This window comes from Homo sapiens, chromosome 11, assembly GCF_000001405.40.
Source record: "Homo sapiens chromosome 11, GRCh38.p14 Primary Assembly".
Lineage (NCBI taxonomy): Eukaryota > Metazoa > Chordata > Mammalia > Primates > Hominidae > Homo > Homo sapiens.
In genome coordinates this window covers 95,682,001-95,932,182 of record NC_000011.10, presented here as the reverse complement: position 1 = coordinate 95,932,182, position 250,182 = coordinate 95,682,001, and the positions used below count along the sequence as shown (strand labels likewise).

Genomic DNA, 250,182 nt, shown 5'->3' with positions numbered 1-250,182 from the left:
GGACTCTTGTTAGCATTTCTTGTAGAGAAGGTCTAGAGGTAATGAACTCTCTCAGTGTTTGTTTATCTGAGAAAGTCTAAATTTCTCTTTAATCTTTGAAGAACAGTGTGGCCAAATACAGTATTCTTGTTTGACATTATTTTTCCTCAACACTTTGAACATATCATCTTATACTCTTATGGCTTGTAAAGTTTCTGCTGGAAAATCTGATAATCTTATAGAAGCTCCTTTATGTGATAAATTGCTTTTCTTGACTGTTTTCAAGATTCTTTCTTTGTCTTTGATTTTAGAAAGTTTGAGTATACCGTGTCTTGGGGTGATTCTCACTGAATTTATCCTAGTTGAAGTTCTTTGAGTTAATTGAATCTTAATGTTCATTGTTTCTTTTGATTTGGGAAGTTTTCAGCCAATATTTCTTCAAATAATCTCCCTGCCTCTTTCTCTCTCTCTTCTTCTGTAATTTCTATAATGCTTATATTGGTCCACTTGATAGTGTCCCATAATTCCCTTAGGCTCTTGGTGTTGTTTGGATATGTCTCCCCTCTAAATCTAATGGTGAAATTTAATTCACAATGTCAGAGGTGGGCCTGGTGGGAGGTGTTTGGGTCATGGGGGTAGATCCCTCATGGGTTGGTGCTGTCCTTGTGACAGTGAATAAGTTCTCATGAAATCTGATTGTTTGAAAGTGTAGGCACCTCCCCACTACTCTCCCTGTTGCTCCCATTTTTGTCATATGAGACACCTGCTCCCCCTTCACTTCCTGCCACAAGTAAAAACTCCCTGAGGTCTCCCCAGAAGTGAAGCAGATACAGACAACATGATTCCTATACAGCCTGCAGAACTGTGAGTCAATTAAACCTTTTTTCTTTATAAATTATCCAGTCTCAGATATTTCTTTATAGCAATGCAATAACAGCCTAATACAGCTTTCTTTACTTTTCTTCCTTTTTTTCTTTTAGTTTTTCTGACTCAGTGGTTTCAAATGACCTGTCTTTGAGTTCACTGATTATTTCTTCTGCCTGATCAAGCTTGCTGTTGAATTCCTTTAATGAATTTTTCAGTTCATTTGTGTTTTCCAGTTCCAGAAATTTCGTCCTTTTTAAAATAGCTTCTATCACTTTGTTGATATTCACATTTTGTTAATGTGTTGTTTTGTGATTCATCTATTGGTATTCTCTTTAAGCTCATTGAACATCTTTATTTTTTAACATGTTATTTATTTTTTTGAGATGGAGTTTCATTCTTGTTGCCCAGGCTGAAGTGCAATGGTGCAATCTTGGCTCACTGCAACCTCTGCCTCCCAGGTTCAAGCCGTTCTCCTGCCTCAGCCTCCCAAGTAGCTGGGATTACAGGCATGTGCCACTACACCTGGCTAATTTGTTGTATTTAGTAGAGACAGAGTTTTACCATGTTGGTCAGGCTGGTCTTGAACTCCTGACCTCAGGTGATCTGCCCATCTCGGCCTCCCAGAGTGCTTAGATTACTGGCATGAGCCAATGTGCCTGGCCTCATTGAGCATCTTTATAACAGTTATTTTAAATTCTTTTTCGGGCAGTTCATAAATCTGAATTTCTTTAGGGCTTGTTTCTGGAATTGTATTTATTTCTTTGGTTGGGCCATGTTTTACCCTTTCTTTGTATGACATGTAACTTTTTTGACAGGATTTGAAAAAAAAAAAAAAAAAAACACCTCTCCCAGTCTTTGTGTACTAGTTTTGTGCAAGAGAGGACTTTTACTAATCACCTGGGCTGGAAGTTCTATGACCTCCAAGATATTTTCTGATCTCCTGCTTCTTTTGGTGTCTGCCTGTAGAAATGGGGCTATAATAAGCTGCTCTCCTTTATTATAGGCTCCAAGCTCTGGTATCAATACCATCAGTGCTCAGAGTCTGGCAAGACCAAAACCAGTCCCTTGGGCAGCCCCAGAAAAGCCAAAACATTTTATTTAAAGTCCCCTTTTCTGCTTTCATCCACAGGAAAAAGCCCTGATAAGAAGTGTGGAGTGTTCCCCCCACCCATTCCTTCATGATATGCCATCTAGGGAAAGGACGATAAACAGGTATGCCAAATGCCATAAGTTTTTCTACCTCTTTCTCTAGAATACTTTCTTGGTTTAACATGCTTTAACTTCTCACACAGATTGTCCTGTACTTTTTTTTTTTCTTTCTTTCTTAGACAGGGTCTCATTCTGTCACCCAGGATGGAGTGCAGTGGCTTAATCACGGCTCATTGCAGCATTGACCTCCTGGGCTCAAGGGATCCTGCCATCACAGCCTCCCAAGTAGCTGGGACTACAGGCACATGCCACCACACCCACCTAGCTTTTGTATATTTTGAAGAGATGGGGTTTCACCATGTTGCCCAGGCTGGACTCAAACTCTTGGGCTTAAGCGATCCGCCCATTTTAGGCCCCCAAATTCTGGGGTTACAGGGGTGAGTCATTGTGCCCAGCTTGTACATTGTTTTAAAGTCATCATCTGTGTGGCCAGAAGAGCCTGCATCTTCCTAGTCTGGCGTCTTGTTGACATCACCCTATTTTAAGTAATATTTCATTTAGGATTTCACTTGTGTTTATAAATGTTCACAAAGGAAAGGCCTATGGGAAACAGACCTCATAAAATTGATTCAGCAGCTTTATTTTTCTGTTCCTTAATTTCTTCAAAATCTGTTAGACTTTATCCATAAAAATATTTGAGGGAGAGGTTTTTGATTTTTTTTAACTTCTATTTTTTTCTGTTTCTTATTTAGCAAATTTTGGCATGTCTCTGTTTCAAAATATTTATTTATTTAAGATTATAAGCGTTTGGTGTAAAGATGTCCATAAAATTATTCTATGATGTTCAATCTATTTTAATTATATCTTCTTGGTCATTCAATGTTTATTATTTTCATTTTCTCTCTTCTTTTCATTTTGATATATAATATTTGTACATATCTATGGGGCACATGTGATATTTTGTTGCATGCACAGAATATGTAATGACCAAGTCAGAGTATTTAGGGAATCCATCACCTTGAGTATTTATTATTTCTATGTGTTGAGAACATTTCAAGTCCTCTGCTTTAGCTATTTTGAAATATACTGTACATTCTTGTTAACTATAGACATCATATTCTGTTATTGAATGTTAGAACTTTTTTTTTTTTTGAGATGAAGTCTCATTCTATCATCCAGGCTGGAGTGCAGTGGTGCAATCTTGGCTTACGCAACTGCCTCCCGGGTTCAAGCAATTCTCCTGCCTCTGCCTCCTGAGTAGCTGGGATTACAGGTGCCTGCCACCACATCTGACTAATCTTCGTATTTTTAGTGGAGATGGGATTTCACCATTTTCGCCAGGCTGGTCTTGAACTCCTGACCTCAAGTGATCCACCCGCCTTGTCCTCCCAAAGCGATAAAATTACATGACCCACTGCGCCCAGTCTATAACTTATTTCTTCTATCTAACTGTATCTTTGTACTCAATAACCAACCTCTCCTCATCCTTCCTCTACACACCCTTCCTAGCCTCTGGTGTCCTTCATTCTACTCTCTACTTCCATGAGATTGACTTTTTGAGCTCCCATGTATGAGAGATAACACATGACTTTTGTCTTTCTGTGCCTAGCTTATTTCACTTTACATAATGACCTGTAATTCTATTTATGTTGCTGCTAATGACATGATTTCATTCTTTTTTTATATTTCATTGCGTATATATATTTTCTTTATTCATTCGACCATTGATGGGCATGTAGGTTGGTTCCATATCTTCGTTACTGTGAATAGTGCTGCAAAATAAACATGGGGTGCAGGTATCTTTTTGATAACTAATTTCTTTTCCTTTGAATAAATACCCAGTAATGGGTATGCTGGATCATACGGTAGTTCTATTTTTAGTTTTTTTCAGAAATCTCCAGACTATTTTCCATACTGGCCGTACTAATTTACATTCCCACCAACAGAGTATAATAGTTCCCTTTTCTCCACATCCTCACCAGCATCTGTTATTTTTTGTCTCTTTGATAACAGTCATTCTGACTGGGATAAGGTGATATCTCACTGTGGTTTTGACTTACATTGTCCTGATAATTAGTGATGTTGAGCATTTTTTCATATACCTTTTGGCTATTCTTGTGTCTTCCTTTGAGAAACATCTGTTTATGTCCTTTGCCCTTTGTTTCTTTGAGACGAAGTCTCACTCTGTCTCCCAGGCTGAAGTGCAGTGGCGTGATCTAGGCTCACTGCAACCTTGGCCTCCTGGGTTCAAGCGATTCTCCTGCCTCAGTCTCCAGAAGCTGGGATTACAGGCACCCATAACCACACCCAGCTATTTTATTTTTATTTTTATTTTTGGTAGAGATGGGTTTTTGCCATGTTGGCCAGTCTGGTCTCGAACCCCTGACCTTAGGCGATCCACCCACCACAGCCTCCCAAAGTGCTGGGATTACAGGTGTGAGCCACCTCACCTGGCCCTTTGCCTTTTTATTTGAGATGGAGTCTCACTCTGTCATCCAGGCTGGAGTGCAGTGGTATGATCTTGGCTCACTGCAACCTCTGCCTCCTGGGTGCAAGCAATTCTCCTGCCTCAGCCTCCTGAGTAGCTGGGATTACAGGCACATGCCACCATGCCCACCTAATTTTTATATTTTTTAGTAGAGATGGGGTTTCATCATTTTGGCCAGGCTGGTCTCGAACTCCTGACCTCAAGTGATCTGCCCACCTCAGCCTCCCAAAGTGCTGGGATTACAGGCATGAGCCACACGCTTAGCCTGCCTATTTTTTAATGGGATTTTTTTCTTTTTTTTTTTTTTTACTGTTCAGATATTTTAGTTCATTATATATTCTAAATATTACTCCCTTGTCAGATAAATAGTTTGCAAATATTCTCTGCCATTCAACAAGTTGTCTCTTCACCTTGTAGATTGTTTCCTTTACTGTGCAGAAGCTTTTTACTTTAATATAGTCCCATTTGTCTATTTGTGTTTTTGTTACTTGTGCTTTTGAGGTTTTAGCTGTAAAATCATTGCCTAAAGTCCTGAAGTAGTTCCCTTGTATTTTATTGTAGTTATTTTACAGCTTTGGGTGTTACATTTTAGTCTTTAATCCATCTTAAGTTGATTTGTGTATGTGGTAAGATACAGGGGTCCAGTTTTATTCTTCTGAATATGGATATCCAATATTTCTAGCACCATTTATTGAAGAGATTGTCCTTTCCCCAGTGTGTTTTCTTGATGTCTGTCCAAAATCAGTTGGCTGTAAATGCATGTGTTTATTTCTGGATTCTCTCTTATGTTCCTTTGGTATGTGTGTTTGTTTTTATACCATACGCTGCTGTTGGTATAGCCTTATGTTTATTTATATTTTGAAGTCAGATAGTCTGATGCCTCCAGCTTTGTTCTTTTTGCTCAGGATTGCTTTGGCTATTCAGGCTCTTTTTTAGTTTCATGTGAATTTTAGAATTTTTCTTCTTTTTTTGTGAAAAATGACACTGATATTTTGATAGACATTGAATTTGTAGATTGCTTTGGGTAGTATGGTTATTTTAACAATGTTAATTGTTCTGTTCCATGAGCATGAAATGTCTTTCCATTTATTTGCATCTTCTTCAATTTCCTTTATCAGAGTTTTATAGTTTTTCTTGTAGAGGTCTTTCATTTCCTTGGTTAAACTTATTCCTGGTTTTTGTTTGTTTGTTTTTGTTTTGCAGTTTTTGTAAATGGGATTGCCTTCTTGATTTCTTTTTTGGCCATTATAGATGCATAGAAATGCAAACTAATTTTGGATGTGGATTTTGTATTCTGCAACTTTATTAATTTATGAGATCTCAATGGTTTTTTGGTGTAGTACCCATACATGAACTGTTGTCAGTCTATGATGAGATCAACGCAATATTGAGAATAAGTGTTTAGGAACTTTCACGAAACTTTCAAGGAGTAATATCTGTTAAATCTAATAAACAATTTGGCCTTGTATTTTGCAAACCTTTTTCTTTAATTTTCCTAGTGCAGTTATCCCTTAGTATCTGCAGGTTATTGGTTTCAGGACCCCCAAGGATAGTAAAAGCTAAAGATGCTCAAGTCTCTTAAATAAAATGGCATTAGTGTCTACATATAACCTATGCATACCCTCCTGTATACTTTAAATCAACTCTAGATTACTTATAATATCTAATACAATGTAAATGTTATGTAAATAGTTGTTATACTGTATTGTCTTCTATTTGTATTATTTTGTTTTTTACAATTTTTACAAATTTTTCAATCTGTGGTTGGTTGAATCTGAGGATATGGAACCAACTGTGATTAATTTTTCTTATATTTTAAAAAAGTTTTGGTTGGTGATGGTTTGAAAATTAAAAACAAAACACTGTTCCTTCTTGCAGATAGTTTGAGAAAAAACAGCCCAGATTATAAATTGAAAAATTAATAACTTTTGGTGAGGTCCCAAGTTAACCATGTTTTTTCATTTTCTTAGAGTTCATTAATTAATTAGAGTTCACTAATTAATTTCCAGCTGATATTCTTTGCTTGTGTTTTCACTCTGAGAAGTTACCATTTTACCAGTCAGGTTAGAAGTCAAGCAGTAAGTTCAGTGGAAAAACAAGTAATAATAAATCTACTTAGTGAGACCGTACTGTGCAACCGACTCTGCACAGAGAAAAACAACCTATTACGTAGATATTTTTATTCCCATTTTATTCCCATTTTAGAGATGTGAAACAACTTAACCACAGCACAGAGCAAGTGTAGAGACAGAACCGGGATTCCGATGAAGATCTGTCTGGTTCCAAAGTCTCTACACTTTTACTACACTGTTCTTTATTAATCACTAGATAGAACCATACACATATTGTTACATCAGGCAGAAGGTTTCGAGGGTTCTATTAACAAAGTGCTACGAATGAACTGGGTGGAAGAAAGTACATAGGTCTCCCATTCAAGGGTTCATCAGCCTTCACTAAGGAAATTTAAGTCAAAGTAGCTGACAGTGAGTCAGCATTTTGGAAGGCAGGTAGAGATGGTGAAGAAATAAGGAAATTCTTCTATGAGTCATGATAGATATTTAAGCTTGTTAAAAAATGTTTTTGACTACCTACTCCCTTTGCCTACAGAGTCCAGTTAAGGTATCTTAAAAATTATGGAAATAAAAACAATCGGTCGCTGTCTGTCCTCGCCAAACTCAAAAAAGGCTAAGCCTTTTGTGCTTAAACACATACTCATCAGTAACTATTCTACCTTACACTGAACATAACTAAGCTAGGTTGTTCTTCTTGGGAATGTACTTGCAAGTTAATACTGCACTGCAACTATAAGGTTTTTTAAAAGACATCAGTTGTACATTATAAATTAAATCTAGTTTAAATCAATATAATTCAATTTATCCTAGCAAGGAAGTTTTTTAAGGATGGTCTGATTTTTTTTTTACAGGAATAATCTTTGCATAATTTTACACCCCATACATGAGATGATTAGGATTCAATCTCAATCAGAAAAATCCCTTTATGGTGTCCTTATGGCTTTCCTGTATCCTAACAGAAAAATCCTAGCAGAAGCATTTCCCCTTTACCCAGTTCCTGTTCTCTTATCACAGTTCTATTCCTCCACACTCCCTTCCTGCTAGGCACGGGAATTTGAAAGGGCAGGGAAAAATCGGTGAAAGTTTGTCTTCTACTTGGGTAATCCAACACCACCGCATCCAGTAGTATATAATTCTTTTTGCATGTATATCAGATCCTCCCCAATCCCTCTCCCATACCTCTTTCTCACTTTTCTCTCATTATCCGGTCCTCTTGTTTTCCTTGACCCCCACATTCCTGTCTAAATCATCCTCCTGGCCTCAGGTCCTTATCGCCTTCCTGAGACCCTCATGTTTAGTGTTCCCTCATTCCTCTTACACCTAGGATTTCTCCTCCTTCCATAAGGGTCTGGTCCTTCATCCCTCCCGCTTCACCAGACCCCCTCACCCTGGGAGCCGCCACCTCCCTTTCCCCAAGACCAGATGTCGCGCGGCCGGACACAGCCAGCACGGAGAGTCGATGCCGGCGTCTGAGCTGCGCAGTGGGGTCTTCCCGCTGCCCAGCAGCCTACAGGCGCGGTGCACTCTGGGGGAACATGGCCGCTTCCGGTCTCCCTCCCGGGCCGGCGCTGGCCTGACTGCGGCCCCGGTCCGTAGCACTCCGCCCTCCGCTTCTCCCGCCCTGTAGCCGCGAAGACTGCTTCAGCCTTTCCCTGTGCTGCCCCTGCCGCGCGATGGAGAAGAGCTCGAGCTGCGAGAGTCTTGGCTCCCAGCCGGCGGCGGCTCGGCCGCCCAGCGTGGACTCCTTGTCCAGGTAACCAGGACGCCCAGGGCCCCGCCCAGCGTCCGAAGGGGATGGAGAGGGGCCGGGGACCTGCTGGATTGTTGCCCCAATTCGCGGATTCTGGTTTCTGAAGGCTACGCCGGAATTCCTTCCCCGGGACTTGGGAACCACTTCTGCCTCCCTCCCTGGGGCGTGGAGGCTGAGGAAAAGGAGGTTAAAACTCGCTGCTTCTTTATCGATTCCTCTACCTTTCATATTCCGATCTCGTTTTCTCCCCGATGGAGGTGGTCCCAGTTAATTACTTTCTCCTGTCTTTCATTCCCTCTCAAACCTTTTTTAAGACAGTTCCCCCCGCCCCCATTCTTTTCCCCACATTTCCTGTCTTTCTCTGTCACTTTTTCCAAAACCATCCTAAAGTCAGTCTTTCCTCCTCCACCCCTTCTTATGTCTTTGGTTTTTGGGTTCTTGCCCAGCCCTTTTCTCTCTTTTCATGGCTTCACCTTCTTAATTTCTTTCATGCTTTTCTCTACACTCTGATTTTCTTCTCGCCTCCCTTTTTGCTTAAATATGTAAATAAAAATGTCTCCTGTGCTTCTCTTTTCTAAATCTTCCAGCTGAAAGTCAGTATCAAGGAATCTGAGTGGTTTTTATCCCCAGTGATAGGTTTAAGAAAACAAAATGAGTGGTAGTTTTCTTCCTTCTTGGGCTACTGGTTCTCCACGTTGTCATTTCTCTTGTAACAGATGGGAATTTTATCCTGGAATTTTGAGGAGGACTTTATGCAGCTTTGCAGAGAGCTTTTATGAATATTAACTAGACGCGTTTTGGATGCAGTCTTTTTCTTTGATTTTAAAATAATGATTTAAAAATTTTTTAAAAAATAATATAAGACCTGTATTTGCTTTTTATGCAGCCACGATGAAATCTGGTTCTTTTCCACTGAATAATAGTCTAATTGTTATTAGAGAGTGATTCGATAACTGCTGTGTGAAAACACACAATTTTCATTTTCTCCTTCAATCAGTTGAAGTGGCTCTATTATAATTCATTTTGGATTCTGCTAAATATGGGTAGTTATTGCCTTTTTTCCTGTTGATGTTCAGCACCTCACTGGGGAACCACTGTCTGATCCCGTCATTCTACATTGCCATATGCACTCATAGCTCCCTGCACAGTCGTTTTTCAGAGTCTTTAATAAGCACACTATAATTGTTGGCTTAAAGTGCCTTTTCTACCAGGTTATAAGCTATTATACTTGAGGGCAATCTTAATCATCTTCATATCTCCAGCACTTAACATAGTCTCAGCATGTGATAGGTGCTCACTAAATGGTTTTTTTTTTTTCGAATTTGTAGCCTGAATTATCCAGGAAAGGAGGATTTTTCTTTGCAGTTTGATTATATATATTGCACGTTTGAATCAAGTATTTTTTGAATTCTGTATTTATTGCTTTGAAATTTGGAAAGCTGAGGATTAACATGTTCAGTTGTGTAATTCATTCAGAAAACAGGTTGGAAAATTCGAATTTTATGGGAAAGTTACAAATGACAACTATGCCTCAGAATAGCATAAGAGGCAACCAGTACTCTCATCCAAGGCAGAGAAGTTAGAACCACATGAAGCAGCACAGTATGTTAGAAAGAAGGAAGTACTGGAAGTTAGGAAGCTCCCATGCTGAAGTCTCTGGCTGAGCTAGCTCTTTGGTCTTTTCATTTAGACTTTCTAGTCTACAGTTTTCTCATCTTTTAAAATAAGAAGCTTGATCTAGAAAATCTGTAAGGTCCCTTGGAACTCTAACATTGTCATTTTTAAAATTTTAATGACAATACTAAGATGAATGCATTGATATTAATTTTAAAGATAATTCCTTTGCAAATAACCTTTGTTTTGGATTTTTGCAATTACACGAAATAAGTGTCCTTTATTATTACAAACTAATATACCTAACGGTGCCACTTGAACATATTTATTTCCTAAAACAGAAAGCCCAGCAAGTATAAAGATTATATATGTATATGAACTTCTCTATAAAAAATTATGTTACTGACAAATTTGAGAAAATTAAGTACTCCTCGAGAGAATTGTGATATAGTAGATTAGCCTAATCCTCTCTGGACAAAAATATAAGTATGATTCCTATTTTCCATAAGAGAATGCCAGCTTTCATTACTCTCCTCTGGAAGGTAGAAAAGTAACATTTACTTAATGTCTACTGTATGGAAGTTTCCCTGCTAAATTCTATGTATCTTTTATTTCATTAATCATCATACCTGTTTGTGGCACTCTCCTTAATCAACAGTATGTAATAGATACATTATAGACACTAGTTAGAAAGCTTAATTTTAAACAATCTAGGCTAACACTTCATCGCAGGTGACTCTAATACATTGCCAGTGTGGCCTGCTTTGGTCTCATAGCTATGTTAAGTGTCTATCTAGATTGTTTAAGTTATTTCTTTTGTTTCATTAGCCTTTGACAAAGCAAAATTATTGCTGTTTGGCCTATATTATCTCAGTTTTTGCAGAAATGATTCCCTTAAATTGTAGTTTATTTTTATGCTTTCTGTTTTTATACAGAGGCCTAATTGGGAAACTGCCTTTGGAATTTGTTTTGATATCTCTGGCAGAATAATAGTTAATATTGTTAAATGTGTCACAGAATGTTTTTCACACATGCATTAACATAAATTTCTGCTGAGTTTAGCTACAAAGAAAATTATTTATAGAAAAAATTATGTATGCTCCTTGTTTGTTAGTAAGTGGTAACTATATAACTGCGTCTTTCTCTTTAGCTTAGTAAAACTTTAGTCAAATTTATATCTGAAGGTGGTAATATACTCATCTCTAATTTCTTTAAGTACTTTTATTATTACATGAACTCAAGTTAAATATTATGTGTTATGTTTAAATGTATTGATTAGATGTCTGAAGCCCTTTTGGGAAGTAGGAAGGATGATACACTAATCCATGTGGTTGCCCATTGTTTTTTGAAAATGACATACTTGGCCGAGTGCCATGGCTCATGCCTGTAATCTCAGCACTTGGGAGGCCAAGGTGGGAGGATCACTTGAGCCTAGGGGTTTGAGACCAGCCTGGGCAACATAGTGAGGCCCCATCTCTAAAAAAGAAAGACTTTTTAAAATAAGTAAAAATATTTTAAAAAATGAAAATGACATACTCCATTGAAGTTGGATTACAGGCTGTTGTGCAATCTGTAGTTCACAATAAACATGTGATGAGTCTTACTAAGTATCTGTAGTCATTTCAGAGTTCTCTTGTCTCCAGTTATGCCTTCTAGGTCATCATAGATCTGATGCTTTTGCCCACAAAAGGGCAATTTCATTCTTCATATGATATCCAGGTAGTAGTTTCCTAACCAGCTATAGTTATGTCATCCTGCATCTTTAAAAAAAAAAAAAAAAAAGTAATCGTCAGCTGGGCGTGGTGGCACGCACCTGTAACCCTAACTACTTGGGAGGCTGAGGTACCAGAATTACTTGAACCTGGGAGGCCAAGGTTGCAGTGAGCCAAGAACGCACCACTGCACTCCAGAGTGGGCAATAGAGTGAGACTCCATCTCAAACAAAAACAAAAAAAACAATAGTTGTCTTTGGTGAGTCCTGCTTAATATTGCCATACTTCAGTAAACTGTTCAGCAACTCTTGTATATCTTGCTGTTGGCCATTCTTCATGTATATCTATCCCCACAGAAAGAGAGAGGGAGTTGTGGAAAACTTCACTTTAGCATCCTAATAATCTAGTTATATTCTGTAATTTTACTTTTGTTGGGTGTGCTCTGATTCTTGATATAAGTATGACTTTATAAGATATAGGTAAAATAATACTGTAGGTCAGATGTGATAATAAGAGTAGGCTTGAGTCTCAGAACTGTAATGAGTTACACAGCAGAATTTGACATTATATTGGTAATAATCTGCCATCTTAGTCTGGTTTTCCATTTTTCAGTTTATACACTATTATAAAATGCACTGCTTTAGTGGGTTTCTTTGATTAGTTTGTATTGTGCATAATCAAATGGTAAGATATCTAGTGCCGAATAGGTGCTGAGTGAACATCTAAATAAAAGAATGTTGACGGAATGTTCACCACTGGTCTTGTTTGTTGTTCCCATTCAAAGGATTAAAAAGGATTCCTTCTGTTGAATTTGGCCTGAACACTTGCAATTTCAGGTCTAAGCTGAAGTTATTTTTATGGGAGACTGGACATCTTGAGCTGATTTTACTGTTCTGTGCCCAGTCCTACACACAATGAGGTTATTATGTCCTCTTCAACTACCTATTTATCCATCTGCTACTCTTGATTACTTTTGCCCCTTTTGCTCTAACTTGTGTTGTTAGTCGTTTTAATTAATGTGTGTTCTTGTCATCCTTCATATAACCTCAGGCTTTAGTTATTCTGGGTACCATACTTGTTTATCCCAGATTATTTGGTTTTATCAATTTGTAGTATATAATTTCATTAGCATTGATGAGCATCTTATATTTACATTTAACTTCCATTAAAAAAATCAAAGGGGGGGTACACATACTCAAAGTAGTTCTCAACTAATTGCATTTATAAATTGCATGCCTGCCTTAAAATTATCATCATTTGAAAACAGGAATTCCTAGATTTCTGTTTCCATGGATTTTGATTATACTTATAGCCTGAAGAAGTAGAGGAGTTTCCTAGATTTCTAAAACACATTTTGTTGCAAGGTCTCATCTTTAGTTTTAGCCTCAAGGTCACTTAAGAGTGACGTGTTGGAGGCCAGGTGCAGTAGCTAACGCCTGTAATCCTAGCAGTTTAGGAGGCTGAACAGTTTGGGATTGCTTGAGTCCAGAAATTCCAGACCAGCCAGGGTCACATGGCAGAACACTGTCTCTGCAAAAAATAAAAAGTTAGCTGGGCATGGTAGTGCATGCCTGTAGTCCCAGATACTTGGGAGGCTGGTGTGAGAGGATCACCTGAGCCTGGGAACGTTGAGGCTGCAGTGGGTTGTGATAGTGCCACTGTATTCTGGCCTGGGCAAGACAGTGAGACCCCGTCTCAAGAAAAAAAAGTGATATGTTGGTAGGAAATATGCTTTTATGTTGTTTTTCTAGTAGTGGTGATGGATTTGTGTACAATCACACATTTTTACCCATTCCCTTTGTCACTCTTGGCATGTCTGCTGAGACAGCTGGCAAGATTAGAGGTAGAAATTATAGCTGTAAAACAGAGTAAAGCTACCAGATTGAACCTACAACCTTGGCATTATTAGTAGTACCTTGTATCAAACATTGAACATATTAGACTAAAAATTACTTATTTGGATTTCATTACTTAAAAACCCTCAAAGATCTAAGTTCTCTTAGATAAGAAACAATATTGGTCTGACATAGTAATTATGTAGCTTTTCAGAAAGCACATATTTGAAGAATGCAAGTTGATAGTGAACCTGAGACTGGGTCCCGTATATATCTGTATTTTTCCTTTTTATGCTATTATCAATAATTTCCTATTAGTGTAGACCAGTAGTTCTCAAAGTTTGGTCTCCAGGCCAGTAGCATCAGTATCTCTTTGGGATTTGTTAAAAATGCAAATTCTTGGGCCCTACCTTGGACCTAACTGAATTAACATTTTAGGGGTGGAGCCCAGCTGTTGGTGTTTTAGCAAGCTTTCCAGGTGATCCCGATGGATGCTGAAGTTTGAGAACCACTGCCTTGGATCTTTTGCTAATTGGTGCCTTTTGTAATGCAATCAACATTAGTTAAAACTAAGTTAAGGTCTATGTTAGAAGTACTGTAAAACTATTACTTGAGAGCATTTTTGTAAAAATGTTGACTAAAGTAGTAAAAGGTAAAAGTCATCTCTTGTCGATTTATTAGATTTGATTTCTAGGAAATTTCCTAAGGCATTTTTCTTTGAGTAACATAAAACAAGAATATGCGTTTTAGGCTTTTTCTTAAAAATAGATTCTTAGTGAGAAAGATTAGTGGAAACAAGCATTTTTAAAAAAAGTACAGTTGACCCTCGAACCACATGGGTGTGAACTGTTCAGATCCACTTTTATGTGGATTTTCTTCTGCTTCTGCCACCCCTGACACAGCAAGACCAACCCCTCCTTTTCCTCCTCAGCATGTGCAACATGATGAGGGTAACAAACTTTATGATGACCCACTTCCACTTAATGGGTAGTAAATGTATTTTCTTTTCTTTGTGATTGTCTTAATAACATTTTTTTTCATTGTTAGAGTTCAGTATATTGGCGTGCAGCCTGAAATATGTTTTGATGGGCTGTTTATGTTATCCGTAAAGCTTCCAGTCAACAGTAGTCTATTAATAGTTAAGTCTGGGGAGTAGTTTGGGGAGTCAAAATTATATGCGGATTTTCAGCTGCGTTGAAGGTCAGCACCCCAACTCCTGTGTTGTTCAAGGGTCAACTGTATTATGAACAAGTAATTCCAGGAGGCCATCACCTGAACCTGTAAAGTTTGGATTATGCCCAGGGGAAGGAGATAACCTGGATACAGATGACCAGAAAGCAGTAAGTTTATTTTGGAAAGCTGCCAAGTTAATGCTATTGTATTCAAAATCATCAGAGCCAAAGATTGCGTGCGATTCAGGATTTGAGTAATGGAAATTCTCCAGATTTTAGTGTGGAATATTTTTCCTTTGTAAGGAAGATGGTTTTGAATATGTAAAGTACTTGCTATCTTTGTGTCTACTGTTTGATTTAGTTAAATCGGTAGATAATAATTAAACACTATTAGAGGTGATAGTCAAGGATAGGGAGTGATTTTAAAAACCTGCTTTCCACAGGAAGTCAAATTAAAAATGGAACTGTATAAAAAGATAAAGTTGGTACTAGATTATTAAAATAAAAAGGACTAGGGAAGATGCCTTCTTGAAAATAATAACTTCAGTTCCCTTTCCTGTAGCTTTATTATGCAAAGCTAATTGTGCCTGTCCCTCCTAATATGTTTCTATATAGGTACCAATGTTGTCATTAATACAAACTGTTAATAAGCAAGCTTCATAATTCTTCCCTTCCCCAAGTACATAGGACCTATGGCCATAATCACTGGTGAATATTTATTCTTTCAAAGACTCTTACTTTGTGTGAATAACTCTTGGGCTCTTTAAATATTTTTAGTCTAGAGTAAATAAGAGCAAATGCTGTGTATTAAATATATTAAAAATTACCTGTAAAATATATTTTAATTAAAAATTTAAACACTGTTATTTGGAAAATTCTTTTTTTTTTTTAAGTTCTACTTTAGGTTTAGCAGCACATAACAAAATACAAACTGACAGTGGCTTAATATAGGAGATGCTAAATTTTTTTCCACATGAAAGCCTGGAGATAGTCAATACAGATCTAATATGGTGGATCTGAAGTATCAAGGACCCAGATTGTCTTACATTCCAGGGTTACCTCATGAACCAAAATTATTGTTGGAACTCCAGCTATTATATCTTCAGGAGGAAGGGAAGAAGAGGAGCATACTCTCTCTCTTTGAAGGATACTTTTTTGGCAGTCACATGTCATTTTTTTTAACTTACATCCAGTTGGCTAAAACATGGATGGTCCCATGGCCATACGTAGGTAAACAAGAGGCTGGGATAGGCAGTCTCATCTGTGAGGCCTTTGTGCTGAGCTAAATTTGGAGGTTCTGTCACTGAGGAATAGGAGAGAATGGGTATTGGAGTCATAGCAGCTTTTCCCCTTGGGTACAGATGAATCATTTAAAAGAAAGACATTTTCCACCTAAAGTCTGCAATATTTCACTTATGCCAGAGACACCCTTAGAGCTGCAAATGCGATGACCAAAATAGAAAACACACTGAAAGAGAGGAGGTAATACATTGCTGCAGACCAAAAAAGAGAATTGTATCTTGGAGCACTCTGAACTCTTGAGTTTAGCTTTCTATTTTTTTGTGTCTTGTCTTGGGTCAGATTTTTATAATCCTAATCTGGAACCATAAAATGAAAGTGGTACATTTAATATTGACAAGATCATTAAGTGATGGGGAAACAGAAATCAAAGGAAGAATGGATTGCCGTGCTATATTGTATTTCACTTGAAGAGCTCAAGGAATTGCACGGTAAAGTAGTAGTGGTAATGAAGTTGATGGCCTACTCTGCTTACTTCCAATTTGACATCCATTTCCAAGCCATGTATCCATGTATTTTATCCTCTTCTAGAATGTTGCATCGGGTTCTACTTAGGTATTTTCTCTCATTTCAGTTGTAAGGATGTGGTTTCCATAAGGGAAATAAATAAAGCTGACCATTTTAATTTATGAATGCTTTTGCCAATATTCAGTTTGTTTTTATATCTTTGACCTAAACATTTTATTAAAAATGCGGAGACATCTGTGTCTTATATATTCTTTTGTCACCTAACTTAAATATTAATATTTTAAGCATATAATTTCAAACATAAGGAGTTTATAATTTGGATGTGAATAGAAGAGCATATGTATATAAGTCTCCTTTGGATTGATAAAACATTTATTCATCAGGCTCTGAGGATTTAATAGACATTAAGTCAGAAACATATCCATTTCTCTTCTCGGCAGAATTGCTTTTACTGATAGCAGCAAATGAGCAGTTGCTGAGGTAGGGAGGAGGCCTTGTCTGGAGGTTATGCATTAGCAAAAGGGAAAATAACTGGCTGATGATGGGCTGGTGATTACAAGCCTTAATATTCTTGAGCGAGCCAAGAAGCCCAGCAAAGTTCAAAAATAAAATTTTGTTCTCTGTTCTCTGTTACCAATATTAGATAACAACATTCTTTTATCATAACCAAAGGCATTGCCTCAAAATAGCAACACTGAAAACAAGCCTTGCTTTCCTAGTGGTAGACAGTTATAGTAATAATAATGTTAATATTAAACACAACAATAATATAAATAGCACAACATTTATTGCATGCTTACTATGCTGGGCATGGTGCTACATTTCTTCTATGCATTTTCTCATATAATCCTCATAACTGTATAAAGTAGAGAGTGTTAATGTTTCCATTTTACAGAGAAGAAAACGGAAGATTAGAGAGGGTACCTTGACATGTGAATTCAAGTCCATTTGACTTCAGGGTCTGTGTGCTCTAAAGAACACACATGCCTGAAGATCTAGTGCCCCAGGTGCAGACCAAAGCTTTGTAGTTAGAGGGCAGTCCCAGGGCAGGTTGATTGGGTGGTAGTGATAAGGACATGAGTTTCCTTGACCTGCTATTTTGCTGGAGAAGGATAAAGATACAGTATACATTCACCAAGTGAGAGTTTGTATTTGGAGAGAATTTTACCTTTGAATTTTGTTTGCCTTCTGACAGAAAATAGGATGTTTTTTTTTCTTTGCCTGAGATTAAGAGGATAGTATCATTTCATTCATTACCTGATGATTAAGAGGGTAGTATCGGTAGTATCATTTCATTCAAAAGAACAGTTTTACATTTTGAAGATCATGTAAAGTATGAAGCAAGTAATTGCCAAAGCCTCCTCCCCACCACTCCCTGCCCTGCAGGCTTTGCACAATGATTTAGAATATTTTAGGGTTCCTTAAATTTCTGAATTCCCCTAAGTTCCTTTGTGTTTATTTACAGTTAATGTGTTAAGAGCCATTGACATTTGAAGATCATCAGAAGTGAAGATAAAACATCTCAAAAATTATAATGTAAGTGAATGGGAAAATGCAGATATAAAAATGGACAAAAGTTAATATTGCCAACAGTATTTCTGGATTATATATTATCCCAAATGAAATTTGCACTTATGAGTAACAAGTAGTTTCAAACTTCAGTTCCATTTCCAAGTCCCTGTCCTTAAAATTCTGTGTTCTCTTCTACTTGGGGAAAGCAGTCACTAAGTTTTAGTCATCCAGTTATTTTCCATTAGAATTCTTTTGGCATCCATGTTCTGTTTTCTTCCTTTTCCTCCTTAGCAATTTGCAGTTTGACTTGAGAAGAGGATGACAAGAATTCATGTTATATGCAAAATGTTATAGATACTAAGGTCTTTGCTTTCCAGCTATTGATGTGTGTTGTGTATGTTATTCAAGTGTAATTTTACTACTGTTTTGTATGTTTCTTAGCCAAAAATATGACCAGTTAGTTAGCCGCCTTCCTTCCCCCTCTTTCTCTATTCTTTCTTTTTTTCCCCTCCTCTTTCCCTTCCTTTCTTTCTGCAAATAATTGTTTAACATCTACTGTGCCTTACACACTGTGCTAGATTCTGAATTCCTAAAAGCTTGGTGCTGAAATGAATTATATCATCTTTTCACACTCTTAGAGGGATTAGAGATCAACCAATTAGTGTTTTTCAACTGTGGCTGAGGACCACCTATGTATTTCAGTCAACTGTGAACTTGGTGAACATTTAACTTCCTAGGTTTCAGCGTGGACATTCTGAATCATTGAGGTGACGTTAGGAATCGGCATTTAACAGTTGAAGAACCACCCATCCAAATGCTGTTGGATGCTAGTCTAGTTCCAAAAGTTTTCAGATGTGGAAATAGATCTAGAGAACTCTAATAATTTACCCCAAAGCACAATAAATGTTAGAGGGCCAGGAAAGGTTGTGGTTTTCCTCTGAGGTCATAGAGCTATTTAGTGTCAGAGATGATCTCCTAATTCCCAGTTCTAGACTTTACCATGTAGCATCATGATTTTTTTGCAGGGCCATATAACTTCACTGTATTTCCTGTCTATAGAACCCTCTGCTTATAGGATGTATAAGATTATAACCAATCCATCACTGTTCCTGAAAAAAATAAGAGGACATATGGGTTATGTAAATGAAAAACATACTGTTTCTTCATTTTTAGTCAGATATGTGACTCATTCTGGTTTTGAAATCATTGGATAGACTTGGTGAAGGAAAGAAAAAACTTTTTTTTGTATCCATGATATTATTTCTACCTGGATTTAAGTTTCATGCTTACGAAAATGAGGATCTGATTTCATTTTTTGAGTGAAATAGTAGGTACAAATTTTATAGTGTTTTGCAAATAGTAGGTGCTTGATAAGCTATACTATGAACAGTTTACTGTTAAAACTTTTCTTCATTTGTATTCTGTGAAGTACGCTAGTTAGGAGTGATTTTATTTGCTTCATACAGAATCTGATGCTTTATATACCAAGCCAGAAACTTTAAATAATTGAAATAATTTTATTGTATTTATAATACTATATTTTATAGTTGATATTCACAAGATCTCTGAGGGACTGAAATTTATAAAGTATTTTTGAACTATAAGAGTTTGAATTCGTTTTAGTATTGTGTATATTTTATATTGTATTATGTATGGTATATTGATAGTTACTGATTTGTAACTTTATATGAGTAAATCTCGTTATCTTAATTTTGGAAATACTCTGTAATTCTCAAATTACTAGAGAGTTTAATGATGCAATGCCTTTTTTTAATATTTCAAGACATTTTTATTCTATGATTTTTAAAAAACGTCATTTTAAAATAGCCTATTGATTTCTAAAAAATTATTATATTTTTCAATTATAAATTTTCTTTTCATTAAAAACTTTTTTGTTCTTTTCATAACCATGGAAACAAGATTGTACTTATAAGAGCTCTAGAAAGGAACCTTATCTATTATGTGGTTTTCTAGTTTATGATTTCTAACAACTAATCTGGTAAATAGGGAAGAGTATTCAAAATTAGGGAGAGATATCCTTGGCAGGCATGGATCACTGAGTACTGTCAGTATTTTGATTTTTAGCTTAACCTTTCTGGACTACAAAGAGAAAGATGTTGAATGCTCTACCTTTCCTACTGAGAGTTTTAACTTAGTAACTGAAAAAAAAAAAAAAAACCCACCTGTGTTAACTTCATTTATATGACTTTGAAGTTTGTGCAGAAAAGTTGTATCTCATTACATTGAAAGGGTAGTGAAAGATTAATTGTATAATAAACAGTTTTGCTTGTCTTGGAAAAACAAAATATATCTATCTGGATAGCAAAAATAATGGATATATGACTTTCTAATTTGAATAATGAATTCAGGTTTGCAAGGTGGAGTGAGAAAATTACATGACAGATCATTTTTCAAGACATAAATTTCCCTGTTTTCTATACTTGTCCAAGTAAGTGTTTGTTGAGCAAGTGTTTAGGGAATAGATCACCTTCTCTCTTTTAGTGTTTTTGCCTGTATACTTTAGTTTGGGATGGAAGGGTTAATTTCAGAGCTCTAATAATCTGACCAGTTTTCAGTTTAGTTTGATTCTTCTCTCAGTTAAGTGATATTTAAATAACTTTTTCCCTCTTGGCTACTTATGAATCTGTGTGTTTTCATTTGAGCTGTCATCTGAATTTGAATCGGAGGTTTTTGAAGAGATTCTGAGAAGCTCCTTAAACGGGGTGCTGAGGCTGTGAGATTGGTGCTGGAACTCAAGGTCCTTCCTGCCCTCCAGTCCTCACCCCTGTCTCCCAGGGACACATTCATTTTCCGCAGAATACTTTGGCTTTCACCTCTTTATTTATTTAAATTTCCCAATAAGTTCTTTGAAGAAACAATACTCTGGAGAAAAAACAGACATATGTAAATTATTTTCTATACAAACTGGTTGTTCAGACTCTGCTGCATTATGAAATCATATGCCTGTGTTATATTTTGGGAAATGTAATTAATAGACCTGGAAATAAATTGATAACTGTGTCCAGGGTCACATGTACCTTAGAACCTTGGGATTTTCCAAACTAAGTGCCAACATGCACCAGTTGGAAGGCTGTCCCAGAGCTCAAATCTCCTTTGTTTCTCGGAAGAATACAACATGTTGTCTCTTATTTCTGTCAATCAGATGCCATGATGATCATTTATATAATCGTTTTTATCTTATGAATTGGCTAAGTTTAATGCAGGGTTCTGGCACAGCATTTTTAAACATAATTAAAAATTATAAATTAATTTGTTTTGGGGGGGTTGTTTTTCTGTTTTGAGGATCCTGCAAATATTCTGACAATAAGTCTTTTGTGTCTCAAATGTTTTATACACACTGCAGGCCTTTTATTATTTTTTTTAAATAAAATCTTCAACAGAATGACTAATAGAGCATGAACAGTGCTTATGATACTATAGTGCATTGTGTTAAGTATTGAGAGCAAAATTTGCGTTCCTAGAAAAGCTTGTTCACAATCAGAATATAGAAGGCATGCTTTAATGTTCTTGGGCAAACATGCTGTGTATGTGCTCAGGACATTACTTACAAGAAAATCACTTTTTAAAAAGAACCTTTTCTTTTTACGGAATATTGAAGAAAAATTGAATTGGCAGCAAGAGTGAAACAGTTAAAGGCAAGTGGTTTAGATCTTATTGTAATGACTATGGTCAGTAGAAATGCAGCCTCTCCTAAATCTTCTAGAGGCATTTGTTTACTAGGATATATGAAAAGATAGATGACTTGAAGTTTCCAGGTTGTTTTCACTTTAGAGTATATACTCTAAAGTGTATATACTCTTTATATGTTTGTTCATCTGCATCTTTAATTTTCAGAAATACTTTTTCAATTTTATAAAAAATATTTTTGTTAAATTATAAATATTAGATTCTGTTCATTGCTGTGAAGTACCTTCAGGTGTTGCTGTGATTGACAATAAAGTAATGATAATTCCATTAACACTCGGCCAAACCAGTGGAGCCAGAAAGGGTCAATACTTTTCTAACGGTTACATTGAAAAATACTGGTGGTGAAATTGGTTTTGTGATTGAAGTTTTGGGTCTGTCTTCTGATTGACTATATAAAAAATCATGTAGGGTGTGTGTGTGTGTGTGTGTGCGTGCATGCGTGCGTGTGTGTGTGTGTGTTTATATTTAAAAAAATTTCTCCCCAATATTTGTGCTTTGTATTATGTGATTCATCAGTTAACTAAAACTTGTAAGTTTAAAAGTATGTATATTCAATTTTCCTAGTGCACATGAAGACATTTTACATTATAGAGCTGAATGAAAAGTACTTTTAGGGCCTAGTGCTTTGCTTAATTTTAATTTAATTAGTGGATGCCTTCTTAAAAGTAGACTTCCTATTCTCTTCTTGTATTTCCACAATGCTATTTGTTGAACACTTTCTACCAGTTCAGTACTTAACACTAAGTACTTTCTATAGATCTTGCTTTTTGATCCTTATTAAAATATTTTGATCCTTATTGCAAGATTTTATAATGCATCATTATCATTTTATAAATAGAGAACTCTATCCCCAGTATTTAGTACATTGATGATATCAGTAAATGTTTGTGGAATGGAGGGGAGGTTAAAAAAAAACAAAATAAAGGAGATTTAGGAAGTTCCTGCTCTAGAGAGGACAGGAGGGAAGATGGCTGAGGCCTTTAGTTAGAGGTGGAAGACCTCAGTCTCCATCCTTCCGAGGAAGCTAAGTTGGTGTTTTGAGGTGTGGAATATTTGGATGTGATCAGTGAACCCCTGCTATCTGGAGACAGATTTTTCTGCCTTTGCAGCATTAAAAGGGATTCTTATAAGTCCAGAGTTTGAGTCAGAATATGCTTCTGTAGTAGGTACCAAACTTCATTTGTTTAGACATAATCTTAATTTGAAAGTTTCTTAGGAATATTTGTAACTAAAAACAAAATCTACATGAAACAACAGCAAAAAAATAAGTGAAGAGTGCTTTGTCTTATTTATTGATTCTATTTTGAAAAGCATATAGAGAGTAATTTTCCCCCCCCACCAATAATGTTTGTATAACTTTGTTCACCTAAATGCTACACTTTGAAATAGTAGAACTTTTGAGACCAAAAGAGTGGATCATTGCTTTTAAGAATAGTGTAACAAAGGAAAAAAACCCTTTGTTATAATAACAGCAGAGAAAAAAATGTGTGGGAATGACTAAGAATCAGATGATGGGATTACTGTTTTGATCTTATGGTGGAAAGAAAACTCTCTGGCTGAGATGGTGGCAGGACTATTAGAAAACCAAGGCAGACTAGTGCTGTACTATATTATTCTGTTGCTATAAACCTAAGTCTTATTATTTCATAGGCATGTGTATATGTATATATTCCAGAGTGCTGGCTATACTCTGATAAGTTTTGTTGTTTTTGAGAAAATATTTTCTTTATCACCACTTCATTCATTTCTAAGGGTTCCAGTTTCAATCTACGTATAGATAACCCCCTCACAGCACCATTAATTGAATAGAGTCCTTTCCCCAATGCTTGCATTTGTCAGCTTTGTCAGATCAGATGATTGTAGGAAGGCAGCATTATTTCTGGGCTCTCTATTCTGTTCCATTGGTCTGTGTGTCTGTTGTTTTTGTACCAGTATCATGCTGTTTTCGTTATTGTAGCCTTGTAGTATAGTTTGAAGTTGGGCAATGTGATGCCTCCAGATTTGTTCTTTTTGTTTAGAATTGCTGTGGCTATTCGGGCTTCTTTTTGGTTCCAGATGAATTTTAGAATAGTTTTTTTCTAATTTTGTGAAGAATATCATTGGTAATTTGGTAGGAATCACACTGAATCTGTAAATTGCTTAGGGTAGTATAATCATTTTAACAATATTGATTCTTCCTATCCATGAGCATGGAATGTGTTTCAATTTGCTTGCATCGTCTTTGATTTCTTTCAGTAGTGTTTTGTAATTCTTATTGTAGAGATCTTTCACTTTCCTGGTTACCTGTATTCCTAGGTATTTTTTTTATAGGTATTGTGAATGGGATCGCATTCTTGATTTGGCACTCAGCTTGAATTTTGTTCGTGTATAGAAATACTACTGACTTTCATACATTGATTTTGTATCCTGAAACTTTGCTGAAGTTGTTTATCAGATCTAGTAGCTTTTGGGCAGAGACTGTTGGGTTTACTAGGTATGAAATATATCATCTGTAAACAGATAGTTTGACTTCCTGTTTTTTATTTGGATGCTTTTATTTCTTTCTCTTGCCTGATTGCTCTTGCTAGGACTTACAGTGTTATGTTGAATATGAGTGATGACAGTGGGCATTCTTGTCTTTTTCTGTTTCTTAAGGGGAATACTTCCAGCTTTTACCCATTCAGTGTGATGTTGGCTGTAGCTCTCACTATTTTGAGGTATGTTCCTTCAATGCCTAGTTTGTGGAAGGTTTTTAACATGAAGCGTTATTGAATTTTATCAAAAGCCTTTTCTGCATCTGTCGAGATGATCATATGGTTTATATTTTCAGTCTGTTTATGTAATGAATCACAATTAAGTGATTTGTGCACATTGAACCAGCCTTGCATCCCGGGGAGAAAGCCTCCTTGATCATTGTGGATTAGCTTTTTGATGCACTGCTTGATTCGATTTGCTACTATTTTGTTAAGGATTTTTGCAGCTATGTTCATCAGGAATATTTGTCTGAAGTTTTCTTTTTTCGTTGTCTGTCTGCCAGGCTTTTGTATCAGAGTGATGCTGGCCTCAGAATGAGTTAGGGAGTCCTTCCTCCTCATTTTTTTGGGGGGAATAGTTTCCATAGGAATGGCACCAGATCTTCTTTATGCATCTAGTAGAATTTGTCTGTGAATCCATCTGGTCCTGGGCTTTTTCTAGTTGTTAGGCTTTTTATTATTGATTCAATTTTGGAACTTGGAATTAGTCTCTTCAGGTTTTCACTTTCTTCCTGGTTCAGTCTTGGAAGGTTGTATGTTTCCAGGAATTTTCTATTTCTTGTAGGTTTTCTAGTTTGTGTCTATAGAGGTATTCATAGTAGTCACTGAGGATTTTTTTGTATTTCTTTGGGGTTGGTGGTAATGCCCCCTTTGTCATTTCTGATTGTGTTTATTTGAAGCTCCTCTGTTTTTCTTTATTAGTCTAGCTAGTGGTCTATCTACCTTAATTATTCTTTCAAAGAACCAACTTCCACTTTCCTTGATCTTTTGTATGTTTTTTGTGTGTCTCAATTTCATTCAGTTCAGCTCTGATTTTGGTTATTTCTTCTGCTAGCTTTGGGGTTGGTTTGCTCTTGGTTCCCTAGTTCCCCTGGGTGTGATGTTGGGTTGTCAATTTGAGTTCCTTCTCATTTTTCGATATGGGGATTTAAACTTAACTCTTAACACTGCTTTAGCGATGTCTCATAGATTCTAGTATGTTGTATCTTTGTTCTCATTAGTTTTAAATAATTTCTTGATTTCTGTCTTAATTTCATTGTTTATTCAGGAGCAAGTTGTTAAATTACCATGTAATTGTATGGTTTTGAGTGATCTTCTTAGTATTGATTTCTATTTTTATTGCACTGTGATCCAAGAGTATGGTTGATATGAATTTGGTTTCTTTAAATTTGTTGAGCATTGTTTTATGGCTGATTGTGTTGTCGATTTTAGAGTATGTGCCATGTGCATATGAGAAGAATGTTGTTTTTGGGTGGAGAGTTCTGTAGATGAATGTAAAGTCTGTTTGATCAAGTGTTGAGTTTAGCTCTTGAATATCTTCGTTAGTTTCTTGCCTCAATGATCTAATATTGTCAGTGGGGTGTTGAAGTCTCTCACTATTATTGTGTGGTTATCTAAGTCTCTTTGTAGGTCTCTAAGAACTTGTTTTATGAACCTAGGTGAGCTCCTGTGTTGGATGCATATATATTTAGGATAGTTGAGTCTTCTTGTTGAATTGAATCCTTTACCCATTTTATAATGGGTATAATAATATAATGCCCTTCTTTGTCTCATTTGATCATTGTTGGTTTAAAGTCTGTTTTGTTTGTTTGTTTGTTTTTGAGACAGAGTCTCGCTGTATTGCCTAGGCTGGAGTGTAATGGCACTATCTCGGCTCACTGCAACCTCTGCCTCCTGGGTTCAAGGGATTCTCGTGCCTCAGCCTCCTGAATAACTAAGATTACAGGCGTGTGCCACCACACCTGGCTAACTTTTGTATTTTTAGTGGAGACAAGGTTTTGCCATGTTGGCCTGGCTGGTCTCAAACTCCTGGCTTCAAGTGATCCACCTGCCTCAGCCTCCGGAAGTGCTGGTATTACAGGCGGAACCACGATGCCTGGCCAAGTCTGTTTCATCTGAAATTAGGATAGCAAACCATAGTTTTTTTTTTTGTTTTCCATTTGCTTGGTAGGTTTTTCTCTATCCCTTTACTTTGAGCCTATATATTATCTCCTTATTTTAGTGTGAATATATCTGGCCTACTATTTTTATTGCTGTTGTTTTTAATATAGTGGATATGTTGTAAATGCTGATCTCTAAAAGAGTTCTGATTTTAGTTTAGAAAGATTTCTTGGTAAACAAATATTTATTGAGTCTGTGTATTTCACCAAACTAGAAAACATAAATTTGCTTGAAAACATTAGCAAAGAACCAGTTTTTAATAGGTATGAATTAAAGATGAATGTGCTGAGGGAGGCGTATATCCAGGAAGAGTGGGAATAATCTAGAAAGTCTTCCTGAGAAAATTACTTTTGTTTCTTAGCCCCGTACATATTTGTTTTTTGCTCTAAATTTATGTCTTATGCATTTTAACAGTAACTTCATTTTCTGCATTTTAGCACTGTTGTCAATTACAGGATGCCGGTCCCCTTTCCCCAGCCTGCATTTTTGTTTTTAAGCAGTGGTATGTGTTGTGTTGTGTGTGTGTGTGTGTGTGTGTGTGTGTGTGTGTGTGCGCAGGTGCGTGCGTGTGTGTGTAAGAATATCACACTTTAGACGGTATTTTCACATCAGAGAACTGTGAGGCTGGATGAGATCATTAAGGAGAGGAGGAGTACGTAGAGAAGATAAGTTCAAGGGCAGAGTGAGTTTAGGGGCACTCCAGTGTTATGAGGTTAAGGAGGTGAGATGGAACCATTACAGGAGACCTGAGAGGATTGGCTAGGGAATAGGAGAAAAACCGTAAGAGTATAGAGTTCTGGAAGTCAAGTGTGGAAAGTGTTTCAAGGAGGAAGGTGTGATCAACTATGTTAAATGCTGCTGATAGATGAGGAGGAAGTATTAACAGGTTTAGCAAAGTGGAGATTATTGATGACCTTGACAAAAGCATTTTTGTTGGTGTGGTGGAGGCAAAGGCCTGACTGAAGTGGATTTAGGAAAGAATGAGAAGTGAGGAATTGGAAGCACTGCATATATATTACCGGAAAGGGGTCCTGATCCAGACCCCAAGAGAGGGTTCTTAGATCTTGCTCAAGAAAGAATTCGGGGTGAGTCCATAGAGTAAAGTGAAAGCAAGTTTATTAAGTAAAGGAATAAAGAATAGCTACCTACTCCATAGGCAGAGCAGCCCCAAGGGCTGTGGCTTGCCCATTTTTATGGTTATTTCTTGATTATATACTAAACAAGGGGTGGATTATTCATGATTGCCATGGTACTTGAGGGAGTGTAGCAGTAAGGACAACCAAAGGTCACCTCCGTCACTATCTTGGTTTTGGTGGGATTTGGCTGGCTTCTTTACCGCATGCTGTTTTATCAGCAAGGTCTTTAAGACCCCTGTCTTGTGCCGACCTCTTATCTCATCCTGTGATTTAGAATGCCTTAATCTCCTGGGAATGCAGCCCAGCAGGTTTCAGCCTTATTTTACCCAGCCCCTATTCAAGATGGAGTTGCTCTGGTTCAAACACCTCTGACATATAGACATCTCTTTCAGTGAATTTTGCTATAAAGAAGCTCAGAGAAATGAAGCACTATTTGGAGGGATTAAGATGAGAGAAATAATACTTTGTTTCTATGCTGATTAGCGAGATTGAGTAGAGAGGGAAAATTTTATGATGCAGTAACTGGAGGAGAGAATTGCTGGAGAGATTTTCTTGTGTAAACAAGAGGAGATAGAGTTTAATGAGGGATTTTGTTTGTTTGTTTTTTGTTTTTTTAAGATGGACTCTTGCTCTGTCACCCAGGCTGGAGTACAGTGGTCTTGGCAAGATCAAGTGCAGTGATCTTGGCCCACTGCAACCTCCACCTCCCGGGTTCAAGTGATTCTCCTGCCTCAGCCTCCTGAGTAGCTGGGACTACAGTCGTGTGCCACCACGCCTGGCTAATTTTTTTGTATTTTTAGTAGAGACGAGGTTTCACCATCTTAGCCAGGGTAGTGTCAATCTCCTGACCTCGTGATCCGCCTGCCTCAGCCTTTTAATGTGCTAGGATTACAGGCATGAGCCACCATGCCTGGCCTAATGAGGGGTATTTAATGGCAATATGGATGATTTCTCCATAGTAAGAGAAAGCAAGGCAGAATATATGTGCACAGTGCACACAGGTTATAGTTGGAGAGCTTGTGGAAAATCTGTGTTTGGTTCTGTATTTTTGAGTGAAACAGGAAGTTAGAGCATCTAGGAAATTCAGGGTGGAGAGGATGATACAGGGTGAAGAAAGCAAAGAAAATATGAAATAGTAATCTAGCAGAATGAGAGAGTGTATGAACTAGAGAAATGTTGTGTAATATCTAGGCAGTATTAAGGGTCTAGTTGAGGTAAGCGGCCATGAATTCAAAATGAGTCCACGCTCTGTGGTGGTGTTTTTTTTCTGTCAACTCGTTCAACTGTGTGGGTATGGTCTGGAATAGTCAGAAAGTTGGCTTTAAGCAGCTTTCCGTGTTGACAAGTAAGTACTATGAAGTAAGCAAGGGCAAGGGAACGACTGTAATAACAGGCATGGAGTTTTAAAAGCTGGGAAAAGCGAGAAGTGAGAACATGAAATAGGTACTCTGGAGTGTAGTAGGAACAGTGGAGGTTTTGGTGAAATTGAACAATTCGAAGTGTTGGTTGGGGGTACTAGAGAAAAAGAGCTGATGGTCAGACAGTAGAGTGTTTGAAATTTAAATTAGGGAGTGATTGCAGTTAATTGGTAATGCCAGTCCGGAGGATATGATCATTGAGGTGAATGGCTGAGGTAGAATGGAAGACAAGATCATTGCGGAAGAGGAATTCGATTAACTGAATGGCCAAGGTGTTTAAATGCTCATTTATGTAAATTGGAATCAGTAAGAATTACAGCAGTTGGCAGCACTGGAAAGAATTATGGTAAGCCTGAAGCTAAAGTCTTAAGGAGTGAGAGAGAGTGACTTAGAGACAGGCAAATGATGTCAACAAAGAGGGTGGTACATGCTGTAGTCTGATGGCATGAGGTTGAATACTTGGGGTTTTTAGAGACAGAGAGGTAGAAGAATCTGAAAGTGGCAGTGAGGGACAAGGCCCAGTTTTCAGGCCTAGTGGTGGGAGAGGAATATTGGAGAGAAAATAAAAGGGCTTATTTTTCTGTCTGAGAAGGCTGTTGGGGAACAGTGTCCTCAGGTAAAAACTAGGCTTTAGTAAGCATAAAAGGTAAAAAGACCCTTTAAGAAGAGCTAGAGATAAAGGTCATTTTGGTGATGGCTAACCTTAAAATTCAGAAACAGAGGAATAGGGAGTGAATGGGAGGTAGAATGAGAAGGGGGATTAGAATCTGGTAGTTCTGACTACTTGTGAGAACTGTTGAAAATAGAGGTAAAAGTATAATGATGTTAGCCCTTACAGTTTTTAATGTGGATAGTTGTAAGACTGTCCATGTTAAAATGCAAATGATGTTGAAGGGAGGAAAGGGTAAGGTTGTGCAAGGGACACTCACAATCTGGGGCTTCCACTTCACTTTTGCTAATGGTATTGGAGAGGCTGACAGAGAGATGGAAGGACAGACAGTCTTACTTCCTCAGAGCACATGGATTTCCAATGCCCTTTTTAAACTCTTGCTGATGGAGGCTGGGGGATAAGGAAATGGGTTGGCCTGTCTGGAGCACAAGGAGCTGAATAAATAACCAATTATATGATATACCATCGCCATTTTACATAGAAAGAAACTGAGATTCAGAGAGGTAGAACACCCTGCCCATGGTCACATGGCTACTAAGTAGTAGGGTAAAAGAAAACGAAGCAGTCTTTGTGGATGAGGAGTCAAGGAACAGTAAGATTCTATGAGATAATATCATATTGCCATGAACTCTTATCTTCATTTACTATCAGATCTTATAATATCACATGGATTCATACTGAATTCTAAGTGGGGGATTAGATTACCAATCCATCTTTCTCATGTGGAATGCATTCCTTGTTTTTTGTTGTCCAAAAACTTTAAAAATATTTATGGGAAATAGGCTTAAAGATACTTACTGTCTCTGTAGTTCATTCTTAACCTGTTTCCAAATCCAGTTAAGCTTTATCTGCTCCAAGGAGCATTCCCTTATTGGTCTCAACTGAACTTCATCCTCATGCATTGAGTTTATATAATAAAAATAAATATTGGGGTATACGTTTGTGTTATAGCTCCCCAGTTAGATAATAAGCACTTTGAGGGCATTTCTCCTTTTAGTTCTGTACTCCTTATCAGAAGCAATATGAGTTAGTCAAAAGGAGATCCAATTCTGTATCTGCTTCTCTCTCTCTCTCTGGCTGTGCCACTAATTTGATACTATATTCCAAACCATTTACTTCACTTCTCTGGGCGATACTTTATCTATAAATAAGGGGAGGGATGGGGTTTCACTAGAATGATCTCAGAAATCCCTTACATTTTTAATATTCTATAACTTTCTGATTGGCTGTGAGAATAGTTGGCTACTAATGCAGTACTTGCATGTGAAAGGGACAGTTTTAAAAAATATTTGGTATAATTCTAGGTACTGTATAGCTTAGTGTCCTTGAAAGGTGTTGGCAGTAGCCAAGCAGGATCAGAGTGAGAAATAAGGCTGGAGAGAGAGTGTGGGGCCAGATAGTCAAATGCTTTGACTAGTAGTGGGTATTTGTGAATGTGGGACTGAGAAGATTAAAGATAGAAGGTTGAAAATCATTTGCACAGAGATGGTAACTGAAGATGTGGGAATTCATGATATTTCAGAGAGAAATTAAGAAGAGAGAACAGAGGCAAGGTGAGAGCTTTCAAGAGAATCTATATTTAGGGGACAACTAGAAGAAATAACTTAGAAAAGGAGAGAGTCAAAGCAAAGCTAGTAAATTTTAATGACAAGGGAAGCTTAGAGAGCAAAGAATTCCAGGAGGGAGGTAGTGATGATAGCATCAAATAATGCACAGAGGTTAAGGAAGGTGAGAACTCAGAGAAACAAGGCCCCTGGTTTTGTTCCTGAGGTCATTAATGACATCTAGAAAACAGCATCAGTAGAGTAGTTGAAGGTAGAGTTCAATTTGAGTGTTATTAATGATTCTCATGTAGATTCAGGTAATCAATATTGAGTTCCTACTAAATGTCTGGTATTGTGTAAGTTTATGCATGTGAGTGTGTGTGCGTGCACACGCACATGCACACACACACACCTCTCCCAAAGTAGACTGGATGGGGCAGAATGATGTGCATGAGAGGAAGGATTGGCTTTGAACCTAAAAAAAAAAAATGTTATCTACAAAAGGAAGGAAGGGTGCGTTTGGATATAGGTAAGTTTATTGAAGGAAGGGCAAGAAGTTGAGGCAGTCCGTGCCTCCATACCTTAACTTTTTCATTCATGTCAAATAAGTATTTCTAAAACATTATAGAGACTGTGTTGACATTGTAATTAATTTATCATTTTATTAATCAGTCCAATGGACTTTTCTCTCATTTCCCTTGACTGCTCTGTAGTATTAGGTAGTGTTAACTACTTATTTTGAATAGTTGCATTTGCTAAGTATTAAATCTTGTTTTATATCTTGTCCCTGGGCTACATAATTCCATTTTATGGATTTGATTTAGCTGTCACCTAGCTGTAACCTCTCCATAGAATGTTAAAGCTGTATTTCTGCTTGCTTAATGAATATATCCACTTTGATGTTTTGCAAGAACCTCAAGTTCAATGTTCAATGATATCAAAATCTATTGAATTATTTCCACATACCACATCCTAGCCAAACCTGCTCGCTCTTCTATATTTTCTATCTTTGTCATTATGTGGCCTCGTTCCGTTGTCTATTCAGTGATCTTACTGCTCTAATACAATAACTTATTAACTGACCTAAGTTCCTCTAGAATTTTTTTCCCAGTGGATGCTCCATAACCTGAGCAGAATGTCTCTGCACATAGAACTATTTGACACTTCTACTCAGAAATGTTTGATGGCTTCCCATTGTCCTCAGAACATAATCTGGATTTTTAGCATGGTATCGAGGTTTATTCACGGAACATAGCTTGAACCTTTCTTGCCTCCACAAAGCCCAGTTACATAGGTTTCCCCAAATGATCTATTTATTTAAGCTGTTCTCTGTCTGGAATGTTTTTACTCTTTTGCTTTACCATCAAATCCTACTAACAAGTCACTGGCCAGCAAATATGACATCTTTCAAGCTTGCCTCAGCTTTTCCCAGTCATATTTAGTCCTTTCCTCCTCTGCGCTCCTGTAGTTTTTTTTTTTTAACCATTCTTATAGCATTCATCACAATCAGATTCATAGACAGTTAAAAAGGAGTCTATCTCTCCCATGAGGCTATAATTGGGGAGCATATATAACATTGTTGTATCACACTTATATCTTCATAGAACACTCATATCACACTGATAAGCAGTAAATCAACATTGCCTGAATGAATGAATGAATGAACAAATATATGATCAAGTAAAATCTAAAATCCTTTGGCCTTGCTACCACCTCAGTCTTAAAAAATTTCAAGACAGAAAGCAGCAGCTTCTCAAACGACCTGTTTTCTTCTTTACTGTCTAATTTGGCACACTGATTTTTCAGTCAGCAAGACTGGGGATCATATTTTGAGTCTTCCTTCTCCCTTGTTTTCAGGTCAAGTCAGCTGCTAAATTCTATTCTGTTTCCAAAGTGTCCCATATGTCCACTCCTATTTTATTTTTATTGCTAGTTTAGGCTCTCAGTACCACTGACTGGAAAAGATCTCCTAATAGTCTTGTAACAGATTTTCCTTCTCTTGTAATCTATTCTTCGACTTATTGTTAAAAGTCTTCCTAAAGTACAGAAACTTTCAGAGGTCTCTCATTGCTTACAGAAATATCAACTTATTATTCAGCACTTTCTACTCTGTAATCCAAACCTGCCTTTTCAGGCTTATCTCTAACTGCATTATAAGTACGCTGTATGCCAATAAAAGTGATCTGCCTTCTCCAGTTGCTTTAACATGTCTTGAATTTCCTACTTTGTCCTTTTTCATGCTGTTCCTTTGCTTAGTGAAATTGTTGAGAGTATTGAACCTCTTTAGAATCTTCTGGCCAACTTCAAATGCCACCTCTTTCATAAAAGCCTTTCTCGAGCCTCTAAATTAAAACTTTATATGAACTTTTCATATACAGCATTGTTAGGTGGTCTCTCTCCCCAATATTATTGTGGATATATTTGGAAATGTTAGACATTTGAAATAGAATCACTACTTAGCTACATAGGTATAGTTTCTGGTAAAATCACATAATATAAACAACACCCAAGGGCTCTGTTTCTCCAAACCCCAGGGATTTGTTTCTCTTTCTCACACCCATTTATCATGTTCTGTTTGTGTGTTTTTTTGTGTGTGTGTGTTTGTAGAGACAGCGTCTCACTGTTGCTGTGCTTGTGTTAAAGTATACTAGTGAAAGTTCACCAACAACAGCAAGGGTCATATTTATCTCTGTATTTCTAGGGGTTCCTAGATGAGTAGTATCTTACATATTGTAGGCACTAAAAAAGGCATTGGTTAAACTGAGAAATGGGATAACCAAAATAATATGCTGCTGAAGGGAGATGATCATGTATAGAATCAGAACTAAGAAAAAAACTTTTTTTTTTTTTTTTTAAAAACCAACCAGGCCATTAGTAATTATAGAAAGAACAATTTCAGGGCATCACTTGATAGTGGCAGAAGCTAGATTCCAAGAGATTAAGCAGTAAGTGGGCATTGAGAAATGGAGGCAATGATGATAGACACATAAGAATGGAATACGGTCTGCAGATTTGGGAAGAGACTTGTGAACAAAAACCATATGTAGTATTTGAAAGAAAAAGGAGTTTGCTGTCAGAAATGCAAGTACCAAGATTACTCCAAAGTGTTTCCATTTTTTCAAGTTGGCAGAAAAGTACTCCAAGTGAGTCAGGCAGGCCACTGAAGCGAATAACCAGCTCTAGTGTGCCGAGGTCACAAAGTTAGAGTAAGTTTGTGAATCACAGACTAAGAAGACTTGTAAACGTAACCTTGTTGAACGCTGGCAAAGGTGATGTCCTGGAGTCAATAGAGTTTACGTTAGTCTGGTCCAGTTTAGTCTGATTAAATCATTTAGAGAGAAGAGTTACTGAACCAACCGTGTATGTATTGTTAGGAGGTCTCTCTCTCTTAAATTATTGTGGATATATTTTGAAATGTAGGACATTTGAAATAGAATCACTACTTAGCTAAATAGGTGTAGTTTCTGATAAAATCACATGATATAAATGAAAATATTTAAAGGAATTGTGGCTAATATTTGTTGATAGATGTCATTTCTATTTGTAAGTAAGGGTGTTGAATTTGCACAGTGATAGTCCAGAGCTCCTGAAATATATGTAGTTGTTGGATTTAATTTCCCTTTGACTCCATTGTACATAAATATTCTCTTAAAGACTTTATTGTAAGAAACACAATATCGGATTAATTCTATTTAGTCTTTGTGTCTTTATATTTAAGACTGTGATTACATAATTAAAATACTAAAAAATTTCAAATATGAAGCTATTTTAGCACACATGCATGTGTGCATCGTGTGTGTATAAAAAATTTATTTTAATTTTTTAGTATTTATCTGTATATTGTGTGGATGTTACAAAAGGCAGAATACTCATTTCAGAAGCCCTGGACCACTTTAGAACTAAAAGAGATCATCGGGGCCAAGATTCTTAACCTTTAAGTCCCTAACATTGTAAGCACTTCAGGAAATAGCTCTCATGGGATTTTCAAAGAGGTCTATGACCACCAAAAAAGTTAATCACCAACAGTCTAATTGGTACTTTTCACAGAGTGACAGTGTAATGGGGAGTGGGAATTAAGTGACTTGGCCAAGGATACTGCTGTTAGCTAGATAGGACTAATCCTGGTTTCTCAATTCCCAACTACTTCTTTAACCATCCCAGTGAAAATAACATAGTCAAAAACCAGTTCCCACTAGTTTTTTTTTTTTTTTTTTAAAGATTGTCATTCTTTTAAGACAACCTCTTAAAAGAAATGTTTGTCTCAGTATTCCAGGAAGTCTTTTGATGGGAATGGGACATGATATATGGTATACAGAATAATATGCACACAATAACAACTCCAGAAGGAAAACTAGACTTCCACCTTCCCTACCCATGTTTTATCCCTCTCCCTCCTTTCACAGATTTCTTTTTTGTTTTATCTTGCATGTTCTAGTGATGGCCTCTGATGCATTTAATTAGAATAATTCAATCTTCTGATCATTCTCATTCAGTCTTTCACTCCTTAACAAATATTTCCTGAGTGTCTACTTTATACCAAGTGCTATGCTAGGTCCTAGGAGTAGAATGTTGAGCAAAACCAACAGGATCCCTTCTCCTTGAAGTTTGATGTCTTAGGAAGCGTAGTCATTAATCAAGACAGGCATGGTGTCTTGCATCTGTAATTCTAGCTTCTTGGGAGCCTGAGCGGGGAGGATCACTTGAGTCCAAGAATTTGAGGCTGCACAGAGCTATGATTGCACTGTTGCACTCCAGCCTGGGTGACAGAGGAAGACCCTGCCTCAAAAAAAAAAACCAAAAAAACAAAAAAAAATCATTAATCAAACATTTGCAAAGATACGTAAGAAGAGACTGGTTGTAAGTGAAAAGAATGAAAAGCACAAAGTGCTATGAGAGTGGCTATGGGAGCACTGGTTTTGTCTGGGGCATCTGATTGGATTTTCCCAAGGAGGTGATATTTCAGTTGAGAGGAGTTTGGCAGAACCATGCTCCCTGCAGAGGGGCTAGCTAATTTCAGAATCTCAAAGAAGGCTAGTGTGGTTGAACTGGGGAGAGCAAGGGGAGAGGGAGATACAAAGAGGAACTGGAGAAGGAGGCAAGGATTAGATTATGTAGCAACTTGAGGCTGTGGTAAGGTATTGATCTTTATCTTGAGAGCAGTAGGGAGCCACTGAAGGATTTTAAGAAGGGGAATGACATGGGTTGTTTCCACTTTTTGGCTATTGTGAATAATGCTGCTATGAACATTCATGTACATATTCATGTACATTCATGTGTTTTTAATATATATTTTGTTTTTCTCTGGTAAATAATCGTGGGTTTTTTTGTGTGTGGAAAAATATTTTCATTTCTCTTGGGTTTATTTTTAGGAGTAGAATTGCTGGGTCATAGGGTAATTGTGTGTTTCACCTTTTAAGGAACTACCAGACTGTCTTCCAAAGTGGCTATACCATTTTACATTCCCACAAGCAGTGCCTGAGTGTTCTGATTATTCCACATCTTTGCCAACACCTGCTATTGTCTGTTTTTAAAAAAATTTTATTATAGACAGTATAGTGTGAGTGAAGTGATATCTCATTGTATGCCCCTTGCCTTTTATTAGCCAGGCTTTTAAGCCTGGCATTTAGATTTCAGCAAATTACAGCCTTTTATCTGTTTAGTTTGAATAAACTACTTATTTACAAAATATGCCTTGTAGTTTCTCAAGCCCTTTATTTTTACTTTTTTTCCCTTTGTGTGTGTGTGATTTCCAAAGCCTTGATCTGATTCATTCACTCATTAAAGGCCCAACCTCAGTGTCTTCTGTTTCCTTCATTAGCACATGGAGCCATCTGAAATAGTTGATATTTGGCCATCTGACCTATAAAAACAGCAATTTCAAATGGTTCAACTTAATACATTTCTTGGCTTCCTCTAGTCATAACTATTACCATTTCCTTCGGGTTTTTTTTTTTTTCTCCTGGCCCTTGTTTGTACCTCTCATGGTATTATTGATATGCTTGTGTGGTATAATGTCTCTTATTGGTCAGAAATCTGAAGTGCAGAGGCTGTTTCATAACCCAATGTTTTGTATATAGAAAGGGCGTGGTAATAAAATTTTTTTGCAGGAAGAAAAGAACATGAAAATTGTTTCTTCATGAAATTATCTTGTATAATTGGAGTGTCTGTCAGTGGGAGTAAACAGTTTTGGGAAATGTAATGTAGAAAACAGTAACAGGCAAAAGGAGCATTCGATTTTTACTCATATTTTCTCAGAGAAAAGTTATTATTGGTGATGTAATCATGTACCCTCTTCCCTTGGTACTGTCTTCTTCTTTTTAGTCCTTTTTAGGACTTAAGAGTTTTCTTTATGTAGAAGAAAAGTAATTTTAAGCAGTCAATTTCAAATTGGAGTTCTTTTTCTTCAAAATTTCAAGAAACTCTTTTGAAAACTTTAATCTTCTATGATAGTTTCACTTTTAAACTGCATTTGCAATGCCAAGACACATGCTTCCATAGTGGGAATAATATTTATTTTTCTAATACTTCAAACATAATGCCATCCACGAGACGTAAGTTCTTATTTTGTAAACATTAGGCCACTAATTATAGTTCTTGCCTTCGAACTTTTGCCGTTATAATTTTATTTATGTAACTAACCTGACTTGAGGGATAATATGTGTACAGTAACACTCAGTTGTCATAAATAATAATAGCTACATATGCCACGTATTCTTCTTTCAGTGTTTTACGTGTTTTATTTTGAGAAGGTTGTTTGCTCACAGAAGATTGTAGTAAAGAAAGAATCTTGAAATAGTAAATAATAACTATGTGGGGAGAGGAGCTTTTAGGTGAGTAAATGCAATATAATGTTACAGGTATTATGATAGAAATATGTACAGTGTACAGTAAAAGAAGCAGTAGGTATGTCTACAAGATAGATGGGACAAAGAGGGCATGGAAGATTATAAAGGACATTAGAGGCAGATACAATAGGGTTATCAAAGGCACAGAGGCATGAAATGGCTACAGAACTTAAGAAATCTGCAAGCCATTCCCAGTGGTTCCAGATGAGTAAAAACTACAGCTGGATATGTAGAACAAGGGCCAGATCGTGGAAAACTGAGTGTTATGCTGAGGGGTTTTGGCTTGATTCTGTAGGCAGTGAGGAATCAATGAAGATTTAAGCAAGGGATTGATATGATCAGATTTAGGTTTTGGAAAGATCACTTTGGTTTTGGTTTGGGATGATATATTGGATGAGTAGGAGAAAAGAGACAAGTTATTTGCACTAGTCCAGAGAAGTGGTGTTAGGATGGTAAAAAGTAGGATAGAGAGAAGATATACCCAAGGGATGGTAGGGAAGTAGACTGTACAGGACTTTGGATAGATTGGATGTGATAGCTGTGTGGGAGAAGAGGATGGTTATGGTTTAAAAAAGTCACTTGGGGAATGGGAGAATCATTGAGCACTGTGTTGGGCCTAGCTGATGTTTCTAATCGTAAGTCCTAAGTGGCCCCAGTTTGAAGATTTCCTTCACTAGTAGCCAAGAAAGATGGTTATGTTGGTCCACATTTAGGGATTAGCAGGACAGTCGTGGCTAATGGATACGGATATAAGGACACTGATGGTTAGGAAGGGAAGCGAAGTGGGCAAAGGAGAGCAATGAATCATGAAGGATAATAAAAAATGGAGGGGTTGAGGGTCTGGGTGTCTCTACTAGGTTGAAGATGAGATGAAGGGAAAGTTAAGAAAGTTAAATATTTAGAAAGGGTTGGCATCTAGTCAAAGATTAATTTCCTCAAGTTTAAGATTATAGTGGCAGGGTAATTCCCAGAAGTGATAAAGTCCAAGGTGTAATGACAAGATGCACATTGCTGAAGTGGGAATGTGTATGAGGTTATGTAGGAATTGAGGAATTTTGAGCTAGGTTGTTGACAGTTTATCTTTATGGATAATAAAATTCCCATAATGATGGCAGCTTTGGAGTAGAAAGAAATGCTAGAGAGGAAAGTGAGCCAGATGAGAAAACCCTTAGTGAGTGAGGAGGATGGGTGGGTGGATGATAGTAACAAGGAGGTTGTATACTGAAAAGCCATAAACCTTAGAGGAAGAAGGTTTTTATATGTGAAGATGCAAAACTAATAGTAATGTAGAAGCCTGAGAGTTCAGCTGGGAAAATGCTTGTTTCATCTTTGGGCGTTGTTACATGTGGGAAAAGAAAAGAGTCTCTTATTAAAGTCTGCAGGGAAGTGGATTCCTGTGAGGAGAGGTTAGTTGAGGCAGAGGTGAAGGGGAGAATCCTGTTGAAGATGTAGGGGAGTTTATTCACTGTGGACTAAAACATTCAGATAAAGATTAGGAAGAGAATTAGTAGTTGAAGAAAGGCTTGGACAGAGAAAAGTGGGTGTAGGAAACACAAAGTAATATGGTAATGAACATATGCGACAGAGTGTTGACTAGAAGTTTTAGCATTTGGAACAAAGGCCCAGGTTGACAAGGAAAACAGGAATGTTTGGATGGACTGAGATGAAGTATATAGGCCTAGGAAATCTGGGGACCAAAATGGTATCGGTTACTTAATGAGGTTAGAGACTGCAGTTTCTACTTCAAGTTCAAATGCCTTGCTAATTACAAGATTCTTATTATTTGGAGTTTGTAATTTTAAAAAGAGGTGGCCATGTAACTGAAGTTCTCTAGTCTAATGTGGGAAGTGTTAAGTGCAGTTATAGACAAAGTCTATGAAAGTGTAGAAGACTGAGAGTTTAGTTCCAACTGGAAGACCTTCTTGGAACACTCCAAGACTTCTTGGAGAAGTTAGTTTTTTAAACCAGGTCTTAAAGGGTAGGTAGGATGTTATTAAATAGATTAGGGTAAAGGAACATTCTATTTTGGAAAGGCCTGAAGCAGAGGCATGAATTTTGGGAAATACAGAGCTTGTTTGTGGAACAGTTCATAAAAAATAAACATAGAGAGCTTGACTTCAAGATGAGCAAGGGAGAAATGGAAAAAAAGCAGTGGAAATTAGCGTGTGTTATACCAGTAGCCATGGTGACTACAAGCATGCACAGAGCCAGTATGACAGAAGAACACAAACAACTACAGAAAAGAGAACTATGCATCCTACTGTGCCCACGGCCACCTTCAGTCTGAGTAGCTGCTAAAGGCAGCACTTTACGTTTATACCAGAAGTTTTAACAGTTCTGCTGCACCTGCATGCTTACTTGCTCTCTCATGCTCTCTCTGTCTCCCTCTCTCCCTCTATCCTGTGCACTCTCTCTCCCTCCCTCTCTCCCCCTTTCTCTCTCTCTGTGTGTGTGTGTGTTTCTGCCGTAATCACAAGAACAGTACTATGATGTATTCCCACACTGTACCCCTCCAGTTCAATATTTGCCTGGAGAGTAAAACCCTTTGTAGACTGGTTATACAGAAATATACATTAGTGCTTATTAAACTATAACACTGTGGATCATAATATCTACCTATGTTTATGTGTGTCTGAAGAGAAGTTAATAATTAAAGGCTGTTTACCACACTTTTGCTAGAAAGACTGATTCTTTGAATCTGAGACTGCAAAGTATAAGTTGCAGTACCTGGATTTGTTATTTTCTCTCTCTTAGATTTATTTACTTTATACTTGGGCTCTAAAGAGCCATTTGGTTTCTTTCTTTCTTTCTTTTTTTTTTTTGGTGAGAGTCTTGCTCTGTTGCCCAGGCTGGAGTGCAGTGGTATGATCTCAGCTCACTGCAACCTCTACCTGCCAGGTTCAAATGATTCTCATGCTTCAGCCTCCCGAGTAGCTGGGACTACAGGCATGTGCCACCACTCCTGGCTAATTTTTGTATTTTTAGTAGAGAGGGAGTTTCACCATGTTGCCCAGGCTGGTTTTGAACTCCTGGGCTGAAGTGATCCACCCTCCTTGGCCTTCCAAAGTGCTGGGATTACAGGCGTGAGCCACTACACCCAACCAGAGAGCTGTTTGGTTTCTTGGTGCTACATGCTACAATAGTCTGTCAATATTATTTTTCTAGATAATACACTCTCCATAATTTCAAGTTATATTCAATTGCCTTTAAGAGTTTTTCTCCCAGAAGGGCATAGGCGTATAAAATAGCATTATACATTTGAACTTGCCCCAGATAGACTTTATGAGATGTTGATTGCTATATTGTGTTTGACTGTCTAGAACAGACTCTATTACAGTGATTTAAAAAATTTAAGTTCATTTATTTTATTTAAAAAATTTTAATTTTATTTAATTTTTCGAGATGAGTTCTTGGCATGTTGCCCAGGCTGGTCTCAAACTCCTGGGCTCAAGTGATCCTTCTGCTTCAGCCTCTTGAGCATCTTGGACTACAGGCACACACAGCTGTGCTCACCCATTTATGTTACATAACAAGAATTCCAGAGGTAGAGAGTTGTTGGCTCAGTGATGCTACAAGAACCTATGCTCATCCTATTCTTTGGCTCCTTGTCCTCAGCAGGCCAGCACATTGCTAATGTTTATAAGATGGCTCTTGTATTTTCAAACTTTATATTCTTATTTTAGGCAAGAGAAATGGGAAAGGACAAAGACTACCCTGCTGTTTCTGCTCCCCTTTATTGAGAAAATAAAAGGTTTCTATAGCCATTAGCAGATTTCCCACTAAATCCCACTGACTGGAATTGACTCACGTGGCTCTCCTAGCCACAAGGAAGAGAATAGCAAGCCTCTTGTCTTCGGCAGGGCACAAACTACCCTGATCAAAGTTAGGGAGAAAGGGGAATCTATTTGAAGGAGGGAGCTAACAATGTCTGTCAAAGTACTGTGCTTAAAATTTGGTTATTTTGCCTGTTATTTTAAGGCAAATGACATTTAATCAGAATTTAGATACAAAAAAAAGGAAAACATCACAGCCTATCACTTTTTCTTTCCTTACATTATAAAACTATGTAATATAATTTCTTATGACTGCTTTTTTGTATAATAGTATAGGTTGTTGGAAATACTATGTTGTGTTTGCACTGGAATGCCACTTTTCATTCATTTAAATGAAGTGACAATTTCTTTTTTGGGGAGGTGATTTTCACATTGTATAAGTAATTTAGTTATTCTTGTTATAGGCAGGTTTGTAATGAATAAATGGGATTCATTTTAAAGCTAAATGGTTCTTAATATTATCACAACTCAAAGGTGAAGTATTTCATCAAAACCTAGTGAAAAAAATTTTGCATTCTGGTATAAGGAAGACTTTTAATATGTTTTAGAAAAATACATTTTTGAAAATCTGAACTTTAACACCCAATTCAAAGTATTTGAGGTTTTTCTACCATTGATCTTACCTTAAATAATTTTAACTTTGTTTTACTGATAAGAGGAAATGATATCAGTTATTCAATTTGTGGCATATTGTCACAGATTTTTAAATTTAACAAACATAATACATGTTAACAGTGTACACAGGTCCTGAAGTAGATTTTGTGGAAAATAAAAAAGAAGTGGGCTTGAGCACGGTAGCCCATGCATGAAATCCCGACACTTTGGGAGGCTGAGTGAGAGGATCGTTTGAGGCCAGGAGTTTGAGGAGAACAGCCTGGATAACATAGTGAGACCTCATTTCTCCCCCGCCCCCCTCCCCCCCCAAAAAAGACATAATTTTTGTTCTTGGGGCACTAGTTGGTGAGACAAAATAAACAATAAAAGCGTGATCAGGTATCGAAAGTTTGGCCAGGCGCAGTGGCTCACACCTGTAATCCCAGCACTTTGGGAGGCCGAAGCGGGCACATCAGTTGAGGTCAGGAGTTCAAGACCAGCCTGGCCAACATGGTGAAACCTCGTCTCTACAAAAATACAAAAATTAGCCAGGTATGGGGGCAGGTGCCTGTAATCCCAGCTACTCAGGCGTCTGAGACAGGAGAATCGCTTGAACCTGGGAGGCGGAGGTTGCAGTGACCGGAGATCGCACCATTGCACTCCAGCCTGGGTGACAAGAGTGAAACTCTGTCTCAGAAAAAAAAAAAAAAAGTTCTATAGGAATTTAAGAAAGTAAAAGTAACTGTAGAGTGATTACTTATAATGGAAGAAGTAGATACTTCAGGCAGGGTTGTTTGATGTGGTGGGAGGGTACAAGGTACAAAGAACTTCTCTTTCCATCCTCATCTGCTCTTTTATCCATTCACCCTTATTCAACTATTTGTAGTATCTGAGATGTTCTGTAGACTTTGATACTTCTATACCTTTGCATTGCCTTTTGTTTGTTCTTGAAATTTCCTTGTTTGTTGGTCTGATAATCTCCTATCTTTTGAGACTCAGTTTGAATATCATCTCCTCTGAGAAGTCTTCCCTGAACTTTCTGGCCAGAATTGGCTGCTTCCTTTTCTTTTCTCCCATAGATATTTGTATGTATGTGGGGTGTTTGTGTGTGTGTGTGTGTGTGTATGTGTGTGTGTATGTGTTTCTATTTAGAGTCATAACACTGCACCACTTTATTTACTTGTCTGTGTCACAGGCTTGTGAGCTTCATGAACATGGGGATGATGTCATATTTATTTTCAAATCACAGTGCCTGGTGTAGTGGTTTTGTACATTGGACCACTCAGTGAATGTTCTTTGGATGAATGAATGGATGGGTGAATGGATAAAAAGAAGGAATTAGCCTGGAGTGTCTTCATGAGTATTGGGAGTCTATCCAGAGGGAACTTGGATCATAAGAATACTTGACCCAGCAGGAATAGTTTGTAATTTGTTAAGACTTAGAGATAAGATTGAATAGGCAAAGCAGAACTTAGTTGGCTGTGGAAATTTTAATAAATATTGGAGTTATATTAAATACAATGTCTGAAATTGGTCTTTGAAGCCCCCATTTTTCCAACATACTGTACTTTTGTATTTTGTAGTGCCTCCACTTCTCATTCAGAGAATTCAGTGCATACAAAATCAGCTTCTGTTGTATCATCAGATTCCATTTCAACTTCTGCCGACAACTTTTCTCCTGATTTGAGGGTATGTATACTATTTTAAAGTTCTGATGAAGTACTTTCTGTTAAATATTTGTGGCCAACACTATCAATATAACTAATTTAGCAGGAGATACTGATGGAGTATTCTCATAGATCCCGGTCTACAAAATATCCCAGAATAGGCCAGCAAATTTGGAATGCTTACTTATTTGTAAAAGAAAAATGTGTAATTCATCTCTGAGGTTGATCACCTCTAAGTTCTTTGCCAAAAGATGATTAATGAATTTTTTGTGGTATAAAAGATTTTTATGATTATTCTCATAATAACCAGTAATAGCTAACATTTATTGAATATGTACTGTGTGCCAAGCGTTGTTCTAAGTGCTATACATGAATTATCTCTTGTAAAACTCTGACCAATTCTGTCACCATTCTACAGATGATAATAACTTGTAGAGATTAAGTAATATGTCCAAGATCTCATAGCTAATAAATTCTATTGCCGGTGTTCCAGCCCATGCAGTCCAGTTCGGGAGCTAAGTCACTTAAACACTGTGTGATAGTTCCTACACATCTCATTATAGTTTGTAAGTATTCCTCTATTTATTAAAGGTCTCATTTCTATGAAATTAACCACATTAGTGATATCCTGTAGCACTCTGTACATTTCTGGATTTATCTACTTTTCTATAACTGCTTGTCTATGAATGATTGAGAAAATGAATTATATGTGTAGTGCTAACCCTTTAACTTTACTTCATAATCGTTTTTTTTTTCTCCAAAAAACACGAAACAATAAACATTTATTTCTCATGGTTCTGGAAGCTGGGAAGTCCAAGATCAAGGTGCTGGCAAATCCATTATCTGATGAGGGTATGTCTTCTTGTATCCTCACCTGATGGACAGTATGTCAGAATCTTTTTATTCCAAACATGTGGCTGCTTTCTCACTGGTTACACTTACACAATTTTAGCTAAAACATTGTTTTCCTTAAGGAAGTCATTTGCTGTTGAGCATAAGTTGAGGATACTTATATCTTTTTCATCCATTTCATTGTCAAAACAGAATTCAACAAGAAGACAACATCTGTAAAATCTTCTGCATATTTGTCATTACCTTTTGTGAAATTTCATAAAATATTAGATTGGGAGTAGCATGATTTTAAACATCACTAAAAATTAGAAAGGCTTATCTTCGTAATCTGCATATATCTTATGCTAATTATGAAAACTTCATGCTATCATTAGCCATTATCTTGAAGCATACAAAGGGCAGGGTTCATTGTTAACAAGAATGGTTATAAATCCATTGTTGCTTCTCAAGTTGTTACTATTTTAAAATATATGTATGTATCTAATGTTTGCTTATTCATTACATTAATAAAAATCCACTAAGGGCTCATAGGCTTCTTAATAATTTTGAAATGTCTTGGCATACTTCTGGTCAGATTTATTTAGTTAAAAGTATCATTAAATAACAACTAACCTCATATTGTGACTGATAACTCAGGAATGAAGGGATGTCACTTATGCTACTTGCTTATGCCTATATCCTACCTGCTGTTTCCTGTCTGAGACATTTTAAATCATTTGTGTATACTTGTGAGTATTAGTTTAAACTACTTAACTCGACATACATGTGAAGTGCAGTACACTGCAGGATGCTGAAAATGGATAGATGAAGGAGGATTCTCCACTGTCAACTTCTCTCTGCATGCAGACCTCCATCATTTCCTCAGGACACCATGAATATCATAAATAGTGAATGACTGGCTTACATTTGGACAAAATGAGGGCCATAGTGCATAATGTTAATCTGTATATAAAATATTTTAAGGTTTGCTACTTTTTCTTAAACTTTTAATTTTAGAACAGTTTTAGATTCTTAGAAAAATTGCAAAGATAATAGAGTTCCCATCTACTTTACATCCAGTTCCACCCATTATAACATCTTACATTAGTAAGCTACATTTGTTCCACATAATGAACCAATACTGATACGTTATTATTAAAGTCCACACTTTATTGAGATATCCTTAGTTTTTACCTAATGTTCTTTTTGTTCCAGGATCCTACCCATGCAGGATGCCACATTACATTTAGTAGTTATGTCTCCTTAGGTTTCTCTTGGCTGGGACAGTTTCTCAGACTTTTTTGTTTTTGATGACTGTGTCAGACTGTATCTTGTTTTTGATGACTTGATGGTATTTTATAGACCATGTGACATTTTACTCATTCAACTGGGGTTATGTGTTTTGGGGAGGAAGGTCACAGAGGTAAAGTGAGTGCCATTTCATCACATTTTATTAAGAGTACTTACTATCAACATGACTTATCACTGCTGATGATAACCTTGATCACTTGGTTGAGGCGGTGTTAGGTTTTTTCACTGTAATTATTCCCTGAGCCCCTCCCCCACCCACATACTGTACTTTTTGGAAAGAAGTTGCTATGCACAGCCCACACTTAAGGAGTAGGGGGTTATACTCTACCTCCTTGAGGGTGGAACATCTAACAAGATGTTTTGAATTCTGCATGGGAGATTTGTTTCTCCCATTTATTGATTTGTTTAATCTTTTATTTATCTTATTATGGACTCATGGATATTTATTTTATACTTTTTGTTACAATCCAGAACGACTTTATTGATTCCAGCTTCAAATTGAGAGTTCTTTCAGTCAGATCTTTTGTTCCTTTGCTATGCTCTCGTCATTGTGTTTTTTGAGCACTTGCTTACTTTCTGGCACGACAAGATGCTCCAGACTCATAATATATATTTCCTCCCTCAGTTCTAGAATCATCATCCAGTTTTCATAGGAGCCCTGGTTCCTTTTTTTGGAAAACAATAGCTAGCCACTAGGTGTGTTTAGTTGTTATTTTTTTTACAAAAGAAAAAGTAACAAAGCCTTTTCCTTCTGAAGCAAAAGATCATTTTGCAAATGTACAATCTGGAGATAATACGATGGGTAGGGTGATTATAAATGCAAATTTGTCTAGAATAGTTGTCCCTTCAGGTTTAACGTTAGACGTAAGTGTCCTGAATTACATGACTACCTTAGCACTAGGTTACAAAGGGAGTCTGTCAAATTTATACATCAGCTCTGTTTGCAGGAATTGTTTCAATGTATCCCCATTAGTGCCTTACTAATTTAGGATCTTTAACAACTTAGGAAGACCCTCACAGAATTTTTATTTGCTGAATAAGCAGATAGCTGTTAGATCAAGGAGAAGATGGTTTTAGGCAACAAAGGTTAACTGTTCTTTCCCTAGGAGAGTGCCTAAAAGGGCAGAGAAAAAAAAGAAAAGTAGTATGTTGTTAAGCTACATGTTACCCAGTTTTCTCATTTTTAAAGGTATCTTTAGTTGTTAGATATATCTTTACTTGAATTACAGTCTTCAGTTGCTGGAGGGAGATGAGTGAGTAACACTAAATTAAGTGTTAGTATCATTTAAAAAATCTGGCCTGATTTCAAAGGTATATGTGGATTTCTTTTGTGGGGAAGGTTGTGGTGGGAGAAGGGATGTGCTTCTAACAATTAAAAAAAGTCTAGCCTGCTATTATGATAGATATTCGTACATGACTCATCTCTTTTAGCTTTCTCAACAATCCTGTGATCCAGTTGTTATTATTCCCATTTGACAAATGAGAAACCTGACAGTCAGAAAGGGTGAATGAAATCATGTGCTTAGTGGCACAGTTGGCTGTTACCCTTATTTTGTCTCAGGTCATTCATACTCTTGTAGGATACATTACTAGGAGAGACTCCTCCCACAGTTTTGCTGCTAAACTTTTTTAAATGCTAAGTGAGATTTTCTTAGTTAATAAGGAATATATTTTATACATTTTGGGGGATGAAAATAGTGGGTTTCAATATTTCTTAATAAATCTTTGAGAAATGCTTTGCTAAGTAACCAGAAAAGGAGAGTTTTATAATAAAATTTGATTTCCTCTCTCAATTTTTTAAATTGATGATGATTGCTTTTCATGTGTATACCTTTAGCAGCCATAAAATGGTAGTGTTTTAATTACAGGCAAAACTAACTGCAGACAGCGACGTGTTGCATTTTGACTGACTGTGGTTTGGCTCTTATGTGTGTGATGAAGGGTTTGGTGTAGTGTTTTTGAAAATTATCATTCACAGATGATTTGAAGCTGGTTAACCTCTAGGCTTCCAGTTCTTCACATAGCCTCATTGCTTATTTGTGTCCTGAGCCTTCACATTTTATAAGCTCCTTTAGTAATAGCTTTTAAATAGAAAGTGTAGAGAACATAATACATTGAAAAGCTAATCCAGTTTCATTAAAAAGGTTAAATTGTGTAGGTTTTTTGCTATAGGTACTGTAAAATGGCACTTTCCTGAAAGGATAGTGCCTTAGTAGATTAACAGCTAACTATGAAAGCTTTTTCTGTTAAGAATTTTGTATTCAAACAAGATTTGTTGCCTCTGCATCAGTAAAGCAGAATGGAAAATGGGCTGGGGATGGAACTAGTCTAGATATATCTTGAACTTTGATTTTTCAAGTGGAATTATATTTGTATTACTTTTTTGCCTTGTTATCCTTGTTTGTTATGGAAAAAGTCTTATACAGATGTAATCTGGTAGATGTGTTTTGGAAAAATTGGGCACGAATCCAGGCTTTGTAAATGGAATTGTGCTTTTCTGGTGACATAATTGTAGAGTGTTTTCTCCTTGCTTCATTTGTTCTCCCTCTGGAAGTAAAACTTATTTAATCTCAGTTTTAAAACTTAAAAATGTAGTATTCTTTTACATAGAATTTCAAGTAATGCAATTTAAAGAAATAACTCATTTGCAATTTTTAAAATTAGGCTTGTTTTTACTAAAACATATTTCTGAAGTTGGCAACTTAGTAGAATTAAGAACCCAGGGAACTTATGTCTGATTATTTATTTGCTCACTGGAGAATAAATCCCACAAAATATAGGATTTTAAAATTCAAATGCACAGCTCTACTTATTTATAAGTTATAATTTGTATAGCACTGGGTTTTAATTAAAGTATGTGCCTCAAATGATGGTTATTGAAAGATAAAAGTCAAGCTATGTAGTAGTTCCTTTCCTTTGTGAAGCCTGTTGTTTTATACCAATGTTTGTCAACAATTCAGAATTAAATATTAAATAGACTTATGTCTTTTGGCCGGGCGCGGTGGATCACGCCTGTAATCCCAGCACTTTGGGAGGCCGAGATGGGCGGATCACGAGGTCAGGAGATCGAGACCATCCTGGCTAACACGGTGAAACCCCGTCTCTCTAAAAATACAAAAAAAAAAAAAAAAAAAAAAAAAAAAAAATTAGCTGGATGTGGTGGCGGGCGCCTGTAGTCCCAGCTACTCGGGAGGCTGAGGCAGGAAAATGGCGTGAACCCGGGAGGCGGAGCTGGCAGTGAGCCAAGATCGTGCCACTGCACTCCAGCCTGGGCGACAGAGTGAGACTCTGTCTCAAAAAAAAAAAAAAACAACACAAAATAATTATGTCTTTTATGTCTTTGTTTTAGATATCTTATGTACATGTATATGATAAAGGATATGTTTTGTTCTTAACCATCTGTCTTGTCTTGAAGTATGTAATAGGCTTAAATCAGGCAAACGTGTCTGTCTTCAAAATCTGTGTTATGCATATTTCCTTTGCAAACTAAAGGCCAGAAATTATTTTATTTTATTTTATTTTATTTTATTTTATTTTAGAGGGAGTCTCGCTCTATCCCCTAGGCTGGAGTGCATTGGCGCCATCTCGGCTCATTTGCAACCTCTGTCTCCCGGGTTCAAGCGATTCTCCTGCCTCAGCTTCCCGAGGAGCTGGGATTACAGGTGCGTGCCACCACGCCTGGCTAATTTTTTGTATTTTTAGTAGAGACGGGGTTTCACCGTGTTAGCCAGGATGACCTTGATCTTCTGATCTCATGATCCGCCCACCTCGGCCCCCCCGAGAGTGTTGGGATTACAGGCGTGAGCCACCGCGCCTGGCCAATTGGATTATTAGACTATGTCCATGAATGTGATATTGACATGTACTGAAAATATGCAGATCTATTTAGAATGAGTTAAGGAGTCTCATAGAGCTTATGTTAGATAGTAAACAGTGTCTATCACATAATGATTATTTTAATAGAGAAGAAATGATTATTAGCATTTATTTATGATTAGCACCACGACCTCCCTTACCAACAATATCAACTCTTAAGAACCTAGGAATTGAAAAAAATCAACCTTAGCCCGATAAAGGGTATCCATCAGAACTCTACAATAAGCCTCATACTTAATGATGAAATACTAGAAATACGTTCATTAAGCTTAGAAACATGATGATTACTATCGCTACTTTTATTCAGCATTATGCTGGAAACCCTAGCCAGTAAAATAAGAAAAATAATAAATGATACAAGAAATGAAAGGAATAAACAAAACTTTCATTATTTATAGAGGATTGTCTGTATGGGAAATCTGAGAAAATCTATATACAAACTACCAGAACTAATTGTATAGCTTACCACTGTTGCCGGATACAAGATAACATAAAAAGATCATGCTTTTGTACCTTAGCAAAAATGTTTAGAAAATGTGATTTAAAGAAGATCCCAGTTACAACAGCAACAAAAGTACCTTACTTAGGAATAAGTTAAAACGAGATATAGAAGAACTTTATGAAGAAAGTTATAAAACTTTATTAAAGAAGCTAAAAGGATATCTAAATAAATGGATGGGTAAATCAATAGTCTGGAGGTGTAAAATATTTTCAAATATATCTGTTAATTGAATATAATTCCAAAAAAATTCAAAAGTTTGTTTTGCAGAACTTGGCAAAATTTTAGCTGACTCTAAAATTTATATGCAAGGGTAAAAGGTCAAGATTAACCCAGAGGAAAAATAAAGTGGGGAGATTCACCCAATCAGGCATAAGCTAAAGTAAATCAGAATAGGAATAAATCAGTCAAGTTTAGAAACAGACTGATGTTTGTAGGAACTCTGTATATGACAGATGTATAACAAATCAGTGGGAGAAAGAATGAACTATTTGGTAATCAATGCTAGGTTGGCCATGTTTAAAAAAAAAAAGGTTGAATTTCTAACTCACACACACCAACTGGATTCATTAGATTGAAAACCTAAAACTGAAAATAAGAACTTTAAAATTTTAGAAGAAAATATATGACAATATCATTATGACTTACGATATCAGGAAGAATATTTAAAATAAGACTCTAAGGTATTAACTTTTAAAGAAAAGATTATTATTTTGATTGTGCTAAAATTTACCAACTTTATGTGACAAATTCCGTATGTGAAGACTGTGAAAAGACAGGTCACATTTTGGGATAGTAGACTTGCAAAGAATATGTGTAACTGATAAAAGATTAGTACCCAAATATGCAAAGAACATCTACAAATTAATAAGAGAAAATGCAACCCAACAGAAAGTTGAGAAAGTCTATGAACAAGAAATTCAAGGAAAAATATATACATAATGTTTAACCAATATATTTTAAAATGTTAAACCTCACTATAATCAGGGAATCAGGGATATGTCATTTTTAAAGCAACTGAGAAAACTTATTTCACATTCATCAGATCAAAACAATTAACAAGTCTGATAATACCAAGGATTGTTTGAAAAGTGGGGCAGTGGGAATTCTCATACAGTGCTGAAACAGCCACAGTAGAGAGAAATATAGCAATATCTACAAATGCTCATTCTTCTTAGCAGTTCCAGTTTTACTAATGTAGAAAGTCCCACATTTATTCCAGGAGACTGGAATAAAGATCTTAATTGTACATTATTTGTGTACGTGATAAATGTACATCATTTGATCATTAATAAATTGTGGTATATTCTATGACAGAATGGTATCTATCTAGCTAAGTAAATTTCAATAAACAAAACATACTATATATTGATTATAGACATATATGCAGTTGAGAAAATACAAGCTCCTCCTAAAACACACGAGTAATGTATTGAGTATCTTACAGTTTCTCTCTTGCTTCACCACATCACCAAAGGCCTGTTTACCTCAGTTCTTTTTACCTAGTACCTTTTACATGTCTGACTTCCAAGAAAAAATTACAAGGCACACTAAAAGGCAAAATTTATATATAAGAATTATAGCTTTCTATTATAAAAATACTTATAAAATATAAGAGAAAAATTCTATAATAACTAAAAATGTAAAATATCTAGGAATAAACTTAAATATGCAGAAAATATGTGAAGAAACTTTAAAACTCTGCTGAGTGGTAAAGATGAATACTTAAACAGAAAAACATACCTTGATTTGAACAGAAAAGCTCAGTATTTTTAAGATTTTAATTTTTGCTTATTCTATAAATAATATGGTTAAAATTTGACAAGATAATCCTGAAGTTTGTAATGACAAGTCTGGAGACAATATAAATGCCTTTCAGTGGGGAGGATGATTTTAAGTTTATTTATATGTTTACTATTGAATATGTGCAGTCTGAAATGAATGGTGCATCTCCATTTGTTTTTCAAGATAGATTAAAAATCCAAGGACAGAAGAACATTGTGAATAATAAGCTCCCATTTGTTGGCGATAGTAGGTGGAGTGATAGAAGAGGCTGTGGGTACATAAACAGGTGATACTAGTCAAGAGCAGGTCAAATGGAAAGAATGAAGACATGTTTGGAGGCTACTGGAATAATTCCAAGTAAAAGTTGCTAAAGGACATGTACTAGGATAATGACATAATGCTTTGTAAAAAACAAATCTGAAAAAATTATAGGTGAATGTAATGTACACAAAGCTATCTGAACATTGCAGATTATGGGAAGAGAGGAGTCAAAGATGATGATTCCAGGTTTCAAATCTGGTGACAATATGTGGTTCATTTCTCATCTGCCCTCCCCTCCTATGTGTACTTTGCTGTTCCTTCTCTTATAAGTGGGGTAATGCTAAAGTTTTCTTCATCCCTTGCTTTCCCCACTCTCTTTCTTCCACATTCTCTTTCTTCTTCGTGGTTTCAGCTGTCATCTCTTTTTGGATGACTCCCACATTTTTACCTCTGGTTCTGATCTCTTTCTCAGCCTCTGGTCCTTCATATCCCTTGCTTGCTTGGGATGTTATCATGTTATGATCATGGTCTTAGTGTAATCAGACATCTGTTCAATTCCAGCCACTGTTGGGAGATATATGTCACCTTGGAAAAGTTCCTTAACTTCTATAAGGGTCAATGACCCCATTTATAAATGGGCATATGAATACTACTTATCTTTCAAGGGTGTTAAGAGCACTGAATGAATAATGATCTTCTAAAAACAGTACATAAACTGGGCTCATTCTCCTTGGTATGAGGTGAAATGAAAGAAATTTAGATAATATTATATCTATTCACCTATCTTCTGTCTTTCTTGTTTTTGGCATATAATCTATTATGAACCATCATTTATTGGAAAGGACTGTCTGAAGTATAGCTCAGAAGGACACATCAGAAGGTGTGGGGCTCGTCCTTATGGATGGAGAAGTGGGGCTATATTGGTGTGGGGAATGAAAGGATGAGACAGGACAAAATGTAGAAATAGATTAAATATGAGAGTCAAGGAAGCATTAAATTATGACTTAGCTGATATATAGAATAATATGTTACCCTTTAGAGATACAGGATTTTTTGTAGAAGTTTTTGCAGAAAAGTGAAGGAATTGATATTTATTACGTTGACTGTACCTTGTGTGGTGCATTTGTTGCAACTGATGAAACGATACTGATACATTTTTATATTAATACTAAAATACATAGTTTGCATTAGGGTTCATACTTTGTGGTGTACATTCTGCGGGTTTTGACGAAGGTATGGTGGCATATATTCATTGTTACTGTATCATGTAGAATAGTTTTAGTGCCCTAAAAATCCCCTTTGCGTCACCTCTTTCATTTTCCCCTCTCCCTGAACACCAGGCAATCACTAATCTTTTTCTGTGTCCACATTTTTGCCTTTTCCAGAATGTCATGTAGTTAGAATCATCTAGTGTGCGGTCTTTTCAGAGTGGCTTCTTTCACTTAGTAATATCCTTTTAAGATTCCTCAAGTCTTTCCATGGCTTGATAGCTAATTTCTTTTTATTACTGAATGATATTCCTTTGTATGACGTACCACAATTCATTTATCCATTCTCCTGCTGAAGGTCAGATTGCTTCTAAGTTTTCATAGTTATGAAAACTTGTATTTTAAGATTAAAATCTGGAAGTTTTTATTGATATTAGGCATTCGTTTCTTAGGGCTGCTATAATAACAGAGTACCACAAACTGGGTAGCTTAAAACAACAGAAATTTATTCTTTCATAGTTCTGGAGCCTAGACATCAGAAATCAAGGTGTTAGCAGGGTTGGCACCTGCCAACCAAGAGAGCTTTGAGGGAGAATCTATTCCATACCTTTCTCCTAGCTGCTCATGAGGGTTAGCCATCTTTGATGTTCCTTGGATTGTAAATGCATCAGTCCAATCTCTGCTTCCCTCTTCATGGGGCATTCTCCCTGTTTCTTCACATTGCTGTCTTCTTGTGAGGATACCAGTCATATTGAATTAGGGGCCCACCCTACACCAGTATGACCTCATCTTAACTAATTATATCTGCAACAACCCTATTTCCAAATTAGGTCACATTCTAAGGCACTGGTGGTTAGACTTCAACAACGTTATTAGAGGGCACAGTTCAACCCATAGCATGAAGTGATGCTTTCTAGACCATTCTTCTTTAGATAGTCATCCTTTTTGTTATTGTTGAATCATGGATGGTGATGTAACGTTTTCCAGCTTTGGCTAGTTGTGGTTTCAGCTGAAAAACCAAAATGTCCCTGACTGTGTTATATAAAAAAAAAAAAAAAAAAAAAAAAAAAAAAAGGGCTTCCCTGTGCTTGATCTTGAATGTACTTTGAAATGTGTAACCACTAAGATCTATCCCAGATGCCAGTCTGTGGCTCTACCTTGTTAGAATTTTTGTTTGCATGGTTCATTTGGCCACTTCGTGGCTTGTCAGTCAAGTTGTAGAGAAAATAGAATAAAGTATAATTGATATAAACAGTTTTCTTTAGAAGGATTATCCAACAAAAAATAAGTTACTAAGAAAATCCTTTTTTTCTCTTCTGGGTTTTAGTACAGTATGTAAAAAGACTGTGGAGGATAGTTTATAACTGTATAGACTCATTTTTCCCTTTCAGGTGATTATTATTTAGTGTTTTGCAGATTTCAGACAAATTCTTTCCTATTTTTCTACCATCTAACCATTCCATGTGAAAACTGACTTAAACTTGCCAACTTCTAGATCGAGTTTATAGTAATTTCCTAATTGTGTGTGTGTGAGAGAGTGCATTTTTGTGTTTGTGTGCCTGTGTGTGTGAGAAAGAGAGAGGGAGAGAAGAGAAAGGGAGGGAGTGAAAAAAGAAGTTAAAGTCACATGGAAAATTACTGGGCAGTTTGAAAATAATTTGATGAAGTGGGCATGGAAGAAAATCAGGGCTGGGAAGGGAGGAATACTAAACTGATTATGTAGTAGGAATAAAAAAAATTATAAATTTGAATCTTGTGTGTTTTGAAGTAAGAGTTTTAATAAGATTATCAGACTTTTCTTGATAATAAAAGGATTAAATATTGTATTAAATGCTATCAAATAGCACATTTTATGGAATCTTACCTATTGATGTGGCCAGAGCTCCAGAGTCAGGCAGGGTTCTGATGCATCTCATAGAAAACAGGTTGGCTAGCCAGTTAGTAACATTATTTTGACCCAATAAGAGAAAGTGCTTGATGTATTCTAGAGGATTTCTCCAGGAGTGAATTTTCTTCCCTCATATCTGAGGGTTATGTAACTTATTCTCCACTAAAGATATTTACATGTGAAGGCAGAAAAACCTAATGGACCAGAGTGGCTTTGGTCTCTTGGTTCCCAACCACCATTTTAAGAAGATAGGTTCGGAAGCTCAAACTGGGTGGAGCCCACCGCAGCTCAAGGAGGCCTGCCTGCCTCTGAAGACTCCACCTCTGGGGGCAGGGCATAGCCAAACAAAAGGCAGCAGAAACCTCTGCAGACTTAAATGTCCCTGTCTGACAGCTTTGAAGAGAGTAGTGGTTCTCCCAGCACGCAGCTGGAGATCTGAGAATGGACAAACTGCCTCCTCAAGTGGGTCTCTGACCCCAGAGTAGCCTAACTGGGAGGCATCCCCCAGTAGGGGCAGACTGACACCTCACATGGCCGGGTACTTCTCTGAGACAAAACTTCCAGAGGAACGATCAGGCAGCAACATTTGCTGTTCACCAATATCTACTGTTCTGCAGACTCCGCTGCTGATACCCAGGCAAAGAGGGTCTAGAGTGGACCTCCAGCAAACTCCAACAGACCTGCAGCTGAGGGTCCTGACTGTTAGAAGGAAAACTAACAAACAGAAAGGACATCCACACCAAAACCCCATCTGTATGTCACCATCATCAAAGACCAAAGGTAGATAAAACCACAAAGATGGGGAAAAAACAGAGCAGAAAAACTGGAAACTCTAAAAGTCAGAAGAGCACCTCTCCTCCTCCAGAGGAACGCAGCTCCTCACCAACAACGGAACGAAGCTGGACAGAGAATGACTTTGACGAGTTGAGAGAAGAAGGCTTCAGACGATCAAACTACTCTGAGCTAAAGGAGGAACTTCAAACCCATGGCAAAGAAGTTAAAAACCTTGAAAAAAAAATTAGACGAATGGCTAACTAGAATAACCAATGCAGTGAAGTCCTGAAAGGACCTGATGGAGCTGAAAACCGTGGCATGAGAACTACGTGACGAATGCACAAGCCTCAGTAGCTGATTCGATCAACTGGAATAAAGGGTATCAGTGATGGAAGATCAAATGAATGAAATGAAGCGAGAAGAGAAGTTTAGAGAAAAAAGAATGAAAAGAAATGAACAAAGCCTCCAAGAAATATGGGACTATGTGAAAAGACCAAATCTATGTCTGATTGGTGTACCTGAAAGTGACGGGGAGAATGGAACCAAGTTGGAAAACATTCTGCAGGATATTATCCAGGAGAACTTCCCCAATCTAGCAAGGCAGGCCAACATTCAAATTCAGGAAATACAGAGAATGCCACAAAGATACTCCTCGAGAAGAGCAACTCCAAGACACGTAATTGTCAGATTCACCAAAGTTGAAATGAAGGAAAAAATGTTAAGGGCAGCCAGAGAGAAAGGTCAGGTTATCCACAAAGGGAAGCCCATCAGACTAACAGCTGATCTCTCGGCAGAAACTCTACAAGCCAGAAGAGAGTGGGGGCCAATATTCAACATTCTTAAAGAAAAGAATTTTCAACCCAGAATTTCATATCCAGCCAAACTAAGCTCCATAAGTGAAGGAGAAATAAAATCCTTTACAGACAAGCAAATGCTGAGAGATTTTTGTCACCGCCAGGCCTGCCCTACAAGCGCTCCTGAAGGAAACACTAAACAGGGAAAGGAACAACTGGTACCAGCCACTGCAAAAACATGCCAAATTGTAAAGACCATTGAGGCTAGGAAGAAAAAGCATCAACTAACGAGCAAAATAACCAGCTAACATCATAATGACAGGATCAAATTCACACATAACAATATTAAGCTTAAATGTAAACAGGCTAAATGCTCCAATTAAAAGACACAGACTGGCAAATTGGATAAAGAGTCAAGACCCATCAGTGTGCTGTATTCAGGAAACCCATCTCACGTGCAGAGACACACATAGGCTCAAAATAAAGGGATGGAGGAAGATCTACCAAGCAAATGGAAAACAAAAAAAGGCAGGGGTTGCAATCCTAGTCTCTGATAAAACAGACTTTAAACCAACAAAGATCAAAAGACACAAAGAGGCCATTACATAATGGTAAAGGGATCAATTCAACAAGAAGAGCTAACTATCCTAAATATATATGCACCTAATACAGGAGCACCCAGATTCATAAAGCAAGTCCTTAGAGACCTACAAAGAGACTCAGACTCCCACACAATAATAATGGGAGACTTTAACACCCCACTGTCAATATTAGACAGATCAGTGAGACAGAAAGTTAACAAGGATATCCAGGAATTGAACTCAGCTCTGCACCAAGCAGACCTAATAGACATCTACAGAACTCTCCACCCCAAATCAACAGAATATACATTCTTTTCAGCACCACACCACACTTGTTCCAAAACTGACCACATAGTTGGAAGTAAAGCACTCCTCAGCAAATGTAAAACAAGAGAAATTATAACAAACTGTCTCTCAGACCACAGTGCAATCAAACTAGAACTCAGGATTAAGAAACTCACTCAAAACCACTCAACTACATGGAAACTGAACAACCTGCTCCTGAATGACTATTGGGTACATAACAAAATGAAGGCAGAAATAAAGATGTTCTTTGAAACCAATGAGAACAAAGACACAACATACCAGAATCTCTGGGACACATTCAAAGCAGTGTGTAGAGGGAAATTTATAGCACTAAATGCCCACAAGAGAAAGTGGAAAGATCTAAAATTGACACCCTAACATCACAATTAAAAGAACTAGAGAAGCAAGAGCAAACATTCAAAAGCTAGCAGAAGGCAAGAAGTAACTAAGATCAGAGCAGAACTGAAGGAGATAGAGACACAAAAAACCCTTCAAAAAATCAGTGAATCCAGGAGCTGGTTTTTTGAAAAGATCAAAATTGGTAGACCGCTAGAACAAAGAAGAAAAGAGAGAAGAATCAAATAGATGCAATAAAAAATGATAAAGGGAAGATCACCACCGATCCCACAGAAATACAAACTACCATCAGAGAATACTATAAACACCTCTATGCAAATAAACTAGAAAATCTAGAAGAAATGGATAAATTCCTCGACACATACACTCTCCCAAGGCTAAACCAGGAAGAAGTTGAATCCCTGAATAGACCAATAACAGGCTCTGAAATTGAGGCAATAATTAATAGCTTACCAACCAAAAAAAGTCCAGGACCAGATGGATTCACAGCCCAGAAGTACAAGGAGGAACTGGTACCATTCCTTCTGAAACTATTCCAATCAATAGAAAAAGAGGGACTCCTCCCTAACTCATTTGATGAGGCCAGCATCATCCTGATACCAAAACCTGGCAGAGACACAACAAAAAAAGAGAATTTTAGACCAGTATTCCTGATGAACATTGATGCAAAAATCCTCAATAAAATACTGGCAAACCGAATCCAGCAGCACATCAAAAAGCTTATCCACCATGATCAAGTGGGATGTACATCCCTGGGATGTAAGGCTGGTTCAACATACACAAATCAATAAACGTAATCCAGCATATAAACAGAATCAATGACAAAAACCACATGATTATCTCAATGGATGCAGAAAAGGCCTTTGACAAAATTCAACAACGCTTCATGCTAAAAACTCTCAATACATTAGGTATTGATGGGACGTATCTCAAAATAATAAGAGCTATCTATGACAAACCCACAGCCAGTATCATACTGAATGGGCAAAAACTGGAAGCATTCCCTTTGAAAACTGGCACAAGACAGGGATGCCCTCTCTCACCACTCCTATTCAACATAGTGTTGGAAGTTCTGGCCAGGGCAATCAGGCAGGAGAAGGAAATAAAGTGTATTCAATTAGGAAAAGAGGAAGTCAAATTGTCCCTGTTTGCAGATGACATGATTGTATATCTAGAAAACCCCATCGTCTCAGCCCAAAATCTCCTTAAGCTGATAAGCAACTTCAGCAAAGTCTCAGGATACAAAATCAATATGCAAAAATCACAAGCATTCTTATACACCAATAACAGACAAACAGCCAAATCATGAACTCCCATTCACAGTTGCTTCAAAGAGAATAAAATATCTAGGAATCCAACTTACAAGGGACGTGAAGGACCTCTTCAAGGAGAACTACAAACCACTGCTCAATGAAATAAAAGAGGATACAAACAAATGGATGAACATTCCATGCTCATGGGTAGGAAGAATCAATATCGTGAAAATGGCCATACTACCCAAGGTAATTTATAGATTCAATGCCATCCCCATCAAGCTGCCAATGACTTTCTTCACAGAATTGGAAAAAACTACTTTAAAGTTCATATGGAACCAAAAAAGAGCCCGCCTTGCCAAGTCAATCCTAAGCCAAAAGAACAAAGCTGGAGGCATCACACATATCTACAACTATCTGATCTTTGACAAACCTGACAAAAACAAGAAATGGGGAAAGGATTCCCTATTTAATAAACAGTGCTGGGAAAACTGGCTAGCCATATGTAGAAAGCTGAAACTGGATCCCTTCCTTACACCTTATACAAAAATTAATTCAAGATGGATTAAAGACTTAAATGTTAGGCCTAAAACCATAAAAACCCTAGAAGAAAACCTAGGCAATACCATTCAGGACATAGGCATGGTCAAGGACTTCATGTCTAAAACAGCAAAAGCAATGGCAACAAAAGCCAAAATTGACAAATTGCATCTAATTAAACTAAAGAGCTTCTGCACAGCAAAAGAAACTACCATCAGAGTGAACAGGCAACCTGCAGAATGGGAGAAAATTTTTGCAATCTACTCATCTGACAAAGGCCTAATATCCAGAATCTACAATGAACTCAAACAAATTTACAAGAAAAAACAACCCCATCAAAAAGTGGGTGAAAGATATAAACAGATACTTCTCAAAAGGAGACATTTATGCAGCCAAAAGACACATGAAAAAATGCTCATCATCACTGGCCATCAGAGAAATGCAAATGAAAACCACAATGAGATACCATCTCACACCAGTTAGAATGGCGATCATTAAAAAGTCAGGAAACAACAGGTGCTGGAGAGGATGTGGAGAAATAGGAACACTTTTACACTGTTGGTGGGGACTGTAAACTAGTTCAACCATTGTGGAAGTCAGTGTGGCGATTCCTCAGGGATCTAGAACTAGAAATACCATTTGACCCAGCCATCCCATTACTGGGTATATACCCAAGGGATTATAAATCACGCTGCTATAAACACACATGCACACGTTATGTTTATTGTGGCACTATTCACAATAGCAAAGACTTGGAACCAACCCAAATGTCCAACAATGATAGATTGGATTCAGAAAATGTGGCACATATACACCATGGAATACTATGCAGCCATAAAAAATGATGAGTTTGTGTCCTTTGTAGGGGCATGGATGAAGCTGGAAACCATCATTCTCAGGAAACTATCACAAGGACAAAACACCAAACACCGCATGTTCTCACTCATAGGTGGGAATTGGACAATGAGAACACATGGACACAGGAAGGGGAGCATCACACACCAGGGCCTGTTGTGGGGTGGGGGAAGGGGGGAGGGATAGCATTAGGAGATATACCTAATGTTAAATGACGAGTTAATGGGTGCAACACACTAACATGGCACATGTATACATATGTAACAAACCTGCACATTGTGCACATGTACCCTGAAACTTAAAGTATAATAAAAAAAAAAAGAAAAAGAAAAAAAGAACCTTAAAAAAAAAAAAGAAGATAGGTTCCTGGTGTTTTTGAGTTGCCTCTCTTGTTTTGACCTCACTTCATTTATTCATTGAATCTGCTTTCTCTCTTCTCCCATTGCTGACATATCTGAGATGCAATTCCTCTCAAGTAAAAATCATCAAGTATTATTCATATAATTGCTTCTATTTGTTTTATAAGCCTAGGGTCAGATTTGATCACTTTTCCAATGTATCATATTCCTCTTTATTTCTATTACCATAGACTAATCCAGGATTCTATTTCTTTCGTAGATTATCATCATTTCATCTTCTTCCTTTTCATTTCTTTGCCCTCCTTGACCATGCCATCTGCCCCTATCAAAGGCCTGCAGTGTTTTGTTTTTTTTTACATGACTGGTCAAGTTTAAAGTCCTTAACTTCTCCCCAGTATTTTATTATAAAAATTTCTGAACACAAAATAAAGTTTACAAAGGACCCTGCTGTATCCACCATCAGAATTTTTCCATTAACGTTTTACCCTACTTCCTTGTTTTTATCTGACATCCATCATCTGTGTGTCCCTCTATCCATCTATTTATCTGGCTTACTTTTTGATGCATTTCAAAGTAAATTGCAGACATTAGTAGTTTTCCAACTAAATATGTCAGCATGCAAATAAATATATGTAATTTTTCTTTTGATATAAAATTTATATCTATTGAAATACAGAAATCTTAAGTGTACATTCTATGAGTTTAGAAAAATGCATACACCTGTACAACCCAAATCCCTGTCAAGATATAGAACTTGTCACCCCAGATACTTTCATCATGCCCCTTTTCAGTCCACACTCTCATTCTCATCCCCATAGCAACAACTGTTTTGAAGTTTTTGTACTATAGTTTAGTCTGTTGCAGAATTTCATATAAATGGACCCATACGATATGGACTGTCTTGCTGAAGGCATCTTGAAACCCTTCACTAGGATACCCTAAACTTTTACTCCATTTTTATTTCTCAAGCCATCTCCTTTATTCTCTCAGGTAGACATTATTCCATTAATTTTCCTAAGTTGTGTCAGACTCTTTGGAATATTGCAGCTGTCTTCAGTCCTCATAAGAAATGAAAGAAAGGGAAAAGATTTGCTGCTTTCCTTACAACAGTGAGATGCTTACTATTCTGTAGCTAAATCTAGAATATAGTAGTTAGGAGTCAGGGAGAGATTGATTTATGGTTCCCTATATGACATGCTTTCTCAAATATTAATCCCTTTGATGAGTATTAGAGAAAGTGTGTCATATAGGGAATCTCTAGAGCAGAGAAAAAAGCACCATGTCAATAGGCCATTTTGGTAAAAGGCGGTGAAAACTTCTGTTGATGCTTCTATTACGTGAATAATAAGTACAGATGCTCCTCGACCTATGATGGGGTTACATCCAGATAAACCCATTGTAAGTTGAAAATACCATAAGTTGAACCACTGTAAGTCAGGGACTGTCTGTATTTTTTTTTTTTTTCATTTTCATGGTGTTTTGCAAATCTCTTTATGGTGCAGTTATCTTGATTTCATAGTTGCTAACTTTTAAGGTGGGTATTAATATCATGTTAATAACATGAATGGTGAAACTAAGACTCAGAGCGTAGTATGGTGGTAGTGAATGTGGAGTTTTTTTAGGGGTTCTTAGGATATGAAACATAAGGTTTTGCAGTACACCACAAATCCCTTGTATATTTTAATTTTGATTTTCCCTTTTTAGCTGAATCACAGTTTAAGATATTTTTTTCTTTTTCTTTTTTTTTTTCTAAAAAGTATTTCTGGGTTGTATTTTCTGAGACCTGGCTATCTGAGAATGACTTCCTGCTGCCATTAAATACTTTTTGGGAGCATTTTCCTTCACAGCTTTGATCACATTTTGTTATTGTCTTGTAGAATATGGTATTATAGATAACCTTGAAGCTAACTTGATTTTGCTTTCTTCAAAGGTAATTTTTTTTCCACCTATATTCTTACAGTTTATATTTTAATTCTTTTAGTTCAAAAAAATTTGCCAAGATGCAACTAGGTATGTCTCTGTTCATTGATTTTGGGTGGAACATGGTAAACTCTTCTGATCAACATCAATTATATATTGGACTTTTTGCTCCTCTTGATTATTTTTTTTTTCCTTTAGAAAATACAATTCTTTTCTTGATTATTTTCCATGATGATTTTATCTTTGTTCTTTTCCTTCAAATTCTTACAGCACTTTTCAAGTTTGTCCTCAACATTAAATCTGTTTTCTGAATAACCAATGCAATTTGTTGCTAATTGCATACAGATTTTATTTCTGCTATTACATTTTTAAATGTCCTTGCAGTCATTCTCATTCATTTCTCTTGTTTCATTGTGTCTCTCTCCTTATGACTTTCTGTTTCTACTCTATTTCTTTTTTTTCTTTTTCTTTTTCTTTCTTTTTTTTTTTTTTTTTTTTTTTTTTTTAGCACAGGGTCTCACTCCCATTGCCTAGGCTGGAGTGCAGTGGAGTGCATCACAGCTCACTGAAGCCTTGACTTCTGGGGCTCAAGGTAGTCCTCTCATCACAGCCTCCCAAGTAGCTGAGACTGTAGACCCGTGATGCCATGCCTGCCCAGCTGATTTTTTGCATTTATAGTAGACACAGGGTTTTGCCGTGTTGTCCAGGCTGGTCTTGAATTCCTGGTTTCAAGCAGTCCACTCGCCTCGGCCTCCTAGGATGCTGAGAGCATAGGCTGAGCCACTGCGCCTGGCCTTCTCTTTGTGTTTATTAGAAAATATGGCTTATTTCCTTTTGAGTGTGCCAAGTACCTTATACATGCTTTTACAAATGCCTATAGAGAATTATTTTCAGAAGACTGCTTTCTTTTTTAAAGTTTCGGGTTGATATTCTCTTTTCTTTGTAAGTCTTTTTTTTTTTTTTCTAGGCCTTTTTTTTCCTAGTCTCTTTTCTCCTGTTTGATTAAGGATAGATTTGTCTAGAATCAGTGTTTGTCAACAAACACAGGGTCTAGATTGCCCCATCCCTGTTCTGTTCACTTGAGTGCTAGTTGGAGTTCCTTTTCCTATCTCCAGTGTAGAATTAGTTGTTTATATACAACCTTTAGCATAAGCCTATTGTTAAAAGTCTGTCATCTAGAGCAGCTCTGCTGGACAAAGATAGGATCTTGTATTGCTTCTTTTCATTGCCTCGCTCTTTGACATTCTGGTCAGAGAGAATATAAGAAAGCCTATGTGTGGTTCTCAAAGTGTGCTGCTTGCATGAGTTTTCCTGTCTCTTTTCTCACTTTATGAAGCTTTAGGAGGATTGTGTCTCCCATGTTTCTGTGTGCCTTTGCCAGAACTACCCTCTTCTCTTCTGTACATAACATAAATATTTTCCGGGGGTTGCTGGTCCTTTCTGAATGTAGAAATGTAGAGAAAAAGGAAGTCATGTGGAGCAGTGCTGTAGCAGCCACAAGAAGGTATACATATGCAATATGGGAACTACTGCCCAGCGTTATAAGTGACATAAACGTTGTATTTCTGAGTGAGGTGGTAGACCGGGGAAAGAATAAAGCATCTTCCTTTCTATAATCTTTCACGTGGTTGATTTTTTTCGGTATACTCTGATATTTGTTTTGTTATCTTTGGGTCTAATTTTGTTGCTTTCATAATTAGTAGAATTATTAGCAGATTCTGGCAATTAGTTGTTAGTTTGAACTTTTATTAACAGTAGACAACACTTATTACATACATCTTATGTGTTAACACTGATATAAGTACTTTAAATGTATTAACCCATTTAATTTTCATAACAACCTATGTGTGGTACTATAATAGTTACCATTTTATAGATGCGGAAAATGAGGCATAGAGAAGTTGAAAACCTTGCCTAAGAGTACCAAGTTAGTATGTGGTGCAGTCAGGATGTGAACCCAAGTCTATATTTTTGTATATGGCAAGTTTTTGCCTTTTTAACCCCATCTTCATAGGCTGGTCCTCCTTTCCTCTCTTCTTTCCTTCTTCTCTTCTTTTATGACTACATAAGACTATTTAGGGACTGGCAACTAGATAGCGTGTTTAAAAGATGACCTTTAAAGACGACTTTTCTGAAGTTTAGATGTGGCACATAAAAATATGTATGTGTGTATATACTATTTCTTTAGGTATTGCATTAAAGTTACTTTATGAAACAAATTGTTAAACTTTCAAAAGAATGAATTTGTTTAGATTGCAAATTTATTGAAAATAAGTTAATTTGTTCTTTGTAGTTCTTAGTTATTGGCCGCAGGTGAGCCAGATTGCGGAAGATGGAGGAATTAATGGGATTGGAGACAGAAATTTACTGTTTGATGGTGAGAGAGGTGGGAGGAGGTGAGGAAGGCTTTTGGTAGTTAATGGGGGATATATTTAGCATATGACAATTTGGGTGTGTCTGTGTGTTCTCTGGGTTGTAACTCCTTTAGAGAACTGTTTCTGTATCCACATTCTTGGAATATAGTGTAGCATCCTTCAAAAGGTAACTACCTGGTCATATTTGTTGATCATGAATTTATTTAAACTCTTTTTCAACAAGATGATTTATCAACATCATTTCTAAATTCTCTAAACATTAAATCTACACAAGAACTTAATTTTGTCTGAGTTTAAATGTACTATGGCCCTTCAGCATGGCTTTGGAATCCATTCAACTGTAGTTCAGATCTACACACTGGCACTTTAACTATGTGATCTTGAACTAATTACCACTTTCGGCTGCTTTTTCCTCATCTGAGAAATGAGGATATAATACCTCTTTTATTGTTAGGCTGTCTTAGGATGCAGTGCAAAAACATGTACAATTTTTTGTGTAACAAATGTAGAGTGCTTTGATATGATTTAAGCACTCAGTAAATGCTTTCTAGAAAAACATTAACTTCATATATTATACATGCCAACACTACAGTTTAACAAATTTGATTTAAAATAGTGTATGTGATATGATGTTATAACTTCAAGAGCAAGTATACTCAGTTGAAATATGAGTGAAAAAGTAGCCTTTGAATAAAAAAATGTTTCTTTTTTTGTCTTTCCCACCCCAGGTCCTGAGGGAGTCTAACAAGTTAGCAGAAATGGAAGAACCACCCTTGCTTCCAGGAGAAAATATTAAAGACATGGGTCCGTAATGGTATTTTTTGCTTAATGTCCTTCTCCGTTCTACTGTGCAGAATGTTCAGTACTCTCAGCATACAGAGAATAAACTGGCTGTCAGAGACACCTCCTGTCTGGCAGAACTCTTTACCTGCAGTCTTCTCAGCATCTTAGTGTGTTCTACAAACGTAAGCCTAGACCCGCTGCTAGTGTTTGTGTTTGAACTCCTGGGAAACATGCAAATTGAATTATACTTTGCCTCTTCTCTGGTTTGTTTTACTTTCTTTAAAAGTAGGTGGATTTTTGCTAAAACTGTTGCTGAAGCCTGTGAAGGAAAATTTTATTATTTTGAATTACTATATTCAGATATTGAGTTGCCTAGATAAAAACATTGAATTGTCACCTTATACAAGTAATTTTTCTTAAAATATCTTCTCTTCTGTTTGCTTCCTTCATGTCTTTCTTCTCTGAATAAAGTCAGGTTAATTTTTGGATGAAATACATCATCTCCATTGCATCTGTTTGTATGTAGATGCCCTTCTCTGCCCAGCCTAATACTTATAATATGGACTGGAAACTGAAAATGAGCTTACAAGCTGTGTTTTTTTTCCTCATGCTTTTGTTTTGTTTCATCTGTGTGATAATCTACAGATATCTACTCATAAACTCTGAGAAATAAAGTAATATGTTAGAAGAATGAAGTAAATGATTTCTTAGTTAATATAACTACCATGTTTCATTTTGTTACCAATCATAATTTTTAAAAAGGATTTTAAAAATGCTGAATTTTACTTGGCTAGGTGTCATTTCTATGTGTAAAAACAAGCCAAAGGCAGGACCTGTATTCTAAATGGATTATTATTTACTAAATTTAGCTTCCTAGTCCTTAGCATGCTATTTGTCTTTTCTTGCTCTTGGCTCTTGATTGAATAACCTCTCAGTCTTTTTCTTTTCCCCAGTTAGCCTTATATATACACCAAGCTCTTGATCTGAACTACCTACTTACATTTTTTCAGAATTGGCTATTATATAATGATAGTAGTTATTATTATTGAGTGCTTACTATCTCAGTCATTCTCAGAGAGTATATTCTTGAGAATAACATCAACCCCATTTTATAGGTGAGGAAGGAAACTAAGGCATAGGAAGATAACCTAGCTAATAAGGTTATATCTAGCATTGTGACAATTTCTTTTTCTTATTCTGAACTTAATGCCGTAATTGCAGCTCCCATTATGAAATATGGCTTTATTAAAGAACTTCAAGTTACCACTCAGTCTCATTTGTTGGCTCTTCTTCCTTTAATAGCAACACGCCCTAGGACTTCATCCTTGACCCATTTCCCTTTTCCCTCCTGTATACTCTTTTCGGTTGACCATATCTAAATTTGTAACATCACTTGCCATATATTGGCTGATGACTCCAAAATTTGTTATCTCCAGTGTGAACCCCTGTCCTAATGTAAGTAAACAAATGCCTCTATCTTAAACACACATCCTTGAATATCCCATAGGAACCTTATACCCAACATCTCCAAAATGGAAATCATCACGTTTAACTCCAAACTTACTCTTTTTCTTGCATTCTCTCTCTCAGTTGACATCAATACCAGCTGTCCATTTACTCAAGTCAGAAATCTGGTTGTCGTACTAGACTGCTCTTTTTTTCTTTTCTGGACTCTTAACATCCAGTCAGTGTCTAAGAATTTCTTGTATTTATCTTCTTTTCTCCATTGTCATGATCTCTTGAGGAATGATAGAGGGTACAGAACAAAGCAAAGACTAATGATGATAATAGTAACATAGGTATAAACCCTTGAATTTTTGTATTGTACTTAGAACTTTAGAAGCATCTTTATATGTATATTATCTCATGATTTTAGAATAAAGGGGAAGATGTAACAGAAAAGCACTGGCCTGAGAATGACATTCCTGTGGTGGGATATAGGATAATAAGGCTGAGTTTTCTTACATGAGTAAGAAAATTGACTGTGGAAGGAATCCAGAAATGTTTTAGTAACCTTGAATAAAGCTTTTCTAGTTGAGGTAAAAATTCATAAGGGAAAAATATTATTTGTGCAAAGCAAGTTTGTGTATTTTTGTATAATGATGGGTTCATTTAATTTTAAAAGCTTCCCTCTAAATGAAATATGCATTCGAAACGATTTAAAAAAGTAGTTTATACTTAAAATGTTCCTAAGGGAACTATTTTGAAGGTTAGAAATGATTGTGAAAAGATCAGTCTCATTTCAAATTCCATACAAAGCAGCCAGTCCTTCGAAGTGTTGAATGAGAAGCAAAGTCAGGAGGTTGTAATACCTTATTAAATATATTTCATGGCCCCAAGTTTTCCCAGAAGCCCGTTGAAAGGGTCTTAGAAAGTTGTTGCTCCACAGAATTGTCCCTTACTTCCTTGGAATGATGAAGATACTCCTTTATCTGCTGATTTGGTGTAATAATGACATACTAGGAATTTATGAATATTTTAAGATATAAAAACCATGTATTGGAAATTATGAACTGTGGCATTTTAAATAATATTTTGAGATACTGATTCCTAAGTTATCCTGCATAATCAGTTAATGCATATTTTACAAAACATAATGCCATGTAGATCCATTGTTTATTTGATAAAACATTACTTGTGATTATTTCTTTACAAAGTCTGGCATTGGTTGGTCAGCAGTACAATATCCTCTTCTTATACTGTTATTTTTCTAAGAAATTATATTTTAAATGTGTGTCATTTCACCTGTAAAATTTTCCCCATAAGTATTAATCAGATCAGGAGTTTGTGGAATAACATATGTTTTGGACATTGCATTTTTAGAAGAATGTTGACAAACTGGACAGGAAATTGGTGAGGTTACATAGAAACTGCAATGAGATGATGGCGACTGTGCCTTGACATGCTTATTGTTGATACCACCATTACCAGTATTCTTTCACCCGTCTCTGCTGCAGCTACCCACACCTGTTTTATCTAGCCAGGATAGTAGCCCCTTTGTTTACTTCCATTCTGTCTCATGGGATGAGAAGTCCCTCCACCTTTTCAGCCTATCCCATTTAATTCTGTGTTTCTTCCCCAGATTAGTGCAAGGATGGAAGCTTGGGTTGTAGGATTCTGAGGTCTCTGGAAATTACTGGTTCTGTTATTTTTCAGCATAAATTAGTCTAGGAATCATAACAATTTTATAAGATGAGATAGCAGGTTTTAATAGCACATAATGTATAGTAAACTGTGGACTTCTTGCTTTTTCAGCCAAAGATGTAACTTATATATGTCCATTCACTGGCGCTGTACGAGGAACTCTGACTGTCACGAATTATAGGTTATATTTCAAAAGCATGGAACGGGTAAGAGTCAGATTAGATTTTTGTATGTACATGAGTGTGTTGTTTGTAGCTAGTTTTGTTCATTTCTGATCATTTCTAATTAAAGCATTTCTGATTAAGATTTTGATCAGCTCTATAATTGGACAGTATTAATTGCTCAGTTTTAATTATTTTTTCTTTCCTTCTTTAGGATCCCCCATTTGTTTTAGATGCTTCCCTTGGTGTGATAAATAGAGTAGAAAAAATTGGTGGTGCTTCTAGTCGAGGTGAAAATTCTTATGGACTAGAAACTGTGTGTAAGGTAAATGTTATAATATGTATGTGATTTTCTTTGGTTTGAAAAGCTTTGTATTAAATAGAACCTCTGTTTTGAAATTGGTTTCTAAAATATAAAATGGATTTCCAATTAGAAATGTTATTTTAGTATGACATTGATAGAAGAAAACAAAATTTAGCAGTAATAGAAAAGGTGATTCATGAATTAGACTTAATTCTTTTGGGCCCAGTTCAGTCTACATATTTTGATATATTCACAAATTCATAACTTATTTTTTAATAATGATCATCTTGGCCGGACATGGTGGCTCACGCCTATAATCCCAACACTTTCAGAGACTGAGGCAGGTGGATCACATCAGGTCAAGAGTTCGAGATCAGTCTGGCCAACATGATGAAAACGCATCTCTACTAAAAATACAAAAATTAACCAGGCGTGGTGGCGGGCACCTGTAATCTCAGCTATTGGGGAGGCTGAGGCAGGAGAATTGCTTGAACCTGGGAGGCGGATGTTGCAGTGAGCCAAGATAGTGCCACTGCACTCCAGCTTGGGCAACAGAGTAAGACTCTGTCTGAAATAATAATAATAATAATAATAATAATAATAATAATAACCATCTTTAATGCACATAGTACTGATAGGATACCACATAGTTCCACATTGATGATTTCACTTTGAGCCTTATAAAAATCCTGTGAGGTAGGCACAATAGACATTACTACCTTTAATTTACAAATTAGCAACATAAGGCTCTGAGCAGTTCCACTACTTCGTAGTGGAAGAACTAAATAACTAAATATGTTATATTCATCATCACCTATCTTTTCTGTTTCTAGTTCTCATAATTTTTCTTTTTTTTTTTTTTTGAGACGGAGTCTCGCTCTGTTGCCCAGGCTGGCACAATCTCAGCTCACTGCAAGCTCCGTCTCCTGGGTTCACGGGATTCTCCTGCCTCAGCCTCTCGAGTAGCTGGGACTACAGGCGCCCACCACCACGCCCAGCTAATTTTTTTTTGTATTTTTAGTAGAGATGGGGTTTCACCATGTTAGCCAGGATGGTCCCAATCTCCTGACCTCGTGATCTGCCCATCTCGGCCTCTCAAAGTGCTGGGATTACAGGCGTGAGCCACCGTGCCCGGCCAGTTTTTCTACTTCTAAAACAATAGTGTGGAAAAGTTGATATTGTAGACTTTTCTTATGTTCTTATTTACTGGCATTCTTTAAATGCGTTGATACTTGAATGAAACATAGATTGTTACATTTTTACCATTAAGTCATAGGTATTTAATTCTACGTACCACTTCTCCAGGTCACTGTTATTAAGGCCTAATTAACTAACACCCATGCACATTGAGATTCTACATCACATTGTTCCTTTCTTTTTATTCTGCCAGTGCCAAAAGAAACAGCATGTGTATAATTCAAGATACTTTGTTATGCTAATCTTAGAAGTTTTGTGACTCTGGTATTAAAGCTAATGACTTAGTAATTATTTTTGTAGTTTTCTTTTTTTTTGAGACAAGAGTCTGGCTCTGTTGCTTAGGCTGGAGTGCAGTGGCGTGATCTTGGCTTACTGCAGCCTCTGCCTCCCGGGTTCAAGTGATTCTCCTACCTCAGCCTCCTCAGTAGCTGGGATTACAGGCATATGCCACCATGCCTGGCTAATTTTTGTATTTTTGGTAGAGATGGGTTTCACCACATTGGCCAGGTTGGTGTTGAACTCCTGGCCTCAAGTGATCTGCCCGCCTTGGCCTCCCAAAGTGTTGAGATTACAGGTGTGAGCCACTGTGCCTGGCCTGTGGTTTTCCATTATAGTCAGAAGGGCTCTGTGAGTGTAATCGCTGGCAACCATGTGTCAAGCACACTGTTTCCTGATCACTTTTCTGTAGTTTAAGAGTAAGTAGTGCATAGAATATAAGACGATGTGAAAGAAGATAATTTTGAATCTTAATCATTTTAAATATAATTTCTTTCCATGGAACAGGATCGTTATCAATAAACAAAAATATTTGTAGGGCCCCTGACATGGTACTTTCAGAGAACTCTGTGGTTAACAGAATGATTCTGAGTATCTCACCTAGTTATAAAGATATTTACTGAGGGAAAACAAGATATCAGCTTAGGTTCCCGCACATGTTTATTTTAAAAGATAGTAAAGCCAGCATTCTAGTTTTGGATCATATACTGTCTTACTTATGTATTGTGGGTACACTGTAGTGGAGAGGCTTTGTGTGTGGTTCTACAAAATGAGGCATAATAAAGCTATTTTGAATTCTGCCTAGGTAAAAACATTTAAATAAAATGATCAGTCTTAAAATTATTCTTTTCTTATAAATTTTTTTTAAAAAATTTTTTGTAGAGACAAGGTCTCACTATGTTGCCCAGGCTGGCCTTGAACTTGTAACAATTCATGTTTCATTCAAGTATCAATCAATGCATTTAAAGAATGTCGGTAGATAAGAACATAGGAAAAGTCTACAATACCAATTTTTCCCCACCACTGTTTTAGAAGTAGAACACCTCAAGTGTCCCTCTTGCTTTGTCCACCCAAAGTGTTGGAATAACAGGCATGAGCCACTGTGCCTGGCCCTTGAAATTATCTTAATCCCCAGTTTTTTTCTAAGTGCTGTTAAGATACCAGTAAACCGGAACATGAATAACTGCATTCAGTCTGAGCATAGAAAACTGCTTAGGGACAAATGGAAGGGAAACTTGGTCTTTAGACCTTACTGTAGAGCCTGGATAATATAAACTAAACTATTCAGAGTTATGTGTCAGTAGATGGTGGAAGAATGTGGTTATGGAGTGAAGGAAGGAACACTTTCAGGCAGGGTTTAGTTCTATCAAGTCTACTAGTAGCAGGGGACTTAGGAAGAGAAGGTCCAATGCAAATGAACCCTGGGAAGGGATAGTTAGTAGGAAAATAATCACCAGATATAATGAACTGAAGACACGTATGAAATGTAACAACTACTAATCAGGTTTTATAAATAAAGAAATTTATGACAGAAAATGGGCTTTCACAGGGAAAGCACATATGCTGATAGTTTGTATCAGTCATGATATTAATCTTCAGATGTAATATCGTTAATCTCCAGTGGTTACATCAAATACTACCTCTTTCACTGGCCTATTTTGAGTCCATAAGCATAGGTAAATTTCCTGCCCTCTGAATTCTGCTTCATAGTAGAGTACCTTGTGTTTCTTTCAGTTTTTCCCAATAAACCATTATAATTTCCCTGTCTCCAGGAGCTGATGTCTGATTTATTTTTGTATCCCACATTCACAGATCTTAACATTTTACAAGATAGTTCCAAGTAACCTTATTTATTCATTTAAGTAAGTAGTGAACAATTATTAACTTGGTTCCTAAATCTTTTCTAGGATATTAGGAATTTACGATTTGCTCATAAACCTGAGGGGCGGACAAGAAGATCCATATTTGAGAATCTAATGAAATATGCATTTCCTGTCTCTAATAACCTGGTAAAATGTTTCCTGTCTTTGGAAAATTTGTGCTATAATTATTGATGTCGTATAAAGAAACTTGTCTAGGCTGTCTAGAATCTCTACATTTACATCCCTGCTTTGACATTTAACCAGATGTATAGTGTAAGTGTAACTTAGTCTCTTAGATCAATTTCTTTAGGTATGAAATAAAGGAAGCTGGACTAGCTGATTTCTGAGGTCCATTCCAGCACTAACATTTTATGATTATATGATCTTGCTATTCAGGGTGTTTCCATGATGAAAAGTTACCTGTTGTCTTCATTAGGATTTGTAATCTCCTTTTTAATTGGGAGCCAGTTAACACTAGCAATTTGGGAGGGAGGTAAGGGTAGGCAAACCCTGAGTTCCCACTATGTGCTTTAGACAGTGTTAGACTCCCACGTTTATATCATTTCACTTCTATGTAGCCTATGGTGGTAGATATTATTTATCCCTGTTTAGCGATGAAAGCAACATCAGGTAAGCAGTTAACTCAAGGGCACAGTTAGTAGGAGTACCATTTGGAATCAACGTTGGTCTTATGACTCCAGTTCAAATTTTTTTCACATCATAGTTGTGTTTAAATGTAATGTCTTTATTTGAAAGTAAACCTACAAAGGCTACCAAGGATAATCTGAAAGAAATACAATGATATGTTGGTATTTGATAAGTTTTGTTGGCAAGTGTCTTTGCTTTTTTGTATGCTTAAAAATATGTAAAAAAATAGATTTTCAAAATGATAAAACAAAAACTATAATACAAAAAAGGATGCTAATACATAAAATGTTCTTGCAGATAAATAAATGAAAACTTTGGATATATGGATACATTTCTGATTCATTACCTTTGTGAATATCTTTTTTAGCTCTTACCATTGTTTACTTTTTTGTAGCCTCTTTTTGCTTTTGAATACAAAGAAGTATTCCCTGAAAATGGGTGGAAGCTATATGACCCTCTTTTAGAGTATAGAAGGCAGGTATGTACTTTCTTCTCTTTCAATTTTAGTATTTTGTATTCTTTTCATTCCAAAGAAAACTGGGTGGAACCATGTACGAAAACCAGCATATCTCATACCACAGTAATTCACCACATTAAGAGATTAAAGCAGAATTCAATCTTGAAATCTGTTTTAGTATATCATTCTTCCTATTCTTCCTTCAGTATACCACTTCCCAAAGAGTCCCTATACTGCATTACTTAAGCCCCACCTAAAATAGTCTTTTCTTTATTTTTAACTTTCCTCCTGTCCACTATGCTTTCTTGAGAATTTAAGACATATTGATTATTTCTTGGTAATCATTAGATTTGTTATCTAGAGTATTCTAGAATTCAAATATGAAAATTCTTGAGCTTTTACTTTTGTATTTAAATTTCAAACGTAGCATTTTAATTATAACATTTCTAATTTATTGTGGTTTTGTTTCACAAAGCCAGGTAGAGGTAAAGAACCACCACCAGAGAGCTAAAGATATCTAAATGACTTGAAGTGGGGTTTGTTACCACACTTACATGTGGAAAGTGAAGTTGAAATTTCCTCATTCAGTTATAAAGTTATTTGGCAAAATATGAAATAGAATACAAAATAAGTGGGAATCAACTAAAAGCCAAGAGTATACAAGAAACAGGAGATTCATGCTAACTCAAAAATCCAGTGTCAGAAGAAGATGACTAAGCAACCAAAAAGTCTAGCAGGTGTCTTTAGAAATTATAAAAATGAGGACTACTCTTTGAGAATCTGGGAAGAAATTGCTGTCCCAGGAGCATTCAGTGTAGAACTTTGGAAAGCAGGTGTCTAAAGAAAAGAGGTAAATTATTACTGAAAAAAAATAAGTTGAAGTGTAAATGAACAACTATACCCATACAGAAAGAGAATTAAGAGATTAGGAATTGTGGCAGTAAGAATAGAGCATTAGCTTCTACATAAAATGGTATGGATGCTTTATGGTCTTTGACTTACTAGATGAATTTGTTGGCTTTTTTTTTTTTGGCAGCATGAGAAACTGTCTCTGAGTCAACTAAAAGGTCTAATGGAGAGGACACTGTATTTGTAGTTAGAAGCTGTAGTTTTAAGATTTTTTTCTTGGATATATTTTAAGTTTATTACAGAAGAAAATGAAGATGATCTCTTAAAATTAAGGACTAATGATAAAGCATCAGATTATTCACTTCCCCCCCTTTAAATAAAAAAAAAAAAGGAAGTGGTAATACTTGCATTCTGTACAAAATTCAAAAGGTCCAGCAGGGTATACTGAAAGGTAGGTTTTCCTTGCAGGACAACCTGTGTCCCCCTAGCCATTCCAGTTCCCCTCCCTTTAGGAAATGATATTATTGGTTTCCTGAGTATTTTTTTCAAAGGTTTCATGCCTACAAAGCTTGTGTATATATGTGTGGGTATTGTTTTTTTAAGCATATGGTAGCATGCCATGCACACTCTTCTGTGCTTTTCTTTCTTCATTAATATATTTTGGAGATGGTACCATCTTCAAACATATAGACCTTTCTTTTTTTTAAATTGAGATGTAACTCACATACCATAAAATTTACTGTTTTAAAGTATACAGTCCACTGCTTTTTAACATATTCACGAAATTGTGCAATTACCACCACACTCTAATTCTAGCACATTTAGAAAACTTAGTTTTGAATTTTAGCTCTAGTTCTTACTCTCACACTCAGATGTAGGCTCTTGAATGAATCATTTATGGCACAGTGCCTTCATTTTTTACTTGGTGATAGATACCACGTTATGGGATGTTTGAAGGATTAGTGACATATAGAAAGGCACTTTGTAAACTGTAAAAATCTATCCAAATGATGATTATTATATTTATTACATTGTGAGGCTCTGAAAAACAGATATCATGACTGGCTTTATCATGTGCTGCCACTAAAAAAATGAAAGCTACATTCATTCAACAGATCTACACTTAATAGTCTTAAAAGAAATTAGACTATATCTCTTCAAAAATGGGCAAAGGCTGGGCGCAGTGGCTCACACCTGTAATCCCAGCACTTTGGGAGGCCGAGGCAGGCAGGTCGCTTGAGCCCAGGAGTTTGAGACCAGCGTGGGCAACATAGTGAAACACCATCTATACAAAAAAATAAAAATTAGCCAGGTGTGGCATGCACCTGTAGTCCCAGCTACTTGGGAGGCTGAGGTGGGAAGACCACCTGAGCCTGGGAGATCAAGGCTGTGGTGAGCTGTGAATGTGCCACTGCACTCAAGCTTGGGCAATAGTGAGATGCCATGTCTCAAAAAATAAGTAAATAAATAAAAATGGACAAAGTTATTAATAACCATTTAGGTTTGTCATATAGGAGAATGTTTCTTTAATTTACTCTTGAAGGACATATACAGTATGTAGTGATTATAGACAGGACTATGGAGTTTGTGGATAAGGCCAAGAAAAATCAAGTCATCTGGGCACAGTGGCTCACACCTGTAATCCCAGCACTTTGGGAGGCCAAGGTGGGAGGATTGCTCGAGCCCAGGAGTTCAAGACAAGCCTGGGCAACATGGTGAAACCCTGTCTCTACCAAAAATACAAAAATTAGCCAGGTGTGGTGACACATGCTTGTAGTCACAGCTATCCAGGGGGGTTGAGGCAGGAGGATTGATGGAGCCCTGGAGCTCGAGGCTGCAGTGAGCCCTGAGCATGCCACTGCACTCCAGCCTGGATGACAGAGTGAGACCCTGTCTCAAAAAAAACAAAAAGGAAAAATATCAAGTCATGGGTAAAAATCTGTATAAAGATAATGAGCAGTCCAGTACAGTGGTTCACACCTGTGACCCCAGCACTTTGAGAAGCCAAGGTGGGAGGATTGCTTGAGCTCAGGAGTTCGACACCAGCCTGGGCAACATAGTGAAACCCTATCTCTACAAAAAATACAAAAATTAGCCAGGCATGGTGGTGCATGCCTGAAGTCCTAGCTACTCTGGAGGCGGATGTGGGAGGATTGCTTGAGCCCTGGAGGTTGAGGCTGCAGTGAGCTGTGATTGTACCACTGCAGTCCAGCCTGGTGAAGAGTGCAGAGACCTTATCTCATGAAACGAACAAAAAAGATAACGAGCACGGTCTTCTGCAGAAATACCCAACATAAGTTACATGCATTACTTAACAAACTTGGAAAACAGTTACTTCAGTCAAGGGAAAGAGAACTTATCCTTAGAACTGGAATGTAAGTAACTAAGAAAGCCATGGTCCTTTCAGTTTGTTTGTATAATAAACTTGACCCTGACAAGTGGATACTGAAGGGCAGTGATTTTGCTTGGAGAGTAGATATATACCAAAGATCAATAATTGTCAGTATATTTTTAGTAGTCTACAAAGAGAGTGTCTGAGGGCTAGCCAATTCCAGTTTTCTGCTTGAAAGGCAGTTTTTAGTGAAGATAGGTGTGTCGGCTTATCTAAGAATGAGGAGGACAATAGCCATGAAGGTAATCTAAGTCATTGGTTCTCATTCCTACCCCACCCTGCTACTTACGTGAATAATGTGACATTCCCCATGAGAACAGTGGTTCTCCTGGTAGTGTTTTTACAAGGATATGGGAAGTGGGGTGGGAGAGAGACAGGAGTACCTTTCTGGGTTGGGGGATGGTACATTAGGCCCTCTGATGTATACTTCTCAAGTGATCTGACCTTTAGCTCTGACTCCATGTTTTCTAAGAAAACTTCAGAAACTAATTTTGCTTCATATGGAAACTTCCTGTGGTTCACTGATTTATTCATTCATGCATTTATCAAATTCATATAATACCTTCTAAATACTAGTGGCTAAAATATGAAACAAAATGATAAAGTCCAGGTTCCCAAAGAGTTTGTGTTCAGTGGAGCATTCAAACAAATAGATTAACAATTACAATATAATGTAATGAATAGTCTGATAGAGCAAGTACTGTAGGGAGAGAACATGAGGCCATCTGGGAGCTGAAAGACGTTTGATATAGACTAGACCAGAGCATACAGTGGCAAGGGAGAGATCTGGAGAAAGCAGGATTGTAGAGGGCTTTGCTAAGTCTGGTAAAGGACTTCATATTTTATATGAAAAGCAATAGGTAGCCATTGATTTTAAGCAGAGGAATGACATAATCCCTTTTGCATCTTAAAAGATTACTGTGGAGGCAGTGTAGAGAATGGATTATAGAGGGACAGGAGAGAAGTGATAATGGCCTGAATTAGGGAAGTGGTGGTAAGAATTGAAAAAAGTGAGCAAACTTCTGGTATTTCTGGAGGAAAAATCATAGAAATTGGTCACTGACTGGATGTAAGGGATAAGGGAGGGGGAGGAGTTAAAGATGATAACCAGGTTTCTTGGTTGAATACCATCTCTTTAAACTTGCCAATTCACTGTACTTTTTAGTACAGCATGTGAAAAAAATATATAAGTATATATATGATATATACATATATAAAAAATATGAAATATATATTTTTCACGTGCTATAATAAAAAGTACAGTGAACTGTGTATATATATATATATTATATATAAATTTTTAGAATCTCGCCGTGTCACCCAGGCTGGAGTGCAGTGGCGTGATCTTAGCTCGCTGCAACCTTCACCTCCTGGGTTCAAGCAGTTCTCCTGCCTCAGCTTCCCAAGTAGCTGGGCTTACAGGCATGAGTCACCATTTCTGGCTAAGTTTTGTATAATAGAAACGGGGTTTCATCCATGTTGGCCAGGCTGGTCTTGAACTCCTGACTTCTAGTGATCTGCCCACCTCTGCCTCCCAAAGTGCTGGGATTACAGGCGTGAGCCACCGTGCCCGGCCAGCACGTGAATATTTTGTTAAAAACCTCTAATTAAGACTGTAGTTCTGGAAATAAGTCATGGGTAAAAATCTGTATAAAGTTAATGAGCAGCCTGGTGCAGGGTTTAACTTTCATCTTGAAGTTGTCCAGAATATCTGAAGTCAACGAAATCAGGAGGGAGGGAAATATGTAGACCACAGGGAGCAAGATGGGACCAGGCTAATTATATGGAGTAAACAGGATGTAAGGTAGTAATGAAAGAACAGTTAGGGATAAATAGAAGCGCTATTGAGAGTGTTTGCTGGAAGGGAATTTTCTTTCTTAACATCCTTCTGGGTGTTTGGAAACAGCTTGAGAAATACTTCTTTAAAGGAGAGTACATTCTGCTCTTTGAGATTTTTACAACAATTTAGTGAATACGATAGTAAATTTTTCTTGAGGAATAATGTACTTTTATATAAAAAGGATAGATTTGGAATGCTCATGGAATTCTCTACTACTTCCTAATGTATAGCTTTGGCCAAATTACAAACTGTGCCATAGTTTCTTTATCTATGAAATGAAGTTAATGAAACCTGAGTACAGTAAAATATATCTGTGTGTTTGGGTGTAAAGAGGCTGGCAAAGTGCCTACACATAGTAGATGCTCAGTAAATGTATTTTTCACTTTCAATTCTGTCTTTTTCTGTTTGATAAGAATTTTCAGAGATCATAAAATTTAAGATAGATTTTCTTAAGTCCAACCATTTAATATAATAGCTTAATTTTGTATACAGTGAAGGATGGAAAATTTCAGTTGTTTTATTAATCCTATATGTGAAGTAGTACACTATTTATAAAATAGCAGATATTGAAGGAGCACGAGAGCTCAATAGTTGATATGTTTTTTAAAAATTGTTTCAAGCATTTTTCTTGCCTGTTGCCTGTTGTCATTTTGCCTTGCATTCCTCCCTTACTTTTCTAATATATTTTAGATTAGCAACATCCATTAGTATTATAATACCTCAGTGAAAAATGTACTTTACGTATGTAAGCGATAGCTGTGCATGTAGCACTCTGGTGGACACTTGGTGCCTGACTTCTGATATTTATTTGTATAGATGAATGGCAACAAAGTCAATCATCCAGTCAAACTGAATGAGACCCTGCACTTTGGGAGGCTGAGGCAGGCGGATCACCTGAGGTCAGGAGTTCGCAACCAGCCTGACCAACATGGTGAAACCTTGTCTCTACTAAAAATACAAAATTAGCCGGGCATGGTGGCGCATGCCTGTAATCCCAGCTACTTGGGAGGCTGAGGCAGGAGAATTGCTTGAACCCGGGAGGCAGAGGTTGCAGTAGCCAAGATCGCGCCATTGCACTCCAGCCTGGGCAACAAGAGCGAAACTCTGTCTCCAAAAAAATAAATAAATAAATAAAGAATAGGAACATTTGGCCAGGTGTGGTGGCTCATGCCTATAATCACAGCACTTTGGGAGGCCAAGGTAGGTGGTCAGGAGATTGAAACCATCCTGGCCAACCCCGTCTCTACTAAAAAATACAAAAATTAGCCCAGCATGGTGGCGTACGGCTGTAGTCCCAGCTACTCAGGAGGTTGAGGCAGGAGATTCACTTGAACCCAGGAGGCGGAGGTTGCAGTGCGCTGAGATCGCACCATTGCACTCCAGCCTGGGCGACAGAGTGAGACTCTGTCTCAAAAAAAAAAAAAAAAAAAAAAAAAGGAATATTTGAAGTCTTACTGTTTCCTTCCACCTCCTGAATATGCTTAGCACAGGTCCACACTGAATATTTAGTGAATTAATGTCTGTTATATTAACATCAAATTGGGTTCCACAAATGAATACGTATCCCTACATTAGAATATCTAATCCTGAAAGCCTGATACCACAGGCTGACAACAACTATCCCAACACTTTAGGAGATGGATAGTAGAGGTCAGAGAGATTGAACAGGATGGCTTCTGTCCTGGTGTCGTTTAATATTTTAGTTATATAGTAATTTGTCTTATGTTTCATTTCACATGTAGGGAATTCCAAATGAAAGCTGGAGAATAACAAAGATAAATGAACGATATGAACTTTGTGATACATACCCTGCCCTCCTGGTTGTGCCAGCAAATATTCCTGATGAAGAATTAAAGAGAGTGGCATCCTTCAGATCAAGAGGCCGTATCCCAGTAAGTAGGAAGTTTGGATGAGCCTTTGCAAGTGCTTTTTTACTCAACATAATGCTGAGATTAATGAGTAGGAGAATGGATTCAGGATATAAATAGCTACAGCAGCAGGTCTTTCATGGGGATATTGGAGATTGATTTATTTAGTAAAGTTAAAACTGGAAGAAAGACTTAAAGAGGCTTCCAGAGAGTGTGATATGGGTATTAGATAACTGCACAGAATTGCATGATTCTTCACTGAAAAAGTTTGCTGTGTGTATTAGTCACTATTTATTTATCTTATTGTATATTCTTTAGTCATGATGATAAATGTTCTTTTTTTTTTTTAAGTCCTAGAAAGAACACCTTACAGATTTATAACTGGATCTTAGAAAGATGAGCTTAAATAATTTTAGGTACAAAATTCATAGATTCTAAAGGCTTTTAGAACTGAGCAGTTTTACTAATATATTAAGTGGGGTTTACTTAGCCCTGTTTCACAGTATTTTTTTCAGGAGATAACATTTCCCAATAATCAAATACTTTCCTAAATCAGTATCTGACTAAAGAATTAGACCAAGTTTTCCACATCCCAGAATTGGCTTGAAGGAAAGGTGATGATTTTTCTTAGCAGCCTCAGATGTCCTTTCATGGCCAGGCTTTGGATCCAATTAGAAAGCAGAGCTTTACTGAGTACTGTTTTTGAGAATTATAAACAGAGAAGTATGTAAAAGGTGTGTTACCATTTTTTCCTCATTAAGGTTTTATCATGGATTCATCCTGAAAGTCAAGCCACAATCACTCGGTGTAGCCAGCCCATGGTTGGAGTGAGTGGAAAGCGAAGCAAAGAAGATGAAAAATACCTTCAAGCTATCATGGATTCCAATGCCCAGTCTCACAAAATCTTTATATTTGATGCCCGGCCAAGTGTTAATGCTGTTGCCAACAAGGTCAGATGGTCTCTTAGTAATTATAATTATGGTTTCATGAATCAGCTGAGTTTGGCAGGGCCACAGTGTAGTAAAAAGAGCTCAGGCTCTACAGTGGTAAACATATAGGTTCTTGTCTTGGCTCTTCAACTTGATGGTGTGATTTTGAGTTAGTTATTTAACCTCTTTAGACCTCAATTTGTTTATTGGTAAAAATGAGAATAATAATAGTTAACAGTGTTGTTTTGGGAGCAAAAATCATTTAATAAAAAATAATGCATAAACTTTTGCTTACTTACATAATAACTAGGTGTTCAGTTATTCTTAGCTTCCCACTTCTCCAAAGTTGACAACTAACTGAGCTTATGACTCACTGAAGTCCCTGTATAGTACTGCTCTAGGAATAGCGAACTAGTGTTCTCGGTGACTAGTGGTGCCCTCTTCTGACCGTCCTCCACCTGAACAAGTTATTCAGACTGAAGAATTGGCAGTTAGCTGTAGCTGATTGTTCCAGCAGAATAAATATTAGCATTGTGGAAATTGAAATTTTGGTTCAGTTGACCAAATCTATAGGAGGAGGGAAGGAGAGAGAAGACATAACTACAGCAGCAGGTACCATTACTGAAAAGCGCTCATCTTTTCAAGTGTACATTTCAGTGCTTTTAGTATATTCACAAAGTTGTACAACCATGCCACTACCTGAATCCAGGGCATTTTTATTCTATGTGTTTCGGTGACAGGTTCTGTATAGTTGTTACCACTGCTGTCTTTCTAGAATGTTGCAACAAATTTGAATTGAAAGTTCCTGTCTTATTCCCACTCTTCAGAAGTAATCTTTAACAGGTATCCCTTGAAATACTGTAAATTCTATAATTGTGCCAAACGATTTCCCAGACTCTCAGTGTCAGAAAGGAAGCTGAACTTCTGTTCTTTCAGTAGTTTGTTGCTGGTTATGAGTTGGTGGTTTTGTTGTTTCAAAGGTGTGGGTCATATAATCACTTAATTTTGTATAATTTACTGCTCCAGTATTTTCCTAATTTGTTTCTATTAGGGCTCTAAGAAGTATAATTTTACACGAGTTAGGTAGGAGATAGAATATTTTATTCATGAAATATAAAAAGATTAAGTCCAGAAAAATAAGGTTCTTCTTTCTAGCCATAGCTTATTTTGAACACCAAATATTTTCTCATTCTATTTTGTAGATGTAGATTTAAGTCTTTGAGAACATTGATGATGATAGCATTCTGTGCTTTTATCCTTGTTCTGTCTTTTTATTTAAAGAGAATTATGTGGTTAAAAAAGAAGCAGGTCATTTTGATTGCAAAGAGTTTATTTCTCAGATATGAAGATTAAAATGAGGTGAAGAGGCAGGGAGGTGAAGAAGCATAGGTGAACCAGACATGTGGTCTCAGCACATGAAACTTACAGTCTGGTAATTTCAGTATATATGAAAGGAAGTCATCTGTAAGAACTTATGTTTGGGTAGGACTTGGCGTATGGGCTGGGAAAATTTAGTGCTTTACAGTGTTTAAATACCTTCCTATGTGTTTCATATTTAATTTTAATAATGGCCATATGGGCAAGTCAGACTACGTATATATTCATTTTGTAAAGAAGAACACAAGAAAGCGAGTGGTTGTGCTAAATAAGTTGTCCTGAGCCATCCACATTTTCCTGTGGAGTTTTCCTTGTCTCCAGTAATATGTATCATCTTTTATGCTATTGGATATTTTATGTCACTTGTTTACAGATGTGCATTCATTTATGATTTTCCATGATGTGTGCTTTTTTCCAGGCAAAGGGTGGAGGTTATGAAAGTGAAGATGCCTATCAAAATGCTGAACTAGTTTTCCTGGATATCCACAATATTCATGTTATGAGAGAATCATTACGAAAACTTAAGGAGATTGTGTACCCCAACATTGAGGAAACCCACTGGTTGTCTAACTTGGAATCTACTCATTGGCTAGAACATATTAAGGTGGGTGTGTGTTACTATATCCCAAACAAAGACTCTCTCTACCCCTTTGTTTATATTAGCTTTTTACTTATAATTGCAATCAACATGAAGGTACCTTTCTAAACAATGAAAAATGGGTAAATGCTTTGATACTTGGAACTACTAGTGAATTTTAATGTTTGAATGAATTGGTTTTTTATATTGTGCATTTGGTTATGTTGTATTTCTTTTGTTCCCCCTCCCATCCTATCTGAATTCGAACCATCCTTCAGATTCCAGTTCATATTTCATTTCTTCCATAAGGTCTTCCCAGATTGCATCCTTTTCCATTTTCTCTGAACTCTTTACCCTGTCTTTCCATCTAATCAGGAACTAGCGTGTACTTTGTTTGCTTTTGTGTGTCAACCAACGTATATTGCTAATTTATGGAGACCAAGACTGGATAAATCCTACATATATTTTTTTGTCCTCTCAGGAGCTAGGGCAGCACTATCCGTGTGAATAGGTACCCAATAAATATTAGTTGATTTGTGAAGTTAAAACCATTCTGATCAGGGAAATGAGGTGGAGTGGTTGCATGAGCCACACTGAGTGCTAAGTCATTCGCAGAGCACATGTCAGTGCTAATTTACCTAACATGCTAATTTAATCTAGTTATATTTTCAGATATGGTCTGTCAGTAACATAACTCACCAAAATGTAGACTTATGTAACCACATATATAAATATTAAGAGGTAATGGGAAATGCAGTCTTTCACGTTAAGAAGGAGGATACTTCTGCTCACATTAAAATCTCTGAAGTTCAGACAGAATTGAAGAGAAAACCAAACTGAATAAGAATTTTAAATAGACCATTTTTACTATTGTTTCCCTTTGAGAAGCTTAGAAGCTTGAAAATCACAAAGTATAAACACTACTCAGAGAGCATGTTCATGTGGCCCATTCATTAAATTATGTGATGTGTAAATATACAGCCTTAGGCTTGATTTGGAACTAACATAAATCGCTGTGTTTGATTCTGAAAACTCCAGATATTTAATTTGCAGTTTCAACATGGTCTCTAAAAGGCTGGCTATAACAGAATCAAATTTCCCTAGAGTTATAAGACATATAGTTGGGCTAAACTACTTTATTCTCCCCCAATCCTTATCACACAAAGAAAGTTTATTTACTCAATCACTCTCTTCTGGTCTCTGCTCAAATATCACCTTTCTGAGAGAGACCTTTCCCAGCCTCTTTACAAAATAAGAGTTCTACCAGCATTCCCTATAACTTCTATGGAGCGTTTTCACTTATTGCCATCTGGTATACTGTATATTTCCTTGTTTATTTGTGACTGGTGGGCCTCACCCAAATAGAATGTAAACTTCAGTAAGCAGGAACTTTGTTCCCTGCTGTATGGCCCGTGCCTAGAGCAGTATCTACCTTCTAGTAAGGGACTCCATAAATGTTTATTTAATGAATGAATGAACAATTACTACTTTGGATAACTCTTCCTGATCAATCTTAACTAAGCCTTTGGGTTAGTGATTCTTAACTTCGTATATGCACTAGAATTATAGGTGGAATTTATTTAAGATACTGAATTAGGATCATTGGACAATGAGGTCTAGGCACTTCAGGCTTACAAATGACTCTTGATATATAGTCAAGATCGTCATAGTACCCCATTTCCAGAATATGCTTATAGCTGTGATCAAGGGGAGGTTATCATACTTCCAAGCTTAATAATCTGTTTTCTTTCATTCTCATCTGCGTATGTAGAACTATACTGTTTTTCAAGTATAATACAATATGGCCATTGCAGAGAAGAATAGGGCTGTATTGTCCTTTTTTTTTTTTTTTTTTTTTAAGATACCATACTTTTGTGTTTCTTTTTTGGTTATATCTAATTATGTTTAGTTTTAACTCAAGATTGACTTCAGAAAAGGTAAGTTATTTTGCAAAGGATTTCTGCATATTTAAAAAAATAAGAGCTGAAGTTATTTTAAGTAACAGATTGACATATTCTGTGAATTTTCATGCAGTGTTACAGAAAAGTAGCTCACTCTAAAGTTTATACTGTGCTTGCTGTATGCTCTGTGACATAAAAATCTTTAGTCAAAACAATACAATAACTGCTATAGAGTATTTTAAAGAGATCCAGTATTATTGCTTTCAGGTGCTTATCCCAATTTGGTTTAAGCATTGTTTTAAATCATAACAAGGCTTCAATTGCTATATCAATTATTTTTATTTAAATAGATGATGGAATATTTGATTCTTAGAAACAGATCTCTTTAGAACTTTTCTAAGAAGAATCTTACACCATGATTTATGTAGCACCCAAAGGTACTTTTGATTTGGCTATTTCGTTGGGCAAATTAATAGGAGTCAGCAATTATGAGGTTTTTCTAGTTTTAAAAGCAAAATTTATATATCTTCTACCATTTAAAAAAATTCTTCTTAGGAAGGGACAAATGTTTTTCCTCATGTTATTGAAATAATGATCCCTGATAAGCTGTATTAGTAAATTTTGAAGAAGGAAGTATTTACCTTGTTTAAAAACAATGTATTAAAAAATCTGTTTTCCAGCTTATTCTTGCAGGGGCTCTTAGGATTGCTGACAAGGTAGAGTCAGGGAAGACGTCTGTGGTAGTGCATTGCAGTGATGGTTGGGATCGCACAGCTCAGCTCACTTCCCTTGCCATGCTCATGTTGGATGGATACTATCGAACCATCCGAGGATTTGAAGTCCTTGTGGAGAAAGAATGGCTAAGTTTTGGACATCGATTTCAACTAGTAAGTAAGGAACCTTGACTTTGGATATATCACATGCATTCATGCCAAGGCATGTGAAAAAAATGTGTTTTTTAAAATAAGATATTCATCTGAAATTGATCATTTATCTAGTGGGGTAAACGTTTTTGCTTGTTTTGGAAAGCATTAAGATATCCCTAACATGACTAGTCTGGAGTCAGAGCTAGCTATTTGTCAAGTGTCTGACCCAGTCTTTTCTGTGATCTCCACTGGGAAACATCGGATATCATTCAGTGATGTCCACGGGTGTTTCTGGGCAGGCGTTTTCCTAAATAATTGAAAAACTTTTAGAAGGGTCTTTACCCAGATGCTGTCTGTAATGTTTACCTTTAGTATCCAGTAGTTACCAGAGTATACTAGCAGTGTTTATACAGTTGTCCCTTGGTATATGTGGGGGCTTGGTTCCCAGATCCCATGAACAGGCCAAAATCCACACATATTCAAGTTCTGAAGCTGGCCCTGCTGGGACCATGTAAAGTTGGCCCTCTGTGTATGTGGGTTCCGCATCCTGCATTTGGCTGAAACAAATCTGCATATAAGTGGACCTGTGCAGTTCTAACCGTGTTGTTCAAGGGTTAACTGTAACATGAAAGGAACAGACATTTAAAGTTAGTCTGCTCTTTTGAACTTGAACTGTTAAATAAAATTGGGTACCTGGAGTGTTTATTCAGATGGCTCACATTTTGCCGTTCTCTACACAATGTACTTATCATGAAACGGCCATTTAAAACAAACTCGTACTTCAAAGAATCAAGTTTTAGTCAGCCAAAGCTGCACATGTTTATATAAATGTGTTCAAAATCAAACATTTTGGGGTGTTCGAAGTTGCTATGGATTCCTAAATTGCTAACTCTGGTTACCTACTCCCCCCGTTCTTTTTACCTAGTTATATTCTGAAAATAGAATCTTGACAATTAAAGGGCACCCAGTCAAGAGGATTTGCTCACAAGGTTAATGTAGAGTAATGATTCTCAAACTTTTTGGTTTCAGGACCCCCTTTACATTGTTAACAATTATGGATAGAACTTTTTTTTCCTAACTCCCCAAACTTGTTACCCAGAGAACTTTATGTGAGTTATATCAATATTTGCCATATTGAAAATTAAATTTGAAAAAATTTAAAAATATTTCTTAATTTAGGAAATAAGCTTATTATATATTAACAGAAATATTTAAACTAAAAAAAATATTTTCCAAAACAAAAAGTTTAATGAAAAGACTGGCATTGTTTTACTTTTGCAAATTTAATGAGTTTGGCTTAATAGAAGATAGCTGAATTTTATATCTATTTTTACCTTCAATCTGTTATGTTTTGTTGGTTTTAGTATATGAAGAATATCTAACCATATACAGATATGTAAGTGGAAAAGCAGAAAGTATTTTAATAGCTTTTTCAGGGAATTGTAGATATTCTTCTTTGATACTACGCCAGAACTTGATAAATGGTAGTTTCTTAGAGGTTAGTTGTTATATGGAATCCAAAATCAAGTTAATGAATTTTTTTTATCATTAAATTCCATTGGTCTCACTTCCATTTTGAATAGATCTTTTACCCATGTGTGGTTTTGTAACATCACATATTGGTTATTTGGAAAATACTGGCTTATTGAGTTACACAGATCTTCCAAATGTAAATGCATTTCATCATATAATACCATAAAATCACACTTGTTAATCATCACCATTGGTTTTGTCAGAAAAGCCTTCAAGTATTTTTAAGCTCATTATGGTGGGCAAAAGTTCACCAAAAATTGAGTTTTCACTCAAAAGCTTGAATTTTTTCATTGACAACAAATATTGTCAGCTGTTTTCCTTTCAGTGATAATTCACATTGTACCTTTTCAAAAAAAAAAAGTCTTTAAGTCTTTCTAACCACAATGCATACATTAATTTTTCTTTCAAGTAAAAATGATGAGAAAGTGCTATCTCCTACCATACTACATGCAGTAGCAAAGAGTTAACACATATTTCCCGTTTTGTCACACAGGCCATTAAAAAAAAAGTGTACTTAAGGGATGAGATTTAATAAAATCAGTAATTTTTACTGCGTTGTTAAGTACACTGGCATAAGAGAAATGGACTTTTTTTCTTTAATTTAACTGTGAGTGTCTGGTAGGGTAGAATACAGTGGGTACGAATGCAGTTTTAATTATAAGCATTGCCCTGCTTGATGCCTGCAAAGGCACCAGAATTTTTATCCTTCATAACTTCTGCATCATTAGTGCAAATGCCAACACACTGAAAAAGGTAAATAATGTCTTAATATTATGGAAATAGTTTTGACCTCACAGCCCTTGGATGTTTGTGGACCACACTTTTAGAATTCCTGCTTTGGGGTAAGGAGCAGGATTCTGTTTTCAGTTATCTGAGTCAAAGGTCCTCAGAGGAAATAACTGAGAAACTAGGTAGATGACTGCATGCTTGGAGGGTGGATGTCAAGCATTTTTGACAGGTTTTCTAAGATGTGTGCTAATATGGTTCCTCCTGATGAAGACACATTAGTGCTAAGATAGGAGGGGGTACCCTTCACTCAGTGGTCAAGATATGAACAGAGAATGGTGCTTTCTGAGGCCAGTGTCCATGTAACTTATTTCTCAGAGAGAAATTAAAATCTCCAGGACAAAAATCTGGCCTCTGAGGTTCTGACTGCTTCCATCTTTTATTAGCAACCTTTTAGGATCTGAGTTTATTAAACAGAGTAGTAATTCATATTATAAGCACTTGTGTCAGAAAATATCTGAGCAGTTTGCACATCAAAATGTTTCTGCTTGGCAGGATAATGGGTGATTTTTTACTTACTTTGCAATGCTCTTTAAAAGACTTTCTGAAAATTTTTATGTATTTGAGACAGGGCCTTGCTGTCATGCAGGCTGGAGTGCAGTGATGCGACCGTAGTTCACTGTAGTCCTGTACTTTTGGGCGCAAGCCAGCCTCCCACCTTAGCCTCCTGAAAGCTAGGACTACAGGTGCACGCCACCATGCCTGGCTTTTAAAAATGTTTTGTAGAGATGGGGTCTTGCTATGTTGCCCAGACCCATCTCGAATTCCTGGCTCCAAGTGATCCTTCCACCACAGCCTCCCAAAGTGTTGGGATTACAGGTGTAAACCACAGCACCCGACTTTGAAAATTTTTAGACTATTGACCAATTATTTTTTTAAAAAATTATTTCCATCAAAACATGAAAAATCCCCCTAAGTTCATATATTTCACTCTTTTTGCTTCAGAGAGTTGGCCATGGAGATAAGAACCATGCAGATGCAGACAGATCGCCTGTTTTTCTTCAATTTATTGACTGTGTCTGGCAGATGACAAGACAGGTAATTTATCTGGCCTATGTATTCTTACACATCTCCTTTCAGTTTTCCTGTCAGAGTGGGGAGATTTGGTCACTGATTAGCCTATAGATCATTAAATGGAAATTCTTGTAACATCTCCATGTCCATGTGAGAGCTATTTATTGTCACATTATGAATCAGGTTAAAGATTAACACTTGAAAATTTGATTCTATTAGTATTTCAGTGAGTAGCATTGATAATAACTCCTGAGAGGTTTTATCATTTGTTTTGAACAAATAGTGTTAAATAGGCTCACCTAAAAACACATTTATATATTGCTAAGAGTGGAGAAAAAATAAGCTAGGTACCGCAAGCAAAATAAAATATTTTAAGTAACTTTAACTGTTAATTTTTTTTTTGAATTTCAATCTGCTTCTTCTGAAAATTTTTATTTTAAGGGAAAAATGTTTATATAGAAAGCATAACAAGGGAGGCACATACTACATCCAGTTCTTTTTATTTTTTGGCATAGAGAGAGCTATTATGGCTTTTAGAACTTCTAACAAATTTATTTGAAATATTAATATAAATGAATTTAATCTTTTGGAAAGAGTAGAGGGGACTGAGAAAACACCTGGTTTATTGTGAGATCACTTTATTAATGAGGCAACGGGTCATTGTCTTAAAAATATGATTTAATTCTGACTCAAACCATCTCGAAACCCTGTTGAATGCAGCTCATTGGGAGATAATTATTTACCCAAGGGTTTATTAGACCCCAAAACAACTGGAAGTCTGAATTGTTTTTATTTAGATTGCCATATGAATTTAAAGTAGGGCAAGTGCTGGCTCTGCCTGGCTTTGGATCATATTTATTTAGGAGCATATTTTTAGCTTCAATAAAATACTGTTTATTTCAATACAAGAAAATTAATGGTAATGGGGTGAAATAATCATCAATTATATATTTAACAGTCCCTTGCCTCCATAAGCATTTCTACTTGGGTGAATTATTTAGAAACTGTTGGGTTAAATGAAGCATTTTTGTAGCTATGACTATGATATGATGAGACTAGTATTTTAGCATATATACTGAAAAGGTGTATACAATTCAGTTTTGGTTTATAAATCAGACCTTTGGTGTGTTGGGAGGTAAGAGGAAGGAGAGGTGCAGTGTTTAATACTTTCTTGGATTAGGTTTGACTTTTTCCTTTGGAATTGGCTTTGAGGCAGTATATCAACTACCTAAGTCCCTACAATCCTTTTTTGGATGTTTGACCCAAAACATTAGGACCCCACTTTTGACTGTTACCATATTCAGTTTTAAATAGCCTTTGACTCTTGGTAGAAATAAAATTCGCCATCAAAGGAGTAGGAAAGCTCTTTGAAACTGTGGTATTGTTGATGGTTGTGTGTACTGCTTTCCAAGGTGAATACCTTGAAGGAAACGATGTGTTTGAATGTATCAGTTCTGATATGTTTGCTAGAAAAAAAGCACATTTACCAATTTCTTGCAAAGAAGAGTACACGATAATCTATAGCCAACCACCCTGAATGCACCCATCTCATCTGATTTTGGAAGCTAAGCAGGGTCGGGCCTTGTTAGCACTTGGATGGGAGAAGAATACATCATAATACATTTCTTCCTTAGTAATTTTAATTTTGTTAACTTTATATATGCTGTCTATCTAAAAGTAGTTTAATCCTAATTTTGAGCCTGGCACTAAATAAAAGAAAATCAGTTTAAATCTGTATTTTTGATAGAACCTAAAATACTTTGTAGCCATCTTTATTTTATACACCTAGTGTTTTTCTGTATATTTTCTTCCTGAATATAAAGCATATTAACTAGTCATAATGTTTGTTAGCAATTATCAGTTTTATAAATACTTGAATACTAGTACAGAGACTTGAATAGCACATTTGTCAAAACAGAACCAACTATGTTATGACAGCCAGATTCTATACCTCTCCTCCTATTTCCATCCTCATCTCTGTCACCTCAGCCCTGAGATCAGGAAGCAATTGTTGAAGGGCCTTTTAGATTTTAAACATGTAAAGAAAACAAAATAGTTCTCTTCTGCTGAGGGTTTTAAAAGCAATAGCTGCAGTTAATGCCCTGCTATTTTACTTTCTTTGTGAGGAAATGCCTACTGATTACACTGTCTTCTCATAACTGAGCTAACAGTTTTGCCAAGAAGATGAAAAACTAATCGCAGGCTTAGATCCTTGGGATTGCTATTTAGTGATTCAGGATGCATTCATATTTCGCTAATAATAGGGCTGTTAAGAGTGTGAAAAATAGGTGGGATTTATTTTTTAAAGGAATAAATGGGACTTGACAAAGTTTTTTACAATTGGTTTTGTTGTGGAAATGCTTGGTCATCTTCTGCTTGATCATCTGCTTCATTCAGCTTCACAGCCACAAAAATCAAGGCCTAGTAAGTGCCCTTTCTTGTTTAGGAAATCTGTCATGTTACCCTGTCTATACTTGCTAAAATGTAGGAAACTTTAAGGCAAAGTTGTTTTCATCCATGTTCCATTTACATGATGTTTATACTATTTTCCTCCACTATAAAGGAAGGGATCTAAGATGTAAAAGCTTGGAAGCAATGTGTATTTTCACAGTCTGCAATCTAAATATTTATATAATTTCTTATCACGTACAGCCCTATAATTGGTAGAATCTTACATAGAAGCTTCCAAATAATTCTGAAATATTAGATAGGATGGATTAAACGAAACCTTCTAACTTTCAGGGGTTCGTAATTTTTCATTTGATTAGTCCCCTAAAATTGTGTTGTGTAAAACTAAGACATCCAGTCAAGCCCCTGGCTTGGGTTAGAGAGTGAATTTTCTTTTTGTTAGATGCTGCCAAAATAGTGGCTTACAAGGGACTCTGGTTTGATGGGATGGATGTTCCCTGAAAAGTTTACGTCGGTGCAAAAGTAATTGCCATTTCAATGGCAAAAGCCGCAATTATTTTTGCACCATCTAAATATTTAATAGGTTGGTTGACTTGTAAATTATCTGCCTTAGATGTTTACTTTTGTGTATTGCTGACATTTTCTGGAGACATTATTGGCATTTTGTGTGTAATCCTTAAAAAAGAAAAACAACTATGTTCTTGAAAATTTAAAGAATCTTAATGTTGTTTGTGGTCATTTTGGGCAGAGAATGCCTAGAGTTGCCAGAATTGCCTAAGTCAAAATTCAGCCTGCAAATTTAGGGTTAGCAGATATAGCAGATACAGAAACATCATGATCAGAAAAGTGATAACATGATTTTTGAAAAGAAAACCATACGAATAATGCCATAATGGCTTGGAATAATGTAGATTTGAATGTTTAACTTCATTTTAAATACTACCTCAAAAGGATCTACCCATGACAGGGATGAATATGCTTGAAGAATGTCTTAATTTATGTGTTTGTGATGTTTGATTTGCAGTTTCCTACCGCATTTGAATTCAATGAGTATTTTCTCATTACCATTTTGGACCACCTATACAGCTGCTTATTCGGAACATTCCTCTGTAATAGTGAACAACAGAGAGGAAAAGAGGTAAAATATGAAACATGACCTTCCCCATACTATCTCTACTGTATACTTTTCCCTAAAAGAATGTACTCTGTGACAGATTTCAACTGAAGTCATTCTTTTGGGTCATACTTTATCTTACATGCTATAATATTGAGGGCTTCCTTCCATATATCTGGACCTGATATATTCTGAAGTATCTTTGTCACAAGGCTGAAGGTGCTAGCTAGCTGTCTGCTGAGTTCATGAGTGGGAAGTGGTTTCTGCTAAAGAGAACTGAAGTACGTGAAATCTAAGGAGCACCAGTGTACCAATTTTTCCATGTAGAATGGAAATCCTTTACAGCAGGTGCAGAAAAATTTAATTAGCAGAAAATGTATATTCGAGTGAATAGGCAGCTCAAATTCCCAAGTATATCCTACTTATTGAGACATTTTAGGTTAAGTTTTTGAGTTTTTTAAGTTGTAAAGTAATACCATAAAAAAATTCAAATACGGAAAAGATAGTATGTAGAAAGTTAAAGTTTTTCGTTATCCCTTTTCCCCAAAGGTATCACTGTTAAGTGGGGTTGGTATTAAGAAGAAATGGTGTAAGGATTACATTTCAAGTTTTACTTCTTTATCAAAACTTGTCTATCCTATGTATCAACATCTTAATCATCTTGATTGGTATCTCCCTCTGCATCAACTTTTATTCTAAAAAATGTGGTTACAAAGTATTTATGTTTTATTTTATAAAGCACAGTAGGAATAAGTACTTGCACTGAAGCCCAGTTGCTGGGTTCAAATCCTGGATCTATCACTTACTGTAACAGTTCGCTTGGGGAAGTTAATGTCTGCTTTTGTAAAATTATGAAGATTATTAAATAAGCAATACAAAATACCACAAGAACTGCTATGTAGTATTTCCTAGACTTCCTTAAAGGCAGGTATTAAATTTTTAAATTCACCTTATGTCTTCAGTGTCTAGCATGCAGTAAGTATTTCTATGCATAGCAGGCACTCAACAACTTAAGGAATGTTCATTAGAAATAGCATAGCTAAGTTTCGAAGAGTTTTATTTTTTGAGAGCCTTGGGGTAGGAATCATTGATTATTTTTAAAAAAACTTTTTAAATTGATAATAATATGCATACCATGAAATTCACTTTGATAGTGTATAGTTGACTGGTTTTTAGTATATCTGAGTTGTACAGCCATCACATTTTCATTTCAGAACATTTCATCACCTCAGAAAACCTGTTAATAGTCACTCCCCATTCACCCCTGCCAAACACTAATGTTTTTGTCTCTAGATTTGCCTCTTCTGGACATTTCATATAAATGGAATCATTTAATATGTAAACCTTGTGTCTAGCTCCTTTCCTTTAATATGCTTTCAAGGTTCATACATTTTATATCATTTCTTTTTATGGCTGAATAATATTCCATTGTGTGGATATATTTTACTTATCCATTCGTCAGTTGATGGACTTTTAGGTTGTTCCCACTTCTTGGCTGTTAATGAATAATGCTGCTTTGAACATCTATAAAAAAGTTTTTGTACAGACATGTCTTCTGTTTGCTGGATATGTACAAGAGTGGAATTGTTGGGTCATATGGTATCTCTTTGAGGAACTGCATACTGTTTTCCAGTACCCTCTGATCTTAATATAAGTTGGTTTATCACTGAAGTCTCCAAGTCCACTTCCTCTAAAGAGATTTTAATGACAACAAAGTACTTCTTCACAAATTTCATCTAAAGTGTAAATGGCTTATGTGGTGGAGAATCTTTACCTATTTTTCCTGCCTACAGAATCTTCCTAAAAGGACTGTGTCACTGTGGTCTTACATAAACAGCCAGCTGGAAGACTTCACTAATCCTCTCTATGGGAGCTATTCCAATCATGTCCTTTATCCAGTAGCCAGCATGCGCCACCTAGAGCTCTGGGTGGGATATTACATAAGGTGGAATCCACGGATGAAACCACAGGTATGTGCCTTACAATATACAATGGGAGTTTTCATTCATGCAGTGCAACTTTGTCTCCTTAAAAGCAGCTGGAAAGATTATCTGTGCATATTTAAAACTTTACTCCTTACCCATTGATAGTTAACAATCGTATAGTAGAAAAATACTACACTGGGGCAGGGTAATCAGTATACCTGGTTCTTAGGACTGCTTGTATGACATTGGACAAATCACTGCTCTCTTTTCTTGCATCTTCCCTCCTCTGTCTGGATAACCTCTAGGGGGTCTTGTTTTAATAAGCTGAAGAAAGTAGCTTTAGGAAAGTTAAAAGCTGAACAAAATTCTGGTCTACTGTGAATATGTTTATGGAATATTAACTACTTAGAACTGTTTAAGACTAAAAACCTATAAATAACAGGGAATCTTCTGACTACTGTCTTTTAATTGTCTTGTTAATTATTTGTTGTATTTGGAAAAGTACCAGTTTCAGGAGCACCTACACAGCAGGTTATTCTTTGGAAATACTCAGGGGCACTGGGAAAGCCAGTGAAAAGATTAGTGGTGTCCACAGTCCCGGTATTTAATTTCACTGATGGGTTGGAAAGGTGCCATTGGTTCCAACAGCTGAAAAAACATACACTGCAACATTTAGGGAATGATTTGACCTGGCTTTGGTCAGGATTGCCTAGTTGAATATTTTATGTTTTGCTCTTGCAGGAACCTATTCACAACAGATACAAAGAACTTCTTGCTAAACGAGCAGAGCTTCAGAAAAAAGTAGAGGAACTACAGAGAGAGATTTCTAACCGATCAACCTCATCCTCAGAGAGAGCCAGCTCTCCTGCACAGTGTGTCACTCCTGTCCAAACTGTTGTATAAAGGACTGTAAGATCAGGGGCATCATTGCTATACACTCTTGATTACACTGGCAGCTCTATGAGTAGAAAGTCTTCGGAATTTAGAACCCATCTATGAGAGAAAGTTCAGTCACTTTATTTATTTTAAATCTCTCTAGGATGAGTTTAGAACTGTAGCAGTGCAGGTGGCTTAAGTGAAGTAACTCCATATGTAATTACATGATTATGATACTAATCTTTTAAGTATCCAAAGAATATTAAAATACTTCAATCCTGGATTCACAGTGGGAACAAGTTTCTATTAAAAGGCAAATGCTGTTACAAATTTTTGGCATCTGGTAATATTAAAACCATTTTAGAAATACACTCTGTGCTCACTGTGCAGAGGAACATCAGTTTTCAAACCAACACTGAAATTCTGTGGCATCACATATATTGGGCCTTGATGTCATGACAGATCAAAATCATTTGATATCCCTTTCTCCATTCTAGGTTTTTCTTTTTTTCAGTAACTGATTTACCTTGATCACTTTTCAACTTCCATATTCTTCATATAGTAAAAGGCAAAGTGTTGAAGATACTACGGTGTGGTAGTAGTTGAAAATTATTGCCGTCATTATTTACATACTTAAGACATATTAGCAAGTTGATCCAAAATGGGAGGCCTTATAGATGTGCTTGGGGGAAAATGAAGGGGAGAAAGTAGCCATACAGGAGTTCAAAGAATTCCATGCCCTTCAGATTAGCCCAATTACCAGAAACATCATGAAAGATATTTTAAAAACTAATTATTTACTACAGTGTATTTCACTTGTCTTGTGTGTCTGAACACACAGAAGCTAATTAGCAAGTTTTTAAGAAGTATTTAAAAATCTTACTAGGATTGACATTTTTTCTGAATTCTGTATAAATAGCTTATAGTGAGAAGTACTGTGCTCAAATTTTACATTTTTTTCCTTTGCAAATTCTGTAATTTCACTCAACGATTAAGTCTACCAAAGAACACACTGCATGTAAAAGATGTATTACAATCTCAAAGCCAGTAAAAGAAATCTTGCTTCACTGTTCACCTGCTACAAGTAAGAGTTTGGTGCTGGTAGAAACATTTGACTCTGATGTCTATTTTATTCTACATAAGAGCCATATGTAATGTACTGTAACAAAGGAGCTTCTTGTCCCCTTGGTCTTTTAATTAAAAGAAATTCCAACTGACTTTTAAACTTTGTTCTTGTCCAAAGTTGCCATTTCTTTTTTTTCCCCAGAAATATTTGGAAATTATTGGAGGAATATGCACCCCAGATGAAAATGTTCAGTTTGTACCCATTTTTCCTTAACCAACACCCAAATCAAACAATTAAAATATACAGTGTTTTTCCACTCACTAATTCACTATACAGAGAGTCTGAACCTTAGCCTCCCTCTTGGTCTTGCAGTGAGGAAGTTTCTATTAGTATATCCAATTTAGCAAAATTGGTACCAAAATGATTTCTTTGGTAATTGTGTGAAATATAAGCTTTTTAACAGGGCATTTAAGTGGCTAGCAAATCAGTAATTAAAAATTAAGCTTTCTACTCCAAGTATTTCACAAACGCATCTGCCATTTTCCTCATTTAAACCTTGGTTATCTTGGCCTGATACCACATAAAAGAATGTAGAATGGCTGAAGAGATCAAGAATTTAAAGCTTCTAGTCTTAACATACTTGCATCCACTTCAAATTCAAATCAAAAGCCAGGGAAATCTAAGTGCAACCCTACCACTTCTCTGCTGAGAACCTTCCAGTGGTTCCCCTCACCTTCTGCAGAAGTCTCCAATATGGAGTACATGCACTTGGGCATTTAATATATACCACTGGTGTGTGTGGGAGGGAGGGAGGAGGAATACTAGCCCTTTTTATATATTTACACAAGCAAAACTTTTAAATATTTGAATTGACAGTTACATGTTTCATAACTTTGTATGTCTATTGGTTGTGCAGGTGTAATTTTTTCCCTTTTTGATTAGGGTTACAAAATTTAGAGACCAGTATGATTAAGTTGAAGCTCCTTAGCCTCCTTCGACCTAGTCTCTGCATACCTCAACTTTTACGTACCAATGCTACTCTGCTGTTCACAATTGCCTCATGTAATCTGCAGATTCCTGCCTCCCCACTTTGGTTCAGTCTGTCTTGTGCACCTGGAACAACTGTTCTCCCTTGTGACTAATTCCTATTTTCTAGAGTTTAGGCATCATCTCTTCCTTTGGGAAGTTATCTGATTCACGACTGCCTTCTCTGACATCCCCACCTTCCTCTGTGCCCCCATAGCACTGTGTATACCGCTACTACCACTGCAATTCACATTATATTGGAATGAACAATTCACATGTCTACCACAAGTCTGTAAACATAACCTTATTTGAAATGAATTGCAATAAAGCTCTGTTACAACGTAAGTGGATGGATGACACATTCCTCTACTGTAAACTTGCAGATAAGAAAATGGAAGCAGTATTTTTTCACTTCTCACCTGACAGTACAAAAAGCTGGAGTAGTTCAGTTTGAATCCTAGCTGAGAAAAGGGGTGGGATTTAGCATCATTCAATCACCATTCTCCTAATTAGGACTCAGAGCCACTACAATTCAAATGATGGTTATACAATTTAATGACCTGAAATTCAAACAAGGAGATAACAGGAGTTTTTAATAGCTGAAATGGTGGTTGACACATATATTTATCATGTCACCAGAGCACTGTTTCTCACTTCCCTTGTGTCTATGGGCTCACAATTATTAATTCAATCAAGCTACGAACCTACTCATTAGAAAACTGGACACAGAAGCACAAGTTTACAATTTCAGGAGAGTCACAAATAATACCCCAAAATCTTAAGGATCCTAAATTAAAGCCTGTTACTGTAGTATCTTGTATCATGAGGAAATCTAATATTCTTGGGCTCTCTTTCTATGTAAGCATGAGTGTGGCAACTAAGTACTAGTTTTTTCTCTTCATCAATACATTGATGTCCTCCTATTTAGAAATGCATTTTTTGAGAGCTTGTCACAAAGCCTTTATTAACAGGCTGTTAAGGAAAGTTGCAGTGTTTCCTTTAAAAAGGTGCTTTATTGACTTTAAATTTATAAAAGGTTAACATGTCTTGATCTAGTTGAAATTATGATTTATATCAACATGATAATTATGTGTACAGTTTATATTCCACTCATACTGTACACCAGTAAAAGCAAATATTCAAAGGGTTCTCTAAGTTTCAAGATTAAAAACCATAATGCCTTGACTGAATATCATGATTACAAAACAGGTATTAAGAACTGTGAAGGTATATGCTCACAACATATCCCTTCTCCCATTCTCACTTTATTCCAAAATCTCATTTATTTCACTGACAATTTGTTTATACTTTCAAAAATCCTTTTATAATTTTTATAGATATAACTCAAAATGACTGCTTGGGTCTTTAAAAAATTAACAGATTAAAAAGCAATACAAGTGCACTTAACACTGATCAAAGTCTGAAATGCCAAAAAGCAAAATAAAAATCCTCTGAAATATATATGTATTTTTAAATATAGAAAAACTCCACCAATAGTAGAAACAAAGTATGTTTAATGGTTGCTTTGGAAAGGGGAAGTGGGCACCTCATGCCAGGGAGATTTAAAAATGAGACTTTTCAAGCAAGCACTGCCTATAGCATAGTCTCATATTTTGAAAATTTAAACCTAATTTTAATTATATATAAAGAACTATTTTAAAAAATCACACCCACAAGTAAAAAACTGGTAATCTGTTTACAAAGTGCAGCGTCAGTACAGCAAACTCATCTCAACAAAAGATTATGTGTGGTTTCTCGGGCTTTAAAACTCCCCTGGTTTCCATTTAAATGCTTTAACATTGAGTCATCCTGCATACATGAAAAGCCTGTGTAATGAAGCCTGGGTCCTTTAACACCTGCTATTAATTAATTCCAACATAAGTGAGTATGAGACCTGGGAAGTAAATTGTCATCATCTGATTGATGAGGTACAGATTATCTGAATAAAATTTCTGACCTGGTTATGAGTCAGTAATCCCAACACAAACTACTGCTTTGTAATGAATTCTGTATGCTTTGCATGTCCTTCAATAACTGAAGATTTTTTCTCCTTTTTTCTCCAGGTCTCAGTTTCATAAAATCTTTCTTATTTGTGGTCCCTGTGATTCCAGAACGGCTGCTGCTGTTTCTTTCTTCATCAAGAGTCTTTTTGGTAGCTTTTAATTCCTTCTTCTGCTTCTCTAACTTCTGTTTCTCCAGCTATACCAAATAACCAAGGCAGGAAGGAAAAGGAGAATTTAATGAAAATATTTTTTTTCTGACAACAAAAAGTACAAGAGTACCTTTTTTTGGTTAACTCTCATGCTAACTGAAAAATAATACATTCTAGGCTTTCTTTTAAAGACTTCAAAATCTACTGCACTAGTCATTTAACACTTAAATATTAATATAAATAAATATATGCTTATATATATATAAAACAATACACAAACAAGTAGACATGAGTAAACAAATTCTGGTTGTCCTAAATTAAGGCAATATTGCCAAAGTACAGAACAGGGCGAGTGAGAAACAAGGGGAGTTGAAGGAAAGACTCATGAAGGAGGCAAAAAATCAGACACAGAGAAAAGAAGAATGGGAAGGATTTTCACAAATGGGAGAAGAGGAGAAAGATATTCTAGAAACTAGTCTGAGGAGGCAAAGAAGCAATTTCCAGATGGATGAACAGATGTAATTGGTAATGTATTAATACTATGAAAAGAATTTTATTTTTGTTCCATTATTTTTAGAATAATTTTAAATACGGGAGCTTTATTTTTACTTTAGCCAAACTGATGCTGGCATGTTGGTGTTCCAATAGAATAAGTCTAATTAGTATAAGCAACAAATTAGACCATTACTCCTTACTCCTACAGGAATAATTTGCTTGTATTTCTTTTTCATACATGAACTTTGAAAAAACAGCCAAAGTTTTAGAGTTGAAAAGGCTAGTTTCATCCCAGCTCTGCCATTTCCCAGTAAGCTGGTACTTGGGCAAGTTATTTAATTTCACTGAGGATATATGCATACTTCCCAGAAAATGTGGCTTAGCATCTACCTCATCTATAATATGAGAATATACCCACCTCAGAAGCCTTTTGTGAAAATTAAATGAGAAGATATACTCAGAGCACTTGGCACTGTGTGTCTATCATATGGCTACCAATCAACAGTCAACAAAACTGTTCTGCTCTCTGAACTTCTCAGCTTTCTCCATTTTAGTCAGTGGAATCACCATCCTAACTCCCTCTCCTTCTACATGATACCCAGCAGCAAGTAACCCCAATATTTTTTTTACTTCCAAAACATACCTCAAATCTGTTTACCTCTGCCCAAACCCAACTACTGTCTTGCTGACCACCTCTGATACATCTATAGCTGATCTCTCAGCCTCTCTGCCTTGATCCCATTACCCTACCCCTAGTCACTACAGTAATCTCTTAAATATATGAATCATGTTTCTCTCTGGTTGAAAACCCTTGAGTGTGATGTCACCACTGCATCTGGTAGTACTACATTGTTGGCTGATATAAAATGATTAGCAACATAAATATATTTCACATATTTAATGTATGACTTATTCCTTTGGAAACAGAATTTCGCAGGTGCTTTTAAAAAAACTTACTTGGATAAACTCCAATTTAAATTCATCAAAGAAGTTAAAGCTTATTCATAAAGAATATTAAATATATTCAGTATTTGAAAGATGTTTCTTAGATGAATATGCTAAGTGACTAAAAGTGTCTTCTTTCTTAATCCACTTACCAATTCTCAATGAACAAATGTCTTCAGTAAAGAAGTATCTCCTGTAGATATTTATCTATGATACACTTAGTGTCATCATTTAATATTTGAATTAAAGTGTTTTTTTTTTCTTAATCATTAGAAACTTGAGTGAAGGAAAACTGAGTTACCTGGGCTTGGTATTTTCGAACTTTAGTTATTTGGTTGGCTTTTGCTTCCATCCTTCCCACTAATGCCTCCAATTCACACTCCAACTTGTCTTTCAGTTCAACGGTTGGCGACTCCTGGATAAGTTTTGCAAGCTGCTGGTGATCACTATATACAAAGCAGAAGTAGAACATGGTTAAGTTTTCTGTGTTTCATGGTTAGGTCTATTATACCTCATTATGGGTTACTGCTCCATGTGTTTAAAAAATGACTCCATTTTTTGAACAGAGCAATAAATTTTTTTTTTTTTTTTGAGACGGAGTCTTGCTCTGTCGCCCAGGCTGGAGTGCAGTGACATGATCTCGGCTCACAGCAAGCTCTGCCTCCCGGGTTCACGCCATTCTCCTGCCTCAGCCTCCCGAGTAGCTGGGACTACAGGCGCCTGCCACCATGCCTGGCCAATTTTTTGTATTTTTAGTACAGACAGGTTTTCACCCTGTTAGCCAGGATGTGATATGCCCACTTCAGCCTCCCAAAGTGCTGGGATTACAGGTGTGAGCCACCATGCCTAGCCTAGATCAAGAAATTTTTAATTAAAAATATGAATTTAAAAGTTCAAGAAAGGCACTAGAGGGAAATGCAAGAGTTCTTAATTTCAAGGTTAATTCTTTATATTCTTATTTTCCCCAAAAGAGTATTGTATATGTAAAGTCTACAGATGAATCTTGCTCTTCAAACACTCATGTCTTATCAGTTAAGTTTAGCTAAAATGAATGTGATGTCAGGTGCCAGATGATGATGTAGTAAACAACAGACCACATATACAACAGTGGTCCCGTAAGACTTTAGTATCATATTTTTACTCTACCTAGATGTTTATATACACAAATACTTACCATTGTGTTACAACTGCATATAGTATTTAGTAGTAGAGTAACATGCTGTATAGGTTTGTAGCCTAGGAGCAATAAGCTATAAGCTTAGCACACTCTTATGTTAGCACAAGGAAAAGAAAATCGCCTAATGATGTATTTCTCAGAGCACATCTTTGTCATTCAGTGATGCATGACTGTATATCATAAGTTCTCAAAGAAATAAAACTTAAATATAAACCTTGGTCTTCAAAACATTTAACAGTATTTAAAAAGAGAGAGATTTTACCCTTATTAGTTGTATTTGTTAAAGTCCCAGTAACTTGGTTGGTATAAGGATTGTGCTCAACCATACTTGCTCAACAAAGGAAAGTAAGATTTAATAAAGTCAACAAGTTTTTAAAAAATGAGGTTTTAGAGCTAAACTGAATTTAAAAAAAAAAACAAAAACTCACAAGCTCATTTGCCCAAATTCATCCTGTAAAGTCTGTAAGACTTCTGACAACTCCTCATTAATACCGTTGGAGGAGGGAGGTGTTACTGACAACTTCTTACTTTTACCACCTCGTGAAGATACTTGCTTTGCCAAAGGAATACTGTTGATGACTCGATCATTGCACAAAGCTTTACTGTGTTGCTTCATTAGATGCAAGACAAGCTGAACATTGGCTACCACGGCATGGCTAGGGCTTGTGGACTAAAGGAAGAAAAATGATGAAAGAAGTAATTGAAGTTATATTCTCTACACCACTTTCTATTCCCTAAGCCTAGGTAAAAAGAACTCTCCACCCCCTAAAGTAGAGTATATAAATCCTAAAATTATTCTCATCATGATGTTCTTCTATTTGAAATCCTTTGATATAAATCCACTAACTATGTTTCAGAATGGAAAATAAGGCCCTACATACACATCATTGAGCTGCAACCTACATTTCCTAGCCTCATGTCCTATCATCCTCCCCTTCTCTCCATTTTGTGAACAAACCATATTTGCAGATGACATTTTTTTGGTGTATTAGCAACATTTATATCATTCTTTAAAACCCAGTTCAAATATATTATTTTTAAAGGCTTCCTTAAAACTGCCAGGTAATCAATCAGTCCATTATCAGATCACCTATAACACTTTTTACATCTCTCTCATAGCATTTATCATATTTTAATTGCTTTTACATATCTATTTCACCTATTAAACAGTGTACATCCAGGTGGTAGACACTATTGTTCATTTCTGTATCCTGGAATAATAGGAAGCACTAAATTACATGTCTATCACGTGTGTAAGAAAAACCTGATAGACTTCTCAAAGATATTTTGCTTTTGTTTTAAACACTAAACCAACAATCTCAATGTACTATTCCACTTTATAAATAGATGGCTGGGCTTACTTGGCTCCATAAATATTATTAGAAAGCATATTTAAAATGCAGGTTCCTAGGCAGCACACCAAACTCACTGCAGAGTTAGGGTTTGGAAATTTGTGTTTTCAAGTCCTCCAGTTGATTTTGATTAGCCAGATTTGGAACCACCATGCTAAGCTAAACATATGCTTTCCTTCTAATCTTAGTTTCTATTGTTAGCTAGCAAAGTGAATGCAGCAGTATTATATATCACATCCAAGTGGGAGTTTATTACATCAATGCAAGGCTGGTCCACTATTCAAAAATCAATCGATGTAACCACTATTTTGCTCGTAACTTGTAATATATATTTAGCATACTAATTGCCTATGAGTACACTTTCAATATGCAATAATTTAAAAAATTCTCGTTCTGTTATTTTTCTGATTATATTAATATGCACTTGACCCTTGAACAATGGAGGGGTTAGGGGCACCGACCACCCATGTAGTCAAAACTCTGCCATAATGAAATTTTTTTTTCCTTCAACTTTTAAGTTCTGGCGTACATGCGCAGGTTTGTTATATAGGTAAATGTGTGTCATGGTGGTTTGCTGCACAGATCAACCCATCACCTAGGTATTAACCCCAGCATCCATTAGGTACTCTTCCTGATGCTCTCCCTCCCCGTTGACCAACTCCCCCACCAAACAGGCTCCAGTGTATGTTGTTCCCCACTATGTGTCCATGGGTTCTGATCATTCAGCTCCCACTTATGTAACTGAGAACTATAATAAATTTTGCCCTAAAATGTAATAGCCTGCTGTTGACTGGAAGCATTTTTGTTTTATGTATTGTAAGCAATATTCTAAAAGTAAAGTTAGAAAAAAATATTAAGAAAATCCTAAGGAAGAGAAAGTATATTTACTATTCATTAACTGGATCACCATACAGGCCTTCATCCCCATTATCTTCACTGTTGAGTAGGCAGAAGGGTAGGGTTGGTCTTGCTGTCTCAGGAGTGGCAGAGGCAGAAGAAGTGGAGGGGGAGGCAGGAGAGGCTAGCACATTCTGTGTAACTTTACAGAAATACACTATAATTTGTCTTGACTTTTCTGCTTTTTCATTTCTCTAAAAATGTTTCTATGAGATACCAATTCTTCCACCATTTGTTTTAGTTTCAGTGATGTATCATAGAAGGGTCGATGTCGTAAAAGTCAAAAGCAGGCTGGGCGCAGTGGCTCAGCCACTGGGATTACAGTGGGATTACAGAATCCCAGCACTTTGGGAGGCTGAGGCAGGTGGATCACCTAAGGTCAGGATTTCGAGACCAGCCTGGCCAACATGGAGAAACCCTGTCTTTACTAAAAAAATACAAAAATTAGCCAGGCATGGTGGCGCGTGCCTGTTGTCCAGGTACTTGGGAGGCTGAGGTGGGAGAATTGCTTGAACCCAGGAGGCAGAGGTTGCAGTGAGCTGAGATCGTGCCACTGCACTCCAGCCTGAGTGACAGAGCGAGACTCCGTCTCAAAAAAAAAAAAAAAAAAAAAGTCAAAAGCAGTCTTGAATAATTAGAACCCTTCTGTCAGATTATCTAATGTCAACTTGTTTTCTGACATTACTTCTGTGTTGTCTTCTTCATCTTGTGGCACTGGTTTGAAAGCACTCTTATCCATCCCAGTCATCTTCTGTTAATTCCTCTATCATGGTGTCTACTGACTCTTTAATTTCTCCAAAATTCGTATCTTGAAATCCTTCACCTCCAACCTTTTTTGCCATATCTACCATCTTTTTCATGATTGGCTTTGTCATAAATCCTGTGAAATCATGCATATCACCTGGAGAGTTTTCTCCAACAGGAATTTATTATTTCAGACTTGATGGCTTTCATGACTTTTTCTATAAAAATGATGGCATCATCTTCAACTGTAATCCTTCCAGACCCTCATAATGTTCTCTCTGAAGTTCTCTTCCACAGCATTAAGAACCCTTTTTATAGTGTATGTAATGTGCCTTAGAAGTCCTTATGCTCCCTGATCCAGAGGGTGAATTAGACACACTGTGTTTAGGGACAAGTAGACTACTTCCATGCCTTTGGTGTTGAACTTCCATGCTCCTGGGTAGCTAGGGGCAATGCCTAGTATTAAAAAGACTTTAAAAGGCAGTCTCTTACTGGCAAATTACTTCCTGACTTCAGGGACAAAGGATTGATGGATCAATGTTTTTTCTAAATCCAGTTTAGAAAAAGGGTTCTCAAAGGGTCATTCTTGTTGTAAACCCAAAGACTGGCAGTTGGGTATATTTCCCCTTGAAGGCTCAGGGATTAGCAGCTTTATAGATAAGGGCAGTCCTGATTGTAAATCGGATTGTGTTTTCACAAAATAGTAGATTTAGCCCGTCTCCTCTTTCCTTAAATCCTGGTGCTGACTTGTCCTCCTTACTTATAAATATCCTTCGTGGCATCATGTTTTTCCAGAATAGGGTACTTCTGTCTGCATTAAAAGCCTGTTCAGGAAGATACCCTTTCTCCTCAATGATTTTCTTAATGGTATCTTGGGATTCATCTGCTGCCTCTTGGTCAGCAGAAGCTGCTTCTCCTATCTTGACATTTTTAAAGCCAAACCTCTAAAATTATCAAGCCATCCTTTGCTGGAATTAAATTCTCCAGCTTTAGATACCTCACCTTCCTTTTAAGTTGTCATATAATGACTTTCCTTTTTCTCAAATCATATTAGAGTCTACAAGTATGCCTTTCTTATAGCAATCCTGCATCCACATAAAAGCTGCATTTTCAATGAGATAAAAAGCTATTTTGCAAAAAGCACAAGGTTTTGGCACCTGCTAGAGTAGCTGCAGTGACAGATTCACAATTTCCTTTTTTTTTTAAAAAAAATTTTTTAAAGAGGATCTTACTCTGTTGCCTATGCTGGAGTACAGTGGTGCCATCATCGCTTACTACAGTCTCGAACTCCTGGGCTACAGTGATCCTCTTCTGTCAGCCTCCTGAGTAGCTGGGACCACAGGTGCACGCCAACATGCCGGGATCATTTTTTTTTTTTTTTTTTTTTTTACAATAGGCCTTCAGCTGGATTCATTTATTTTGAAATGGTGGACAACCGCAGCTGCAGACCTCAATCTATGGTACATATCAAGCAATGCAACTTTTTCTTGTCATGTCATGACTTTTGTCTGCTTCTTGGGAGCACTTCCACCATCATTAGTAGCACTTGATATGGGTCCCATGATATTATTCAAATTATTTACTGTATTGTGCTAAACATGATGGAAAATATGGAACTGCTAGAGAACACTTTTTACTGTGATACACAATTGACTGGAGAGATGAACTGCTCATTTGAAGATGATTAGCGTCACGTGGCATTTTAAGTGAATACTCCCAACCCTTGAGCTCATCACAATGGCAACAGAAGGTGGCTACAAAATTATCAGTCGTACAGTATGTACTACAGTTAATTTTATACAGTTATGATTTCATACTGCATCTTTATCTCTGTTTACATTTCTCTGGACTGTGAATGGCGTCACGTAGTCTGTGTGCAAATTGTTTTGATAAATTATAATTAAAAAAAACTTGTGTATATTTTATGGTAGTAAATGATAAAATGCACTAGTATTGACATAGTCAATTTTATGCATCTATGACATACCAACTTTTTCTTAACTTCTGATATTTCTAAGCTATAGTTTGCAAGTTTTTTCAAATTGCCAAAAATCTCCAAAAAATTTTCCAAGATACTTATTGAAAAAAAAAATCTGCCTGTAAGTAGACCCACACAGAGTTCGGACTCATGTTGTTCAAGGGTCAACTGTACCTTTTTCAAATGCTTGTCACCACTAATTTATTATATTCCCCATGATTTCACTGCGAATTTACTAGGGGTTTAAAATAAATAAATATAAACAAATACAAAATTCAGAAGAACATTTACTTCCCAAGATGCCAGAATAACAATCTAGTTGGAATCTAAATATAAAACCACCAGCAACACAAACAGCTTATAAAGTAGTGTCAACTAGCACAGTTTTAGGCACTTCACTCAGTACTTGATATATGACAATACAGCTTTACATTCAAGTGCTGAAGAAACTGAAGATTCAAGTGTACGTATGACTGCTTCTTGGAGAATTAGTCCTAGAAATGATCTGGATGTGAGGACAAGCAGAATGTGCTACGTGCTTATTCGAATATCTACCTATATCTAAATGTAACTCAACAGGATTGATACTAAAAATCCAATGCTACAAACATACTATTTCTTATTTCCTTGACCCCTATCTGAAACAACACCTTCTTCAACTTAGGGTCTCTGTTTTATCACTTCCTTTCCACATATACTTTATCTACTTTAAGGTATCCTCCCCATCTCTTCCTTGCTTCCCTAATCCCCAAAAACCTCCCTACATCTCATTTTCACATCACTGTGATCCACACACTGGTAAAGGCACAGAAAAATGTTCCTTCCATTTGTAGACATACTTGCAGATGCAGGGACTTAATTCAGGGATCAATGTTGTATAAAAAGAATCCGGAGTTTGACCAACTCACCTTCCCAGCTACAAATGGCATATCACCCAAGCATAATCTATAATGTGGTTGTGCACCAAAATAGTTCCTAGAACTTTTCTGAATGAAAAGAAAAGGAAAACAATTTTATTTTATTCACATGATAATAAAAACTGACTATACATGACTAACTTGAAACTTCAGTTAACTACTAGGCTACTACTTGCCTTATCTATAGTTGGCATTATGATCACAAGCCAGCTCCTAATAGTACTTGTTAGCATATATCCTAGCCTAGGAAAGGCTGGGGGGAAAAAAGCACTTGACAAAACAACAGTTACATTCTAAGTAGAAAATCAGTATACATATACACAAAACATTGTAAGAGCACAAGATAATGCAGTACTAATAATGCTAATTTTGTATGGTGTTCTGTAGTTCCAAAATGCTTATATATTTTCTCACTATCAGGATAAAAATTTAGGAGTAGGTATTACTTATCTCCACCTTCTGAATGAAGAAATTGAGAATGAAAGATTTACTCTCTCAAGGTTGTAGTACACCACACAGTTTATGGGTGTTTTGACATAAACTATACCAAGTAATCAGCATTTTGCCTGATTTGGTTCTGTCTTCACACCTTTTCTGGTGGTTTTGACTTCTTTTTTTTAATTCTTCTTGCATTGGGAACACACGGAGTTGCCTTATCTTCAAAGATAAGTCTATTTGTTTCTAGACCAGTCTGCAACTAGGAAAAATGAGAGCCTCAAGTTAATGCTGTAGAAATAAAAGCTATGACTCAGATTTCAGATGTGTCATGTAAAAAGCCTGTAAAAACCAATGGTAGTATCTAACTGAAAAACATATTACAGCTGTATAACTATGTCTTGAACCAATCTATCAACGTTTGTCAAATATTTTAAATAAATACCAGTCTCTCATTTTATCTTGACCTTCTGTTATAATTTGTCCCTTCTTCAGCGTGGAACACATTATCTCCAGTATTTGTAGTTACTCCATAAATTCTATCTAACGAGTTAAATGCAATGTATCTAACCCCAAACCATTGCTTAAATATATTCTTTTCAAAAATGGCATCTACTACATTACCAGACACAAAACAGCCGAAGAGCAGAATACATTTCTTCCCTTTCTAAAAAGCCATGCACTTACTATATAAGAAAAAGGAATTGAAAACTTATATCCAAAAAAATAACAAAAAACAAAAAACACTGGAAGCTATCAGGCAAATGTTACCAAGCCCTTTTCTCTAGAAGCTGAGTAACTATACTAATTTAAAAATAACCTATCTTCATGGTAGAAATTCCACAAGCACTAAGAATTTCAAAAAAGGACTGCTCTTTTCACTAAGCCAACTTTCAACTTTCCTTTTTAAAAAAACAAAACAAAACAAAACAAAAAACCTGTCTGGAATAGTGTTTGTTTCAAATCTGCCTATATGTACCAAAACTGTCTGCAGTTTATGAGGACAATTTGGACTGCCAGGTGCCTGTCCAGATCTCATGATTTTGGCCTTTCCAGATTGGGGAAATTCATATTTTAAAGTATTTTAAGAGTTCCCCAGGAAATTATAATGGAGCTAGAACAAATATTCAGAACCACTGGATTCCATAAAAACAGATACTAAGATTATTACTAATACTTCCCACATGAGTGCAGCTTTGGGGTAAAAAATCTATTCCATGACAAAGGAATACAGGAATCTCTACCCTCAGGAAGCATCTATACACTCCAAACACACCTAACATTGCTTTATATATAGTAAATTGACTAGACACAATTCAATGAACAGGAAATTACTACTCTAGAAGACTTATGATGCCAATGAGTGTAAACAGTATACAAGAACTTTTTTTTGAGTATTTTAACTTCCAGTTTATTTATTCTTCCCAGCAGCTGTATATTTCTGTGCTACAGTTTTAAAACATTTTAAAGCACTTTCATTATTTTTTATTCTCATTTGATCACACCAACACCAAGATGCAAAATGCAGAACACTGTTTTTTTTTTTTTTTTTTGCTCTTGTTGCCCAGGATGGAATGCAGGTGGTGTGATCTCAACTCAGTGCAACTTCCACCTCCCAGGTTCAAGCGATTCTCCTGCCTCACCCTCCCAAGTAGCTAGGATTACAGGCATGCACCACCATACCCGGCCAATTTTGTATTTTTAGTAGACAGCGTTTCACCATGTTGGTCAGGCTCAAACTCCTGACCTCAAACTCCTGACCTCAGCAGACCACTCTTTAACAATGATAAAAATCCAGACTCTGAATAGTTATATAACTTGCCCAACACTAGACTTGGAACCACACATCTATCCCTCATTGTTCTTTCAGTACAATAATATTCACCATCAACTCAAAATATTTACTGGTAACATATTACCAGCAACATCTAATTTGGTCCCTATGTGTTGCCTGCTAAATGAAGGAGAAAATAGAAGTACCATAAATAATTTTAAAAATTCATTAAATAAGGAACTTACTAAATTTTGTATTTCATATATAATGTACTCAACACCACAATGCATATAATAAAGCACAACCCACAAGTTTGTTTGTTACAAGTATGGAAATGGAAACACAGTGAAGTGGCCAACCCTAAAGAGAAAATGGGCAAAGAAATTTTGTTGGTCAAAAATTAAGCCATGTGGCTATATAACTCAGAAAGCACACTGAGGGAAAACAACAACAAATCTACAAATTGATCAGAAGGTAAATATTTGAGAAGGAACTGTATCAGATTTAATACAAAATAAGTCAATAAATTTAGAGATGCACTAGAAGAAATAGACAACATAACAAAGATAACTTTTATATTCCTGTAATCACATATATGAAGTGAGCCCAAGACATTGTAGGCCTTTGGTCACAGATTGAACTGCAGAGGCTCTACTCCTTGGAATCGAGACCTGATTCTTGTGTTCTTACGAAAAAAGATACATGCAAATATCATAAAAATAAAAGACCCTGGAAGGGGCAGGGGAGTATCTGGGAGGAATTTGAGCAAATACGCTCATAACGAGAGTGTCTTCAGTTAAAAACATGAAAATTTTATTTTACTGAGTCTGTAAGTCAGACTTACTTCAGTAGTCTTGCTATATATCTCCTAGAAATGCAGTTCTGGTTGGTACATATAAACTCAATGCTTTTGTGAATCCACACTGCCTCACCTATTCTATCTGGTGGCCACTGCATGGGATAAAATCCAAAAGTAGGAGAGAGTAGAGCTCATTTTCCTCATGTGGTGGCTTCTGTTAACTGGTCTGGGTCAATAGCTATTGGGGCATCCCACTACCTCAACTTCTATCCTGGCATCTTGAGGCCACCAAAGAGAAGTACCTATAAGTACAATACTGAAAGATAGCTTTTAAATATTACTGATAATGGCCGTAAGAAGTTTTACATGATTACATACCTTCTTATGTGTGTAGTCTCTGATGTTTTTTAGTCTGTTATTTTTTAAAATGCTGATTGAAACTCTACAATTACAAACATGCTAAAAAACTGTTCAAATTTTACTCTGTCTATAAAAATACTTGTTCATAATTTTCTACATTAACCTATATCTGAAAATTTGTATGTTGGACTATTCTAAAATACAAATAATGTAAGATACCTAAATGTAATTGTTTACTTGTACACAAAAAGCGGTAAGAAATATGAAGAGCCCACTTTCTCACATTTTAACTTACCTCAGCTGCCTTAGCTTGCATGCGTTTCCTTTCCTGTTCTTCTTCATGGAGTTTTGCTTCCAACTCTTGCATTTTTTTCTAGTGATAAAAATGTCAAAAGGGATAAAGGTGAAAAATCTTAAGTGTCTGTAAAATTTTAATATAGCAGCACTGGAACATGTAAATTTTATCCTACTCAATATAAGGTGGTTAGATCACTGTAGTAATGGAGGCTGTGAGCTGGATGGCATCCATGATGCTCTCCTTTTGTGTTCAATTATTTATCATCTGTGAGGTAGCTGGACAAAATTATGGGTAAAATCTATGGCCAAAGAACACAGCACTGCATGAATGTAAAGAGGGATAGGGAGGCTAAATCTGGAACTTTATTATCAGTGGTATTAAATATCTCCCAAATGAAATAATTAAAACTAAAATTAGCTCAGAGAGCAACTTAAACCAAGTGATGCAAGCCTTAAGGATACTCAAAAACATTTAATTTTTTTTTTTTTTTGAGATGGAGTTTCGCTCTTGTTGCCCTGACTGGAGTGAAATGGCGTGATCTCGGCTCACAACAACCTCCGCCTCCTGGTTTCAAGCGATTCTCCTGTCTCAGCCTCCAAGCAGCTGCGATTACAGGCATGCGCCACGATGCCCGGCTAATTTTTGTATTTTTAGTAGATACGGGGTTTCACCATGTTGGTCAGGCTGGTCTTGAACTCCTGACCTCAGGTGATCCACCCGCCTTGGCCTCCCAAAGTGCTGGGATTACAGGCGTGAGCCACCACGCCCGGCCAAAAACATTTAATTTTTTAACAAACATTTTCATAAAAAAAAATGCCCACCAAGATTGTAAAATGTGAACATTCTCTCCAAATTTATATTTTCTTTTTAAAACTCCAATATATTTCTTCATTATAAGATCACTTTTAATGCTATAAATATCCAGTGATGTAAAATAATTAACATTAAAAAAAAACCACCCTGATATATGTTAACAATAAAAAGACACATGCACTGACTTCTGCAAGGGCCTGCATTGTGGTAAGTTTGTTATACTCCTGTTCAAGAAGATCCAATTTTTCAAGTTGGCTCTGAACATGTGTTTGATCATGTTGTCGTTCTCTTTCTAGGGAAACCTGAAAAACAATATTCAATACGGCTTGATAATTTGACAATCAAAAAAGAGAAAAACACTGAGCAGTGTTTTTCTATGCTGTTATTTGGCCCTTCACATAACTACTTCTAGGAAAATAACATTAAGATGAAACCATAGGGGGCATCAATAAATGACTGATATAAGTGGATACTGTTCTTAGCTCAGTTGCCTTGGCTTATAGCTATTTACCTAATATGTAGTTTTATATAGTGACATTATCTTTATGCTCTGGGATAGCAGGGATTTATTGGACATATAGGCTTCACACACAAATACTTTTAGTTTGGTCCTGTCAAGTAGTTAATCTCTTAATTAGGGTAAAAATTATGGTTTTGGTATCTATCTTTTCATATTTCCCTTGAATTCTATGTATAATATCCTTTTATACTTTTTTTATTTTTGAGATAGAGTCTCGCTCTGTCGCCCAGGCCAGAGTGCAGTGGCTGATCTCGGCTCACCGCAAGCTCCGCCTCCCAGGTTCATGCCATTCTCCTGCCTCAGCCTCCCCAGTAGCTGGGACTATAGGCGCCCGCCACCACGCCCGGCTAATTTTTTGTATTTTTAGTAGTGACGTGGTTTCATCGTGTTAGCCAGGATGGTCTCGCTCTCCTGACCCCGTAAGCCACCCGCCTCAGCCTCCCAAAGTGCTGAGATTACAGGCGTGAGCCACCGTACCTGGCCCTAAACTTTTTTTTTTGAAGTTTAGAGTCAAAGATTTATAAAGATTGCCTCCTATATAGACTTTGTTTTTTTTTTGAGATGGGGTCTTGCTCTGTCACCCAGGCTGGAGTGCGGTGGCATCATCTCAGCTCACTGCAACCTCTGCCTCCTGGGTTCAAGTAATTCTCCTGCCTGAGCCTCCTGAGTAGCTGGGATTATAGGCGCCTGCCACCACGCCCAGCTAATTTTTGTATTTTTAGTAGAGATGGGGTTTCACCATGTTGGCCAGGCTGCTCTCAAACCCGACCTCAAGTAATCCACCCGTAAACCATTATACTAGGATAATTTCAAATATACTAACTCAAGGACTATTATTGGTAAAAAGTGCCTGAACTTGTAAACTGTGTCTTCAAAATAAGGCTACAGCAATAGGTACCATATTAATAGAAATTTGAATATGACAAATTAATATAAAGCAATAATTTAGGAATTTGTGTGAACTAATTCCCTTCTAGCCACATCCTAGTGGATATTAACAGCTCTTGACATCTATTACATATGCCTAATAGTTGTCTCCAAGACATATATTAGTCAAAACATCTTAAAGTTGTCTTATTAAACTGACCCCTTTCTCCAGCCCAAAAATCACAGAAATGTTAGATAAACACAGCAGACATAATAATAATATATGATTATTGATGTGGTCTACCTCTGTGTCTCCAACCAAATCTCATCTTGAATTGTAATCCAAATTGTAATCCCCACATTTTGGGGGAGGGATCTCATGGAAGGTGATTAGATCATCGTGGTGGTTCCCCATGCTGTTCTCATCATAGTGAATTCTCATGAGATCTGATGGTTTTAATAGGGGCTTTTCCCCACCTTGCTCTGCACTTCCCTCTCTTGCCACCATGTGAAGAAGAATATGTATGCTTCCCCTTCCACCATAAGTGTTAAGTTTCCAGAAGTCCCCCCAACAGACATACAGAACTGTGAGTCAATTAAACCTCTTTCTTTCATAAATTACCTAGTCTTGGGTGCTCTTTATAGCAGCGTGAGAATGGACTAATACAATTACACAGCAATTTTGAAAGCAAGAAAGGAAAATCTTCAGATACAAAAAAAAGAGAAAGGAACTCAAAAGCAAATGAAAGGATACTGAAGTCAAATATCACACAAGGCAATATTGGAGCCAGGGTACATAAAATGTGCAGGAATATAAAACTTTAGGCAATGTATAATCCACAATGATCAACAATATCAAGCCAATATAGTAACATAAATCTGGAACAGAACCAGTGATTTTATTTATTTATTGTTTGTAGAAACTGGGTCTCGCTCTATTGCCCCGGCTGGTCTCGAACTCCTGCACTCAAGTGATCTGTCTGGCTTGGCCTCCTAAGTGCTGGCATTACAGGTGTAAGCCACCCTGCCCAGCCAGAACCAGTGAAAACCATCAAGCCTAACCAAAGGCAAATTCACAACTGGCTCACAAGGCTGCCCACACAACTGAGGAATTTATTGTGGAATTAACACAATAAATGAAAAAATGAGACCACCATATAACTTTTCTTTATTAAGTTCCCATAAAAAAAAAGATACCATAAGGGAGAATCAATAAATAAAGCCAAACAAACGAGGATTAACACTTTGAAAACATCAAATAATTAAAAAAAATTGAGAATTGTTTATAGCGTTCAAAGAGATAGAAGGAAGGTATAAAAACCACAGAGTAACAGTACATTCAAAGAACAAAACTAAGTGGATGGAAAAAGACCCAAATGAAAATGAAAAATTATAACCACTGAAATAAGAGACCTATCACACACAAGAATTAATTACTGAGACATCTTCTCAAATACTGTTGTATGATTGCTCAAATATTTAAGTCTAATTCTCTCCAATGAGAACTGAAAGCTGACTGAGGGTAGAAAGCATACACGGTAAGCCCTCTGTATCTGTGTGTTTTGCATCCATGGATTTGATCAACTGTGGATTGAAAATATACGAGAAAAAACAAAAAAGGATGGTTGAATCTGTACTAAACATACACAGATTCTTACTCTTGACATTATTCTCCAAACAATATAGTACAGCAACTATTTACATAACATTTACATTGCATTAGGTGTTATAAGTAATCTAGAGATAATTTATAGTATATGAGATTGGGTGTAGGTTATACGCAAATACCACACCATTTTATAGGAGACTTGAGCATCCATGGATTTTACTATCCACAGGGGTCTGAGAACCAATTCACTCATGGATACTGAAGGACAACTGCCTAGTATTTTTTTTTTCCATTGCAGGGCATCTAGCATAATGTTAAGCATATAAACAATCCGATTTTATAATAGAGTTAAGATGTCTACAAAACTAATGAATGCAAACTCTAGATTCATAACAGAAAAAGGAGTAAGTTTTAAAAAAATATACACAAGGCTGGCCGGGCGTGGTGGCTCATGCCTGTAATTCCAGCACTCTGGGAGGCCAAGGCAGGCGGATCACATGAGGTTGGCAGTTCAAGACCAGCCTGACCAACATGGTGAAACCCTGTCTCTACTAAAAATACAAAATTAGCCGGGTGTGGTGGCACATGCCTGTAATCCCAGCTACTTGGGAGGCTGAGGCAGGAGAATCACTTGAACCCGGGAGGTGGAGGTTGCGGTGAGCTGAGATCACGCCGTTGCTCTCCAGCCTGGGCAATAAAAGGGAAACTCCGTCTCAAAAAAAAAAAAAAAAAAAATACACACAAGGCCAGGGACAGTGGCTCATGCCCGTAATCCCAGAACTTTGGGAGGCCGAGGCGGCCTGATCACTTGAGGCCAGGAGTTTGAGACCAGCCTGGCCACATCTATACTAAAAATACACACACACACAAAAGTTAGCTGGGCATCGTGGCATGCGCCTGTAATCCCAGCTACTCGGGAGGATGAGGCATGAGAATCACCTGAGCCTAGGAGGTAGAGGTTGCAGTGAACCGAGATCATGCCACTACACTCCAGCCTGGGTGACAGAGTGAGACAGAGTGAGATCCAATCAATTGATCAATCAATATATTTGAGACTGATGTTGAGATATCTTCTCACAAATGTACAGGTCACCTAAATACGAAGATCTCTGGTGTAAGAAAGCACAAAAATGCTATGCTAAGTAACAATTCTGAAGAGTTTTACAAAGTCATCTACTATCTCACTGGAGTCATTAAACAAATTTCAGAGATACAGAGGTATATGGTTATTTACACTTTTTATAATGTAGACTCAAAGAAGCTAACATAACTTTCAAACATCTCACAACTGTATTTTTACCATTTAAGTAAAACTCTACGAAACACAACAATAACAACAAGAAAAAGCCAATCACATATTTAGATTTCATAACTGATGCCAAGAAATTTCAGTCCTGGGCTGTAACAGCACCATTAATCCTCACCGAAAGAAAAAAAGTCTTTATTCAATTAGTTTTCCCCATAACTGTTCTTGAGTATCAATCTGTGAGGTGCTTTACTTACTTGTTTCTCTAAGACAGATGTCCTCTCCATTTCGGCATGCTTTATCATATTTCGCATGTATTCCAATTGTTTTTCTAATAGATTGCATTTATTTTCTGCAGCTAACAACTGAGATGTCAGTTCTAAAAAGAATACATAAGAAAAGCAGAAATCAACTCACCCATAAAATAGTTTTAACAAGCTGTTAACAGGAATTGGATCTATTGTGTATACAATAAAAACACCTTCCACAGACCTGGACGCCTTTTCAGATTACCTAAATCATTCTTTCTACGTGCTAGTCAAACTGGCCTTGCATTCAGTAAATAAATGCCATGTATGACAACAGCATTTGCTCCTCAAAATGCACCAGAATACAATGCAGTTTTGTAGTACTTGAAGATACCGCTACAAAACACTAATGTACTATTTCTTTTAGAATACTTAATACTGCACAACACTTATTTTGATAGAATTTTAATTTTCTTCATCAACAAACCTTGATTGTGCTTTGATTCCTCATTCTTTGAATTCTCCCTTTCTTGTATCTGTTCATCCAGTACTTTCTTATATTCAATTGTTTCTCTAGACAAGGTTTTCACACTTTCTTCTGCCTGAATCCTCTCAAGTTCCAAGCGTCGAATCTTATCTTGAAGATTCTTAAGAGCAGAAAATATGGCTGCCAAATACAAACACAAACGTGGATGCTGTAACAGCATATGCGGAGAAAGTATATTAAGAAAGAATAAACTCATCTAAATAAAAAATAAAATTGATGGATGAGTCCAGTGGAGGATCACTCTTTGGGAACAATAAAATGTTAATTATCTCATATTTGTTTTTTAAAAAATCAATTTAAAGACATTGAGTGGGCCGGGTGCGGTGGCTCACACCTGTAATCCCAGCACTTTGGGAGGCTGAGGTGGGTGGATCACCTGAGGTTAGGAGTTCGAGACCAGCCTAACACAGTGAAACCCTGTCACTACTAAAAATAAAAAAAATTAGGCAGGCATAGTGGCGGGCGCCTGTAATCCCAGCTACTCGGGAGGCTGAGGCAGGAGAATCGCTTGAACCCGGGTGGGGTGGGGAGTGTGGAGGGGTGGAGGTTGCAGTGAGCTGAGATCGCACCATTGCACTCCAGCCTGGGCGACAGTGAGATTCTGTCTCACAAAAAATAATAATAAATTAAAAAAAAGACATTGAGTGTTTGAAATGTGCTCAAGTAAAAACCCCATTACTATGGTAAAAAAATTTCAAAGACTTTTATAAAGTGGTAAAAAATTTAGCCAATCATACAAAGTTCACATAACAGTCCTAAAGTACATTACTGTCTTATTAATATATTACTTATTAATTAAAATTAGTAAATGTATTAGTAACTATTACTTATTAATACATTTTATTAATAGGAGCACATGTAGAAACCAACTATAGAGTTACAGTCAAGCACACAAAAATAATACTTTTAAAATCCGCATTTTAAGTACTTTCTAAAGTCCGCTTCAAGTTTGATTATAAAATTATGTTGACTGCAGTAAATGTAGAAGACTGAGAAAAAACACACTGAAAAATAACCAATAATCCTATTACCCAAAGATAATGACTGTCATTTGGTTATTTAAATTTTTTCCTATATGTGTAAAATAAATTGAGACAAAACAAATATGTAGGTTTTTTCACTTTAGCATTATTAAATAGTGAGAATTCCCTCAGGCAATCAGTCTTAAAAGATTTTCTAATGATCAATAATTAAAAACTAAAAAGTTACTGGGTCAAAGAAGAATCATAGCCATTCTAATGAGAAAAATATGCTACTCCTAGTTATTTTCCATTTCCATCAAAGTATAAATCTTTTCATATATGTTATTGGCTAATTTTCTCCCTTTCATGAATTTCCTTTGCCCATTTTTCTATGGGAAAAAGTTTTCTTCATTTTATTATCTGCCTTTAATTCTAGTTTTGATGTACAGATGTTTTGATTTTTCACAGAGGTATACCTAATTCTTTCCCATCACGTTTTTTTTTTTTTTAATTATACTTTAAGCTCTAGGGTACATGTGCTCAACGTGCAGGTTTGTTACATATGTATACATGTGCCATGTTGCTGTGCTGCACCCATTAACTCATCATTTACATTAGGTATATCTTCTAATGCTATCCCTCCCCCCTCCCCCCAACCCACGACAGGCCCCGGTGTGTGATGTTCCCCACCCTGTGTCCAAGTGTTCTCATTGTTCAATTCCCACCTATGAGTGAGAACATGTGGTGTCTGGTTTTCTGTCCTTGCAATAGTTTGTTCAGAATGATGGTTTCCAGCTTCATCCATGTCCCTACAAAGGACATGAACTCAATCTTTTTTACAGCTGCATAGTATTCCATGGTGTATATGTGCCACATTTTCTTAATCCAGTCTTGATGGACATTTAGGCTGGTTCCAAGTCTTTGCTATTGTGAACCGTGCCGCAATAAACATACATGTGTATGTGTCTTTATAGCAGCATGATTTATAATCCTTTGGGTATATGCCCAGTAATGGGATGGCTGGGTCAAATGGTATTTCTAGTTCTAGATACTTGAGGAATCGCCACAGTCTTCCACAATGGTTGAACTAGTTTACGATCCCACCAACAGTGTAAAAGTATTCCTATTTCTCCACATCCTCTCAAGCATCTGTTGTTTCCTGACTTTTTAATGATCACTTTAATGGCTCAGGATTGTCTTGGTAATGTGGGCTGTTTTTTTTGGTGCTGTATGAACTTTAAAGTAGTTTTTTCCAATTCTGTGACGAAAGTCAGTGGTAGCTTGATGGGGATGGCATTGAATCTATAAATTACCTTGGGCAGTATGGCTATTTCCACGATATTGATTCTTCCTATCCATGAGTATGGAATGTTCTTCCATTTGTTTGTATCCTCTTTTATTTCATTGAGCAGTGGTTTGTAGTTCTCCTTGAAGGGGTCCTTCACATCCCTTGTAAGTTGGATTCCTAGGGATTTTATTGTCTTTGAAGCAATTGTGAATGAGAGTTCACTCATGATTTGGCTGTGTGTCTGTTATTGGTGTATAAGAATGCTTGTGATTTTTGCACATTGATTTTGTATCCTGAGACTTTGCTGAAGTTGCTTATCAACTTGAGGAGATTTTGGGCTGAGACGATAGGGTTTTCTAAATATACAACCATGTAATCTGCAAACAGGGACAATTTGACTTCCTCTTTTCCTAACTGAATACCCTTTATTTCTTTCTCCTGCCTGATTGCCCTGGCCAGAAGTTCCAACACTATGTTCAATAGGAATGGTGAGAGACGGCATCCCTGTCTTGTGCCAGTTTTCAAAGGGAATGCTTCCAGTTCTTGCTCATTCAGTATGATATTGGCTGTGGGTTTGTCACAAATCACTCATATTGTTTTGAGATACGTCCCATCAATACCTAGTTTATTGAGAGTTTTTAGCATGAAGGGCTGCTGAATTTTGTTGAAGGCCTTTTCTGCATCTACTGAGATAATCATGTGGTTTCTGTCTTTGGTTCTGTTTATATGATGAATTACGTTTACTGATTTGTGTACGTTGAACCAGCCTTGCATCCCAGAGATGAAGCCAACTTGATCTTGGTGGATAAGCTTTTTGATGTGCTGCTGGATTCGGTTTGCCAGTATTTTATTGAGGATTTTTGCATCAATGATCATCAGGGATATCGGTGTAAAATTCTCTTTTTCTGTTGTGTCTCTGCCAGGCTTTGGTATCAGGATGATGCTGGCTTCATAAAATGAGTTTGGGAGGATTACCTCTTTTTCCATTGATTGGAATTGTTTCAGAAGGAATGGTACCAGCTCCTCTTTGTGCCTCTGGTAGAATTTGGCTGTGAATCCGTCTGGTCCTGGACTTTTTTTGGTTGGCAGGCTATTAATTATTGCCTCAATTTCAGAGCCTGCTATTGGTCTATTCAGGGATTCAACTTCTTCCTGGTTTTGTCTTGGGAGGGTGTATGTGTCCAGTAATTTACCCATTTCTTCTAGATTTTCTAGTTTATTTGCGTAGAGATGTTTATAGTATTCGCTGATGGTAGTCTGTATTTCTGTGGGATTGGTAGTGATATCTCCTTTATCATTTTTTATTGCATCTATTTGATTCTTCTCGCTTTACTTCTTTATTAGTCTTGCTAGTGGTCTATCAATTTTGATCTTTTCAAAAAACCAGCTCCTGGATTCACTGATTTTTTGAAGGGTTTTTTGTGTCTCTATCTCCTTCAGTTCTGCTCTGATCTTAGTTATTTCTTGCCTTCTGCTAGCTTTTGAATGTGTTTGCTCTTGCTTTTCTAGTTCTTTTAATTGTGATGTTAGGGTGTCAATTTTAGATCTTTCCTGCTTTCTCTTGTGGGCATTTAGTGCTATAAATTTCCCTCTACACACTGCTTTGAATGTGTCCCAAAGAATCTGGTATGTTGTGTCTTTGTTCTCGTTGGTTTCAAAGAACATCTTTATTTCTGCCTTCATTTCATTATTCACCCAGTAGTCATTCAGGAGCAGGTTGTTCACTTTCCATGTAGTTGAGTGGTTTTGAGTGAGTTTCTTAATCCTGAGTTCTAGTTTGATTGCACTGTGGTCTGAGAGACAGTCTGTTATAATTTGTTCTTTTACATTTGCTGAGGAGTGCTTTACTTCCAACTATGTGGTCAGTTTTGGAATAAGTGTGATGTGGTGCTGAGAAGAATGTATATTCTATTGATTTGGGGTGGAGAGTTCTGTAGATGTCTATTAGGTTCGCTCGGTGCAGAACCAAGTTCAATTCCTGGATATCCTTGTTAACTTTCTGTCTCGCTGATCTGTCTAATGTTGACAGTGGGGTGTTAAAGTCTCCCATTATTATTGTGTGGGAGTCTGAGTCTCTTTGCAGGTCTCTATGGACTTGCTTTATGAATCTGGGTGCTCCTGTATTGGGCGCATATATATTTAGGTTAGCTCTTCTTGTTGAATTGATCCCTTTACCATTATGTAATGGCCTTCTTTGTCTCTTTTGATCTAGTCCGTTTTATCAGAGACTAGGATTGCAACCCCTGCCTTTTTTTGTTTTCCATTTGCTTGGTAGATCTTCCTCCATCCTTTTATTTTGAGCCTATGTGTGCCCCAGCATGTGAGGTGGGTCTACTGAATACAGCACACTGATGGGTCTTGACTCTTGGTATCCAATTTGCCAGTCTGTGTCTTTTAATTGGAGCATTTAGCCTGTTTACATTTAAGGTTAATATTGTTATGTGTGAATTTGATCCTATCATTATGATGTTAGCTGGTTATTTTGCTCGTTAGTTGATGCAGTTTCTTCCTAGTCTCGATGGTCTTTACAATTTGGCATGTTTTTGCAGTGGCTGGTACCGGTTGTTCCTTTCCATGTTTAGTTGTTCCTTCAGGAGATCTTGTAAGGCAGGCCTGGTGGTAACAAAATCTCTCAGCATTTGCTTGTCTGTAAAGGATTTTATTTCTCCTTCACTTACAAAGCTTAGTTTGGCTGGATATGAAATTCTGGGTTGAAAATTCTTTTCTTTAAGAATGTTGAATATTGGCCCCCACTCTCTTCTGGCTTGTAGTTTCTGCCGAGAGATCTGCTGTTAGTCTGATGGGCTTCCCTTTGCAGGTAACCTGACCTTTCTCTCTGGCTGCCCTTAATATTTTTTCCTTCATTTTAACTTTGGTGAATCTGACAATTATGTGTCTTGGAGTTGCTCTCCTTGAGGAGTATCTTTGTGGCATTATCTGTATTTCCTGAATTTGAATGTTGGCCTGCCTTCCTAGATTGGGGAAGTTGTCCTGGATAATATCCTGAAGAGTGTTTTCCAACTTGGTTCCATTCTCCCCGTCACTTTCAGGTACACCAATCAGAGGCAGACTTGGTCTTTTCTCATAGTCCCATATTTCTTGGAGGCTTTGTTCATTTCTTTTTACTCTTTTTTCTCTAAACTTCTCTTCTCGCTTCATTTCATTCATTTGATCTTCAATCACAGATACCCTTTCTTCCACTTGATTGAATCGGCTACTGAGTCTTGTGCATGCGTCATGTAGTTCTCATGGCATGGTTTTCAGCTCCATCAGGTCATTTAAGGTCTTCTCTACGCTGTTTATTCTAGTTAGCCATTCGTCTAATCTTTTTTCAAGGTTTTTAGCTTCTTTGCAATGGGTTCAAATATCTTCCTTTAGCTCAGAGAAGTTTGTTATCACCGATCGTTTGAAGCCTTCTTCTCTCAACTCGTCAAAGTCATTCTCCATCAAGCTTTGTTCTGTTGCTGGCAAGGAGCTGTGTTCCTTTGGAGGAGAAGAGGTGCTCTGATTTTTGGAATTTTCAGCTTTTCTGCTTTGGTTTCTCCACATCTTTGTCGTTTTATCTACCTTTGGTCTGATGATGGTGACATGCAGATGGGGTTTTGGTGTGGATGTCCTTTTTGTTAGTTTTCCTTCTAACAGTCAGGACCCTCAGCTGCAGGTCTGTTGGAGATTGCTGGAGGTCCATTCCAGACCGTTTGCCTGGGTATCACCAACGGAAGCTGCAGAAAAGCAAATATTGCAGAATGGCAAACGTTGCTGCCTGGTCCTTCCTCTGGAGCCTTAGTCTCAGAAGGGGACCCGGCTGTATGAGGTGTCAGTCGGCCCCTACTGGGAGGTATCTCCCAGTTAGGCTACTTGGGGGTCAGGGATCCACTTGAAGAGGCAGTCTGTCCGTTCTCAGATCTCAAACTCCGTGCTGGGAAAACCACTGCTCTCTTCAAAGCTGTCAGACAGGAATGTTTAAGTCTGCAGAAGTTTCTGCTGCCTTTTGTTCAGCTATGGCCTACCCGGAGAGGTTAGTCTACAGAGGCAGGCAGGCCTCTTTGAGCTGCGGTGGGCTCCACCCAGTTTGAGCTTCCAGACCGCTGTTTACCTACTCAAGCTTCAGCAATTGCGGATGCCCCTCCCCCAGCCTCGCTGCAGCCTTGCAGTTGGATCTCAGACTGCTGTGCTAGCAGTGAGTGAGGCTCCATGGGCATGGGACCCTCAGAGCCAGGAACAGGATATAATCTCCTGGTGTGCCGTTTGCTAAGACCATTGGAAAAGCACAGTATTAGGGTGGGAGTGTCCTGATTTTCCAGGTACTGTGTGTCAAGGCTTCCCTTGGCTAGGAAAGGGAATGGCCCAACCCCTTGCGCTTCCCGGGTGAGACAACACCCTGCCCTGCTTCGGCTCATACTCCATGGACTGCACTCACTGTCTGACAAGCCCCAGTGAGATGAACCCGGTATCTCAGTTGGAAATGCAGAAATCACCCGTCTTCTGTGTCACTCACACTGGGAGCTGTAGACTGGAGCTGTTCCTATTTGGCCATCTTGGAACCGGACCAAGTTGTTCTTTATTTCCTTATTAATTATACCCAGCTTACTTCCAAAAAGCACTTAAAGAAAATGAACATTAAGACTAGGATTTTTTCTCAAATATCTTACAGATTACAGGATGGTTCTTTTGAACTCTGAAAAGCAAGCTGGCTTTGTGGTCACTTTTATAATTGGGTCAGAAGTCATCAGTGCTTTAACAACACAGTCTTGGGTGTGGTGTTTCCTCCCATCATGTTTTCTTTCTTTATATACTTGGACAGTTCTTCCCAACCTCGAGATCAGATAAACTTTGTATTTTTAAAATTATATTTACAGTTTCATATGTTTACATTTGTTAAGTCATAGAAAAAGTGTTTTTGTATTGAAAGAAAAACTTTAAATGTCAAATTGATCATACACTAAATTCACACACACATATATATATATATTAGATACTGTAACTCTTTGTTACATACACACCCTAAGACAGTTTCAGATCTTTCTTCTATTCTGGATTCCTTAATGTTAGGGAATTAGTGCCAGTATTTCAATTACTAAAATTTCATAAACATTGATTCTAACAGTCACCTATATTATATAAATCTTAAAACATTTCCAAGTAATTATTTAGAATCATTTTGTCTAAACACTAATTTAAACTATACACTAGGTAGGGAGAGCTGCCGTCTTTTACGAATTGAGTCCTCTTACTCAACCCAAAGTATTCTTGTCCATTTATTAACATAATTTATTCCTTCACCAAATTTTTCAGTGCCTAGGATATTACAGGTCTCAAATAGGAGACTAATACATTTTATCGAAGTCAGCTTATTCTTGCTGGTATGCAATGAGACTACAATATAACTAGAAAAAATGCAGACATGAAACAGACACACACACAGGAAGAAACCTGAAAAATCAACTGAAAAGACACTCAGAACTAAACAGAAGCCTAAATATAAGATTAATAATAAAGGGAACAATTCTTTTATATACCTGCAATAATCAGATAAGTACAATAGAAAAATAAAATTTTAAACGTCCTTTAATATCCATTGAGTTTTCTTAACCTCTTCTGAATCAGAGGCAAATTCACTAAAGACTTTGTAATATCAAACATTTTTTGCACTCCTTCATTAAATTATACCCAACAGTACACAATGTTGCTGATACTTTATTTCTGCACTTATATTTATTATTGAAACTGGCTGAACATTTCATTTTTGTTCTTTATGTCAGCAACTGTAGTATCACAAGGATATGCTGGGGTGTGCACTTTTGTTTTATGTATTCTTGAATGGCTTACATATCCCTGTTTAAATGCGTAACGTTTTATTGTTTTCTTTTTCAAAAAATTACTGAATAAATGCAGAGGATAATTTAGAAAACACATGATTGAAAAGGAAAAAAATCACACCCATAATCTTACCATCTAGATGTAGTAATTATAAACATTTTATTGAAATTCTATAGATTTTAAAAATGCTTTTATATGTGAGATTGACCTTTACTATGTCATATTTATTTATATATGAGCACACTTTAAATGCAATTTATAATATTAAGCATTTTCATTAACAATGTATAGCTCTCATTATGTATTCAAGTCTTCACGTATGCACCTCAGTAAGCACATAAAATTGGCTTGAGTTGACTTATCAGAGGTGACTTTTTTTATCCAGTCTCTTCCTGAGACCACGGGCCGCAGTGTTCCAGTTCTGCTTTGACAACTCTCATCACGCCCACCTTTTCAAAGTATTCCAGAAGTTGCCTCAGGGGCGCCTAGAGCTTTGTTCTCCAGTCGCTACCCACATTTAAAATTCCATCATCTCTGCTACTGTACCCCAACATTTAAGGCTTATACCTAATGCCAAGACTCCTAATACTGTCCCTAAGGTTTTAGGCTTTAGTTCCATCCTTACTGTCCTGGCTTGAAACTCATTTTATTTCTGTACTTGGGTATTTCTCCTTCTCACTTTTAAACTAGGTATTATTTGTTTTTATTTAGTATTACATGAAGCTGCTATTTGCCTATACTAACTGTTTGACAGTAGTACTGCCATCCATCGTTTTTATTTGTATGGCAGTAAACACCTTTGTCAGCTATTTATTTTTTGTTTCATTTTATTTCAGGTTTTACTTAAAAAGCATATATTGGCTTTTGAGTTGACGTAATCACATTTGTCATACCTGATAAATTTCATATTTTTCATTATATTTTGTATTTCCTAATTTTGTTTCCTGAAATTTTTCTTTTATTTTGCTATATGAAGTATAGCACACATCTTTGGAACTGTTTCCCTGACTTATATACCTCTTTTTCTGGGAGTTTCCCCTTACCTCAACATGGCTATACCTACAACTTTACTATCCTTTGACAAATCTGGCTAACTGATCCACAAGGGACACACGCTGAAACCCAGATAATGCTTGCTTGTCTTCTTGGGACTTTTGTCCGAAACATCAAAGCCAGAACTGGTTCAACTTAAAACTCAGTAATTTTTAGTAATGTTTCCTGCTAGGCAAAAAAAAAGCTCTTTTGTAGCTAGAAAAAATGAAGCTAGTTACAAGCCGAAAAAAAAAAAAGATGGAAAGTGCTAGCCATGTTTGAGTCCCTAATGTTCTTCAAGTCCACCTGGGTCTATTTATTGCTTGGGACATTTCTGTCATTAACATAAACACAGGTTTATGTTGTTGTAGATTAAGGGGCGGGGGGGCAGGGGCCAAACCTGTAATATGCATCTTTGATTTCTCTAATATTGCTGTCTTGGTAGTTCTCCACCTTTCTGACTTTTCCTACTTTTTAGTTTACTGTTTTAATGGTGGTATTTTCCAAAGCCCTTTTCTCCCTCTACTTTCTTTTTCTGGAGAAACCCCTCTATACTCATAGGCTTCATCCACTACTGTATCCTTGATGATGTCTGAGTTCATTAGTAGTGTTCTCTATTATACTTGACTTTTTAATTTTCATTTGCTTAGTATTCATCTCCATCTAATTCACAGGCATCTCAAATTTGATACAGCCAAAATTATATCAATTCCTCTAAGTATGCTTTTTTTGTGTCATCTGTCCTAATCATACCCCTAATCATCTTCACTAGAAATCTTAGACTCAAAGATTTCTCCATCTTCCTCATTCCCCACAACAAAATATGCATAAATCTTTCCTTAATCAGTCTCCTGTTCTGTCTTGTTGCTTCAGTTTAGACTTACTTCTGATGTAAACCTCAGTCCCTCAAACATATAGACCACATACAATGTGTGAAGCACTCTGCAAGGCGTGAAGACTGTCTTTGGCCTCAAGGAGCTATCATCTAGATTCTGGAACAAATGCTACTATCTACATTCTTCTCACACCTGGTAAAAAAGTATTTACATGAACAAAATACTACTCTGGACATACTCATATCCTTGATTACAGTGGTTCTCAAAATATGGGGCATAGGCACATTGAGGGCAGAGCTCATGAGGCCTTTCCCAGGGCCTGTGAGGTCAACACTATTTTCATAATACTATTAATAGTAAGACTTCACTTTTTTCACTGTGTTGAAGTTTGCCAATGATCATGCAAAAGCAATGTTGGGTAAAATTCCTAATTTTAGCTCAAATCAAGGTAGTAACACTAAACTACTATTTTAGGCATTGTATTCTTCACTGTCATAAATTCCCAGTAAGAAAAACTAAGCCACAATGTCCTTGATGAAGCAATAAAAATCATGTCAGGTTTGCCAGGCACGGTGGCTCACACCTGTAATCCCAGCACTTTGGGAGGCTGAGGTGGGCGGATCACGAGGTCAAGAGATCGAGACCATCCTGGCCAACATGGTTAAACCCTGTCTCTACTAAAAATACAAAAATTAGCCAGGTGTGGTGGCATGTGTCTGTAATCCCAGCTACTCAGGAGGCTGAGGCAGGAGAATTGCTTGAACCTGGGAGGCAGAGGTTGTAGTGAGCCAAGATCATGCCACCGCACTCCAGCCTGGGTGACAGAGTGAGACTGTCTCAAAAAAAAAAAAAAAAAAATCATGTCACGTTTATAAACCTTTCACATGCTGTACTCTTGTTGAACTTTTCTTCTTATAGAACTGTGCTCATTCTTTAAAACTCAGATTATCTATTATTTCGTTTTTCCTCTGAGAGGTTTTCCTCTCCTTTAACCTCCCCAACACACTTATCCCTATCCCCAACAAATGTCTTTTCTGAACTCTCTTGGTCTTTGTTCATATCTCACAGCCTTTATTTTTTTTCTGGGTGAGAAGGGGATAGTGATTTCTGTGTCTTTCCTTCCCATTTGGAAAGTAAGTATCGTTGGATTAAAACACTATAAAAGGATAATGGATTATAATAATTATCCTGGGACATTGCTTAAATAGTTCACCGCATCATGCTCTAAAGGCATAAAAGCTTAAAGGTTACTTTTTATCTTGTTTATTTCTCCTCTCCGTCTCCTCCCTGCTTGTCTCACTTCTCTTTTATTCCTTAAAACCACTGATGTTGCACTCAAGCAGAATTTAGCTCTATTAGTAACATGCTGTGCTAAAATTTTTCTGATTCTCGGTGAATAAATCTGCCTTCTTAATATTTCTTATTCTTTGCTAGTAATTTGTCATTTTTTTGAACTTTTTAAAAGTTTCCTTTCATGGGTGTAAAGATCAGAACTAGATACAATATTATAGTTGAAGGATTAATATCTAATTCTTAGATTTTGTGTTCCTGTTAGAACTTTGTAAATGGATATTTTGTTTTGTGCTTATTTTTGAATAAGAAACTTACTGCAACTGATTTTTGCTCTACTGTGGGCTTCAGTCATTTTTTTTTTTTTTTTTTTGCTTTTTAAAATCTATGTTGTTTGAATGTCATGCAACTTAATTTTCTTAAATTGCCAACCTGCTATACTCTGATGTGTAGAACCTTATCAGTTGCTTTAACCATTAATTAAAAATTTTCGTTATCATCGAGACACAGTATCTTATAATAAAGAGGCTTCTAGGTTAGTGATTACAGAGTACTAAAATTCTTAAAAGACATCACACTATTTAGTTACTTTTATTTCAGTAAACACTTTTCAGCACCCATTATAGGTTAGGATTTAAGCTGGTATTTGGATATCATTACCTACTTGGTATTTTACTGTACAATCAGTCCAGTTTACAAAACAGGTTCATTCTGAGATTTTTAGGATACTTACAATATATATCCCAACTGAAACAAAAAATGTTCCTCAACTAATTTACAAATGCCTGTTTAGCCTACGATGTCAAAAATATTTCTTTTACCTAGAGAATCATTAACACATAGAATTGTTGCAATATTAGTGATTAAACACAACTTTCAAAAAAAGGAAATGCCACAGCATCCCAAATAAAGCAAAGATATTTCATTTAAACTTCACACAAAGTATGAGGTAGGTGTATTTTAAAAGATACAGATGAAGAAACATCTAAAAGACGATTAACAAATTCAATATCAAAACCATCTTTTCATTATCTGAGTGGGCCCAATCTGATAACATAACCAGAAAATTTTCTCCCGCTGTGGTTAGAGAAATGTAACAACAGAACTCAGAGAGATTTGAAACATAAGAGACTTGGCCAGGCGCGGTAGCTCATGCCTGTAATCCCAGCACTTTGGGAGGCCAAGGCGGGTGGATCACGAGGTCCAGAGATTGAGACCATCTGGGCCAACATGGTGAAACCTCGTCCCTACTAAAAATACAAAAACTAGCTGGGCGCGTCTGTAGTCCCAGCTACTCAGGAGGCTGAGGCAAGAGAATAGCAATAGCTTGAATCCAGGAGGCGGAGGTTGCAGTGAGCCGGGATCCCGCCACTGCACTCCAGCCTGGTGACAGAGTGAGACTCTGTCTCCAAAAAAACAATAAAAAATAAAAAAAAAAAAGAAACATGAGAGACTACCTACTGTTACCGTAGGAGACAATAAGGGAAACATGAAGGAAGGAGGACAGTTTCTAGGAGCAAAGACTGTCCTCAAGTAAAAGTCTGCAAAGCAACAGAATCTCAGTACTGCAATGACAAGGAACTGAATTTGGCTAAGAATCTTAATGAGCTTGGAAGCAGATCTTCCCCAGAGCCTCTAGTAAAGAACAGAGCCCCAAGCAAAGCCTTGATTTCAGCCTTGTAAGGCTCTAAACAGAGGACCCAGATAAGCCTACACAGATTTCCGACCTACAGAAAACTGAGATAACAAATATTTAAAGCTAAGTTCATGGCAATTTGTTAAGGCGACAAGAAAACTAATACAGATGGCAGGTTCCAGGAATAAATGTATTTCAAAGTAGCCAGAGCAAAGGATGGGAAAGGAAAAAACAGAAGACAAGTTAGGGATGAAGCTGGTGAGGCATATAGGGTCTAGGTTATGAAAAATTAAGAATTTATTATGTAAGCTATGAAGAGATGCTAAAGCTTTAATTTTGTGGGAGAGATGATGGATAATGACAAATGACAGAAATGTTGTTAACTGGGGATGAGGAGGAGAAAACAGGCAGGGAGATTAATGAGGAATGTACTATGAACATCTGGGCTACAGATGATGAAAGCCTGAACCAAAGCAATGAGAACACAAAAAGGCAGAAAAAACAGTATGCTTTTGGTATATTTCAGAAGCAAAAAAAGGTCTTCATTCCGGACTAATAGTGGGGATTACAGAGCAGTCACTGATGACTCAAAGTGTTTTAGCATCAGTAATTTGGTGGATGATGATGTTCAACAATCAATATAAGGAATACAAGAAAAGCATAATATTTTCTGGGGGCTGAAACTGGAAGCAAAGGGGAAATATATTTTCCTCTAATGGCAAAATAATGGAGGACAAAGTTAAGAATTTTAAAGCAGCAAGAAAACACAAATAACATTTATTTCGTTAGGCTCGATTACCTCTGCTGTTGCTTTCTGGATAGGCAAGTGTAGGCTTACTTGGGGAGCGTCGTAGATCACTATTAAGGAAAGGCTTATCCGAAGGATATACTACATATGGAGATGAAGAATGCCGAACCATGCTTCCATTAGACCTTGATGGCTCAGCAAAGCTGTTCTAAAAAATAAAGACACAAATTACCTTTCAAAAGTGTGAACCACAAATAGCAGATTTAAATCACAAATATTTATGACTGAGATTGACTGTCCATACAGACAACAGAAAAAATCCACTGACTAGAAACAATACAATTCAATCATTAAAGAAATACAACTTTTAAAGTGTTTCATATTAGTCTGAATATAGCCATATGCCAGACACAAGAAGAAAATAATGTTCATACAACTTGAATACAAATGCTGTGCAGAAATACTTAAATGATACAATGAATGTAAATACCGCAGTTAAAAATATATACTGTGAAATATACGTTCAGAAAAATAAAAACATTATTTTTACAGGACCAGAAACTGCTACAAATGACTGAATTACTCTATTCCCCATCCACAAACTACTACTTGAATATTTATAGTATTCAAAACTCCAGAAAGAAAATAAGGCACTGTCCTTGCCTCAAATACTTTACATTTAATTAACAAAAAAGAAAATAATTAGAAAACATTAAGGCCCATCAAACACTCAAACATAAAACTTTATTTCCACAGTACACCATTCTGTCATGAATGAGATTCTGTTAAATTTAGGATTCCACATAATAATTTCAACCCAGGAGATGCTAACTGTGGAGTTTTATTTGTTGTAGGCGACTTCCTACTGACAGATGGTCCTAGACTGGGGGAAGTAACTAAGAAGCTGAGGGCTAAGGTGGAAGATATGACTACCAGCTATTCAAAATGTTCATCCACTTTCCTTCCTCAAACGGCCACAGCAAACTATGTTTTTCAATTCTTACCTTTGAAGATTTACATTTACCAGAATAATCCGTGTTCATAAAAGTACAAGAGCACAATGAATATTTAAAACAGTAAACAATCTCCTGAAACAAAGGCTATCGAAATACCTGCACTGTATTTAAATCTTATTTAAAATTAAAGATTTTACTTCCATGTTAAAAATCATGCAAATTTCCAGGTGATTTAAGAAAGCAAATATAAAACATTTTCTATTTATATAAATATAAAACACACTATGGCTATGACAATCAAAAGTGGGGACAAAGAGCTTAGGAGGGTAGGGCCAAGTCTTAAAAGTGGTACTCAAATAAATAAGTGCTAAGTCTACTATAGTATGTTCATATATAACAAAGACTAGTATTTGTCATTTTCCAAACTTAATGGCAAATTGGCATCTGGTTTTACAGGTAACTGGAAAATAGGATGAGTTTTCAATTCTTTATAATATTGTCAAAGGTCTTGCAAAGCATCCTCAATTACTGCATAGCTTAATTTTAAATGTCACAGAGAACCTCAAGTTTTCATTGGTTATTTACAACCCACCAGAATCCTATCATTTAATATTCAAAAATATTAAGTGACTTGCCGACCACCCTCTGCCCAGTCAGGGGAATCCCATTAACTATGTGATTAACTAACAAACTAGTTCCCCAAATGGAACTACCTCTGTTCTACATTTTGTATGTTAGTGGGCTTGCCCTTTACTATTTTATATCACTCCTCATGACATATACATTTTTATTATCTGTATGCCCTGTGGTATAATAAAAAATATATTTAGTCTTTTGTCCTTGGTTTCAGATACAGATTCAAAAACTCCTAGAATTTCTTAAGTGATAGGGTATCCTTGTTAGGCTGATGAAGGGACTCAAGGTAGGGCACCTAGGTAGCTTCAGGTTTGAAGGCATCTTCTGGAAGCTGGTTGCCAGAAAAACCAACCACTAGATTATAAAGAGCTACAGATTTCAGCCAGGCATGGTGGCTCATGCCTGTAATCCCAGCACTTTGGGAGGCCGAGCTGGGCGGATCACTTGAGGTCAGGAGTTCGAGACCAGCCTGGCCAACATGGTGAAACTCTGTCTCTAACTAAAATACAAAGAAATTAGTCAAGTGTGGGGGTGTGCCCTGTAATCCCAACTACTCAGGAAGCCAAGGCAGGAGAATCACTTGAACCCAGGAGGTGGAGGTTGTGGTGAGCCAAGATTGGGCCACTGCACTACAGCCTAGGCAAGAGAGTGAGACTCCGTCTGTGTGTGTGTGTGTTGGGAGGGGGGTGGGGTGGGGGGGAAGAGTCACAAATTTCAGCCCTAGGCCCTGACCTTAGGGGAGGTAAGGGACAGATTGAGCCCAGTGACCAGCGGACAATAATTTACTCAATTATGTATTTATGTAATGAAAGCTCAATGAAAACTCTTGAATAATGAGGTTTGGGGAGCTTCTAGATTGTTGAACATACTGATATGCTGGGAAGGTGCTGCACCAGAGGATACAGAAGCCCTTTCACACCTTGCCCTATGTCTCCTCCATTTGGCTGTTTCTGAGTTGTGTCCTTTATAAAACTGAAATTGCTTAAGAACAGTCTTTCCTGAGTACTGTGAGCCGTTCTTGGAAAGCTGCAGGAATCCCATAATTTGTAGTCAGCTGAGCAGAAATGCAGATGCTCTGCGAACTCTGACTGACTTGGGGGCAGGCAGTCTTGTGAAACGGAGCCCCTTAATGTATGGGGGTCTGAGCAACATCTGGGCAGTGTCAGAATTAAAATAATTGTAGTACACCCAGTTGGTGTAGAATTTTTGCTGGAGAAATTAAGTTCTAATAAAGGAGTTTTATTATGTTCAATAAATCTGTTGAATATTAACTATACATTTCCTCCGCAAAACAGGAAACTGCACATTACTTATAAAAGATTATCCTTTTCAACAAAATCACTACAACCCTTTAAGAGATCACCAAAAGCTTTTGGGCTTCTTTATATTTAACAAATAGCACAAATATCATAGGAAGGCTGCGTAGAAAGGAGCCCAATTCTAACTCCCAATCCACTAATCTCTCCATGACCCTAAGCATTCAGTAAAAATTATTCCAACCAAAATATGATTGTAGGAGAAACTTTCAGGATTAAAGGCAAAATGTTTAACCTGATCACTAGCTTTTCCTGCAGCCTTTAGTTCTTAGGGCAAATATCTCATTTAGGAACACATAATTCAAATATTTATTGAACATCTTTTTATGACACTGTGTGAAGTATGAAGCATAATTTAAAAATGCATATTACTTGCTTTCTTTATAAGTGGCACATGCAACACAGCTGCAAGATATTACCTAGATAAAACTCAAATACAAAACAGTAGGTGGGAACTGGTAAATTGGATGTAATAGAGACTAAGTGCAAATTAAATTCAGATGCATTCAACAGAACACTGCTTCAAAACAGTATGGTAAAGGAAGGTCTTTATTAGTGCTGAAATCGATACTGGGTCTTGTAGATTGACATGTATTCTGATAGGCAAGCTAGAAATGGATATAAAAGGCAATTATTTCCAGGTTAATGAATACATCAGTTTAGCTGAAAAAAAGAGTTTGTGTACACATGTTGAGGAAATAAAATTGGAGAAGTCAAGGTCCAATGGTGGAGGAACATGATGTACAGCTCTGAGCAGTGCAATCAATGCAACAGTTCCAAACTAAATATCAATACGATCGTCAACAAATGTAGAAAAGCATTCAATAAAATTCAACATCCAGCCATTATTTTTTAAAAAACTTACTTCCTTATGATAATATGAAGTTTTACAAGAAAAGATGGCAAACATACTTAATGGTGGAAAACTTGAAATATTCCTTTTAAAATCAGGAGTAAGACAAAGATACCTACATCAATTCTGGTCAACATTGTACTTCATTTCCCTAGTCTGCACACTAAGAAAAAAAAAAAGAATAACAGCTATTAAGATTGAAAAGGAAGAATCCCAATTTCGTATCATGACTAAATAGAACAAAACAAAAAATCCTCAATTATGAGAATTAAGTCTGGAAGATTGCTGAGTAAAATAGATATGTAAGAGTCAGTAATTTTATATATTAGAAAATGCAACTTATGAAAATATATATCACACAATTAAAAACTAGAAATAAACTGAACAATATACAAGACATGAAATTATACAAGTACTGAAAAATGTTAAAGTTCTAAATAAATGGAGTAACATAACATTCAGACAGAAGGGTCAATATCCTAAACGTATCAGTTACACCCAAATTAAGCTAGAAATTCAATAAAATCTAAACCAAAATTCCAACAGCAGGTTCCAGAATTTCTACTGAAGAAAAGCAAAGGACCAACAATAGCTAATATTTCTCTTGAGTAACAAGGAGGTAAATGACCCCCCCACCTCCAAGTGGGTATCTAAGTAGGAGAGACAAATACAACAAAGGGACAAAGAGCCAGGTAACACACCCATACACATATGGAAATGAACATATTGCAAACCATTGGGGATAGGATGAATTTTCAACAAGTAGTGTGGGGACAATTGTGTATTTTAAGTAAAACCGTTACACTGGATCCCTATCTCACAGCATACAAATTAATTTCAAGTAAATTAAGGACATAAAAGGCTTCAACTTTAAAATAAGTAGGAAAAAAATATAGAAGAATACAACCAAGGCCTTGGAGAAAGGAAGAATTTCTTAAACAGAAATCACTAATTATAAAAAGACTAACAAATTTTACATTAAAAGTAACAACAACTATTAATCGAAAGATATCAAAGACCAGCCAAGATGTCTCTGGAACAGTCTTAACAGACAAAAACAGGCAAAGGACATGAACAGGTATTTCACAGAAGAACACACACACACACACTAGTAAAGGTTTGAAAAAAACAGGGTGCATACTCACCAATGATAAGAGGTGCACAAATCAGAAAATAGGATACCATTTCACACACACAGCAAAAATTTACAAGTGGGACGATACCATCCATTTAAGAGGACATAAAATAAAGAGGGTTGTTGGTATAATCACTTGGTAAAACAATTTAGTATGACCGAGTAAAGCTGAAGACGCACATACTCTGTGAACCAGATAATTCATTCAGTTATATTTGCTGAACGATTTTCTCTCTCTTCTTTCTTGAAAATGATACGGGTTGAGTCACAGTACATATTCCATGACCCACTACTGAGCTGTAATCCAGAGCCCAGCCTCTGGTCTGGAAAAAAAAAAGAAAAATCACTGCCCTAGAGTTGCCCCTTGCAAACTTTTTCTCTCAGGACCCCTTTACACTCTAAAAGATCTAGTGAAAAGAATGGCACTATTTTACATTTCTGCAGATCTCTTTAATGTTTGCTTTAAAAAAAGAATGCTGGATTCTCTTATCTAGTTCTGCATTCGCTCTGTTGGATATGTTATTTTGTTTGACTTATTAAAGATCTAGTCTACCACAAACGTGGTCATTACAGAAGGATCTTGTAGACTCTGAGAGGGTCTTGGAGATCTCCAAGGGTTGTGAGACCATACTTCGAGAACTGCACTCTAGAGAAACATTTGCCATGTACAGCATATAACAATGAATACAAGATTGTTTCTAATATCTGGCAAACAAATGAACAGCAAAACCCATTAAATCCAAAGCCCATTAAGATACTGTCATTTACTAGCTAGAGAACTTTGACTCAACCTCTCTGTGCCTCATTTTGCTCATTTGAAAAAGGAAATATTAATGCCAATCTCAGAAGGTTATTGTGAGGATTAAATGAGTTAATGCATGAAAAGGGTCTTTAAGGATTATGCCTTGCCAGGTAGTCCTATATAAATACCATACATTATAATCTTAAAATACGTGGTAGTGGGTGGGTGTGGGAAGGAGAAAGAAGACACAGAGGAACATGAAGGTATTCATTTTATTATTCTCAAAAAGTAAATCTTATATTTAATATTATAAAATGTATGATAGCCATAAAACATTTTTAAGGGAAATTAATATGGAGCTACTGTGCAGCTTGGTCGAAGGACCAAAAGTCAGAGGGACAAATCAAGAGATTAGGTCATTAATCACCAAGGTTATTGTGAAAATATTACAAGGCTGACATGAAAGACATTCTTGTGTATTTCAACACAATGCTGCCCATACCTCCATATGGAATTAATTTCATTATGCCCAATCATAGTTGCTTTCCTGCCTTTTCCACCAGTCGAAGTTTATCAATTCCAGAGCAATCACTCAATAAACGTTACCTAGAACCTAACTGAAACCTATCGCCCTACTTCCATGCTGTTCACATTTGAGATTTACATGGTCACTGCTTCCCAAAGACGGTTATTTATGAATCTACTTGTTAAAAATCTTTGCCTGTAAAGCATCTCAATGTACTTATAACTAGCTCCGTATGAGTTTATCAATGTCGAAAACAGTTGAATATAACAGTTGTTAATCTTCATAACCGTGAAATCTGAATACGAGTTGTGTTCTCAGTTCATGGTATAGTTTTAACAAGTTTTTTTTTTTTTAAATGTTGCCTACTGTTAAGATCAGCTGTTTGATAAGCTAAGTGCTTTTCCAACGCTGTTGGAAATGGCAGCCTTATTTCTGATGGGACATCTAAGCAGGACGTTTTCTTACGCACCAAGAAACCAACTAAATTTAGTCATTTTTGTTTTGAGAAACAGTAACTTCCAAAATAGACATTTTGATGTAGCAGATTGAGTTATGGTTGTTATACTTTGATTTGTGGAGGTTCCTAGATATTCTTAGTGTACCCTTGATATTTAGAATCCTATTAAAGCTGAGCTTAGCACAAAAAAAATATGCTTTCCTAATGAACAGTCTTTGGTATTTCTGTCAAGGGTACCGTATAAGTATTAACAGCTGACTATATCCCAGTGCCAATGCTCACCTAGGTGTCCTTGGCATAGTGCAGCTCAATTAAACGTTTATTTAATATTTTATTTTATGGAGACAGGGTCGCTCTGTCGCCCAGGCTGGAGAGCAGTGGCACTATCATACCTCACTTCAGCCTCAGTGATCCTCCCGCCTCAGCCTCACTAGTAGCTGGTATTACAGGCATGAGCCACGCACCCAGACTCAATTCAACATTTGTAAGAGTATTCCTTGTTCGGTCTCCAAGTGCTTAACTTTTGAGAGCCGTGAAAAGCCCTCTTCTCCCAAGTTTAATCACATCTCCTATAAAATCTCATCCATCTGCTGACACTTCCAATAGTTTTTTACTTTTTTCTTTTACTGACCTAATCCTGAATAACCTTAAATTGCTGCTTTCCTTACTTCTCCTTAACTTCCCCAGACCTCTCTGCAAACTTCTAATTCCCATTCGGCTGAAACACTGTAATACTTCTAGTCCCATTATTACAAATTCTAACAAGTCTCCAAAAGCTGAAACTGACTTCTCCAAGGTGACCAGGCTTTCTTAGCGTTTCCAACTCTTTCCCCCTAGATCCTAGAAAATAACTTTACCCTGATACTCTTCTAGTTCCTTCCCTCACCATCCTTCTTTTTTCACGTTTTTACCTACGTTTCCAATTCACCTCATCCAGCTCTACCTCCGTATTACTTCTTCTCATTCCGAACTATCTCAAGTTTCCTAAAAGCACCTACTGTTCTAGCACATACTCCAAAATTCCCGCACTGCCTTTTTCTCCTTTCTCTACTCTTGGGACAAGCAATCACAATTCCTTCGACACGCAACTAGCTCCATCTTCCCTTCTAGGAAACCTTCTCTAGCCTACCCAAGCACTGTTAATCACTCCCCTCTAGATTATTCTACTACGGTAGCACTTCCTAAACTATACTGCGCAGTAATCACTAATTACGTGTAGTTTCTCTTCAGTGTTTTTCTCCTTCAAAGCAGGGTTTCTATTCTGTTCATTTGGACCCTAACAGTATACCAGGCATCGAACATTTGCTAACTGGAGAAATAAGAGCTCCAACATTTACTTCCTATCAAAGCTTTCCAATGCCGCGGTTTTCAAAAACCTAAGCATTCGACACTCCAATTTGAGAAATACCAGTGAATACCAGTAACTAAACTGGATGGTGACATTTGATGAGGCGAAAACAATATTTAAAATCAATTCCCCCTGTCGCCTCTCCAAAAGGGCATTTCCACATTGAAGTTCCAGTAATTCTAGGTGACAGGAAGCGCGCGTTCTGGCTACGAGCATCACACAACGAAGTTAATGTGGATGGGAGTGGGAGGCACTGCAGGGATAGGAAACAGCATAAGCAACGACTAGTAAGCGCTCGAGAGACGGCGGACTACTATTCTGCAACGTCTCTTAAACACACTGGCGCGCCTCACCTGATCTGGCGAGTTTCCTAGAGGGGCCGCTGAACCCACGTGACCAAAAGAGCTACATTTTTGCAGGCCAGGGAGTGGGCAGTTATCCCAGCCGGCCCTTGGGAATGTTAGGCAACCGGGGTTGGTTGCTACGCCAAAAGGTGAATAAGGGCTGGGGAACAGGGGCGGCCAGCCCAGTTTCACTGGGAGCCAGAGGGTGCAGCTTCGACACAGCCACAGTGAATGGAAGCTTGGGGAGCGCGGGGCAATCTAGGCATTCCCGCCGACCTCCAGAATTGCGTCAGAAGCTGGACTGACAGCGCCCTGAAACGTGAGGAAACTCAAAGAGGCGCTTAGGGCCGACGTGGGGCCCACTCGCGCCAACTGCTTCTTACCGACAAGTGAGAACCAGAAGCCGCAGAGACAGACGCCGCCGCCATCTTTCAGCCTGCCCAGGGGGTCTCCGCACTTCGGGGGCGGTCTAGGTTCTCGTGCTCTTCTCCAAGACTCGGGAGCCGCCCACCAGCGGGGACCCTAGGCTGAACCCCTGATGGAAAAGGGCAAGGGTGCTGGTGCTGGGCTTGGAAACCCCTGCAACACACCCCCTCAGGGCCGCCTACGCTCACAGCTTACACAGAAAGGGCAACACGTCCTAACGGACGTCTTTCCTAGCCAATCAAAACAGCAGACGTCTTTCTGTAGTAGGAGAGAATCCGCCTCTTCCCTGGTGACGTCACAAGGTAGCGCGTAACGGGGCCCGCTGGGGCAGACAACGCCGGGGTTACAGGCCGGCTCTGCGGGGATTCTACGGAGGGTCGGGCCTCCTCCAGTAAGAAGCGTGGGCGAGTAGTGGTGTCGCCAGTGGCAACTGAAGGGAGTAATGGAGATAAAACAAAAGCGAAGGCGAAGTTAAAGCACTCCACGAGTTCCCTCGGATTAAACGCCGGAGAGAGCGTGAATTTGCCTCGGGGACGCCTCTCCAGGTGAAGTATTTACCTTTTGGCCAATAACAAATAGGATTAGGAGGGACTTAACGATTTAGTCCAATAGAAAGCAAGGGAAAAAAAGTTGCGGCAGAGAACGAGCCTTTCGCGAACATTTGCTCAATTGGATTGGGGCGCTCTCAGCCAAACCTGGGACTGGCTGTTAGAAATAGCCGCGACCGCAGACCTTTGGGCGGGGCAGGTTCAAAGCGGATTTCGCGCGCTGAGAGCTCCGGGATGTCATTGGCCGGCGACATCCTCCCTTTGTGGGCGCTTCCTGCGTCGCGGAAGTTGGGAGTTGGGAGGAGCCATCGAATGACGCGATAGCCTTCGCAGCCAATCAGGGATGGGAAAGGGAGGCCGAGAAGGAAGCGGATCCACGGCCGCACAGCTAAACAGCAACCCCCTACCCGCTTCGTCTCCCTCCGCCGCTATCGGGGCCTAAGCGGGAGCGGCTGGCACGGCGTCACTGGGTGGGCTGGGGCGGAAGTGGAGGCGGAGGGAGACGGTGGCGTCGTCCGCGGGGCCCTGGGCTCTCGCGGCGAGGCCCTGGTGGGCGCGAGGCAGGGGGAGGGGGAGGAGGAGGAGCCCGCGGCCCGGGCGGCGGCGGCTCTCGGGTTCTCCGTAGGGCCCCGCCTCGGAGCGGGCGGCGGCGGAGGAGGAGACTGAGGAGCAGGATGGCGGCCTCGGCCCTGTACGCCTGCACCAAGTGTACCCAGCGTTATCCTTTCGAGGAGCTCTCCCAGGGCCAGCAGCTCTGCAAGGTCCGTGGGCTCCGGGAGGCGGGCGGGATGGGTGTCCTCGGCCGTAGCCGGAGGGGGCCGGGTAGCCGCTGCACTGCAGCCCCTCTTCGCCGGCGCCTCAGGGGTTTGGGAGTCTGGAGCCCTCGCCTCCCCACTCGGGGACCCCTTTTTCTGGGGGCTTGAACATTAGCTGGGAACGGACCCTGAAAGGGAGGCAGAATCGTGCCCTTTTCCAGGCGGCCCAGGAGGGTGCCGGGCCCCGTCAGCGTCTGGGGGTCTCAGGAGTGGGGTTGAGTGAGGCAGCCACCTGTCTATGCCGCAGAGACCCAGGGGTGGAGATGTTTTCATCTCGGTTTTCTGCCTGGTCTGTCCTCTTCTTCCACCAGGAGGCAGGGGACGGTTTTTGCACTTTCTTGCTAGGAACCCGAAGCCGCAAAGCTGATGGCATCCTTCTTCCCTGTCCAGGAAAGCGAAGCGACTGGTTTGGGAACAGAATGCTCTGATTTGGAGCTCCTCCCATCCCATTAAAGCCTGGATGCTGTCTGTGAGCAACGGTGCAAAATAATAAGTAGTTTCACATTTAACCAATCCTTGAAATAGGCCCTGACAGCTTTCTTAATTTGTCTGTAATATACCCCCACGTCTACTAAAGACAAAGACACCTGTGCCTTCCCTAAGGAATTATATTGTGATTGGCCACTTATATGATAAAGCATCCAGTTCTTTACGTTGGGGCCAGGTTTTATAAATGTTTTAGACTTTCACTAGGTTGGGTAAACAGTTTTCTACCAGAAAAGTGAGATTTGGGACTTTCAGAAAGATACTGACTAATGTATTGTCTTATTACAGGAATGTCGGATTGCACATCCTATTGTAAAATGTACTTACTGCAGATCAGAATTTCAACAAGAGAGGTTTGTATACTGAATAGTTTTTGACTGTTAAAGACAAGTGTTGTCTTTATGGAATACTTGGGGGTTGTAATCCCATGTTTTTATGAAAGTATTTTTAAAAAATGGTTTAGCCCCAGAAATTTTAAGTTGTAAACCTTTTATACATGGTGGGAGAGAGAATGTTGCGAAAAAAACCAGTGGTGGTTAATTTACAGTTAGACTTTATATGAGAGAAGGAATAATACTACATGGAAAATGTACAGCCTTGCTAATGAAAATGCAAATGTAAACAGTTATGTTAAACTAAAAAAAAATGGTAAAGCCTTAATGGATCTGAGGAAAGGTCTGTAGTGTTACCAACTGCCTTCCAAGGTGAAAATCTAATAATTTGTTACATAGAAGAGGAGTAGTACGTAACATTTTTAACAGTTCCACTCTGAGAGTATATACAGAAAGTAGCCTCAGAAAAGAACAAATAATTTCTTCATAAATAGGTGTGGGCATTATAATGTTGGACAGTAGCCAAGTGGAAGGTTAGGTAGGCACTGGTATTGTAATGCTGTGCAGTAATAGTGTCAAGTGTGAAGATTTTGGAGCTATATAGGAAACATTAAGATGTTTTGTTTACAAAAAGTAATATGCAATAAAAATGTATAAAAACATTTGTCATAAGTTAATTTGGGTAAAACAACTCTGAAAATATCCTTGTATATTTGAAAAAAATCCGTGGTCCTTATTAAAGTTTTAAGTACAACAAATCTTTGACTCATTTTATTTTGACATTGTGCTAATTACTTTAGAAAGCTACATAAACATGATCTATATACAATTTATTTTTCAGCAAAACTAACACAATTTGTAAGAAGTGTGCTCAAAATGTGAAGCAATTTGGGACGGTAAGTATGTCTTATGTTTTCATGTCATTGTTACCAGTTAATATTTTTCATAAAGCTGGACCTTTTAAAAAAATATGTACTGCTGGCTGGGCACAGTGGCTCACGCCTGTAATCCCAGCACTTTGGGAGGCCGAGGAGGGCGGATCACAAGGTCAGGAGATGGAGACCATCCTGGCTAACACGGTGAAACCCCATGTCTACTAAAAATACAACAAAAAAAAAATGAGCCGGGTATGGTGGTGGGCGCCTGTAGTCCCAGCTACTCCAGAGGCTGAGGCAGGAGAATGGCGTGAACTCAGGAGGCGGAGTTTGCAGTGAGCTGAGATCCTGCCACTGCACTCCAGCCTGGGGGACAGAGCGAGACTGCGTCTCGAAAAAAAAAAACTACTGCTATGCTCTTAGATATTTCAACATACCATATTTTATGAAAGACATTTTCTATAGATACTTTGATGGAAAGGTGATAACATTTAAAAACAGTCAAATTATATACCTGTTTTACATGTATTGAATCCAGTGTGAAATTTGTGAAGCTGTTCTTTAGAGATTCAAATATAGCAAATTCTTGGTTATGGAGAACTTATCCATAAAGTTTGCATCATCAGACTTTAGCCCACTTCAGAACAGCCTCCTCAGAACTATTTTTATAAAACAGCGCAATTAAAGATATTTATTCACAGAAGTCATGACCCAATCCTAGTACAAATTGTCTTATATGTATACTACAATCATTATAGGTATATTATACCAATATTATTTATTATTGGTCAAAAATGCTAACTTTAACGCTCTAAACTGCCCTGAATCATCTTTTGAATATCAAAGAAAATCAAGGTATGTTTTTATAGTTTATGTTGAATATGCTTGTTCTCATTTTTTCAAAGTTGAAAACTCACAGTATATATTCCTTATATGATTTGTACCTATATGTGATGAAAAGTTAACATTTTCTAAATAAATGATATGGTCATTAAGGTAACTAGGATATTAGTAGAAGGACGTTTCCTCAAATTCTTGATTCATGAGACTTCTCTACATATGTACCTTTATTTTCGTTCTTTAAAACCTTTTTTATGTGTAGTTTTTGTATTATCTAACAGACTATGCAAATCACAAATCTATTTCTCACGATCTTAGAGTAATAGTTACATGACTAGAAATAAATACTAGTTGAATGCATAGAAATATGGTATAAAAGTTATTGCATGTGACAGGGCAACAAACTTGACAGAAAACAAATTTTTTACCTGAGTTTTCTTAATTCCAGAAATATGTCTACAACACTGGGTATATGCTATGCCGCAAATATTTAATGTTTTTAAAAGTCTCAAAATGTGTATGTTTTTCAGCCCAAGCCTTGTCAGTACTGTAACATAATTGCAGCATTTATTGGTACCAAGTGTCAGCGTTGCACAAATTCAGAAAAAAAGTATGGACCACCTCAGACCTGTGAACAGTGCAAACAGCAATGTGCTTTTGATCGGAAGGAGGAAGGAAGAAGAAAGGTATGCTTTATTTATGTTATGACATCTTCTGGAAATTAAATAAAATGCCAAACAAGTTGGAAATTATAATTAATACACTACTGAGACTGGATCTATTCTTTAGGTCCATGAAAGCAAGTAGTTAGATGAAAGTGCAGGAATAGTGAGTTTTCTCTTTGTTTGCATGATACATAGATTCATGTACTATACTTTAAAAAATATTCTATGGTGGCTATTCTGTACTAGTTGGCTATCCCACATTTGGTTCAGGAGATTTAACTAATTGCTTAAATATCTCCTTTTACTTTACCCTTTTGCTAGTTACTTGACATCACTGGTGTGAAAAAAATACCTGATGGCACATTGGCACATAAAATTCAGTTACTCTTGTGCCTTTTGATAAAGGCTCATATTTGAAACTGTTGTTTGTTTTTGTCTACCTGCAGTGACTTAATGTAATAAGTATTTGTGTTCATGTGATAATTCCTTTGCCGATCAGCATTCACACAGGCCTCCTGTTGCCTATCAATTTTAGTTGATTTGGAGAATGACTACCTCTTTGAGGGGCTTCCTCAGGTCTCCCCACAGCAATGTACATATCCCATTATAAGACATGTCCCTCCAGCATGTCTGGTACATAAACATCATGGAATACTATGGATGGAATACATGTGAACAAACAGAAGATAAAAACTTGGTTTTATTTTTAGAGGTTTAGTCAGTACTTCTGGAAAGTCTCTTCTTTGACACAGGTACGATTGATTCTCATTATTTGTGGTAGTTCTTTAAAGTTCCCACAAAACAGTGAATACGGTAGTACCCACCTTATCCATGGGAGATACCTTCTAAGACCAGTGGATGCCTGAAACTGGGGATAGTAACGAACCTTACTGTGTTTTCTCCTGTACATACGTGCCTATGATAAAGTGTAGTTTTTAAATTAGGTATAACAGGAGACTAATAAAAATAATAACAAAATAGAACAATTATATTAGCATACCCTAGTTACAGTTATATGAATGTGGTCTTTATCCCTTAGAATAGTGTATTGTATGTAATATTTTTAGACTAAGGTTGACTATGGGTAACTAAAACTGTAGATAGGGGAGTACTGTATTGAAGCATTGCCCAAGAGAAATATAGGATTAAGTTCACATTTCCAGTAATAACATGTTGGTCAGTTGATCAATATATAACCTTATTTTGTTTGTGTTCCTGTTTGAAGATATCTCATTTAATGTATACTGTCGATTGGCCAGGCATGGTGGCTCATGCTTGTAATCCCAGCACTTTGGGAGGCTGAGGTGGGTGGATCATAAGGTTAGGAGATCGAGACCATCCTGGCTAACACGGTGAAACCCCGTTTCTACTAAAAATACAAAAAATTAGCTGGGCATGGTGGCAGGCACCTATAGTCCCAGCTACTCAGGAGGCTGAGGCAGGAGAATGGCGTGAACCCGGGAGGCGGAGCTTGCAGTGAGCCAAGATTGCGCCACTGCACTCCAGCCTGGGCGACAGAGACTCCGTCTCAAAAAAAAAAAAAAAATTGTGTGTGTGTGTGTGTGTGTATATATACACACACACACTGTCGATTAATTTAATTGCACTCATGGCCAACAGTGCTAAGAGTGCCTGAACATAACTTATGTAACACACATATTTTCTCTTTAAGACACATCACAGCCTTCGTAGCTTTCCTTTTTTTAAGTTCAGGGGTACATGTGCACGTTTATTATATAGGTAAACTTGTGTCATGGAGGTTTGTTGCACAGATTATTTCATCACCCAGGTATTAACCCTAATACCTATTAGTTATTTTTCCTGATTCTTTCCCTCTTCTACCCTCCACCATCTGATAGGCCCTAATGTGTGTTGTTCCCCTCAGTGTGTCCATGTGTTTTCATCCTTTAGTTCCTGCTTATAAGTAAGAACATGCAGGATTTGGTTTTCTGTTCTTTTGTCAGTTTGCTAAGGTTAATGGCCTCCAGCTCCATCCATATTCCTGGAAGGGACATGATCTTGTTCTTGTCTATAGCTGCATAGTATTCCATGGTATATACGTACCATGTTTTCTTTATCCAGTCTACTAACGATGGGCATTTAGGTTGATTCCATGTCTTTGCCATTTCACATTACAACCTTCTTGAGCCTAGGAACACTATACAGCACTTTGGCAGTACTCTTTGGGACTATAAAAACTTGAAAAACATGGCACTAAACAGACTGTGAAAAGGATACTTGTCTGAGAGGTGAAATAAATGAGGCAGAGCATCACCTTGTTCCACCTCAGCTGAGAATGTGTGCTATTGGGTGGCACAGATTTTTCACCACTCTTGTGTATGTGTGCAGTGGCCACAAAAGTGCTACAAGTCTTGATTTTTGGGTTACAGATACATTTTACTAGGTAGGCAAATACACGAATAGGAAATGCAAGAATAATGAGAAGCAACTCTGTGTGTCATTTAGATGCTTCTGTTTTTCTGTAAATTTACAGTACTTACTGTAGTGAAAAATTATTAGTAATGACACAGCGATATAAGAATTCAGGCTATATTTCTTGGAAGTATATCAGTCAGTTTATGCTTATTCTCCTGGAATAAGAAAAAAGGTAACATTTTCTTTTTCTTCAAATTAAAAATGCTTCAAAACTGATGTCATCCTCATCAGTTTTATAATTCTCCTAACAAGTATTTTCTCAAGTTTCAGAAAAGTCCAGTTTTATTTCTGTTTTGCAGAAAATCCGTGAATATGTGCATACATGCATTTGTGCATGTTACGTGTGGAATATAGGTGGAAGTTGAGTGGTTTATCTTACCTGGTTTCGTTTACAGCCAGTTTATATGGGTACATTTAATTTAACACATTTTCTTAAAAGGTTGATGGAAAGTTATTATGCTGGCTCTGTACTTTATCGTACAAAAGAGTTTTACAGAAGACGAAAGAACAAAGGAAGAGCCTGGGATCTTCACATTCAAATTCATCTTCTTCATCTCTTACTGAGAAAGACCAGCATCATCCAAAACATCATCACCACCATCATCACCATCACCATCGTCACAGCAGTAGCCATCACAAGTAAGTACTTTGAAATCATATTTTCTAAAACTCTTCCTTGCATTTTAATGCCATTTATTGATGTTTACTTCTTGCAAATATTGACTATGTGCTAGTCTAGTTTCCATTGTACACAGTAAGCATCTTGAGTGTCTAAGGCTGTGTCTCCATTTTATTCAGTGTAGAATGTTATATACATGAAATATGTTGAGCTGTTTACCATAATACAGATATTTAGGAAAATCTATAAAATTATAACCATGTAAAGTCAAAATACAAGTACGTCAGTTAATTAACACTTAAATAACTTATCAAAAGCCTCAGTATTCTTTTTTTGTTTAAATAATTGTTAAGGTTTTATTTGAAAAATTATATTTTAGTTGTCAATTTGTTTTAGTAAAAACAAATCGAAACAAACCAATGACTGGGTTTGGAGAACATATTTTAATACTATAATTTGTTACTATGATAGAAGCATTTCTGATCTTTGTGGTCCCCAAAATATGAGCAATATTTTTAACTAATGATACTTTGTGTTTTTTTCAAACATATATTTAGGAACTCTACTTAAATAGAGACAACTGTAGTTTTCCCTCAGTATGCTTGAGGGATTGGTTCTAGAACCCCCTCATAGACCAAAATTTGCATATACTCCAGTTCTGCAATTGACCCTGTGGAACCTGCCTATAGGAAAAGTTGGCCTTCTATATATGCAGGTTTCACATCCTCCAAATACTGTATTTTTGATCCGTATTTGGTTGGGAAAAAAAAATTCTCCTATAGGTGGTCCCATACATTTCAAACCTGGGTTGTTCAAGGGTCAGCTGTACTTGATTTTTAAAGTGACCTGTGGGGGGAGTTATGTAGTAGTAGTAGTACCTTAACCCTTGATGTGTGTGGTATAAAGATTTTTTAAAATGCAATTTTAGTCTTCACGGAAAAATCAAGAACATGAAAATACAAATTAAACTGACAAACACAAATTAAAATGGAAAAAACGGACATATGGCATGCCCATTTTCAGAATAATTTATTGTTTGTTCTTAAATTTTTCTGTGAGTCTTTAAAGTTTCAGATAGTTATTTAAAACAGAATTTACAAACAACTGATGCCCACCTCATTTTGGAACACATGCAGTATTTTTAGAATGTAATGTAGTTCTGTCTAATTAGTAAGATTTGTTGTAAACTGTATCCAATCACCTATTAGATTATGAGGTTACGTTGAGGTTAGTGATGTTTAATTCTACCATGTTGTAGTGTTTTCTAAATGTGGCAGTGGTAGACTACAATGCAGTGTCTTCTCTTCTGGCTGTTTTGAAGAAACCTTGTGATCTTTATATCAGAGTATTTCAAGAAGCAAAATAATATAAGTCTACCTTGTTTTTGCTTCTTGCTTTAAGAAAAAATATGACAAAATGACTATATACCATAATAGCATATGTCAGACCTACTTCTAAGACTCCCAAAATGTCTCCTTTCCCTATTCTTTACAGATAAATTTGTCTTAGCATGATGTAAAAGGACACAATCAGATTATGTTTGTGAAGACTAAAGTATGTGACAGCAACTTAATTTTTTGAAAGAATGACAGGTTTCAAAAATAAAGGGAAAGAGAACAGTATTGAAAATGAAAGTCTTCAATTTTTTTACTTCTGGTTACTTATGAAATACAAACACTATTTTCTATTTGATGGCTGTTGACCATTTGATGAACAGTTACTTTGTAGGGTCCTATCTTAAGTTCAATAGATCAGAATGAAAATGAGGAGCATTCATATTGTGATAGATAGTGATCGGCAGGGGTAGGGGATGTGGTTGCCAGGTGGCACTAAGGTGGGTCTGAATCTAGGAATGGACAACCCTCAGAAAGATAAGATGGGAATTCCAAGTGTTTCTGTCAGTGATATTAATGTGATTATTCTTAACTTTGAGATATGGTTAGTGCTGTTAGTTCATGTATGGCTTGTTAGGCTTATAATGAAATTTGTGGGAAAAAAAAAAAAGGGACAACTGCATTCCTCAATAGGATTTCCATTCATTCACAAGTAAGAATAACTCACTTGATGGAATTATTGCTATTAACATTTTTTTCCCAACTTGGTACTTGTTTACAGCTGAGTCTTAAGGTTTGTTTTTTTCTTTTGCTTAAAAAACTTCTACAGCTGAACCAATAGTAAATTTTAGACACAAGTAAACATGTATATATATATATGTCTATTTTGTATATGCTAGCACTGTACTAAGTGATTTTACATATATAACTCATTTAATGCTCATATCAGTATAAGGTATGTATTACATATGAGGGAACTAAGGCTGGGGATGTTAAGTAATTTGCATAAGGTCACAGCTCAGGTATTCTAACATCTTCTAAATCGTATAAATACGTGGCATCTGGTTCATAGGAGATGCTCTCTACATGCTGAGTGAATAAGCTAGGGTTAGTGAAGCATTGACTGATATGCAAGTTTAGGAGGAAAAAAATGAAGGATTCATGATGAATTATAAAGTGATTATTAGTATTAGGGTAAAATAGAAAAGGAGTATTACAGTATTAATTATGAGTAAAAGTAAAATAATTTGTTACTATGAAATTTCTCAATAGTTTCAGCGTAACTTCTCCAGAATACTAACTAAAGAGAGCTCTATGGACTTTGGAGAGGATTCTTAAGAAAACTAGGAAAGAATCAAAGAAATCAATATATTTCCCCATTTAAATTGAAATACTATTCTGAGCAACTTGAGTTACTCCAAAAGAAGAATCTCTACTTCAGATTATTAGGAAAGCCTTAACTTTAAAGATACAAATTTTGTGTCTGAAATAGTAAGGGCAGCCAAAGTACAGTGATACCTAGACACAAGCACGAAAACTACTTGTGTAACCCACCCTTTGTATGATATTAAATTGAACTGTGGAGATCCTGATTATAAAGAATTCTTGAAGAACTTGAGATGGTTAGCAGTCATTTTATTAAAATTTATTTCATCAGAATGTGATTTATTCAATATGTATTAGCTTAGTCTGAAAACTTAAATATACCTTTCTCTGAAGAAAATATTATAAACATAAAATTTGTATCCATTGAGAAAGAATGTTAAATTTAGATGTATTAAATAAATAAATGTCATTATTAGATGTCATTTGTGTATTTTTCAGAATCAGCAATCTAAGTCCAGAAGAAGAGCAGGGACTGTGGAAACAGAGGTAAATACATTGCTGTATTTTCTGAAGTATTTTGAAATGTATATTTATAAATGTGATATCCCTTCAACTTTGTTACTTAAGTCTTACCAAAATCAGTATTTTCAGTAATATTTTAGGGGAAGATGAATAACTTATCATTTGGTTTCTCTGTCCTTTTTACTCTAACTATTCTTATTAATGTTTGGTTTCAGCCATAAATCCTCTGCAACAATTCAGAATGAAACTCCAAAGAAAAAGCCCAAATTGGAATCTAAGCCATCTAATGGAGATAGGTAAAAATGAATTCTTTTAGTGTTATGAAAATTCAACTTAGTTGAATAGTTATGGTTGAATGCCAGTTATTACTAGATAAAAAAATAGAAACATGTATTTTCTACATTGACTTGAGTCACCTAGAAGAATAAACATAAATTAGTTTAAAATTTTTAGCTTAATTTTGGCAATAAGAAAGTGGCACTGAACTATGTTGTTCTATTTGGGAAATAAATTTGGGTTTTGAAGAAACAAATTTGAATGGAGAACATTATTTTTATCTTTATTCTTCAGTGAAACACAAATCTAATTGTGATATTTTAAATTGACCTGCTTAGAAAATGTTTTTAGATTAAAAATATTATGAGCGTTACTTTGTTTTAGTTCATTAGCCAAAAGTTTGCTGATGTTACTGTACAAATTGGCTGCCTATTGCTTTACACTAGAAGTATTGACCCCCTTAAAGCTAATACTGAATTATATTTCTGCAGGTGTATGTAATGTGTGCCATTAGTAAGGTAATTTGCCAGTTGCATCCATTTCTGTCAGGTACATATTTTTTTGCATTAGCCTTAAGGATGTTTGTGGAATTGTCTAATTTATGCAATTTGAACACCTGCTAATTTTCCTTCTACTTCATTTAACTGTGTTTTACTTTTTTCTTTTTAGTAGCTCTATAAATCAGTCAGCAGATAGTGGGGGAACAGACAATTTTGTCCTTATAAGTCAATTGAAAGAAGAAGTGATGTCACTTAAGCGTCTCTTACAGCAGAGAGACCAGACCATTTTAGAAAAAGATAAAAAGGTAAGAACATGGTTCATTGAAGCCTGGTAAGAGTTATGTGTTGACTGTTGCTTGATAATCGCAAATTTTATTAGACTTCCTTTAATAATTTGGTAATGTTTGTTGTGCGTGATTTTTATAAGACAAATTACAAAAGCCCCTGAAGCCATCTAATGAAGATGGGTAAAAATGGTCTTTCAGATTTTTAGTTCTAAGAATTAACTGAGGCTTAATTAGGATAGTAATTTCCAAACTTTAATTTTCAGTAAGCATGTAATTTAAAAATAGATCTAATACCTAATTAAAAATGAGATGTAAATGGAATATTTCATAAACTTTTTTGATTTAAGAATGTAGTTTGAACAGTCTTTGATATAACATTCATATATTTGTATCAATCCAGTCATATATTTGTATCAATCCAGATCAAAATACTGCTGAAAAGTAATGGTATGGGAATTTCCTGTAGTAGTCAGTAATAGTAATTAGCAATAGATGTCTAAAAGCTCATTGTGTAGGAAGTAAGTGTACTTATTGGGACTTCATCAGTTAAATGAAGAGGAATATTAAAATGTGTTGTTCATTTAGTGAAAAGAGGAATATTAACAGAATTACAGAAGGATTTAAGGTCTTGTGCTATGAAATCAGGATGGCACAATAGTGGACAGGCATGGAACAGGAAACAGTTTTGAAGTAATTTAGCCATACTTAGATTCAAATCCTAGTTCTAACATTTTCTGTGTGACCTAAAGCAGAATGTGTGCTTCTTTGGACCTCAGTTTTCTCATTTAAATGAGAGCATTAATATTATCTGAAGTGATGGTTTTGATGATTAATGAAAATGCAAAGTATTTATTATAGCTCCTGGTATGTATAAGTGCCCATAGGGGCTATTACTGTTTGATCATCTTTTGTACTTGTTTTATGGTCCCAGACAATGTAGTTTGACCTGTATCAAATGTATTATGCAGTAGGAGAACACTAAAATCATTTCTTTTAAAAGAATAAGGCCTTAATATGAATACATATATGACTTATATCCATCTCTAAGTCTGTGCTGAGTTGGCTTTTACTTCTGGCATTCAGTAATTTTTGATACATTTTGCCACACCTTGATGGTTAGTGGGCTTAATTTATTTTAATACATTTGTAGCTTACTTTAAGCAAATTTAGTATATGAAAATTAGGAGTGACATATAAAATAGGATAGTTACGGGTGTCTTTGTCTTATGGTTCTTTTTGATTGACAGCATTTTTTAAATTAATGAGCCTTTATGGAAATTTGTCCTGTGTACAAAGTTTTAGAGACAGGCCAGATATATCTGCATTAGCCTTGAGAAAAGTTGAATAAAATGCCAACTTTACTGCAAAATAGCAATGATTTCAAAACCAAGTAGTAATCAGTTATAGAATATTGACTGCTAGATTTTTCTTTCCTCTCTAGCATAAGAGGTACTATCTTTGTATTGTGCAGTTAATTGAAGTTTTCTGCTTTTGTTAGTGTTCCTCTTTAAAAAAATCACAACACTAATGGGGATTGAAATTAGCATTGTTGTAAGGAAAATCCTAATGGTAAACCTAAAATAACTATACATTTGCAACTTTTTCTTATAAATCTAAGATGATGAAGTTATTTTACTGAATTGATTTCACAAAGTTATTTAATGATTTCTAGAGCCAGACACTGAACTAGATCATGAGGATACAAAGATGAATAAATAAGACATAATTCTTATTTTCCAGAAGTTCATAGTGAGGAGGCAACTCACAGTGTAGTGAATAGAGTAATTGTCTTAGCTGATCTGGTGTATGTTGGCATTTCAGAACAGAAAATCTTTTGTGATTAGAGAAAGTTAGAGAGAGAGAACTTAGTTATACTTTGAATTTGACAAAAGCAAGGGTTTTTTTTTTTAATAAGACTATAAGACTCCATGATTTTCTCTATTTTTGCTGTTGTATGTCTTTCAGTTTATTAGATACTGGGTAATTACAAAGGAGAATGTGTAAACCTTTAAAGCTGGCATAATGAAAAACATTAAAAAATAACCTGGAGTTCCCTCTGCATGGTTCTAATAGTGAAATTACATAATAACTTATTTAGTTTGAAGTCATGAGATATTATACTGTTAGGTATGTCATTTATGAAAAATTATCATGTAGCCTTCTTCCTCAAAGCACTGATTTTTTTCTTGTATTTGTCTAATTTAGCCCAAATTTTATAGTAACCTTCTTTCCTTTCTCATTCTGTGTTAGTTGTATTTCTGTGCTTTGTTCTCTATTTTTACCTCAAGTGTTAGGTGGTATTGTGTACATAATCCTGGACATAAATTAAAAAATGAAAACAGTGTAGCTTTTGGCTGAAAAGACCATTCCTTTTTATATTACCCAGTGTGAAATTTCTTTCTTTAAGCATTGAAAGATTATTTTACGCATAAGCTAGTTTAAATGTTTATATTGTTTTTACTATTATTGAAGTACATTTTTAAATGAGGCATTTTCCCAGTTATTAGCCGTTAAGCTTTTTTCGTTGGCATACCAGTTGCCAAACTCTATTTCCAGTCGAGCCATGTTTAGGAAAAAAAGAAAACTGAGAAGTTTTACTGATGGTCAGGTATTAACATTAAAATTATACTATTGTGAAGCAGATAGACTTCATCATTTCACCAAACAAACTTTAGATAGCTTGTACAATTCAGGAAACTGCAGTTAACATCTTCTACTTTTGTAATGAAATGTGAGTTTATTGTGAAAGTTATTTAAAATGGTGTGTGTGTGTATGTGTGCAAATATATACATATATTTTTTCTTTAATCTCTCAGTTAACTGAACTAAAGGCAGACTTTCAGTACCAAGAGTCAAATTTGAGAACAAAAATGAACAGTATGGAAAAAGCCCACAAAGAAACTGTGGAACAACTTCAGGTAACTACCATCATTTACGTAAAATGATAGGCAAGAAGGGCTAAACTTGAGTAATAGCATTCATTGACTTAGATTGTTATTGGTAGCCCTATTTTGTGCATAGTTGGTGCATTTCAGTTTTGATTTTGACTTTATAATCATTTTTAATCTTGATCTCATTAGAAGTTATTGTTTGAAATTACTTGAAAGGGGGATTCAGTACTTTAATCTTGAAAACTTTTGCCTAAACTTCAAATGGAGTTTTTGGAGGAGGGTATCATTGGAGTGTGTTCAATTAATTATTGGGCTTATAGCAAAAAATTAAAAATCAGATTAATGAAACTAAGGTGAAAAGCAGGTCTTCAGTAGCAATCATTCCTCACATTAATATTTCCTTCCAGATAATGGGAAAGGAGATGGGTGTATAAAACCAATTCTTAAGGACCTGGAGTGGCAAAAATGTGTGCAAAGCAAGAGAGTTTACTTAACCTGTGTACAGTGGTTCGCAAAGTGCCAAATAGGGTTCTGCTAAATGCTAACAGGTAGTGATCCACCTGAACCTCAGAGTACTGCAAAGTAGCAGTTTAAGTATACAGAACAACTGAATGGTAAAGTCAAGAGTCACCACAGTAATAATCTGATGTCTGGCATGCAGAGATGGTGAACATCCAACATGGATACAGAATGCTACCATATTAAGCTGCTTCTCTTCTAGGTTTCATACATTTAGAAATCAGACCACACTAAATTAATTACATGTTCTCTTTGATTTATACAGTCTCACATTTGTAAAATTAGTCTTTAGTAACAAAATTTTTAAGGTGAAAGAAGTTTTAAATGTTAATGGAAGATGGCAGCACACAGACGTCAGACTTGGGAGAGTACAGCTTCAGAAGGAAGGAGTTAATACTGTCCTGTTTCATTTTGTTTTTTTTTTTTCACATTGTAACACCAAAGGATATTTGCTATTTCTTTCTTTTGGTTTTGTATTATTCATACTTCTTTGCAAGTAGCTTAAATTAGTAGGATTTAGGAACTTGCTCAAATTCGAGGTACAGATTATCTGGTCTTAATCCCTATCATACTATTACAAAGACTGTTGAAAAAGGAACCTCATGTAGAACCTGAGACATAGTAGGCATTCAAATAATTTGTTGACTAGGTGGTGATTTATGGAAATGCCCATCAGCCCTCTGTTCTGAGAGATTGCCCGTATCATATATCAGATTCTTATATATTAGTCAATGTTTTTATCCACCAGCAAGTATTATTTTTAATTTTATGTTATTCCTGTTTTTCTTACTCAGTTATTAATGCTGAATGATTACCTGGAACAAAATCTTCCACCTGGTGATCTTTGATTTAATGTAATGTAACCAAAGCTCTGAAGTAAATCCAGAATGAGATAACAGAATAACTGCAATAGGTGCTCAGATATGTTTTAACTTAGTGCTCCCCACTGTTCAAAAGAGCAGTTTGTGTGTTGGTTTTTCTTTTTTAAAATCATAGTTGCAAATACATGGGGTCATCTTTGACTTAGCCTGATAGATATCTTAGGCCTACCTCCTCTTGGTAATTGAAGTTTCATGTAGTATAAAAGTAACCAATATTTAAATAGGACATTTTGACATGATTTTACATATGCTGTCTTACTTGTTGCAAAAACTGGGTTATGTGATATGCCCATTTTACAGAGGAAACTGTGATCACACAGTAAGCGGTGACGTAGAAATCTCTGTCTTCTCACTCCAGTTTATCTATACTTTTCCCTGTCCTACACTAGTTCCCACCACTTCAGGTTCCTCAGGTTTTCTATTTCATCCTTCCTATCAGGCCACTTCCCTGATTTTTTTGTGTTATGGCTAGAGACAATCTGTCATAGCTGAGTGCCATCTTTTTACCTCACTTCCTTTAGCAACCAAGTGATACTAGTAGGATTCTTTACTGAGGTGAGGAAACCGGTAATTTTTTTTTTATCTTTATGTAATAAGGAATTGAATCCTGTGACACAAGATGGATCTTGCTCTAATAGCTAGTAAAATATTTTTAACTGCCAAACCTACGACAAAACACTGAACATCACATGAAAAAATTGTTCAAAATGTCACCCCAAAATACCCCAAATATTGAAAATACTAAGAATATCAAGTTAAAACTCTTATTCACTTAATTAGGTAAGTGGTTAAAAGGAAAAGGGACCTAACATTTGAGTGCCTTCTGTGTACCAGGAACTGTGTTAGGCTAAGTGTTTTATATATTTGATAAGTTCCTTCAACTCATTTTGAGTTCGGATGGTGGAGTTTGTGTTACAAATGAGAAAATATGCTCCAGGTTATGTAGCTGGTAAGTAAGCCAGGATTTAAAGCAGGATCTATGTAATTCTTAATCCTGATATTCTTTCCTTTGCACCAACATGTCTAAACTTTAAAACTTAGCTTTCTTAAGAGTCTGTAAAGAATTTCATTGATTTTTTTTTTTTTTTTTGGCTGGCTGCAAAATGAAGTAATTTTAGGATAAAACAATTTAAATGTACATATATTGAAATATGGCATAAAATTCATTTTTAAAGTATTCAAATTAGAATAATTTGGACTTGTACTTAACAATTGTGTTATTTATTTACCATAAAGACTTTTGTCTTATGTAATTTATTAAGAAATATCTTTATTAGTGATATAAATATATTAAAAGCAAATTGGAAATTAGCTACCAAAGCATTAAATGGAAAAATTGCTTTGAAGACCTAATGTTCAAATTATTGTATTTTGTACTTAAAATATGAAAATTATAAACACTTTATTTCTTGATAATTGAGATAAGAACTTGGAGATTCACATTTTAACTATTTTGTATCAGTATAAACATTTTTAGATAAATATAACTTAACAGATCTAGTGGAGATCTTTTTGAGTCAAATTTGCAGACTCAAAATTTGAAATTGATACTGAATTTGAAATTGAAGTTTTTCGTTACCACCTTAGTTATTAATAACCACTGAATAGGAAAGTTCTATTGATCATGCATCTGAACATAAAAAATTATTTGATTTGCACATATAAGATAGTACTGAGAATATTTGCATTTTAGAGGTCATGGGTGTTAATTAGCAAGAGTGATTGGAGAAGAAGGGTGGGGGAATGGAAGAATAAAGTTTGAAAAAGGTTATTTCATGAAACCACTTTAAGATGGCATACAGAGAAGGCAGAGTGTTATCTGCCCGTAAAAAGCTAAAATTAGAATAAAATATGAAGTACTGAGATTAAAAAAGTCTGTCTATATAATAAAAATTCCTGGAACCTGTGAAGGAAAATGGTGTTGAAACATAAGTCAGAGGATATCTTTTTAAAATGTGTTAATTTTAGGGCAGTGCTCTATTTTCATCACTTTCCCCATTTTGGCTCAAACTACAAAAATGCTTGATCATTAATGTATTTGTATATATAGGGATCCTTACTATCTAAGTTTTCATATTTAAGAGACTGAATAAGGTGACAAAGGCAGTCAAAATGTGAAAATATTCACTGTACTTACACATTCCTCTTCACTAAACTAGTGATGGATGGACATTTAATAATGAAATTCAAGTCAGATGATGAAATGAAATTTTGAATCTTTGTAAAAATTCAAGCTTTCATGAGATAGGAAATGATGATGTGGAACTGCTCAAACCACACTAAAATCAGTGTCAGATGACTGGTAACTAAAGGAACAACAAGATAATGAGTGGTTCTGATGGGTGCTTTAAAAAAAATTGAATATCATTGGGTGCATTTGGCAAAGTAACAAATTCTGAGTTGTTTTTGCAAAAATGACCTCTTATGCTTGTTCTACAAGAGAGTAAACATAGAAAAAAGACCTTATACAGCTTGCCAGGAAATACTCCTCCCAAATCTTGATTCATTCTTTGATTTTATTAATTGTAAATTACAACTTATTTTCATAGTTTTCATGTTTTTAAGATGAAGGGCCAAACACCTTTTCCCTATTAAAATTTGGACCTTCTTTTAAGTGGATTCACTTTGTTTCCTTTTTTGTAACCAATTGTGCATCTTTGGACACAATTATATTAATAATGACATATACAAAGGGGGCTGATGAGCCAATCTAGAATTTTCCTTCTGCATGTTCATCCTTAAAGAGATGAATGTAAAGGTATCAACTCTTTCATTTAATGTTAGTGCTTTAGTGAAACATTTATATAAATGAAAACAGTATTAAATAAGTAGTATTCTTCAGCATGACTTAATAATATTTCAAACATTTTTAATCTTGAATGTTTTTGTCTCCCACAGGCCAAAAACAGAGAACTACTCAAACAGGTCGCAGCATTATCAAAGGGTAAAAAATTTGACAAAAGTGGAAGCATACTAACATCTCCTTGAGAAAGTCATTTGTTTAGCATTTCTTCTTACAATGTAAATTTGGGGAAAAAAAATTCTGTGAAGCCCTTAAATTCTGTGTAGTAGAAAAATATTTTTGCACACCAAATGAATTGGTGTGTTTCCTGTTCACTTTTGTAATTGATATACAGCATTTTTTAAGTTGTAAAACATTCAAATAAAACTTCAACTGGTTTGAAGTAACTTTTTAATTATTTGATATCCAGGAACTTTTTTGCCAGCAATAGTATTAAACAGTTGTAAAGGAGTGCATGAGTAGTGCTCTTTATGAAACGCAACATGCAATAATAGAGTAGGTATGGTTTCAGAAGTCAGAGCAGCAGGGTTTTTTTGTTTTGTTTTTGTTTTACACTATGCTAATTTCAGACAAACAGTTTTCAATTTAGAAATACAAAAACTTTTAAACTCGAAAAATGGCGAACACTGGTTTTTTGGGAATTGTGTTTTTACTTTGCATCAAGATGAATTTAGGAGAAAATCACGGTGCTTTTATTAAATGAACTTCAGATATATGTAAATTTGTTTTTTAAAGTTACATCATTAACATTAGTAACCTAGCATTTTCATTATTGGTATAGGAATTAATGTTTATTGTACAGTATCTAAGGTAAAATGTGTTTCTGTTTTGTAAAAACTACTGTAGATTTTTACTTACAAGTGCCTTTTTGCCACCTAATGTTTTTATTTATAGGAATGCTGATCTTTTGTACATACATTTTGTTTTAAAATCATGTTTAATAAATGTTTGTATATAAATGCATATGTACAGAAGCCTATTTCAAAAGGAAATCAAAGTTGCTAGTAAAATGTTTGAGATTACATTTAGAACTAACTGATAATGCATATAGATTGTAGAAAATTTTGTGATTTGTTTCTGTGTGATAAGGGAAGCTGTTGGTCTTTGAATTCATTTAATTATGTCAAAATAGTTCCCCAAAGATTTAATTTTAAGTTGCTTCTTAAAGAGTAATTTTATTTTTTATGTCATGTGGCTTCATATTAGTATTGTGTGAGTTACATGTTTTGCTTTATATTTTATAAAATTTTTTAAAAATTTTAATGTTTCTGCAATGATCCATGTATCTGCTTTCCCTATGTGTGGTTATCTAAGTTAATATTTATGTACAATGTAATTTGTAAATTTAAAGCAAATCTGAAAAAAATTAAATGATCTTTTTAATCCAATCTGTGATAATCTTTGAATAAATTGGAATCTACTATAAGATTCAGGCATTATAAGTAAATTGTCCTAAAGTCTTTAAAATTGTCTATAAAAGGTTAAGGTAGGGTGGGATAGGTTATATGAAGTTATTGACTATATTCTGATCCAGCGGTTTTCAGCCTGAAATAGAATTTATCTCCTAGTTATTATCAGTTCAGAGTTTTAGTTTGATTTTAAAGTATTGCTAGATACACTGTATAGAGTGAGTTGCTTCTCTTAATAATTTATGGGCAAAGATAAATTTGCTTCATGTAAAACTGTTACTAAATTTATAAGTTTTAAAGGTTTTGTTTTATACAAGCATTGATTGTGAATGTCATATCAAAGATTGGCTTTCTTAAGAACACATGATTGAAACAATTTTTTTTTAACATGACGTGTTTCAATAGACTGTTCTCATAGTTCATTATAAAGTGAATACCAAATAATTCTTTGTCCATTTTGAAAGCATAATATAGGGTAATTTTCAAGTGATACAAAAAGATTCAGTTAGAATCTTGTAAACTAAACCAGTTTATTTTTATGGGATCTTCATGTAATAATTTTCTTAAATTTAGTACTCTCAACCATGATAGATAATGCCTTAACATGGATTTTAACGTTTGCAGGATTTGCTAAATTCATAAGATAGTTATTACCTTTCTTTGAAATTTGTAATGTTTTATATTCTTGTTTCATAGCCATTTGTCAGTCCACAGTGGTCATTATGGTTTTACTTTTTGATAGTTCTTACACCTTGTTGGAGAAACTACAAAAGAAAGTTGTCCTCGTCCTTCCCCTTAGCTAACATCAAAATTAAAAAGTTGAATATTAATATTAGCTAACATTAAAATGGAAGGTAATTCAGTTTTAGTGTTAGCTAACATTAACAGTCTAATAATTTAGCTTTGTAAATTCCAAGGCTAAAACCCTTTCATGGGCTTCACAGTATTTAGTCCTAATTAAATACCCTTCTTTATTCCATGACCTTATTTTATAACTTAAATTTTTTTGCAATTGTATAAATTAGTAATTCAGTCCCAGTCCTGGATCTCTGTAGTGTTTTGACATAATAAACTGATATTCTTTAAATGTGGACCTGTAAGGAGATACTATGGTGTGGTGTATTGTGCTTTTAGCCTGTTTTCCACTATTAATTAGCATTTACCAGTAAGGGTCATTTTGACTCAAGTTATTTATGTATTAATAGCCTGTGAATATTGCAGTCCTTTTTAGATTATATTGGTCTAAATATGCATTCTGCAGTGAACCTGTTAAGCTGTTCACATGTATAGACTATTGAAATACTGTACTTGTACACATCTGACTGTTGACATTTTGTACTTTTTTCTAGATCCAATATTTCACAATAAAAAACTTGTCAAAGGCTTTGTATTAGTTTTCAATGGCTGCTGTAACAAACTCCCACACACTTAGTGTCTTAATACAACAAAAATTAATTCTTTTATGGTTCTGGAGGCCAGAAGTCCAAAATCAGGTTTACTGGTCTAAAGTCAAGGTATTGGCAGGATTGCTTCTTTCTGGAGGCTGTAGGGGAAAATCTGTTTTCTTGCCTTTTCCAGCTTCTAGAGCTGCATTCCTTGCATGCTATGAGCTCATTGACCTTTATCTTCAAAGCCCAAATTGTAGCATCTCAAATCTCTCTCTGCTGCTGTCATCATACCTTCTCAGAGTGTCTCCCTCTGTTCCCTCTCATAAGGACCTTATGAGAACATTATTGGCTCCACCTGCACAAACAACGTAGTTTTTCCATCTCGAGTTCTTAACCTAGTCACATCTGCAAAGTCCCTATTGTCATATAAGGTAATGTATTCACTGGTTCCAAGGGTTCGGGCATGGACATATTGGGGGACCATTATTGAGCCTACATAGCTTCATCTACATTTTACCCCCTTTTTCCAGTATGAAACCCTGAAACAACAGATACATGAGAGAAGTTTAGGCCAAACATTAGAAACTATTTTCCTGTCTGTCCATTCAGACCACTTTAGTGCAATAGTTATTTTTCCTGGAAGAAATAAATTTGCATCTAATTGAGCAAGTATTTCAAGCTATAGTTAAGTTTTTGAAAGCTTTGGAACATGACTAGTACCATGCTAGATTGTTTGATAAGTTAAAAGTTGAAGGTGTGATTCTTTCATTTGTAGACTAGGTGGGCAGATACTGTGCTTGGGAAAAAATCTGGAACCTAACTTTGGTATTATAAAGTGTAGTAAAAGCTAACAGCTTTTAGCAAGGGCATTTCAAGACTTCAGGTGTAGTCCCTTGTTTCTCAAACGTTAGTATACATCAGAGTTACCTGGAGGGCATGATAAACACATGTTGCTGGACCTTATCCCCAGTTTTCTGATTCAGTGGGTCTGGGATGGAGCCTAAGAATTTTCAGTTCTCAGTTCTCAGGTAATGCTGCTTCTGGCCCAGAGCTCACATTTTGAGAACTATCATTTTAATATTCCCTGCATTTCCCATACAAACTATACCATTGGGTAGGTAAGTAGTAGATGGGGGGTAGTTTCTCTTTAAAACATTCTAATGAAAAAGGAAGGATGGAATTGCAACATCACTATTTTGCAACCTCTCATGGAGTTAAGGATTGGTCATCAGCAGCTACTGACAATACACAAACACATTCTTAAGTGCTTTCTGATGGAGGAATACACTGCTACCTATAAAGTTTTGCCAAAAAGAATCAAACCTAAATCTGACGAAGCATCTACCAATTAACCAAAAATAGAAAGGATGGAAGATCATGTTGAGTGACACCAAAAGGATACAGTTGGCACAGTTGTTCAATAAGTTGCAAGCAGAGGGAATCAGTGGAGGGAGAACCTATAGTATAAAAGGTACTTAATATAAACCAGTCACAATATGTGACCCTGATATGGATCTGGAATCAAGAAATTAAAAATTTTTAACATGTATGAGAACTGAAAATTTGAACACTGGTTATGTAATGATTTTAAGGAATTAAGTACTGTTAACTTTTCAGATGTGATGATGGTGTTGCAGCTATCTTTTTAGAGTCCTAGAGACACCTACTAAAATATTTATAATGAAATGGTATGATGATTGGTATTTGCTTCAAAATAGTATAGGGAGGGAGATACGAGAATATAAATGAAACAGGATTGGGTGTGAGTTGTTAATTTTTGAAACTGGGTGATAGTTATATGGTGGTTTATTATACTATATTCAACTTTTGTGTAAATTTTTTCTTAATAACAAGTAACACTACCACCATCACCCCTGCCTGCCAAGTTACGCTCAATTTGAACAATACATGCTTATTGAAAAAAAAAATGCACAGCACAAAAATCAGGAGAAAAAAGAAAAAACCACTCACAGTTCTCCCAGGTGACATATTTGTTTCTGTTTTATATGTTTTCTTGCAGCATTGTGAGTAATGGCTATGATCATGCCACAATGTAATTCTGGTTCCTGTTTCCATTCTTCCTTTCTCCCCCTACTTAACAAAAACAATTTCCACACTAAAACAACAACAGCGATTATTTGTTGTCATTTCATAGCTGTGCATGTGAGGCATTTAAGACCACTATTAAATATTTAAGACGACTTTTTAGTGTAATGTCAGGTTTCAAATCCCACTTTGCCATTTGCTAGCTAGGTGTCTTGGAGGTGTACTTAATATCTCTGAGTTTCAGTTTCCTCATCTGTGTAATTACAGAGTTATTAATGAACATTAAGGTAAAGTATTGATACACAAAGCACTTTACATAATATAATAATAGATTTATAATATGACTTTTAATCAATTAAAAATAATACATAAGGTAATATAAAGGCTAACTACCTTTTCAACTTTGGAGCATGTCCCTTGATGCAGTCGATGAAAATTCTATTAGGGTTGATTAATGGCATCATAGTTTTCAGCCATGGAAACTTTTTTTTTTAAATAAAATCTTATCAAGAGTCCCAATATATAAAACAAAAGCTGATACACTGGTTGACGTCGAGGCAAGGATTGGTATCCCTTTCATAGTAGGATCAAACATGGCAGATGCTGGTACTGTGTCCTTGATCCTTGATGCGACATAATTTAAATGTCACAGTTATTTGAATTATATCTGAGTTTTTGCTAATTTTTAATTGAGAATCTCAATGAGTGATATCTTACTGTATAGACATTTTCATTTCAGGGAGGTGAATTTCCTGTTAAATTTAATTATCAGTTGAACATGTGTTATGTGCTGCTATGCACCAGTCACTATGCTAATTACTACAAAGATGCAAAGATAAATCTTATTCCCAGGAGCTCATAATCTAGAAGAGACAGCTAGGTAAATAAATCATTGCAGAAAGTATAATAAAGTATAGATATTCACAAATGTTTACATTAGGGAGGGACTTACTAAGATGAAACCATTTTGTGTAAAGAGAAAAAATGTCCAAAGGTTCATGACTTCTAGAACATCACATTTGCCTGTTTTTTTTGTTTGTTTGTTTTGTTTCGTTTTTTAACCCCTTACCTTTCGTGATGCTTTTCAGTTTCTTTTGTTGGTTCCTTCTCTTATCCCTTACATGGAATGGTTGGAGTTGCTCAGGGCTCTTTTTTTGCTTTCTTGGTAAACTCATTAATATTACCTATAAGCCTAATGACTCCCAAACTTACAGTAACGGCCTAGACCTCTCCCCCTAATTTCCAGAATTTCTATTCAATGAAACTTGGTATCTCCATCTGGGTGTCTTACAAAGGCTCTCAAGTTTTACACGTCCAAAATGATGTACTCTTTATCTGCACTCCCCAGTCCAAACAACTACCAAGGCAGCCACTCTGCTATCTTCCCATCTCTGATAATGGCAACTCAATTTTAGTTGTTACAGGCCAAAATCCTTGATGATATTGTTGACTCTTTTTCTCCCACTTCATGGCTGTTCTTTGAAAAGTTCTGCAAGCTCTAACTTCAAGTTTGACCTTTTTTTTTTTTTTTTTTTTTTTGTCATCTCCAATCCTAACTGGTATCTCTGTTGTCTGCAGTCTGTTCTCAACAAAGAGTGATCCTATTAAAAGATGTCATGTCATGTTATCCCTCTATTCCAGTGGTTCTCAACTGAGGGTGATTTTGCTCCCCTGGGGATATTTGGCAATGTCCGGAGACATTTTTGATTATCACACTGGTGGGGTTGGGGAGAGGTTGCTACTAGCATCAAGTGAGTGGATGCCAGGGATGCTGCCAAATATTCGACAATGCACGAAACAGCCCTATGCAATAAAGAATTTGTTAACTGAAAATGTCAGTAGTCTCAGCCGAGGGTTGAGAACCCCTGCTTAGTTCATTGGCACTGCTATAACATAACACCTTAGATTCGGTAGCTTATGAACATTAGAAATTTATATCTCATGGTTGCAGAGGCTGGGAAGTCCAAGATCAAGGAATTGGTAGATTCTGTGTGTGATAAGGACCCATGCTCATAAACAACCTTCTTGCTGTGTCTTTACACGGTGGAAAGGGCAAGGCAGCTCTCTGGGGCCTCTTTTTTAAGGGCACTAATCCCATTCATTGGATCAGATTTCTCATGACATAATCATCTCCAAAAGGCCTCACTTTCTAATACCATCACCTTGGTGATTAAAATAAAACATATAAATTTGGGAGGGAATGCAAACATTCAGACCATACCAGCTGCTCTACTCAAAACTCTAAAATAGTTTTACATCTCAGCTCTTATAATGGCCTAAAAGCCCTGTAAGAAAAGTCTTTATACCACACTACAGCTATTCTCCACCTCTTTTCTTTAATTCTGTAAATATTAAGAGGAAATAAAATGTATTTAAAAGTGTTAACCCTTTTTCTTAAAATTCCTACCTATTTCCACTAGGGGGAGGGCTTCACTACTAAATAATACAGTATTTTCACTTGCCACGTTGTTACAGGAGTCACTGTAATCAGAGCAAGCATCCTCATACTCTTTGTAACAATGTTTCATTATGTACGGTAACCCATTTTCAGATGCAATTTATTTTTCACAATTCCAGTGTACATTTTTTTTTCCATTCGATAAAAGTGAGTTTTAAAATATAATTTTGTCTTTGAATGGATTGTTTTTGAATTTGCAAATACTATTTTAAGGAGTTGCTTTAAAGATTTCCATACTGGATTTTTTTGTGCACATTTCTTTCCCTCTAAATCCAGTCCTACTGATGCACTAGGTGCAACATTTATTTGGTCCCTCCTTCATCTATCTGTGAGGAAGTTCCTGCACCCAGTATACCCAGGGGTAACATAATAGGTTAAGAAATCATCAATTCTAAATCAGAAGCCTACTATCTCCAACTAAGCCATTGTCTCCTAGAGAGACATGACATGGGCACTGCATTATTGAGCTTTTCATTGTCAATGCACCCCTGGAAGCCTGGAATTCTACAGTACACAACCTGTGCAGCCATGAAACCAAGGCTGAGGCTTGGATTACCCCCTGGGCTAGAAATAGGCTTTGAATCAAGCCATCGCATGTATTAAATGCCTCCTAAATGATCGTTCTTTGTAGATGTTGCTCATTTTTGCACATTCTATGTGACATGAATTTTTCTTCAAGAGGATTATTAGGCCTCCCCTATTATTCATGGAACAATGTCTACTGGGACATCAAGGGTTCATAAGGGCTGGACCATTCACCTTCTGTTGTGACCCCCTCTTTTATCAATGCAGCTAGAAAAACTGTACAGTTTAGAAAATACCTGAAAAGTGATGACTGAAACTGAAAACGATGAGGTGGAACAGCAGTGAGAAGGTAACCTGAGAAACCTGGAAAGTAGCTGAAAGGAAGGTGGGGCACTGGGAAAAGTGGAGTTCATACAAAAACCAAACACCAGCCGGGTGTGGTGGCTCACGCCTGTAATCCTAGCACTTTGGCAGGCTGAGGCGGGTGGATCACCTGAAGTCAGGAGTTTGAGACCAGCGTGACCAACATGGAGAAACTCCATCTCTACTAAAAATACAAAATTAGCTGGACATGGTGGCACATGCTGGTAATCCCAGCTACTCGGGAGGCTGAGGCAGGAGAATCGCTTGAACCCTGGAGGCGGAGGTTTCAGTGAGCCGAGACCGCACCATTGCATTCCAGCCTGGGCAACAAGAGTGAAACTCCGTCTCAAAAAATAAAAATAAAAGAAATAAAACCAAACACCAAGCCAGCATAATTACTGCATCCAACTTTTGTTTATATTAAAATGACTTTTAATACAAGTGTGACTTAGTCTGGGGTCATGGCATAACCATTCTGTAGCTAGGTGCTTTTATAGTCAAACTAACAGTCAAAACTCATAACCAGTAAATATATATATAATATGTGTTTGTGTGTATATATATGCTAAATGAAGTCTGCATTCTTATTTTCAAATTGTCTTAAGTTCTTTTTGCAATATACATTTTATTCAAATGGAAGGTTTAAAAATGGCTGCAGGAATTTAGAGAATTTTAGAAATCATTTCCAAGTGCCTCTCAAATGGAATGAAATGTATTTAATATGGTGTTTTCCTTACATCACCTTCTGATTTCCTTCAGCATAGCAACTCTGAGCAATCAGAAGCCGCAATGCAGGCCTCTGATGTCATCAGCTGCCTGCTCCTATGGTTACCAAGATGGGCCCACAATTTCTGATCATCTATGTCAATGAAGTGGCCTGTTTCCTAGACTATAAGTATGTGAGTAGTTTTATAGAGTGGAGGGATAAAAGGGCATTTGTCCGTATTTAATTTTTCCTTTGAGTAAAGAAGTAGGAGGATTTTGTAATATGACTTATTTTTAAAACAAAATGCACGTTTTCTGTTACCTCAATAGCTAGGCTTTCCATATACTTATCTCAAAGTACTAGAGTAAGAAAAGCTTTAGGAGCATTTGAAAAGGAGTGAAAAACAAACATTTTATTTGGAAATAGGGCTGTGAATTCAGCTTGGGCATACAGATCACTTATCATAGGATATGAGATTAAAATTCATGATTGAGACAGCAAGGTACCAATAGATACCAAGGTGAGGTGAGCCACACTCAGAAACTTGCAAAACGGAGGTAGCTGAAAACTCAGGACACAATTCTTATTCCCTCACCAGAACTGAGGGGCTAAAGAGGTTGAGAGTGGTACCCAGGAAAAGATTTGGAGAGAGATGAGATGTAAGCCCTTCCTGTCTATCCAAGGAGGTAGGTTTGGGGTGTTTTCCCCACCAGAAGTAAAGATTTTCAATGAATTCACCTGAAGAACTTGTTAAATTCCATGTCTCTGGTCGGGGACAACATGGTCTGGTGTCCAACTGCCCCTGAAAAATCTAAAATCTGGCATAGCTGGCCAGCTTTTCTGATGGTACCAACAAAGAAAATGCCATCGCATTGAGATCGTCGTCCATCCTCAGAGATTATTGAGTCAAGGATATATGAATATTGTGTCCAATTGGGAATATGATGTATCTGGCTTGGAGTTATTCTAAATTTTGCTCAAGATGATGGCTTTGGGTGGGTGGGAAGTGAGAAGTGAGGGAGTTCCAGCAGAAAGTCTTTAATTGAATAGTTGAGATAAAACCTGAGCTTTTAGGGGAGCGGTGAGCCATAGGAAAATGTCCATGCTATGGAAAGTACAATAAAAAGTTCTCAGTGACTTGGAGGGAGATCTCAAAAGAACACATAAAAGCACCAATCCAGCTACCCATCCCATCACAAGAGAAGGAATCAGCTCCAAACATTTGCCAAATTCAGAGAGTGAAGCTATATTATAATAACACCATTTCAGTAAAAATTCCCACTTCTTTACTGCTCCAGCTTCCCCCTGCTTTGGCACTAGCTGGGCCAGAAATACAAGCTGGAGGAAGAGGACAAATGCCAAGTAGGGGAAGAGAATGACCAGGGCCTCTCTCCCCACCTACTGCAAATGGCTGGCATACAGCAGTCCTCAGTTATGGAAAAGAAGACATCTTAGCTTTAAAACTCAGATATGGTATGAATTACCAGTCCCCACAAATTTGCCCCACGAGTCATGCCTTCCAGTATTCACACCATGTGTAGTTCCCTGCTGCATTGATCTAGGATGGCCCTGTGTCTCCCTTTAACCAGTATAATGCAAAGGAAGTGACACTGTGTCCGTTCTGTGCCTAAGCCTTGAAAGGGTCTGGCAGTTTCCAGTTTTGTGCTCTTGGGAGAACTTCATATATAAAGCACAGCTGTGCTGCTAAAAAGACCACATGGAAAGACCACATGGAGTGGAAAATTCTGAGGCTACATGGAGAGGGAAAGAAGACCAGCTGTCCTACCCAAGTTGAAGGTCAATTTGATTTCATCTGTATCCACACCCAACTTCCCACAATTATCTCCAAGGAAATCCTAATCATCATATCATTTTATTCATAAGTATTTAATATATGTTTCTAAACAAAAATATTATTTCTAAAAATATAATCTTAATTTCATTATCTCATATAATTTCTTAATATCAATTATCAGTGTTCAAACTTTCTTAAGAGACCATGTTTTAGTTTGTTAAATTAAGATCTATATAAGATCCACCAGACATTTTTCATGTCATTTAAATATCTTTTCATCTCTAATTTCTCCTTCCATTTCTCCTTCCACACCCCACATCTCGGGGATAAGAATCTTTTTTTTTTTTTGACAGGGATGCCTGTCTGTCACCCAGGCTGGAGTGCAGTGGTATAATCACGGCTCACTGCAGCCACAAACTCCTAGGCTAAAATGATCCTCCTGCCTCAGCTCCTGAGTAGCTAGAACTATAGGTGCACACCACCATGCTTGGCTAATTAAAAAAAAAAATCCTGTAGAGACGGGGTCTTGCTTTGTTGCTCAAGCTGGTCTCAAACTCTTGGCCTCAAACAAGTAACACAAGCACAATCATCTAAAAATGCTGATGAACAGAAATGAGCATTTGAAAGGGAAAAAATAAAAACTACTCAAAGAACTACACACATATGGGGAAAAAGAGACTTTCTATACCTAAAAAGGAGGACTTCTCCACCGAACATTTCAGTAAATGGAGAGAATAGTCATTGCTGAAATTGGAATAGTGGCCTGGAAAAATAATAACAAGAAATATAACACAAATGCAAAGTAGATGTGATGAGAAAATATACATACATATATATTTGTCAGATAGATCCAGGAGTCCAGACATGCAAAGTAATAATAATCTTAAAAGGAGTTCTAAAAGAAAACATTAAAAAGGAGTAGAAGGATTGGAGGCATTAATTATAGTAGAAAACATCCCAAAGCTGATGAAAGGCTTGTCTGCATATTAGATGGACTCAATGTTTCTAATAGAATCGATTTTTTTTTTAACTCTAAAGCTTATGATAAAAATCTGATAAGCTTCCAGGCAGAAAAAATCGGTTTCCTGTAAAGGAAAAGGAATCAGACTTCTCATCTGTAACACCAGAAGTGGCAGTGAACTAACATCCCACAAACTACTTAGAGAAAAAGACCTGCCACCTCAGAATTCTATACCAGCGAAGTATCATTCTCCTGACAAGATAAAAGAACGTGAATTTTTGATATGGGTATAATCAGAGAATATATCACCCAAGTTGTCTATATGAAGAAAGTAATCTAGAAAGGACACCAAGCAAGGGAACTAGAAAAGAAAACTTCATTGTAGAGATGTAGTGGACAGGAAAAGTGGTGAACAACAAAGCTTGTAAGATATATTTATCTTTAAATCTAAACAGTGAGTATCAGCCTAGGATTGTTTAAGATCAGGAAGTGTTAAATATGGAGTCTTCAAAAAGGAGGGACATATCAATAGTTTTTAACGATCTCAGCCAAATCTGTTAGAGGTAAGAGAGTGGACTAGATTATTCCGTCCATGAAGTTTTGTGGTGGGGGGAAAGCAGTCCCCCACAAAACCATATTTTAAAGGTTTAAACTGACTGGGATGAGGGGAAAATAGAAGACTAGAACCCCTGAGGTGGGAGAAATAGATGGTATGATTTCTTCAAACGAAATAAGAAAACATGAATGTGATCATGAGGGCAGGAAAGGACAGGCAATCATTAATGGAATAAAAAGGGGCTAGAATATTCAAAATATCAGTGGAAAACTAGACTGGAAACTGTTTGATCAAACCAGCAAAAATCAGGAAGAGGAAACATGATTGAAAAATAACGACAGGAAGGGAGAAGCGGCAAGTAATGTAGAGTGTCTGGAGAGAAACGGAAGACAAAAACAAAGACTGAAGATGGTGCTGTAAGAATCTAGCAAGAGGCCGGGTGCGGAGGCTCACGTCTGTAATCCCAGCACTTTGGGAGGCCGAGGTGGGTGGATCACCTGAGGTCAAGGGCTCGAGACAGCCTGGCTAAAATATAGTGAAACCCTGTCTCTACTAAAAAAATACAAAAATTAGCTGGGCGTGGTGTCGGGCACCTGTAACCCCAGCTACTTGGGAAGCTGAGGCAGGAGAATAGCTTGAACCCGGGAGGCAGAGGTTGCAGTGAGCAGAGATGGAGCCACTGCACTCCAGCCTGGGCAACAGAGCAAGACTCTGTCTCTCAAAAAAAAAAAAAAAAAAAAAAAAGAATTTAGCAAGAATATAATCATATACACATGTAAAAGTTAGATGGGTGTGCATTTTTCAAAAGTACTGCTCAAGAGCTTTTTAGTTTTAGAAAAAAACCTTCACCTTATGTAAATAAAAATAAGTATACAATAATAATAAACTTTAGCATGGATATACAAAATAAAAGTATAATAACAACTGATGCATCCTGAATTGCAGAGAAAAGAGTAATTTCAGGAAGATCATTTCTTCTGATCACTAAAGTTTAGTTAAAAGTAAAAAAACATAGACCTGCCGGGTGTGGTGGCTCACACCTATAATCCCAGCACTTTGGGAGGCTGAGGCAAGAGGATCGCTTGAGCCCAGGAGTTTGAGACCAGCCTGTGCAATATGGTGAAACTGCGTCTCTACAAAAAATACAAAAAAAAAAAAAAATTAGCCAGCTGTGGTGGTGCACGCCTGTGGTCCCAGCAACTTGGGAGGGTGAGGTGGGAGGATTGCTTGAGCCCAAGTGGTTGAGGCTCCAATGAGCCAAGATGGCACAATTGCACTCCAACCTGGGTGGCAGAGCAAGACCTGTCAAAAAAAAAAATTAAACCAGTTTTTGACGAAAAAAAGAAAAACTCGCCCCACAACCGCCAAAACAAACAAACAAACAAAAAACCAAACTCAGAAAACACTTTCTGGCATTTTTAAGTGGTGGTTGCAGAAAAGAATTTAACTTTTCCTTAACTCAAGGACAAATACCTAACATGAGACTTAGGATAGTGTTGCATACAGAGGCCACAAAGTGTGATAGCTAAGAACTGATACTTCAAGTTAGATCCTGGTTCAAACTCAGACTTGGCCACTGTCTGGCTGTATAACACTGGGTAAGTTACTCAAGCCCTCTGAGCTTCAGTTTCCTCATTGCTAAAATGGAGGTATATCACATGACGGATGTCAAGTTTAAATAAGGCATGCAAAATGCTGATCTCATGGCTTAGCACATGGCAAGTGTTCAGTAAATGGGCCATTATTACTTTCTATAAAAGCAAATGTATGGGGGCTCCCCTGGGAGATGCTGGTATGTCCTGAAGGCCCCCCACAGTGGGGCACCCTGGACCTCTTAGCAGGAGAAGCCACTTGGAGGAAGCTCAGAGGGAAGGGAACACATGGCCCATGTTTGAGAATGCCAAGGGTGTCGGGAACATGGTGTTGAGGTTCCTTGGAGCCTTTTCCACCCCAGGCAGATGTACTTGAAAGGCAACACTCTCCCTACACAGGAGGATAAACTGAGGTGGGAAGTGGACAGGGGGAGCCTTGGAAGGAGAGTCAGATCAGATAGGCTTCTGTTCCTCACCTCTATATGGCCTTCACGTGCCAGAGGCCCTCTATTGGACTTGGGCTCAGTGGATGGACAAGAAGCTGCTGGCCATGCTGGCCACCCAACCTGTTTGCTTCTGATGTCCCACCACCAGCAATTCTACTCTCTCCATTTCCTGGCTGAGGACCCACAAGGAGTTCCATGGAGAGCCTCATATCAGTGTATCCAGTTGCAGCACCAGCAATGGAGCCTGGTCATGGAGAGTATGGTGGAGAATAAGTTTGGCAGCATCCTGCAGATATACACACTGGACATGCTGGATGAGGGCTACAGAGAGGGGCAGGCAGACGGGCAGCCTTCCAGTCCCCATCTGCCCCCACAGAGTGCTCTCCTCACTGACTAATTCCGCATGCATGGCTGCTGCCCAATCAGACAGTGGTGCTGGGCAGTGAAGTGGAGTCCCACTGCAAGGTGTACAGCAGCTTAGCACTTGGAGGTGAACAGCAGCAATGTGGACCCTGCTGGCATAACATACCTCACCATGCTCAAGGTGGGTGCCACTGCTGGCTAAGTGCAAGGGGTGGGTGGGCTGGGGTGACACTTCACTGAAATCTACCAGCATTATAGAAGTTTTGGAATAGCCTATGAAAGAGAAACTATGGTACCAGCCAGCAGACAAAATCCTCTGCAGTGAGCAATTCTGGACATGAACTTGCTGCTGGTTCGCAGCATCTGCCATGAACTGCAGTCTAAAATTAGATGCAGTTTTTCCTAAAGTAAGAATATGTGTGTCAGTCAATAAAAATGGGAATCACCCCTATGACTTCTGTCCCTCATAATCCTGCTTCTCCCTCTGTAACTTTGTGCTCTCTGAATTCCCATACTGAGTAAAGAACTCCTTGGTGAGCTTATCATCAACCTCACATATTTAACAAACATGATTTTATCTTAAGACCCACTCTAAAATTATGTGACAAAGTCTATGAATTATAATAGATGACAAATTAAAGAATTAGGACGGGCCATTATGGAAGTTGTAGAATTAGTTATATTTGTATCTATGAGTTTTCTATTGGCCTATATTCATTACTTGTAAAATATATCATGTTTCATTCTGTCAAGCTTAAACTGATATACTTTATAATAGAAGGTGTCCCAGCCAAGGACCTGCTAGGTGACCACTGCTGCACCACAGGCTTCTGTCCCATCATCTGCAGAGACTCTGGTTTCTTCACAACAATTCTTGGGTGGCAGATGGGCAGCTGTGTACCTGGGACTGCATCACTGAACTTTTCAGGGATGTAGGATGTTCTAAGCTCCAACTTCCAGCTAGTCTACCTAACACTGTTTGAAATTCTTTGGTGTAGTATGAAGATGGAAATAAACAGCTCTGAATGCTGGGGGAAAACAAACAAACAAACAAATGTAGGACTAAATAGGAAAGGACACTGGAACTTGCTCCAGATATCAAAAGTTCCTTGATATCCACTTACTTTTAAATTATTTGCCTCTTTCAAATAAAGAGAAAGGATACCTATGCAGTTGCATGATTTCAGAGCTGAGCTTCCACTAAATTAATCACTGAATCAAAGTCTGTTGTGTTGGAGAAAAATAAATATGAGATGTGGAGTCAGAAGACCTTGAAAATACCTTTTCATTTTGTTTCCTCTTTTAATGGGTCATACTAACTCTGCTGTAAATATCAACCCTCAGAACTGTGAGGATCCAGTAACATTATGACAAATTGCCCTCAAATATTGTTATTATTACAGACCATGCAGCAAATACTTCCTTGGCAGCTGAACTGACCGGAGCCCCTAGGGTACCTTAATCATGGCCCCGGTTTGAATTCTGCCGTGTGCTCGTTGGAGCTGCAGAAGTTAACAAGTTGCACGACCTTTCAGTGACCGTCCCTCTAGATCACAGGTTCTCTGTAAGGAACAGAGATATCTAACGGGCTTCCTTCATGTCATAGAATCCTGTTGGTGCTCTTCACATAGCAGATTCTCTTCTTTGCCCGGTCACTTCTATCCTCCTGCTGTTTCCACCCCAGAATCTGTGTCAAAGCCAGCTCCACCTCGGATCTCTACCACCCACTCTGCTTTTGGGTCTCCAGCATTTGCTACTCTCTGAATGTTCCTTTTTGCTCTTTCATTTTTCTTCCTTTTCTTGTTCTTTCTTCCTAGTACTTCTTGTTTTGTTTTGTTATTTTTGCTTCCTTACAAGTGCTTTAAAAGAATTTTTGCTATGCTAATAAGCAGCTTGAATTTCCTGGCTATGAGAGACCAATGAAAGTGGTTTTTTGTATTTTTAATGCCCCAACCAACCAGCCAGTAGACCCAACCTGATAAAGGTGACAAGATGATCATGAATATGATTGAAAAATCCAGATCTGGAGAAATCTACTATGCTCAAATTGTTTTGTGATTATTTTTTTGAGGCCTTGGGACCCTATGATACCCTGTAGAGGGGAAAGGATTTACTAGAAGGAAAGGAAGATTCCCACTGTTAACCACCTGCACATATGTGGTGGACCAAGGTCGAGGAGAGGGAAGGGCTTTGTCTCCTCTCTAGAGCTCTGAGTAAGTAGGAATGGGCTCTGAAGAGTGGGTAGGCCTGGAGAAGACCAAGGAGTAGATCTGTACCAGTAACAAAGACAATGGGTAAGGAGAAACCAAGGAAAACAAATAACCACTCTCTCATGGGAGAGGCCTGAGCAGTGGCAACAGTAAGTTCAGAGGTTACAACCTCCAGAGCAGCAGGGAGAGTCTTTGGGTCTCAAGGCTCCTGTATGTATTCCACTCAGCCCAAAGCAACAAGATATAAGAGAACATCTCCAGAAAGACTAGATGTCTTGCTCGTCTGATCAAGTGAAAGCTTGGTTTTCATGTCTTGCCAATGGGGAGATGTTTGAAATTCAAGCTGGTCAAACTCTTCATTCCTGTTATAGATTCTTCAGAAGCTTCAGACTAGAGGTTTTCATACTGTGCTCCACAGGAGCTGTAAGGGTCTGCAAGTATAATAAAAATTCATTTAAACATTTTTGAATGAGAAGTAAGAAACACGCTGGGCACCGTAATCACACCTGTAATCACAGCACTTTGGGAGGCCAAGGCAGGCAAATCACTTGAGGTCAGGAGTTTGAGACTAGCCTGGCCAATATGGTGAAAACCCTGTCTCTACTAAAAATACAAAAATTAGCCAGGCGTGGTGGCGCTCACCTGTAATCCCAGCTACTCGGGAGGCTGAGGCAGGAGAATCGCTTGAACCTGGGAGGCGGAAGTTGCAGTGAGCTGAGATCATGTCACTGCACGCGAGCCTCGGTGAAAGAGCAAGACTCCATCTCAAAAAAAAAAAATTAAATTTAAAAAAATTAAAAAGAAGTAAGAAACAGACTCACAACACATATATAACAAACATATAACAGATGTATAACAAATGTTATATGTAACAAGCATTAATATATAGTAGGTTCTATACATTAGGATTATGATTTCAAGTAATAGAAATCAACCATAAAGAGCTAAAACAAAAATGGAGATTTTTATCTGAAGGACTCCGGACTTTATCACAGACCAAGGGCTAAAATGCAGCCAGATCTCAGGAAGCGATTGAAACCAGGTATCAAAGGACAATAGGAATCTATTGCTCACTTTTGTGTATTTCTTCATTCTTTCATCTGAAGACTTGCTTTCTATGCTCCTCAGGCCTTGTGGCCAAAAATGTCACCATACCACACACCTTGAGTCCATATATCTGCAGAGTCCATATATCTGCAGAGACTGACTCAATTTTGAGTCCCTATACCAAATGCTCAAGAGAGGAAATCAAATTGGCTAACGAGCCAAGTATCACCTGCACAATCAATTAACTTGGCCACGGGCACTGATATGCAGTAAAACATGAATTCCAGGATCCTATCTATGTTCATGGGAGAAGAGATGCGTGGGAACGAGCACTGGGGAATCCCTGAGATGTCTACTGTAAGGACCACAGGTTATGGGCTAACTTGTGATACCTTGTTTAATTTGCTTTTGAGTAAATTTTGGAATTTTTTTTTTCTTACAGATTTTGTATTTGTACTTTTAAAAAAAGCAAATGTGTTATATAGGAGGTTTGTAGCTCTACCCCAGTGTTTTTTTTTTTTTTTTGAATTCAGATTGGTGCATGTGTTATCTCATAAAGTTGTATTAGCAAGTACATTATAACAACTCACAAATGCTGGGTTCAATTAAATGTTAGGTAACATTCAGATGCTTCCACTGGGTGCATGGCATGTTTGTGGAGAAATAGCCAATGTTAAGAAATATGTGAATGGGTAACATGTTGTGATCCAATTATATTACAGATAGTTTTAGCATTTGTGAATTTGTGATGCCGTCTGACTTTTAATAAGCTGAACAAGCTCAATTTTACAATTCAATCCTTTAGTATTTTCCAGTTTATAAATGCAGATAAATGTCAAGGATAAAAGTGAACCTTAAAGTTTAAAATCTACATGCAAAACAAAATAAATAGAACCATTTGAAAACAGCCTCAGTATGGCAAAGCAATTATGAGATTCTAGATTTAAATTGCTTGAATTCCACACGTAGCTTCTTGCCTTACTAGCTGTGAAACCTTAGATATACTACCCAACTTATCTGTGCCTCAGTTTGTTCAGCCATGAATTCAAGATAGTTTTATAAGATTGCTTTGAGCATTAAATGGGACAAAATCTAGTAAGGTGTTCAGAGCATTGTTTAGCATTTCATAAGTGCTCAATAAAACTCAGTTATGATTCATTATCAACTCATGACTTTGTTGGGCATCACTATTAAGTTTAATCATCCCTCTGTCTCAGTCTCTTCAGTTCATGCTTAGAGCTGGCACTGCCTCCATTCTTCCTCATCCACTAGTATCCCATCATCTAGTCTCTATCTTATAGAAATTTACTAATGACTTTCATATGCTGATGTCCCCCATCCATTCTCAGCTCCTATAGGAATTTCTCCCATTTTTTGCTGATTATCATTTCAGTGGGTCTTCAGAAAGATGGGAAGGGAGTGTGTGCTCCATTTACTGTCTTGAATAGAAGTCATTCTGAGATTTAAATATACATTGTTAGGGATCTCATAATGATTCCAATTATGTACTGCTTTAAAAATTGTCCCATCGACTCACTCCAAACTGAATACTTACCAATGACAAAATGTGAACAATGTTAGATAATTGTTAGTAAGCCAAATTTGAATAAAAGGTATTTCTTACATCCTTCTTTCAAGATTTGGATCAATTATATTGTAGAGTATTACAAGACTGCCAGGCAATCTGTTAAAAACATTATTGTTTGCAACAAATTTTCTGTATGAATTAGAAATTTCTTAATACTCTGCAACCCTATAAAAATAAAGAAGTAAACTACAGACTGAGGGTGATATAATACAGCAAATGCTATGTATGATTTCTGTCAACCCTGATTTTTATCCAAGCAAAACCTTCTTTGCTCATTGGTGACTGTATAAATAAATATTGGCAATTTTTCTTAAACATGGTGTACTGACCACATAAGTTTATAACCATTTCAAGACTTCACTAAAACTAAAGAAAATTAAAAGGTGTAGACCCAGGAAGAAAATGAGAATACCAGTGGATGCAGGAGAGTGATAAATGACTTAGCAGGGTAGAAGAGATCATGACATGAGGAGTCTGCAAAAGAGGAAACTGACCAGCAACAAGCTAGTCCATCCCCATGGAAACTTTGTAAGGCTCAGGACTTGGAGGTGTCAGGTACTGTGGAGGGTGGGAATGAGGGATAGGGCTGAAAACAAGAAGATTGTTTGAACATAGGCAATAAGCAAAACAAAGCTTGAACTCAGCAATAGCAGGCATTGTGTATGGCTAGAAGGAGAGGCAGGCCAGAAAGCAGGGACTGAGTGAAATTTCACATACGGAAAACAGGATCAGCCTCCAGCCACTTGCCCTGTCCTGCTTCCAGAATGCCAGAAGCCTTGAGAGTAAATAAAACCAGGTACAAATATACAAGGACAGAGAAAAGGGAGTAAGAGGTTGCAGCAGATATGAGATGCCCATGAATATTTTAGAAGAGAAAAAGTTAATGGGTGGGTGGTTCCAACTTAGCAGAGCGAATAAAGCTGAGATATACGTGTTCGCAGAGGAGGGTGCCAACAACAAGGTAATCATTTGGCTTTGCCCAACCCAGGAACTGGAGGCAGGGGTGAGGATGGACTGCATGAAGGAAGACTGATTGAAACACAGACTGTTTGAACTCCTCTGCTTTCCTCCACAAAGCTAAGCATCTGGAGGTTTATTCACCAAGGAAATGGAATCAAGACCCTCTGGACTTAGTGATGACAGACACAGCCTAGGCCCAGAGTGAGTTACTTTGTTAGAAATGAGTATTATTTTAAATTATTCACGATGAATGGTAAGGTCTTTCAGTCCATTTCTTTAGCTGGATGCTGAAATCACGGACACTTAGCATGGTGAACTGAAGCAGGGGTTTGGGGGATTTAGCCCTCCAAGGAAACTGGCATGGCAAGAACTAGGGTATGTATGTATGTATGTATGTATGTATGTATGTATGTATGTATTTCAACAGTCTTGCTGTGTTGCCCAGGCTCGAGTTCAGTGGCGTGATCTCAGCTCACTGCAACCTCTGCCTCCTGGGTTCGAGCAATTCTTGTGCCTCAGCCTTCTAAGCAGCTTGCATTACAGGCATATGACACCATGCCTGGCTAATTTTTATATTTTTAGTGGAGACGGGGTTTCACTATGTTGGCCAGGCTGGTCTTGAACTCTTGGTCTCAAGTAATCTGCCTGCGTCAGCCTCCCAAAGCGCTGGGATTACAGGTGTGAGCCACCATGCCTGGCTTAGTGTCATTACTAATGTTGTATAGCAAACCACCACAAAATTTAGTGGCATAAAAATATAAATCATTTTATTATGCTGAAGGTTATTATTGATCAGGATTTCAGAGAGTGTCCTCTCTAATAAAACTTAAGGATGGTTTTTCTCTGCTTTATAACAACTAGGGTCTCTATTGGGAAGACTCAAACATCTGGAATAACTCATATGCCAGGGACTGGAATCATCTGGAAACTTTTTTAACCACAGTTGTGGTGACTGGTGATATGCCATGAAGACTAAGCTTAATTGGGACTCTCAATTGGAATGCCTGTGTATGGCCTCTTCATGTGGTCTGGGCTTCTGGTGGACTGTTCCAGCAAAAAAGATAGATGCTCCCTGATCACTCATGGCCCAGCCTTGTAAATCATTGTCTCATTTCTAGTGTACTTTATTGGGTAAAGCAGTCAAAACTAATCTAGATTCAAGTAGGGTACAGCCACCATTTCTTAATGGGAGGAACGTCAAAGAATTTGTAGGAAGGTTTTAAAATCACCATATATAGTCATGAAAACAATAGTCAAATAGTCAGGAGCTCTTCAGAGAAATCAAAGCAGAAGCTGAAAGGAAAATCAGGCCGATCTCTGTTGATAAGGGTTTTGACAACAAAAATCATTCCTGGATCCAACTGCTGATGGCTGAGGCTGCTGCTATAATCTCCAGCATGTTACATGCTGGCTTAGGAGCTGCAAAGGAAGAGTATTTAGGGCCCTAGATGGGAGAATCTGGAAAAGTTGGGATTGAGTTAACATCTGGAGCCCTAGCAACTAAAAGCTCAGTGTGAATCTTATTTGGATCCTGCCTCAAGAAAATAACCAGGGAAATTTGAACACTGATGATGTTGAGGATTTACTTAATATTTCTGTGTAATGATGGTATTGTTGTTATGTCAAAAATGTTAATTTCATTTTGTTTCAAAATGAAATATTCCTTAATAGTTATTCCTTAATATTCCTTGAGGAATATAAATATCCTTAATAAATAATAAATAGGATATTCCTTAATAAATTCCTTAATTTCATTTTGAAACAAAAGAAATTATTTATTAAGGAATTTTTATTTATTAAGGAATTATTAAGGAATATCCTTATTTATTAAGAAATATCCTAAACAATGTGTAGATAAAATAATATGATGTCTTGGATTTGCTTCAACATAGCCCAGTGAGGGAAAGAGGAGGAGATCGGATTATAGGTGAACCAGATTGGATATATGTTGATATTATGAAACCAATGAGAAGTACATGGGAGTTCTTTATACAATTTTATCTCCTTTTGTGTAAGCTTGAAAACTTTCACACTGAAATTTTTTGGAAGTTTACACACACACACACACACACACACACACACACACACGGATAGGTATTAACCTCTAGAATGGATTTACCATATTTAAAAGAGTAATAAGGAACTTCCAATAAATTGTATTTGCATTTATTTAAGTCAATTGTTGTCTTGGTAGATAACAACTGTGTAGCACTTTTTATTTCATGAAACCCTTTGACCTTCACAATAATTCCACAAGGTAGGCAGATGATAAGTGTAAGCATAGAGGAATAAAAGGACATGTTCAAGGTCACACAACTAGAACATGGAGGATGCAGGTCTCAAATTTGAGGCTTTTGGTTTTATAACTCATTGCCATTACACGATAAGTTACTATGCAGCAGTAGTTCTTAATATTTAGGGGCTGTGTGACACTTTGATGACCTGATCAAAGCTATGGAACATTTTCCCAGAAAAATGCAAATGTGCGCACATCCAAAAATGTGAAGACAATTTCAGGGATGGGGAGGTTCCTTTCCTCCAATACATCTGAAGCCTACTCATGGATCTCAGGTTAGGCATTACTGCTGTATAAAGAACATGCTTCTTAGTCAATTCTATTTCTCCTTTGTTGGCTATCATAACTCAGCCTTCCAACAGAGTTCTGGCTTGCTCCCTCATCCAATTAACTACATCAAATCTGCTCTCTTGCCTTATTTCTTTGTCTCTGATAATGATCTGAGCATTGAGCATGAAGACATCCTCCCTTAGCCTTAAATCAGCAGTTCCTCACAGGCCCTACAGACACCCATTTCATTTTGTAAAGTTTCATTCACTGTTCCTCATATCTCTTACAACATTACTAGTTTAAAACTATCATCTCAATACTGAGAAACTCAGGTATATTGTCCATAAGCTATTACTGAAATGGTGCCCGGTCATGGGAAGCATGGAGAATTAATCTCTCTTCTGTGCTCATATAGCTCTCTAAGCATGTCTCTATCAAATGAGCTCACACTATGTTATAATGATCCTGTTATGTTTTGCTCCTTCAAGAGGTTGTGAGCTCCTTGGTGACAGAAACCATATCAATTCATCATTAGGGAATGGCTAGCACAAGGCAGGTGAAACAAAGTAAGAGTGAAATAAACATTTCTTGCATTAATAAATAAATGAATCCAAACATTCCATTCAATGAAATACTTAAAATCGTAAAACAAAACAAAACAAAACAACCTGTACATCCTTGCCACGTACAACTGCATCAACCTCAGAGGTCAATTAGGTAGGAATTGTTTTGAATGCTTCCTTCTGTTGCTCTTCCAGATACTAGAAGGAGAGAGATATATATTAAAGGTTCTCCAGTTCTATTAACTGTCTTCCTGGAGACTTATTTTAAAGCCTCATCTGATTAAAATGTTTAGTCTCAATGACTGGCCAAGAGGAGTGATTATTGATTAGCTGTTTTCTTTTGGGTTAAACATGAAAGGCAGAACTATTGTCTCCGGAAGGCATTTGCTGAAAAGAACAGGTGTTACCTTGATAAAAAGCAATAAACCCTGAGCTAGTCTCCCCACCACTGCTGGAGCCCATCTACATAGTCCCTGAATGGGGAGTTGGAGGCTGAACAGATGGATAATTAGGCAAGAAATTCTGTAGAGAGATATTTTGAAAAAAGTAGGAGCAAAGTGTGCTACATGGGAGTCCAGAACCAAGGATGGAGGTGAGGAAAAGTGGTTAGGCAGGAGATTGCTGCTAAATGAAAAGGGTGGAGAAACTTTATTATGAAAACCTTGCCAAAACAACCGTCTTTGACCATTTGTTCTTTGCTCTTCCTCAAAGTCTGTTTAATGATAAAAAGAGATTATTATGGTCTTTGAAGGAGAAGGTTGTCTTTTGTAGATTAATGTGACTTTTACTTAAATCAGAAACCATTTTGCCTAGAGTATAATAGCAATCAAACCAGTGTTTGACTTCCATAAAGTAACTGAAATTGGACTTGGCCTCCTACCAGAAACACTAGAAAATTGTACAAAAATGTATTAAACAACTGTCTTCAGACTTTGGATGAAAGGTAGTACAGGGCTGTGATCCTTGAGAGAAGGTAAATCAGTAATGTGGGCCCTAAAATGATCTCAGCTTTCTGTACTTTAGGGACAGCACATAGCAGGAGAACCCAAACAGAACTCAGTGGTCTTGTTGTGTTGAAGACATAGAAACTACAGGTTGAAGAGGCTGAGGTAGCTGTAGTTTGTAGAGTAGGAAACTGGAGAGTAGGGAGCCATGCAGAGAAAGGGCACCAGAAATTTGCATATAGGTCCACTTGAGTCTGTTGCTGAAAACTAAGCTATGCATGCTAAGGATGAAAACTTTATGCCAAGCAAGGAACCACTAGGGTGCTGCAAAATAAGCAATTTCCAGAGAACATACTTGACTGAAAGTTCCTTGAGTTCCAACCGGCCAAAGTGATGAGGCCTCATTAAACATTAAATACAGACCCTGGAAGACTTATACCTTAGTAGTAGGCTAGACTAACCCTAAGGGAAAAGCTACTCTAGACATTTTTAACAGTTTAAAAACAGGCTTCAAAAAGACTAGGTTGATCCACAAGTAATTTAATTGCCTTCCAAAAGAAACTTAAATACACTCTAATGGAAGACAACAAAATTTGGACACTCAGCAGTGTAACAATCACAATTCCCAGCATCCAGTAAAAATTTCTGGACACATGAAGAAGTGTATGGCTCATAACCAGGAAAAAGACAAGTCAGTAGAATCAAATTTAGAAATGACAGAAGTGGAATTAACATACACTGGATTTAAATATTTGTTAAAATTGCTGCAACAAATATGCTCAAGAATTTTTTTTAAAATGAAGTTAGTGAGGAAAGAAATAAATATTTAAAAATTGAAGCACATGGAACTCCCAGAGATGAAAAATCAATATAGAAAGTGAAAATATTGCAGGAGGGACATAATAGATTAAATACTGTAGAATAAAAGGTCAGTGAAATTGAAAATGTAGCAATAGAAACTATCCACATGGAAGCAGAAAAAGGAAAAAAAAGTAGCAAAATAAATAAACAGAGCCTCAGAAGTCTTTGGAATAATTTCAAGTGCTCTACATTTATGTAATTAAAATCCATGAAGAAAAAAGGGGGATTTTAGAAGTATTAGATTAAATAAAGAGAATTTCCGAATTGGATAAAAATCATAAAATCAATATAAAGAAAAAGAATTTCTGAATTGGATAAAAATCATAAAATTAATATACAATCATACAAACATCAGACAAAAAATCCACCAAGGCATATATTAATCAAATGTCTGAAAACCAATGATAAAGATCCTAGAAATGGCCAGAGGAAAAGAGAACTCTATATTATGTAAAAGGGAACAAAGATAAGAATGATATCAGACTTTTTTGTCAGAAATGGGACAAGCCAATACATAATAAAACAACAGATTTAAAGTACTGAAAGAAGACTAAAAAAGATAGGTTAACCGAGAATTTTATATTAAGCAAAATTATCCCTCAAAAATGGAGAGGGAAAATAGTTATCCAGACAAACATAAACAGCATGGTCACAGATTTAAATCCAACTATATTAATAATTCATAAAATGTAAATGGCCTAAAGTCCCTAAATAAAAGTCAAAGATTGTCAGATTGGATTTTTTAAAAAGCAATATTCAATTTTCTGATACTGCAAGAAACTTAGGTTAAAAGTAAAGAATGAAAAAAAAAACCCTGAAAATGCCTAATTAAAAGAGTGATTGCATTAACATTTAAGTAGACTCAGAACAAAAAATATTATCAGAATAAATACATTATGATTTAAGCTTCTGTTTTAAGACAATGCATATTGTACACTATAGAGCAAATAAAACTCGAAGTAAACAGATGGAAAACAATAATACAGAAAAGAACCGAAAATAATTAAATAGAAAGTGGAAAACAGAGAAAATTAATAAAACCACAAGATGATTATTTGAAAAGATTAATACAATGGATAATCCTCCAGCCAGAGTAATTAGGAAAAAAAAGATACAAATGAAATGACCAGTATCAGGAATAAAAGAGAACCCATCACTAGAGACCCTGAAGCATAAAAAGGAAAATAGAAATATTATAAACAACTTTATGCCAAAAAAAGATAATTTCGGTGAAATAAACATTTCTTGAACAGTATAAATTACCAGAATTAACACAGGTAAAAATAGAATATTTGAATAGTCCTATATATATTTATTTTAAAAATTGTATTAAAAAATTAAAAGATTTCCCACAAAACTACCAATTTTTTAGGTTGCTTCACTGGTGAATTTCATAAAATATTTGATGAATAATATGAGTCTTATACAAACTTATTTGGAAAACAGCAGCAGAAGAAACACTTAACTTGCTTTATGAAGCCAACTGTCTTAGTCTGTTTTATGCTTCTGTAACAGAATACTTGAGTGTGTAATTTATAAAGAACAGAAATTTATTTCTTACAATTCTGGAGTTTGGGAAATCCAAGATCAAGGTGCTGGAAGGTTCATCATCTGGTGAGGGTCTGGTTTCTCCTTCAAAGATGATGACTTGAACATTTCATCCTCTGAATAGGAAGAATGCTGTGTTCTCACATGGCAGAAGGTAGAAGGGCAAAAAGGAATGAGTTTTTGGTGAACAAGGCTAGGTTTGTCAAGCTCTTTTATAAGGGCACCTAATCAATCACCTCCCAAAGGCCATGCCTTCCACTAATGTTGCATTGGGTATTAAATTTCAACACGAATTTTGAAAGGAACAAAAAGTTAAACCATAGCATCAGACTTATCTGATAACAAAACCAGACCTCTGTGTGTGAGTGTGGTGTTGAGTTTCCTTTGAACCCAGTCTTTTCCACAAATGACTTTGCACACATTACAAAAGAACTATAGACCCATGTCCCTCCTGAACATTGACACAAAATTACTCTGAATTATAAGCAAATGAAATCCAGCAGTACATTAAAGAAATGACATAGAATGGAGAAGATTTATCCCAGGATTGCAAAGTTGATTTACCTTAAATATCTAATTAATATCATTACCATTCACCATATCAATAAAATAAAGAAGAAAAACTATATGAACATCATTAGATGCAGAAAAGGCATTAGACAAAATACAACACATATTCATGGTAAAATATCTCAGCACATTAGGGATAGAAGGAATCTTTTCAACCTGATAAAGGGCATCTACAAAAAACAAACAAACAAAAAAACACAGCTAACATCCTGCTTAATGATAAAAGATTCAATTTTAAGGCTGAGAGTATAACAAGTATGTCTGTTTTTACCACTTCTATTTAACATTACAAGGGTCCTAGACCACGGTTCTAATTCATGCAAAAACCAACGCAAAGAATAAAAGGTATACAAATTAGAAAGGAAGAAGTGAAGCTGTCTGTATTCACATATGACATGATCATGTATCCACAAAACTAAGGAATTTAAAAGACAGCTACTAGAATTAACAAAGGGATTTATCAAGGTCACAGGATACAAAGCAATAGACAAAAAAAATGTATTTGTATGTACTAGCAATGAATCACTGAAAATGCAATAAAAGTGATTGCATTTAGCCTAGCATAAAAGATAAAATAATTAGAGATAAATTTAACAAAAGGTATTAAGAATGTACACTGTAAAACCTTAAAACTACAAAACCTTGCTTAGAGAAATGAAAGAATGCCAAATAAATGGTAAGATATACCATGTTCACTGATTGGATCACTCCATATTGCTAAGATGTCAATTCCCGCTAACTTGATGTAGAGTTTTACCTCAGTTGCAGCATGATTTTTTTTTTTTAGAATTGTCAATTGATTCAAAAATTTATATGGAAATGCAAAGAACGTAGAATGACGAAAACAATTTTGAAAAACAAGAACAATATTGGAGGATTTATACTACCTTCTTTTAAAATTTATAAAAGCTAAAATAATAAACACAATGTAATATTCATGTAAGGATAGACAAATAAATCAATGAACAGAAGATGGTGTGTGTGTGCTTTTGTGTAGAATTGCCTTTCACGCAGTATTTTCCACAAATGATGCTAGAACAACTGGGTTATCCATTAAAAAAAATGAACACCACACACACCTTACTTCATACTCTTTTTACATAGTAATTTGACATGGCTTATAGGCCTAAACATAATGCTAAACTTATGACATTTTTTGAAGAAAAATATCAGAAAATATTTGTGACTTTGCGTTGGCATGGATGTTTTAGGCACAGAGAAAGCATGGAATATGAAGAAAAAATGGAAAAATAGAACGTTATCATAATTAAAATATTCTGCTCATAAGACCATTAAGAGAATGGAAAGGCAAATACAAACTGGGAGAAAATATTTTCAAAGTATATCTGACAAAGGATTTGTATATAAACATAAAAGAACCTTAGGATTCAATGAGAAGATAAAAAAATCCCAAGTAGAAAATGGGCAAAAGATTTCAACAGATTCACCATGAAAGAAGATATGCAAATGGCCAATAAGCACATGAAAAGATGCTGAACATCACTAATCATCAGGGAGTGCAAATTAAAACACAATGAGGGCCTGGCGCGGTGGCTCACGCCTGTAATCCCAGCACTTTGGGAGGCCGAGGCGGGCGGATCACGAGGTCAGGAGATCGAGAACATACTGGCTAACACGGTGAAACCCCGTCTCTACTAAAAATACAAAAAAATTAGCTGGGCATGGTAGCGGGCGCCTGTAGTCCCAGCTACTCGGGAGGCTGAGGTGGGAGAACGGCGTGAATTCAGGAGGCGGAGCTTGCAGTGAGCCAAGATCGCGCCACTGCACTCCAGCCTGGGCGACAGAGCAAGACTCCGTCTCAAAAAAAAAAAAAAAAAAAAAACCACAATGAGATACAATCACGGATTCACTAGAATTACTAAAATTAAAGAGATTGACAATACGAAGTATTTACAAAATGTGGAGCTACTGTAACTCATAAATTAGTTATGAGAATATAAAATGATAGAACACTTTGGAAAACAGTCTGGCATATTCTTATAAAGTTAAAATACAATTATCATAGGACCAGCAATGCTGTTTAGGAATCTACACAGGAGAAAGAGAGCATATGTCCACATAAAAAATTTTACATGAATGTTCATAGCAGCTTTATTCATAACAGCCAAAAAAAAAAAAAAAAAAGCAAACAACTCAAATGTCTATGACTAGGTTGATAAATAAACAAATTATAGTATATTCACACACTGGATTACTACTTAGCAATAAAAAAGAGCAAAGTACTTAAACATGTAACACATAAATGACTCAAAAATAAACTGAATGAAAGAAAATACACAAAAGCAAACGTACGAAATTTTAGCAAAGACAAAAACTCAACTAAAGTGACAGATAAGTGGTTGCTTGGGGACTAGGGTGGCGATAATTTGCTACCAAGGGGACAAGGGAACTTTTTGGGATGATGGAAATGTATTGATGACTGTGGTAGTTATAGAGGTTATACATTTGTCAAATCTCATTCACATATAAATATAAGAAATAGGTGCACTTTATTGTGTATAATTCATACCTTAAGTTGATTTGAAAGACCACGACAATGCATGACTCCCTGACAGGACCGCTGGTCAGCTAGCAGCAACCATTTTACTAGTCATATAAGTTTATGTTACACTGATTCACTATTTAGGTTAGGAGGAGAATATAGCTCCTTTGGTACAGCGATGGGGGCTTTGCCTGGCTAGAATTTATCATGCCCTTTGAGCAGTGGGTGATGTGATGAGATATCCCCAGGATGAAGAAAAGGGAAGGCAAAAGTGCAAAAGTCTGTCATATGGTAACTAATATTCTTGACCAGACAACACTTCTATAGGTCCCAGAGAAATCTGAGTAGAGGGAAAGGCCAGACAAATATATGCTATCCCTTGTCAGGATTTTAGCTCCTCATGCTGCATTTACATTGTGAGAAGTGAGTTTTAAGAGATACCAAAAGGGAACAAAGCATTAAGAAAGAACAATTTAGGCTGGGTGCAGTGGCTCATGCCTGTAATCCCAGTACTTTGGGAGGCCGAGGCAGGCAGGTCACCTGAGGTCGCGAGTTCGAGACCAGCCTGAGCAACATGGTGAAACCCCATCTCTACTAAAAACACAAAAGTTAGCCGGGTGTGGTGGTGCATGCCTGTAGTCCCAGCTACTTGGGAGGCTGAGGCAGGAGAATCGCTTGAACCTGGGAGGCAGAGGTTGCAGTGAGCCGAGATCATGCCATTGCACTCCAGCGTGGGCAACAAAGGCGAAGCTCTGTCTCAAAAAAAAAAAAAAAAAAAAAAGAAAGAAAGAAAGAAAGAACAATTTTCATGGGAGCAAGGGTGCATAAACTCCTTAGTGTTCTACTCCCAACCTTTCAACAGTAATAGCCCAGGCTTATATTGTGTTCATTGTGTACTACACATTTCTTTCATATATATATATATATATATATATATATATATATAGTATATGTCATATATAAAGACACATGCTGCATACAGATATTTGTGTGTGTGCACACACATATATATTTTATATATATAGTTATGCATCATTTAATGATGAAAATGTCCTTTGAGAAATGGATTATTAGGCACATTTATCATTATGTGAATATCATAGAGTGTACTTACACAAACCTAGATAGTAATAGCCTACTGCACATCTAGGCTATATGGTGGTCCAGCCTATTGTTGCTGCTTGGCTACAAACCTGTACAGCATGCTGCTAAACTGAATGCTGTAGGCAATTGTAACATAATGGTAAGTATTTGTGTATCTAGACATACCTAAACATAGAAAAAATACAGTAAAAATACAGCGCAAGAGATAAAATAATGGTATATCTGTATAGGGCAGCTCCATTATAATCTTGTGGGACCATAATTGCATATGCAGTCTGTTGTTGGCAGAAGCATTGTTATGTGATGCATAGCTGCATATAATTTATTCCTATCTCATGACAACCTTGATTATCACTCCTATCTGACAGTTTGGTCATTGAGACACAGAAAGAATAACTAGCTTGCCCAAAGTCACACAGCTACTAAGAGACAGACCTAAGATTTAAACCTGTAGATTATGGTGCTTTCCACAATTCTGCCAGTTGTGCTCTTAAGGTATCAGCACTTCAGAACGATTCCCCTCACAGGTAGAATCAAGCAAAGAGAGACTTCACCTCCCAGTTCAGATTGAGAAATATAAAAAAGAACCCCATCCTTTATGTATGTACATATGTATGGTGAGTGTATTTGCTGAAGGTAACTGCCTACTATCACTTATTTGATTTTTCATTTAACAAATATTTGTTAAATGTGTGACTTCCAGGTATCTGATATTATGCCAATCATTGGGGATTCAGAAATAAATACATTGTAATCCCCAGTTTCAAAGGACTGGAAATTCCTCCAGGATGACTGTGAAAGGCACATAGTGCAGAGGAGAGTTAGAACACTGACCACACTAGCTATAGGCTGGATATTTAGGCCATACAATATCCATCTACATTCTCAGGAGACTGTCTGCACTTGACTCACTGAAGGTCACACCTGGGCATCCCTGGGGATCCTCTTATCTTTACCATTAAGCAATGTGAAGCCATAAAATGATTAGGGTTGGCAGGCTTTTAGAGGATTAATGTTCTAACAAATTGGGTGATTTTGCTCAGCTTAGCTATTGAGGATAACATATTGTGAATTTACTGAGCTCATCTGTGACCAGATTCCTCTGCAGGGTAATTGAAAGTGAGTGGAAATGGCTATTTATGTATTCTCAGCCATTAGATGTTGCTTTCATCTCTGATTTCTTTGGATGATGAGTCAAAATATATACTGAGATCATTGCCTGTGGGTTCCACTTTGCATGTTCAATTAACTAAGGCCTGTGCTTAGTACTGGACATTAAAAGACAGATGGTGAAGGGAAGCTGGACTCAGACTTCAGAAGTGACCCACCAGCCAAATGGGGGTATATTTCTGAATTGCATCTTCCTTTAGGGCTTGATGGCCACTAGGGGTGTGAGTTGCCCTCAGCTAAATTCACAGACCTGTGGTAGTGTGGCCCAAAGTGTTCGTCTTGATGTTAAGAATAATTTTAAAACCCCTTAAAAAAGAGCTTTTGGTGAAATTCATCTGAGAGGTTCTGCACTGAACAAGGTTGAATGCATTTCTGTAGTGCAGGATTTTTCAGCATCCTGGGCAGCCTTACATGTGTTGGTACTCTCTAAAAGAAGGTAATAAAATTATCAATCTTATATAAGGGCACCAGCACTTATCAAGCACCTATATATTATTTATTACATTAAATACTTTATATAGATTGCTTTATATCATCTGCATAACTGTTCTAAGACATGTCTTTACTTTTTTGGAATGATGGCACTGAGGCCTGGAGTGCTTATATAGCTTTGCCAAGGCCACAATGAGCAAGTGACTTTGCTGAGATTTGAACCTAAGCACTTTGGTTATAGAACCCGTACTCCTGAACACAATGCCCTATTTCTTCTTTTTCTATTTTTATTTTTTCCGAAGATGATCTTGCTCAAGTGGAGACCCATAGTTTACACTTTCAGAAGAAATTCCTAGGATAAAGATATCAAGTATTGCTGGGATGTACCCCAGCTCAGGTTACACACATGAATGGTATAGTGGAGACAGGAAACAAAGAGTCAATGTTAGACATTTTCAACTCACCCTCGCCTGATTCTATTCTCTAAAGTATCAAAGAAATTAATGACTCCTGGAGTTTTGGGATGAGAGCTGACTCTACATTTTTTCAAGCATCGGAGTGACCTTGCCGTGATCTAGCTCATTCTTCACTTTTTCATTCAAGCATCACAAGGACTCTGATAATATCACTTCATTAAAGTCACCCATTTTTGAATGCATATTATGAGCCAGGCCGGCCCTGTGCTAGCTGTTGCATTCAAGAGTAGATGCAGGAATCTGACAGAGATGTAAAACAGCTTATTTGGTAAGGTTGATTAGAGAATGTGGAAATAATTAAAACAAGACAAACAAAAAACAAAACAGAAATAGGACATTGTGTTCAAGAGTTTGGGTTTATAACCAAAGTGCTTAGGTTCAAATCTAAGCAAAGTCACTTGCTCATTGTGACTTTGGCAAAGTTATATAAGCACTCCAGGCCTCAGTGCCATCATTCCAAAAATGGCATCCTCAATGGGCCACCTAAGACTTTACTACTGGATTAGGCAGACTCATCTACCCACCCACCTCTTCTAGGCCCTAGAAGAGCAGTACAACCCCTTCACGCTCCAGCCCCCTCCATACATTTACCCCATGATAGTTGCAGAGAATATGGGTGCCCTGCAGGCAGGCCAGGTCCAAAAGGAGAGGCAGATGTGATGAGCTGAGTATGATGGTTTCTTCTCCCACATTTTCCAATGAAGTAAGCCACTTGGAGAGGAGTGAGGCAGCACCTAGAGAGACATCACAAGCTCCACTCATGCTTTTCTCTTTTGAGGAGGAGAATAGAAATTCCTGCTCCTATCTGGCTGGAAACAAGTAGTGGGGAAATAAGTGTTCCCCCAACCCAAATATTAGTGACAGGAGATAAAACCGCTAAACGTATCTAACATCTCAAGGATCCCAGAGTCCAGTGGCAGAGACAGGCAGACAAAAAGACAAACAGAGCACTGTGAAAGAAAAGGATGCATGAAGAGGGGGATGAAGCAGAAGGTCCTGGGAGAAATATGGTCCCAATACTATTTTCAACCAATTAAATACAAAACAGATATTGTTTCCTTCCCTCTGTCAGGATTACATTTTCATATATTAATATTTCTCTTTCATTCATTCATCCATCAAATGTATATGTGCACTAACATGTATTAAGCCCTGGAGAGAAAAAGCTGGCTAAGATGAAGCCAGAAACTCACTTCCCTGCTAAAAATAAAAAAAATTCTTTTGTATTAATTAACTGTGTGTGAATTAATTATGATGAAACACTGGTTTTTTGGTTATACAGAAATTCCTCAAGGTAATGTCACCTATGGTATAAGCTTTGAGTAGGGGGGATATGCAGTGCAGGTCAGGGGACTACTTAAGCACTATCAACAGGAAGGAAAGAGAAATAAGTTTCTGTAATAAATGAGCTAAGAGCCTCAGAAATGAATTGTGGAGCAGCTCCCTCCCCATTTTTACTTGCTTTACAATTTTTCCCAGAGTCAGTATGTGTTTTATTAAGATAGGATTGTACCCACGGAAGTTCAAATGAGGTCCAGGGAATCAAATGAAAGTCTTACAACTGAATTGCTAAAACACAGAGAGTGGTTGCACTGTTCTGACGTCAAAGGACATGAGCTGGTAATTATCCTATTTGTGAAGGGAAGATGGAAAGATTGAGGACTTGGAGATAGAGAAGCTAAATTAGCCTTAATGAAATATAATGGATATAGAAACCAGGGTATCCTAATATGTAGTTCCACACAATCAGATCTGGAAATTAAAAGAGTAAAAATTGCTATGTAAAATTTCATTACTTGTTTGAATGGGAAAGAAACAAAGTCATTACTTGCCAGTATGAAACCTTGTTTCAGGAAAAGGGCTGTGTGCCTTCACAGAAATCTAACTCTTTGGAATGCTGACAGCTGGGAGGACACGAGGAAATTTTTACTTCTCTCACCAATGCTGCCGAGAAGTTTTTACTTCTCTCACCAATGCCGCCGACTCAGCACTCCTGGAACTGCTCCATGGTTCGTTGTTTTCAGCCATAATACTTATCACTTTCTAGCACACTGTACCATCTACTTCTTGTTTATGTTTCTTGTTCATTGTCTGTCTCCCTCACTAGAATATAAGCTCCATGAGGACAGAGACTTCCTCCGTTCCTTGGTGTGCCCAGAGTGCTTAGAAGGGTGCCTGCATGGCACGCTGTAGGCCTTCAACAAGTATTTGTTGGAAGATAAGTTCCTCACTAAATTCCTCCAAAGGGCTAACATGGAGGTAGTTTCATGGAAAAAAGAAAAAGTAGTTTTATGAATAAAAGGATTCTCTGGGAGGAAGAGTAGGTGGATTTGCAATAGATCATTCTCAGGGTCTGAATTAGAGAGGAAAACATAGCAACTCAACTAAAACCAGAACTGGGTGGAAAAACTGCCTGCCAGGAGGCATTTGAATAAGAAAACTGCGGCAAGAAACTACTTATAAAACTTATCTTTCCCCACCCCTTCTGGCAATTATTTTAAGGCGAAACTGTCCAGGTGATTTTCATTTCTTCTTCTGATCATTTAGTCCACTGTTTTGTAGGAAATCATTGGTTAGCTCGTTTAAGGGCTCCCTAGATCCAGGTGAACCCCACGCATCTGGAATCCTTAGGGTTGTAAAGATGCAGTAACGCAGCTGGGTGCCATAAGTGAGTTTGATGGGTCTTCTTTCAGCTGCTGCATTTGAGATGGCATAGAAAATTGTGTGTGTTTTTCCTTCTCTAATCCTGTAATTGTTTTCACTTCTCAAGACTGGGTTAATTATATAGTAGCTATTTTAGGGTTGCTTCTGACTACATAATGTTTGTGTTTGGTGTTTCTTCATTGGCTAAAAGGAAGGCTTATTCTTGGGTCCCCAAAATAAAAAGGAAAACAACAGAAGCCAAGCGTTTGTGCCATAGTGGTCACCAAATTGTACTTCGTTAAATCATCCCAATGGCTTCGTGGAGTGGTACCATGACTGTAGCTGTTTTATTTAAAATGACTGGAGGCTCAGAGTCGTCAAGTTGTTTGTCCAAAGATACACAGCCAGAAAAGTACTCCCGGTGGTACTAAGACTCATGTCTTAGAACCAAAACCCTGGGCACTCTCTACTGCCCATGAAGTTATCATAGCGCTTATGCAACAATGATCTAATTGTTAGTCTTGTCACAACATTGTGCCTAGTAAATTATAGACTTAAGAAGTAGACGAACACTTGAATTTAGGAGCACAATCTTTTTTTAGACTAAATTTTCTTTTTGTTAAAATAACTTTATGATGTCAAATAGAAGAAAAAGAAACTTTACCTCCCAATTATATTTACAGGTTTCATGTCTTTAAAAATACACAAATCATCAAGATTAGTATCAAGATAAGATCTGAACTATTACTGTTAGTGTTTTTTTTTTTTTTCTATGCTGCAACTGAAATAGCCAGAAATAACATGGAAACTTCTAACCTCCTTTCTCCACTTCACTACCACTAATCTCTGTGCCATAGGAGGGTGAGAGAATAGGATTGTGGTGGGATGGAATTAAACAAGACTCCCTTTTTCAAGCTTTGCTTGAATATTTATTTTAATAATGTTTACCATTAAGTAAATTAATCTTCTTTCTTTTTTCTTTCTTCTTTCTTTCTTTCTTTCTTTCTTTCTTTCTTTCTTTCTTTCTTTCTTTCTTTCCTTTCTCTCCTACCTTCCTTCCTCCCTTCCTGCCTTCTTCCCTCCCTTCCTCCCTTCTTCCCTTCCTCCCTCTTTCTTTCTTTCTCTTTCTCTCTTTTCCTTCCTTCCTTCCTTCCTTTCTACCTTCCTTCCTTCCCTCCTTCTTTCCTTCCTTCCTTTCTCTCTCTCTCTCTCTTTCTTTCTCTCTCTGAACCTAATAGAGCATAAGCCATTAACCTTTCCTTATGCTAATACATGTATTTTGAAATGTTCTGAAATAGCACCATACAGAGAATCATCTACTCTGATAGAAATTTTTGAACGTTTTTCAAATTCTGCTCTGTGTGTTTATTCTAGTTTGCCACAGTGCTGATTGCTGCCTCAGATCTATTCCTTGCTGTTCCCCTGCTTGAAGGGCTGATACCTGTAGGCTGTTTCCCAGGCTTATGTGTCAGTGGGCTTCAGACTGTGTGTGGCCAGTGGGAAGACCTGCAGCAGACTGAGCGGTGACAGAAATGAAGGTACCAGGGAATTTCTCTTTAATTATATATTTTTGGTGTTATCTCTGGCTAGGTTGTATATTTTCCATGGCACTAGCTCCTGTCTGACAGGCCTGCCTTGAAACTGGCTTCTGCTGAGTAACCCTGACACCTGGACTCTAGTAACTTTGCTGTCTCCCTTTATCTAGGCAGCCCAGGGAGAGGAGTGGTTCCCTGGTGTTGCTAAGGGTTTCCTCTCACCGTTTCATTTGGCTTCTCGGCTCCTTTATCATCTGTGGAACCAACTTCCTGTATTATGTATCCTCCGTTGTAAATACTTAAAGTAAATTGCATTTTCCTGGCTATACCCTGACCAAAACAGGCACTGATATAATCACTTTAAGACTGCTGAGACAAGCAGCACTGTTAAACTGTAATAAACATTGACTTACTTGATGAGAGAATTGGCTTAAACTCTGAATGAGTTCACATTTACTTTAGTGGACCAGTAGGAAAATGTATGGGCAGTGATTTTAACATGAATTCACTGTTATCTTTAAGGCAGAGCTATCGTGACTCCTTTTTTTTTTTTTTATTAATAAACTTATCTTTTTTTTAGAGTAGTTTCAAGGTCACAGCAAAACTGAGTGGAAAGAATAGTGAGTTCTCAAATAGCTCCTGCCCCCACACATGCCCATTACTTCTTTCTGATTTTCTCAAAGGAAGAAGACTTAATAAGTAAATAGCAATCCCAGTTTTGCCGTTCTATTAGTGAGGGCTTGTATTAGAGGGCAAAAGAAATGTAGCTTTCTAGAATTTTCTGCCAGATTATGTAGTAAATAATAGCTACTTCTATGTAGTAAATGCTTTGAAAAAAAAAAAAACAAAACCACAAGCCATGAATCTATTCAGCTGGAGGAATTCTGGAAACAGAGCATATGAACACCTTCAGGGTCTGAGGAAATGGAGGAGGGGTGGGGTTTGGGTTTGAGTGCTGCTTATGGGACACGGAAAGAAGCTTGAAACTCCCTTCATAATTGGGTGGTGTGTGTTTCGAGGAGGAGCAAGGGGAGACCAGATAGGCATATCTAGACACACTAAAGCAGAAGCCAAGCAGATTAACTTCTGATGGAAGAGATATTTTAGTAACTCCATGTCAAAATACAGAGGCTTTTTACATAAGAGAACACCTTGCATGTGCTAAAGAGGCACAGGTTGGAAAGCCCACAGATAGCACACTTGGGACAAGAGTGAGTGCTGAAATTCACTAGGAACAATTGGACACTAACTCTGGAGCTTTGGAGACCTGAGAAGTTCCACAGAGCAGCTATGACCTGGCATTCTGAGAGACACCCCAGACATTCATTGCCTCTTGGCCCCTCCCTCCCTCCCTCCTTCCCTCCTTCCCTCCTTCCCTCCCTCCCTCCCTTCCTTCCTTCCTTTCTTCCTTTTTTCCTTCTTTCCTTCCATTTAGCAATTATTTATGACTTTCTACTTAAGTGTCAGGCACTGTTCTAGGCAATGTTGACTTATTAATGCACAGCAGAGATTTTTTAAAAAAAGCTTTTTCCTTCATTCTGGTGGGAGAAAAAAATCAATAAATAATAATTCATTATTATATAGCATGCCAAAGGGTGAAAAGTGCTATGAGAAAATCTGGAAATAGTGAGAGTGCTAGGGTTGAGGTGGAGGATGGAGTTGGATTACATAGGGTAGAGCTCATTGAGAAGGTGACTTTTGGCAAAGACAAGAAAGCCAAGGAGTTATCCATGAGATACCTAGAGGAAGAACATTCCAGGTAAGGGGAACAGCAAATGCAAAGAGCAGAAGGCACAGTTTCTTTATAAAGTTAAACATGCATTTAGCCCGTGCCCAATAATCTCAATCCTTGGTATTTACCCAAGAGAAATAAAAACGTATGTCTACACGAAAACTTGTACACTATGTTCATAGCATCTTTGTTCATATTAGCCCCATGGGTAAATGAACTGTAATATATTCATACCATGGAATACTAGTCATTAATTGAAAGAAAAGAAAAACTATGAATACATACTATGACATGAACGAATCTCAAAAAGATTATGTTAAGTAAGAAAAAGCTAGACATAAAATAATATATACTATTTGATTACATTTGTATTAAGTCTAAAAACAGGCAAAGAGAATCTAGGGTAACAGAAATTAAAATTGTAGTTATGTATAAGGATGAATTGGAATTGACTGGAAAAGAACCTGAGGTGACAGAATATTGTTCTCTATCTTGAAATGGATGGTGGTTACATGGGCCTATAGAACTGTCAAAACTACAAACTTAGCACTTAAGATTTGCCCATTTTATGTGAATTATAGCTGAATTAAAAACAAACAAACAAACAAACATATGACTGTAGTGTTTGCTGAGGAAATCAGGGTACTTGATTGTACTTGATGTGGAGTGAGCAAGGAGGGATGTAGCATATGATGCAGCAAAAGATATAATAGGGAATGAAGTACATCATGTAAGGCATATGGGCTATCATAAGGCATAAATTGGTCTGACATGTGTTTTAATAAGATCACTCCGGTTGCTGTGTTGAGAAAGACTGTGAGCAGATCCATTGGAAGACCATTGGGATAATCTGGGCTAGAGCTAGTGATGTTTGACATGAGGGTGGCAGCAGTAGAGATGGCAGGAAGAGGATACAAGTCTGAATAGAATTGATGAAATTTGTAGAAAGATTGAACATGGGGATAAGAGAGGAAGAGAGGAAAAAAAAGTGACTTTAAATTTTGGTCTGATCAACGAGAAAGATGGAATTGCCATTAGCTGAGAGGGGAAGATGGCAGGTGGAGAAGGCTTTGTGGACATAGTAAGTTTGAGAAGCCTACTGGGCATGCAAGTAAGGTGGTGATTAGGCAGTTGGGTATTGGGAGATTTAGTATACAGATGTTATTAAAGGCCACCAGATTGGGTGAGATCAACAAGGAATTGAGTGTAAATAGAAAACAAGAAGAGTTCCAAAGATATTTGGATATTAGCCACACTGAAGGGATTGCAGGCCTGCCCATGTTAAGCAGGAAAGGAGAGGACACCAATAGGAAAGAGATGGAAACCTCAGCATGGGCAGGTACAGGAGAGGAGATGTAGGCTCTTCTGCCTTTCCTTCCTTTCTGCCTCAAGTTTACAGGAGGATAGAAAGCAGGATGGAGAGAGGTAAAGAGGAGAGAAGACACAACCCTGTTTTCTCTCTTCGCTCTCCTCTCAAGTTTTGAGAGTCATGAGTTTAGCCTGTGCTAGGATGAAAAGAGAGAGGCTTTGGATCAAATGTGAGATTGGAGCTAAATGAACAGCACTCAGTTTTAAAGATCCAAAATGTGACTATTTTAACAACTGAAAGTGACTACAAAGTTATGGAGCCAAATGATACCTTAAGAGATCCTGCTTCCAAGCCTGGAAAACAGTAAAGACTGAAGAATGCTATTGGTGGGGGGATGTGTTCAACAGAGTACAGGGGTACTTGTTATTGGAAAAAAACTCAAAGCTTTTACTGTTTATCTCCCTGTGAGTTGAGATAGCTCACAAAACTGGGCATGTCGGTATTTGGTGCTATGAGATCTATGAGAGCGATAGATTTTGGCTTTAAATTGCTCACATTAAAATAAGTAGGTTGGGCAATATGATAGGCTACATGATCATTTATAAATCTCAAATTCTGTCATTTGGTTTGAAGCACTTGAGATCAGTGGTGCCATGTTGGCTGCTGCTACGTCAAAATTTTGGTAAAGTTTGATTTTTTTTTCTGTGAAACTACATTTGGAAGAACAGGATTGGACCACCTAAGTTGCAGTGAAACTAAAGAGCTTTTTAAATCAAGTTGTTAAAATATTTTTAAGATTCTGTTTTTAAGGAAAGCATTACCAATAATAAGGAGCAATATAATTTCAATCTATATTCAGAACAAGCATATCGATGAAATTTCAGCTTGTGCAGACACCTGCTTTACTGCGTTTAATGAGAATCTAAAAATAAGAACTGATGTCCTATGTGGTGATAAACACTCTGACAGATTTGTTTGACACAAAGAGTTCCCAACATTGAGGAACATGTCATTCCAACTCATGTTTTGGCCTCTTTAAGCCCTCAAATAGCAATCTTTTAGTAAACTTAATGACAGACATGTTCCAGACATGATTCCCTATAGTTCTTCCACATTAATGTAGAAATTAGCTAAGGTCACGGAATGCAAATCAGTGATTTTGCCATACAAAATTTATTCTAATTTTCTCTTGGGAAAAACTTAGCAATTGACATGCATTGGTTTTGAGTAGATTTGGGGCCTATTTTTCAATTGCAAATATATCAAAATTAAACCTTAAGCAGAAACTAATGGTCATATCATCTATGTAACTACATATTTTATAAAAGAGGAAAGGCCATCAGCAGTTGACTCTGGGAATTCATTGCTATTTTGAGCAAACTCTTTTCCAAAATTTAAAACATTAATATGAGGATAAAAAAATGTGATTTTGAAGGAAGCTAGTTATATAATTCCACTTGGGGAAAAGCTCTCAATAAAATCTTATCTGATATGCTCAGTACAGTTCTGTACCCTTGGTGGTTACTAACTGTCAGTTGATTGGTGTATTAGTCCGTTTTCACACTGCTATAAAGAACTTCCCCAAGACTGGCTAATTTATAAAGGAAAGAGGTTTAATTGACTCACAGCTCCATCTGGCTGGGAGGGCCTCAAGAAACTTACAAGCATGGCGGGAGGTGAAAGGGAAGCAAGTCATGTCTTACAGGGCAGCAGGCGAGAGGTAAAGAAAGCATGAAATGGGAAGAGCCTCATACTATCAAACAACCAGATAGTGAGAATTTACTCACTATCTCAAGAACAGCATGAGGGAAACTGCCCACATGATCCAATCACCTCCCGCCAGGACCCTCCCTCGACACCTGGGGATTACAATTCGAATTACTATTCAAGATGAGATTTGGGTGAGGGTACAGAGCCAGACCATATAGGGTTTTCATAGAGATGAAAGGACTGAACATAAAAAATTTGCGTCTCATTCGTTTATTCGTTTAGAACTGTGGTGAGGCTGTCAACCTTAAGCAGTAATAAAATAGTAGGTTAAGATACTAGTTTCAGTATAATTTAAAAATGGTTAAAAGTATAAATTTAATAGTTATTATCCAGAATATTAGAATTTTTGATGGTTGACTTGACTGGGTTGCATAGTTTTTTTTAACTTTTATTTCTGTATATATACTTTAAAAATTCTAGAAATGTCATTCTCTTCAGAAACAAAAACATATGGTGTTATATATATATATATATGGCTAGATATAGATGTAGGGGCATGTGTATACACATGCACACATATATACATATATGTCTCCTATGTTGCAGATAGCAGGGACTTTATAGCCAAGACACCTGCAGTTTGATCTTGGGTCTATCACTTTTTGTTGCGTAACTTTAATTCTTCAGTATCTCTGAAATTATTTCATCACCTATAAAGCAGACAGTGACATAATTTTATGAAAAGGCATTAAAATATAGTCTATAAATGTAAAGTATTAATAATAAAAATAGTAAACAAAAGAGCATTGAGAGTTTTGTCCCAGTATTTCTCTCCATATCTACGTAGAGAGAGAAACATATATATATATAGAGAGAAAAAATTTAAAACATACCAGCTATATCCATATCTAGCTGTCTATCTACTATGTACAAGTTGTTTACATGGTTCCTCACAGTAAATTGTGAGATCAGTAATAGCCCTACTTTACAGATGAGAAAACTGAGCTCAAAAGTCTAAGAAATGTGTTTAAGCTCACACAGCTAGTTAATTGTAGATAAAGATCTATTCTTAGTCTATTTGGCTTGAAACCCATGTTCTTTTCACTCTGCTGTATTCTACCCTTTTCTGCAGATCTGCTATGGAGATAATACAAATCTACAAAGAAAATTAATGAGAAGTGATTATTTCATTTCAAATTAATCTGCTACAGAGTTTTTTTTAAAATCAGTATTTAAATACCATCTGCCTTTATATACATTTCACTGCAACATATCAACTTTTTAGGAATGTAAGCATTACATAACATGAGACATGTCTTTTAAAATGAATGCCAATCAATGTGTTCTGGGCTTCAGAAGATCTTTGTTGCTATCTTCCATATGTATAACTTCCTGACATCTTGACTAGTGTCATGGGTAAAATCCTTTAGTGAAAGTAGAAATGACATGGCAGGGATCACATGTTTGTGAGGCATCAGGACTCTCATAGATAGATTTGATTTGAATTCCTACATTGTGTCAGAAGGTGTTCAGGAAAGGGCAGACAAATGCATAAAATAACTTCCCTACCATTAAGTACCATGACACAGTATGGTAAAGAGGCAATACTCAGAGAACTCCATAGATAGAGAGATAGAAAGATATTCACATATATCTAGTGATATATACAGCATGTCTCCCAAGCCAACAGCATCAGAATGGCAGTCCAAATATGGTATTCCTTTGGCTTTGCCTCGTTCACACCAGACTCCTTTAAAATCTTTACGGATTACTTCTGAGTTATTCTCAGCGTATTTCACCAGAACATCCCCGCCCCCAGACACTATCATTTTACTTCTTTCCAGCCCCAGCTTTTCTGCCTAGGGTAGGGTCTACTGCCAAATATCCCAGTGCCAAAGAAGCAGATGCTGCTGCCCAGGGCTCTTGCCTTTGCTCCCTCCTGCCTCCTGCCCCCTGCTTTCCCCAGGATTGAAGCAATCTCATCGTGCCAAAACCACTGATGCGGGCAGCTTTCTGCAGAAATCTCATGTTGTGTTCTTTCCACTGGTGTGTGGAGGACTCTCCCTCTCTTTTGTATTATACCCCTGGTATCTGTGTAACCCATGTCCTCAGGCCTCACCAGTCTGTTGGTAGAAATGGAGTCACGTTAGCATAATGCCCAAGTTTGGCTCACTCCTTTCCTCTCATTTATAAAGCTGCAGTGATTTACCAATCCCCATATTTGCCCGAGATTCCTCACTTAAGTGGGAATCCTTAGAGAGCATCTCTGTGCATTCAGAAACAGATCTGTTAGCTGTTTCTACCCACTGAGTCCTCCTTTGAGCTGTCTCTTCTTTCCTCCAACATCTTCCCTTTTTCTTAGATTCCTGAGAAGAATGCTTAAAAATAGTCTTTAGTATCATGAGCCCCAGACATACGATCCTTTTAATACATTTCCATGTTTTGCTTAAGCAGGCTTAAGATAGTGTCTATTACTTCCAAGGAAAAGAAATCTCAACTGATACAAGTGCAGCAGGAAGGGGTGGGCTATTTGTCTCTGAACATAGTCACTTTTTAATGTTCTGAATCATTTCATTTCTTCAGAATACCCAAGATTGTCCCCAAACACTTCATTACTAATTCTATTCTACACAATGAAGCTCTTTCAGATTAATTAATGTTTAGAGCTCAACTCATTTCTCTGATGTGATTTGTTGTCCACATTGATTGAGTGAACAGATTGGTAATTTTATTTCCCTCTGATATTTCAAAGTTTAATTCTCAATCTCATGATTTGTTTTATATTTTATAAATATGTAAATTTAAAAAGTTATTTAGATAAATCACTCTCTTTGCAGCTGTGCTGTTATGTTGCAGATAGCACGGACTTCATAGCCAGACCTGCAGTTTGGTCCTGGGGTCATCACTTTGTGCTGTATGACTTCAATTCAGACCCTTATTGTCTCTGAAATTATTTTATCACCTATAAAACAGATCAGTGATGTAGTGTTATGAAAAGGCATTGAAAAATGTGAAGTCTATAAAATGTAGTGTATTAATAGTAAAAAAGTAAACGAAAGGACATTGTGAGTTTTGTCTCAGTTTTTCTATGGGAGATAGGTTTGCAATATTTTTTGATTTAAATTCTCTTCTTAGTAATTTTGGAAGTATTCTAAGAAAGAACTTCAAATAGCATTTAAGCTAAACTTGATACAGAAAAAATGATGATGTAATTGAATGAATAAAAATTTATGGTAGAATAAAATATATATTTATAAATTTATAAATGTGATAAAATGTGTATTTCCACCAGAGTCTTCTCGGTAGTCTTTTTAGTGTTTGATACAGATGATTTTTTTTTCTGAATATACTACCATTATAGAAAGCTTATTTCTAGAATCATATTATGGATAAATATCCAAATTTATCGGTGTCAAACCTAGATAAATAGTCATTAACTCAGCCAGATTTCAGGATGGAGAAAGGGGAGATAGAGGTAATGTTTAATTCTTCCTTTGCCAAGGGCTGGTGAAGTTATTAAAACATCCATTTCTTCAGTAGGTGCTAGACATCATCACCTGAATTAGACTAAAATTAAGATTAGACAGGCAATGTTAGCTTCCTGACTAAATAAACACTAAACAGTGTTCGGATTTTGGACTTAAATATATTTTTATGACTTGCTGATTATTGTTCACCCAAGGACATCCTCTTACTGGGAGTTCTAAGCATTGCTTTCTCCTTTCATTCCTATTCTAACGACATTGTCTTCAGCATTATTTTACACATAGTTATTTGTTTGTCTGCTTGGGTTCAGTTACAGCAGGCTTGGTAATACTAATACAATATAGCATCATGTATCCAGAAAGACTGTGTCTAAATTAGCCAATACATAAAAAAACTTAAAAAGCATGCTTTTATATATTAAATATAATTTAACATGGGCTTGTTTCTATCAAGTTAATTAATATAATTAGAATATACCACTAAATATATTGCGTTGAAGTTGCTAGCTTTTATTTTTATTCAATAGAACCATAGGGAATTCTCTCTGAATTGTCAAAAATTCTGAATTACTGGTGTACAAATTGAGATAGAATCTTGTAGATTTTAAATTTAAACGTTCTCTCTAGTTTTTTCTCTTTCTCCACAGCATATTCCCAGCTTCCAGAAATAAATTGGATGAAACTTCCTTTCACCCTCCACAAGATAAATTGAGTTTCCTTGTGTGAAAGCAAAGCAACTAGAAACACAATTTTTCTGTCTTGGGAAGATCTGTTGAGTTATAGCATCATTGTACACAAGGCTTTTACTGATAAGGAAGTGAGGTGGTGGGAGACAAGAGCTCTTAAGGAGAGAGAGGCATATTTAGAGGGAGAGGGGTAGCTATATTCAAAAAACTTATAGTTTGTGATCTTTCTGAGAAAAGAGAACAGAGCATGTTGGAATAGAACATGTTCTGGAATAAATGAACAGATTTGTGTGAGGTTCCAGCTAAGCCACTGAAAGTGGACATTACATGTGCTTGGTAGTTTATACAATCACATTTAATCTTCATACCAATTCTGCAGGGTGGGTATTGTTAGCTAAATTTTACTGGTGAAGAAATTGTAGCTCAAAGAACTGGTATGACAAATATGAGACAGAACATGGAATTTGATCTTGCATCTTCTGATTCTAATGCGTTGATTCAGTCCTACCCAGCACCACCTTTCACAGAGTCTCTTTTGTCATCAACAAAACTTGTTTTCTGGCTGGGTTCAAAGGCAGCCTGTGGCTCTGAGGCCTAGAGTAAAGGATTTGGGATCAGTCTGAGGACACCACTTCAGCATCTGCATCCATTAATCCTTATGAACTCCTCAACATGGGTTCATTCCTTCTATTTTATTTAGTTGCTGAATGTCACTGCTTCAAATTAGACTATAAGCTCCCTGAAGGCATGGGCCAGGTTTGTTTTACTCATTGCTTTATATGAAGTGCAGCCCAGCACAATGCAAAAGCATAACAGCATTTGTTCAATGCATGAAGAATAACTTTTAAAATAAACTTTTATTTTAGAACAGTTTTAGATCTACAGAATTATTGTGAAAATAGTTCCATCTTTCCATATACCCCACACTCAATTTCCCCTATTATAACTATCTTACATTCATATGTCACATTTTTCACAATTAATGAACCAATGGTGATACATTATTACTAACTAGACTGTATACTGTATTCAGTCCTTAGTTTTTTTTTTTCCTTTTTTTTTTTTTTTTTATCTTTTGAGACAGAGTCTCGCTCTGTCGCCCAGGCTGCAGTGCCATGGCATGATCTCAGCTGACCACAAGCCCCACCTCCCAGGTTCACGCCATTCTCCTGCCTCAGCCTCCTGAGTAGCTGGGACTACAGGTGCCCGCCACCACACCTGGCTAATTTTTTTTGTATTTTTTTAGTAGAGATGGGGTTTCACCGTGTTAGCCAAGAGGGTCTCGATCTCCTGACCTCGTGATCCGCCCACCTCGGCCTCCCAAAGTGCTGGGATTACAGGCGTGAGCCACCGCACCTGGCCAGTTTTTGTTTTTGTTTTTGTTTTTTTACCTTATGTTCTTTTTTTGTTGTTGTTCCAGGATCCAATCTAGCGTATCACATTATATTTAGTAGTCATGTCTTCTGTTAGCTATGACAGTTTCTCAGATTTTCCCTGTTTGGAGGACCCTCATAGTTTTTAGGAGCAGTAGTTAGATATTGCTACCATTTAAATGTCCCTTCCAAAACTCATGTTGAAATTTAATTGCCATTGTAGCAGTATTAAGAGGTGGGACATTTAAGAGGTGATTAGGCCATGAGGGCTCCCCCATCAGGGGTAGGATTGGTGCCATTATAAAAGGGTGAGCTTGGCCCCCTCTTGCCCTCTCTTGACCTTCACTATTCCACCAGGGGAAGATGCAGCAAGAAGGCCCTGGCCAGATGCCAGCCCCTCGATCTTGGACTTCCTAGCCTCCAGAACTGTGAGCCAATAAATTTCTGTTCATTATAAATTACCCAGTCTCAGGCATTCTGTTGCAGCAACAAAAACGAATAAGTCAGATATTTTGCTGAATATCCCACAATTGAGGTTTGTCTGGTTTTTTTCCCCGTGGTTAGACTGGGTGATGTGTTTTGGAAAGGATGACCACAGAGGTAAAATGCCATTCTCATTACAACATATCAATGGTACACAGTATCAATATGATTTATCACTGTTGATGTTAACCTTGATCTGGCTTGGTAGTATTTGTCAGGCTTCTCCACTGGGAAGTTATTTGGTTTTGTCCTTTTCTGTATTGTATCCTTGAAAGAAAGTCACTGTGTGCAGCCCACACTTAAGTAGTTGTATATTGTGCTCCCCCTCCTTTAGGGTGGAAAATCTATAAATTATTTGGAATTCTTCTGCATAGGACATTTGTTTCTTCAGTTTCATTTATTTATTCAGTCATTTATATGAGTGCGTAGTCATAAATATTTATTTTATACTTTAACTTAGAATCTAATGGTACTTTATTTATTTTGTTGCTCATATTATTCCAGCTTTGGCCTGTGGGAGATATTTCAGTTGCCTCTTGTTTTGTTTTGACATACCCCCAGCAGTGTGGGGTTTTGTTTTGTTTTGAGCACTTTTTTTACTTTCTGTAATTGCAAGGTGTTCCAGGCTCATCTTGCATATTTTCTGCTCAAGTTCTAGAACCAGCCATTTTGCCAAGGGGCCCTAGTTCCTTTTACTGGAGAATGGTATTAGAAACCAAGATCTGGGAACCAGCTGTGCTTGTTGCAACTGGGGTATAATGGTTTCTAGGCCATCTCAGATGACAAAGCAAGGAGACAGATGTGTGTGTACTTAATGACATACATGCACATATCTATAAACATTTCTATATGTAACTATCTGTATCTATATTGATCTAAACATGAGTTTATACTGATATTTCAAACTCTAACCTATCACACATGGATCATTCTAGGCTCCTCCCATTGCTTATCTGTACCCTCTTACTCCAACAGTAAGAAACTTGGCACCTACCATACACCATCCATTTACTTAATTGCTCAATTCCAACATCCATGTATATTGGTGTCAGAATTATTGACCCACACTCTTGAGGGAAAAAACTTTGTCAACTAGAGTATACAGAGTTCCTTTCGTCTTTGGACTTACAGACTATACTCATTTCCAAAGTTATTTGAGTCGACACCTAATCCCCAACCCCATTTAGTGAGGTTATTTAGTGTATTTAAAATATTAGAGACCTTTGTTAAACCTGTATTCAATTCTGGGATCCTCTGACTTCCTAAATGATTTTTAAAACATTTGCATAACTTACAGTGACACTTTAAGCTGTAATATTCTGTAAGGTTTGAGGAATGCATGGTGTCATGTACACATCATTACAGTATCATACAGATAGTTTCATCCCCCCAAAAATCCAACACACTTCACCTGTTCAGCCCTACTCACCTATCTTCTGGAATATACGGCATCCACTGAACTATTTACCATCTCCATAGTTTTACCTTTTCCAGAATGTTATATACCTGGGATTATACATTGCATACCATTTTTAGACTTGCTGTTTTTACTTAGCAATATGCACTTAGGAGTCATGAATGTTTTTGTGGCTTGATAACTCATTCCCTTTATCACTGAATAGTATTCCATTGCACGGATATAGCAAGGTTTGTTATCCATTCATTTATTGAAGGGCATCTTGATTACTTCCAGTCTTTGGCAACTGTTAATATTAATTGAATTGATATAAACATTCGTGTGCAGGTTTTTGTGTGGACATATGTTTTCAAATCAGTTGGGCAAATACTTAGGAGCATGATAGCTTTTAAGACTGTATTAGTTACATAAGAAACTGCCGAACTGTCTTTAAAAGTGGCTATACCATTTTTCATTCCCACCAGCAATGAATGAGAATTTCTGCTGCTCTGAATACTTGATAGCAGTTAGTATCAACAGAGTTTTTAGATTTTAGCCATTCTAACAGGTGGTAGTTGTACATGTCCCTGTTGTTAAATGGATGAATTTTTCACAGACAAGGGTATGATTCACTCGTATTCCCTTGGAAATGCACAACTTAAAGATCATCTTTTGGACTCTAAACTCTTGTTTTACAAGTCAGTAAACTGAGGACCAGAGAAGAGCAGTAATTTCACAAAGTTCCAATAGAGTTTGGTAGAACAAGAAATCACACGGAGTCCATCAGTGTGACAATTGTTCCTTTTTCTTACCATTGTTATTTTACAATAATAGAGCAAACTTTATTGGGTAGAGTTTGAAAAACTTACATTGACAAGAGGTGTTTTTAAAAAGGTTATGAGGCTTCAGAACCAAAGGCAGGTACTGTGGGGATGAGCAGATCATTGGGGGTCCAGGCACTGTGGGACTCATGAGCTCAGGTGATACAGGGCCATGTTTATAAGGCTGGGGTGGAAGTCATTCTATGTCCAGCTCTGGTAGCTTTGTACTAAAAGCAACCCTACTTCCTGACCATGAGATTACAAGATTACATCTTTAAATGCCTACAATGATTACAGCAAATCTATGGATCACTGGAAGAGAAAATATATCTTTTTATTTATTACATTTGCTGTTTGTAAAACACAGAGCTAGGATAAGAACATCTGCTGCTTAGCTATCCTTTTTGTCTAGATACCAGAATCTTGACTGCAACATTTAGTGAAGTTTCATCTCAGTCCAGAAATCTTTTTATATACCTGGAGGAATTCTTTAACTTTGATTTTCAGTAAGAAAATAAAAGAATTAATGAATGGTTAGCAAATCTATATTATGAAATGAAAATTGTATGAACTTTACTATACAGTTAGCATGAGTAAGATAACAATAATATGTAACAAACTTAAAATCCTATATTCTTGTATCTATTTTGATTCCTCCATCCCAAGGAACTGGTAAAATCCTCTGCCAGAGGTGACCAAGGGAAATATTTCTATTTTGATTCTTTATGCAGGGCTTGACTTGTCTACTCTGCTGTACCTCACATTATTTATGTCCCAGACTCACTGTGCAGATAGATTACTTTCTTCATGGGTTTTCATCTAATTATATAGAATGCTCTGTATTTCTTCTTGCTAGTTCCTAAAGTTCAGATGCAACGTTTTGAGTGCAAAGATGTTTATTATCTCTAGCCATCTTTTTCATATAAATTTTCAGCTACAATCAAAGCTCTAGGTATGACCTACAAATGTTCCGCAAAGGCACAGAATTGGTGGATTCTCTAGACTGATAGAGTAGACATTTGTGGTTTCCTGTTGTGGCAGTTGAAATGGGTACTCCCATTATCATTTTTTTTCCTGCCCAGACAATTCTGGGCAGGAACTTTGGCCAATCCAAAGGTGGCTCTGGGCCCCAGCCCCTCTTAAGGGCAACACTTTCAATTTTAGTATATGTACTGCTGAAGAGAGCACTGGTCAATAGTTTCTTTTTTTTTTTTTTTTTTTTTGACGGAGTCTTGCTCTGTCGCCCAGGCTGGAGTGCAGTGGCGCGATCTCGGCTCACTGCAAGCTCCGCCTCCCGGGTTCACGCCATTCTCCTGCCTCAGCCTCCCTAGTAGCTGGGACTACAGGCGCCAGTCACCACGCCTGGCTAATCTTTTTGTATTTTTTTTAAGTAGAGACGGGGTTTCACCGTGTTAGCCAGGATGGTCTCGATCTCCTGATCTCGTGATCCGCCCGCCTCGGCCTCCCAAAGTGCTGGGATTACAGGAGTGAGCCACCGCGCCTGGCCGGCACTGGGCAATACTTTCTAATGGCAAAGTATGCTAGACCTGCTGGATCACGTTGGCATCTGTTATTTCTGTGTACTTGTCTGTGTACATGAGATAGATCTCAGAAGTTTAGCTACAATATTTTCTGATTTTGTTCTATTGCCTTTCAACAAATGGGGAACTGGGGTGGTAGCAGTCCCAAGAGTGTCTTCTCCAAAGATGTATCTCTTCTTCAGTGTTCTCGGGTATCTTCTCTTCAGCTCCCCTTTCTACTTCATTCCCCTAAAGATCCCTCAGAGTCAGGCAAATATTCCACTGTTACTGTCACTTACCAGCTGTGGCATGAGAGCTGTCAGTAAGGTCGGCAGCGTGTGCCAAGAACAAAACTCCTGGAGGATGAGGAAGCCCTTACCTACAAGGCATGGTTAAAGAGGTTTTAAAAAACGCGTTTGACTTCCTAACTCAAGTATTTCCCTTCCGGATTCTGCCAAAGTGCTTGGAATTTCCCGCAGTTCCTTATCCCTTGGTTTAGGCACTAAGGTCTTATGTAAAGTATAGGTGCTGTTTAAGTATAGGAAACATGAAAAATTTAACTCCGATTAATTCACTGGTTGAGCTGCAGTAGTTTAGCAGAGGAATAGGATATTCCTGAGAGAGTAAGACATGAGACAGATGAGATTTGTTATGGGAAGAGGAGTTGTTCTTATCTTTGGTGGTTATAGGCTCCTTAGAGAGTATTTCAAATGCTATAATTTTCTCTCCAGAAAAATGTATTATAGTAGAGATGACCTTTTTCAGCTGGGCATGTTTAAAAGTCAAAACTAGATGAAAATTTTGCAGAGACAAAATTTTACTTAAAAACCCTTAAATCACTAGCAGGGCTTGGTTGTGCATGCCTGTAATCCCAGCTACTTGGGAGGCTGAGGCACGAGAATTACTAGAGTCCAGGAGGTGGAGGTTGCAGTGAGGCGAGATTGCCCACTGCACTCCAGCCTGGGTGACAGAGTAAGACCCTGTCTCAGAAAAAAAAAAAAAAAAAAAGCCCTTAAATCACCTATGATTTATAGTGTAAATGATTTTGTGATATTTACTATTCAGTAATTATTAAGCATATTGAAACTTGATTACCATTGATCTAGACCAAAGAAAAAAGAATGTGTATATGCTGGTGTCTGGCCCTTTACAGCATTCTGCCTTTGTAGTAACTATTAATTGTCTGGAAGAGAATGGGGAGCAGTGTCCATTCTCAAGCTTGCCTGCTGGTTATAGTCCAGTCTGTTTTTTTCCATAGCCTTAATACATGCTAATAGATTTGTTTGTGGTTGAGGATAAAGAAAACTAGTGGCAAGACTAGGTTCTAAAATCAGAACATGACTTACATTTGTGCAAAATGAGGCTCTACTGTAAACACAAAACTAACTCTTGGTCTGGAACATTTGTTGTTTCAGGTGGATGGGAGGATGGGAATTAGAGCAACTGGGAAATTAGAGCAGCTGAGGCTAGGCGCTGAGGGTGATGAAAACACTGTAGGTAATAGACAGGGAGATGGAGAGGGTTGTGTTAAAACCCGTCTGCTGACCTTCAATTTTTTCCTTGGGCCAGCCCTGGCCAGAGACCTTTCCTCTTTTTAAAATTCCCTTTGCTCCCATATCTGTTCGCTGCTTCCCGCCATCCTGTCTCTCTCCTATGTTCCCTAGTGCTCCTCCCTGGCCTCTTAGCATTCAGCAAGTGAGGCCTAAAGGAAGTTCTCAGTTGGGTAAAAGGAAAGCATAAAGCAGCCTTATCACCACTTCCCTGATTCCTCTGGGGTTTATTGTTATTAATTTTCTTATGCAGTGTTTCTATGAGGCAGCTGTATTTTCAGCTGGAGAAAACTTTGAGACCTTAAGGACAGAAAAAAAAAAAGAGAATCTGTTAAGAAAGAGAGTGAAGAAATTTAAAAGTCAGTATTTCTTTATATAGTATCAACTGTAGCCAGTTCCCATTTTTTCTACAAAATCTTCCCTGGGTGAATAGAAGGTAGATGGCCACTCTCTCTGATCTAATGGTTTCCCATTTCTTTTTTTTGGCACAAAGTTATGAACAATAAAATTCCTCAGTATCTAGTGAAACCATTTATTCACTTGTTATGTCAGCCTATAAATTTGCTAGGAAGTTAATTAGTGATTTAGGTGCTCTGACCATTACAAAAGCCATAAATCTCTCTATAGATCCATAAAGGTACGTCTCTACCTCTTACCCTATTTCCTTCTTTGGTAGAAAATAAAAGGGGGGCATATGATGTACTTTGTTGTTTGTTTATTGCAAAGATTAAATGAGACAATGTATGTGAAAACCCTAATCATTACTTAGCACACCAAACAGTTCAATGCATGCTATTTTCACTTTTTTTCTTTAGATGAACACTCCCACACTCCAGATGTTTCTGTTCTTATCAGAACCTGGTGCCTATTCCTTCAGAACCCTGAGAGGTGGCAAGAAACAATAGGACATGTGAATTTATGCTAAAGCTATTGGAGAGCTTATAATGCCAGAAGCAGAAAGGTGGGGATGGAGTGGTACACAGTTAGCTTTCATATCCATTACAGCAGATTTATATTTCTTTAAGTTGTGCTTTGCAGGTTAGAACTCTTCTTGTTTATGGGGACAATCCCTACCTGATTAAGATAGAAGAAAACTAGTGAGATCCTTAGCAATGTCTTTGAATTTTAATTAATTAACTAATTTATTTATTTATTTTTATTTTTTTGAGACAGAGTCTCGCTCTGTTGCCCAGGCTAGAGTGCAGTGGCATGATCTCGGCTCACTGCAACCTCTGTCTCTTGGGTTCAAGCGATTTTCCTGCCTCAGCCTCCCAAGTAGCTGGGATTACAAGCATGTGCCACCACTCCTTGCTAATTTTTTTTTTTTGTATTTTTTTTTAGTAGAGACAGGGTTTCACCATGTTGACCAGGCTGGTCTCGAACTCCTGACCTCAGGTAATCTGCCCGTGTTGGCCTTCCAAAGTGCTAGGATTATAGTCGTGAGCCACTGCGCCCGGCTGTTTTTTAATTTTTAATTTTATTTTTCTTCTATAGACCCAGGAACTTGAGTTAGCAGTGTTAGGTAATCTGCAAACAAAATGATTTTTGTAGTCGAAGTACCTGGGTTTTTTTCAATTTCTTTTAAAAATATATTGATGTTAACACCCTAAACCCATAAGGATGGGAATTTTTTTTGTTGTTCTTTTTATTGCAGCATCCTGGTCATTTAGAGCAGTGCCTGACACATGATATAAACCCCCGAAGTTTTGTTGAATAAATGAAGGAATGAACAATCTTGTTTAAGTAGACTAATACAAGACAATCTACGCTCTGCCTCTCTAGTATATCTGAGAATGTCTTGTAGGTATTCTCAGGAGTGCTGAGAAAAGATGTTTTTGAGAGACTTCTATGTATCTTGCATTATGTTGGGCTCTTGGGATTTTGTGGTTAACAAGTTAGTCATGCTCCCTGCCATGAAATGAGCATATAGTTTAGTGGGGAAAAGAAAGACTTAAAAAGTGAATATAAGAGGGATGGTTTTTATGGGGAAAAAAAACAAAACGTACAGAGAGTGGAGCAATGTGAGCACTGTAGGAGACCCAGCATGTGAACAGAGGCAGCATTCTGAAAGCAAGTCTCAGAGAACATGAAAACATCTTAAAAACAAAAACAACAAAAATTTCAAATGAAAGGTATTATCAGCAAAGGCCTTGTGATTAATTAGCTGCTCTATCTCTTTCCTGGGGTACAAAGTGAGGAGGACAATTGTCTCAGTGGTTCTGACGTGTGTATGACCCTGAGATGCAGTTAAGGAATCAAGCCTGAATAGGTCAGCAAGCCACTTGTTCTAAAATTCTTCTTGGGAGGAAACATCTGTGTCTCTTTCAGGATGCCAGCCATCACATGGGTCTTTCAACATTAGCATATTTTTCAGCCATCTGCAGTGGTTGCCTCCCTCCCACACAAGCTTAGTCACTGCACACAAACACACCTTTGTCCAAACTTCAGTACCAGGCTTTACAATGAAAGTCTCTGTGGCATCTCCGTGGAACCACATTTCCCAAGAGTGCTGCATAGCTATTTTACTTGCAATGCATTTATCACTTTTTAGCTCATTTGAATGCATGGGAAAACACAGAAGACTGTTGTCGTAGGTGGTGGTGTTTTATGGTTGTTATTGTTTTTCCTTAAAGTCATAGGGTAAAAGAAAGCTTGAAATATCATTTGTTTTCACTTCCTACTAGGCAATTAGGTAGACCCACTCTTAAATAAAACCTCTAATTTAGTATCCTCTCATTTTCAACTCACCTACAGTGATGAAGTTCTACAGGCTCCCTATGTTAAATTATTCTAGCGTTAATAAACCTTATTTTTGAAAATTTCTTTTACTTTTAGCTAAAGTATCTTCCATTGTCTCTGGAGGTAAATGTTAAGTTTCAGTTGTAGAACTACATCAGCTTATGATACAGTTAAGAGCAAAGGTCTTGGAATCAGGCAAATGTAAGTTCAAATTTGACCTCTGCTTCTGATGAACTGTGTGATTTGAGACAATTATATGACATTTTGCATACCAGTTTCCTTTTCTTCATCTGTAAACTGAAGAAACTAACACTCATATCAAGAGAATAATGTCTGCGACCATGATATTGACCCAGTTTCTCCCCCGTAATGAGTATTTGATGTATAGTGGTTATCATTATTGTAATGTTTAAAGTATCTAATAATAATATTGGGAGGAGGAACCATGAATGTTTTGGATTTGTTCCCTTCACAGCCCTTAGTGCCATGGATATGGTAGGTACTCAGGATTTGTGTATAAATGATTAACAAAAAAGTAAGATAGTAAGAGTAAGGAGCAACCTGCTCTTCTATTAACTAGCTTCATGCCGGGGTAAATCATTTACACTTCCTGAATCTTAGTTTCCTCATGTGCAAACTGGTAGTTTTATAAATGCAAAACTGGTAGTTTTGCACTTGGATATTTATGATGAGTATTTAATTTGTTCTTTCAGGTCTCCAGAGAAGGAAGTTCTTTGGGCAAAATTTTTGAGTTTAAGAATTATTTCTTAATGATAATCTGATTTTTCAAAGCTTTCAGGTATTCTCAGCAAACTAGCGCAGGAACAGAAAACCAAACACTGCATCTTCTCACTCATAAGTGAGAGTTGAAAAACGAGAACACATGGACACTGAGAGGGGAACATCACACACTGGGGCTGTCAGGCAGTAGTGGGCAAGGGAACGGAGAGCATTAGAACAAATACCTAATGCATACGGGGCTTAAAACCTAGATGATGCGTTGACAGGTGCAGCAAACCACCATGGCACATGTATACCTATGTAACAAACCTGCACATTCTGCACATGTATCCCAGAACTTAGAGTAAAAAAAAAGTTTTTTGAGAAGAGATATCAGAAATATTGTCATATTTTCTTGATTAGAGTCGAGATAAAAAGAAGTAAATGTTGAGTGTCTGCTCCCTTTGGTATTATCTTATGGACAGCATAGGACCAGGATTGAATCCTGATGACCACACTGGAAGAAGAAGTGGAAAATGAGGTGAAGGAGCCCAATTCTAGAACAGTTCAATTTCATTTGTTATTCTGGTGATTAATGTCTTCAGCTTTATACCTGGAGTGTTTCCAAAGCTTTTCACTAGATGCTCACCTTGACTCTGCCCAATATTCTCAACCTCAGCTAAATAAAACTAGTTTTTGACACCTAAAGAAATGGAACTTGTAAAACGTGGACATAATTCTACTTAAAGAGACAATGATAAACCCATACTTACATTCATTTAACTGTATTGATTTTTTTCTCAGAATTTAAGTGGGTTGAGGCAAAGAGGTATGTGACAGGGAGGAAGGGGAAAATCTTCTGGGGCACTTATATGCTTTTTAGAGTTTCTTTCTATACCTAACTCTTCTCTGGGGTGCTGAGGGTTCCAAAATAAATATTAATTACATCACAAAATTCTAAGAAGATGAATTTTTTTTGTCAGGTTCACCAATGGTCACTTTGGATTCCCAAAGAACACAGTAAACTTTAATTAGGTGATTAAACCATTAGGTGAAAAAGGAGTATTTCAGTATTAGAATAATCTTCTCATCTGATTCCCCAATCAACAAGCCATATGGAATCAACATACCAATATTGACTCTAATACATATTAGTCAGAATATAAAGTTGAAAGAGGTAAATAAGACTACCTCCCTAGGTGTGTATGTGGACTTACAGAACCTAGTTATATGGTGGTATTATACAATGGAATTACGTCACATTTATTCATTTTTGATGGGCAGGTGGCATTCCTTAGGCTTTTGAGTAGACTACATTGTAATGTGGGAAAATCGTTTGTCTAACTTCATTAATTGACAGCACTAATGAGAATACAATTCAGGTTGGTTGGTACAGTTTCACAGTTTTGCTCTATTAATGCTGGAATCATATCTTTATATTTGGCAGTTTTACTCCGAGCCAATGACATCAGCAAAAAGTTCATCCTAAAAGAAATTTCCATGTTGAATCAAATAACTGTAAGAATGTTATTTCTTCTTAACTTCCTAAATTTTGTGCCAATGATTCCATTGGATATAGAGGAAAGAGTCTTTCCTTTGAGAGCTTTCTTTCTACAAACATTAAAAACATACAGTCCAGGAAATCCTTTTAGTACAAACCAGTGGAAGGTGATATAAATGAAAATAAGGGGAAATAAAATAAAAACAGTGGGTGGAATCTGACATATTTGTTTGCTAAAATAACATAGATAGTTATGAATGGCACAATATTATTCAAATTTTACAAACATTTAATATCTTTATCACATAAATCATCTTATTTAATGTTTAAACTTGGGAATTAGCTCTTATTGTCCCCCCTTTCCTTGAAGATGAGGAAATGGAGCAGAGAGGTTAAGTAACTGTCTGAAACAAAGAGCTAGTATGGGTGAGAACCCAAATTCAATTCCAGTTCCATCAGACTGTAGTCCAGTGGTTTTTCCTATTTTGCTGATGGTTCTAACATTTTTTCCTCACTCAGTGCACCTGATAATTTGTGTCTGTCAGCAGCACTGTGCCTCTGGAGGGGTGGGAAGGTGGGAGGTTTCCCTTAAGGGCCCATCAGCATCTATGGATGGGTGGGTATGTGTAGTTTGGGAAAGATGCCAGGGACAATTCCATTTTCCCACCACCCACTTTGGATTCCCAAAGAACACAGTAAACTTTAGTTAGGTGATTAAGTCATAGGTGAAAAAGGAGTATTTCAGTATTAGAATAATCTTCTCATCTGATCCCTAATCAACAAGTCATATGGAATCAACATACCAATATTGACTCTAATACGTATTAGTCAGAACATAAAAGTTGAAAGAGGTAAATAAGACTACCTCCCTAGGTGTGTGTGTGGACTTATAGAACCTAGTTATATGGTGGTATTATACAATGGAATTGTATAATTGACATTCTTTGCATTATCCCACACTCTACCATTTTGGTTTGATTTTATTCTATTGACTTTAGCACAGAACTTCTCCCAGCTTTCCTGTTTAATATCTCTGTGTTATGTGTTTTTGCACACATTTATCAAGCAATTAGTTTCATGGAATATTTCTCAGTCGGCACATTTCCTTTGTTCAGAAGTATATCTCAGAATATATGGGGCAAGAAACTCTTACCACAGAGTTATATTAAGCTTTAATTAGGATAAAACATCAATTCGGGCGTTACTATGTGAAGCTGGAAATCTCTCTGTCACATCTCTGTATTTCTCCTCTTGTGAGCGTCCTTGACCTTGCTTGCCTGTAATGGCTTAATATTACAGGAACCATTTTGCTTGGGCTCATTCTGATACCCATGACTCAACTGCTCCCTAATATGCTTCAGGAGGAGGATTTAATCACTTTCACTACCTCCTACCCACAGGTCTTTTTGTCTTCTAGCCACAGTTATCTCTAGTCTCCCTTGAGGGTCTCTACCCAGCCATTTTCAGCATCCACCACAACTCTACCCCTTTGCCTGTGATACTCTGGTGTCCCAGCCAAGTGACATGCACACTTAATATTCTGTTGTGCTTTATACAGGTTGCCTTAGTTTTCCTTCATGGTCCCTTCTAAGTCATAACTCGTTTTTTCTCAGTAACAAAATGAGCTGGTGAGTTTTGTGATTTTGAATCAGGCATGAGAAATACACAATATTAGGCTATTAGGACCATGGAGCTTACTGAACTTAAGTGCCCTTAGCCCTCTGGAAATAATAAGTATGCTGAATTATATACCTTTACGTCCAGTCTTTATGTGCCACATTGCTGCTAAAAGGGACATTTCTGCTTTCTCTGTGTTGGTGGTTTCAGTATCAATATTCTTTCAAACTCATTGGCCAATTTGGATTTTACAGAGAGCACAGACTTTTCAGGTTTTAGCTAAGGAAAAGGAGCTGTTACTTTTCACAGAAAAGCTGCTGTCTGTTGGAAGCCAAACCATGAGCGGATTTTTCACAGCTGGCCTTGATTGTTCTAAAACTTTCTTGGAGCAGCTGCGAGCCGATGACTCTGCTTCTAACCTCAGAGGTCATGTGAAAGAAGAGAGCTACATATTTTACATACTCACCTCAATCGTTCTATTGCTTACTGTCTGCTTTGTCTGGGCTCTAACCTTCGTGGAGGATGGAGTAAGTGAGCCCACAAATGATGTAATTTCAGAGACAGGTGTAATTTTCAACCTTTTTCAAGATATCTGAATCTTACCCTGAGAGAGTCATTCTTTAGGGGCTTTCTTTCAATAGTCCCATATAAAAGTGTAAATACCATTGGGAGGTATTGTATTTTAAGCCTTAGACTTTTTTTGCACTTAAAACACCTTAAGGCAATGTCAGTCCACACCTGAGGGATATTCATTGACAACTGGCTGAATGCAGAATAATAGGGAAAGCAATGAATCTCAGAAACAGTTTCCTAAGGAATGGTGTTAAAAGAAACCAAGGACAAGCTTTGACAATTTCACACCTTTTGGTCCTTCATATGTGTGTAATAATCATTCCATTGCAAGAGGTTTTGGCATATCACATTTGTAGGATGTGTATTATGGGTTGCATTCAAAATTTAACAATAGTTAACATTAGCCTCTAACAGTGGACAGGCTAATGTGCAACATTAAAATGTGGAATACTTTATTTTCCAGCAACCAATAAAAATATGATTACAAAATTGAATATGTATTTATCTCTCAAAATTGATAACTGATATTTTTGCTTTTCTTAGCTAGTTAACTCATTTGAATGAGTATGGCCCATCTCTCTCTCTCGGTGAGATCAGAAGGGCTTCCCTGGACACAATGGGAACAACCTTTACCCAGAGTCAAAAGTGTGTGGACCCAGAATATGACTGACTGTTCCACTGGGTCTAGGAGCACAAGCGTCAAACCAGAGGGAGATGTCCCACTGGTTAATCGAAGCAGAAGAGGCCAGAAGAGGAAACTGGGAGAAGAGTTTAGGAAAAAGCCAGAGAAGGTGAGAACACGAAGAGCAGGTTATCATAAGTGTACTGTTTGGACAACTGCTGGACATTGAAGACTGAGGCCTAAAGATGAACATTTACATATTCCTAACATCCATTGCTTAGTCAGACTAGGTCTGTTTATGGGGTCTGGGATAGGATGGAGCTATTCTTGTCTATTCTATTTTCTTTTAACATGCGTTTATATATTGAGCCCTTCTTGTGGGCCAGCTCCCTGCTTGGCTTTGTGAATCTAAATGCGACTACCAATTACCCTTACTACTTGGCACTGCGATAAGTGTTTTACACACGTTACTCGCTTAATCCTCACAAAATTCCATTAGGTGAATGTTATCTTGACTTTGCAGTTGAAGAAACAAGTTCAATAATACCAGGAGCATGACTAAGGTTACATGGGATATAAATGGTGGAGTGGGAATTGAACTCTGTTCTCTCTTTCTATAAAATTTATGATCTTAAAATTTTATGTATGTTTTATATCTGGCGATATTCATTAACCTGTTGCTAAACATTAATGAAAACAAGGAATTCCAGAATTTCCATAATATGGCTGGGTAATTGAAATTAAGCTCAGGGTTATTAATGGTGAGGAACCTCCAGAAACAAATAAGACAATTCCTGTGCATCAGCTCTTCCCACTTTTGCCTATACTCACTCCATCAGGCCAGGCACTGCATAAGGCATGTGGGGGATCCAGTGGTAAACATTTGGATATGATTCTTACCCTGAAGGAGCTCACAATGTATTAAGGGAGAGAAGCAATAACCAAATCAACAAAGAAACAAATATGATAATTTTGGATTGTGGTCATTTGTATGAAGGAAATAAAGAGGGTGATACGGTAGAAAGGAGACATCAATAAGATTCTCTTGGGTGAGGTCTTATTTGAGCTATGAGAAGGAACCAGCCATTTGGAGAGCAAATGTCCACTGTTTAGTGAGGCTAAAAGCATACAGGATACGTGATTAACAACTGAATTCAGAGCTCTCTTATAGAGATAAGTTCCTCTCAGGAATTATGCAAAATGCAATGAGAGAAGTCATGGAGAAGAAATGATTAGATCAAGAGAAAGGCGTATTAGGCCCAAGGCCTTGTTCTTGGTGCTGTGTGATATGAATAAACATCAGCTATCACTACTTGCCCTCCAGGAGCTTAAAAATCTGCTGGGGATGTTACCCCCAAAGCATGCGACTACTTAGAGAACCAGGCATGAATGAAATAATAAAACTTACAAGAGAAATAAATAAATAAACTTACAATTAAACAACTAGGTAGTTTAATTGATGAGTTATTGGTATTGACCACGAGCGATATGAAGCATTGTAAAGACTCAAAAGAAAGCATGCCGGAGAGATAAAAACATTTTTAACTAGTCCCTGAAAGATATGTGGGTTCTGGCTAAGTCATGAAGCCAAGCCAATGGAAATGGAATGAGCAAAACTGTGAGAAACAATATAGGAGATGGTGAGGAATCCAACTTGGTGCAGGCTTTGTACAGAGGATTAGTGGGAGATAAAGCCCAGAAAGTGGGAGGGGGTAGAGTGTTCTGGGCTTCAAAGGTCATGGCAAAGAATTTGAATTGCTAGGAATTGTGAAGCCATTGCAGCTTTTTAAAAGAAAAGATACTGTTAAAGGACATTTTAGGAAGATAAAGCAGGGAGTGGGTAATAGGTACTGAAAGAAGGCATGGAAGAGGAGGAATGTGCTCTGGTAACATGCTAAGCTCTTCCCTGCCTATGGCTTTTCATCCTGCAGTTCTCCGGCTAGATCATGCTTCTCCTTGCTCTTCAAATGGCTGGTTCCTTCTCACAGCTCAAATGAGACCTCACCTAAAAGATCCTCCTTGATGCCTCCTTTCTACCATATCGCTTTCTTTATTTCCTTCATACAAATGACCACAATCCAAAATTATCATATTCATGTATTTGTTGATTTTGTTACTGTTTCTCTCCCTTAATACAATGTGAGCTCCTTCAGGACAGTAATCATATCCAACTCTTTACCGCTGGACAAACCCCTACCCCCCAACCCCACCATGTCCTAAGCAGTGCCTGGCTTGTGTTAGACAGAAAAATAAAATAAAATAACTTATGAACAAAACTGTAATCTGGACATTATTTTTGATGGCTATTATAATATTTCAAGCAGGAGGTAATAAAATATAAAATGTAATTTATTAGGAATAGACCCAGAATGGAAAAGATAATCATGTGCATTTTCAAAAAGTAGACATGAAAAGCAAAAGAAAGATTGATTCATTCTGTCATATGTCTAGTTAACTCATTGCTTTTTTTTTTCTCTCTGAATAGGACTGTATGTCTTAGTGTCTGCCAGAATTAAGAAGGCCTCACTTTTCTGAGTAAGACCTTTATAGATTTTTTAAAAATAATAAGAACAGAAATTAAAAGATACTGAAGAACATACATTCATAAAAGTGTTTTAATCTTCTTTATTCCAAACAATTCAGTGCCGAGTAGATCCAGCTATTGTATGGTTCCCTGCTGTCTACCTAAGGGTGGAACTTTTCTCCTGTCTTAAGAATCTTGGTTGAAAAGCTGCCATGGCTTTTTCTGCAACAGCGGGAGGTGGCAGGGGGTTGCACATAGAGTAGCTGAGTGTCTGAGCCTGAAGAAGCAACTATTCTTAGGGATTGAAAGTACTCCCATCACTCTCACTGATGTTCAGCACTGAAATTGTGAAGTCCACAGTGACAATCATTCTTATTCTTCTTGTACTTTATTTGAGGTATTGCCAAGATGATCTTTAGTAGGGTAAGATACTCCTAAACACATAAAATATAACAGTAGGTAATACTTTTTAAACCCTATTCATGCATCAGTTCATTTAATTCTTGCAACAATGTTATAAAGTAAATACTATTACTATCCTCATTTTATATACGAATGCAACACAGAATATTTTAAAAATTTGCACAAGTTCCCAGTTAGTAATGGCAAAGCTGGGCTTTGAAACCTACATGCAGTTGGGCTCCAGAACTGACACACTTCACCCTATCCTGCTTGTCATGGTACTTGCTACAGGCTCTCTTCCTTGATGTGCACGTGCAGTCTAATTCCAGTGATGGGTGCGCGGCCCTTAGTGCTGTTGTATGCCGGTGCCAGCTTGTGTGGGCTCACAAGAGCTAACTAAGCACAATTTTCCCCAGTTCTGCATTCAGTGATGTCATATTAGTAGCTTATATTTTGCCATGGTGGAAATATTTACACCACAGAAATCAGCAAACACTGGAAGTTAGGGCTCCCGTATTCCCGACAGAGAGCTGCGTTATCAGCACCTCACCAGCACTCTACTGTCTTAGTGTACTTTGCATAAAAAATGATGTCATCTGCTTCCCAGGAGAATAAAAAGTGTCTGTTTTCATATGATTTCAGGATTTTTTAGGCTTGTTTCCAAAGGATCACTCATAACACTTATATGGTAGTTGTGCTTACATGGTAGTTACACTCTGTCTACATTTACATTATGCAAATTTGAGTACGTGTGCCTATTAAAAGGAAAACCCAGAGACATAACAATTTCAGTAGTGTGGACAGTTCTACGAACTCTTGCAAGTGGGGAATATTTCTCTTGGAGTGAGCCTAGATTGGCAGGGCTACAAGAGCTCTGGGGCAGTGTAATGTAGGGAAAAGAATGAACTTTGGGATCCACAGGTTCAAATCCTGTTACTTACAAGCTGTTTGACTTTGGACAATACTTTAGTCCCTCTCAATTCCATATTTTATTAGGTATATTAAACAAGAAAACCTATGATGGTTCTGTTCCCCAACACCCTCAATAATTTTTTGTTACCTGCCCCTTTCAAGAATCACTTGGAGGGGCCGGACTTCACCACCTCACAGTGCTTCTCCAGAGGGAGGGAAACCTGTTTAGGCTTGGGTCCTGATATGTAGTCTTGGAAAGATGTCAATGAGGCAGTGTGAGCAGTGACATGGATCCAGAAGCGGAGGACAGACAGCAGCAGAACTGCCTTGCAACAAACACAAGCTGATGGCAAAAACAAACAACAAAACGACTAAATGATGACATACAAATATCAGTGCAAAATCACAGCAGAAATGAACAATGACAGTTGAGCCTCAGCTCCCAACACCCAGCCCGCAAAAGTGCTAAACTCTGAAAATTGTAGCAAAGGTAAACAAGTGCGCTCAAAAACTTTCAGATGAAACTAGATGCTCATTAGAAACATTGTTTTAAAAAGAGGAGGGAGTGAAAAGGAAATAAAGACTATTCTATTATTTTCTGCCTGACTCCTTTTCTGTTCTTCTCTCCACTTCTTTTCCTTTGGGGTTCTTTCTCTTGGTTCTCCTTTGCTCTGTCTCTCTGGCTTGTTCTTTACTTCCTTCTGATTGTCTCTTGTTCTTACTTCTATGTGTGACAGGAGGTAAAGAAATTCGGGTGATAGATTCTTCTGCTCTTAAATCAAGCCATGTCTGATCTTCCTGGAAGGCATCCTAGGACCAGGGGTCTGGGTGGTGAGGAGAAATCCGAAATTCTCCTTCCAAACCTCCAATATGATCCTCTCTGCCCAGCTCCAAGGCTGGCGCTTTCTTCCTCTCAATTTATTTCACAGTCCAGGATACACTTGTCCAATTGGTGCTTTGTAACTGTGAGTCGGCCTGGGTGTTGGCATGCTTGGAGCCGACAAAGAGGAGAAACAGTAGGGGGCGCTCTCTAACCAGGGCGGGAGCTGCCAGCAATGCCTTTCTAGGCAAGGCCGGACTGCGGCTGTATCTTTCTTAAATTCGAAATCAGGAGCTTCCCAGCCCATTAAAGGAATTGACATACCTCAGTTCCTGTATCACTTGCCACTTTCACTTTATTTAGCTCTTTCATGATGTTTTGAGGAGTGAAGGCTGGGAAATTTGTGTCCTAAAGACATTATGCAAGCTTATCTTGGCAAATGAAATTGAAAACTTGATTAAGAGCTCTTCATATTCTGCTCAGATGTCAGGTAAGATGCTAGTCTTTCAGACAAAAACACCTGGCATGCCCGATGAAAGTATATTTTCTTTCCTAGCACTTAGTTTTTGCATCATATTGCTAAACTTTATGGTAATACATAAACAAATAAATACAGTCCTTTCTTAGAAGTGTGAAGAAAAATCTATTTCTGCTTGAGAGGAACCTTGGGAATATTTAGAAGACTCAGTATAAGTGGGGCATGAGGTTGTTCTCAGTAGCGTGTCACTATGGTAACACATGCCCAATAGCCTGGTCCTTGGCCCAGTGAAGGGATAGCACCTGGCTTAGGGGTTGACACAGAGTATAAACTCAGGAAGTGTTGGATTGAACATCCACTTTCTCCTTATTTTATGTTCAAGGGCGTAGGATATTTTATCTTTGTTTACTTTTCCTTTACTTTTTTTTTTCCCCCGTGAAGAATGCAGTAAAAATATTCAGGGCTAAATGGAAACATTAGGGTCACCTAGGGCAGCCCTGTGACATTTTGTTTTTCAGAAGCAGCTGTTTCCCTGTCCTTTCCTATCTTCCCATTCCTCTGTGAATTCCATGATGTTCTCTTGCAATAATGGCCCTGAACTATTCCATTCCACCTGGATCCATTGCCTTTCCTCCCTCTCCTCTCCATTAGAATAACACTTTTCCATGCCTATGAGAAATTAATATGTCAGTTCTTCTGGTACTGTTATAAATTCAAAAATTTTAAAAGTTCATAGTTACATTTTTACTTGTCCAACCACTTGACCCAGTTTTAGATTTGTAAAATATGTTCACTATATTCAAGATCCCCTGGTAGTTAATCTGAAGAAATGTCCTGATCAGTGTTTGAGTAGAAGCTAATGACTAAATTTGTAATCACCCCTTTCCCTCTAATTGCACTTTAAAAAAGGGAGCGAAGAATTTCAGGCACATGGTAGCCTGATGAAGGAGGTGATTTGGGGGTGGGGAGGCCATTTAGTTCTGTCAAATCACACCCTCTATGAGGAGAGTTACATACTGCAACAAAATCTCCTGGGACCCTTCTTCTGCAGCCTGGTGCCTTCCAGTATATAGTAGGGCATATTCAAATAGGAATAATCCTGCTAAAGCAACATTCTGGAAGGGCTGTTTCTAATATTTGCTTACCCTGATCACCAGAACCTTGGTTGTGATTTTCCACTGGGCAGATCCAGTCCAGATAATTATCCATCAAGATATTTTCTTACTGGGGGATTTATATGAGGTGTTACACAAATGAAGGAGAATAATTAAACCCATAACCAAGGAATATACTAGGTTCAACTATGTACTTAACGAGCAAATACAAACACACACACATACACCACCACCACTCCTGCAAATAATATATAGTCAAGCAATTGCAGTATTTCATATCTTAAGTTATTACAGAACTGATAAAAGGTTTATCCAGGGATACCTAAAGGAAATGTCTCTGCCTGGCCCATGTATAGATCTTTACTTCCCCCCCACCTTTTCATCTAATTCTAGTATGTGATTTTATTATCTTTTATGTGACACTATTCCACATTCCCCATAGGTTTCTATTGGAATGGTTACTTCTTGAATCGGAGCACTTAAACTACTTGAGAAGTCTCAGGCTTTCTATCTGCAATTGCTTCGAGTTTACGCCTTAACATGAGTTTCTATCAGCTGTATCTCTTTAGTTCTCATTACTCTTCTTCTAAGCACAACTGCCTGGATCTGTGTCATGCTAGAACTTTTAGAGATTTTCTTTTTTTCAGTCAGCTCACAGCACTGGTCACCTAGGAATGACTTAACTCTTTCCTGTGCTTCACTTCATTTTTTTCAGCTCTCTCATTCAGTGGAGGCAGTGTGAGTAGTTATATAAATAACTCTAGCTTTTAATTGAGAAGAGAACAAATTCCAACTCAATAACTACCTAAAAGTCTTTCCATTGTGAAAATGCCGTCAACTTAGGCATCTTCCTCCATCTTTTTGGTGTGCATAGAATAACCATTTTTGTTTTTGCCTAAAACATGCAGTTTCACAGTTATGCAAACCTGGGACAAGGTCTTTTCTCATATTAGGGTGAGAATGAGGCCAAGAGAGCAAGCAGTGCAGCCTGTGTCATTGTCTATCTGCTGAATGTTGGTAGCCCTTCTTCTAAAGAGAAACCAACACAGAGAAAACAGGCAGTATTGCTAAAAAACCATCTGTGAATGGTGCGGTAGGTCACAGGAAACAGAACATCTTTTGGGGCTCCCCCACCCCCATAGAAAGAATGCAAGACTTGGGACTATTCTATAAACTTTTCAGCGCCTTAATGGGTGGTTGCTGAGGACCCTGGGAATATAATCCAGTAAGTTTTCGCACTTATCCCCTCCCCACCAAATAAACAAGTTGCACTGGTTTTCCTAAATCTCTCTCTGAAGACTTGGTTGAAATTGAAGTGGTCAGTATTATGTTGGGTCAGAGGTTAAATTCTGGACTAAATTGGGGGAACACAGAGACTTAGAAGGATTGAGGATAAGTGATAAAGTTTTTGTTAAACTGTAAAATGCATTTAGGATTTAACATTTAAGCACCATTGTTTAGAAAATGCCATGATTCAAGCTGACATGAAAATGTGTGTGTGTGTGTGTATTCATATGGCTCCTTTCCCAGCTCTTAAAGCCTCGCCATGACTCACTGCTCTTTTTCCCCCAGTAAATAATCTTCACCATGAATTGAATTAACTGGAAATGACAGATAGCAATGTTTTATTTTATTATTACTATAAATCAGTAGTAGCTAAAGGATGTTTGCTTGGTAGGTCTGGACTCTTTAGTCTTTGAGTTTCCTGAAGGTCAGAGGTTTTTAAAATTCAGAAGGGTATTAAGTGTGGGTCCTGAGGTTATCTTTCTGTTTGCGAGAGGGATAGACTAGAGATAATACTTTTTAAATACTTCTTTTTTTTTTTTTTTGACAGAGTCTCGCTCTGTCACCCAGGCTGGAGTGCAGTGGCGGGATTTTGCCTCACTGCAAACTCTGCTTCCTGAGTTCAAGCAATTCTCCTGCCTCAGCCTCCTGAGTAGCTGGGATTCTAGGTGTGTGCCACCATGGTCAGCTAATTTTGTTTTTTGTTTGTTTGTTTGTTTTGGTTTTTTTGAGACGGAGTCTCACTCTGTCACCCAAGCTGGAGTACAGTGGCGCGATCTCGGCTCACTGCAAACTCCAACTCCCGGGTTCTTGCCATTCTCCTGCCTCAGCCTCCCGAGTAGCTGGGATTACAGGCGCCCGCCACCAGGCCCAGCTAATTTTTTTGTATTTTTATTAGAGACGGGGTTTCACTGTGTTAGCCAGGATGGTCTCAAACTCCCGACCTCAGGTGAGCCACCCTCCTCGGCCTCCCAAAGTTCTGGGATTACAGGTGTGAGCCACTGCTCCTGGCCTAAAAGACTTCTTATAACCCAGGAGAATTTAAAACATAAAAAAAAGGACTTCTTATAAAAAAAATTTTTTTTTTAGTAGAGATGGCATTTTGCCATGTTGGTCAGGTTGGCCTCGAACCCTTGACATCAGGTGATCCACCTGCCTCGTGGTGGTGGACGTCTGTAATCCCAGCTACTGAGGAGGCTGAGACATGAGAATAGCTTGAACCTGGGAGGCGGAATTTGCAGTGAGCCGAGATTGTGCCATTGCACTCCAGCCTGGGCAGCAGAGCGATTCTCAAAAAAAAAAAAAAAAAGTTTCTCCTGGTTGCTTTCTGAATGAATGGCTTGAGCATTTAGGTTCTTTTTTATAGGGAAATTTTTCTTTATTGCAGTGAAAGAAGTTAAGATGCTTCAGGAACTGAGGCTGCTTTATGCAGCACTTAACACAGTAGTAAGAAAGTACTCTGGATGCATTTGTTGATTAAATGATTGAAAAGTCAGCTGCTCGACTCTTTTCTCTATTAATAAAAACAAATGTAATCCTGGCACACAAACTGTAATCTGAAAATGGGTTTTAGAAATCCACTCTACTGAATAAATGGGCCATTAGAGCCTTTCATTATTGAGGTTAAGAAGGTACATTAGACTAGATGGAGGTGGGAATGAGGAGGAGGGAGAGGTATGTTTAACGATTTCTAAATGTTGATAGAGAAGACATTTTAGCTCCCAAGTTTTCATCTACCTAATATTCCTACTGACAGCATAAAAAATCATAATGTCTGGAAATTATCAGGAACTGTGAAGGGTTGAGATTTTATCCTACTTGTAAGTTAATACATTAGCCTGCTACAGTTTCATAGATGCTGACAGAACTCCTGGGTTGGAAACAAAGAATTTTATTACTCAGATTGACAGCAATAGGCAGAGTATCAATTTTTTGTGGCAGTTCCTTGAGCCCCATTTTCCACAGGGTGATGTGAAGAAGGCCAGGTGACACCTGCACATGAGCCACATGACAAGAGAAGAACTCTGAAACCAGGGAACTGAAATCCATTACAATGCACAGTAAGCATGCCTACCCTGTTGCTGGAGGTAAATTCTGTATCTTTCAAGGCTACTTTCTATGCAGAATCCTTGAAAAAGATATTTCAAAGCAAAAGAAGTCAGTGCCTCAAAGAAGGTACATTCTGTGTATTTCAGGGCTACTTTCCATGCAGAATCCTTGAAAATATATTTCAGAACAAAAGAAGTCAGCGTCTCTAATTGCAAGATGTTCAGAAAGTGAGAGTCCCACGGAGAAACTGTCCTCCAACGAAGTTCTTGGAAGAATGTGATATCTATGCCCAATGCATGCTGTTTCTTTTCCACTGCTATCGTTAAGCCACCATCTTAAATGTAGTGGTTTTCTCTGCTTTCAGTTTCTGCTTTCAAGTCTGGTTTGGAATTACCCTGGGTATCTTTATTTTTCTTGAGTCTTCCCCTTAAGGGTTCCCAGGAATCTTCGCAAACAAGGAAGGTGACAACTCAGCTAGGTCTCAGGAAGGAGGAAGTAACTTTTTCTGGGACAAATAACGACACTTGATGGACCCAGGCATGCCATAGTGACACTTGATTGATCTAGGGGAGAATAAATAAGAGGGGAACAAATGCAGTGTGGGTTAGAATGGGCAAATAAAGGAGAAGAGAGAAAGGGAGAGAAGGATCAAATACGACTCCTCCTTCTCCCAATAAAAGGGCTATGTAGTACAGTGTGGGGGATGAGAAATGAAGAGAACAGAGTTATGTGACAGAGCTTGACAACCACTGTTTATGACAAGCAGGTTGGTGAGCAGAAAACAAAAGAGAAAGAGAAGGAGGAAAAAAAGGAGACGTGAGAAATTGATGGAGATTTGCATAGTTCAAATCTAACTGCATTAGTTAAAATTTTTCCTTGAATATTTTTATCTGCCATTTCCAGTAGAATCAGGGATGGTATTTAGCATCTATTTATGAAAAGTAACACAGTGAGTCATAGAATACTGGTAAGGCTAAAGCCCCAGAGGAAACTGTGTGGGTAGCAGAGAAATCAAGCTTTCATACATTGAAGTAGCTGCAAAAGATAAAGATTCTTTTTTTTTAAGTCCCTCTATTTAGTATAGTGAACAATTTAAAGGAAGCTTGAAGAAAACATGTTATGTAAGTAAAAAGTGAATGTTTGATTTCTACAACTTACAGAGAAAGTTAAATGAATTCAGACTTTTTTTATAGGTGTAAGTGGGACTCCACCAGCACCACCAGACTTTGTGAATGGTGTCTGTGTCCAGAAGGCACCATCTTGCAATCAAGCTTTTTAATCTTCTCAGCATCCATAAAGACTTCACTAAATCTCTTTAACAGCAAAGCAAACAATGTGTCCATCAATGGGACAAAAACATGAACCAGATTGCCTCACTGCAAGCCCAGATTTGGACCCACAGTGTTAAACTATAATGGAAATTAATAAGGTGGAAAATCAAGAGAGAGAAAACATACCATTTCTTCCTCTCTCTCTTTGATCAAAGTTGACTCTCCTCTCTAAGATAGTGGGAGGTGATATGGCAGGTAGTTCTTTTCACACTGACTCACAGAACTGCTCTGTGCAAGAAACAACTCCCTCTTTGTGAAATCCAGGAACATCATGGCTGAGGCAAACAGAAATGCATGAGTAAAGGGATGTGCTGTTCAAATGGGCAGAGATGAGCAGCCTACCCTTGTGATCTTTCATACAGAAGGACTTCTGTTTGTAAAAGGCAGGGAAGGAGAGCTTGCTGAAGAAGCTGCCCTCAACAACAATATTTTTGGATTCTTACATGCTGATCTTTTAAGAAGTAGCTGAATTTCCTCATGAAACACTGTGTTTTTTCTCGTCTTCAAATGACTCAATCTGGCGTGCTGGAAATTTCAGTTTGTGGCCCAGCTTTCCTGCAGAATAGCTACATGGTCTTGCACAAGGTTTGCAATCCATGGAGAAGATAAGACAATGGGTATAAAATGTTAAGTCCTAGATGAATGAAAATAATAATTATTATGTAAGGAGTATCCCAAATCCATTTTCCTTCCTAAGGAGAAGACTTAAATTAGCCCTGTCCAAAAAAGAAATTCTTGCTAATTTTCTTTTTATCTCCAATCACCAGCATCCCGACCACAGGTCTTAACCTAGCATAGTATCCTTCCTCTTTCTTTGTTTCTTCCTGTAGAGTGTGAATACTACTTTTAATCTTATGTAGGTATTATTCGATGATTATTATTCTACTCTTTCTGTTCTCTACATATTGATCCTGCAAATATTGGCTGTTTCAGAGAGTGGAAATCTCTCAAGGGCATGGAATCATAAAAGTGAAACACAACTAGGTGTTGACTAATACTTTGTGTTAACTTGAAGACAAGGTTGATGATGATAATGATGATCTTTTTCACAGTTTACTAAAAGTAAGGGAAGTGGTAAATTTATTCCCAAACATCCCTCAGAGAAAGATCCTAAGATGTATGCAAAAATCATGGAGAGAGAAAAAAATAATGAAGAAAAGGAAGAATGACCTAGTCTTGTCCTTTTACATGTATAGAGAGCATTTCCACTTCTACATTTCATCATTATGTGAAATTCAACATGTCTTAAACCAAACTCTCTTTTCTCCCTCAAAGCAGCTCTCCTGATTAGCGTCCCCATTTCAGGTTTATTCTCATAGCTTCCTAAGCTCAAAACCCCTGAGTCATTTATTACTGCTGCCTCTTCCACGCACTCATACCCAATCAGTAATCAAGTTCGTTGTTTCTGCCTTCAAAATAATTTTCATATTTTTCCCCTTCAGTTGCCATGGATACCGTAAAATTTCCCTTTTTGCTTCATGCCTGGACAACTGTGGTAACTTCCCGAGTCTCTCGGCTCCAATCTGCCTTGCAGACAGCTGCTGCTGGAATAATTTCTTTTGCCATGTCATACCCCTGCCCAGAACCCTGCAGTGGCTCCTCACTGTTCTTACTTAAAACCCAAATCCTTTAAAGAAATTTGCATGGCCTTCTATAATCTGACCATATTTAAAGAATCCCTGCTAATTTACACGATGACTTTGTGCAAAATTGAGAAGTCACCCCCTCTGGGCATAGGAAGCCTTGCGATTTAAGGCTCAGCTAAAGAATCAAGCCTTTTTGCATTCTAAAAGGTGGTCTCATCCTTAGGGTGTACCCTGTCCTGCTGTAGAGTACACAGGGCCCTTAGAGAGCAGGGCAAAGGCTGTTTTTCAGCCTCCAACCACTCAGAGGTCCTAGGAGTAACCCTCACGGCCATAGGCAGGCCCTGCAGCCTTCCTGTTCAACCTGATTTCTTTTTGCATGGAAGCTCAATCCTTCTCTCGGACAACTTTGCTTTCCCTGAACAAGCTGTACTTAAGTTTACCAGAGTCCCTTGACTCATGTTTTTTGCATTTCTTGAAATACACTTCTGTTTCTTCATAGCTGGATAATTCTTGCTTGCCCTTCAAAGTTCACCTCCAATGTTACTCCTGTGGGAAGCCTTTTCTAACTCCATCGTCTGAAAAAAAATGACCTTCTTAGTTCCTATAGCAGTGTGCATACTCAGTTGTAGTACAGAGGAGTCAAATTTGATAACCTACGATGCAGATGGGCCAGAGTATGTACTTTTCAAATTTTGGGTGGCTGATTTTATGTGGCTCTGGATTTTAAGGTAACTCTGTGTGTTTTGGATAAATAATCTGACACTTCAAATGTTCTAACTGCCCTCTCTAGGGAGTAGATAGAGTCTGGAAGCAAGGGAAGGTTTGCGTGAATTAATGGTATCCAGGAAGCAGGGGAGAGGTGGGCAATTTATGTGCTGTCCTTCTTTGCTTGCTTCTGGGGCTCTAGTTAAGCTCATCCCACCTGGTCTTTGGGAGTCAGCCTCTATTTACATTAAAGCTGCTACTGAGCAGCGTATGGCTGTTGTAACTCCACTCAGGTTGTATTCTTCCAGGATGGGTGAGGCATGATGATGGCTCTTGTGATATGATTACACACACACACACACACACACACACACACACACACACACACACACACACACACACAGGTTTTCATATACAGTTCCTAGCTCAGAAACCTCATAATCTTTGTTATATTCTTTTGTCACAATGTTGGGGTACTTTAGGCCTTAGGAACAGGCCTCAGAAAATGGAATCTCTCTCTCTGACCTTCTCCTGCCTTCTTTTCACCTGCCCAAGGCAGGACTCTCATCTGATTGTGGGTCATGAGAACCTCATTCCAGAGTGGGTTCTACCCCATACTCCGCAGGAAGGAATGCTGCACAGAGAGATCCAGAAAACCCTGAGCAGGCAGGCCTTGCTGGGTTTATTCAGGTCATATCCTTTCTGTACAGTCACATTGTGACACAGTTGTCCATGCTTCCAGACCTTCCCTATGTATCTCTTCATTTGGCTGTTTATTTGTATTCTTTAAAATATCCTTCATAACATACCAGTAAATATGTTTCTGTAAGTTCTATGAGCTGCTCTAATAAATAAATCAAACCCAAAGATAGGGTCATGGGAACCCCAACTTGAAGCTGATCGGTCAGGAGTTCTGGAGGCCTGGACTTGAGGCTGGTGGGAGAAGGGGGCAGACTTGTAGGACTGAGCCCTCCATATGTGATATCTGTTGCTGTTTCTGGGTACATAATGTTAGAACTGATTGGAGGATACCCGGGGAAAAACCCCCACACTTTGGTCACAGAAGTCTTCTTCTGTGTTGATGATTGTTGTTGTGGTATGAGGGCAGAGGAAAACATGGTTTGCGTGTTGCTCTGAAACAGTATCCAAAGTGTTTGGCCATCACCTCTTGTTGATCAGGCCCCACGCTGGCTCTCGCGGTGCTTCAGATTCCCAGTGACTCCATTCCATCCCCAGCTTGGCCCATCGTTGCCTTGAGTAAGTTCACCAGCCAGCACTCATGGTCCACATTCCCGGAGGCATTCAGGAGCTTCTGGACTCCTTCCACATCATATGAGCACCATGGGAGTCAGTTGTCCCATAGCAGGCCTGTCTCTGTGGACACTTCCCTTTGTTGTTCTACCACTCCAAGGCCAGCTTGGATAGCCTAGGAAAGCAGGGCACTAGCATGGAAAAAATGCTTGTGGGTTCTGTCTCAATGTGCCTGGAGTTTTGTGGCAATTTCTGCTGCTGCAAAACCCTCCAGTCTCTATATACCTGGCCCCTGTGCTGGGGATAAACTCAGGGACTCATGATCATCTTCTCCCTTGTCTAGTCTTCTGTAGCTCTCCCTGTCTGATTTCTATCCCTCAAGTCAGAGGTCCTTTCCACTTTATTTTTACTCCTTGGATAGATGGCAACTTCCCTTAAATCATAATCCTTAAATTTCTCTAAAGAAAAATTTTTGTCTTTATTATCTAAGCTTTACTTGAAACTCAGACAATTTGGAGGTTTATCTTTACTATCTAAGGTTCACTTAGACAGTAAAGATAAGAGCTTTACAACATAGTAATATAATATAATATAATATAAGCTTTACTATCTAAAGGTTATAGTAAAATCATATGTTTCAAATTTCAAGTTTTGCTCCTGATATGGAAAGAGAAGTTGTTTACCTTTAGAAGTACCTTGATTTCTGAGAAAACCCTGGTTTTCATGACCACAGCTTTGCCATGGGCCTCATGATTCTCTGTTGCAAATCAAATGCTGAATGGTGGCCTTTTCTTTGCATTCTAGTTAAAACAAAATCTTCCTAGAGGTAACAGTGTATCTGGTTTAGTAGAGCACAGCCTTATGCAAGGAAGAGTGAAGAAAATCATTAATAAATTAAAAAATATTATCCACTGCCATAAAAACTCTTAAACTTTTATTGTAACCACAGGTTCACTGGACTGTCATTCCTTCTTAACTGAAAGTCTTCCAGGGGACTCTCTCTTACTCAACTTTGTGTCCTAATATAAGAAAAACAAAAGCAAGGTTTAGGGCCACCTTCTATCCTCTTCTGGTCCAATGGAGAAGACAAGAGAGGATCTCAAAGGCAGGGAACAGCACATACAAGGTAGAGAGGATAGATGAGCATTATTCTGGAAGCTTCTGAGTTCTTAAACAATTGAGTTCTACAGTGATTGATCAGGCAAGAATTTCCAGTCCTGCAAGTGGATATCCATAAAGGCAAGGACTAGATGTATGCTTTGTTGCTTCAGGCTGCTAAGAAGAGAAAACCATACAGCTCTCATTTTTATGGAGCTGGCTAGGAATAGTGCTGGCCCTTATGAATAATACCATACGTTCAAGGATTGGGATGTCCATGTGTAAGTAATAATAATAGTACAACAGCTATCAATTACTGAGCTCAGTACTATGTGCCAAGGGCTCTTCAGAAAGCTTCACATATATTAACTCATTTAATCCTTACCACAGTGCTATAAAATAGCTTCTGTTATTAACTTCATTTTACAGAGATGGAGCTAGAGGTGCACAGAGATGAGCTGATTTTTCTAAGGTCACACAACTAGAAATTAGCAGAGCTACAATGTAAACACAGGGAGGGTAACTTCAGGGCCACTATTCTGTATCTCTAACCCAACAATCCTGCGGAGACAATTCAAACATATTAGTTGTGCCTAAATTCAAAGTATTGCATTATAATAAAGCTATAAATCTATTTTCTATTTCAGGCTTATAGTCCTCAGCGAATTGCAGAAAGAATCTGGTGAACAAAAGAAGAACAACCTTGTTTCAAGTAGCAGATGTGCAAGGAGGGTCCACAAGGAAATTTCCCAAAAGGAAAATAGGTTCATACACAGATCATAGAAAATTCACTTTTATAATCCAAATAGTTTTCTAACTTTATTTCAAGTAAAATTTTTTTCCCCAAATAACATATTCCAAAGCAGTAAGATAGATCAAAGTGATGCTACAAAGCTTGAAATGGGGATGAGAGCTCAGAGTCTTAAATGCTCAACTTGCTGCACCCCACTGAAGCATTCGATAAATTCACTGTACTCCTTCTAGTACCCTTTTTCTGGGTCATTCTGCCACAAATTTTAAAATTCCAAGTATGATTAAAAGAAAGAGCTACTTTTCAAAATAGAGTCTGAAACTAGCTTTATGATATTTTATTTGAACATCCACATGTGTAAGCGTTAGAATTGCTGGGAAGATAACTGCTTAATTGACCAGGTGTGCACATCAGTTGTTGGGAGAAAGAGAAAATACCATTGATTTAATTTTTTAAAAAAAAATTCAACTTTTATTTTAGACACAAGAGGGTACAGGTGTAGGTTTGTTACATGTAAATATTGCATGATGATAAATTTTGGAGTATGGATCCCATCATCCGAGGTAGTGAGCATAGTACCCAATAGGTAGTTTTTGAACTCCCCCCTCTAGTAGTTCCCAGTGTCTATTGTTCATCTGTTGTTCCCATATTTATGTCCATGTGTGCTCAATATTTAGCTACCACTTGTAAGTGAGAATATGCAGTGTTTTGTTTTCTGTTCCTGCATTAATTCTCTTAGTACTATGGCTTCTAACTGCATCCATGTTGTTGCACAGGACATGATTTTATTCTTTTTTAAGGCTGCATAGTATTCCATGGTGCATATGTACCAGATTTTCTTTATCCAATCTACCATTGATGGGCACCTGGATTGATTCCATGTCTTTTCTATTGTGAATAGTGCAGCAATAAACATACGAGTGAATGTGTCTTTTTGGTAGAATGATTTATTTTCCTTTGAGTATATACCCAGCAGTGGGGTTGTTGAGTCAAATAATAGCTCTGTTTTAATGTTTTAAGTTCTTTGAGAAATCTCCAGACTGCTTTCCTCAGTGGCTGGACTAATTTGCATTCCCATCAACAGTGTTCCCTTTTCTCTGCAGTCTCGCTAGCATCTGTTGTTTTTTGACTTTTTAATAATAGCCATTCTGACTGGTGTGAGATGGTATCTCATTGTGGTTTTGATTTGCATTGCTCTGATGATTACTGATGCTGAGCATTTTTTCATGTTTGCTGGCCACTTGTATATCTTCTTTTGAGAGCGTCTGCTGGTCTCAAACTTCCGATCTCAAGTGATCTGCCCCTCTTGGCCTCCCAAGTGCTGGGATTACAGGAGTGAGCCACTGTGCCTGGCCCCTTTGCCTATTTTTAATGGAGTTATTTGTTTTTTGCTTGTTGAATTGTTTAAGTAGAATAGATATTTCAAGGGAATAATAACTAAGCTAAAATTTGAAGAATGAGTTGGTAATTATGGATAAGCAAAACATGTCCAAAGGAGTGCAGATAAGAAACAGCTTGACATATTACTAAGTTGGTAAGAATTTAGTATGTCCCAAGTATGTACATAGACAGAGGGATAGTTTGTGAATTAGGCAAGTGCCATATCTTGTAAGGCATTAGATACTAAGAAAAAGAATTTGAGCTTTATCCTGAACAAATGCAGAGCTATTAAAGGAATTTAATGAAGAAAATTGCATTTTAGAAAGATTGCTCCAGGGTGGAGAATGAATTGCAGTGGGGCAAACTGAAAATAGGGTGACAATTTAGGAAATAAGAAAACAGGAAGCAATTGCCATAATCAAGTGTGAAGTGATTAGATCACGGACTAAGAAAGTAACAGTAGATATAGAAGGGTGGGATGGGGACATATTCAAGAGACAGTTTGGAGGTGGAATCTCTTAGAATTGGATAAGTGGATGGATTGTGGCAGAGGTTTTGAGGGGCAAAGAGGAGTATAGACAACATCTCTTGTCTTCTAGTTTGAGTGATTAAATTTGGAAGACTGATATTCATCAAGATGGCAAATGCAGGAAAAGGTGCAGCTTTGATAAGGAAAGAATGATTTAGACATATTAATTTGAAGATCTTTGGGCTTTCTAGGTGGAGATGCCCCATACACAGTTGGATATACAGATCTGGAGTTTAGCCAAGAGGTACAAGCCAGAGAAATATGTTTGGAGCCAATAATAACATACATAGGTAAGAGTGGAAGTTGTGAATGAGGATAAAAATCCCCAGAAAGAGTACATGAAGGAGAGAAGCTAGGGTAAATAAAAGAGCCCTGGAGGACAACAAATTTGAGAGTTAACTAGAGACAGTAGAATCTACAAAGGAGCTCGGGAAGAAACAGCAAAAGAGGTTAGAGAAACCAGAAGAGTGGGTTACAGAATCCAAGGGAGAAAATATTTCATAAAGGACTAAGTAGTCAGGAGCATCAAGTACCACAAAGGTCAAGTAATAGAAAACGTTTAGAATGCCCATTGGAACTGGGAACTAAAGAAAGTCACTGACATTTTGGGGGAAAGTATAAGCAATGAAAGAGATGAAGTAGATACTGAATGTCAAATAGTATGTCTGTAAAGGAGAAATGAGATGGTAGCTCATGGAAGAGAGGAGCTTGAGGTTAAAACAAGGGATCTTTTTTTTAGTGGTGTAAAATGTCCATTTATTTTCTCACAGATCTGTATATTACTCAACTGTGTTCTCTGCTGGGGGTCTCTCAAGGCTGAAATCAGGGTGTTAGACTGGCTCTTATATGCAGGATCTGGGGAAGACTACATTTCCAGGTTCTTTCAGGTTGTCATAATTCAGTTCCTCATAGTTTCTCATGTTTACAGGACTGAGGTTCCTGTTTGCTGGTTGAGCCCACCCTACAGAGGCCACATGAATTCTTCATTCTGCAGACTCCTCCATCTTCAAAGCCACAGCGTGTTGAATCCCTTTTATGCTTCACATCTCTCTGACTTGCTCTTTTAGCTTTAATAATTAAAAAACACCTCCAAATTGTGATTTCACATAAAATTCGCCATTCTAACCGCTTTTCAGTGTGCAGTTCAGAAGTGTTAAGTATATTCATGTTCTTGTGCAACCAATCTCCAGAACTTTCTCATGTTGCAAAACTGAACCTCTGTTACCTGTGAATAACAATTCCTCGTTTCTTTCTCCTCCCAGCCCCTGACAACCGTCATTCTACTTTCTGTTTCTAGGAGTTTGACTACTCTAGGTACCTCATCTAAGTGGAATCATACAGCATTTGTCATTTTGTGATTTGTTTATTTCACTTAATATGATATCCTCCTGGTTCATCCATGTTGTAGCATGTGTCACAGTTTCCTGGGGAGGGGAATTTTTAAGATGGAAAATATGAAAAAAAAAATGGACAGAGCAGGCCACAGGAAAGGAACCAGCCCATGCGTTGAGATTAGAGAGGTCCTACTTGAAATCCTACTATCTGAGAGTCATTTATTTGATCTTCAAGATCTGTTGCCTCTTCAGTCTCCCAGGTAAAAAGCAAATATATCTCGAGATGAGTAAACTTTTAACATCCAAGGGTTGACTAGGTGGCTGTTGGTTGAAATAAAGACAGATAGGTTCCTCAAAAGGGAAAATAAAGAGTGCAAGTGGTGGATGAAGAAGAGGTGAAGACTGGTGAAAGAGTCAGTAGGTCAGACTGTTGTTGGAAACAATCCTTCTTAAGAACTCTGTGGATGTCATCTAGCTTGTCTTAGAATGCAAGTTATCTTCTCACTTAAGAATACTTGCAACTTCATTCTGTTTGGTGTAGGTGCCTATTCTGTTTGCATTTAAGAAGACCCTGGTAACAAAGGAAGAGAGCTTATAAAGACCCCATTTAGAGGGAAATCAGATGGAGACTAAGTACTTTAATGGAGAATTAATACTAAGATAGGATCAGTTAAACTCCAGATTTCAAACACAGTCTTTCCCGGTTTCCCATTACGCAATCTTGCCCAGCTTCCCATTCCAGTTTCCCAATGCGAAACTGGGAAAGACTGTGTTTGAAATCTGGGGTTGGGCTTTGCAAGGGGTGTGCCCTCAGGGGTCTTATGAGATACTCTACATATCTTCAGCTATGAACCCCTTCTTTGACCTCTTGTACAGTCAGCTTCTTGACATCTCTGTTTAGATGATGAATAGGAATCTCCAAGTCAACATTTCCAATACTTCACTTGATTTCCCATCCCTCTCCCAAATCTATTCTCTCCTAGTCTTCCTGAATTCAGAAAATGTCACTAGCATAACAATCCAGTCCCATTTTTTTTCGTGCAATTTATGAGCACATGCTGGCTGTTCTATCATGAAAGACATTTACTTCCTCCCATCTTCGTGGACTACCTAGTCCAGGCATTGTAATTTCTCACCTGAACTACTGCAGTTGCCCCTAACTGGTCTTTCTGCTCCATTTTTGCCAATATGTAATCAGCTCTCTAAACAGCAGCCTCAAAATTCTTTAATGTCTTTTCACTGCAGTTGGGATAAAATTAAAATTCTCTACCACAGGTGCTGGGCCCTAATAGCATCTCTGACCTCATCAACTGTTTTCTCTTCCCTTATCCCTTTCCAGCTGCATCTGCCTCCTTTCCATTCCTCATCCCCACCAATTTTGTTCTCATCTTAAGGCTCTTCTGGGACTCTTCCTCCAAATCCTGTCATTGCTGTCTCATTAACATTCTAATCTCAGCTCAAATGTTTCCTCCTCAGAAAGCTGTCCCTGACCACCCAATCTAAAGAAATCTTTCACCTGACTCACTCTATGCTATGCCACCCTTTTAAATTTTTCTTCATGAGTGTTTTCACTATCTAGAATAATCATTTTTATTTGTATGTTTTTCATTATATCTCTCTCATTAAAGTAAAAACTCTAAGGACAAAATGTTGCATCTATCTCATTTCTGTATTCTCAGAATGTAGAACAGTGTCTGGTACAAAGTAGATGCTCAATAAATGTGTTGACTGCATAAGTGAATCCTTTCCAAACAGGTTGGTTGAAAATTGCTGGTGGATAAGCAGATGGCAAGCAGGGAGCCCTATTCTGAGAGTGGATTTCTGCTCTTGTGAAAAGATGAAACAAGAACACATTATTCAACGAATTAACAAAAACAGTTCTGGACTCTTCCGGTTACAGGGCAAGTGTTTTTGAAGGTGAAAACAATGTGGTCTTGATCTCTTTTCCTGGCTTTGCAAAGAACAAGGAAGATGAAATCAGTGATTTCAAAATGAGTCACTGGAAACAAGTGTTTTTCAAAGAACACACCTTGAAGTTTAAACCAGGTGACGATGAGGGAGGAAGAAAAACATGATGGTATTTTAGACCTCGTAAACTTTTCAGCAGTTCAGAGGAGGTTTGTCAATTCAAATATGTACATGAAACCATGGGCTATCGTACCCTCAAGGAATGAGTGATTCTGGGTATCTGTGGATGGCTGTTTTCCTGATAACTGATGGTTAACTTGTAATTGCTGTAACTGATTTTTTTTAATGGAAAACATTCTAAAAATTTTCCCTTGATTAAGGGAGGCAGTGGAATAAACATGGGCTGCAGGGCAGGATAGACGTAGGCTATGTCCAAGTTCTGCAACTAAAAAATTCTATGACGTTGGCACTTACCCACACTGAGATACAGGTTCTTTATCTGAAAGATGGGACTAATGATAGCTCATTGAAGGGTTGTGTGGATGACATAAAACAGTGATTGTAAAAATGTCACTATACTAAATAGAAATTTCAGACATGGTAAATATTATTGAAGCTACTAGAAAAATATGCGCTTTAAAGATATTGATCAACATATATCCTTTTCTAATGCCTCATTGTCAATATTATGAACAGATAAAATCTGTAACGTCTTGTTAAAATAGCTATAGATCCATGTGATGTAAAATATGAGCTCAAATATGTGTCAGTACCACTAGCAACATTAAAATTGTGCTTTTCTGGAAACACCTCTGATGTCAGATTGTTTCTACCCATTTGCCTTTCTGTCATGACAGTTAAGTGAGATGTGGTGAAATTCATGACTTCCAGGTCAGCTTTACATGGCCACTTTCATGCAAAATCAATTAGTCAACTAAAGACTGTCTTTCAGAAGTAGATTTGTGATCCTCCAAAAAGCCTCTCTTGTCTGTGTTGATGCACTCCTTGGCAGGATGTAAGGTAGTGTTTTCTAGGTTTCTTCCATGGACCCAGTGGAAAAGGATTCTGTGATAAAATACTTTTGGGAGTTAGATTGTCAATGCACGGTGACAACTTCAAGACTCTGAAATGTCATAAAGCAAGACAAAATATTTAATTTGGAACTAATATTTCTTAAACAATTAGAGTACAATTTTTCTTTAACATAACACCTGTTCACAGGAAATTCACTTGCTACAGAACACATTTGAAGTAACACTGCTGTAAGAAAATGTTATGTTTCTTAAGAAAATAAAACCAAGAACTTTAAGGTCGTCCTTGGAAGGAGAGGCTCTTGTAGAGAAGGAAGAGACATCATTCTGACCCTGAAGTTTTATCACTTTCCAAGGTAGGAAAATGCCATATCGTATAGGGCATTGCATACTATACATTCCCTGGGGAGCATTTTGAAAATGTGGGGGCACTTTTGTCTTCTAGCATGATCATACTTGAGCATTTACTTATGAAAGACCATTATCATCAACTATTTTCCTTTTATTTTTTCTTTTATAATATAGTTTAATACTTATATTGATTTCTTCTTATGTGCAGATAGGTTATATTATTTTTGAATTTTATTTTAGTATAGCAAAGGGATGATCACAAAATATTCGTTCTAAGAAGGTGTTGTTCGTGTAGCAGGGGTGGGAATTACTCATTTAGGGGTTTCTTGCTTATTTCTACTGTCACCCTCACACAGGTATGCCAGTGTCAGGAGGCTCTTGTCCTTCTTTTAATTTTGTCCCTGGCAAAACAAAACAAAATTTTGCTAACTGCTCAAGGAGAAAAGCAGGGAAATAAATATGGAGAGTTGGAAGAAATCACAGTAGGAAGAATCTAAACAGTTTGGCCCACAAGATGTGACTTTCTGCAGCATCTTACAGAATCTGTCCCAGCCCCTGTGTGTCCCAGAGATAAAGAAATGATTTATTTGAATCTCCAACTTTCTAGTACTTGGCTTATTTCCATGAGTTGATTATTAATTTTTGAATGTATCATCCAAGAAACACTTTCTTAGAAATTGACATCCTCCAAAGCTCAGGTCAGGAACATGAGACAGTTTTACTTTTCCCCTTGTATTTATTAGAATTGGGTTCAGTGTCTTGTGGAAGAAAACCCAAATATGGCAGCTTAAATCAGAACTTTTTGTTGTCTCATGTAAAAACTGGAGATCAGCATCCAAGAGGGATATGAACAAGTTTCCTCCAGTTTTCTTCTCTGCCATCCCTTGGGGGTGTTGTATATGGTCCAAGATGCTTGTTGAAGCTCCGGTTATTATCCATATCAGTTAAGAGAAAGAAGAAAAGAAAGGAGAAAATCATGCCTTTTCCCTTTTTAAACACTGTTCCAAAGTTGTACACACTACTTCTTTGGCCAGAACTTGGTTGTAAGGTTGCACATATCTGCAAAGACGACTAGGAAATGTAATCATCATTCCAGGAACCCACAAGCCCAGCTGAGATTAGTGGGTTCCATAATAGTTGGGATAAAATTTCACCCCCATTTTCCAAAGTAGCCTCATTTATTCTGGATTCCATATTTCCAGATTTGCCTGTTACTTATATAACTGACTTTAGAATTGACTTCAGATACTTCGGGTGTCCCTTTTATAGGTGCAATAGTTACGCAATAACTTATTTTAATATAATAGGAGCATTTATATGATAGAAAATGTTTCTGTACTTTAATGGTGTATGAGATGTATTCTCATGTGAGTACAACTTACTCTTCCTCTGATTTCTCCACCACCGACAGTGAAAACATCTTCAAAATACTCATCTTCTACTTGCAGTTTTTCTTATGAGATGTGAATTAATAATTCTTTTTCCAACTATATTTAGCCTTTTGATGCCAAACCTTGGTATGAAACATCAGAATTAGCCCTGATAAAAATGTACATGATTCAGTCAGCTTCAATTATTCATAAAACATTATAATTTTCCATTGAGCATTGAACCAGAAATGGGATAATTATGATGTTATATGGCTGAACACATAAAAAAAGTAGTGTACATTTTTCAGTTTATGGAAGATGCATCTTTACTATATGTCTGCATGCTCAGATAAATTGTTGTAGCTTCCTCTTCTGAGCATCAGTGTCACAGAGAGTAGATAAGCAATATTGTCTGGATGGACTTGGATTTGTCAGTGTTCCCTGGCTTCTCAATGTAAACTTTATATCCTCAAGTTCTCCAACCTTTAAGGCCACACTTACTCTGAATAATAATACTAATGATAATAATAATAATAATAATAATAACAATATGGGCATCCTTTCCACATGTACAGAAAATGTAGTATCTTCTCATAACCTATCCCCACATATTCCTGAGAATCCCCAAGGAACACTCACGTGCCCCACAAATCTATCCTGGTTTTGGCTTCTCCCTTCAGCTTGTTATTTTGTCCCAGATGACTTATCTGTGCCTGGGCACCTCTTGCTGTTTTGTAACCAACTTCTCATGGCTTCTGCTGATTTCCTTGCACTGATTTCTCTCATCGCAGAAACAGGCCCCTCTCTTAATTCCCAGAAAGCATTGCCTGGGCTGGAATAGTTAACTAAAGTGGCCAATGACTTGGGAAATACAAAGAAAAGACAGAAAGGAAAAGCTTACTCTTTTCCACCATGTATTGCTACTCCTGGAGCCCCTAGCCCCTAGCTTATTGCCCCCACAGAAGGAAATGCCCTCCCCTCACTTTCTCAACAGGCCTTTGGGAGGTCTTTCTTTCTCAAAACAGTGACTGCTCATACTCCCCTCTGCCCTGCCCCTCCCCAAGGGCAACAAACAAGCAAAAATACAGCATTCCAGTTCTAGATAGAGCAACTGGGTACATATAATATGTTTTCTCTTTTAAGATTTTCAAATACATTTTAGATTTGTACACTTTGGCTTCCATTTAAAAAATGCAGTTAAAGTCAAGGAGTGGCTTCACTGAGATGCCAAGCTTTTTTGTTTTTCTCCAATACGGTGCCAGCAAAGTTACTGTTATGGCTCAGTTTTGTCATTTAGTTTTGCCTTGATGCAGTGAACAGGGAACACCCCCACAGACTGCTAAGCTGTGTACCAGGTGTTGTGCCTTTGATGAGGCCCAGGAATGTTTCAAGGAGTGTGCGGTATAGGGCAGGTGACTGTTGGCTTCTCCTATTTTCCCACCACATGTGGGCACACATCTGCTGTGTCCTGCTGGCACTCTCCTTGGGCTCCCATTGCCTTGGCCTCATTTCTTAGCTCTTTTCCCCTGGCAAGCCTCTTCCACAGTGTGGGGGTGTCTGCTGCTCACCAAGCTGGTATCACATCTAAACTCCATCTTTACCACTGCCTCCACATTTACTCATATTTGTCATTCTCTCTCTCTCTTTTTTTCCTAATTTCCTAATTAGCCGCTCACATTTCCTGTTATTTTACTCATGTTTCTTGGATAATGAGATGTATAGGTATTGCCATCCAATGAGAGTTTTTATTCCATTTCATAGCCATGGGATGACTTAGATCCTCAGCATTTCTGACTCTTTCATTTGATGTGGGCTGTTTTCAGAAATTGCTTCTCTACCACTGAGAGATTTTTGCTTTGTTTCATTCAAATATTTCAGCCATTTTTTGAACCTGGAGCTGTTCCAGAAGTCTAATGGATTCAGAAGGCTCCACTTAGGCAGAGTTTTTCTGTTTATCAATTATTATAATGGTGCTTGGTATTCAACATGTGCTGTGTATCAGAATGTACAGACCTGAATTAGAGGTGATGTTTTCCAGGAAGGTCCAATTCAATCATGAGAAAGAGTATGTCTTTGGGTTGTTAATTCTGCAGAAGAATGCATTTCTGTTCCTCCATTATAAATTGGGCAAGGGTGGGTTCTCAATTGGTTAAAAGTGATTGAGGGTTTAAAGCTAGCGTGAAGAAAATATAAAATTGTTCTGAAACATTCTGGATATAAAAGGTGAAAACAATGAGGATTGTCAAAAAACTGGCATCAGTTGGGGTTTTTTTATTGTAAATAACAAAAATCCAAGTAAAACTGACTGAAGGAAATAGGAGATTATTTGGTTCCTGCAAGTAGAAAGAATGGGGTGCGGCTGGCCTCACTTTCAGCTGGGTGCCAGGTTTCTCTCTGCATCTCTCCTGTCTCTGCTCCACCTTGCCTGATGGTGCCCTTTTCTTCTGTGGCAGATAGATATTCTCTATGCAACATGGCCAATGTAGCTTATGTGGCTTATTCCATTGTTCCAGACCCTTGGCTTAATAAAAATCTTCCCAGCTCAGTGATTATGGAGAAATAAGCAGTGAAATTTTCTCTTCCTGTTTCAATCCATACAAATCATAGTGAAAGATTCTCTTGGCACAACTAAGGTCCTGAGCCTGTCACATGGCTATATGTAGGTTAAACCTGCCCTGGCTCTGATCACTGGCCCAGCCCTGTGGCAGGTGGTGTTTGTATATGCATGCGTGTGTAGGGGGTGGGCTTGGGTGGGTGGGTCACTATAATTGGCAGTTTCCACAGAATTGCATTCTCTTTTGAGGGGGTAGAAGCAGTTACCTGGAGAAGGAAAAAGGTATTTTAGGTAGACCAAACATCTACATTCACTGCAAGGATGAAGACAGTAACTAAATTGTTCAACTTTGGAAAGAATGTAAATAGAAAGTAGAATAATGATACAAAAATACAGGAGGAAAAAGAACAAATTTGTGGGGAGGATAGGAAATAAAAATGATTATCCCAATGATAAAATATTTCAAGATTATCCTGAATATTTGAAGTTTGTTGGCATTGTAGAATGTAGTTAATATTAAGATGTACTATTGAAAGTAGGATGAGCCTGGCATGGTGGTGTACACTTGTAGTCCCAGCTACTCGGGAGGCTGAAGCAGGAGGATCCCTTGAGCCCAGGAATTTGAGGTTATAGTGAGCAAGCTCTGATTGTACCACTGCACTCCAGCCTGAGTGACAAAGTGAGACCCTGTCTTTAAAAAGAAAATTAGGATAAACTAAAGTAAAAATGATTCGTGGATTAAAGTAATGGGTATTCATAGAAACATAAATTGTCTCAATTACCTGGTTTAAATTTTATCTACTTACTGGCTTAGAATGACATTGGGTGGATTTCCTGGAAGACTGAATCTTCAATGTGGATTTTCAGTGGATTTTTAGTAAAAGGGTATTCCATGAGAAAGAAAGAAGGAACAGAGCTGGGAGTCTGATCTGACGAGATATGGCTTCAAAGCTTTAAAAGCTGGCAAGCATGATGGTGAACTCAACCAGAATGACTAACTGTGATCCCACATAGCCAACCACAGGCAGCCTGAGCACCAGGGGAAATTTCCAGAGAAGACACAAAACAGCCTCATTTAGACTGAGGCTTATGCTAATGTCAGGAATTATACAAGCAGCACAATACAGGGAAGTGTGGCCTACGTTTGGCACTGTAAGGTCCAAAAGTTCATGGATTATTCTTTCCTGAGGAAATAAACAGTTGGAAATCAAATGAGGTAAAAGGAAAGTTACTCAGTGAGAGCAAAGCTTAACTTCTTTAGGGTTCCTCATTAAGTAAATCCATATATATAACCTCTGGAGATGGTAAGACTGTTATAAATATCCACTCCATCCCACCCTCTCTACTGATATAAGATACTGACATCAGTTCTTATCCTAAATCAAGATCTTGACCTACCTTCATAATACAGTAAAACACCACCACATGTCTATGTTGGTGAATTAGAGTACTAAAATGGAAACAGAGTGGGCTCCAAATCCTAGCATCACCACTTGGACATGACACAGTCATTTAAATGCTCAAGGCTCAGTTTTCTCATTTGGAGAATGGGGAAACCTAGGACTAAGAACCTAGATCTTCTATTGTTAATCCAGTGCACCTTCCCCCAAATAACAATATTTTTCTCTCAACATGACAATTGTGCAAACTGAATGAAGCATACACAAAAGTGCTGCATATAGACGGAAAGGGGACTGGCATTTATTGAGCAGCTACTATAATGCAGGCATTTGAGGTTCAAGAATGACTAAGACATGGTCTGCCCCTGAAGGTTATGCTAGACAGACTGACACCCTTTCCACCATCAAATGTCCACA

At 37.3% G+C, this 250,182-nt stretch overlaps 3 protein-coding genes, 1 long non-coding RNA gene and 2 pseudogenes across 55 annotated transcripts, besides 5 other annotated features; 4 read left to right on the top strand and 2 right to left on the bottom strand.

Annotated features, from left to right (window-relative positions):
- Positions 7,859-7,988: an enhancer, noted in NCBI's record as "active region_5419". NCBI's record gives its function as "activates an Ori minimal core promoter by ATAC-STARR-seq in GM12878 lymphoblastoid cells {active_cell/tissue: GM12878}" and the evidence as "EXISTENCE:reporter gene assay evidence [ECO:0000049][PMID:35858748]".
- Positions 8,049-8,098: an enhancer, noted in NCBI's record as "active region_5418". NCBI's record gives its function as "activates an Ori minimal core promoter by ATAC-STARR-seq in GM12878 lymphoblastoid cells {active_cell/tissue: GM12878}" and the evidence as "EXISTENCE:reporter gene assay evidence [ECO:0000049][PMID:35858748]".
- Positions 8,076-99,303, top strand: MTMR2 (myotubularin related protein 2). Of its 23 annotated transcripts, none has more exons than NM_001440631.1 (19): positions 8,076-8,308; positions 17,871-17,941; positions 43,922-44,027; positions 44,499-44,571; positions 49,687-49,809; positions 65,697-65,780; positions 66,507-66,582; positions 69,817-69,911; positions 70,081-70,191; positions 73,551-73,652; positions 74,548-74,631; positions 81,434-81,583; positions 82,321-82,509; positions 84,284-84,469; positions 87,024-87,230; positions 90,474-90,566; positions 93,976-94,089; positions 95,859-96,035; positions 96,732-99,303. In NM_001440631.1, exons 7-19 carry the CDS (start codon positions 66,537-66,539, stop codon positions 96,891-96,893), a joined length of 1,716 nt encoding a protein of 571 aa, NP_001427560.1. In that variant the 5' UTR covers positions 8,076-8,308; positions 17,871-17,941; positions 43,922-44,027; positions 44,499-44,571; positions 49,687-49,809; positions 65,697-65,780; positions 66,507-66,536; the 3' UTR covers positions 96,894-99,303. The 23 variants fall into 23 exon arrangements, with proteins under 23 accessions (NP_001427560.1, NP_001427561.1, NP_001427562.1 ...); NM_001440632.1 differs by lacking the exon at positions 65,697-65,780 and adding an exon at positions 44,810-44,857; NM_001440633.1 differs by lacking the exon at positions 49,687-49,809 and adding an exon at positions 24,260-24,321.
- RNA5SP345 (RNA, 5S ribosomal pseudogene 345) lies at positions 92,059-92,166 on the top strand (annotated as a pseudogene).
- On the bottom strand, positions 99,490-142,169 carry CEP57 (centrosomal protein 57). Of its 20 annotated transcripts, none has more exons than NM_001363604.2 (12): positions 141,440-141,685; positions 137,650-137,962; positions 132,795-132,951; positions 119,072-119,251; positions 118,594-118,715; positions 114,280-114,396; positions 113,279-113,356; positions 110,205-110,312; positions 109,607-109,684; positions 104,156-104,397; positions 102,852-102,996; positions 99,490-101,157 (listed from the first exon to the last, which is right to left on the bottom strand). In NM_001363604.2, exons 3-12 carry the CDS (start codon positions 132,913-132,915, stop codon positions 100,927-100,929), a joined length of 1,422 nt encoding a protein of 473 aa, NP_001350533.1. In that variant the 5' UTR covers positions 132,916-132,951; positions 137,650-137,962; positions 141,440-141,685; the 3' UTR covers positions 99,490-100,926. The 20 variants fall into 20 exon arrangements, with proteins under 20 accessions (NP_001350533.1, NP_001230705.1, XP_016874081.1 ...); NM_001243776.2 differs by lacking the exon at positions 137,650-137,962 and adding an exon at positions 136,624-136,667; XM_017018592.2 differs by lacking the exon at positions 141,440-141,685 and adding an exon at positions 136,624-136,667.
- Positions 140,777-141,440: an enhancer, noted in NCBI's record as "H3K27ac hESC enhancer chr11:95523907-95524570 (GRCh37/hg19 assembly coordinates)". NCBI's record gives its function as "activates a minimal SCP1, AML or CMV promoter by ChIP-STARR-seq in primed H9 embryonic stem cells {active_cell/tissue: H9 hESC(primed)}" and the evidence as "EXISTENCE:reporter gene assay evidence [ECO:0000049][PMID:30033119]".
- Positions 141,404-141,873: an enhancer, noted in NCBI's record as "active region_5417". NCBI's record gives its function as "activates an Ori minimal core promoter by ATAC-STARR-seq in GM12878 lymphoblastoid cells {active_cell/tissue: GM12878}" and the evidence as "EXISTENCE:reporter gene assay evidence [ECO:0000049][PMID:35858748]".
- Positions 142,374-142,793: a silencer, noted in NCBI's record as "silent region_3851". NCBI's record gives its function as "represses an Ori minimal core promoter by ATAC-STARR-seq in GM12878 lymphoblastoid cells {active_cell/tissue: GM12878}" and the evidence as "EXISTENCE:reporter gene assay evidence [ECO:0000049][PMID:35858748]".
- Positions 142,401-163,230, top strand: FAM76B (family with sequence similarity 76 member B). 11 transcript variants are annotated; one of them, XM_047426410.1, is made up of 11 exons: positions 142,401-142,791; positions 143,236-143,314; positions 143,620-143,684; positions 144,505-144,559; positions 145,909-146,064; positions 148,919-149,118; positions 152,257-152,304; positions 152,496-152,576; positions 153,226-153,361; positions 156,160-156,261; positions 160,533-163,230. In XM_047426410.1, exons 2-11 carry the CDS (start codon positions 143,306-143,308, stop codon positions 160,620-160,622), a joined length of 942 nt encoding a protein of 313 aa, XP_047282366.1. In that variant the 5' UTR covers positions 142,401-142,791; positions 143,236-143,305; the 3' UTR covers positions 160,623-163,230. The 11 variants fall into 11 exon arrangements, 10 of the variants coding, with proteins under 10 accessions (XP_047282366.1, XP_011540912.1, NP_001317286.1 ...); XM_011542610.3 differs by having other exon boundaries at positions 143,157-143,314; NM_001330357.2 differs by lacking the exon at positions 143,236-143,314 and having other exon boundaries at positions 153,229-153,361.
- On the top strand, positions 174,739-175,229 carry FGFR3P2 (fibroblast growth factor receptor 3 pseudogene 2; annotated as a pseudogene).
- On the bottom strand, positions 231,009-232,826 carry LOC107984377 (uncharacterized). The gene is made up of 2 exons (XR_001748337.2): positions 232,644-232,826; positions 231,009-231,749 (listed from the first exon to the last, which is right to left on the bottom strand). It is a non-coding gene; the product is annotated as an uncharacterized LOC107984377 (long non-coding RNA).
- Between the last annotated feature and the right edge of the window lie 17,356 nt (positions 232,827-250,182).

What these genes read in the sequence shown, in the direction of transcription:
- MTMR2 (NM_016156.6), top strand. Translation starts at nt 8,229, where the DNA reads ATGGAGAAGAGCTCGAGCTGCGAGAGTCTTGGCTCCCAGCCGGCGGCG. An exon ending in ACTTTTCTCCTGATTTGAGG is followed by an intron (nt 44,028 to 66,506) that starts GTATGTATACTA and finishes TTCCCACCCCAG; the next exon opens with GTCCTGAGGGAGTCTAACAA. An exon ending in TTTTAGAGTATAGAAGGCAG is followed by an intron (nt 74,632 to 81,433) that starts GTATGTACTTTC and finishes TTTCACATGTAG; the next exon opens with GGAATTCCAAATGAAAGCTG.
- FAM76B (NM_144664.5), top strand. Translation starts at nt 142,705, where the DNA reads ATGGCGGCCTCGGCCCTGTACGCCTGCACCAAGTGTACCCAGCGTTAT. An exon ending in ATGTGAAGCAATTTGGGACG is followed by an intron (nt 144,560 to 145,908) that starts GTAAGTATGTCT and finishes TATGTTTTTCAG; the next exon opens with CCCAAGCCTTGTCAGTACTG. An exon ending in AAGCCATCTAATGGAGATAG is followed by an intron (nt 152,577 to 153,225) that starts GTAAAAATGAAT and finishes TTTTCTTTTTAG; the next exon opens with TAGCTCTATAAATCAGTCAG.
- CEP57 (NM_014679.5), bottom strand. Translation starts at nt 141,484, where the DNA reads ATGGCGGCGGCGTCTGTCTCTGCGGCTTCTGGTTCTCACTTGTCG. An exon ending in CTTCTGGTTCTCACTTGTCG is followed by an intron (nt 132,952 to 141,439) that starts GTAAGAAGCAGT and finishes TTTATTTTTTAG; the next exon opens with AACAGCTTTGCTGAGCCATC. An exon ending in TCCAGAAAGCAACAGCAGAG is followed by an intron (nt 119,252 to 132,794) that starts GTAATCGAGCCT and finishes TGTATTTGGCAG; the next exon opens with CCATATTTTCTGCTCTTAAG.